This window comes from Nyctibius grandis, chromosome 16, assembly GCF_013368605.1.
Source record: "Nyctibius grandis isolate bNycGra1 chromosome 16, bNycGra1.pri, whole genome shotgun sequence".
Classification (NCBI taxonomy): domain Eukaryota; kingdom Metazoa; phylum Chordata; class Aves; order Nyctibiiformes; family Nyctibiidae; genus Nyctibius; species Nyctibius grandis.
The window spans coordinates 309,688-593,844 of record NC_090673.1 but is presented as its reverse complement, the minus strand read 5'-3'; the positions used below and the strand labels follow the sequence as shown (position 1 = coordinate 593,844).

Here is a 284,157-nt window from a genome sequence, read left to right as displayed (position 1 = left end):
GACTAATCCTTCCTTCAGCCGGTTCTGCTGCTGCTATGGCAATATTTTCTCCCCCATCGTGGTAATCACGCAGTGGTCTCGGAGAACAGCAGGAGAAGCGGTGCCTGTTAGATGCATAAAAGGTAAGATGAACTACATGTCATAAAACTTTTAAAAGTTCCTTTTTTGTGTTTGTGCGGGGGTTATTTTATATGGCTTTTGATATGAAGCTAAAATTGCACATCAAAAAGGATAATGCATCTTTAAGCTGTTACAATGACTTCTAAATTTTTCATTTAATGTCAGTGAGGAAAAAAACCCCCTCAGTTGGCTGAGTTACGTTGGTGAGATGGCTGTTTCATTCCATAAAGTGTCTGCAGTGGATTTGAACAGTAGGAAATCCAAGGGTGATAAATAGCTATTTCTAAGTAAATTTCATGCAATTGCCCTTTGGTTAAAGTCTTTCCTCTCAGCACTTTCCTGTGCACATAGCCCAACTAATAATATTCAGGAGCAAGTGCTTTCCAGTGTGACAACTGATTGCACTTTGAAGCAGTAAATGGCTGATTTCATAATTGGTATAATTTTTCACAAGTACCTGAATGTCATATACAGAAAGAATAAGCAACCTGGACTTAATACGGGAGCTTTTTCAATTCTCCTAAAAATCAATAATGTATTAAACCCCTCTAACTGATTAAAATAATGTGAACCCTGAGTAGGTTTTGTGAGGAAGGCAGGTTTCTTCAAGGGTGGCAGATTTATGGCAAAAGGGTTAATACATGGGGAGAACGGGGATACGTTACAGATGGAGTCCGTTTTCCTAATTAAACTTTTATCAAGATTTTCCCGGTTTGAATTGTTTCACTTAGCGCGATGGAGAAGAGCGTTTCCTTGGGCGGTCAGGGCAGCGCCTGCCGCGCTCGTGCGCGGTGCCGACAGCACTGTCCTCGCGGAGATGATCACGAGTATCAGAAGGAGGAACACGGAATTGGTATCGTGGGTGCCAGTGGGGTCTCAATCGGGGCCAGAGCCCGGGGGTGCAGGAGGGGCCGGGGCCTGGGGAGGGGGAGGCTGCAGGAGTTACCCCGTGTGCAGGGGGCAACTATTTGCCCAGGGGCCTCTTTGCCCAGGAGAAGACAGTGTCACAGCGACGTGAGAGCTACTAACAGGGTTACAAAAGAAAGAGCCTCTCTGCCAGGACGTAAGCAGAAGGTTATTTTTTTCCTCAGGATTTTGAGATTTCTTGACGTCCTTTCAGAGTATTGTGGGAAAATGTTTGCAGATCTATTGAGAAAATATTTGTAAAGAGAAAAGCAACGAAGTGGTCTGAGAGCAGAGGTGTGCGGGCGGCAGGGGTGTACAGAGGGGAGGTGAGGGGCGTGGGTGCCCGGCACCCAGGTGGGTGTGCGGCGGTACAGCGGCACCCACCGACCCTCGCTGGCGGTGTCTGGGGGGGCCAGAGCATAAATGCCACAGAAGGAAAGACTAAGAAAAGCGAACGCTCGCGCTAAAGCCTGGCCAAGCTGCTGAAGCCCCTGGAACCGCGTCCGTCCCCGCTGGCACAGGTGTCCTCCTGCGCCTGCCAAGGTGGCACCGTGTCCCCTCTCCCTGGGGGAGACCCGTCCCCTCCCGCCCCGCGCTGGGCAGCCGGCGGGGAGCACACATCGCTGCCAGACCCGGCCCAGCATCCCCCGTCCCCCCGGGAAGGGCTCGCTCCTCCCAGGGTGGTCACACGCAGGTGAGCTGAGGAATCTATTGAACGTCCCTTCCCCAGATCGAGATCAGACATCTTAAGCTCCGTATTATTCACGTTTGTCTATTGTTTCTAACTCATTTCCTATTTTCCAGCTGAGGGACTCTGCCAGAAGCACTCTTTGCCAGAGATTAAAACAATTTAGGAAGCAGACACCCAATTCCTTTCTTTGGATAGCAGGCAAATTGGGTGTCTGTGAGAAGCAAGCAAATTTTATTATCAACAGAGAGTTTGTTATCAACTATCCCTAAGAATCCCCCAGCATTCACAGGCTTTTATTGGTCGTCCTGAGCTCAAAGGAGAACCTCGTGCGTGCCATGCAGAGGTGCTCTGGGGGCCCAGCCACACACACCCGTGCCGTCGGTGCACGGCCGCGGCAGGGCCGTTACCGTTACCGGCTACTGAACCGTGAGCAGGTTTGGGAAGAAAGGGCAGAGAACTCGGACACCCCGGGGCAAAGGGGATGGCTCTTAAAATCACACAAGGATCAGAAAAAAATCATGGAATCATTCATCAGGATCGCTGTAGTTCTTGACCACATAGTCAATGATTTATTTAATCTTAATATATTCCATAAAGAGTCCCCATATTTCCATAAATATGTCATATCTACCTAATACATAGTAATGAACCTGCTCCAAGGGTAAATAAATAAGATCTAAGCTCGGCAAGCCGATGTTTATCAAAGGGAGATATGCAGGTATTGAGCCCTTTAAAGGACCATTCCTCACAGCAATCACAGCCGAGTCAGGCGGTTTATAACGTGTCAGGGCAATTAGAAACCCCGGCGGGCTCCGCGTGCGCCCGGGCGCGGGGCGGCTCTCACGACGCGGGTGCCAGCGGGGCTGTCGGGAGCTGCCCCTAAAGGATTGCGCCACTTACGGAGCTGTTTCTGTGTAGGTGGTTCATAACGGGAACTTTCAGGTTTAGTATATAGAAGGATTTGCTAATTTTTGCTTTGAGAACTGTTTACTATGAAAAATTGAAATAGTTTCAAACTGAAAATTTCACTTGGACTGTTTTAATTTTTCTTATTCCATCATTTCATGGAATTATATGTATCAGTGCATAACAAGACGTAATATACTAGTCTAAATATTTTTATACAAATACATTGAAAATACATAAAGATGTGGTTGCAAAGAGAAATAATTTTTTTTTATAGGTTGCACCTTTTTTATCTTGTTTGCTAGAGCAAAGTATTTCCTGTCTGTGTTGTAATTAGTTTGACAAAGTCAATAATAATAGAATATTCTGATTATGTCAATATGACATGTAATATTATGCACTTCTACTACTATTATGCATATTATGGCATGACTTGACATGATATGACAGGTCACATTATACGCTACTATTGATGTCATAAAATAATGAAAAAGTAATGAAAACAAATTTTGAAATGAAAAAATTTAAAATTCATTCATGACTTTTCCTAAGAGAAATTCCCAAGCAAATCTGCTTCGTTTCCATTGGAAAAGAAGTTTCATTTTTATCCAGAAGGCAAATGGCTTCTGAAGAGTTAATGCTTCCTGTGAGGATGGAGCCCTGGGTTTTGGTCAGCTCACGGACCCTCAGCTCGCTCCTCAGCGTCGAGCTCGCTCACGATCCACGTGTCCATGAGCCGGCACGCAGCGGCGTGTCCGTGCGTCTGCACGTGCACCGGGTCCTCGTGCGATGCTCTGGGCTCCCACGAGCGGGGGGGACGGGCGATGGGTGCGAACACGTCCGTGCCACGGGACAGCAGCCCCAGCAGGTCATTTGGGGCAGGAAAATGCCAGCCCTGCCAGTCCCAGCGCACCAGATGTGAAAAATGTCGTTGCTTTGCTCACCCATAGCCCAGTCGGGTTTTGTGTTGGCTTTTAGAACTTCTCAGGAGGAGCACGTGGAGAGCACAGCAAACCCTGGGGAAGGGGACCGTGTGCTGGCAGATGAGGCGATGTGGGTGACGAAGATCCCGGCTGACACCAGACTGGCACATGTTTTACCTGTGAGCTTCTCCTGTGAAGTGCACAGCACGCAGATCCTAGTTTGTATTCATTTTTACAGGGATACAATGACAATTCTCACTTCCCAGAGACACAAAGCAGTTTAGAAAACATTTATTACAGGTTGCTGGCGAGCTGGATGCTTACAAGCCTGAGCCTGTCCTGTGTTCGTGTCTGATGTATCTGCGAAGGTGTAAATTCCCTGTGCAAATCATTAAGCAAAACCAGCACTTGCTGGCAGGCAGGCAGGGGTCTCAGTGGCCTGGAGAGTGAAGCAGGACCCGAACGTGGGCACCAGGGACGGCAGGCTGTGCTCGACGTTCTCCTGCCTGCGAACCACTCAGATAACGCTGCGGCTGCGATTCAGATTCATTTTTAATGAAATACTTTTTGCAACAATCCTACAGCAGCCCCAAATGGTGGCAGATAAGAGGACTGCCAGGTGGAAGAGCTCCTCGCGCCTCAGCTGCTCTGCGAGCTCCTCTGCAAGGGAAGCAAGGGAAGCCCGTGGCACTGCCAGCCTCACCGCGCGCTCCCATCGTGGCACAGGCTGTGGCACTGCCGGCCTCACTGCGCGCTCCCGGCGTGGCACGGGCTGCGGCAGAGCCTGCCCTCCCTCCCCTCCACGACGCGCCTTGCTGGGGACTCTGTCCTTAGTGCACGGGATGGGCAACGCTGCTGACAACTCCTCCCAGGCACGAGAGACCCTGGTGATACGAGAAAGGTCATTCAGGGACCTCGACAGTGTCGTCCTCAAATGGAAATGTCATTTTTTATTATTCAGTGCTGATAGAGTGCTCAGAATAAAGGCAGCTGACGGCTGGGGAGCTCCAGCTCAGGCAGCCCCTGGCCTCTGCCCCAGCCCTTCCCTGCCCACGACGTGGCACGGAGCCCCTCGGAGCTGCCATCCTCCTCCTCAGTGCCGCGGGGCTGCTGCCCGCTCCCTTCCTGGCCGGGGCTGGGGCCACCAGCGCGGGGCCGTGCGGTCCCTGCCCGCAGCGCCCGTGCCGGGGCCGGGAGCGTGCGGCTGGGTGGGCGCCTGGTGACAGGAGCCGAGCCAGAGCTGCTCCTCGCCAGCCCCCCCACCTGCCCTGGGCTCTGGGGAGCCTGCAGCAGCGGGGGGTCTGGGGGGGACCCCGGAGAGAGGGGCTGGGTCTCCGCTGTCCTCCCACGCCGCCGCCTTGGCTGCCTCCCCCCGCCTGCGCGGGCACCGGCCCTGCCCTGGGCGCGGAGGTGCGGTCCCACGTGGACGTTACCATCTCATGCCACAGACACGCGTTGGTGCCACTTCCACCTCCGTGAAAGCAAATGGAAAGGGTTTGATCCAAATTGCATTTCCTCTCGTAGTCTGGGGTATGACGGCACATTAAAGCCTGTAATATTCCACTGCTGCTCTTTTGCATGATTTTTTAATTAAAAAACTATGGAGTAAACAAACATTCTGCTTGGGAGCAGCCCTGCAGAGACCCATCGGTAGGCACATTTACATCCCGACACTTTTTCAAGAAAGTTTATATCTTAACAAAAAAAAAATAATAGTAATATCACCCACCCAAACAGTTAGTATTGGATAAAAGTTTGAAGTGAAAGGCAGCTGGCAACCTTCTCCAGCCCGTGAAATGATATTAACATTTTATTATTCTAAGGTGAGCTTTTTGAAACGGAATTTTAAATGCTACCCTGCTGTTCCAGAACACAAAAACCTTTAATTTTATGCAAATGAACAGCGAGGAGCTGAGCGCTTAATGTAAACGAACACTTTCTTTGTAGGAGAGGTTGGAAGAGAAAAAAAAAACATTCCCAGGGATTCTTTAATTGCTGTCTGAAATTATGTAAATCCCAGCGCTAGGCAGAACGCAATTATCCCGTGCCCCTCTCTGCCAGCATCGCTAATGTCTAACAAAATATCGGTGGGTGACATTTAGTCGAGGTAATGCAAATGAGAATTAATTTTTTTCCAAGACAAAGGGCAGCTAAAAGATCACCTCATTCATGGGCGGCGGAGGGGGGGCAGAGCCAGAGGGAGCCGGGGGCCCCGAAAAGTTGGGCTGTGGCACTCGGGGACAGCTGGACCCAGGCCAGAGCCTATAAGTGCTTCTTTATCTTTTTATTTCTTAAAGGAATGAAACCCGGGGAGGCGGGGGCAGGTTGTTCGTTTGTTTTTCTTTTTAATTCATGGTCATTCTGACACGGGGGCAGGGTGGGAAACGTGATTGAAACCCCATAATGGCTCCGCCTGGTGCTGGGTAAAGGCAGCTTGTGATTTATCACCTACTTGTGCTGATAACTAGCAATAATTCTATTAAATATTCAGAGTGAGGCTTTTGCCACACAATTATCAAAGAGGATTTGTTAGTGCAGAAATGCTTCACGAGCACAAAAAGGTGCTGCGGGTGCAGGGAAGGGGCCGCTGCTCTGAGCGGGGCTGGGGTCACCTCCCCGCTCGGAGGGCGGGGGGACGGTTCCCATTTTTGTAGCATAAATCAAGGAAGTCACACAGGAATTTTCCTTCCTTTCTCTTTCTGTTTTCCCATTTGTTTTTTTCACTTTTGCTTCTCGCATTTCACAGCCACCTTTGCTTCCGAGGCCGCATCTAAGAGCTTGTGACTCTGCCTACCTGCTAAAAGAGAAAAGGAAGCCCCAGTGGGAGCTGGCGCGAGGCAGGGGCAGGTCTGTGTGAAGAGTGATGAGGTACACGGATGCTCAGAAGGCTCCGGATCAGGGTAAGAAGCGCTCGTGGAATTATCCTTTGAAATGTACACTCTGCAGGGAGGCCCCGGGGATCATCCTTGCTGCAGGAGACGGGCTGAGTTGCACCATCTGCTCGGGATTTAGGACAGGCAGAGCTGAGAAAATACGAATTAAAAATACAGAGTAGCAGGAAATAGTTTCCTCTTGCCCTGTCTTTTTGAAATTACACCAAGCAAACCCGGGTGGCTGGTGCCACCATCCCGCTCGTGAGTGTGGGGGCTCCAGCGCCGAAAGAGGAATGGATGTGCCATCTGTTTCTCATTGCATTCCCTTCCTTCGGGTTGTTAAGCCAGTGCACTGAGAAATGCATTCCCCTGACGCCCGCACCGTGACCACCAGCCTGCCCAGACCCTCCCCGGGCCGTGCTGGGCACCCACAGGGGCTGCGCGCCGGCGCGGTACCAACGGGGGGTGAAGGTGCAGCTGCAGGCAGACGCTGCCCCTCGGCTGCAGGACACGGCTGCCATACAGACAGAGGCTCTCCTTGTCCTCCTAAAATTTATAATCTTTATAATCTAAGATTTAGACTCTTCAAAGCTTTATGCCTGTCTTTAACCTGTAGCACATGCATAGTCTCAATGGGATTTCTCATCTGCTAAGAGTTAAGCAAGTACATAAATCTCTGCAGGCCGGGGCCTGAGGCATCCCCACGCACACATGCACACGCATTCCTGCACACACGCGTAATGGAACAACTGCTGTGCCAGGGCGGGGAGGCACGCTGAATCCTTGACGCCTGTGCCAGCCTCCTGAGCACCAAATGGCAAAAAAAGAAGGAATACATACACTTCACATTTAAAATCATCCCTGTGAAATCTTTTATTTTGCCCTCCTGTAATGTTGTTTTAAGTCAGATGATATGACCTTCCTTGAAATCACTCTTTCCACTTCATATCTGGTGTTTGCAATGTGGATGGATGAGGCCTCTTTAATTTGGGGTTAGAAAATCCAGGCAAAGCCATCAGGTGAGAAGTGGCATTTCACAGATGTCTTGTTCTGTAGCATTCGCTTTATTGAGGATTAAATTGCATTAGTTTCCCTAAAACATCATCTGCTCACGACGCAAAGTTATGGCCATCAGAAATGAGCGCTCCGAGGGCGCAGGCAGCAGGCGCGTGCGATGGTGTCGGAGGCGGCCGTGCCCCCGTGCCCGCGGCTCCGGTCAGCTGCTGTTTGTCAGAGGCAGCCGTGGCCACGGCCCCGGGCAGAGCTGATCGCAGCACAGCACCCTCTGAACTGACCCGGGCACTCAGCCTTTTCAGAGAGATATTTACAGAAAGGTCAGCAAATGCTTTGTGACAAGACGCCGGCACATCCCTGACGCGCTCCTTTCTCACTCCCCGCCGTGCCCCACGTGCTGGGCGCGGAGCAAACCGGGACCGGAGGTCCCTCACGCCGACGTTCCTTCCTCCGCACCGCACGAACACCGCTGCGAGTGCCCGTGCAGGCGGGACGTGCTCCTGTCTGTAACCCCGTCTGTTTCCAGAGGATGCCTTTGCATCAGCCAAAGGATCTTCCTCGTGCCCCCACGACGCCGGGGTTGTGCTGCACGAAGAAAAGCCCGTCTCACCATCTCTGCTTGTCCTGACTGCAGCCTCCGTGGCCCTAGTCCCCATCCCGCTTCACCAGCACCTCTCAGAGACAAGATATGGGAGCTGTGGTCGAAAAGGAATGAACAGGACCCGATACTGCAAAATGCTGGCGCGGAGGAGGACGCTGCAGCGGGGTTACAAGCAGGACGGCTCCGTGCGCTGCACCGTGGCAGCACCAGCTGCCTTTTCCTGATGCCACCAGGTACCCCGGGCTCCGGAGCCAACTGCGCTTCCCCATCCTATTGCCAGTGATTTCTGCCACCAAACACGCTTTTGCTGTGCTCACTATGACCGTGTCCAGGCAGCCTCAGCTCCCGGGCACTTGCTGACCCGTCTGCTGGCTCCGTCATTGCTTCCCCATCCCGCAGCCAGCAGTGTCAGCCGCCTGTCCTGGCAGCAGCCAGTTGCTGCCCGTGGCGAGGCAGACAGACAGACCGACAGAGCAGCAGCGGGATCCAATCACTCTGAACAGATTTACCAGCTAGAAAGTTCTTTGCAAGAAAATAGAGCAGTGAGGGGCACACGGTCCTGAGGAAGAAACAGGCTTACCGCCCCGGAGCCCTGCCTGCCCTGAGATGGCCCGGGCTTCTAAGCAGATCAGAGGAAAAGCCTCCTGTAGCTGGGTAATTCTGCCTCTTCCCGATAAGCCAGTAACCCCATTAATAGAGAGTCTGGCACGGAGGGAGCGGTGCTGGGAAAGCGCTGCACCTCAGCATACACAGCAGATTAAAAAGGACTTAATCGCAGAGCAGCCACAGAGTGCACTACATGGCATTATTCCTCTGAAATAAAATTTTATATACAGCCTATCTGAGAGCAGCACAAAATAAATACTTTTAAAGTCTATGATTACGGTAGAGGTTTTTTTTTTAATTTTATATTGGTGGCTGAGTTCTGCTCTTGCTCCAAAGGATTAGAGGGATAATTCCATTACAATTTAGTAACAAGATTAAAAGAGCCAGTTATCCATTTATGGGGGTCTATGGAAACGAGCAGTGGCTTCTGGAGGTCTCAGGCTCTGGGTAGGTGTATCACTCACATCACAGACACATCCAAATCAGGTTAAGGCACAAGCAGGACGTGCCCGAGGTGAAAAGGTCTCCGGGGCCAGCTGTCCTGGCTTTACCATGAGAATCGTTCAGGGGTTCGCAGGGCAAAAGGATGCAGATGGGCTGACTTTCTAGTGTGAACAGTCACGGACTGGAGGAGGAAGGAGGGCAGAGCAAGGAGGAGTGCTCTAGAAAGAGAACCATTCAAGCAGCTCCCCCAGGAGCAAAGCACCAGGGCCACAAATGGTGCTGAGGAGCCGTTTCACACGACCTCTGACGCCAGGTCCATGGGGCAGAAGGAGCCGTCTCCAGCACGAGAGGCAGAGGAGACCCAGTGCCATCCCGTGGGGCGACTTCTCTTAGGGCCAGCATGCATCCCCAGGAGGAAAAGGGCAGCAGGGTGCTGGGGCGGCTGTGAGGGAGGTTGCCAGATCCTTTCAGCTGTGCAGAGCGTGTGGGAACCACGTATCAGCCAGAGTCCCGGAGAGTGCCAAGATCTGGCACGCCAGGATCTTGGCATCTTTCCTATCTCCACAGCTGGAAGAGGAATTTGTGACAGCTTCCATGACAAATTTAGTTTCTTCCTATTTAGAAACAAATTCCTAAATTCTTGAATGTTTTTTTCCTCCAGGTTCCCTGGGATTTTCTGCATTGATAAAGCCTTGGCTCTACAGGATAGGGAAGCTTGAGGTCAGCAGTGGGAATTCCTGACGGGTGTTACGTTATGCAGGACGCATGGTTTGTTCCTCATTCCTCCTACCCCACACAGGTAACAACAAGGACACAGCACTATAATTATGCATCTGAGTGTCAACTTCACACTGATGATCTGTTACACAGTTATGAGAATATTTGAGCTTAAAAAGCGCTTTTCAGGAGCATTACTGAATTTCACTTGCAAGGATATTGGCTGAAAATGACCACGGCAGAAGGCGCAAACACAGGTGATGTGGAGGGAGGGAGTTACCCAGCTGTTCTAATGAGTACACGTGCGAAAACGTTTGCAGCGCTGGCCCAGCTCTGCCCTGCGGATTGGAAATCCCACTGTCTGAAACTCCCTTGCAAAAAAATAATGTACCTGTCAAGCTACATGCGTGGAACTGGCATGAAACAGTCAGGGTGAGAAACTAGCCATCGCTGGCATTGTTCTGTGCATCCTCTATACTGATTAAGTGATTAATTGATATTTAATTGATTGCACTGTCAGAGCAGGACTTTAGCATGTGCTGATCATCTCGCTGACTGTTACTAACAAGTCTGAAGTGTTTAGTGTAAATCCGTAGGAACTGTGCACGCACAAGGTACAGAAACTGCTTTGGTGGCAACAAAGCCCTGAGTTCACGGAGCGCGGTCAGTGAGCAATGTCATCATTCACACGCAGGAAGGTCTTTCTCCTTGCTTTTAAAATAATTGTGTAGAAACATTTAAATTTAGCTGATTAGGTGCAGTAAGAAGGGTCCTCAGTTCCCTTGCCCCAGCAACATGCTGTGCTCTGCTCTCTACTTGGAAAGCTCCTTTGAAGCCTTTGTGCCCTTTTTGCTCTGCCCTGTTTGTCCCCAGGAGATGCCACCACCGTGGGGGCACTGGTGCAGACGGAGGATCCGTCCCCGCCCCGTGCGGAGCAGCAGCCCGGCGAGAGGAGGCAGGTTTGGAGGAGCAGCCAGGACTGGGCTTCACCTTCCCCTCCGGCCTCGAGTGGGGAGGGCAGGGTCCAGCCCGCGCCGGGTGGGAAGCTCCGGCCGCGGTCGCATGGTCCTGTGCAGGCACAGTACTGCTTTGGCCATTTGTCAAGAGCTTCTTTAAAGGCCTCTCACTCTGCAGAGCTACAGCCTGTAGCAATCTGTCCTTTTCTCCTCAAACAAACCCTTTATAGGCTTGTTCTTGTGAAATTTATGGGTTGTTGGGTGAAACATTAGGAAACATTACATCAAAAATGTAGAATGCTTTTCCCAGACTGAACCAAGGTCTGTGGCAAGCGCTGGCTGCTGAGATATGTCTCTGACAAGCCTCTCTTCACAGCGACCAGGGCTCCCAGTAAGAGCCAGCACCAGGAACCCCTCTGCGGAGATGGGGCTGGTTCACCTGCATGCCCCTTCAACTGGTGTCAGGGTGAGGGACCAGACTGCCCCATCGGAGCTGTAAAGATGTGGAATACAGGACGGACCAGCCTGGTTTGTAAAATATGCAGATGTGCTGGTGAGCCCCCGGGTCCCCGAGGGAACAAAGCCGGCTGAGGGGCGGCTCCAGATGAAGCACGAGGCTTTGAAAGGCCCAATAGGTTTTCAGAAGAGCCACCAGACAGCCGTAACAACGTTGTCCTGCTGTATTAGTTTAACGTCCGCTTGAATCAGTGACCTTAAGGTCTGAAAAGGACTAAACCTAGAAACGGATGATTTTTTCCATGGAACATGACAGGGGGGCTGTGGTCGCCTCTAAATGCGATTGTACGTTCGCTCATGGAAACGCACCGTCCCTCGGCCGCTTCCGAGCGGGACCCGGCCCGTGCTCCCGTGCGGGGGCAGCGCTCGGGGGGGCCGCAGCCCCCGCGCCCGGAGCGGCAGCGCCGAACCGATGCTACCCCCTGGTGACCGCAGCGGCGGCGCGGCTCCGCCATGCCCGGCCCTGCCCCGCGCCGCCCCGCGCCCTCCCGCGCTATCCCGTCGTGCCCCGCGCGGTCCCGCCCTGCCCCGCGCCGTCCCGTCGTGCCCCGCGGCCGGGGCGGGCGGGCAAAGGCGGGAGCGGCGGGAGCGCGAGGCCCGTCAGCCCTTCCCGGGGCTTTCGTGGCCATGGCCAATGGCTCCGCCTCGGCTGCCGTCCCCGGGCGCTGCCCCTCGGCCCTGGGTTCTGTCCCCAGGCGTCCCCCAGCAGAGGGGGCGGCCGGGCCGGGTGGAGGGTGTGGGCAGGAGCAGGATGCCCCAGCACCCTGCCGGTGCGGGGAGTCGGTGCTGGGCCGCAGGCGAGGCCGGGCAGGGGGTGCGCTCAGCCCGGCTGCCAGGCAGAGGGGCTCTGCCACCCCCCGGCCCGGGGCAAACCCGACTGTAAAACTGCTCAGGAGAGTTAGTTACCGGGACCTCACCCAGGCCGGAGCCGCAGCGACCCGCAGCCCGGCCTGGTGCGCCATGCAGCCGGGATCGCACATCTCGCTGCATTATACTGCTCACTCTTTGCATCTTGTTAATGAAAAGCATGGATGTAATTTCAATTAAAGATAATTACATATTTAAACTTAACATTAAATTCTGCACTAAAACAAAATTACATGAAATCTCAGTGTGCAGCCGTGCTGCAAGGCGGCGTGTGAGGCGAGCGGAGGAAGGAAATGCTATTATGCGAAGCGAGCTGATCCTTTCCACACACATCTCCTGCCTGCACGATGCTGCCCTGTCCAGCAAGTTACAGCTGATCTGTTCCCACACGCCGCTTCTGAGGTGATTCCTCTCGCTCAGTCCTGCTGGGCAGGCCCTGCAGCCGCTCAGCCGTAACCATCGCTGCACTGTACAATGCAGACAAAAAAATTAAATGCCCCACGAGCGAGACCGCCCACCAGCAGGGTTACGAGTGGGGCTGTGGTGAGGTTTGCTGTTCCCAGCAGCAGTCGCTGCCTTGACCAACCAGCCAGGTCCCAGCGGCCGCTTGCTTCCATGGGAGGAGGCTGAGAGATGCTGCAGTGGGATAAACTCCGGTGTTAACCCAGGCTCAGGGTCCTGAGTGAAGCTGGGAAAGTGTTTTGAATTAGTGATGAAAAACACAGTTCCCAGACTACTGAAATTTTTTTTGTGAAATCCAACAAATTTGTTGGCCTCAAAAAGCAGTTTTCTGAAAATTGAAAACTTTTTTGATTATTCTTTACAATTCTCCCCCCAAATCCCAGACACAACATTTCATTCTTCCAAAAGCAAATGCTTTTATTTTGTGTCCCCAAACACGCTGAAAATTACTGGTTTGAGATGGCATAAATTGCTTTTTACTCTCCTCGCTCCCTGTTCAACCAGCAAATTATAAAACCCCAATTACTTGCCCACGTCAGTGGCTGTGCTCAGGCACCAGGCTGGCCCAGCACAGGGCCGAGCCCAGTTCCTGCTGGTCCCCCCAGCCCAGAGGTTTATCCCGCTGCAGCCCGCGGGGCCTGTGAAGCGCTGCGAGACCTTCGCAGGGAGGGACGACACTCACGCGTTGGTGGCTCAGCTTGAAGGCCGTGTAGGGGTATTTTTTCCCCAGCTTTATATGTTTCCTAAAAATAGATGGCTAGAGGATGAGTGGGTTAAAGCCATGCTAATTCAGACAGGCTTAAAGCCATGCTAACGAGGGCTGGATTTCACAGGCACGGCTAAGCAGGTCTCCTGTGGACGGAGCCTTTTCCGGGCTGGGCTGGAGGTGACGCTCCGGCCGGTGGAGCGGGGACAACCCCCTCTTCCCGCCCGAGCTTTCCATCCTGTCCTTGGAGGAGTGCAGGAGGGGAGGGTCTGCTCGCCTCTGCCCAGAGGGATCCGGCAGCATCCCTGTGCCTCCCGTGGGTCTGTACAAACCATGAGCATGGTGTGGGCATGTGGGAGCAGAGGGGGAAGCAGAGGGCATCCATGTCCCTGCCCCTCCAGAGCGGGCTTGAGCTTGGGTCTATCACAATACCCTGCTCTGGCAAACCAAAGACACTGTGGCACCATCAAACCTCTTCAGGGAGAGGCTTTTGTTTAATAAAACATGAAAATTATTCATTGTGTGATTTAATTTGATAGGAAATTCATGCTGCTCCTGTAATAATTATTATCATTATTGATTATTGCAGTGTGTCTGAGCAGCTGCAGCCAAGGGCCAGAGCCCCACTGTGCACATTACGCCAGAGGATAGACCTCGCCCTCACAGACACGGTCTTACAATTCTCAGCCTCAACTGGACACAAACGCAGCTGAAATTGCGGGTTTGTGCTGTGTGGTGCTCAGGGCTGCCAGCAGACCTCGTAACTGCACCAGGCAGCGCAGCCTGAGGGTGAGGAAACCAAGACACCAACTGCGCAGACGTGGTGCGTGGGGAACGGTGATCTGTGTCACTCTGGTGTTGCCGTCATTAAGCTTCAGTGTGAACGTCACCTGCAGAGCCCTTGGCTCCTCTCCTCGGGCCGCAGTAGTTTTCCAGCCCTAGAAGATGTGTGTTCCTCCCGGTTTGCCGCCGGGAGGGAGGGAATTGACAGGATTTGCTTCTTCCCTGGGTGGACACGGCGAGCAGCCGCGCGGAGGGGCAGCACCGCGGGCACCGCGGGCACCGCGCACGGCACAGCCGCCACACTTCAGCACTGGGGTTTCTCCTCCTCCATTAAATGATTGCAGTTATCAAGCACTGACAAGTGGCATTAAAATTTATTAGCCAGCATAAAGTTTTATTTAAGGGATGGCTAGAGATTTAGTGGGCTCTGCGAGGCCTTGCTTAGGCTGGCTGTGTCACCTTTAATGACTGCCTGCAGGGTGTGCAGGACGGGGGGGCAGCCCTGGGTGCCCGCTCCTGCTCCTGCTCCCCGTCCCGGGAGGTCCCCGCCGCTGCCCCCGTGGCACCCGCGCCTCTGCAGCCCCACGTCCCGCCGCTGCGTGCCCGGCGATGGCGAGGGAGCTCCTCCGGCAACGCCTCCATTAATCAGTTTGGCAATCGTGAAATACACTACATGCGTTCTGGAGTTTAAATCCCGGACTCACTAGCGGTTTACTACCCACTAAATCCCCCTTCATGTTATTTAACTTTTAAACCCGAGGAATATTCCAAATCAAAGAGGCTCTGTGTCACGCTGAGTCCATCTCAAAGAGCCTGGAATTAACATCCCTTCATGGCTCGACAGTGCCAGCCGCACGGAGACACTGCTTGCTCCTGATTAATGTTTATGATGGGGAGAGAAAGTTGCATAAATCTTGGTTGATACTTAATTAAACCTCACTTCTTTTGATTTCTGCTCTTTCAGCTTCACTTAGTGCGGACTGTGCAGCCATTAGATGCTCATCCCACAAAGAAGGGCCTGGCACACGCGGTGGCACCCACAGGGCTAAAGAGGATTTAGGCTCTGTGCCCCCCCCTCATTGCGCCATGCCGCCGGCCGCCCTGTGCCGCCCTGGCCTGGCTGGTGCAGGTCGGAGACTGCAGAGGCCCCCCGGGCCAACACGAGCCCCGGCTGGCAAAGCACAGCTCGGCTCCAGCCCCTTCACTTTGGTTTATCTGCGTCTCGTGTCTGATCTCAAGCGCGATTCATAAGCAAGCAGTTAACAGGCGGCTGACATATCTTTGATACGACGATCATAGCGAGGAAGCAGCTTGACCCCCGAAGGCTCCCGCGCACGGCGGGATTGACACTTCACATTGACTTTGCTTCAGGCTTATCAACAAATCTCAGCCAGTTTTATTAAAGAGCTGCGTGTGGCGTGTGGGACGCGTCGGGCGCAGACAACTTCATCTACCGGCAGCTCAGCATCCAGGCAAGGGCTTGGCTCATTTGCTTCTCGCTCGTGTTTTCACTTTGCTGGCGATTTTAACTTTATTTGCGGGTGTCAGTGAAGGGACAACCCCGGGAACCACTGAATTCTAAAATCCCACCCAAAACACAGCCCACAGGCTTGGGCAGGCCGTGTGGGCAGAGCTGCCTTTTCTAAACTGGTCTGCTTGGTTTAGGCTCTACTTTTCAGCTCAGTTTAACGTGTATGTCATATCTTTAGCACCAAAAGAGGGCTGGGGCAGGGTCCCCCAGAACGAGAATCAGGGCAGCAAGCAGCCAGCGGGATCCACTGCTCTGAGGCATCATTTGGTAATTATGTCTCTTTTTACTTATGCAAATTTTATCAATATTATTTATATATTCAAAGCCATTTATAAATAATATATACATGTATGCTAAGGTAATTGCCTCAACTAGATTATTTGTCCCAGTTTTTATTGTCTACCCAGATGCTGAGTATTAAAATTGTGTGTTCCTGTATGCGTCAGGAGCTCAGAGCTGGCTGTCTTGTCACAGGAACAGCACTTCTGCATCTGCGGGCTCGGTGTGAGGGCGAGAAGGAGGAGGATGGTTTTGGCCAGGCCAGGGCAGGGAGAGGGGAAGGACGACGGGGAGCAGGGGGGGAGCTTGGGGCGGGCGGCCATCCCGACACTCCGGTGCCGGACCCGCATGCAGTGATGCTGCTTTGCCCGGGTGCTGCAGCCGCCCCAAGGCCCTGGCGCAGGGCAGCAGCCCATGGGTGGCCTCCCGCCAGGAGGGACAGGGCTTCAGGAGTGACTCGGGGAACTGGTCCCAGAATTGCTCACATCCCATCCCACCTCCCACCTCTTCACTTACCAAAACTTGACATCGCAATGAAAAAAGATTAGGAGCGTTGACAGGCCTGCAAAGGTGACAGCTACAAAGAAATATGGAGCAATCACATTGTCAGAGTGCCTATTAGGAACCTAAAAAACCTCAGCTCTCCTGCACGAGCAAAACTGATTTATCGCACAGTGCAGTTCATGAACTCATCAGTGGTTTTGCATGGAGAAGAGATGGATTTTCTTTCAGATGTTTATGGTGTGAGTAGACTGTCCTTAAAGTTATTGTTTGATTTTATAAGTCAGTAGTGCTTGCTAGGGTGAGCTGAGACCGGAGCTGGCTCCCCAGCCGACACACAGCCAAAGCCCACCCCGAGGCCGGAGAAAGCGGCGTGCGTTTCCAGGGCCGCGTTTCTTGGGAACCCCCGGCACGGCCACGCACGTGGCTGGGCTGCGTCTGCCAGCGGTGCCAGCACCCAGCAGAGACAAAGATCCTGTTCGTGCCCCCCACAAAGCCAAACTGTGCAGCTTTTTCTGTCTGTCTCCCAGGTCACGGTGCATCTCCCTGTGTGCTCGTGTGGCATGTGACTGGCTGGCCTGCTCTACCGGCCAGCACCGGCACCAGCACCGGCACAGCAGGGGCTCTGGAGGCTGCGGCGCACAGCTGCCTGCTGCTGGGTGCTGGGTGCTGGGTGCTGGATGCTGGGTGCCCGGTGCTCGCTCCCGACCCCTCCGGTGCAAGAAGGGATTTAAAGGTGCAGGTGCAGGCTCGGCTTTCTGACAATCCTGTGCTTGTGCTAAACACGTAAATGTTTCCTCTCCTGCACGGGATTGCGCCTCGGACGCCCTGGGAACAGCTGTGGTTTGTGTAGATTTTAAAGGTGAACTTTCACGCTCAGTGAAATTTTAAAAGCAGCCGATTTACACATGAATCCATTTCTCCTCGAGTGTCTATGTAGCTGTTTCTCTTCCTTAATGGTTTGTGACTGAAGAGCCGGGCTGTAAACAAGCACCGAGCAGCACTGCCTGCCTGGCAGCGAGACCACCCTGCGGGCAGGGCCTGCGGGCAGAGCGGGCAGAGCGGGCAGAGCAAGCAGGGCCTGCGGGCAGAGCGGGCAGAGCAGGCAGGGCCCACAGGCAGAGCAGGCAGAGCCCGCCGGAGCTGCCATCACGGCTGAGCGGTGCCGGGTGAGCAGTGGCGGAGGCAGAGCCCCGGCGGGAGCACCCGAGGTGCTGGTGCGTGCCGGCTGCCCAGGCCCTGTGCCAGCACCGCGCTCGTGCCGCACCGCAGCTCACCCCGGCCACGGGTCCCAGCAATCCCCTTTAAACCCGAGCCCAGCGCACGGGTCCCCAGGCCCTCTCCAGCCCTGACCCTTTAAAGACACTCTCTCTTTTTCCTTTAAAAACACAAACTTTAAATGGCTCTGAATAAAATAAAAGAGAATAACTGAGCTGTGAAGGGTGATGATTGTATTTCTTTCACTTGTAAGAGAGACCTTTATAACTCTCTTGGGAGGAAAAAAACAATAATGGTCCTTCATGGATGAAGTGCTCTAAATATGGTGTATATTTTTTAAAATACCAGTTCTACAGTTATTGAAACAAATTATTGTTAAATGCATTTACAGCATAATAACTGTGCTAATTTGCTGATAAAAAGCATCCAGCGTTAAACCCCCCATACATTATTTTGTCATTAGCATTTGTTAGCTCCTCGTAGGTATTTTCAGACAGAAGGCTTTGTTCTGTATTTAGCACACGGGCCCCGCGCTCCACGCTCTCCCCTCCCGGTGGGAATTGCTTGTGCGCAGAACTGCAGCTTTTTTTTTTTAAAAAACTTCATGTTTAAAAACGGAAAATTTATTTCATTTCATTAATGGGCGAGGGAGGGAGGGAGGGAGAGGAGGGAGGAGGGTGCGTGATTTAGTGAGCAGCACATCACGTGCCATGTCAGCACCAGCACCAGCCGGACCCGGGGTGAGCGCGGCCCCGCGGTGGCCCCGAGGGGCACGGGGCGATGCTGGCCCCCACCGGAGTGGGGCACGGAACCCACCGGGATGGCACGGAGCCCACCAGGACAGCCCGGCCCATGGCCTCCTGCGGGCTGCGTGCAGGAGCCTTGTGCCATGGTGGCATTGGGGGTCCCAGCCGGCTCCCACCCGCTGAGGCCAAGGGCCACCAGGCTGCCATGGGCACCGCGGGTCCCTGTGGGCACCCTGCCAGCGGTGTCTGTGGGGTGGGTGACACGGCAAAGCCTGGACCCTCTGAGGACGGGGATGGGGGTCTGGGCATGGCTGTGCCCTGAGGACAGCTCTGGGGGCACAGGGGCAGGGCAGGTGGGGAGGGGGAGGCACAGGCTGCCTGTCCCAGCGCAGTGGGGGGCTCTGTCCCACGGCCTGGCCTACGGCGGCTGCCCGGCACCCCCAGCATCCCTGGGCAGGGAGCGGGGCCTGGGGTGGTGGATGTGGGCCAGGGTGGTGGGCAGGGGACGGGGCAGTGGGCAGGGGACGGGTCGGTGGGCACATCCCGGCCTGGGAGCGCCCGGCAGCCGCCGCCAGCGGTTGGGGGTTTCTAGAGCCACCGTTGCCATAGCAACCCCGCTCCGATCATATCATCGCCAGGAAAAAGCAGCTTTATTATCAACACAGATCTTCCCAAATTAACCCTCGCCCGCCCGCCTGGCTCCGTCCGGGTGCTCGCCCGGCTGGGAGCCGCTGGCCAGCTCGTGTCCCGCTCGGCTGGCCGAGGCTGGCTGCGGGCTGGGCCAGGACATCGGCATTAAGGAAACACGCATCATCCCACCACCCCCAGAGAGCAGGGGGTCTCGAGGGCCCTTTCCAATCATAGATGTTTATTGTTGTCCATGCGAGTATCGAAACTTTGGGTCACCCATTTAACCAGCACCGATAACAGCGCCGGTGTCACCATGTGCCTCCCGTGCGCGGTGCCGGGGCAGCCGGCGGGTGACAGAGGGACCAGGCGGAGGGAGGAGCGGGAGCTCGGGCTCGGCTCCCAGCCCACTTACCCCTCCTAGCTCCCTTTAAAACAGGAGATAAATATCTCCCCCCTGAAATATTACTGCTAATTCACCGTACGAATGTTCCCTGACCCTTCCTGTGGCCTCCAGATGCAGCCTTAACAGATAAATAACGATAATGAGCCGCAGGGAGGGAGCCGGAGTGGCGATGGCCGCAGGGACGGCGGGAGGAACCTGATGGAGGCATCTGGAAAGGGCCCAGAGCCAGGGTCCCCCGGCCCCCGCTGCACCCACCTCGCAGGGACACCCCGCGCCCGCTCCCGGGGCACCCCGGCCCCGACCCTCCGGGTGACGGATGGGCTGCGGGTTGAAGGCCTTGGACAAATCAATTAAGATAGCTACTGTATATTGATTAATACCTGTAGCTATAAAAATATAATTGATTACCTGAAGAAGAGCAGAGGTAATGCACAGGACAGACAGAAAACCTGCCTGAAGAGTGATCAATACTTACACTCAGGAAATTCACCCAGGAGGATAATTGGACAAAGCAGAATTTGGGCCAAACCAAGCACTGGGAAAATAATTTTGCTAACAACAAGCTGTTAGGAAGCTCTCAGGACTGGCCGCCATCTCTCCCAGGGGGAGTTTACAGCCATGCTAGCTGCGGTAACATTTGTTATTTTCTTTCCTTTTGGTGAAGGATGCAAAACATTGATTTTCTGACCAGACTGAACACTCCAGCTGGACTGAGCCTCCTCGTGCTCAGGACAGCCCCAGGGCTCCCCACAGGGACACGCCAGCCCCAGGGACATTTCCCAGATGCTTCTGAGTCTTGGCAACATTTTGCTTCCAACTCCCAGGGCTGCTCTGCCCCGGCCGAGTGGTTTGTTCCCCTCTCCTCCTCCACGGGGGAAGCACACACGGGGACCAAGCGCAGGGTCCACCAGGTCCCACGCACTGGCCAGGCCGAGCCCCGAGGTGGAGCGTGGCCGCGGCACAGGGAAAGCCCGCGCTGGCAAACCCACTGCATTCCCACTCCCCGGGGCCGGGGCGAGCATCGCTGTGGGGTGTTTGTCACCCAGCCCAGGTGCCAGGCACGCTCCTGCTTCGCGGAGGGCAGGGCGATTAGCAAGGCACGCGGCGAGATTACAGAATGCAATGAAATACTTAAAATCTGCCCTCCAGACTAAAGTAAATCAGACATGACTTTGACAAGGTGAAACCAAAGTGATGAAACCAATCCATTGTGCTTGGGGAATCGATCTCCCCGGCAGGGAGTAGAGAGGCCATCGATTCACAGCCTCAGCAGTCAGGGATGTCAAGCTGCCTGATCTAAATTTCTATATGCATCACTCCCGATTAAATGATGGAGGAGCAGGCCGTGTGCAGGCATCCACCTGCCCGGCCTCGCCGAGCGGCACCGGCACAAGCCCGGGTGCAGGAAACCCCACGAGGCGACGTGCAGGTGGAGGTGGTGCCTCCCTCGGCTCTTCTTGGACCTCCCCAGTGCAGACCCTGAACACGGCACGGCGAGCGGCGGGGGGCTGCTGGTGGGGGGTGCCGCAGTGGGGCCGGGTGGGTGCAGGGACCCCGACTGCCTGCACCTGCCCGAGCATGGGGAGGGCACCTGCATTACAGGCTCGCTGTGAAACCAGGTGTAGTCATTAAGATTTCATTCTTAAAAATTAAATATTTATCTGGAAACATGCTCTCTGCTGCGAGAAGCCTGGGCCTGCGTCAGCACGAGGGGCAGAGAGCCATCCCCGGGCCGGGGTGGGGATCCAGCCCCGTCACGCATGACACCGCACCGGTGGGGCCAGCGCCGTCGGCTGCTCTGTCACTGTCGGACCCGGCGAGACCATTAGTTTTGTCAGTGTCAGAATAAAGAGCCGTCTCTGGGGAGAGATGGAAAAACTTGATCCGGCTCCCAGCAGCCCTGAGGGGGTTGTGTTTTACCATTTCTTTATGACTTACCAGCTGGAACACGAGCAGGCTTAGCCGTCGCGAGTGGCAGGAGCATTTTCTGCTTCCAGTTCCCACGGGGAGTCTGTGACAGAGCATCAGGGACCGGCGCAGGAAGCCGAGAAGCCAGGAACAGATTGAGGGAGGGAGGGAGGGAAGGTGGTGGCACTCCATCGTGCCGCATCCGAAACACTTCTGGCGCGTGCCTGGCCCGTCCCACCGCCTCCCTCCCCCAGGAGCGTTGCTGGGACGGGCACTGCAGAAAAAGGACGACTCACTGAGAAAGGCCCATCTGCGTGGGGCTGCCCTGCGGTGACACGGCTGTGCTCAGGACGGGCATCACCCGCCCAGGTACGGGCTCTTGGACTGGCCTTGGACCACCATGGTAAGGGAGGGCAAACAGCTCCTGGTACCCAGCTGGGACGGCTGCTTTCCTCTAATGGATGCAAACAGATCCTGACTTCTGGACTTATAAAAACCCCAGAACTCAACAGAATAAATATGGTTTGCCTCAACTTTTTTCATCCACCAAGGGAGCAAATTGCTCTTTTTCAATAGTTATATCTCATGACGTATTTAACCATTTCAGTATAATAACTCAACAGTAATAAGAGATGATGAGCTAATACACAACAGTAATTAAAAGTGGACACGACCTCTGTCCCTGCTGATAACAGAGCTGCCGTCATCGCCGCACCTACTCCCAGTCACCAAACAACCTTTTCTGTTTTTATGCCACTCTCACTACTTTAATACACAGGTATAACACGTCTCTGAAAACATCTGTATGTGAAGACTTGCCCAGTCCAACCAGCTGCCGTGTCCCGGGACGTGCTGCCCCGGTTCAGGGACAGTCTCAGGGCTTTCCCCAGGGCTGAGCAGGGTTACAGGGCACCATGGGGCTGGGCATGGGGGGTCCCAGCCCTGCCCGTGGGCTCAGCCCCTCAGCGGGGCTCTGCAGAAGTGGCTGGAGAGTTGTGTCCCGAGGGAACGTCCTTGTTGGGCCCTTTCCCCGTGAAAAGCCAGGGTGGGACGGGGCGGTCAGGAGCCTGCAGGCAGCTGCCCAAACGGGGTCTGTAAAGCCATTCATGGAGCCTGCAGCCCTTGGAGGGGAACTGCCTGTGACGGACGGGGAGAGCAGGCTGGTATCGCTCAAATAATCCCTCTCGTTAGTCTCTGTACGGCAGGAGATAAGGCAGTGAAAGAGACGGCTGCTCTTCGGCTGGGCGGTGGTGGGGGTCTCCTGCAGCAGATCCGTCAGTGCCAGAGGACTTTCCCTGTGGAGGGGTCCCCGTGGCCGTGCGGGTACGGCTCCATCACCCTGCCCGCACGGCGCGGTGCTGCCCCGGGAGCCCCGTCGAGCGCGGGTCGACGCTCACAGCACCGATGCCCGGCTGCCCAACTGCCACACACGCACGGGCACGTCCTTGCAGGACATCTGGCTGCTTTCAGGTGCCATCCTTGCAGGTGCTCACGGTGAGCTTTCAGCACCCTTTAGAAGTTGCACAGAGTGGTGTCTGCCAGCTGAGCACAGAGGGAAGTGACGAGTGTGGTGTGGAACCCAGGCAAACAGTGGTAATGTGGCTCTAGAAAAAATGTAGAGGCTTCTGTGGTTAAAGAGTTACCAGTTTAAGAGCGACTAAATTATTCGCTTCTTTTTAACCTCACAAAATCCATTGCAGTTATTTATAGCAGTTCCAAATGAAACATACACTGACAAACACACCTGGAAAAAGGGAATAGTCTCGATACGTGGTAATTGTTACCGCAAAATAAACTGTCACTGCCGATGTTTGGCATTAGTGTACATCTTTGTTGACAGGATTTTAGTAATGTTCAATTTTCTGTATGAATTATTGTATTTGCAATTATGAGATACAAAATACCACCCGGCACCCACACCACCTTCAGCTTCCCACTCTCTCCCATCACAAGATTTTTGTACTACATGAAAGGTAGTTTCAAAATTTCATGTTTGTGGTTACAGATTAAATAATATTAAACAGTATTACACCGGAAAGATTTGTTTCCAAGTAGCAAATAGATTCCCCATATTATTCTTTACTGTAAGTAGTTGTTATATCTTATTCATCTGGAAAATAATTTCAAACAGCCATGAAAATAGCGGATTTCTTTCTGTTAAAATGATAGTCAGAGCCTGGGCCGCTGACATATAGTAACATGATTCACTTGGACAGTTACTGACTGCACATCCAATTCATTTCTTCTCTAGAGCACCAAGTTATTATCTGAAATGCACAAGGTGTCTGGGGGTAACATATGATCAGCCAGGGACGCTTTTGACGGCTTGAAGAGCAATCAATAAAAATTGTCTCCAGCAGTTTTGTGGAGTATGGAAGTTGGTGGTGAAATGAAGTGATGGAGATTAACTAGTGGAAGTCAATGCCCCGGTGCTGTGAACCCTGTTTTTTAATTAAAGATCCAAAGCTGCTTCTCACTTGAATGGGGTTTTCCCCCCCCACACCACATGCGGTGCTGAAGGATGACTCCCCTCCGCGCCAGCGTGCACGAGCGCGTGTGTGCCCCGTGCCAGCCGCTGCCGCCTCGCCCGGGGCAGCGGTGCCTCATGGCCTGGCAGGGACGCGGTGCAGCCCTGAGCAGCCCCGTTCCCTGCTGCCCAGGGCGACGCTTTGCCGGGGGCACAGTCACGGTTGCTCACTCTTCGGAAATGCTTTTTAAGGATAATCTCGACAGTCATATTGACCAAATTAATATTCTTCCTCCCGGCTCCATAACCCAGCTACACCCTTTATTGACAGCTGTTAGTTCACCCACGACAAAAAGGACCTGTGAGCTACTAGTCTGATACGACAATCATTTAATTTAAGTCTCATATTTACGAGTCTGCGTGCAGTCTCGCTGAGGTTAATGCAAGTTTTTCGATTAACGTTAATAGTGTGGGACTGGGCTCTGTTCTCCTTGCAAAGAACGGCGTTTGGTTTGTGAGTAAGCGTGTTGTGCAAGGGCTGCTGGTTCTTTGTGGCTGATCTGCACGGCAAGGGTGAAATGGGCCGTGGCAATGTCAGCGGGGCCATGTGCCTGCTCCCCTCCAGCCCAGCCCGCCAGCCTCGGGAAGGCGGTTGCCATCGTTGCGTTTCCTCGTGCCGTGGGTTTTAAAACACTGTTAATTTCCTTCCGTTACACCCAGTACAAAGCTGTATGGTTTTGAAAGTGACATAGTAATTAACACTTAAGGACTTGTTTACAAAGAAATAGTTATTGTTCGGTAAATAGTTTCAATGGGAAGCAGCAAAGCTCCCTGCTGGGTTCAGCACAGGGCCGCTGCGGACGCGGGGCGGGCAGTCCCGAAGCAGCCGCCCTTTGCTCCTCATGCACCAGCTGCTTCAGCGCAGAAAAGGTTTTCGTAACAGCTCCAGTGCCCAAATATCAGCTGATTGCACGCTTCAGAGCAAATCTCTCCTCCCGTCTATTCCAGTGTCTTTCCTGTCAGCGCCGTGTTTAATATCTGACTTTCTGCGGATGGCTCCTTTCAAGCTCGCCTGGTGAGGCTGTGCTTCTGCAACCGGCATGTGTGCGTGTGGGCTCCCACAACGGATGCTGCTCTAACCGATCCCGTCCCAGCACGGTGAGGGCCGGACCCGCTCCAGGAGAAGCCCTGAGCTCCAGCCCCGTGATCCCTGCCCAGCCCGGCTTTGGCAGATGCTGGTCTTGGCTGGCTGCTGCCCGATTTGGGGGCGAAATAAAGCAGGGGATGTGCTCCTGGCTCCCAGGGCCGGGGGGGGGTCGCCCCCCAGCCCGAGCTGCTGCCACCGTGCCCACGGGGCAGGCGGACCCGTCCCTTCTGCCCCCCCTCTCTGCCCGGGTGCTGGCACAGCTCTGCCCGGCGCTGGGCTGCCGGGTCCTGGTGCCAGCCCACCTGCCCATGCGGTGCCACGGCATCGTGTCCCCAGGTAACGGCCGGGGTTTTGGACGTGACAGAATCCAGCCTTCTGGGTCCTGGTTTCGGTCCAGCAAAGATGTTTACAGACACTGTGTAAAGTAAACGGCAGAAGAGAAAAGGTGAATTATGGTTTGAATGTAGCGGCTCATGGAGACAACCCAGGCAGACCAGGTCCACGTGCGTCCTCTCGTGCCTGGGAGGAGAGGTGGAAAAGACATGGTTTGTGAAAATGAAACTAAAAGAAAGAAATCATTTTAGTCATGAGCCCGATGTAAACGTTATCAGGGCCACTCGCAGCCAGCAGCAGCATCCCCGTGGGCCAGATCCCGACTGAAATCGCCCGGGCGCTGCAGCCCGGACACGCGGAAGGAGCAGACGGTAAAAGCCTCCACGAGCGATGGGGAGCGGGAGCGGGGGCTGCCGAGGGATTTACGGCCCCACGTGCCGCAGCGAGCCCTGCACGGGGCAGCGGGGGCACGGGGATGCGCAGCCCCTCGGCGTCACGGCCAGCCCAGCTTCGCCACGCAGCCGTAACCCCCCTTTCACACGCTCGCCGTAACCCACCAGCGAGGGCTGCCTGCACGGGCTTGAACTGTGCCGCTTGGTTTAATAAGAAATGTATAAAAATAATAAAAATGGAAACTCATGGATATTATTTGTCAAGCATGTGCCTAGAAACTCCCTGTTATTTCACATATCGTTCTAGTGGGAACATAAGTAAAACACATTAGCAGTAATTTAAAGTTGCTATGTGCATTGATTATTTATACCCTTACATAAAACTCCAGTCTCTCTGTGCAGCACACCAGCCTTGATAAACTGGGTATGTTAAATCACAATCTCCGAATATGTGGACAGAATCTCCAGGCGAATATTGTAGGGTTTTTTTAATATATATAGAGAGAGATAGATCCACTCTTTGGTAGTGACTTGTTTGGTCCAAGTGCATCTCTAAATCACACTATACATATAAATAATAAATAAGGGAGGCTCATATTCTTAATATTATTCTCATGTCTTATTAAACTAATATTTCAAAAAACTTTTATTTTTCCTTTAGTTGCAGGTCACCACTAAAGTTTTAAAAAAAAAAAATTACAATCCAGCTCTGATGCTTCACAGGAAGAACGCAAGAGTCCCTGGTAAAGCACAGGCATGAATGATTATTCTAATTGCCTGGAGATGCCCTCTGAGAGATGGAATAATTAAGCGGTGAGATGATTGAGACCTTCGGCACCTTTGTCTGTGCTCCCCCCCAGGCCCCCCCTCCCAGGCACGGAGAAGAAAAGGACCATTTTCTGAAAGCATGTTTTATTTTTCACTTCATCACTATGAACATTTTATTTGATTTCTTGCCATGAAAATCTTTCGCTGCATCTGGGAGATTTCTTACGGCCCTTTGTGCTCAGCTTTCCTCCCGGCGCGGGAGCACGGCACCGCCGGCACGGCTCGGGCAGGGCCGGGGTGACCGAGGGCATCGCCTCGGGGAGAGCCGGGCTGGCTGTGCAGCTGTGACACGGGCCGTGCCTGCCTGTGCACGCGTGTGCAGGCGTGTGCGTCGCCGGCTCCCCAGCCTGCCTGCGGGCACACAGCCCCTGGCCGCCCCTCTGCGCAGAGCTGCCCGTTACCGACCGCTGGGCCGCGGAGCCCCACGCTTGCCCGTCGGCTTGGCAGCCGTCCTGGTTTTGTGGGGATGAAATTTACAGAATCAAGTTTCTATTCTGTGTTGTTTCAGTGTGTGCCCAGCTGTGGCTGGTGATCGAGGCCATGAGCAGTTAAACCCAGGGCAGCTGCCCCAGGCTGCCCACAGGTGTGTTCTATAACGTTAACGTCAGGGTCACTATAAATGGGGAAGCTGCTGGGGATGGGGCTCTTGGCTCTGCTTTCTTCTTCCTCCTCATCTCTTCTCAATGATTGCTGTCTCTGGAGGAACTTGCCACTGCTCTGTGGGGTAAGTATAATTTTGTGTGTTTTGTATTAGCATTGATGTTGCTTTCTTTATTTTATTCAATCTGTTTAAATTTTAACCCAGGAGTCTCCCTCCTTTTCCCAGTTCCCTTTCTCGGTCGGGGAGGGGACACTGGGTGATAGAACAGCTGGTTATTGTTTAGCCCTGGGTGGGAGCTAACCAGAGACAGCAGTGACTACAGCGCTGTGGATAAGGTGATGGCATCACCGAGGAAGCTGCAGTGGCCAATCTCCAGGCCACGGCTTTCAAAGAGCCCCCGGGCCACGTGCAGCGGCCGCACCGCGGGGTTATCGTTGTGCCGGGGAATCGCTGGCAGTGTGCAGCGATGCGGGAAGTCGGGCAGAGCGTGCCAGGAGCAGGAGATAAAACACCTGCAGGCCTCTGAGGGTGATTTCTTGGCTCCGCGAGGCAGCTGGGGAGGCAGCCGGGGAGGCAGCCAACGGCGCTCAGCTGCGGCCGAGCCGGCAGCAGCCGCGGTGCTTGCTCGGGAGGTGATGTGTGAGCGCGCCCGCAGGGACGGGCACGGCTCTGCCAGTCAGACCGGGAGTAAACATAATGCATCAAAATTTACTGGGAATTAACGCCCCAAACATCTGCTGGAGCAGGGGGTAGTCTGGCAGGTGACTGTCACCGGGGAGCCCGCAGCAGAGGAGCCTGGCACGGCTGCGGGTGGGTCGGGTCCGGGGCTCGGCAGGTCCTGTGCTGGCGCAGCGCTCAGAAAGGCTCCACGAGCCCCGGCACCGGCGGGCTGTTGGCTTCCACCTGTCTGAGTCCCTGGGCAAGGCCAGGTCTGCAGGGAAAGGCAAAACGTGTGGTTAAGCCAATGGATCTATCTGGAAAAATGCCCCAGCTTGGGGCGCGCAGGCGATGCTCCGGAGCAGGCGCGGGACGGCCCGGTTCTCCCCGCAGGCGCCCGGGGATGCTTCGGCACATCCCACCTCGCGGAGCCACTGCTGCGGGGGATGCGGCAGGGACCAGGGACACCTCGGGGTGTCCCTGCCTGCTCCCGGGGGGATGCTCCGCAGGCACCCTGCCGTGCGGCCAGGGGGCTCCTGGCTGGGCCGCCTCTGCTGGGAAATGCCAGCCCGTCAGAAGCAAGATGTTTTGTAGGAACACGTTGCCTTTGACAAAAATTTGTTTCAAAAGAAAAACAGGGGATGTGGGGGGAGGTTTTCCTGATAAGGTCAAAACATTCAGCCTCAACCTTTTCAGAGCAGAACATTTCAATTTCCCACCTCAGCCTGATGTTTCATTTCAATTTTTTACTAAAAATGTAAATAGAATAAAAATTTGGAATTAAATGTTTAAATTTTCCTGAAGCAAGTCATTTCTGTTGACCTAAAATTAGACTTTTAACACAATTTTCTTCCACGGAAGATTCTGGAATGGTCTCGCCGTCTCCTGTTCAGGAACCAGCTCCTCTTCCAGTCCAGCTTTAACTGCTCTCTCGGGCAGCCAGGTCTGGCTTTCCATTGTGCACTGGTTTACTGCCTGGTGAAAGGGTCTCCTGTTTCCCATGGGGCTTGCTATCTTTACTGTAACATAAGTAACAAAATTTATAGTGATACATGATATTATCGAGGGGCGTATGAGCCCCAGTCAGACTTTCACTCACGTGACAGTGAAACAGGTAGGAGCTTCGGGAAGAGACTGCTGCGAACCCGGGCAGTGCTTCAGCGTGTCAGGGTGACGATACCGCAGCACCGATAGTCATTTGCAGAACCTTTTAAAACAAGGTTTGTTTGCTCCCGTCCCCCTGCTCTAATTGCACGGTATTGGAGGATTAAAAATCCCTACCCATTATGGAACCTTCAAAACTCCTCATGAAATCTAAAAAGTTTCTTACTTAGCAGACAGAGCTGATTCTGATGTTCCCAGGATGACACCCACTAACCTGGTCAGTGCTGCTGTGCTGCAGCTGGGCCGTGGACCACCATGCCCAGCCGGCTCGGCTCCTCGTCCCGCCGAGCGCCGTGGCCCCACGGTCACCAAAAACACTCCTGTTGGGGCCGACCAGCATCCTTGGGGTTGCCAAGCAGAAGAAGCCTGAGGACATGCTCAGCTTGCAGCCTCAGTGCAGAGGCTGCCGGAATATCAGCAGCTTGCACATGAGAAGGGTCTTATAATTTTGTTTAGATAATAACCAGTTGCTTCCCCGGCTGGGATGCCCAAGGGTGTAGGACTCGCCTCTCCTGGTCTCCTGCAAAATTCCACACCCCTAAATCTTGGTGCAGGGCAGGAGGCGGCCGCTGCCCAAGCCCCTGACTGGGGAGACGGGCGCAAGGGGGGAGTTGGGGGCCCCTGTGGGGTCCATGCACTGCACTGCTCGGCCCCTGTGCTCATCCTGCTCCTGCTCAGCAGGTCGCCACTGGCTCAAGCAGGAGAGGGACGGCACGTTTGGAGCGTTTAGTGCCGCCGTTTGTGGGGCCGCGGTGACCGCCGGGCTCCCCGCGTGCCCTCCCTGCGCCTGGCGCGGCTGTCGGCGCGGTGACACGAGAACAATACTTTATGTAAATAACTTCCAAGCGGAGTTACTCATTATTAATGCAGACAGCTCTGAAGGCGAAAGCAAACAGCATTTGGCAGCGAGAACTTTTAATGAGAATGTCATTAAGGAATTCAGACTGCGAACCGCAAAGTGATTCCTGGTGCACCCGGCTGACTTCTCTGCCTGCCCGTTTCTTTCCTGTCCACTAAACATTAAAATGTCATTTGTTTTTATAACCCCAGAATCCAGGCTTTCTCTCTCTCCTTTTATTAACCAATTTATTAGCAGGACAAGAGCAGCCAGCTGGAGTTGGAGGGCAGTGCCCTCTGAACCCTTTTTTTGCAATCGCCCTAATTATTTATTGCTATCAGACATCAGCGTTTCTATAAATTAAACCTCCTCTTCCCAAAGCTGCCCCATGGGTTTAAATCAATACCGTGCATCTCACATAATACACTATTATTAATAAGCAATGGTTTGAGATCATTCTGCATAACATTACTCCTTAGGCTGGCGTGTGCTAAAACGAGGGGGGTGGGAGGAGGCAGAGCAAGCCCCGGCGTGGGGGAACGCGCCGCTGCCCACGGGGCAGGGACTGCTGCGGCCTCCGGAACCGCATCGGCCCCAAAACCAAGGGAAAACCTGGGATCTGAAATGGCCAGAGAACAGTGTCTCTGGTCTGTGGAACATACTGGCACTTCAAAATGCGTTTTCCTCTTGAATTGGAACAAAACTTAAATATGCACAATAGAATAGGAAAAAAAAAAAACCACAAAAAAACACCAAACCTTAATTTAGAAGCATCTGAGCTGCTGCCTTGATAACATCAAATTGTTTCATTATGTACAAAAATATATTATCAAATACAACATGCTATATATTATAATGCTAAATATTTAATATTGTGTGCAATTTTAAGCAAAAGTAATTTCAGTAAGAACAGTGAATGTATTTATTTTTAATATTTTACCTTATCAAATCAAAATTTTCCACCAAATACAAAAAGGAAAAAAATTGTTTAATCTTTCTCCCATCAAAGGTGTCATCAAGACTGACATCCCCACGAGTATTTCCAGTTCAATGAAAATGCTTTCCTTGATGGAAAACTGCTCTCCTTAAGATAAAAAAAGGAAAAACCAGTGTTGCCGCTCAGCGGGGCGAAGCGGGGCGGTGAGCTCTGCTCCTTCCCAGGGAGCTCCCGGGTGGTTCAGCGCGGGACCTCGCCAGGCTGGGGGTATTTCATCAGCACTTCGGTGCCGTTATTTGCAGTGAAGGCAGAATAATTTTTACCTGCAGGGACAGCGAATGCGGGATGGCAGAACCTGGGGGGACGGGACAGGCTGGGGAGGCTCCGTGTGACCGGTGCGGAGCCGGGGGGGACCCCGGGCCAGGGCACCCCCACACCCGCCTGGGCCTGGCCCGGCGCTGGCAGCAGGAACATGCGTGTGCTCCTGCTTCTCCTCTGCTGCTTTAATCCTTCACGTGACAAACATAAATACCATTTCGGTGTCTGTTACCTGCTGGGATGGCTCCAGTGCTGGGGCTAAGGGAGGCAGCAGCAGTGCAGGTGCCAGCTGTAAGCGTACAGCCCTGTTTCACTGTCTCTATTTGCTGCTGATTGCAACTTTCTGGGGTGCGGGAATGGCCCCACTCTCCCTCCCTCCCGCTGTGAATCACCCCAGGGCTGGTTTTGTCTCTCCCCTCCAAGGCTGGTTTTGCCTTTGCCTCTCATCTACTCACCTGGCTTGTTCCAGAGAAAGACCTAAATGCCAAATGTTTTAAGCAATTGTGCAGATGAGCTCTAGAAAATGAAAAATGCTCGAAGCCGGCGGTTGCTGTATGTCAGGTTAAAGAGCTGCAGCGCTGGGGGGGGGTCACTGCTCACGCTGTGCCGAGGGGCCTCGGGAAGCGACACCCCGTCTGCTCAAACACCCCCCGACCTGGGGGCACAGGGTGGGTGGCTGCCCCTGCGAGCTTGGGGACATCACAGACGGGTCACAGCGGGGTTTGCATTAGGACCGGCCACGACTTTTAATGAAATTCCTCGTGTCCAACAAGCCGCCCCCTTTGTCACATTTCTTCGGATGTAGTTTTTATCCATCTGATTTTTCCCGGAGATCTTGATCTTTCCAGCCGGGACGTTTTCATCCACCGTTTATTGTCTCCAAACTTTGAGCGGAGATTTCCGTGGTGGGGGGGACAGCCCTGCCCGGGCCGGGGGCGCTGGGATGGGCCGGGGGGGTCCGGCGGCCCCGTGGCCGGCGGCGGCCGCCCACAGCGCCACCTGGTGGCCGGTGCCCGCCACGCGCGGCGCGGGGACACGCGGGACACGGAGCGCCCGGGACAGGCCGCCCGTGGGACCCGCCCCGCCACCCCCCTTCTCCCGTGTCCCCCGCTCCCCTCCCTCCCCGCAGCCGATGGACGCGCGGGTCGTTTCTCACCGGGAGCCGGCGGCTCTGCCCAGCGCGGGGGCTGCCGCGCCGTGACCCCCCGCAAACCCACCTGCGGCCGCCTGGGAAGGGAGAGGAAAGGCCGGGCTGGAACCCGCCGGGTTCGCCCCGCACATGAACCGCACAGTCTCTTCAAGGGCATCAGCGGGAGCCACAAATATCAGTGTAAATGCTGCGTGCAAAGAGAAACGGGGCCTCTGCAGCCCTGCTGCAGGAGCTGTGCTCTGCGGCACGACGCGCGGCACGATCGCGGTTGGGGAACAGCCCTGCGTTCAGAGAGCAGTCGAAAAAAACAACTTTTTCTTGTTAAAAATAATTATATCTTGTCAAGTACGGTGGCATCTGCAAAATATCTGTTAATCTAAATTATATGATACTTAAAGAGCAGAACTGGAAGCTGTACTGATGGTATTTTTTTTCTCATACTTTTAGAAATGGAATTAACATGTTCGTGCAGCCTGTGCTCGGCTCACGAAGGAGCGGCAGGAGCGGCAGGAGCCATAGGAACCATAGGAGCTATAGGAGCTGCAGGAGCTATGGGAACCATAGGAACCATAGGAGCTATAGGAGCTGTAGGAACCATAGGAGCTGCAGGAGCTGTAGGAGCTATAGGAGCTGCAGGAGCTGTAGGAGCCAGCCTGTCCTGGAGGTCGGTAGCAGCTCCCCTCCCCACGTGACAGCCATCGTCGCTCAAAGCATCTCCTTAAGAACAGCCACGTTCCCCAGTAGCCCGGGCTGGGGCTCCAAGGCCGTGGCCGTTGCAGGCAGTGGGGCCCAGCAGTGGCTGCAGCTGGGGCAGAGCCTCCCCCCGGCTGCCCCCCCACTGCCCCAGCCCGTGCTGCCGGCTCGGGGCTCTGCGGGGGAACCTCAGCAGGTGCCGCAGGAAAGCGCCCAGCCCTTCGATCCCAAATCACTCCTTGGCTCGGGGACCGCCCTCCCCAGCGTGGGGGGGCTGCATTTGTTCATCCTTGACAGACTTGGGAGTTTAAATGTGAATCTCTTGATTTTTGCAGACCAAGTAAGCGTGGGCAAGGGCAAAGCGTGTCCAGCCTCCTTCCTGCTGTGCAGCCAACGCTGTTCCCTGCCCAGGACTCCTGGGGCACTGCCCGCGCATCTGCTGGTGAGCGTCTAAACACCAAGGAGGACTCCAGACGTGAGAAGGATCCTTGGGGAGCCCCAGCTCTCTCCCCTTCTGCTGCTGCTGACTGGGGAGAGCCACTGTGCGTGCGACGTTGGGGTGCCTGGAACACAAAGGCTCCCGCGATGGCAGGAATGGATGAAACTACGTGGCGCTGCACTGCGAGTCCTGATGAGCCTGTGCGCAGTGCCAGGGAAGCAGGAGCTGGGAAGGCCCAAACAGAGGAATGTGGCAAGAAGCAGATTACAAACACAAAGCCGCCCGCGCCGCGCACAGCCGCTGGGACCGCTGCCCCGAGCAGGCTGCGGCTGGTTACCGGCGACACATCCCGGGCTGCCTCCGCAGCAGCACAATGAGCCCTGGCACGGCCGCCAGCCGCCTGGCACCGCGGCTCTATCTGCACTCGCACATCTGTGCCGCCGCCGCTGTGTGCCAGCCGGGGGGAGAGCCAGCCCTGCCGCCGAGCAACACCCGCAGCTGCCGTCCTCCGGGCTCCTGCACGCAAGACACCGCTCAGCAGCCGAGGCCAAAGGCTTCTCCCGGTCTGAGGGGACGGCAGAGACTTCAGAGCACGCCACACCCGGCTGTGCCACGGTGCCGGGGTCAGGGCGAGGCGTAGGCAGGGCGAGCGGGGCTTTGGCTCCGGCGCGCTGCTCATTATCAAAACCTGCGAGACATTTGTTAGCTCGTTAGCACTCCGGCGCTGGACGGCTGCTCACGGGCTGGCGCGAGGGCGGGTGGCTGCGGCGCCGGCTGCTCCGAGTGCGGCAGGGCCGGGCACCTGCGTCGGGGACACCCGTCGCTCCCGGTGCGCCAGGTGCAGCAGCACGGACACGAGCTTGCTCTCCCGACTTTGTGGTCATCCTCTGCCAAGGAGCAGAAAGCAGAGGCAGCTGCTCCCTCCCCGAGTGCTGGAGATGTCTGAGGGAGGTGCGGGATTTGGGTGCATCCTTTGAGGGTGCTCCCCAAAAGCAGACCCCGAGGAGAGCCCTTGCCTAAAGCACCTCGCAACCGCCAGTTTTCTCCAGTCCTTTCTATGGTCTGCATGCAGCCATGAGATGTGCTACTCCCACAGTGGGAACTGAGGTGCCAGCAATGCGAAGGGGTGCAGAAGCCAAATCTGAGGCACAGTACCATCTCCCAGGCCCTGCCGAGCACAAACCCCAGCACCCAGCACCCGTGCCCACCCTTGGAGAGAGGAGGAGACCACCAGCGATCCCATCACCTGCGACCGCTGGGGCAGCCCAGGGCCAGACCGAAGGACCAAGTGATGCAAAAGGCGTCTGGGCAGGAGGTGGGATGACGTTGGGCAGCAAGAGGATGGGATGTCCATGGATGGACGTGGGTCGGGGCTGGGCAGGCACCCCCAGCACCGTGGGACACCCCTTCCAGGCAGAGCTGCCTGAGGGCATCAGTGTCCCCCACACGTGGCTGCCCAAGGTGAGAAGGAGCAGGGCCCCAGGGAACGGGCGCTGATGTTTGGCCGCGGCCGAGCTCGCGCTGCTGCCAGGCTGAGCTCTGTGGAGCTGCCCCGAGCCCCGCCGTGGCCGTGGCCGGCGAGACGGCAGTGAGTGACAGCAAACACCGGGGCCGCGCCGAGAGGCAGCGCGGGCTGTGACAAACACTCACTAGAAAATAATAAAGTGGCAAAATAATTCTGCATCGGACACACTTACCAGAGCATAAAGAGTCTGAAAAGGAGACAACATCTTGTATCATCTATCTTCCTTAAATACCCAAGCTGTGACAAAGTGGAAAGCAAAATTATGATGAATGATCGGACATATTTAGTCTGTACCTGTGCTCTTTAACTAGGCCTGGTGAAATGGGTGCTAATGAAAAGCAGAACACCTACCAAAAAGAGGAGATTTCATTGAAAACAAGTCTTTATTACAAATTGGCACTTCGTTTTCATAAAGTGCATAATGAAGGTGCATATTGTGACATAAATTAAAACAGGCAAGTGATGGGTCAGCACTGCAAAACATTACACAAAGACAAATCACCAGTGAGCCCTCGACAATGGCTGTATCTCATTTACAATTTTTCGAGTACATTTTCAGATTGTGAGGGAACACGGCTAGGTTTTGTTCATAAACAGCATGCCATCATTTATTTTACTGCCTCATTTGAATATGATGAATACTGTAGCCCTTTATTTGTTCACAACAACCAAATAATTGTAGATCTGTGGGTTTCTGGGCAATTAATCACATTTTTTTCCTCCAACAATCCACTATAAACATGACATTGAACAATAAAGTACATTAACCTCTGCTTTGCACAAAAACTTTGCTTATTTAAACACCGCGCGGGTATGGGCTCCCGTCCTCCTTCAGGATGCGTCCTGACGTGTGGCCGCGCGCCCTCCCCGCGGGGTCCGTGGGATGCAGCGGAGGGGCGAGCGTCCTGCCCCGCGCCAGCGTGCGAGGGGACGGGACCCCACCACACCTACACGCCGTCACAGCCACGCCGCCTTCTGCCACCTCCGAGCGATGCTGAAGCGCGACAGCCCCCTCGGCTCGGCCGGGGCCGCGCTGGGTGCGAGTGGGGCTGGTGCGGAGCCGGGCGCGTGTGGGGACGTGGCAGCTCCCGGTGACGTCCCAGGCACTGGGTGGTTTCTGAATGGCACCCGACAGACACGGCTGCACGTGCAGCTCGGGGGTCCCTCGGACACTGACAAGGAGCTGATTCCTCCCAACGGTGGCCGAGCTGCCGTGTCCTTCTGGCCGCGGGCACGTGGGCGGCCACGGCAAAGCCGACCTCGGTGCCCGCTCCCGGCAGACATCCACGTGCTTCCCCGGGAGCGGGACAGCCACGGGGACGGAGCCCGTTTGAGGTGCAGGGGATGGCGTGAGGCTGTTCTGCTTGTGTGATGAAGGCTCCTCCTTCGGGTCACACGTTAGTCATGGGCAGGATCATTTCAGGGAATTTCCTGACTCCAAAGAAGTTGGCAAAAAAGTTTGTCAGTGATTCAGACATCCTCTTTTTACAAAAAAAAAACCAAACAATTTTCCTGAAATGAGAAGGCTTTTGGGCACACAGCCCTGGCTCAGCCAGCCCGGGGGCCAGCCGGACCCCCTGGCCAGCCCATCTCACCCCCAGCACGGTCTGATGGGGCCGTTCCCGCTGTGGCTGCTGCCAGGTGAGGGGTCCCCATTGCCGTGTCCGTATGTCCAGGTGTCCCCTTGTCCTGCTGGATTTCGGCTGACCCCCATCCCACCCCAGCAGTGGCATGAGGGGCTCACGGCAAGGAGGGGCTGCCTGGAACCCACCCACTCCACCGTGTCAAACCAGAACATATTTTTCTTCCATGTCGCTGTTATTTTTAACATTTTGAAAAATCCTGTTTGTGGTTTGTGGATTGTTTTTTTTTTAATCTACCACTGGGGATAGAGCCTGCCTGGAAAAAAATGGGAGTGCAGCCACTGTTAAGCCATGAAAAGCAGCGACTGGACCGTTATCTAACACTGTTGTAAGGTTACTATTTATCTAGAGCAACTGAAGTTGGCACTCACATCTGGCGCCTGGTACTTAGTGCAATTATTTATGATTTCCACCAAGATTTAAAAGCTCATCGCCGGCCTTGTAATGCAGTAACTGATTGCACTGCTAATGTAATTAAGAAAAGATTATGATGTCCACGTGGCACACCAGATGGTGGCATTCACAGCAATCGGCACACACAACTGGCAGACAACTGCACAAGGGCAGCGAGGCACAGGCAGCTGGAGCGCTCCGGTTCGTACCCTCCGCTCGCAGGCGAGGGAAGGTTTCACACCGCTGCCGCGCCCCACCATGCACCCCTGGACCGGGGTCCTCATGCAGAGCACCCATACACAGGTCTGCACATGGGCTCTCCCGTTCACCCCCGCAAACACCCCTGCGGGGTGTTTGCAGGGGTGAACGGGGCAGCCCATGTGCAAGGAGGTCCTTTTTGGTGGGTGCATCCATCCTCTGCTAACACCTGGGAAACCATTCAGTAGGAGCAGTCTCCAGTTTGCTGCTCATCGTCGTTCCCACCAAAGCCATCTCCTGGGAAATGGCGACTCTTTCAGCTCCCCGTGGTGTTGGGGGGAATAAACATGACTCTTTCTCGAGCGTCGTGATGCTGCCGCTGGCCAGGGAGCCCTGCGGTGGGAAGGTGTGAGCCTCTCTGCACAGCGTGCGCCAGGCTCTGGAGGTCCATCCTTGCTGTGGCCATGCCGTGGAGGCCTTAAAAAGAATTAAGTCACCACGGGGTAGGCGCCGAAGGCATTTCTGCCTGTAGGAAGAGGGAGTTTGGTCCTATGACTCCAGTGCTAACTCCAGTGCTAACTGGGACTGACCAACTCCACATCGCTGCAGCAGATCCGGGTTTGCATTCACCATTTCTCCTGCCCAAATACTCAAGCAGCAGGAAGGGAAGCTACAGGCGAGGCTCTGAACAAGAAAGCTTTGAAATCTGCTCACCCGTTTCATCGGCTGAGGATGGGGTTTAGGGAAAATTGTGCTTCCACCTAAACGGGAGGTTTCTGGCTAGTGGTGGGGGTCAGCTCCGTGTGCTGCTGACCCGGCGTGGGGAACTCGAGGCCGGGAGGAGGCTGCGGGTGCTCTGCGAGAAGCTGGCTCAGAAAGCGGGCAGGGGACAGGGTCCTGGCTGGCCCTTCACGGAGAGCTTCCCTCGCCCCGATCCTCCCGGGACAGCGGCTCTCCTCCTCCCGTGGTGGAGATGGAAAAAGGCATCCTCCTCCACGGTGTCCTGCAAGAGGACAGCTCTGCTGCGCTGCTCCGAAAGCTTCCCTCGGCCAGAGACCCTGCCCGGCTGCGCCAGGAGCACACGGATTTCGCACTGCCCACGGGTGGGAGAGGCTCGTCCCTGACCCTGCCGGGTCCATCGGTCAGGATTAATGCCTGCTTGCTTGTTGCACCTTCTGTTGCACAAATAATGCTGCAGCTTTGACTTGCTTCCAGCAGAGCAACGGAGAAAGCAGAGTTAATATTATGCCAGAGCGGAGAGGAGAGGGGAGCGGTGTTTCCTGGGAGCAGTAATGTGTGCAAGGGGCTGGTGTCACCTAAAGCCCATTCAACATCTCATCGTCTTCCATCGCGTGTGAATTCAGCGCAGTGGCTGTGACTCGCTCACTCTCATAGCGGAGCTGACATAAGTAAATACTCGGGCTGTAACCTCGCTGGAGATTTTATACCATCTGTATTTACAGCATGAATATTTCAGCAAATTTGACATTTTGGAGACTTCTGTCTTCCAGGTTTAGTGACGACGAGTATCTGGGTCAGGAGTGCTGCGGGTTCACCAGCAGCAGCCTGTCAATAATTTAATGCTTTGAGTGCTAAGCGGCGCGAGCAGGACGCGCACCGGCACTGCAGGGTTTGTTGGCTCATTGAGCCGACACAGCTCGGAAGCAACATAAAAACAGTTTTTGATCTCTTGCTGCTGGCCTCTGCCTGAAAAGCATAAAGCAGGAGGCAACCCTGTGGCAGCTATTCTGCTAATGTCACCGTAATATGGATGCTGTTTTACTGTCACTTTTAAGATGAAAACAGCAACACCTGGGGCAGGACAGGACGAGGCATTTCTCAGCCCTTTTTCCTGCTGTCCAGGTACGTGAGCTGCCCGGGCAGGGAGGAGGGCAGCCCATGGAGCGCTGGGACGTGCTGCACAGCCACGGCCTCTGTTAAATCCCCGGGGGAGCTCGTGCTCAGGCACGGGGCAGTGGTGCCTGACGCAGGGTGAGTCTCCAGTCACTGTGTCACCGGAGAGGGTGGGCAGGGTGCCCTGAGCCTGGCTGTAACTGGGGTTCCTTCGGTGGGCTGTCACAGCAACACCTGACAGCCGGTCCTGCTGAGGACGGGCGCAGGTCATCACACCTGTGGGAGACGGCAGCATTTCCCCAGGGAGCTCCGCCCAGAGTGAGGGGCACTAATTGCCCTAATGGCCTGACCAGCCCCTCCTGGGCCCCCCACGCCCCTGCCCATGGGCCCAGGAGCCCATTTAAGCCCAGCTCTGGGCCCTCAGCCCCAGCCTGAGCTATGCCCTGAGAGACCCTGTGGATCCAGCCCCTGACCAGCAGACTGGCCTCTTGGCTTCTGTCCTGCCTTGCCCCCGCGGACCTGCCCTGCCCTGTGGGTCGGTGTCCCAGCTTGGCCCCAGCCCCTGCCCATCCCACGGACCGGACGGGGGTTGGCTATGGCCAGCCCTGCTCCCCTCGGTACGGTGAGGGGCTCCCGGCGGGGGTCCCTGCCCCACAGCCCCAGCGCCCCGCACGCACCCGTGCCCGCACAAGCGCAGGGGGACCCGCTGCCCACCCACCCGGCCCGGGAAGGTGCCTGTCGGTGTCCCCCCCCGAGGGCAGGGCAGCCCCGCGGGACCGGAGAGCAGGGGCTGCAGGGGATCCCGATCGCCCGAGGGACAGAGGGAGCGGAGGGTCCTGCAACAAGATCTTTGACAGAAAAAGAAGAAACTCTGTGAATGGGCTTTCCTGTGACGCTCAGGTGAGGTTGGGTTTTTTCTTCCTTATAAAACACTGTTCTTAAGATATTTAAATTGAAAAAATGCACCACTTTCCATATGAAAGCTGTGCTTGGCACAAGCATCCCCTCGGCTACAAAGGAGCTGGAAGAGCCCTTCTCTTTCTAATGTCAGCTCATTATCGCGTTGTTGAGGCACGTTACACACCCCAAAGCAAAGCCTCTCCTCTGTGCTGAACCCCCCTTTCGTTAGCAAAAACTGATGGTTTTGGCAGCGGGGGAGCGGTCCCGCCTCAGAACCGCCGGCCTGTAATTGTGGAACGAAAACCTTAAAACTTCTGTAGAAGTAAATTCAAAGCTGGAAAGAAAATAAAATGGGATGTCAAATTATGTATTCAAAGAATGGCTTCTCATTAGCGATGCTGGGTGATCCGTAGATTCTCCCATCACACGGTACCCATCCTCTTGTACCTCCCAGCGATGCAGAAATCTTTCTGAGGGAAGTGGCTGATGTGCTTCATTTTGGTTTTATCTCCCTCCTTGTAAGGATTGTTAAGTGTGTTTTGCTAAAGGGATCCTACAGACGTGATACTTCAAGTATCAGTGAAGCTGGGAGGACATGAAAGCAGGCGCTGAGTGTGCAGCCTCTTCCCCCCCATCCCTGTAGCTGCGGGCGCGGGAGTCTCTGCCTGCGCTCGCACCACGGTGGGGTTTGGAACCGCTCGGCAGAGTCAGGGTGTCTGCTTCAACCTCTGGCCACGGTGGGTTTAGGCTTTTCCATGGACACCCCATTTCTGAGCTCGTACCCCCATTTCTGGTCCTGAGCCTCAGCTGTGTAACCCATCTGGCCGGATCCTGCCCTTACCCGAGGGTGCTGTGATACCTTTGGGGTGGTGACCTTGTGTTTGGGGGGAGGCTGGGGTGGCTCTCGCTGCTCCCGCTGGCCCTTCATTAAGGATATTTGGACTGCAATTTCTCTGATCTCCCCGTGATACTGTAATTGTCCAGTTACGACTGACTTTGGCACCGTTATCCACACTGAGTCCTGTCAGACGGATGAGAAACTCGCTGGGGTGCTAATATGCACAAGCTGCAGCAGCCAAGGAGCCAAGCAGCAGCGCCGAACGCTGCCAGCTGGCCTGGGAATTGCGACGGAGGGAGCCGGCGTGCTCCTGCAGGAGGGGCCACCCGGTGCTGCGATGGTGGGAAGCAGGGCAGGGATGGTGGCTCGGGGATGCAACTGAGGGCATCAATTCTCTGGCTGCAGCAGTTTAACCAATATGTGAATTATTTCTTTTGGTTAAAGAGGAATGAAGGGTGCTGGCTGTGGCCCTGCTTTGGGGAGTCTGAAGACCAGAGCTGTTTTGGGGGTCCTGTGTGGCTAAATGGAGAAGGGGCTGCACCAAGCAGAAGTCCTGCAAAGGCAGCTGAACCGTGACCGCCTTCCCAGCGCCGCCTGCCAAATGGTCACCTATTAACTCAGTGGCATTCCTCCGTGCAAACACCCGGTCATCTGAACGGTGTTTGCTGCCAGCGTGTTCCTGGGACAGCAGCTTCGCATCCCTGATAGCCACCGGCCGTGGGTTTTCCTTGCAGGTATCCCAGGGAAGGCCTTGGCAGAGGGGGAGCAGCGTGCTGCCCAGTGCTGCTCCCTCCGCGCACTGGCAGCAGCCGATGGCATGGGACAGGGACGATGCCCACCCTGAGCAGGAAGGCAAGGCAAGCAGTAGCACTTCATCAGAGGAGGTCTGTGAAGAAAACATTATTTCCCCAAATGTGTTCATCACTCAAAATTATTCAAGCAAAGGTTTCCGTCTCACTGTGGCTATTATTCATAATCTGAGAATCTGGATGTGTGGTTCTCCTTGGTAATTAAACCACATGGAGTTTTTTCTGCCCTCTGTGTGGGTGGAATAGCAGTGGTACCTCCGTCCTGGGGTGACTCTGCAGAACGAGCAGGGCTGGTCCTGGCTGTGGGGCCTCAAAGCAGAGGTCAGGGATCCAGACTTCAGCCTTGTGCCATTAAATGGTCCAGCTCCCTGTGCACCTTGGGCCAGCAGCTCCCTGCGACCCAGGCAGGTCACAGGATGCTTTGGGCCCTGGTTTCCCTGTTGTGGGAGGGGGCTGGCAAAAGTGTCTCCTCCTGGACCATCTCTTCCGATGAGGAATGCCTCGAACCCCTTCATGGGGGTAAGGCTGAACGTCTGCCCTGGCCAGAGCAGTCGCTGGGTGCTACGTAAATAACTATCGCTAGCAGTGGTGGTGTATATTGGTGTGTCACATAGGATAGCTGAAACGGGGACTATCATACAAATGTGAGGACTTACCTATACAGCATCAGCGCTATTTAGTAACAACTATGGGATAGGAAAGTAAATGGGAAATAAAGCAAGAGTGAGTGTCTTTTCCAGATCACTGTCTGTTCCAGAGCAGATCCCTGAAACAACGGTTCAGAGCCATGTTCTGCAAAGGCTATTTCGGTAACTTCCCAGGCATTGCTCACTCGTCCTGTGAGTGTCACACTTCAGGTAGTGAATACACTTGTGAGCAATGTTTTCCTAAACGTGTGTGTGGTGGGAATGAGGGAGTCAGCTGTCTGCCAGAGCTGGTTCCTGTGCAAGGTCCTGGAGACGCGCTTGCAGGGGCCGGCAGGACACGGACCCGTGCAAGCATGTAAGTGCCTCCCCTGCCTCCACAGCAAGTGTGGCTTTGGCTTCTGGTGATCCCCTTGTTGGGAGAGGAGGGAGAGCCGCCAGCCCAGGACCCCTGTACGCAGCCGGCCCCTCTCCCTGCTCGCCAATGCCCCTGGCTCTGAACGCACCCGCCTGCGGCAAGGGTGTGGGCATCACCCGTGCGTGCCCAGCCCCACGGCCCTGTGCCCTCCCCGTGGGAGCCTGCCCAAGCAGGGACGCAGCGGTGGCTTCGCAGCTCTTGCCGGGGCCGTCGGACTGCAAGCAGCAGACACGCAGGCTCGTTCCTTTGGGGCTGCCGTTGAGTCACTGACCCCGCAGCCGTTCCTCTAGTTCAGGAGCTGGTTAAGCACGTGCTTGAGGCTGAGCACTTGTTTTTAGTGCTTTGCTGACCTGGGGCTAAGTGAGGAGCTGATAATACTAAATACGGCATTTTCCTTCTGTACGCAGCTCCCACGGCAGCTGCAGCATCTCCTCGGGACTCGGGGATGGCTGTGGCAGGAGCTGCAACACAAGCATGAGGGACGGAGCAGGGGAGCGAGCTGCCTGCTATTTCCATTCTGCTGGAGGTCCACCCGCCCTCGAGGTCCATGGTGGTGCTCCTGCCCCCAGGGCACCTTGTCCATCAGGTAGGACAGGAGTCAGAAACACCGCTGAGGACACATCACTCAGCGAGCAGTGCTGATGTCCCAGCCGGATGACCCCTCTCTGGAGAGGGCTGGCTCCCAGCCTTACCTGGGCAGGGGTCTGCCAGAGCATGCCCCAGGGTCCCCCAGCACCCATCAGCCTGGGCTCCTCGACCCTGGGGTGCAGCCAGCACCAGCATCACCCTTGGTGGCAGGAGGGGGCAGGCGGCACCCACCAGCGCGGGGTCATCAACGTGGGCTTTGCCACTGCTGGGCAATTTATGAACAATTTATAAATGTGTTTTACAGACAGCTGTTAGTATGTGCTGAGCAATACTCACTCTGTCAAGGAGAACTAGTTACAGGGTTATAGCCAGGCCACTTAAATATTATGATCCATAATATATAAATAGTGGGCTGAGCGCTGCTGCTGCTTTGTGCTGTAAAAAGCCCCGTGCGTGCTGCAATCCTGCACTGGCTGAGCGCGTCTGTGAGCCATCTACTCACACGGACACTTGGCACTTCTAAAAATCCCTTTCCACCCTTCCTGGGGTCACACAGCTCGCTCACTCGCTAAGCTGCAGGCCAGCAGCCTGCCACAGCGGTGGCTGGAGGGGACGTGGGGCCGGTGGCTGGGAGAGGCTTGCTGTGGGGTGGGCAGCAGACCCGGGAACTCTGCCACCAGCCCTGCAGGGCCCTGGGCTGCCACTTAGATTTGCGTGCGTTGCCCCAAAGCTAAAGACGCGGCGATGCTGTGTGCTGTTTCACTCGTCAGCCTAAATTCAGAAATGGGGCCTTTTAACCTCAGCTGAAGTCGCCCATTCCTCGGTGTCGTGGCCAGGACAAACCGAAAGGGACAGAAGAAAGTGTCAGTGCAGGTGTGGCAGGGAACCAGAAGCACAGCTCGGAGGTGAGGGCTGCCAAACTTCCAGCAAGGTGTCTGCCTGGCCGTGGTGTGCTTGGGCTGCAGCCTGGCCGGCACCGAGGGGCATTGAGCAGAACAAAAAAAAAAAGGACTGCAGCAGTAAAATAGTGAGCTGTTTTCCCTACAGGAAATACTACACAGCCTTGTTGAACAAGAACAAGAGATTAAACTCAAAGTAAATGAAATGCAAAAATGCTGTGAAACCTGGTAGGTGCTCTGGGGGTCACAGAGGTGCCTGAATTAAAACATGCACAGGAGATATGAGGACCTTCTCATTCCTTTTGGAATAATCAAGATGTAAAATAGAAATATAGAAGGGAAGTTGTAGCTGCAGAGAGACATTTTGGTGCACTAAGTTAGAGGCAGCAGGTTAAACCTACTTCCAAGAAACCTTAAAACCAGGCAGCAGCTGAGCCTCAACCTGCAGCCATTCTGGCACGAAACTAAACTCTGGGCTGATTTTCTCTAAGGGCAGGCATGGAAGAAATGGTACGTGCCGCAGTATTTCTCTGCTGCACTACATGTGGCTACAGAGAGATGAATTCCTGCAGCATAAAGGATTTTAAACAAACAAGGGCTTGAGCTTACAGTCAGGATGAGGATGCGGGATCCTTTACAGGTTGTTATAGTGTTTCCCCCTGCAAACTGGGATCCTTTGTGATGGTGAAGCCTGACCGACCAGTGCTTGCCAGGAGTTCCTGCTCCCTCTCTGGAGCAGCACGTGGAGCTGTTGGGCTGGTGCCCCCTGCACTAGCCCACAGTGCTGCACATCCCATCCTGGCACCCAACGCCTACGCTGTGCCCACCGCGGGGGCCGGCACCTGGGAGTGGTTCATCACAGGCTGCGGTTCAGCACAGATTTTGCTTATAAGCAAGGACTCTATTTTGTCTGTTCTCTGCTGGAAGTGTAGAAACCTGTGCTATGCTGCTCTTCCGAGGTGTTGCCTGGGAATGGACAGATTTTCCTTTTACAATCTGCTTGAAATGCAAAGAGGGTGGTGGGGCTCGACTGCAATCTCTTATCCCAGCCCAGCCTCTCACCTAGGAGCAGGTTTAGCTGCTTCCCCCCAGGTGCTCTCAGGCTGGACCTCCCATTTGACATGCAAATTCTGGCATCCATCCACTCAAGGATGAGTGAGCAGTGTTTGTTCAGCCACAGCTCCAGTGCTGTAGCCAAGACTGACTTAAATTCCTCCTATTCAGCGTCCTGAAAACAAGACACTGGTACGAACTGGGCAGCATGTGCGTGACTGCAGAACTCGTGAGAAAAGACATGCTCTGAATAAACAGAAGTAAATAAATGCGTTTTGAAAGAGATTTATGTAAAATATTCAGAGGAAAACATTATACTTGCAAATACTTGTGCTTTTGAGTAACTTCACGCTGGTAGATTAACCAACTCCAGTAGTTATTCACGTACCTAATACCAAGCGTGCAAGTATTTGCTGATTCAGAGCCCGGGCTTATGCCCTGTGAAAGAGCACAATGGTGCCTTTCCCAGCCTCCAAACTCTGCCAAGCTCTGATGGTCTCCACAGGCCCGAGCACAGGGAGCTCTCCCTGCTCGCCCTCCCCGTTGCAGCAGAGGCATTCGCTCCCCCCTGCAGCGCGGTGCTTTCTTCGGGCAGCTTCTTCAGGGGTAAAACTGAAGCAGCAGCTAAACTGTGCTGGGAAGTGACTGTCTGTTTGGGAAAAATGTTATTGCAGATCATGCCACAGACAAGTTGGGATATGTGTTTGCAGTGTATCTTAGAATATTTCGTGGATGCTAAGCAGCAATTAGAGTCTTCCTTTGGAATCAGTTCATTTCCTACCGCCATGGTAGCAGGGAGGATCTTACTGAAACTCTAGGATTTTTTAATATTATTACACTAAAGACTCTCTCAGTATCAGTATCTCCATGGGGGAGCATTAGCACACTGTAATGTGTAACAACTTCTCCAGTTCAGGAAATCTTGTTGTATTTGTAATAGGGCATTTGGGGCATATATTATGTATGGGACATATATTTCTCATTTCCACCAGGCATCATCTTTCCTTCTCTCTAAATTACTCTCCAAATCAAAAAAACGCATTGCATTCCTTATCGCTCAAAAAATATATATATTTTTAATCTTTGGACTCAGAAGCCACTACCAGCCATCAGGGCTGTATGTGGCGGAAGCCAGAAAGCCTTGGTCGAACAGTGAGGGAATAGAGCCATAGTTAAGATTACCCAGTTATTACCACGGTTCAGCAAGCACCAGTCTAAATGCTTCACTGGAGAGAAGCACCAGCCAGGACAGGAAGAAGGTTTGCTCCCAGTCCAGGGCTGTATCCAGGAGAAAGTGGATTGCCAGGGTTCTGCCGTTGCAGAACGCTTTGGTTTACGGACAAAAACCACTAATGTGTATGTTGCTCTTCAGACAAGCCTCAAACACTAACTAATCAAAGCTCACAGTGTTTCTCTTGGTAGTAAGTCTGACCATACCAGGATGAAGAATAAGGAGCTGGAACAACCGCAAGGATCAAACCCAAGAACTCCCCTGGTCCATAGCTGCAGCCAGCACTGTAGGCACCTTGGCGACTACAGACCAGGAAACTCTTGGCCAGCCAAGCTCCTACCCACCAGTGAGAACCAGATAGGTGCAAAAATAGCCTGGAGATACCCATGGCAGGAAAGAGAAGGGCTGTTTCTCAACCACTCCTGCTCTGTCCAGCCTGGGATGTACGTAGACAGAGTCCGAATAGGATGGAAGCAGCAAAGAACTTGGTTATACAGGTGGGAAAAGAACAGGCTGAACAGAGCTCCTCAAAAGATGACCAAATCTGAGGAAAAAGAAAACGGGAGAGGGGAAAAAAATCAGGACTATTTGGGAATTAGTGGTGTAGTTAAAGGCACAATATCAGACAAGGAATGGCCCTGTAACAACAGAGATGGACCACCCATTAAATGCACCGCCCCTTCAGATGGTACCTGATTTTGTCAGGGCAAAAGAGGACAAGTGGGAGGAAATTTGGGTGATATCATCTGAGTGAGATCTTGTTCCTCCTGTAAGTCACAGAGGCCACATTTCCAGCACAAAGGAAACTATGGCTCTGAGCAGGCAGCATGTAATGGAAAACAGAGGAAACCAGCTCTAGGAAGGACCTGGGAGACCATCCTGCCTGATCCCTGCCCCAAGGGAACGACTTTTAGGAGGGCTTTCAACTTGACCAGTGATAAAAACTCTCCAAGCTGTGCTTCGCTGTCTTTGCTGTTGTAAAGTTTTCATGGTGCCTCTGCAGAATCTCTTGCTGCACTTCACGCCCATCACTTCTTAGTCTAGCCACAAAGGATGGGACAACAGGTTACTGCCCTCCTCTTTAATTCACCTACAAATTAACATTCGTTCTTCACCCGTTTGTTTCTTAGATTAACAGCTCCATCTCTTTCAGTCTTGCATCAAAGGCCATTGATGTCAACCCTTACACCAGTCTTGCTACTCTCCAGATTATTGTTGATGACCTTCCTTGAGGTAAGGTGCTCAAAACCGAATGCAGGGCAGCTGCAGGATTAGTTCATATGATTATGGCTACAGGCCCCACTGCTGTTCCAGGTTATTCTATGATTTGCATCATCTGCTAATTTAATAAGTGAGTTCTCATTTTCATCACTGGCCCATGGCAGTATTGAGCAGAATCAGATCCCTGCAGAATCTCAGGTCCATGTGTCTTCTGCGCTGCAAGTGGACCTCTAACGGCTTCTGATTACCCAACCAGCCTGGTACACCCTGACCTCTCCGGACCATATTTGCTGAGTTTGATTTTCAGGCCATGGTGAGAGCATCAAATATCTTACTGAAGTCTAGGTAGCTCGCAAAGCTGCTTATCCCCTAACCGCAGGGACTGTTTTCTCAAGCAGAAGAGAACTAGCTTGGTTTGAGACAATTTGCCCTTCATCAGCCCACACCAGCTGCTGCCTATCTATCTCCTGGATGTAGTTTGTCTCAGAAGGAAGGCTGGGGTTGTGTTGACTGAATTGCAAATTATCCAGCTCTTTCCCCACCTGGCATCGCCCAGCTCCCCAAGGCTCAGGGCCACAGACCGCTAGTGGGGCGAAGCTGTTGGGGAGCTCCCACGCCAGCGCGGTCAGCAGGGGAAGGGTTTTCTCTATAAAGTTTAATTTCCTGTGGCACGGGGCTCGCCGGAGCGGCCCCCCAGCCCCCGGTCCTGCGTCTGCTGGAGCCCCAGGTGGGACGCGGCGGGGCGAGGGCAGAGCCGCGCTGCCCGGGGGTGCTGGGGGCGGCCGGGCCCCGGGGCCGCCCGCCGGGGGTGGGGCAGGGGCAGGGCAGCCGAGCGCGGGGCCGGTTTCGCTTTGGGCCGTGCCCGGGCGGCGGGAGGCAGCGCTGGGGGCCGCGGTGAGTGCCCCGGGGGACTGGCCGGGGGCCGGGGCGGGCTCTGGGCCCTGCGCACTCGGTCCGGCCGCGGGTGGGCGCGGAGCGGCGGGGGCGGGGGCCTGCGCGGCGGCGGGGGGGGGGAGCCCGGGCTGCGCTGCGCCGCTGCGGCCCCGGCCCCGCCGCTCCGCGAGGCCCGGCACAGCGCGTCCGCCGGGCCGGGCTGTGCGCGGGGCCGGGCCGCGGCCTGCGCGCCGCTCCCCGCCCGGCTCCGCCCGGGCCCGCAGGCCGCTCCCCCGCCGCCGCCGCTCCTCCCGCCGGGCCGCGCCGCGCCGGCCCCGCCGGGCGATGAGGAGCTGCTTCTGCCTGCGACGGGGGAGCCGCGACCCGCCGCCCGCCGCACGGGCAACAGTTAAGTGTCCCCGGAGCCGCCGCGGCCCCTCGGCGCGGCCGCCGCGCTGCCGGGCGGGGGACCGGGCCCGGCGGGCGCTCGGGGCTCCTGCGCGGGGGCGGCGCGTCCGAGAGCGGGGCCCGGCCCGGCCGCCCCTCGCGGCCCCTCCGCGGGCGGGCAGGCCGGGACCCCCCCCGGCTCGGGTGGCACCTGGGCCCTGTCTGCGGGCCGGGGCAGAGCCCTCCCGGGCCCGCGGGTGCCCGCTGCCTGCGGTGGGGGGCAGCGGGGCCCGGGGCCTGCCGGCGCTGTGCGTGGCGGGGGGACGGACCGCGCCTTGGCATTGCTGCCAGCCGGCGTGCGAGGGGCCGAGCTGCGGGCCGGGGCCGAGGTCCCTGTTGTCCCCCAGGTCAGACCAAAGGGTTCTGCTGGGGCTGGCGACCAGTTGCAGGAGCAGCGTCGGTGATGAGCCGTGGGGCAAAGCCCTGTGACCTTGACCTGCTCAGGAGTTCACTGCAAATTATATTAGTGACCGGTTAGAGAAGGTGACAAAAAACCTGCGTTTTGCGTGGTCTCTTGCTGTGCTTACAGCGTGAGTTTACTTGACTGCGCATTTTTCTCACCTGCTCTCAGGTTTCTGCATATCTGGAGGTGATAATGCAGGGTCTCTCTGCAGCGCTGGCCAGAGCAGTGACGCTGAGCTGCCTGTGTTTTACATATTCACCTCTTGCATTACTGAGGCTTGTGAGCTTTCACTGTGGTTTCTGGAGAGGTTCTCAAAGATCCACCACTCTTCAGTGTTTTCTGTGCCTTCTCTGAGCTGGGGCACTCGGCTTGGGCATGGTAAGGAAGCAGAGTCCTTCAGCTGAAAGGAGGCAGGCTGGGCTTCAGCAGGTGTTCAGCAGGTCGGGCTAAAACTTAGGTTTCTCCATCTTGTGTTTTATTTTAACTGAGTGGGAACATGTTAATGTGTACCTTAGTGGAGTCTGCATGTCGTGTGGCAGGTTGGCAGTGTCGTCCCTGTAATTTTTAGCTGAGATAGCCTTTCCAGATAGATTTTCTCAGCATGCTGGGATGAAGGCTTTAGTTTGAGCTTCTGGAGGTGTGAAATAAAACACTCAACGTTTCAGTCTTGTAGTGCGTGCTGCTCTGACAAAGTGAATCCCAGGCTCAAGGGTTCCTGTAGCCCCCAGGGGCTTGTTCACACACGTGCCAAGATAGAAATAACTGAACTGAATGTCATTTAAATTTTGCTGCCCTGGTGCAAGGTCATCTGTGCATGGAAACCTATTTTGGTTTGAAACAGGACACTTCTCAAACGAGTGTCCCTAGTTAGAACGGCTGTGGAGCGATACAAGATCTCAATTTTGCTCATTCTGTGACTTAAGTTCCTGTTTCCATCTAGTTCAGTCAGAAACTGTAGAGATTTTGCAGCTGGTACGGGGCAGCTGTCTTGAAGACGGGAGCCTGGGTGCAGGGGTGATTCCAGACATACCTTCTTTTGGGGCGAAACGTGAAAATGAAATTCTGCCAGCTTGTGATGGAGGCCTCCAGGGCCCTGACCCTGCGTCCCGCTGTGGTCTCCTGTTTTTCCGATGGAAACTACGTCCTATTTCATGAACAGAAATAGAAGATTGGCTGGGGCTGTGTCCTGTTCCTGGGCGTGGTGGGAGGACCGGGCGTGCGGAGGAGTACGTCGGTGTAGCCGCTGAGCAGTTGTGCCAGCAGTACCTACCGCCTTTTCAAAACGATGGAGCGATAACCCGAGCATGCGAGCGAGGGTTTTAGCAGTGTGTCTGCTTTGGTTTGATGGGACTATTTCCTGCAGGGTGCAGGAACTCAGTGAGGTAGTTGACGTTTTTTTTTGCAGTTTTGCGTTAGCTCATGCTTTTCTGCCTGTGGGAAGAGCGAGTCAGTGTCAAAGTGCAGGGCTTGTAGTTGAAGGAAGAAACAATAAGACCATTCTCTCTGCAAGTCCCTTGCTATTTAACTTCAGAACTTGACCTGCTTTGCTGGCAGTGTGATGCTTCCGTAGCAAATACATCATCAGGCCTGATCTGATTGTGTACCCACCAGCTCCTGAACTTGCCGAACTTGTTGAAAGGGAACACCAAGAGGGAAAAATGCTCTGCAAACTGACAATAATACATTCATCTCTGACAGTGTGTTCCTTTGCTGTATGTGTGTCGCGGCCAAAGCCCAGCAGTGTGTGTGGTCAATCACCTCAGTGGAATACTTGAAGGAGACAGTGAAGCCAGCAGAAAAGTATGCCTGGGATAAACTAATAAAAGCGGAGATGAGCTAGCAAGAAAATGGGTGAGAGCGAGCAAAAAGGATGTAAACAGACAGTCTTGGGTTCTGGGAGAAGGGGAGATGTATGTGACTGCGGGCATGGGCTGCCAGACAGCCTGCTCTGGGGTGATGAGCCGCCCTCGGCTTTGCCACCTCCACAGGGGTGGCTCGGTGTGCTGGGCAGCCCCCAGAGCTGCACCGCCACTGGGCAGAGGGCTTCGCACTGCCAGGGTGACACGTACTGCACGGGGAGCAGGCCCGGGGTGCGTGTGGAAGGAGGTGCTTGGCAGCAGCAGGACCCAGAGCGGGGCTGAGGTGAGCACTGTGTGGTGGCAGAGCAAACCCAGGCCCTGGCTGGACTGTTCGTGTGTGGCTTTCTGCCTAAAAGCCACTGCCTGCTGCCCGCGCCGCCTCTGCTCTTCTCCCCTGCCTGTACCTGGTGGCTTGCACTGCGGGCTGGCAGCCTCTGGAGCTGGGGGTGGCAGGACAGGACAGAGCACAGCCTGCTCCGCTGACCTTGAACTCCCTGGTGCAAAGACTTCTGGAAGCCTGGTCGGCGGCTGTGCCTGGAGCAGAGGTTCAGGGGTGCGGGAAGCATTCGGGGTAAAGCCAGCAGCGTGGTGGCTGCATGCCAAGAGCCCGTTCTCTGCATCTTCTCCTGCAGCCATCCCGCCCACTCTGCTGCACGCTGCTCGGGTCTGGTGCCGGCAGAATGCATGGTGACTTTCTCTGGTGGAGGCACATCCTTTCCCTGCTGGCTTTCTCTGAGCGGCCCCACGGTGTTTTGAAGGTTCTTCCTGCCCCAGGGCTCGCATCCGGCTTCCCTTCGCTGCCTGGGCGTGCTGGGGGGTGGATGTGGCCCTGCAGTTGAGATCGACCTCCACGAGCATGCTCCCAACTAATGGGAAAAATGTTCTTCTGATTGTTTTGGGCTGTTCCCAGAATAACCCTGCAGCGGGCACAGCTTAGCGCAGGATGGTGAAAGGCCGCCTCCTGGTCAGCTGGTTTGAGTTCTCGGCCACCATGATGGTAGGTGGGCGTATAGGTCAACCTCATGTTGTCTAAAGAGAACTTCATTAAAATAACAAGCGGTCTAATAGGAGTATTTATAGAATCCTACTCCTTAATTTAATCTATTCTTTCACTGTTTGTTTTATATTTTTAAGTTCAAAGGCATGATAGAAAGGAAACCAAACTCTGCAGACGCCCTGGGGAAGAAGTGCAATGTGACTAATTGTCTGTATGATTGCCCAGCCAGAGCCTCCCCTCTGACCTGTGCAGAGTTCACAAAAACATTTATCCGGGTGTGCAAACTGATTGCTGCCGCTCCGTATCTGTTCCAGATGCATCCTCGATGCCACCTGCGCAGGAGGAAGCTGCCCTGAGCGGCTGGCCTGGCACAGCACACCCCTCACCCGCCGCCCTCGCCGTGCCACGGTGGCCGGGCGCAGGCAGCCGCCTTCCCTGCGCCGGGGTGCTGCCCCGGGCCCTGCGCCGGTGCCCCATGGCGTCTCGCCCCACGGCTTCCGCCTCCCACCCTCTCGGGGCGGAAAGCCCCGTGCTCCGTGCGTAGCCGCTGCGCCGCCATAGAGGGGCTTTGTGTGAGCGGCACAAAGTGAGGATTGATGCCGTTTCCCCTCCCCTGCCGCGCTGAGCGGGACCGCACACGGCTCCCACAAAGGTCCCTTTCTTCCCCCCGCCGGGACGGGGTGCGTCGGGCTGAGGGCTCTGCCCAGTGGCACCGCGCTGCGGGTACAGGCACCCACCCCCTGCGGGGGTGCCGGGGACCCCAGGGCCCCGTCCTCGGGCTCTCTGCTGCTGCTCGGGCCCCTGCCGGGCAGCCAGGCCTCCCCGCAGCAGGCGCAGCGTGGTGAGCGGGGCCTGGGCAGCGTTTGGCAGCAGGTCCCTGGAATGCTGAGCCCCGAGCCTGCCATCACCGCTGGGGAGGAGGAGGGAGTGCCAGGGGCTACCTGCCCGCCTGGGCCCTCCTGGGACCCGAGAGGGGGCACAGCCCCTCCGCCTCCCCCGAGGTGAGGTGTGGGTGCTGTGCTGGCACCCCTGCTCCCCCCGCCTCTGTGGAGCCAGCCAGCACTTCGTCAGGGCAGGTTTGCAGGAGGCTGGAGGCACCGGGGGAGCGGATCTGCTTCCCCACGGCGCAGCTGGGACTGTGCTGGAGCCTGCCGTGCGGCGTGCTCAGCACGCCGGGGAGTATCGTCACTTACCTGGATTTCAGTTCAAAATGGCCTGAGAGCAGCTCGTATCAGCAGTCATTATCTCCCAGCTCCTCCCGATGTGTAATAACAAGTCATCACATTATTGAGAGTGACTTGGACATGTTTCAGAAAATGTGCATCAGTGTGAAGAACAGACTGTAAGTTCTTTGTTAAATTCACATTACGTTTGCTCGGTACTGCACGTTTTAGGCAACAGGTTCTGGATTATTCGCGAGGCATCTGGGTGAGCCAGCGGAGCGGTGCAGGGGCTGTCGGGGCTGTGCTCGGTGCCACCAGCGTTCCTGCAGCAGGGTCCTCGGCTCCTCGCCCACCCTGAGGTCGGGGCAGGGAGGGGAGGGTGAGCCCCTACGGCTCTGGGTGCGCTTCTCGTTGTGCTTTAGAGGCTTAAACTGCGTAGGGAGCAAAGCGGGCCCGCTTCGCTGTGTGCGTGCCGGGCGCCTGTCGAGGTGCCGAAGCAGAGCGCTCTCCTGGGTTCGGTTCATCGGCAGTAGTGTTTTCACCGTTACTGGTCGCTAGCTTCTGTTGGTTTGGACTCCTCAGGTAGTCTGGCTGTTCGTGTGACATTATTATTATTTACATAGGGCCCAGACTTGCTCTTTTTTATTGCCTGCAGCACGATGTTTGTTCAGACTGGGCATTGTGAAGTGTAAACCCAGGTCCCACTGGCACCAGCACTCACCTCTGCCTTTTCTAGAAGCAGTAAGTAACCAGCTGTCTACACGGCCTAGAAATGCTGGGGTTTAATTGCTCTGAGGAGGGAATTGAATTAGGTAGCTCTGGTTCACGGCTTGTCTGGCTGCGCAGCAGTGACGCTTGTTTACACAAAGCACTGCCCTTTCATCTCGGGGTGCGTGGGGGGTGGTTTCCCGGGGCATTCCTGCCTGAAAGCCGCAGAAGACTTGCCCTAACTGGCTGCTTCTGCAGGAGACCACATGCTGAGGCGGTGGCACCTCCCCATCCTCCTCCTCAGCGAGTTGTTTCAGCAGCTCTCTTGTCCTCTCCTCCTGCTTCCTGCAACAGCATCTCTCCAAAATTGGTTGGTCTTCTGCTTCTATCCCCCTTTGCGTATCTCCCTCCCTGAAGTACTTGGTGATGTCTCCCTTCTCCTGGAAGATGCTCAGGCCTCTTCGAGGCCTCTGTTTGCTTTGCCTCAGACCGTCCTGTGCCGCTTCCTCTGTGTTCCCGGTGCTGAGGCTCTCTGCAGCACGCGCGGTTTGCAGACAGCGCCAGATACATCTGTGCTGCTACCTGAAAATGGTCTGGTTCAGGAGGGTGTGATGGGACTGAAGAGTCGCGGGGGACCCCCCAGCATGTCCAACACCCGCAGTGGAGGGGGAACCTCCCAATGAAACCATTAGGAGCAGATTTCTTGCCGCTTAAAATGGCAGAGCTGCTTCAGGCAGCCTGACTCAGGGATGAAATTTGCCCTCTGTTTGGGAGGGAAGGGAATGAGCTTGGGTTTTCCCATCACTGCTAGATGGAGACCAGCCCATGCTAAGTATCCTGGAAACAAAAAAAACTCGGCTGCTGAACCAAATTCCAAACCTTTTGGGCATTGCACAAATGTACCCTCTTATCAAAAGCAAATGAAAGTGCAGAAGGTGTGTCTGGCCTAATCCTGTGTTTACCTTGGCAGTCCGTGGTGTGTCAGCACAGGCACTGTGGCATGCATGCAAGCTCTTGGTGCTCTCTGTCCTGTGCTGGGGTGTGCTGCCGAGCAGCCCTTTAATTCTGCTCCTTTCTTTCAGGATCAGTCCATGATGCCCGAAGTGCGAGACCTCTCAGATGCCTTGCCCGACCTGCCGATGGATCCCATCACAGGCGTTGGTGTGGTTGCATCCCGGAACCGAGCACCGACGGGTTATGATGTAGTAAGTAGAGCTATTTCAGCTGCCGTTGCTAATGCTTTGGTTCTGCACTAATGAGGCTTTACTTTGCTGGGAACAGCATCTCTTCCAGGGAGGCCTTGCCTTCAGATGTGTGCTTTAAGGAGTAATTTGCTATCCAGCTGCCCACCTCTCAGCCCACAGCACTTAGTGCGTTCCCTCAGTGGAGGTTTGTGGGTGCAATCATGCTGCTTCATCTGTGCCACTCCAGAGCAGCATAATTACCTGGAGGAGGGGTTTTCAGAAACAGCTGGCCACTGTGGCATGCAAATTTAATAATCCTAGTAACATTCATCCTGAAGGAGTCCTAAGTATTGCACAAATTATATCTCTGAACAAATGGATCCCGCATCAGCTGTTTAATCCCACATATCAGCACTGCACAATGATGATGAGAAGCTCCAGAATGAAAAGCACAGTTTCACATCCAGCTGAAATTGCAAGGATGATTTTGATGGACAGAATGCAAACCTCTAAACTAAGCTTTGGCAGGAGGCTGGGCAGCAGGAAAAGGCAGCTGGGTACAGCAGAGATGAATGTGTGAATGGATAAAGGGAGGTCACTGTTTAACAGCTGCTTGTTCCTTGGATTAGTTGCTGTGTAACCGACAGCATGATTTTTCTCCCCATAGATTAGTGTCCTAAACAGTGAAATACCATAAAATACTGCCCTTGCAGAGCTCTCTACGGAAAGATTTGGCCCGTAGTCCATCTGCTCACCTTTCTATGTATCCTGCTCCAAATGTGCTACATCACACTTCGGGTTTCCAGAGTCACACAGCTTGCGTGGTCGGGAGTGAGGCTTTGCTCCCCCCTTTAAAGCTCTGGATCATTGCATACCCTGTTCTGTGTGGGAAGGAAGAAAATGGATCAGGCTGAAGTAAGGACACGAGGGAGGGAATTGTGAAAAGGCTCCTTAAAGACCTCGAAGGTTTTTGCATTTACTGCATTTTTCTGAGCGCTGATTACCTGTGTGAGCCAGGCTGTGTAATTAGCTGCTTGCCCTGATAAAGGAGCATGGGACAATGTGAGAGTTGTGATAACCGAATTGCATTCTGCCTAAATGACTGGGCAGAGAGAGTGCTCACCCCAGATAGCCTGTCTGTGGTTTAATAGGGAGCTCCAGCGCTAGCGCAGTGTAAACTAAACAAGATGAAAGAGTCTTCGTGTGGCTTAATCCAATTACGGTGGTGGTGTAATAATGCTTGTGAATGTGGGTCGCTCTCTCCTAGGGGGCACGGAGGGGTGGCTGCCTTGCCTCTGCTTCTGCCTTCCTCTCTGTTCACCAGGAGCTCTTCTCTGGCCCCGGGGCCAGCAGTGCCCGCTGCAGGCCGTGGGGAAGTGCCTGCTGTCTGCAGTTGCCTTACCCTAAGCGTGGCTTCCACACGCTTGCTCCTTCAGCCTCGTGTGTGGCAAATCAGCCATCCGGCTCTGTGCCTGGGTGCTGTGCACCGCAGTCGGTGTCCTTTCCACCGTGGCTGTGATGGGGCCACTCCGGGTGCCACCCTGATGTGACTGGGTGTCCTGGTGCCCACACCCACAGGACGGTGGCACGCAGGGCTGTGCTTTGCTTACCTGGATGTCTGGGAAGGTGGCTGCTCTGCGCAAGGCAGGGCTGTGGAGCAGGGTGTGCTGTGCAGGGTTGCCACTTCCCCGTGACCTCTCTGGAACCCAGCCTGTCCTCTCGGCAGGCACGCAGCCCAGTATGCACAAGTGCACTTCTCAGTGTTGCGGAGAAAGTCGCGTTCTGAGACGTGGGCAACGTGCGGACTTGGGCGGTCTCAGGCTCTGTGTTTCTCCAGTTTGCAATTTCCCTAATGAGACACTGACAGTTGATTGTTGCTTCAGGGTGTAAAGCCTTGATGAAGGCAGCTGAGGCAGCTCCATCCTAGGAGCGTACTCCCCAAAGCCCTACTAGTTAGAGGTTCAAACTGCACCCTGGAAAGAATAACCACTCATCTTTTGGGAAGCGTTAACACCAGTTTGTCTTGGGATGTTGTTGTAGTCCCTTAGGGTTCTGATCGCTTTGCCTTTTGCTGCAGCATTCAGTCCCACAGGTGGATTGAGAGTTGTGTGGGAGTTTCCTCTTACTGGTGATGAATTTGACGTCGTGTAGTTTCGCTGGTGGTTTTGAGTTTTGTGATGGTGAAGTACCCAGTTCTCTCTTTCTGCGACAGCTATGTTATTTATAGGCTTTACCCAGTTTCCCTTTCATTCGTGTCCTTTCTCCAATAAACAACCATTGTGGTGTTCTTTTCCTTCCTTTTCCCTTTGCCCCTCTTTAAAACGAACAAGCAAAGGCGTGGATGCTTTCAGCCCAGGTGTAAGTGAGCTGCCCGGGGGACGTCCCAGTCCATTTCCCGGGGTTCGACATGCTGGCCGGCTGGAGGTGGCGGTGAGGCGCAGCCCACGCTACCAGACCAGGGGGAATCTTGGCAAAGGAGTCAGAGATCTTTTTCCCTCAGTAGTTTTTTAATTACTTGGAAATCTCCATTGCCTTTGTGTCTGCTTAGAAAACAGCTACTGATGCTTGTAGTGACTAGCCAGGTCTTTTAACAGCTGGAGCACCAAAGACTTGATTTTGCCAAAATGTACGGAGTGTGTCTGAGCTTAGGTTCCTGAAAATCTGCCCAAACTGGCAAGACTGAGCATATGGGTGGGGAGGAAAGGGAGGAGAGGTGGGAGGCAGAGAGCCTGGGGTAGGAGAGAGGTGTGGTTCCTGTGCAGCCGCGTTCCTTGCTGCGGGCTGCACGCCAGCTCCACGGTGGGGTTTGCTCTGGGGCCAGAGCCCGAGCATGCTGCTCACCCAGGGCTGTGCTGGAGCAGGGACAGCCCTGCACACTGCCGATGGGGCAGGCGGGTTAGTGGGCCCGAGCTGTTACCCCCGAGCTGTTACCCCCGAGCTGTTACCCCCGAGCTGTTACCCCCAGCTGCTTTTTGCTCCACTGCTCATCATGCTCCTGCCAGGCAGTGACCGGCAGCGCAGCCAGGTGGGGAGGCATTGGAGGGGCCCGAGTGGCTGCTGAGCAGGGACCCTGTCCCCACGGGCAGGGCTGTGGGCCAGGCCTGGCACTGCTGGCTCCCGGGAGCCAAGGACCCAGGTCCCACCAAAATCCTGTTTTAAAATTTTACTTTTTAAAAACGATGCGTGTTTCTTTGCAGAAACCTGACCGCAAAATCTGTCTGTTGTACGAGGGCTTGAGCTGAGCAGGGGCTTGTGAACAGCAGTTACCAAAACGCAAAGAGCAGCCAAAGCACTTTGCTCCCTTTGCTGATCAGACGATAAACACGCTTTTCTCCTCCGCACTCGGGATAATCCGAGGGTCTTGTCAGCACACACCTCTTGCTTCCTGCGCCCTGCGTGGAGTCTCTGCTCAACAAGACACGGGTGCAAACAGTAACAACAAATGTCAGCTCTTTGTTATCAGGCTGCTCTGGGGCCAAGGTCTCACTCGGAGATTAGCCTCGGACGAGCCGCAGCAGAGCGGTTTGCCCCCGTCTGCGAGGCACCAGGCAGACGTTCGCTGTGCTGCTGTGTAGCTTCAGGCCACGCTCGAGCCTCCTGTTGGGAGCCATCAGTTGGGTGTTAGTCTGGTGGGGTGATCTTATTTCTGCTACCCTTCTCCTTGTGCTTGCCGCCTTGTCTCCTCTCTTACTCGACAACAAACCTTTTGGGGCAGAGGCTCTTACCAGCTTGCACCAAGCAGGGTGAGCACCCAGCTGCTGATAGAGCCGAGCCCTTTCCCTGGGCGTGGGGCTGCCTCGTGCCCACTCCCTGAATCAGCTCGAAGGTGAGATCTTCTCCTGCCTTCCTGTGCCTGCACGTGCCTCTGTCTCCTCGGTGGAGCGCCCGGGCTCTGTTTCCTTTGCCCTCCGTGCAGCATGTACCACTGATTCGACTGGGCACAGGGCTGTGTTGGAGAGGGACATTTGCACGGTGTGTCCTCACACGCAGCACTGCTGCTGAAGTCTGTGAGGGACCAGGGCTTTCCCCCGCTGGTGGAAGCAGCTTTTTGTCCTGGGGACCAGAATTCCTCAATGGCTTTTCTGTGAAAATTATGCTGAGATTGGGCAGTTTGTGTGCTTTGTCTGCACGGACCCCTCCTCACAGCTTGCCCCAGTGTGCCCTTGCGTGCAGGGTGGTAATGAGCGCCTCGATATGCTGACTTCCCCAAACTGTTGTTTGGAGACTGTAACCAAAGTTGCTGTTTCCTCATTAGAATAGCCTTTGTCAGAGCATCTTTAATCAATGGACTCCCAAGAGGCAGCATTTTTAGAACTTCTTTTTATACCTCCTCTTGGAAATTCTTTGCACTATGGCTCGTGAAGAAACTAATGAGATGCTGTGAGAGTTCGGGCTACCGTTAATTAGAAGAGGTCTGAGGAAGAAGTACTGCCCATATATTAACTTTATCTGGCTCACATGTGTCGTCTCTCCCTCTGTCTCCTCTTTGCAGGTCGCACAAACAGCAGATGGCTTGGATGCTGACCTCTGGAAAGATGGCTTATTTAAATCCAAGGTCACACGATACCTGTGCTTCACGAGATCATTTTCAAAAGAAAATGTAAGTCCGTTTGCTGAGTGTCTGCATGATTTGCATCTGTGCCTGGTATGCTCTTACCCATAAGATAATTCATTTTATGGAGCCAATTATAATTCAAGCAGGCATTTCGCTGAGTTTGGGTGAGTCAGGAGGCAAACTGCATGCCTAGGTATTTGCATTTTGTCTGTGTTCTTCACAGAAGGAAATCACTGGCGAAACCTGCAATAAAAGCAGCAGAAAAGGAAACGCTGGCATTTCAGCACCCCCTCATGCTGGCGTTCCCTGCTGTAGCAATGGGCGCTGCATGCTCGTGATCCTGGTGACTTTCTGACTCTAGTTACCTGGAGAAGCAAATGCTGCAGATAATGTTGATGAAGGAAATGTTAGTTGCTGAATCCAGGGGCATCACAGACATTTTGTTGCAGGATTAGCTTTTCTTTCTTTGTTGATTTTGGTGCTGATTCTTGAAAATTTGCCCACGTTGTGCCTATGCGACCGTATTCTTGTAATCCGTTAGTATGGCGATCAAGCGTAAGGTAATTTGTGATTAGTGGCAGTTCTCTGCCCACATCTTCCGTGGGGGAGAGGAGACCATGCGCAGTGAGAGCCTGCTGCCTTCTACCTTCTGCTATGTTTTTGGTTGAGGCTAGTGTGAAAACTTCCTCTTTTCTGGAGGAACTGTTTAATTCTACAATGAATGCACTCCATCTAGTGGGTAATCCTGCTTTTCGTCGTGTTTTGGATATTCACAGTGACTCAGTTGTCAGGGCACGGAGATACCATTTTGTACTCAGGCTTTCACCAGCGACGGGAGCAGAAAAGCGACTGCGACTTCAGAGGCTGATCACGGCTCCTGACAGGAAAGCTGGGGGCTGCCAATTTCCAGCATTTGACCTTTATTCCATCCGCTTCCCTGCCTGCCTCTGGATTAAAATAAACCTGTAAAGCTATGGGAAATATTGCTTTCTGGGGTGGATGGACAATAATTGTGCTTTTCATCCTAGAGTACCTGCAGTAGCAGGAATAATAGCCCCAGAATAGGCAGGGAGGGTATTAATCAGAAAGATTTGTGATGATTTGTCTATTAAGTTTATCTGTGGCTACCTTAAATGAGAGGCTGTCAGAAATAATTACAGGATAGTAGCAACTGCTGGCTACCAGAGACAGCGTAAATACCTCAGTCGGTGCCTGTTGGGCTTTTGGCATGAATCCTCTGCTCGGCACAGTTCGGGAATTCGTTCCTCATGTTGATGAGGAGTGAATCAGAGGGAGCGCGGGGGGAGGACTGCCGGTCCCGGCTGCACGGCAGCCTGGCGTGGGAGGTGCGGCGCGAGTCGCTGCGTCCCGTCCCGAGCCCTGCGTCGGTGGCGTTAGGGCTGCCTGACTGGGGACCTCTGAGGGTCAAAAAGCCTCGGTCCTCCCCGGCAGCAGTGACCTAGAGCTCTGGGAGGGAGAGGCTGCTCTGGCCTGGATGTTGATGTGTTGCTGCGCTTTGGGTTGGAAGCTTCACCACTCAGGGGTTTTTTGGTTTTGACAAAACACTGGGAATTTTGTCCTGAAGAACATGTTGTAGGTAGCAGAGTTAAGGCACCTCAGATACCTGGTTTATAACGGAGACAGTCTGTAGTGTCTTTTTATCAGAATCATCATTCTCAACAGCTTACAATATTTGACAGGTTATGAGGACGTTGCTCGTGTTTGAGTGTCATGGTGAGAAGGCCCCGAATGGTGCATCTCACAAATGGGGGGCCTTGTGCCCTTTTCTCCTGTGCATATGGCAGAGCATCAGTGCTGACTCCCAGTGTTTCAGTAGGTAACGAACTTCTCGGAGGCATCTCTCCTGCCTCTCTGCTGCTGATGGAGGAATGATCGTTGGTTCAGCTGGAAGTTGCACACTGATGTAACACAGCCAGACAGTTTGGATAAATAAAACATGAAAGATGAATCAGCAGCGACCACGTCATCTACCATTGGCTGTGCCAGGACCGTGTTAACTGATACGTTCAGGCTTCACAGCATCCAGCATTGCTGGCTCTGAGATGCCCCGGCCAAAGGGGGAACGGAGGCATGTGGGGGCTGCCCGGCCTTGGCCACTTTGCGTGAGCGAAGGACGTGTGCCACGCTTGTGTGTGGTGGGACAGGGCTGCGGGCGTGGTGGCCCTCCTGTGGGGAGGTGACCGTGAAATGCAGAACCTCCAAAAAATAAACTCGGACCTGATCTCCCCTTATTTCAGAGGCTACAAATTTAAATAAGTTTTAAAATAGTTCAGTGTAATAATCAGAGAGTAGAGGTTTGCCTGAAATACTCTGCCAGATAAAAACTAAAGGCGATACTTAGCAACCAGTGACAGTAAAACACACTGATATGGTTTGATGGCTTAGGATGAAATTTTAATTGTTCTGTATTGCATTTCTGTTTATAAAGGCTGTGCAGTAACTAAAGTGTGTGTTTTTCTTCCATACGTGAATCCAGATTATTGGCAGCAATGCTGGCTTTAACGAGAACTGCGAAGAAAATCTGGTCTCTAACCAATTGTGGAGGCTGTCATTCTGAATTGTGTTTTGAGCTCTCCAAGCCTTGATTAATAGGACGAGGCATCAGTTCAGAATTCATATGGACTCCAAATGAAGTTCTTCATTCCAAATGGCCCGCTCTTCTGGAGCGTGCCTGCGTTTGGAGTTAGAACCATGTCTATTCAGTGCTAATTAGCTAATGCATGTAATAACTTTGGCTGTGTCTGCATGAACCATCTTCCCCTAATGCTTTCTGCTGTTACTGTCATGGAAATCTCGTGTTGCTGTTGTAGAGTGTGTGAGAACTAAGGTGACCTGCTTAGTGGGTGCGTCGGTGGAGGTAATACTTTGAACTGCCGTGTTTCCAAAGGGAAGAATTTGGTTGTGCTTCCAAGGATCCAGAAGTATGGCGGTGGAGGTGTAAGAATCTGTAAATGCTGAAGGTTGTCCAGTATCTCCTGGTCAATCATCGTGTAGTTCCTGCAGAGGGGACAGTTGCAAGTGTTGGCTTGGTACTTCCTCACCATTTTTAAAGGTGGTGGTCAGATGCAATTATGAGGTTTCTTGGGGTTCAGCAGGTGAGAAAAGCTGGGTTGGAATTTGGTGACATTGTCATAGTCAACTGTGTTTTTTTCTCTCTTCAAAGAGTCATTTAGGCAACGTCTTGGTTGATATGAAGCTCATTGATATCAAGGACACTTTACCCGTGGGCTTCATCCCCATCCAGGAGACCATCGATACACGTAAGTTGGCGTCTGTTCTTCAGTTCCGTGCTGTGGGACCAGCTGCTCCGCCGACGCCTGCGTGGTCGGGCGGTGGGGGCTGTGTCCCAGGCAGAGGGACGCTCTCAGCACTGCTGCTCTCTGGGGTTACATGTGCATGTTTGGGGGCAGCTCTGGACTGCAGCGAAACAGCCTTTGGCTTTCCTGTGCCCTTCAGGCTTTTTAATGCTGCAGCTTTACACCTCTCTCCGTGAGCAAGCGAAGGCCTGTGTCCCGGCAGGCAGTGCTGAGGGTGGTGGGGTGTGTGTGCACTTGTTGAGAGAAGGCACAAGTGGAATGTCCAGGGAAAGCACCATCCTCGTTTCTGCGAGGCAGAAGTGGCTTTGCTGCAGCGTTTAAGCCAGCGGTTCCCAAACAGTGTGTTGGGATCCCCCGAGCCTCGTGGCAGCGGCGGTGGAGCCGCGTCTGGCCGCAGCACCCTGCTCCGCAGCAGGCGTCGGGTGCTTTGGGCTTGGGCATGGAGGAGGCTGGGGACGAGCCCCACAGGCACCGAGGTGGGAGGGCTGCAGGACACCGTGCGCTGGTGCAGAGCGTACGGCTGCTGCTGGAGAGCAGGGCTGGTACCAGCGCTCGTCAGTAATGAAATCCAGCCTGGTTATGAGTAGAAAGGAGTTATGTGAGCCTGCTTTGCAGGGAATAATTCATCGGGTCTGCAGCAGATGAGGATAGTTTTTCAGTCACTACCGACCTGGTTCTGATTTGAACCTGTGACCTAGAAGTGAAGGGCTCTGCAGCCCATTTCCCATTCCCCGGGGTCACCCCCTTTCCCTGGAGAATTCCTGGGCACATGTGGTACGGGGGAGAGTCATCGGCTTATCCTGCTTGCCCTTGGGAGTGCTGGACTCTTACGTGTGCTGCTGTCGTTTTTGTGAAAGTCCTGGGGGGAAGGTGGAAGGGGACTTCGTAATTAATTTAAAATGCGTTGGGTTGCGACCTGTACCATCTTTAAAGCAGAGGCCCTGTCTGTGTTAATGGAGTGGTGTGTATCCCTGCCTCCATTAGCATGAAGGAACACATTTCGATTGACTGTTTATAATATGTTCACTTAAAATTAACTCTGGTTAAGCATGTGTAATTAATGAATCCAGCTCCTAAACCAAGTTTGCTACAGACTGCAGACTCTAGCCAAGTGTGAAAGAGACTAAAGACAAAAGCAAATAGTCAGCTTTGTGCTTAATGTGAAAGTCAAATAAGAGGCACTGATCTTGTTCAGATTTAAATTTGTGGTTATAGGTGTTTCTGTGCTCTTCTCTAAGTGACAGTTGACTTGCAGTAAATATATTAAATGTAGTACTCCTTACTAGGGTCTGAGCAAATGTTCAGATGTGGAAGCCTTAAACCCTGGGCTCCTAAAATCAGTTTTAGGCACTTCAAATAAAAGCCCTAGTTTTCCAAAGCAGACGACTAGACTTCAGGGGTACAGGTATTTAACATCTCTAAAAAGCAGCACTGTAACTGCGAAGCTGCGTGCACAGATGCTGTGTTGTGGCAGACCTTGCACTGTCTGTACGTTTATTGGTGCTGGTGCGACAGCAAATTTCAGAGGCCGGGATGGATTGCTTTCTGCAAGGTGTGGATTATGAAACAGGAGGAGCCTATAGAGACAGGGCTGCTTGCCATCTGTTGAAGTGAGAGTGTATTTTTTTAAGCTGGAGGATATTTATTCATATTAAATTGAAGGGTTTTTATTTTGCAGGCACTTGTTTGTAGTTGTTGGTTGTTTCCAGATTTTCATTCAGTGTCTGCACTTCAGATTTTCAGTTTATCAATAGACTTCTGACATGTCTTTCAAGTGCCTGCATTCGCAAATAGAAACCTGACCTTGCTCGCGTGGAGACTCGTTAGGGTGAGGTGGAGCGGTGGTTTCCAAGCACCGCACATCTGTGTCTGTGCCAGTACCACCCGTCGCCATGACCCATAGCTGGGCGTGGGTTGTATCTGCATGCAGACAGCGTGCATATACATGAATTCGTTACGCAGATAAGCCTTAACTGTGATGGGCTTGAGTTTTTCTTGATGGATAACATGGAAACAAGTGAAATTGCTCTGCAATGCGTAGCAGGAAAGGGCCATGCAGCAGGTTCATCCACCCTCTGAACACAGGTCAGCGTGGCACAGTGGCCCCACAGGAGGTCCTGGCAACTACTGCTTTGTAAATCTGGTTTACCCCTACAAAGGTACCAGGGCAAACACGCTGGGAGTATCATTTCAGTGCTTGCTGGCTGAGTCAGGAGAGGTCATTAACACTTAGGATGCCTGAGATTTGAGCATGCTGCTTTTGCTGTTAGCCACTCTGCATGGCAGTCTGTTTTTCTGCCTGCCCCTGCTCTCGGTTTGGTCGGCTGTTTGGAAGCACTTGGCAGAATAAACTGAGCGGTTATGTCAGCAGCTTCCAGGTATGTTCCTGGAGGCGATGCTTGTGGGAGGAATATCTAGATACAACTGTCCAGGCTGGTAAGGCAAACATTGCCTTGGAAAGAGAAAGAGAATGTGAGAAGTGTGTGGAAGTGGAACAATCACCTGCCATTTCTGTTCTGTGGTGCAGTACTCTGTGGCATACATGATGTCTTATCTTCTCTGCAGAGGGTAGTAGGGAGTCTTGGTTTATCGCAGTGCCTAATAACAAATCTCACACAGTGTACAGAGAGCTCCTGATAGAAAATTTCCCCAGCCGCTGAATGGCACTGCACTGTCTGCTTTACTGACATATATCTGTTCTTTGGCTCCAGTTCCTGCCATAATTATCTGCCTAATATCTGGAGAGACAATAAATAACATTTATACCCTAATCTTGCATAAAAACCACCCTGTGTCCTGGGTTGTTTTTGCAGAAGAAATAGCTTTCAGAAAGAAGAGACTGTGCATTAAATTCATCCCTCGAGATTCTACAGAGGCAGCAATTTGTGATATCCGAATCCTGGGTAGATCTAAACAAGCCCCCCCTCAGTACACGTTCATAGGGTAAGTACGCCTCACTCCAGAAGCTGTTGTCATAAATTCAGTTGTACCAAGGCTAAGCACCCTGTTTTCCTGTGATTAGTAAGTAGTAGTTTGTAAGAGCTGAAGCTTGTCATTAGAAAAGTCTACATAGGTACAAGTGTTACTGAGTTTGATGTAGGAATTAACTAACCCCTTTTTTTCCCCCCCTTATTAGACTGATTCTCCCTAACGAAGGTGTGAAACACGTCAGTGCTTGATACTTGTGCGTGTGTGCAGCATTTGCTTGTAGCATTAATGTCTTCTGTGTTGATTACACAGGGAGTTGAACAACATGGGCATTTGGTACCGGATGGGCAGAGTTCCCCGCAACCATGAGTCTTCACAGCCTGCGACTCCTCCTTCCCAAGTACCGTCTTCAACACCAGCTCCTAACCTGCCGAGGTAAGTTTTCTGCTTTCCAGCCCCTTCTGCTTGATTCTGCGTGGTGTCTTGTTACTAACCTTGTCTGGCAGAATAAGACCGGGTACCACATCAGTGTGAATGATTACGTGGCATGATCTGATAAAGAGGGAATGTGTCGTTCTTTCAAATATTTGCCTACTGGAAGTTCCTTTGGCTGTCGTTGTATAAAGACATACAGGGGAAGAAGTCAGAAGAAAGAAAAAGGAGGAGGGGAAGGGAAACGGCAAACTACACCTTTTCTTCGCTTTGAGTGGCGGGATGTTGTAGTTTCCAACAAGTATGCGTGGGTCACCCCGGGAGGGTGGGCCAGGACTGTAGCCAAGCTGATGTCTCTCCTTGACCGAAGGGAGGGAGAAGCATTCATACAGATCTTAATGCATATGGAGACAAGTTTTGCTCATTCTCCAGAATCAGTCTGCTCATGGCTTGAAGTAGTGGCCCTGTTTTTTCTTTACTTGGACCTGACCACTGTGCCCCAGTCCTGCAGCTGCCGTTGAGCATGCAGAGCAGGCTGCTCGGCCTGCAGTGACTGACAGGAGCAGCGCTCTGGGCAGACGCTGGCGTAGCGTCTGTCCAGGTTGTTTTCCCTGTGTTACAGACAGTATTTGTATGTCTGTATAAATGTATGCACTTGTGTGTATACTTGCACGTAACAGTAGTCCTGTATTGACAGCTTACTTGCTGGATTTCTCTGGACAAAAGAGAGTACTGTTAAGCAACAAACCAGCCCAGACAGAGGTTAAACGGAGCGCTTTATGCTCCCGGCATTTGCTATGAAAGCACAGCATCCCGTGTGAGACGGGCTCCTGCTGATGAGGCTCATGACTGAACTCCAGGCCGGGCTATTGCCGGGGACAGCAGTTCCCTGCAGGTCCCTTTGGGCTTTTGCGTAATTAAGCGAACACGTCTCTTTGCACTAGGCGTTTGGTGTAGTGCAGATACATTTACAGCGTTACAATAATGTTGAGAGCTAGAGTTTCAAAGGAGACAGCGGAGGGGAATTCCAGGGGGATGGGTTTGTATGCCAAGGTCATTGTATCGTAGGGGTGGAAAATACTCCTGGCCTTCGGAGTCTTGATTTACAGGTCATTTCAGAGTGATGCTTTTGAACTGCTGCGGACTGTTCCCAAAAAAGGCTATCGGGTATCTTTTTAAGGCAGGTGTGTACATTTGAGCCTTCACCCATGACCCAGACTTAAATCTACTGTCTGGCGGTGGCTCTTTGAGCTCTCCAAAGCGTCTGGGCGTTTTTTTCACCGAGAGTTTTGCTCAGTTGCCTGCCGTGCTGCGGCACACTGCTTGCTGTGCTGTCAGGTGTGCTGCAGGCAGAGACGCTGTCTTGCTTCTCAAACAGAGATGGAGGCAAAGGAGACGAAAAGCCAGCAGTGTTCTGGAGGTTTCAGCCTTTCCCATTGGGACCTGGTAACGTCGTTTTGAAGCCCCGCTGGACATAAGCTACATGCTAGCACAGTCCATGCGAGATCAGAGAAAAGATGTCTCGATTTTAGAGCACAGAGATTCGCTTTATGTCTGCAAGAAATTCCTGCCTGGGCAGATTTCCACAATAAAGAGAAAAAATTATCATAGCAAGAGAATGTCAATGGCGGTCCTTAATCACTAAGTGTGGAAGGGTCACTTTATAGCCGAGCAGGGAAGGCTGCAGAGCGGCGTCAGAGCTATTGGGAACAGGGCCAGAATTAGAGCTCAGAGCATCAGCGACAGTCTGAAAAGAAGTGTTTACAAGGCTTATATATTTTATAACCTCTTGTTGTACAGTTTATGGTTTACAATGGCTGCAAGGAAATTGGATCAGTTTTGTTTTACTTGCCAAATAAAGCAAATGTCAAAATAGTCAATATAAAATGTATTCTAATTTGGCTGAGTTAAAACAGCCAGTATGCAGTGGAATAATTGAATGTTACATTAATGCCTCCTAGTAAAAACCACCTGTCTGTAGCCAGCTCCACTCTCATGCCCTGTGCGTGATTTACAGGTAACTTTTACACCACCAGCCTGATCATTCAAAGCATCTTTCATGTCTGTTTTTTTACTCTTGATTATTTATTATCCAATATATTTTTTAAGAAATAGAAATGTATATGAAGGTGCATCCTGCAAATATTTCATTATTACGGGGAACACATACTACTTGAAAGCCTTTTCTAATACTTTATCAGCAATGTGGTAAGTTACTCAACACTTAATGCTTGTGGAAGATTGTAGTCACAAGTAACCTCTTATTTTTACGTCACCATGGAGAGATGAGATTAGACTGGTAGCCAGTTTGCTGTTTTATTCCGTGTGGATGTATCCTGACAGGAACAGCAGTGAGTTACTCTGATGCTGCTGTGAGTGCTAAGAGAAAATCAGTGAGCAGTGCTGTGGAGATTCTGCCGTTAGGCTGGTCAGATATTTAAGCCATTCTCTTCAGTTGCTGTCCAGCATTATAAAATCATTTTAAATCAAGAGGGTGTGCTTGGGTGCTTCAGAACAATTGCTAACACTGGATATAAACTAAAGCGGTAAAACACACCAGTGAGCTTCTGCACAGCAAAACCTTCCCAAATGGAAGGACTTTTTACTGTGGGAGATGTTTATTTCTGCACCAGCCGTGTTTCCTCCTCTGATCCGTGCTGTAAGTTACTGATGGCGGTGGATGGCGGCACATCAGAGTTTTGTCATGTGTCAGAGGTTTGACCTCCACAGCTTGCTGCGCGTCAGCAGTGCTGCTTCCGCTGCTCGTGTCGCGGGGTTACGGCTCGCAGGCAGGGCTGCACAAGGGGAGGCTTTGTTTGATATTCATGCTGGACTGCATATGTTATTTTCCAGCCATTTCTTCTCCTTGGTGTTTCCTACTGCAGGCATCTGGCTTAATGGTCTCTAACGGCAGCCCTCGCACATCCCAGTGAGGATGGCATGCTGTGCTGTGGAGCACAACCGTGCCATTGTGCAAGGCATCAAGCTGCTTTACTGTCTTTTCTCTCCAAATTCTGCGACAGCTTCTTGGCACTAATGGCAGCCTGGAGAAATGCACTTGCAGTTTCCCATCCTAGAAGGCAGCTACTACAGAACTGCTTTTGTTGCCCCAAGTCACCCATGGGGGTTTAATGTAACTTTCCTCAGTACCTCAGCCCTGTGTTCAAGGCTTGCACTCTCTGGTGCTGCATGGTGACATCGCTTTGGGGACAAGAAGGTAATGCTCCCCCAAAAGAGGTGCTAGTAGCAGGCAACTCACCTGGCCCTTGGCACTCTTCTGCTTCACTCGCCCTGCGGATCGGTGATTACCAGCGCATGGGCTGGGGACTTGGAGAAAAGTGCATGTCAGGAGCATTTGAGCAGTGTCCTGGGGCTCAGCCCCTCTGTGCCTCGAGCTTTGTCGGAGGAGGCTGGAGCAGGATTTGTGTGTGACGTTCTCCTGGCGAGTCCAGCTCCAGCCTTTTGGGAGCAAGTCCCTGACTTCTGTAAATGCACACAGAGCCAGCCTCGAACCGTTTTGCCTTGCGGCTGCCCACGCAATGGCTCCCATCACAGCCACGGAGCTTTGTGAGCCCGTGTGGCTTCAGTGGTTCGGGAGTGTGTGTTGCATCCCTTCCCGAGGTGCTGCAGGAGTCTCTACCGCCGTCGTTCAAACAGCCCTCTCACAATTTGTCAGCTGCAAGCAAGATGTCAGTCAGTGCTGCTGAAGTGTGTTTTACAGTGACAGACATAATTGCACTTAACTTTTTGCGTGGATGTTATCAATCTGTGACAGATACTTTGGGAAATGGAGCACTCTGATTGCAGATGATGTGTCACAGGCGTTTAATCTTCCTCTCGGAGAGACCAGGATTCAGTCACAACTTTTACTTGTTGATGTCAGGTTTTGAAAATGTAGATTCGCGCTGACCCTGGGAATCGTTCAGTCATTTAGCTTGCAGGGCTGTCATCTGAAAGGTTAATGGTTTACCAGGGAGAAGGAAGCTCTCGCTGCAATCCGCTTGTATTCCTATCATGCGTCAGCGTGGCTGGGCGCTCAGCGTTCCGGTTCAGAAGGGCAGGACTCCTCCAGCTGCCTTGCTGGGGTGCCTGTGGCTTGTCTCCGTGGCTGTTGTGATAGAGAACCCCAGAGGCAGGGCAGGGGAGCAGGCAGGCCTGTCCTGGGGCATGGGGCAAGCCCGAGCTGCAGGGCTCAGTGGGGCTCACGGTGCCGCTGCCCTCCAGGAGGCAGAGCCGCAAGTGCTCTGGACTGACCAGAAAGGCACACGGGTGAGCAAAACAGCATCAGCCCTGAGTGCTGCACCTCCCAGCGTGCCTGGTCACCAGGAGAGGTGGCAGAGCTGGCCGGACGCCTGGCCTGGCCTGGCTGGGAGAGCTGCAGCTCGGGAGGGAGTTGCCGACCTGGTGGGGTGGCAGCGGGGACGCCGAGCAGCTCCGTTGGGTTTCTCGCACACCGGGCTCCTGGTGCAGCCACGCACGAGCCATTGTGGGGCCAGGCAGGAGGAAGCACCGGTTTGCAGAGCCAGACGGAGAGAGGATCGGGAGGGGGTGGCCACTCCCCAGGAGCAGCACGCTCCTGGTGTGGCACGGCAGCGGGGACAGCTGAAGCCGGCACAAGGCAGCCGGACGGAAAGGGCACGGTTGTCTCCCGGGTGGCAAGGCGAAGCGGCTGGGCTGGCCGAGAGGCTGCAGGCGGTGAGCGTGGGGTGAGCCAGAGCCTGGCAGCCTGCTGTGGTGGGGGGTGCCAGGTAAAGCCTCCCTGGGCACAGAGGGTCAGTGTCCGGCGGGGCAGTACGAAATGCCCACCGTGGGCGGGCAGGGGACCGGGCTGCTGGCGCTGGAGCCCATCTGGGAAGGGCAGTGGGTGCTCCGTGCCCCCCCGGCTGGAGGGGCCGCAGGCGGGGTGCCTGCCCCTGCGGCAGCACCAGCGTGGCCACGGGGCCTGTGCTGGTCTGTCCCAGGGGAGATGGCCGTCCCTCTGGGCTCTCCCTCGGGGGCTCTGCCCCAGCCCAGGAGCGATGCCCAGGGATGGGGCAGCATGTGCACCTCTCCCTGCTGCCTGCCTCCTCCCCGGGCTGCTGCAGGGAGAGGGGCTGTGCGCCCTGCCAGACCCGGGGCCCCAGCCTTCGTCTGCTGTGCTTGTAACTCCTGCCTGATCCGCAAGGCTAATAAGGCCCGGGAACAGCTCGTTCGTGCTGCAGCTCACGCCCCTCGCAGCTGTGGGTCTGCGGCGTGGCTGGCAGCCGTCCCTCCCCGCACGGCCGCTCTGTGCCACCAAGTGCTCGAGTCTTGAAATGCTGATCTGGCAGCAGCATCGCACCAGGGAAGTGCTGCTCTGGTTTTGGTAGGAAGATAACAATGGCCCTACTTAAACCCCTGCAACAAGAGCAGGATGTGTAAATTTTCCTCCCGTGCTCCCAATTACGTGTTCAATAGTTAAGCTGCTCCTCCTTGGAAAAGGGAAATGATTTGCTCCTGTTCCTCTGCTCCCAGTGGAGTTTGACGTTAAGGAATGTAAGAATTTCCTTTCCAGGCAGAAAGTCTGATTCTTCAAATTGATTTATTAATGGTGTTTGAACTTTGTCGTGTAAGCTTGGAAAGTGATCAGTGTGTGGCGTTCTGCTGGAGGCTGATGATGTGCAATAGGTGGCAGCTCATAAAGCAGCACCAACGAGCCTGTGTGCTGGAGACCTCGGCTTGGTCTGGTGATAAGCCAGTCTTACTCTGTGCAGTGGGTTAACTGAAGGGAGCTGGGAAGCCTTTTACCTTCCCTATTTTTTTAAGTAGCAACAATATTATTTATAAATAACTATCTTAATTTTTTCTTTGAGATATTTTAAACAGATTTTATGGGTAGTCTGTAGAGGAAGAGGTTCCAGGGTTTCAGTGCTTTTCTGCTCTGTTGGGAAACAAAGCCAAGACTTCAGAAAGCTGCCGTGGACCAGAGGCAGACACCACTGGTAGCCTGATGGCCAGGACGCTTTCGCAGAGTGGTTCAGGGCTACCGTAAAGTCCCTCATCTGAACCAGATGCTGCCAAATAAGGAGCACTTTGGGATGGATGTTTCTGGTTTGACTGGAAACTGCTCTGAGAAACGTTGCCAGTGGGATCTCTGACAGTCTGACCCTTCTACAAACTGCTTCCTTCTTGATGGAGTTGCATTTTCTAATCTGTTTCATCAGAAGAGCTCTAAAGTAAAACTACCTTCTGATTTACAGATAATAAAAGATATTATTTGGCCTGAATGGTCAAATCACTTGTGAAACACAGCACAATATCCCTAGTTTTAAACTGTGTACCCTGCAAGAGGCCGAGGATGGTACAAGGGCTGGGTTCACATCACAGTAGCTATGGATTAACAAAAAAATGAGATTGAAACAATAACATTAAATCTTGGAGGAAGTGTTTCCATAGACCCATTCCAGTGGGTATGGTAAGAAGCAAAATGTAAGGATGAAATGTCCGTGATGTGTGTGCGCTGTGCAAATCTGAGCACGATGGTTGGTTTGGGTGGGTAAGGGGTGCTGGCACACGTTTATCCAGGGCCTGTTTCCCATAAGGAGTTTGTTGTGGAGCTGCACTGACCGTATGGCTTGCATCCAACTCAGCTGGATGAAGACGTGCAAAAATTGGTCACAGTCCAGTGTGTTTTAGTGGTAGAAAATAATGATTCGGAAAAAAAAGTTTAGAATATGAGTGGTTTCCAGGCAGAAGGATCCCTTGCAGCAGCTGAGAAAGAGACACGATAACTGTAGTTAGAAGAAGTTTGATTTAGCTGATTTTGAGGATGCATTGAAAAATTTGGGGAGTGCTCTGAGTGAAGAGGCCTCGATATCCTTAGGGTAATTTTTCTTTATAGAGCTCTGTTCCTGGTATAGTAATATTCCTGGAGGCATGTTTTCTATAGGGTATGGCGTGGGGTCGTTAAGTACAAACCAAAGGTATTCATTCAGAGAAGCTGTGTACTCACTTGTTAAATAAGCCCTGCGGGGGAATTGAGTGTTTTTTCCCTAAAACTTGTGTTGTCTGCTATTTAATATGATCTCTGCCACTGTTGATTTGTAATCTGTGCTTTCACCCTGAAGTGCGTGTGGTTGTGTTCAGATATTTCCTTCTTTAAATCAATCACTTCCACCGTTTTCCAAAACACATCTTGAGTTTATTGCTTTTAGTAAAGTGTTTGGACTGTCATTATTTATTCCTGGCAAAGTGCTGACAACGTGCTCTTCCCAAATGAGTCTTTACGTGGGATATTTGTTTCACAGGTTTTGCAGGGGAGGTGTCGCTGCTCCCCGGGCTGGGCTGTGCCCGCAGCACCGGGGCTGTGGGTCTGCCTCAGCCCCCCTCCGCGCCCGGCCCCAGCAAGGGGCTCGCTCCTCGTGGGACGCGTGAGCCCAGGCTTTGTTGCGATGATTAATTTGACAGAATTTAAAATCCTAACCGAGGAAGCTTACACCATGCGTAATTTATCTTTTTGGAGTATTTCTGCTGTTTAGCAATTTTTCCCCTCTGCTTCGTTATCTGGAAACTCCTGACTCCGGAGAGCAGCTAGCGAAGGCCGGGGAAGGCTGCGCTCTCCCGCTGCAGCCTCCAGAGACTGCGCTGCTCGGGGAGACAACCGCTCCGTACGCACCGCGTGCTACAGCGTGAGGGCTTCGTTCTTTGCAGCTCTCGGCCTGTAACGATTTAACGGGCTACAGCTCAGACTTTCAAGCAGTGTAAATTAAACTTGTTGGGTTTTTCTGTTGTTTGGCAGCTATTCTATCCTGGTCACTTAAGTCCTCTGATCTAAATTAATCCCCGTATAGAGCTGCAGGAGCTTCGTTCTGCATTAAGCCTTACATTTGGGGTTGCTGGTCTGCAGCAGATCGTGCTCCCTTGGTAGCATCATCGGGGCTTGTTCCATTCAGCTGGTGGTCGCTTTGGTTTTGACAGAAAGTGCAACATCGTTTTCCCCTGCCTTCGAGGCGTGCTCGTTTCGGGAGGGGGATACGCCGAGGCAAGCTGTGTGTAGTGCACTGAGTACGCGTGCTGCAGGCAGGCCTTCTTCCCTTTCTACAGCTGGGAAAATTAAACGGGTAAATCTAAAAGTGGAAAGAATCACTCACTCCCTTTTTCATTCCCTCATGCGTTTGGGCTTTTATAAAATCCGAATCTGGCACCACCAGCTCTCATTGATTTTTGGGAAACAGGATATTTTAGTAGCTTGGAATGAGATGAAATGCTTGCAAGGCCCATATGTTGCTTGTTTTAGGGAAAGGGTCAGGAGGGTTTTAGAAAGTATTTAAATATTTGGTTTACACGATCAGAATAGATTGTCTGGAATGAAGTCCATTACCCGAGGTGATTCTTGCCTCACAGTTTTGTTTTTCATTGCAGTTCTTTGGAGTATGAGGTAGGTGTTCTGGCATCGCAATGCCGGAGCACAGTAAAAGTTAAAGACTGTGAGTAAGTGCTGTAGATGGGATTGTGGACACCGCCGGAGCCATAGGTATCTGCTGTGCCATTGTCTGTAAGCTGCAGTTTGGAAAATGCATTCTGGTGGAACAAGCAGAGGGCCTCTGATGTCTGTCAGTGAAACTCCAGCAGCTCATTTCTTAGACATGGGCTTTTTCCTCCTTCCATAGGCAAAGCTTTCAAGTTGGATTACGTTTCTTGAGAGTACAGCCTGATACTAACTCCTTGTAGATGTGTTTTCAGCTTACTACAGCGTGGAATTTAATTGTTTTGTCCTCAGTTTTCCATGAGGCGTGATGTTTGCGTAATCCATTCATTATGGAAGGTAGGATTCTTTTTATTTGAAGGTATTCCTACGAGACTGCAGTTCTTGTGGCACTGTTCTTCAGTTCGTTTAAAATAAATCGCAGTCATGACAGTGGCACGTCAGAGCACAGGACTATTCCAGTCTGCAGCATGCAGTGTGCTTTCTAATATATTTGATAACACGGAGCAGTTCTTAAAGGTTTTGCCTCATTTCTCTACCACACTCATCCAAACCAGTTGGAAAGCAAAAACTTGCCGCTGTTCTTTTGCTGCGCATTGTTGATATTTTTGTATGAATTATGAAGCATCCTTTGATATCTGGCATTTCCCCTTATGATCCTCTGTTACTTTTTATGAGTACTTGCCCCCTAACTTCAAAAGCAGTTCATCACCTTCCTGCAGACAGTTATTAATAACTGATTTGGAACTGTCGGGCATTCCTGGGCCCTTTATGCGAGTTTCTCTCCAAAAGCACTCAAGAAGTGGCCATAATGTGCGCAGGCCTCGAACCGCCTTTGCTAGCATGGGAAGGATCTCTCATCACGTGCTGCCTCGGTTGCTGTCGTATGTGCGCTTGTTCTGTAGATTTAATGACTAAAAGAAAAACTGAAGTTAAAAGAGTAATTAAATCTACCCTGTCCTGAACTGTGCTGTTGCAGTTGTTTCATCCTAAATTGCCTGGAAATTATTGTATGCTGGGGAAAAATATTTTTTGTATTTAACCCGTGCTGGGACAGTGTGGTTGTGACGTGGGCACTGGGGAGAGCGGGCTGGAGCCCCGAGGGCTGCCCTCGCTGGGGCGGGCGTCCGACCCTCCTTCCCGGCAGCACCAAAGCCCCTCGTTGCCTCCGTTGGGTGGGGAGGAAGAAAGCTGCTTTGTGAGGGTTCAAAAGGAAAATAATTGGCATGGGGATAGTTAATGCGAGTTGCCATTCCTTAACATCAGAGATTCCACTAAAGGACTAATAATTACTGTTAATATCTTTCAGTGGAAACTTTCAGAGTAAGCGAGCACTGGCTGAAGCAGTATTTAACGGCGTGCTGCTGGCATGATAAGAATGCAAATAAGCGTTATTAGCCTAATGATTCTGCTGTCGCCATGGCTGTGCAGCAGCAGTGTTGTGAATATGTCATGCAGTACCCGTGAATTTGGAAAGTGTGTCAAAACACAACTTCAATTAGTTTGCTCTAATTATGGCTCTAGAGAGTTCATAACTATATCACTCCTCATTAAAAGAGATTTTCTTATATGGATTAATACAGCACATGAAGGGATGTTTGAGCGATCGGAGGCAGAGCTGTGCGGAGGGAGGATGCCCACGGCGTGGCGGGAGGTGCGGTGGGTCCGGCCCTGTCCCCCGAGCTCCCGGTGCAGGGCAGGGGCTGGGAAACCTCCTGTACTGGGCGGCTGTGCAAGGCTGGCCTCTGGGTAGCTGCTTCAGTATCCCTCCGAAGAGGGTTTTGTCCCTCGGCACGCGAACCTGGCAGATGATTCTGGACAGGCTCTTCAGTTTGAAAAAGAACACAGCACCAAAAAAAAACCAACAGAAAACAAAACAAGCCACAAAAGCCCTAGTAGGAACCATACTTGATGCTAAAATAGAGATGTGGCCTGAAAGCTTTGCTCTGATAAAGGTCGAGGAGCGTAGGTAGGTCGTCAGAAGCCTGTGTCGGTCTGGCATCTCGGGAGGAGCCCTGCGGGGTGCCAGGCGTCCGTCCCCTCTCCCGGCGGGGCTGGGGACCCTTTCAAATACTGGCTTTTCCCATTGCCTGAGCGTGTGCTTTGCAGAATGGGAAAAGATCCTTGTGCTCACAGGTGAGCAGTCGGTGAAGGGTTAAAGCAGTAATTGTTTAAATCTTTTAGGCTTTCCTCCCAGTTCTGTGATAATTTGATGAAGAACTTCACCCTAATTAAATATTCAAATTAGGAATAAGTGTCAATATGGCTTCCCATTGCCTGGAATGATGATTAATTGTATTCAAAACTCCAGTGGCCGCTGTAATCTAAACCAAACCGTTGTTCTTGATTATTTCTGCAACACATTCACCATGTTTTTGTTTTAAAATTTAAACTAGTAATTGATTTGCCATATGCTGCAGAGCTGCACATACTTTCACGATATGTGTTTAGGAACTTGGGGACTTTGTAATTGGGATTTTCTTGCTTTTCAATGGCAGCCTCTTTTCTTTTTTTTTTTGTCTTCTACAATGCAAAATGATTTGAGTTTCACAACGCATAAGGAAAATGCATTATGCAGTCAGCTTAGTAGGTATAAGTTATATTGATCCTGGCCAAAGTTTGCATTAATTTAAAATAAATCAGGCTTTGTTTCCCATTTTTCCCTACAATGTCATGCTTTTAAAAAAGGGAAGGGGAGAGCTGATCTCCTTGTAGCAGTTACTGCCCTCCGTCTTGTCTTGCAGCTAAATGTCGTCCTTGGAGAGACCTGGCTCTCCGTGGTGCAGCTTGGTGGGAACGATGGAACGCCCGTTCGTCCTGTCCCAGAGATGGAAGGTGGCCATGGAGGGGGCCGTGGGCCGTCGTTTCCAAACGCCCTCGTAACAGCCCGTGTCCGAGCCCCCCGGCACTGGCAGGTCTCGGTGCACTGGGGACTTGGTCCAGAAAGCCCTTTGCAAACGAAGGGTTCGGAGCTTTACTGGCAGGCGAAGGAGCGTGACGGCTCCTTGGCGGTGCTGACGCAGTGCCCCCACGAGCCGCACGCGGGCCTGCAGCCTGCGGTGCTCCGCCGGCTTGGGGGGCTGTGGAAAAGGGCTGTTGGGGTGGAAGGGGGTCAGCTGCTCCTGCAGCAGAAGCTGGTAGAGACTTTTAAAATACTCTGCTCAGAAATGGGCTTTTTAAGGTCTGCTCTGTTTCCTTCCGAAATAATTCCTGCTAGTTTTTTTTTTGGGGGACGAAGAAAGCAGTTCCCCGTACAAGCAAGAGAAATTCAAAACTCTCTGTTAGCTGTTTTGGTGCCTCAGAAAGTATTTTTGGATACTGCTATTAAAAAACAAATGAAACGCATGTAGTGCCTACAGGCAGTGGTCTTCTGTTGTAAAGTGTGTTCATGACAAACCTGCCTCTGCTCGCAGAGTCTCATATGGATTGTGTTTTAAACAGCAAACTGTTAGCCAAATTTGAAAATATTCTCACACCATCTTTTTTTGGTTAGAAATAGCTTTGGGAAGCACAAGCAAACTCGAACTGATGTTTGCTTTTTCTTATTTTATCCGTGCTGTTCACCATCAGCTGCATCAAGGTCTAAAAATACATAGTTCTTCACAAAATGTGTCCTGTTTTAAAAGGCAGATAATTTCCAGATGATTTGCTCGATAGATAAAACCTGCTAGCTAAGAACGTGGGTTTGATGCTCTGCTGGAGAATACACGGGGCTGTTTCTTGTAGACGGGGCATCTGTGAGAGGACACGAAGGCCGCCTGGTTTTCCTGGCAGGAGGGCGATGCCCAGGGTCTTGCCATGTCCGGTAGCTCTCGCTCCTGTGCGTGGTAGCTGCTGCCTCTGCTCTCGTGCTGCACTAAGCCTCTCCATGAAGAGGGAGCTTCTTCATTACGTATGGCAGCGGGGTCTGGAAGATGAATGATAACATTTTGTAAAAATCCACGCAGACCTGGGATCAGCATTAGCTGCAGCTAGAGAGGTGACGAGTGAAATTTGGCTTCGCTTCTCTCAGGGCTGGCGTAGGGGAGCTCGGCGTGTGCGTCCAGGGAGCGCGCAGCAGGCGCTGGGCGGGTCTGGAGCAGGCCTTAGTCATCGAGAGAGTTTCAAAGATCTTATTTATGAGCGTACTCAGAATTTTTTGGCACAGATAAATCCAAAGCACTTGCTGTTAGCACTTTCTGCCTTGAAGGAAACGCGGCTGGGTCCCACGGGGTGTTCGGGTGCGCTCTCAGTGCCTTCTGTCGAGGCTTGTGTTTGCAGAGGGATTATCGAACTCGCCCGCCACCGCGCAGGCTGTCCCCGGGTGCCGGCTCACCAGGAGCTGCCGGGCCCTGCCGGAGGGTGGATGGCCGCCTCTGTGGCGCTGCGGTTGTGGGCAGGGTCCGGTGTTCGGCGGGGTGAGGGGCTTGTGCCGGGGTGTAGGCGGTCTCGCTCACAGCTGGACTGAGGAGCAGGTAAAGCAGCTGAACCACCCTTGGCTGTAACGGCTGAATCACCACCTCGGTCTCCTCCTGGTCTTTGGGGCCCGCTCTGGATGTTACACACAATGTTAAAATTGATGTTTGCTGCTTAACCTGACCGGAATCGTCGGGCGAGAGCGGACTGATAGCAGCAGTATGTTCCACTCTGGAGTAACGCCATCTCCGTTTCCCATCTCTCTTCCTTAGGCATATCTCACTGACACTCCCTGCCAGCTTTCGAGGGAAGAGTCACAGCACTCGCCTGGACTTGGAGCACCAGCACTCAAATTTGTATGCCATATCAGGTAAGCTGGCGCACACAATGGTTTCTCTGCTCTTCTGTGTAATCAGAAGTGTAGCCAAGCAAAGCAGCGCTGCCTGCGCCCACAGCCAGGTCTGTGGTACCCGTGAGGCATACGTCCAGCTTTTCCTCAGTGCCATTTAAGTGTTGAGAGCAGAAGGGGTGGAGAGAGACCCCGAAGATGCCCAGGCACACGTGTTACTGGCACTGGGGAGATCGCAGCCCTCGGCAAGGGATGCTGCTGCCCACAGAGGTGCTAGATGAGACCTCTGATGGAAAGCAACACTGACACAAACTTTGCTCCTCATCTTTTGCATGATCTTCACAGGTGAGTCATAAGAGGCGACATCTCTGCCCGTTCCACAGCAACCTTTGTCCTGCCTAGCAAGGACACACTGTTTTTTGCTGTACTCAACGTACACATTAAAACCAGATGAGATCTTTACTGTTTTCCATTTCTGTATTCTGAATACTGGCACTGCATAGATTTTTTTTTTTCCCCAGTATTAGGGCAAATTTGAAATAAGACATGAGGTTATGGGGGGGTTCTGCGTTAGTTTTAAGCAGCATGCGCTTGCACATGCACGCTTGGTCTCTAGCTGCAACCTTCTCTCTGTTCACCGTGCCAAGCTAGTATGCAAGTGCTAGAGCTAGTGATAGTTTCCAGATGTCAATGTGGAAAAACCTGCCAATGAATGATTTAGCTGGTTTTTATTTTTTAACTAGTACTAGTCTGCAGGGAAAATGTGTATTGATGAGGATCAAGCTTGTTCCTTCACCTGTGCAGGTACAGGTACTTGTTACTGTGATTCAGGACCACACAGTGGGTTCAGTTTGGAGCTGGGGTCCCTGTGAGCTGTCCCTGACAGCTCTGCTCCTCTGGAGGAGGTCCTGCCTTTCAGTGCTTGCTGTCTTGAAGGAGTGAGCTAAAAAGCAATGTAGCGTGGTTCTTGGGGCCCAGGAAGAAGTGCCCCTGGGAGTGAGAGGCCGGGATGCTTTACAGAGTTGTACCTCATGGAGTCTGTCACTCCTGGATGTGCCAGGAGCTGTGTGGTCTGGAAGGTATTCGTGAACCACAGCAAAAGGACTTCTGGTTCTGCAAACTAAAGGAAAACGTTAGGCTCAGCTGCAGCACAACAGTGTTTTACCTGCCTTGCCTCTTACGAGGCTGTGCTTCAGCTGAGTTGTGCTGGGGTGCAAGAGAGTTTTCCTTAGAATTATTTTTTTTGGAGTAATGTTACACCTGAAGAAATATTGTGATAGCCACAACTTTCTCTTTGTTTTGTCATTTTTGCAAGAGGAGAAAAATATTGGCCTTATACCTGACTCTGTCAAAACCTAATGAAAGTGCAGTCCCTTCATCTGGCTGAAGGAGATTTTCAGGACAGTTTGGAAAGGCAGGAGAAGCAGCAGTGGATCCAGCGGGCTGTACAATAGGTAGTGCTTGTGCATAATCAGGGAAGAGAGGGTGGCAAAAATGTGCCATTCACAGGTTCTTGCTATTAATAGTGAGTGACACTTCTAACATGGGAACATGGCATTAATTCATGTACCATAATCAAGGGGTTATTTAAAAGGTAATCTCTGACTGAAACTGCAGCTTTGGGTTCCTAAATAGGTGGAATATAACAATTGCATAATTCTTGTCAGTACTCGTTTTTCTTGTTACTCTCCTGCCCTAATAGATTTAGAAATGTAAGGGAAGGCATGTTCTTGTGTTCACATGAGACAGTCCTGCGTGGAGGACGGAAAGCTGTACTTCCTCTCCTGAGAAAGCATAAAATGTGCAAACAGCGAGGCAGCAACTCTGCAAGAGTGTTACTGAGAACGCCTCTGCTCTGGGCCTTCGGTGGGCTGCCGCCGCCTGCAGCGCAGCCTGGGAGGGTGACCTGTTTTGCAAAGAACCTGAATACCAGATAATTATAGGCAAAGCACAAAACAGGCTGCAAAACTGGGCATGGCGTTAGTCCTCCATGTTCGCATGAGCACATTTCAGTCAAAGTGTAAACTCTTCCCCCCGCCCCAGCTGCACGTCCTGCTCCAGACACGTCACACAAGTTGTTGTGCGTCCGGGTGCTGTGATGGCTATTGCAGCTGTGAAGAGTTTCTGAAGGAAGGTTCGTGTCGTATGAAACATCCTGTGCATTGGCAGGGATCTTCGTGCATAACTCCTGACCGCTGCTGCCGTGTCAGCGGCTGTGATGAGGTGCTGTGACAATTCCCTTTGTGTGCCTGAGCCTTGCCGCGGTAGATGAGCCCCCGACGCGCTGTGGAAGCCGTCCGAAGTTTCCCGTTACGTCGGGGTAGTTTGCAGCCAGTCCGTTCTATCGCCGCAACGCGAGTGCCTCGCTGCGGTGCCATGGCAACGGGACGTTCATTAACGCGCTTCCACCGCCGTCCCTAATTGCTCTGCCGGGATGCGGTTCTCTGTGCTGGGGGAGGCGTGCGGGCCGTGGCGGCGAGCGGCCGGCGTGGGGGGCACGGTGACCGGGGCTCCGGCGGCGCAGGACTCCTGCCCAGTCCCAGCGCGCGGACAAGCCTGCGGGCTCCCTCTCTTGGCTCTCGGCAAAATGGAAGGTTTCCTGGTGCTGGCGCAGGGAAACAAAAGCCGTTATGAACGGTCTATCTTCAGCTTCGGTGTCGCCTCAGTCTGAATTGCTGTGGTGGGGACAGGACGGGCTGTTGGGGAGGGGAGGGCTGTAAAGGCGGGTGGAATTAAGAGTTGCAGCGTGGTCTCGGTTCTCTGCAGGCACCCAAGGTTTTCTCAGTACTCAATGGAAACGACACTTCCATCTGGGGTTCAGCCTGTTTATGGAAGGTGAAATGAATTTTGGCTGTTGAGCCTCCTCTGTATCTCAAAATACATTTTTGCAGAAATTGCCAGATCCCCGCTGGAACTGTCCTGTTACTCCTTGGGGTATGTAATGTAATTATTATCACAAAGCTGGAGTCGAGGAACAAAATGATCCTGAAAGTAGTAATTACAGTTTTTAACCAGCCTCTTGTCACTTCCAGGCTTGCAATGAAACACAGGGTGACAGCAGAAAGTTAGGGAGACTCCTCTTTGGGCAGTGAACTCCTGAATCAGCCTTTGGCAGGGTGCACGTAGGAAGCTGTTGCCCGGCCCTCGCAGCCCTGCGCAGGGAGCCCACCCCGTGCCACTGCCAGCCACGTTTACACTCGTGCTGCTGGCAGCATCCTCCGCGCCTGGTAACTCCCTGTTCCTGCCCTGTGCCACACGCCCAGGACCAAAAGGCAGAATTACTTCCAAGTTGATCTGCAGAAGGTCTCTGGGCGCTGCTGGGAGCGTGGTGCCGAGGAGCTGACAGGTTTAATATGCATGTTCAAACGGGCAGCTGCTGGAAGAAGAATGCCTCGCTCCAGACAGACCTGTCGACAGACACTGCTCAGTATTTCACAGCGTAGTCTTTCTTCATGGCCTTCAGCTTAATTAAGATGTTGTTGTGACTACATACTGCCTTCATTTCAGACTTCAGCATCTTCTGGCTGCATATTGCTTTGGCTTATCAGAGCCACAAGGACAGTGAGGGAGAGAGGGAGCCCTCTCAGGCAGCCACAGATAATAACGTACAGGGAAAATTCCTGAATGAAGTGAAAAATTATTTATAATAATGGTACTCAAATAGAAGGGAAATAAGTCACTCTAAGGGTATATAAATTTTTATGATAGTGTATAAACAGCCGTAGCTTGCCTTGTCTCCCATCTGTCCCTGCAGAGAATGAGGGCAACATCTAGCATAAAGAAAAATATAATAAGAAAAAGAAGAAATGAATGGGAAGAGCTGGAGGATTGATCACTCGGTGTATTTGTATATCCTGATGTAAAAGGTGCTGCTGACAGGTGGCCAGGTTTCTTCTGTATAAAACCATGTGCGTGCTGTCAGGGCGGTGTGAGCAGCCTTGTTTCGATTGATGAATTGCCTGCTTTCTTGATTAAACCTTCCGTCACTTAAGAAACAAAAAGCCTGTGTTTGGATGGCAGAGTGGGACATGTCAAAAAAATCTGTCTGCTTTACCTTTGTGCAGATGTTGGGCACAGACTGTAACATGTATTATTAAAATGAATGTGGCATTTACTGTGCATTATTTCTTTCCTGGGAGAAAGGACCTGTAAATTATATGCTAATAATAAGCTTTAACCCTTTCAGAAACCAAGATATTTAGGAGTGCAAACATTCCTGCAGGCCTCGCTAATTGGATGGGCTCTGGTACCACCGTAGAGCTCTCTGAAGTTAATAAACGGTGTGTTTCAGACCAGTATGCTGGTGCCTCTTGGGGATCTTGCCTCCAGTAAGTTTTCTGCTGTGTAAGTGCCACTGAAACAAGTGAAAATACTTCACTTGACCTGCTCCGAGCCTTGAGAGAGAAATCGTGTTGTGTGGAGTGTATCAGATACTCCTGCACAGACCCATCAGAGTGTGTGTACGAAGCAATTGGAGCCTTTCTGTACCAATTTTGTGTATGAACTTATAGCCAGAAACCGAACTTCAGTCATATAATCCTATTTCTAAGGGGTTTTGTTCTAGCAGAAACCTGGAGATAACAAGATGATCACAGTTGCCCTTGGATAGGATGGAGTTTTATTTTTTTGAACACTTAAATATGGCAACTGTGCTGAAAAAGCAACAGAACAAAAGCAGAACATACTTTGATGTGTGTTTGTTGATAGTATTTTCAAATAATACTTGCCAGCTGTCAGCCCAAAACAGTTAAAACATTTGTGCAAGTACTTAGAGATGGTTAGTGTGAGCTTGACCTGCTGATATGCCATCCGTAGGTTTGGTACCTCAAGTCGTGTTAATCCATAGAAATAAAACAGGATCCAGAGGCACATATTATTTGTACTGTATAAAAGTATACGGCTGCTTCCACGAGAGCCCTCGGCCCCGGGCAGGGCCAGCGGAGCTCCTCACCCGTCGCCAGAGCCGGTGCCTGACGCATCCGTGCCGTCTGCCCACAGCCTCGCATGCGGCTCCTGTGCGGAGCTGTGCGCTGTTCTAACGCCGCTTTTCACTTCTCCTACTATCCGTGCTGGTGGCTGCTGTCGGCTGAAAACGCCAGCGTTCTCTGGCTTTACTGAGACTGAACGGAAGGTTTTCGTTCTCTTTCAAAGGAACAACGCTGTGTCCTCTGGGCTGGAGCTTAGATGTCACATCCTGAAACATGTCACACGCTTTATCTACTGATAAAGCAACATTTGTGACCGTGAGCAAGGCTGCAGTGTTTGCCGTTCATTTCCTTAGGAGCGGCAGGCTTTCAAAGCAGTTATTTGATGCAGCAGTGCCTTTGTGTATACTTCTTATCTTAAAAGTGCTATTTTGTGATTGTCTTTAACCACATTATCAACACAGTTCCTTGTGTGAGGTATTTTTCCCAGAGAAACTGGACTGAGCATCAAGGAAGGGAACCACAGCCAGTTGCCAGCTTGGTGTTGGCTGATGCGTGTTTGCCAGCTCGCTGTGAAGAAAGATGTTTTTGTGGGCGGCTCTTACAGGTAGCACTGTCTCCACATCTCTAATTTGTTTATTTTGGAATTGTGCACCAGTATGTATTACCTTAACATTTACCTTAGAGGTAAGTATTTACCTTAGATGTAAATACTTCTCTAAATGTTTATTTTTATTATATTTTATATATAAATATTTCTTTATTCTATTTAAATATTTATTTTCCTCTTTAAGACACTTTCTGTAAAGGTCGGAACAAACGTTGTGGTCGGATTGGGTAGCAGGATGGTTTTGTGCGGTATCTGGTGGGCCGTAGGTCGTGACTTGGGGCAGGCAGGTGGTCGAAGCCGTGGCCATCGTGAGGTGGGATGGCTGGGCTGCAGCTGTAGAAGGAAACGTTTGCAAACGTAGGTTCCAGTCAGAGTTCATTCTGCTGGGTCGCCAGGTGAACCCCCGGCACGAGGTCATTGTGCGGTGGCCGGAGTCCCCAGGGGCCGGGTCCCGAGGTGGGGAGGGGGCAGTGAGGCAGGGTGGGCTCCATCGGCTCCGTCCGCAGGGAGCGGGGAGAGGCGGCTGCTCTACAGTGCCAGTGGGAAACACGGTGGGATTTGGTGTTCGTTCCACCCGGGTTTGTAATCCAGATCTCTGGGGGTAGCAGAGAGACTGGAAACTGCTGCTAATGATCTGGAACAACATCAAAGCCAGTGGATTCCTGAAAAGGAAACCGAGTCGCTTTTCTGTATTGGATAACGCGGCTCCTGGCAGGGGGGAGTTGTAATTTGTCTGGGCAGCTTGGTTGGAAGCGTTTATTTCACACGCTGCTCTGATGGCAGCAGTTCGCTTCCAGATTCCTCCCTCCTTTCTGGAGCTCAGTCAGTTTATTCAGCGTGGCGGTGAGCTTTGCTCCGGGACGCCGGCGTGTGGTGTGGGGGCTGGCTGGGGGGGTCTTCCACTGCTCAGCGATGGGCTCGGGAATGCCTTATGGCACGGACCCCCTCTTTTTTTTTTTTTCTTTTCTTTTTTCTTTTTTAATTACAAAATAAATCTTTCAGAGATCTTTCTAGATTAAGAAATGGAAGAAAAATTAAAGATTTCATTACATTTCAGTGCCCATGTGACAACTTCTTTCTTGTTGCAAAATGTCAGGTTATCTGTGCCACAGCTGCCGCTTACTTCTCCTCAATGTACCTTTTCTTTTAAAAGATACTGTATCTTTTATCTGTATGTAATGAGGACAGACGTTTTAATCAGAGGTTAGTCATTTATTTTTGCAAACTATTGTTTTGCTTCATCATTTTTGCAGATAATTAAATGGTTCGCTTGGCACAGTGTGTCTGCTTTATTAAAACAGGTAATTTTGAAAAAAAGGAAGATGCTATTTTTTGGATCACTGCACAAGAATTGCTTTTATCTTCATCTCCCAGCATAGTTTCTGGTGGTTTTGCGATACCCTCCAACGTTCAAGTGTTTCAGTACACTCTGCTCTCTAAGGGGGGAGGCCCTGTGCTACATTTTACTGTCAATCCCAGTTTCCACATGCAGGTTCTTTGCTCTTCTTAAGAATAGAAGCGGAACTAAATTTAGTTTTTGTGACACTGAATTTTAATCAGGATGGTCCGAAAACCAGACAAGTTGTGACACAAGCTTTATTCTGCACTGAAACCTCTTTACTGAGGCTGAGATTAGTCAGCCTGTTCTTTGCCCTATTGCAATTTCCAGCCTTTGGACTAAGAGACCTGGATAATCCTCAAAATATAAAAGGCTCTATTAATATCCAGCAGTTCAGGGAGACTGAAGTCTCGTGTAAAATGCTGCAGCTGCGTATTTCATAAAGGGAAATGTAGATGTTATTTAATGCTGTATTTAATGAGATTCAGAAAAGTATATTTCTTATTAAATTAGCTCATCCGCGGTGCACGGATTCCTCGCGTGCTCACCGCTGCAGCGTGCCGCCCGCGGCGTCGGCGCTGCGCTCGGGCTCGGCCCGAGCGGGGAGGGATGAAGCCACGAGTCCTCCCGCCTGTGTAGTTTTTCAGACGTGTGATTTACTGATTAACCTGCTGCCGTCCCGAGTGCATTCTTTATCTTCGCCATCTCACTTCTGCGTGCCGGTGCAGGAGCGTGACCGCTCTGGCCGTGCTGCTCTTCCTCTGCCGGTCCCTGGCCGTCCCACGGGCTGCGGGCTGGCGCGGGGGCCTTGCCTGCTGCTGTAACGTCACCCACCCTCCTCGGATGGCCCGTCACCTTCCGAGGGAGCTGCCGGGAGGATGGCGTGGCCGCTGCCCGCGGAGCCTCGCGTGGCGTGTGAGCAGGTGCGCCGGCGGGACGGTCCATCCCGGTGCCGCGGGCGTCGATGCCGGCGGGGCGTGCAGGGCGCGTCCCAGTGCCAGCGGCGGCCGCGCTGGGCTGTGTCGAGCGGGAGGCGACACCGAGGGGACCCGGCGAGGGTGCGGGTGCTCTGTGCCCGGCAGTGCCCATCGCGGGAGTGTGGCTGCTGGGGGGCACGAGCTGGCGGGACCCGCGCCGGCCGCTTCTGGAGCGCAACCCCTGAGGCGGCTGCACCGTGTTTGTTTTGCTTTTCCGAGTGCCACAGTTTAATTTTTTTTTAAATAGGAAGCTGCTCTGCGGTTTGGATGTTTAAACAGTTATTAACCGAATGACAATTAACAGATTGCATAGACAGATTTTTCTTTTCAAAACCTCTGAAATTGAGTACAGTTTGCAAAACTATCACGGCATAGTAATGACAATGAATTTTGATTTCCCGGAACTGATATTAGACTCCTTATTAAACTATGTGCATCTGCTTTTAATTTACTCCAAATAATTGGAAAATGCAATGAAGCTTTCCAATTAAAGCACGGCTTTATGCTGTTTAATAATACCCCCATAATATTATAGCTTATGAAGTGACAGGTGAGTTGGTGTATGAATAAAACATAAAGGCGGCAATAAGGGACAGAAAACCGGAGACAGTTGTTGGGGATTTTAAATGCTGGATGTAATTTGCATATATTAATCTCTTCTTTTCAGCCTTATCAGGCGTTCTTCAGTATTTGAAGTTAAAATAGCGTTGACAGGCGGGAGTACGCTTAGTTTTTTCAAGGATTTATTACTTGTATAATTTCTGATCTTTAATAAGCAGATATGACTGATCCTCATAGTTCTATAGAAATCGGTTAATTGTTCCAGATGGCGTGTACTGATTATGCAAAATTACTTTTCACACCATTTTTTTTTTTTTTCTGATGGAGTTTGGAGTAAAATTAAATTTTTTATAGCCTTCTTATCATGCTGTTTTACAGTGGTTTTTGCACAGAAGTTGAATTTAATCTACTATATTACATTGACCAGCAGAGTTATTCTAATGCAGCATTCTGTGATTTGACAAAGAATAATAGAACACATTGCTCATTGTTCGTTACTGTGCTGCTAATAAAAAGGAGTTCTAGTGCAGAAAACCAGGCTGTTATTTATGAAGAATGCTTAATTTGCACAGTTAAAAATGCAAAATTGTTACAATGAGATGTTCTCTTTTTTGCACAGAAGACTTGGGCAGAACAAATGAAAATAGTCTTGTTGCTACAGATTTCATCTAATAAGGATTTTTTTTTTTTCGATGACTGGTGTGGCTAGGCTGCATTTTACTGGGAGGAGCAGTCATGCAGGCAGCACGCGCTGACTCCTATCAAGAGGTGTCACTGGTGTTTTCCCTGATTACCGTCATCCGGATATCTCAATGGCATAATTTCATAATTGAAAACATTTATAAAGGGTGTTGGGCTTCATTTATCTAATGAAAAGCTGTTTATACAAAATAAACCACACGTAAAGCCCTCTTGCTAATAAGGTTATCGCGATTCGTCTTGGTGGCGACTCCGTTGTTGGAGGGGGCGTCCCGCTGTCCCGGCCGTGCCGTCCCGTGCCGGGCGCCCGTCCCACGGGCAGGGGTTCCCGCAGCTGCTTTCGGTCCTGCTGTCGGACTCATCTTTGCAAAGCAAAACAGCAAGCGATTAAAAAATGACCTTGTGGTTAATGGAATTAAAATTTCCAATTAAATTAGAAAATTGGGGATACAGTAAATGGACTTTTACAAAGAGTTCTTATTTTTAACTCAATAGAAAAAGGACAAGTATTAACTCAGCCATTAGAAAGCTCAAAATTTTCTCCCGTCTCCAGTGGAACTAGAAAATTGTTTTGTGTATACTCTTATATATATACGAATAATATATACGGAGACGACTAATGGCATAAATCAGAAATGATTAGAAAATATTTGTTCTAATGAAGTAATAATTTGGTAGTAATGCTTTTCATCAGTGTAGCTTAAGGCTACATTAAGTGGACAGACTTTATATGGATTCTCTAATTTTAATCTTCAAAATGCTATCTAATGTCTCATTAAGACTTGCATATAATGTATCTTAAGTACAGTCATTAAATATAGTTTAGGGAGATTTATGTTCAGATATTGCTTAAAGATGTTTTAATAGGCCCATTTACTCTGATGATATTAATGAGCTCTTAACACATATTAAGCTTCTAAAACTAGCGGTGTTCCTCTCGGTGAGCAAAACAACTCAGGAATTGTAGATGAGTTGGGGGCTCCGAGGAGGCTGTTTTTCAGCGGGGCCTTCGGACCCCCTCTCCAGCCTGTTGGGCTCCGTGAGCGCCGGGCCGCGTCCCCGCGCCGCTGCCGCGTGCTCCGGGCGCCTTCCTCGGCCCCGCTCGCCGTCCCCTGGGCGTGCGAGGGCTGAGCAGGGGCGGCTCTTGCTCGTGTAGCCGCGTACGGGGTAGAAACTGCAGGTTGGGAATAGGCTGGACCTGCGGAAATATCCGTAACGCATCAGGCAAATTTGGTTGTGTATCTATGAAATAAATCAGATGCTTTGAGGAAAGAGCCAGACACGGTCGTGCTTCTAGAGAAATTCTGCTTTTTGATAATCTAAAGTTAAGATGCAAGAGTTGTAATTATGATAATAAAAACTGTTCATTCCCCTGTTGTCACTTTAGTTCCAACTCAGAAAGTTATTGCAAACAAAATTCTCTGGTTTCATCACTCAGCTCTTCTTAAAAAATCCTTCTGAGTTCAGAGACTTTTATAATTACTAAATTGGTTTGTTAGAAGGAGATAATAGCAAATTTCTTCTTTTCATAATTGGACACTTCTTCCCTGTAGGCTAATGTATGCGCGGCGCTTGCATACACAATAAGCCGTGCGTTTGAAACGCCGTAACTAGCTAATAAGTGCTGTGGTGTCATCGGAGAGTAATGGTTTGCTGATTAGCATAATTAATGACAAATGGTGGTGCAGAGCGGGTGGATTGGTTTAGCGGATGATGGATGCGCGGCGGCCGAGGCGAGCCCCGGCGGGGCGGCCCCTCGCCAGGTGGGTTTGGTCGCCCGCCACCCCGCGCACCCCGGGGATGCTCCACCAACGGGCCACGCGCGGGGCCGGGGCGAGGGGAGCTGTGGCCAGGGTCCCCTGCGCCGCCAGCGGTGCCCGTCCACCCAGGGCAGGAGCAGAGCTCCGGGCGCCGTCCGTTTAGCTGTGACTTGATTAATCAGGGCTAATTTGCATTTGCCAATGAGACTGATAAAAATGGAGTTACCTTTTCACCTTTGAGGGGGAGGAGGGATTATTTCTAGGTTGTCTCTTTTTTTAAGTGATAAGCAACTCTTTTACCAATAAGGATGAAAATACTTACTAATTTGCATTAGCAAAAGAAGCTAATTATTATATAGTTAATTAGCATCTGGAAATGAGGATTATCTTAATTACAAAGCACAATTTCCTTAATAGCTACAAAACTGTAAGTTTGATCTGTGTGGAGATTGGTGACTATTATTATGTAATTAGTGATCATATTAATGGTGCGGTGTATTTAGATATAATTTGCATATGCAAATGAAATTTACCTGATAGAAATATGTGGCTCCACTAATGACTCTGAGCACTTAAAAATTAAATTACATGAGGAGATCTGGGTCCGGAGTCGCTGTGCAGCGGCAGGGTGGGTCTCCTCCTGCAGAAGGGCTGCTGGCTGCGCGGGGCCGTGGCTCGGCTGTCGGGAGGACGAGGGCACCTCGCCCAGGCCGCAGCGTTAGGTGCAGCCTCGGGCAGCCGGGCGGTATCGCGGGCCATCGCCCGTGCCGTACTGCCGTCCTCCTGCGCCGAGGGCCTCGGCTTTGGGCCTTGTCAGGGCTCTGCTGGCTGGGTGGGTGTTGTGTCACTGGATGGTGGGAGCACGGTCTGTGCGTCGGTGAGCTCCCGGGCAGAGACGGGAGTCCCGCGTGCTTTGCAGCCGTGCTCGTGATGAGTTTCTGCTTTCCATGCACATTTAGGGCTGCCCGTGGTGTGGAGAGCGAGGTGCTTCCAGGACAGCTGGTCCCTCTTCTTTCCCCTGCTTTTATTGGAAGGATAAAGCTGCCTGCGTGTTTAAAAGAACTAAAGCCCTTTAAAACAACACTGTGTTCACAGAGGGTGCTGTGCACCCTTGTCTCCACAGGGAGCCCTGGGGGACAGATGTTGGTTGCCCAGTGCACAGCTGGAGGTCGTGCAGTGCTGGTGCCAGGCAGGATCGCAGCCATCATCGCTAGTGCGAGCATCTGCCACTGCCCGGTGACCTGGCCCCTGTCCAGAGGGGTTTTTGAGTCGGGGAGCCCAGTACCCTCACCGTGACAACCTCCCTGCCCCTGTGGTACCAAATCACGCCTCCGTCGGTGTCTCAGCAAAGGAAAAGCAAAGCTTCCAGGGCCAGGTATCGTAACAAAACGCAGCGTGTGTCTTTAACGTACCCTGCTCCTAACCTGCAGTACCGAAATGGCCGAGGTGCAGAAAGCGGCAGTGCTGGGAGGAAGCAGCCGTTACCCGGCAGGATGTTTCTCTCATCAAGAGGGAGAAATTTACAGCCGCCGGCCGGGGAACACTGCAGCTATTGTGGGCGCTTCCCGAGATGCCGCTTGCAACTGCCTGCTCCAGCCCCGGCCCTGCCCGCGCCTCCCCGCCGCAGACAGACGTTACATGTTTAATGACTTCCACGGAGTCTGTCTGTCATTACAGCTAGAGCTGAAAGTAATTGGAAAGCGCCTGTGTTTCTCTTCAGCGCGAGGCTGGAGGAGCGCGTCCGCTTCGCCTCCGTCCCCGCGCGGGACCGGCCCCGGCGCTGCCGCAGCCCCGCGCGAGGGCCCTGGTTTGTATCTGCTCCGGTCTAATTAATTAAGGGTTGTTGCTTGGAAGTAGCACATGCTTAGGTGTGATCTTTGAAGTTTAGTGTGGTGCGGAGACTTCAAAGGAGACATTTTATTAAAAAATAATAAAATCAAGAGCTCCTAAACGCTTGCAATTTGAAGAGCTTGTTTGAAGTCTCTCCATGTTCTCTGGTGCTGATACAGCCGCAGCGCTGAGGTACCACTTAGCCATCACCATGCAGTACTTAACCTTCACTTTATTTAAAAAAGAAAATAATCAAAACCAGGAGTATTTTCTCAAGTGTTTTCGTGGCTTGGTCTAGCAGTAAAGAACTAATTGTGCTGTGTTGTGAGCTATGCAGGAAACGGAGAAAATCAAGGCTGACAATCAAATTAGCAAAAATGAAAATTTAGACCAGGTCTGGTTTTTTAATCAAAGTCATTTCAAGACGAACAGGAAAGCTGTAAACCTTCCCCATCGCGGAGGTTTCCTTCCACAGCGCGGGAGGCCCTCACCAGGGCTGAGCCCTGCAGCCCTGCCCGCGGGCCGGGGGCTGCCGGAGGCACCCGGGGCTGGGTGCGGGCAGAGCCCCCGCAGCGCTGCCAGCTGAGCCGCTCCAGCGAGCGGGGCGTGGGACCGTCCCGGCTGCTCTGGTCTCCTCTCATCAGCGCGTTCGACTAACGAGGGGCCGCACAGGGCCGGCAGCCCCCCGCTCCCCTCGGGAGCGCACAGATGGCGAGCCCGCGCGGCAGCGCAGCGGCAATATGTCCTGGAGCCGCCGCCGGGCTGCGGCTGCTCTGCCTGCCCCTGCCCCTCGTCCGAGGGGTCCTACTGTGCTCTGGGTAGGCTGAAAAGGGACTGGAGAGGAGCCAGAAGAAATAGGGTCAATGTCTTAATATTGGGGTACTTTATTAGCTAAAGAAGTGTGTGCGTTTGGGGGGCCGTACCTGCGGCGCGGGGCAGGCCGGCTTGGCAGGAGCTGGCGGGAGAGTTTGCTTTTGTTTTCCCCCGGAGGTTTTGCTATCATTAGTGATTTGGAGGTGCAGGGTGGTGATGTTCCATCTGGGACTCGGTGCACGGTAGCACAGAGAGTGCGCACACATGTTTACTATTCAGGCTGCTGTTTGAATTACTACGTACAGAAATACAGAAGTAGGAGGCTTAGCTGTGCGTTACGGAGAGCGTGGTTTGTTTTGAAAAGCTCGCATCCTTCTGTTGATGCGTTGCAGACTGTTGTAAAACGTTTTTTCCATACTTCTGAATTGCTTCCCCCTGTACTGGGATCACACAACGTGCCTGGGTCGTGCAGGTGTGCTGCGCCGTCCTCCACACTGGGTGTGAAGGCTCAGGGGCGCAGAGGTCCTGGTCCCTGCCCGATGTGCCGCCCCACCAGCTCCCCGTGGCTGGCGGCCGACCTGGGTAGCAGTCAGTGCCCGCCCTCTCTGCCAGCCCCCTGGTTCTCACCCGCTTCCACGTTCCTCTGGTGTCATTTAGCTGAAAATTAAGTTTTCTCTGCACAGGTGAGCTGTGCCGGGTTTATGGCGTTGCCATAGGCTGGTTTATGAGATATTCATCTTGGTAAAACATAAACACTGCTGGCGTTCCAGGTCTGGGGAAAACCTGAAGGCTTTTGCAGTATTACAGAAAGCTCTTTCTAAAGTCTAAGATCATTTAAATTGTAAAGGTGGCAATAGTACGTTCAGTGTTGGGTTTTTTTAGTTGGTTTGGATTAGCAATGCTTAGTTTTCAAAGTCATGCAGGAAAATGTTTTGCAAGGGATTTATTTATTTAAATATTTTTAATATCAGCAGTTGAAAACTCAAGTGTAAAAGGCCAGGCAAAAATGGCAATAAAGAAATCCAAAGCTATAAAAGCTTATGGTGAGAATTTAAATGCAGAAGCAGCTGTTATTTCCTTGGGAGTTGAGGTATATAAACTCTTCCATGGCTGTGTATCCCCACAATAGTGGTGTGAAGAATTAGCGCTCGCTGCAGTGTGCAAACTGAACCCGCCGAGCACTGAGGCAGCTATTCATCTGTACCCAGGAGCTAAATATGACAATGTTAGCATTTTTCATTTCCCTGACGTTACCATTAATAAAGCAATGATCCAAAAGAAGCTTTGCTGAGTCTGTTCTTTATGCTTCCATCACTCACGACTAGATAATTTCACACAGGATCGTTTTTAAATTAAATGACGATAAAAGCGCTCTGCTGTCCTGTGTTCACTAGTTCATAGAAGTCTATCAAGTCATTAACATGTCATGACAAACTGCTGGCTGGATACAAGAGTAATTAATTATTTGCATAAATAACAGGTTGAACTTGGCGCTTTGAACCGCAATGACACATGCGTCACACCACGGACATCCTGGAACCCCTTGCAGAGGGTTCACGGGAGGGGTGGGAGCCGAGCCGGGCGCCTGCGCGTCGCGTCCTCGGTCAGGAGCTTGGCTTGAGTTCTGGTGCTTTTTGTGTTCCTGAGTTCTTCATTAACGGCTGTTTCAAGAAAGCATCTGATCATTGGAGATTTCAATGAACAATTATACAGATTTTTCATAATCACCATTAATCACCACATATTTTTCAAGATAATTACAGCAATTATTATTTAGATTCCTCTTTTATGTGCGCATTGTAGAAAAGAACAAGTGCTTATTATGCTGGGTAGTATAGAGAGCTACGGTCTGAAGTTCTTTGTCATCCAGAAACTCATTATGTTAGCTGATGCTGCCTGTGAAAGTTCGTCAGCATGTTTAAATTAGGGTAGCATTGGCAGGTCTGATTATTTAAATCTGGTAGCTTTGCTAAAAATATAGTTATTCAAGAAAGATGAATTACTAATTTGACAACTGAGATTTAGTTGGAGTCTACAGCACAGAAGGCAGCATCTATCGTGTGCTTAGGGGAGGGTGACAGTGCCTTTTCAGATTAAAGAGAATTTCTAAGCGAGCTAACAAGTTGTATTTATAGAGCACAGTTTTGTGGCCTGCCCTTTAGAAGCTGAGAGGAAGTCTTAGTAAATTATCATGAAGAAGTAGCTAGCAGTGAGAAGTTGGTCGTGATTTTGGGTGGTCCTGCACCGACTAAGGGGGTGGCTCTGGTGCCCTTTCGGGTGCCAGGAGGGGTCCAGCCTCCTCCCGGCTGCCATTTGGTAACCTTCTTGCATTTGGATTTACGCTCCTAAAAGGAAGTTGGGTGCCTCACCCTTGAAGTCCTCGTGAACATTGAAAAACCCTTCGTAGGCAGCAGCAGCTTTGAACCTCTCTCTTCCTGGGGCAGCGCTGCGGGACGGCGGGCAGCACCCCCGAGGGCGAGGTGGGGGGCACAGGGGGGTCCTTCCTCTGAAGCGTTTGCTGTGTCCGGGGCCATCGTTCAGCCTGGAAGCAGAGGCGAGGGACGAGCAGCCGCTCCCCGCGCGTCTGGGGGGTCCCCACCATCTACCTGCGCCCCTTAGGTGGGTGGTCGTGGGGCGAAGGCTGCCGCCTTCCCGGCGCCGGGGAGGGGGTGGCTGTGGCAGCCTGGTGCTTCATTTCTGTAAGGTCTCCTGAATTGGTGGGTGTTTGAATCCTCGTGGCTGCTGGGCCTGGCTGTGAGAAGAGCCGATGCTGTTCTCCGATCGCTCCCTTCCATGTGCTTTGCCAGGAGGCTGGTGACGGGCCTGACACGGCGGCTCCCATGCACGCGCTGCGCTCGGGGAGCGCGGCATTAATAACACACTTCCATGCATCATGCCATTTTTAAGCATGATCGTTATGATAAAGGGCATATACTTAATTACAGGCCTGCTTAATTACAGCTCTGTTGAAGCTCGTTTGTTTAGGAGAGTGCTAATTGCGCTGCTGAGCCTTTGGCACACCCTGCTTTCATCTGCTGCCTCGCTCTGCGGTTCTGAGCGCTGGGAGGGCTGGAGCGCGGACCGAGGGGCGGACGGAGGCGGGGGCTGCGGGGGGGCCTGCACGCTCATTCTTTAAATTACTTTACAAAAGCCGGCGTGTGACTGATCAAAGCAGGTTTCTGTCGGGATAACAAATGCAGATGGTCTTTCAGGTTCGAAACTTCCTGGGTTTGGTGATGCTGCTTTTCATCTGTTTCCTTTTGTTTCATGTAGCGCTGTGACTGCCACATAGCACCTTTGATAATGAAATGACTCTAGTGGAGGGGGGTTTTAAGTCAAAACTATACAAAGCAAATGTAAAATCTAAGTATTCTTAAATAACCCGTGTTAAATCACTGACGTGGTAACTCACTGATGCTGATGGAAGTTACAAACAGCAGGCAGAGAAACGCCGGGTTCCTGGGTGCAGGTGCTTTGTGAAAGAAAACCGTGTTTGAGTATTACTTGAGGGCATTTCAGGGCTTAAATTTGCTCTAGTTTGAAGCTTTTCTTTCTTTCAGAGCTGAAATTTAAAGACTTAAAACGTTAAAGGTGTAACTGAAATGAAGTGGGTGTATTTGGGGCTGCACTCTGCCTTAGAAGTGGGCCCTTTGCAGTCTGTGTGGCAGTCGCTGTTACCTGTTTTAAAAGCAAGTGTCTCCCTTGTGCTGACACATCTTACAGGAGGCTTTCTGGGAAGCTGCCGGGTTGGTGATAGCAAGACAGAACCACTGAACATCATTGCACTCTCTAGGAAGAATACACAAGACAATACAAAGGCAAACAGTCCTCTTAGCATCACGAAGGTTGTGCTACAGAGAGCGCTTGGCCGGGTGCCGTCCTGTCCGTGTGTCTGTCCCCGTACTCCGTTGGTTTCCGTCCTCCAGATGCGGTTTGCAAGTGTGTGAGCCCCGTGGCTCACTGTTGAGTTTGCAGTGCCAGGAGCCGGGCCAGGGAGGGTGCTTGGCCCTGGGTGTTTGTGTTCATTCTGCCAGGCGGTTCTTAGTGCTTCGGGAGGCACAAGTCACCGAACCAGGTGTGTTCCTTATCCCCTTGCTTGGACGCCACCGAGGTCGCTCAGGTGGTTCTGTATGGTGGGGGTGGTAAATAGAGGTCTGTCCTCCTAAACTGTATTAGTTTTCAGTTTCAAATACTGTCCTTTTTTAGGCAGCTGAACCAAATTGGAAGACTCAGAATTGGAGACCATGAAATTGTATATGGATGGAGCAGGGAGGGTTCATTGAATTCCTGATTTGGTAGGGACTAACCCGTCTGTGTCTTGAACAGAGAGAAACCACTGGCAGGTTAGAGGGAGGAAAAAGCTGGCAATAACTTCTATGAGCTATCAGTCACGTGTCAATGCCACGTACGCTTGATATGTCACTGGGAATGTGTGAAGTTGCTTGTCAGAAGTCAGCTGGAAACGTGACGTGTGTGCTGGTTTTGTCCCTTTCAGCCATGGATGGAGTGCCTTTCATGATTTCGGAGAAGTTTGCCTGCGCTCCTGAAGGGGTGAGTTGCCTTCGTTTTTCTCCCAGTGTCTGAAATTTATCTTTTCATGGAGAGCTATCACAAGGCACCAACACGAATTGTCTGCCTCTGGGAGCTTTTCTTTTGTGGGGCCTAATATATACCCAATGCCTGAGATGACCCAAGGCTGCGGTTCACAATACTTTGGGCACGAAGGGCTTTTGCCAGATCAGTTCTAAAACTGAATCCTCCCGGGAGGTGAAGGTGTATCACCGTCAGAAAAAGGAATGGCAATGGGACTCTCTGGTGCTGGAAGCATTTCTAATTTCTTAGCATAGATTGTAAAGAAAGCTGCCAATGTACAGCTCTCCTAGATGTAACCAGCTGTGGGGATGGGTAGTGTGGTCAGCCTCACGGCTTCCCTTTTGCACCGCAGCAGTTCAAGGCAGCGGTAATAGCATGGTGCTCCCTGGTGAAGATCTTCCAGAGCTACTCGGCCTCGGTGGGTGCTGGTGGTTCTGCGAGCGGCTGTAGCTGAGCGGGGGTAGCAGGGTTGCCACGGCTGTGCTGGCCAAATTCCAGTTTGGAGGGGAGGCCGTGCCCTCCTGTTTACCAGTTCCAGCCTGGAAAGTTGGGGGAGGCAGCTGTGTCCTAATGACAGCGCAGCTGGACCTCGGCTGGGTTCCAGGGAGCAGGAGCAAGGATGGAAAAATTATTTTAGGATTCCTGTTGCCCTCTGACATGGGAGATTATCTGAGCCAAAGTGTGTCAAGTGCAGCAGCAGAACAGGCTGGGTTATTTTCACATACAGCACGTTTCTAAGCGAGTTCACTCCCCGAGCTGCCCGGCTCGGCGTGCCCGTGCTGCTGGCGGCACAGCCCCTGCCTGGCAGCGGGGCGAGCTCGGGAGGGCACCGCGTCCCGCTGCTCAGCGCCAGGTGCTGCGGTGCCGGCAGAGGGTGCTGCTGACCTGACCGCCGGGGCAGGGCAGGTTTACTCAGCCGAAATGGAAACCCCGGTACCGACTCAGAATGACTTGTGAGCATCGCTGGCCCAGCGCTAATTTAAGTTGGTGACCCAGAGCTCAAAGGCTCAGCATCCCATTACCAGTTCCCTATTCCATCCAGTCTTAAAACAATGTCTCTTTAAAAATCAATTTACAAGAAGCTGTTAGGGCAAACGCCGAGCCATCAGCTGTGTCTGATTTTCCACCTCGTGCTCCTGCTTTGTGCTTTCTTCTTCCTGCTGACACAACCTGCGTGTGCAGCCGGACGCGGTTTTTCACAACCATTGCTTTCTGAGAGGGTTGTTTATGGGCCCTTATTCCCAGAAAGCCGGAGTCCCTGCTGCGAGGACAAATGCAGAGAGATTAGGTCGTGCTAATCCTCCCCTCAGATCCTTTAGACACCATTGCCACCATATGGTCACTTTGGTCGGGGCTTCCCCCAGCCGCTGCGCTCACACCTACGTGCTGCGGCCGTACGAGGTCCGTGGGGTGTTACAAAGGGAGTTCAGGTAACAGGCATCCTGCGGCAGGGAGCTGGCTGGGGATCTACCTGCGCAAAGCGGTGCTGCGGTGAGTGTCAGCCTCCCCGCTCAGGGAGAAAGGCGTTAGAGCTGTTACATCCCGAACCCGCCTCCTGCTGCTTCACTCTCGTGGTGGGCTGAGGAGCAGGATTATGCACGTGTTTACAGATGGTGCCTCTGAATCTCTGCTGGTAGAGTATTTGCTGACTTTAAACAAAACAAAACCAAAACAAAAAACCCTGAATTTGACATTTCTGTTTCTTTTTTTTTCCCCTCGCCAGATGCAGCCAGTTGATCTCTTGGGCATCACGATCAAAACCCTTGCAGAAATCGAAAAGGAGGTAGGTACCCAGCCAGGCGCTAAGCAAAAGGGTCACGAGAGCTGTGTTTATTCGTTGAAAGATCCCTGAGCCCTGCCCTTACGGAAAAGGCCTCTCTTGTCTTTCCCAAGTCACTGCTGGTGGATAAAGTCAATGCGGAGGCAAACAGTAACCCCAGAATTAGGGATGTCCTCTCTGATCTGTGCTGGGTGAAGATGCTTTAGGTGTTGAGTCTAATGGCAGAGTCTGCTGCCCTCTGTTTAATTCCAGATGTCTGTCTTATTTAACCTTTCTCATTTATTAACAAAACATGTTACAGGCAGGGCGCTGTTTGTGTTAGGTTGCCTCTTGCATCTCAGAGAAGCAAATGAACTTGACTGAGCAGTGTTTGTGTGGCCGTGGGAGGAAAGGTTGATACCTGCCGGCTCTCCCCACACCCTCCTGGTCCGTTACAGGCTATGTGCATTTCAGAGTAATGAAAAGTATAATTATGCAGCCCATATTCCTTGATGAAGCATCTTGTCTGCACATAGATAGCTGCGCATATAAATATTGTGAATTTCTGCGTGGCTTTATTTCCCTTGCAAGCAATAGCACCATTACAGCAAATCTTCCGGATTTCCAGAGCAGCGAGAACATTTTCCCTGGAGCTAGATGCCTTGCAAAAAATATTCCCAAAGAATTCCAAGAGTTACTGTTCTCTGCCGCCACATTTGCAGATGCACGCACCCCTCCTCCAAGCTGCGAGCAGGGTGAAAGGGCTCCACCCTTCCAGGAGAACGGGTGAAAATGGGCACAAATCCTGCAGTGCCCGCTCAGGCTGGGCCTGGGGTCAGCACCTCGATACAGCCGGGCCCCGGCCGGGCCCCGGGGAGCGTGTGAGGCGGCGTGCGGAGCAGGCGGCGGGCGGGGGCAGGATGAGGCCGAGGGCCGTTCGGTGGGTGTTAGGGCGGAGGGGAGCAGGGCCCCGGGCCCTGGCAGCTGGCCCTGCCTGCGGGGCACAGGGGGCTCGTCCTTGCCGGCCCTGCCTGTCCTGGGTAGGGGAATGTCACCGAGCGGCGCCTCGGCAGGCGAGGCGGCCTGTGTGCGGTGCGGGAGGCCGCGACGGCACCGGGGCTGTGTGCGGCTTCGGCGGCAGCGGGTGCCCCGTGGCCGGGCCATCGGGCTGCCCTGGCAGGGCACACCCCGGCTTGGGTTCAGCTTGGCGTTGAGCGAGAGGTCTGGAGAGAGGCAGATATATTTAATGAAGAAGTTGTAAATCTAAGAGAGCTTAAAATTTTAATTTTATACAGAAATATTTTTCCTTGTTCTCATGTTTGTAGTCAATTCTCCAGAGCGTAGTCACATGAAATGTTCTTTAAATGAACATATTTGCTAACTGGCATGATTTCAGTTTTTAAAACATTGGTTCCAGCAATTAGGCATTTTTTTTCAGTTCCCAAATGACTAGAGAAATTCGTCTTGATTATAATTGCTCTTAGCCACGCATATCTAATTTGTGTCTTTTTAAGTGTTAATTAGTAAACAGTTTGAGCTGACATCTTTATGTGTTTGCGTGTTGAAAAATGAGGCTTATTGCTTATTTAGCTGGGGGCTGGTGCTGCCGGCTGTGACATCACGGCGTTGAGGTACAATTAATGCAGACGTGCGTGCCAATTAGGCGGCGGCCGCGAGGAGGGGCGGCCCGCCCCGGGGCGGCCACCAGGGGGCGCTGCCGGCCCCGCGCGCCCCCTGCCGGCCCCGCGCGCCCCCTGCCGGCCCCGCGCGCCCCCTGCCGGCCCCGCGCGCCCCCTGCCGGCCCCGCGCGCCCCCTGCCGGCCCCGCGCGCCCCCTGCAGCTCCCGCTCCCCCCGGCGCGGCCGCCGCCGCAGGGTCCCCTCCGGGCCCCGGGGGGCCGCTCTGCGGGACAGAGGGGCTGGGATCGGCCCAGCGGGGGCGGGCTGGTCCCGTGTTTTCGGGAGGAGCTGGTCCCCCCGCAGCCTGGCGCCCCGGTGGGGACAGCTGCGGGCGCCCCACTGGGGACGGCTGTGGGCGCCCCGGTGGCCTCGCTCGCGTGGCTGCTGGGCACACCAGACTGGGGTGGGGAGGAGGTTTCGGGTAGGAGCAGGGAAGGCCAAGCCCACGTACACCGGGAGCCGACCGGAGGAGCAGCTCCAGCTGCACAGCCGCTCCAGCACAGCCAGCGCAGCCCTCACACGGCTCCGTCTTGGCACCGTGGACAAGCTCGCGGCAGCCCTGGCACAGCCGGGCCAGCCGGCACCACGGGTTTGTCCCCGCACACATGGCTGGGGTCAGGCACCAGCAAAGTCGCTGAGTTCCCAGGGCTGGTGAGGGGAGGTGACAAACAGGCCTGGCCCAAGGGAGCAGGGCAATGTCTTGGTGACGTCCCAGGAGCCACAGACGGGACACTGGGAGATGTGGGGCAGGACAGTCCACGTCCAGAGCCGTTACGGTGGGTGTGCTGGGGCTGTGTACCACTCCTGCCCCAGCAGCCCCATCACTCCACTTCAGTCCCACCACCCGCGATGGGAGAGCCACCGTGGCCCCGGCCTCTCCTGGGTGTGCCGTGGCACGGCAAGGGGCCACCACAGCATCCAGGGTGGCCTGGGGCTGTCGGGGTGCGGCCCATGGCGTGCCACGAGATGGCACTGCTACGGCACACACCACCGCTGCGGCGCCCAGGCCCGCGCTGCGCCCGGCCGGTGGCAGGGATGTCCCTCAGCTGCAGGGATGTCCTCGGGCTGCAGCAGCGTCCAGCCAGCTGTGGGGCGCAGGGACACGTACATGGGAATTTTCACCACCTCCTCAAACCAAAAATGTTAATTATGATGGTACCAGCTTGTGTAAACGAGGCCTGCAAAGGAGAGTCTTTCTGACTAGCTGCTTTACGCGCAGGATGAGTGTGGTCGTGTTTGTGTTAACGCTGGGTTTTAGGGCAGCGGGGGAATCCCACGGTTACTGATGTGGGGTCAGGTGGTGCCGGTGGGCTCACCCGGTGTGGCCCTGCCTGGGGCAGCTCAGGGTGCTGCCAGGCCCAGTTCTTACCTCGTTGTTCTGCTTGTCGTGTTGTCCCGCTCCGGCACCGGCTGGGGAGCGTGGCTGCCGGGCGGTGCCCCACGGTTCCCTCTGTCTCGCTTTGCCCCGCAGTACGACTACAGCTTCCGGACGGAGCAGAGCGCGGCGGCCCGCCTGCCGCCCAGCCCCACCAGGTGCCCGCCGGCCCCGCAGTCCTGAGAGGGGCCGCCGGCGCGGGAGCAGCCGTGTGCGTGCATACTACTGAGCGGGACGCGGCGCCGGGGCCGCCCCGGCACTCCTCCGCCTGCCCGGCCATCGCTGCCCGCCCTGCACTGCACCACCTCCTCCTGCACACGCTGCTCCACGCGCTGGGACTGCGCAGCCCTCCGGCAGCTGCCCCCAGCCTCCCTCGCTGCTGCGGACGCCTCTCCACGTGAGTACAGGACCGGGAGCTGACGGCAGCCCCTCGGTTGTCCCCCCTTCGTAACCCCTGCTGCAGGACAGTCACAGAAACCAGAGCTGTAACAAACTGCTGCGAACAGCAAGCCGTGAGCTCGCGGAGCATCGAGAAACGCTCAGCAGCGAGCCCTAAAAGTAAGGAAGAGCAAAAGATACGGCTGGTTAATCCACAAGCCCCTGGGCGTCCCACCCGAGCTGCCGTGGAGCCGGGGGGCTCTGGAGGCCTCGGCCCAGCGGGCAGCACCGAGCCGTGGCGGATGCCCTCTGCCCCCACCGAGGTGCGGGCACACAGCGGCTCCACCGCGGCTGGGATCAGCCCCAGGCTCATCGCTTGGTTTTGCTGGAGGCTGGCGGGGCCGGGGTCACTTGCTCAGCCCTGCCTCGGGCTCTCTCCCCAGGCCCTGGCAGGGCAGAGGGGTGCCCGGAGCACACGCTGCGCTGCAGCTCCCCAGGTGAAGCACCTCCGCTTTGCCCAGCGTGTCTGTGTGTCCGTCAGGACCGAGAGCCACAAACATCCTGTGTTTCTTTCGGGGCTGGATGCTGGCAGCAGCCCGGGCAGACCCCGCAGCACCCCGCTGACCCCCGGCCGAGCTGCCTGCGGAGCTGGGGCCCCGCTGACAATGTGGATGCTGTCACCTGCCCGTCGCTTTGGACAGTTGCCTAGTCCTTGCCCTGCCAGCTGCTAAAACAAAAGAGCTGGGCCTGTTCCCTCGTGCACTCGGGGGGAAGCACTGAACTCTGACGTAGTGCAGGATGAGAGTGGGATGCATTAAACCCTGACCTCAGCCTCCTTGTGATCGCTGACCTTAGCTCGCTCCCGAGCCAAATGCATGTCTTGGAGAAGTCTGTTGCTGTAATAAGTTATTTAGAAGTGCCCATCTGACTCTGTGCTGCTTTTTCAAGTCTCTGCTGTAGAACAAAGCTACATCATGGCAGCAAAATGGCAATTTTTAAGTAAGTGTTAAAACATTTTATATTGTAAAATACTGATTACCTAACCCTATTGAAATGCAATCGCCATAGTAATGAATAACAGTATTGTCGCTCTCAGTCTGGGTCGTACGTGTGCCCTGACCTGCTTTGCACTGCTCTTGATTGATCTTGCGTATTCTAGTTGGACAGAATGGTGACTAACAGTAGGTTTTGTACTGTCAGCTCGTATTTTTTATTTGTACATATGTAAAATATTTCTTGTCCAAAGATTCATTTCTGGTTTTAAGGCACCATACCCTATTGCTGGGATAATGAGCACAAAATACATTCAGGACAGACTGATTCCAAGTCTTTGCTTCAACTCCTTCCGATCAGGTAAATCATTTTCTAAAACTGCCTCTGTAAAGCAGGGCTCTGCGATGGGAAGGCAGAGGCTGGTTTGGTTGCAGGTGTGTCATATTTGGGCAGAAGAATCAAAGCTATGCCATTTGCACCAGAGGTTTGGGTGACCCCCTGGAAGTGCTCGTTTACGTGGAGGTTGCAACACCATTTTTGGTTCTTATTTATCCTGCAGGAAAGCAAAGCCAGACCTCACTGCCAAGCTTCACAAAGGCTAGATTGATGATGCCGACATCGACAAATGAACATACCATGGCAGCCTGGTCATTCGGCTCAGGTTCACTTGAAGTTCAAATCCACTCCGTGCTGTAGTACTATGCCCATCTCATCCATCTTTTGTCTTTCTATTTTTCTGCTTGTAATTTGTTCTGTAGTTTTCTGTGGCATCCATTTATAGCCTCTCCTGTGGCTTAGTGGACACTGCAGGTAGGTCGAAGCCGTCTGCGGCGATGTGTTCCTCAGCTTTGGGATGAAGGCGCTGCGGAGAGCTGACCTGCCCTGTTACTGCTGGTGGGAGAGTGGGGGCTGCGGGCTGGCGCAGGGCAGCCAGCACAGTCTGCAGAGCTCCAGGGGCAGTTCCTGCCGCCGGGAGATGGGGAGACGGCTGCCAGGAGCCCCTCCTCGAGGGCAGGGCTGACCGCCGCAGCTGGAGTGCTCAGTGGGGAGCGGGCTCAGGTAGCTGCCAAGCCCCGCGCTCGGTGGGGCACGCCCTGGGTATGTCTCGGAAAAATGGATGCACAGCTTTGAGTCCCTTCCTGTGGGATTCAGCTTAGAGAGCAGCAGCAGATAAAATTGGCGCTTTAGTATTTATAGCAACAGTTACGTGTGCTCAGCCGCCTTAGAGACAGCGAGCTCAGCCTTCTCTTCGGTGACCTACGAGAAACACTGGATGGCTCAAAGCGCTGACAGGACGAGCAGCTGGGACAAGCGGCTAAGGAATCTCCAGGGTGTATTTGTATAGTTGGTTCTCGCTCTTCTCTCTCTTACACTGGGCTCGCAAAGCTGCTTCAGGGATGCATCTGCAAAGAAACCTGAGAGATTAGTCTGATGTTCACAGCGTGTCTCTGTGCCGTGGCACTGCGAGGACACCCTGTACGGAAAGCACGGATAGAACAAGTGTGGTTCCTGTGCACAAACGCAGCGGCGGTGTTCAGAGCAGAGCTACGGCTGCGGCGAGCCGGCAGAGCCTGCAGACCTGACCTGCCCACCGACGGCTGGAGATCCGGGCACCTGCAAAGGGGAGAGGGCTCGGAGCCAGCGCGTGGAAGCGCAGCGAGACACGGAGCAGAGCGGCTGACTGTATGTGTTGTCTTCTCTGTCCACTGATTGTAGGAAGCTTTTTTATTGCACCTCTGAATTCCCGAGACCTTGGGCATCAGGTCAGCGTTTCCACAGGCAGGTTCATTTGCTGTTCCGTAACCTTTGTACTCACAGCAGCTCATTGCAAGGCTGGTCCTTGCATCCTCGCAGCCACTCCTCCCGGTTGGCATGTGCCATAGCCAGTACCAGCATCACTCTGCATCTTACTCCCTCCCTGTCCAAGAGGCGACTGTGGTAGCATTGGCCCAGGCAATAAGTATTCAGGGAGCCTGATGTTGATGTCTGGCTGTGGAGAAGCCTTCTGGGGCATAAGGGGAGGGGATGAGTCAATGGAAAGCAACAGAAGTGGATTTGCAGAGCTTTAGCAGATGTGCTTGGCTACCTTGCCTCTATTTCTAGGAGAAAACTAGTCTCTAGGTAGCTTAATCTTGTGGCTGATGGAGAAATTAGTTTGCCAAATTGTCATATGTCTGCAACAGAGACAGAAAAGCAGCAGTGAGGGGTTTGCTTACTGTAAAATACACCTTCTGATGTGAATTAGTAGTGACACGCTGCCTCCTGGATTTCTCACGGCAAGGAGCAGGGAGCGTGCCGAGATGACTCGTGGGCCATCCAGGCCAGGCTGTGCTGTCTAATGTGTTAACAATGGAAAGGCAAGAAATTCGTCCAGAAAGTAACGTAGAGTGTGAACTTTGTGATAAAATTCAAGTGTGGACAGTCGTAGCAGGTGTCTTCCCTGTGGGAGCACCTCGTAGCTGTAGTTGCATAGGCACAAACTTTGTCAGACTTTCTTCCTTTGGCTGTCACTGAGTTTACCCGCGGTGTTTGTAGGAGAGGATCCCCGGGAGCCTCCTGCGTAGTGAGAGGTTGTTGGTAGTCTGTAGCTTTGGGCTTGTTTGGTTTCTCTCCTGCCCCTGTCCCTGCTTTCCTGAGCTCCTCCGGCTGTGCCCGCACACCGCAGAGCCTGCTGGTCCACACCGGCACGTGCCGGGCGGGCGCTGGTGGCGAGGGCGTGCGTCCGCAGGTCCGGGCACCTCCTCTTCAGTGCAGCCCTAAAAATCTCCTTGGGGGAGGGAAAACGGGATGTGGCGCCTTTGGAGGCGGCCGGTCCCACCTTGGCCTTCACCTCCCCGCTGCCCGGGGGCCACGCGGGTCTGTCTGCCCAGCTCTGCCCGCCGGGGCCGGGGCGGCAGCGGGCACGTCCGGCGGGTGCCAGCAGAGCCCTCCCCAGCCCTCCCGCAGGGCCCGCGCCCGCGCTGCGTTCAGGTAATTACCTCAGCCATCGAGCCTTGACGAACAGACGGGACCCTCTCCCGGCCGCGGGGCAGGCGAGCGGGGTCGGGGTTGGTTACCCTGAGCCATACGACGCTGGCAGCGTTGCAGCGGGGAGGGTGCTCCCCTGCTCGCGAAGAAGCTCAGTAAGGTGCTGCTCAACTCACCCAACGCAGGGAAACCAAACGGTTTGGATATTCTGGTCATTTGTTGTGAAATCGTTTCCTAACAGCAACAGTTTTAAATGTCATCATGCAAATGGAAGACAGAAACCTTTTATGCAGTTGCAAAGTGTTTTTCTAAGATGTTATGCATTTTGTTGGGTTATTGAAAGTGAATTTAATGTGCATTAATCTTATGAATGTTACGATGTTTTATATTTATTTTAGATGACTCTCCTGTATTTTACAAAGGGAAGTTTCATTGTGTGATAACTTAGTTGTATTCTTAATGTAATTTGTTAAATAAAACTTGTTTTAATCAGTTTATTCTCTGTGCTTTGTGTTTTAAATTTTAAGTTCAAGAAGCTTAAAATACCATGGCTCTGACTTGCAGGAGTGGAAAGGGGCATCCCTCGGGACCAGCCGCTCGTTTCCCTCTGCGCCATCGCTGCGTTGACTTCGTCGGATCCCAAACCTGGATGTTTTGAAAGTAGTTAAGAATATCAGGAGGAATGAAACGTGAGTCGGTGCCTGTTCTGAACGGAGCCGCCGTGTAGCGGTTGTGGCTGTGGCACCTGGAACCGCTCCTGTGTCTTCTTGTGATAATGGGTTTGCTTGGTACAGGTGCTGTGGGCTTGGGCTCCAGCGGGCGCTGGGCTCCGTACCTGACGGGCGTTCTTTGTGCTAAATTGTTCTTCTGAACTTGACCCGAGCTGGTGGTGCACAATACGACCTCTGGCATCTTCTCTCACTCCAGCCAATATTTCTGTCTCACTTATTTTGAGTGGTCTTTGAATTAAAGGAGATTAATACCCAAGTTCCTGACATTCTCTTCAGGCACATGTTTTTATAACCTCCTTTTGAAAGTGAGTACCACTTGTTCCACCAAAAAATAAGGAACTGCATCTTGGAGCTGCTGTGGGAGCCGTCACCAGCACCTGATTGAATATCCCGGCCGGGGAGGAGGCGGCGTGGGGGGACATAAACCAGAGTGGGCCTGTCCCACACCCGGCTCGTGTCCTCCGGCATCGGCGATGCCTGCGAGCATCAGAGCCACTTCTGCCTCGTTAGCGGCTGCCACTGGACGTGGGCTCTGTGCTGTGGCACGGAGAGCGGCGTGGGGCTGCGCAGCCGCTGCCTGGAGACACGCCGAGCTCCCAGGACCCTCGTCCCCAGCCCTTGGTTTTGTTGGCGGTTGGACCCTGGGCCGCTCTCACACGGCACAAGCTGCCCTTCCTCCTGCTGCCGGTGAACGGCACTGCTCCCCCCCAAGGCCTCTGAGACCGCTCTGCTCTTGAAATACTCCAGGCTTTACCGAAATCCCAGTATTTCTGCTCAGCCTCTGATCTTTGCATTTCCTAATTCAGCTGCTCAGAACTTTGGGGTAATTGCTGAGTGTTAAAAAAAAATTGGTTGGCAGCACGGACGCGCCGGGCCAGCAGCCCCGGGTACCTGCAGGGCTGCGGGGGGGACCCGCCTGCCCGGGAGCGTCCCTGGGCGGGTGCGGAGGGTGACACTGGGGCTGGGTTACGTTGTACATCATTCATGGAATTTCTTTTCTAAGGAAAATCTCTAATTTCTCATTTCTTCTGCTCTGCTTAGCGCTCCCGGCCCCGGGCGCGGCCGCTTGTCTCCAGCGAGGTGTCTGGAAGGGGCCGGCCGCGGTCCCTGCGGTGTCGACGGTCGTGTGAGGCTTTGTGTGCCTGTGGCTTCGGTGGTGGTGGTGGTTTTCTTTTCTCCTCTCCCTCCTACAGCTTTAAAAATTAACTTGCCTGGGGAGTTTCTCAAAATCTTTTCCTTTCGCTGAGATGATGGATAAGCCGTGTAACCGATTGTCATGGCCCTGGAGAGGATAAACATCTTCGGCAGTTCAGAATAAAACCCCCTCGCTTCGTGGTTAATAAGTGTTGAAAGGAGAGTAAATAGGAATAACGCGGGATTTCCATGACTAACACGGTGACCACATCAGTGAGTGCTGTTGGGGGTTAAAAATGACTCAGCTTTTGCTTCCCGAGGGTGAGATGTTTTGTCCCGGCGCAGGACGGGCTGCCAGCAGTACTTTGAAGGCCTGGCAGACTCGCTGTAGCCTGGCTTGTGAACCGGGAAGTGCTTGAATGCGTAGTTAAAAAAAAAAGCCCTGAACTCCGCTCCATGTGTGCAGATTTCTCGCAGATAAAGGAGCCCACAGCTTTATCCAGCTTGTGCTGACTCTTTTCTTTTCAAAAGCCTTTTCAGATGTTTTCACTTTTCTGCTTGCTTTGTTGAAAGATGTAAAAATTTAAGACAACCACAAAGTAAACATTTCAAAACTTTCTGTTCTGAAAATTAGTGACATTTTCAAAATCCCTTGAATTCCATTTCGCACTATCAGAAATGGAGATGTTTGGGGGGTTTTAATTGACAAATTTTCCAGGCAGGTTTTTGTTTATTGATAACATTTCTTTTATTTTCCAAAGAAAATAGATTTATTATTCAGTAGAAACACTAGATAAGTAGATGTCTTGTCAAAATAAAGCAGGTTTTCTTTATTAGAGTGAAATAGTAATGAACTCATCTGCTTCCAATATTTATAAAGAGTAGGGAAGGCCATTAATTCTACTGCTTGTGAATAAAACCATCTGTGATTTCTTTCCATTTGATGTGTTTTGGTTTTAATATACATTTTTCACAAATAAGTGTAGGGATTTTTTGTGAAAATGTCACATTCAGAATCTCATAAAGAAAGAACGCAAAGAGGGGGAAACGAAATGTTTTGTTAGCTAAGTAATTTCTCACCTTGCACAGAGAATAAAACCCATGCCAACTTTAACACATTAGGCGACAGAACTACATGTTCAGCTCTAATGCAACCCGTGACATGTAACAAGGCAAACTGAGTATGTTTGGAAGTTTGTTTTCCTTTGGGAATCACACAGTACATTTAACCTAATCTGTCCTGACACTTGAATTATAACGTTATGAGCTTCTTCAGGGAAGCAAAACGGTAGATGCCTCTTTTTAAAGCAAAGCAGAAGTTAATAAAATGGGCGACGTGTCAAGGAGAAAAAGCCTGATCAAACCGTAGTGCAGCTCTCCGGAGGAAACGCGTTCTAGGCTGGGGTTTTTTCCACCAGAAACGCTGGAAGTCTCATGACGTACTTCTGCTGGGGGTGAAATTTGACCTCTAGAATTTTGCTCGATTAAACCAAAAACTGCGAGAACACCCCAAGTGGGACCACTTTGTCGTTTGACTTGTGAGTGTTGGATCTTAAATTAAACTGAGTGTTCACCCAGCTGCTCTGCCAGGGTTTATTTTACAGTCTTCCCACCCACTCACACGGTGGGGACCGGGCTGTGTCGTAGCTTTGCACAGCTGTACCCGCACACGTAAAGGAGCGTCTGCCCCGCGCTTGCCAACACGGGCTGCCATAGAAACCCCAGGTAATCCTGCGTGGTGGTGGCAGCAGGAGGGACGTGTCCCCATTAGCACCCCGGCGAGGCTTGGAGAGCGTGAGCCCCCGTGGGAGGGAGCAGCAGTTGGGGTTGGCGAGTGCAGCGCGAAGCCCTGGGGATTATGCTGATGATTCACGAGTGATCGTAAACTGACCTGTGAACAAAATGTTGCTGTGAAACCCCGTGTGTTACCTCTGTCCTCGAGTAACTGCAGCCACGTGTTGGAAAAAACACGTCGTCCTTCATTTGTTTCTTTTTTTTGCAATTCTAGCTGAAAACTTGCTGTTCATGATCAGAAAAAGGCCTTTCTGGGAAGGCTTAGCCCCAGACTTAGACAGAGTTGCTGGCAGTGCCCGGAGGCTGGCTCCTGCGCTGCCCTTGCAGGTCCTCAGAGCAGCCCCCAGCCCCTGAGCGGACCCACACCGGGCAGCCCCCCGCGCCTCGTGGCCCAGGCTGAAACATTTGCACTGGTAGCTTTTTTTCCTGAATTTTTAGTTTAGAGGATATTAAAAAAAAAAATAAAATACGTTAAAGCAGAAGCAGGAATTCACTGTTGGTTATCACTGAAAAAATTCACAAACTGGTTGTTTCTCCAGCCGCTTGGGGAGTGGAGGAGGGAGGGGAGATGGAGGGGACGTGGCCCCAGGTCCCGGTGCTCTCCGAGGTTCAGGGTCCACGCGCCCTGGCGTTGCCCGCAGCTGTCAGGCCCTCGCTGCAGCAGACCAGACGCAGGTCGGAGGAGACTGCGCTCTGCTCTTAGGAGAGTTTTCACACCCGTGCCCAACAGGTGAGTCTGCCCACTGGTTTGCCGCGTCCCTCCCTCCCTGGGCGCTGCCCTCCTGGGAGCACACGAGTGGGCTGTTCCCACGGTCACGCAAAGGTTTGGGATTTGGGTGGTTTGGGTTTGGTGGCGGCTGGGGGAGGCGCCTACAAAGTCACTGAAGTGTCAAGAGAACGGGGAGCCCGAGAGGTGCCGTAAGGTCATTTCAGGTCATTTCCCTGCCAGGGAAACGCTCCCAGCAGGAGTTCAGAACCAGGCGAGCAGCGCGTTACTGCTGTTCCCTGCAGCGTGTCCCGCAGGAGCACCCAAGGGCTTGGTCGGATGCACTAGGCAAAAAGCAGAGGCATGAGGTGAGCGAGGGGAGGGAGAGGGACCAACTGCAGCCGGGCCGGCCCTTCTCCTGAGCTCCTCCCCAGCCCTGCGCGGGGTGGGGTGGTGGTCCAGGCACTGGACGTAGTGTGAATGACACGGCAAGATGCACCGTGTGAGGGGCTAATGACAGCACACCGAGATGCTGCTAAATTGGATTCATTTCTGGAACAACACTTCTGCAACCTGTATAAACAGCCCCATGTACAAAATCCCCCTCCACCCCCAGACCACAAACAGCCTGAGTCGCCCGTGGCCACATGGCACAGAACCCACGGCACAGTAACCCACGGGACAGTGACCCATGGCATGGGAACCCAGGGCACAGTGTCCCACAGCACCGTAACCCCCGCCGCCCTCCGGCAGCAGCACCGGGCGGGACACGGGCAGGCCAGGAGCCGGGGGCAGCTGCGCGGTGCCGTGGCACGGCTGCCCGGTGGCATCCCCCGCGGTGGGATGCCGCTGCGAATTGCCCTGCCCGCAGCAGGGCTGAGCCGCATGAAGGTGCGATGAAGGAGGGGAGCAGCCAACGGGCTCCCCAACACGCACCTTTTTGTTGTGTAGGGACCAACGAGTTCGCTGCTGACGGGGAAAGCCGCCGTGCCCACGAGCTGGGCCACGCTGCCGGCAAAAAGCAAGAAGTACAAACTTCGGGGATACGTGAGAATCAGTTCGTTTCACGAGCGCTGGAGGTAACAGAGGCTGTTTCCTGTGACTGACTTTTATCTGAATTACACAAAGATTTTCTGCTCTTCCCACCTGCACCCACAACTTTTCCCACAGTCTCCCGGCAGTGACCTGTCGCAGTCGGCAGAAGCCAGTCGATGGACTCAAAGCCCTTAATGCAAACGTTTTGCCTGTTCTAACTCTAAATTCCTTTTTCTGCCCGAATGCCTACTTATATGAAACTTTTAGGAACTTAATTATCCTTGAGGCTTCTACCTCTCTGTGAAATCTGGTTTAAATCAGTAAAGAAAAGAGTTCAAAGTTATTGGGCAGGACAGGCAGACAGACAAGCATACAGGGATCACAGGAACCTTGTTTTCATAGGAAACTAGATTAAAAAAATCCCACAGCAGTTACCAGCCCTCTCGGTCTCGCGCAGGGCGATGCTCGGGGCAGGGGGGCCGTGGGGCAGGCGTGGCTGCCCGGGTTTATGCTCTTCGTAAAAGGGGAGATGGGAACAAAACCTGCGTCCCCAGGCCAGGGCTCGCCTTCGCCGTGGCTGTGGCAACAGCGATTCTGCAGCCTGTCTGCGTCTCCCAGCTGGATGCAGATTCATGACATCCCTGCTTGCTTTGGCATGCAAACCTGTACCTAATTTCTTCTGAAAAGGGCCCTGAGGAAGTCAGCAGATGTTATTATTAAAGCATTGAGTATCAGCAGCTCCTGAGATATTGTCAGTCCGTTAATGAGCTGATCAAACTGGGGAAAGCAAGGGGTTTCCCAACTTCTTATTAAGGAAAATAGGACCTCCAAGGTTAAAAGAGTTCTTTTAAACTGCAGCAGGTTTATAGGTTGCAAAATGTTCTTTAATCAGTTTATCCTTAGAAGGCCGTGGCTGTCCAGGCACAGGAGTGGGCATTATCCTAAACGGTCCCCATAAGGGAACAGAGCAGCTCTCTCTTGGTGGTGTTTGCTGGCATTTTTCTTGCTAAGTCGTCTTCTTAAGCCAATTCTTTGTGAATACTTTGTGCATCACTGCCAGCAGCTGTGTCCCAAGACCTGTTGATTTGTGAATTATTATGTTTTGCTGTTTGAAAGTTAAACTGATTTTCCTATCAATATATTTGTATTTTCACTCTGGCAAACCTTAACTCTCAGCTGTTTCCCAAGGCTGCAGGAGACACAAGATGCACGAGGAAGCAAGAAATGACCCTGAATTAAAAGTCTCCCTGCACCTCTTCGGTGCACTGCCTCACTCTGAGCCTATTTCCGCATCTGGGGATGCACCAGACACTGTTCTCCTAAAAGCAATGGTTAACGGGGAACCCACTTTGTTGTTTTTCTGCTATCTGGAAGTTTCCTTGGGATTTTTCAGCTGCAGGGATGTGTAGAATTTGGACAACAGCGCTAATGAGATTAGAGTAAATTGGTAACAGCTAAAAGTTTAGGAAAACCATTTATTATTTCTATAGTTCAGCAGAGGAGCGTGACGTGCCTTAACAGTGCCTTACCACTAACATCACAGGAGGCAGGTCCAACCTGACTAGGATAAACTGGACAAACCCTTGTCTTGGGGAGCTTCATTATATCCAAAATGCAATTAGGTAAACAGCTACAGAGGAATGATCAGAAAAAGAGAGTACAGAGGAGGCTCCTTCTAATCCTCTCCGTCTGCTCCTTGGTGCAAGGATGAAACGCACCAGCACAGCAGATCCCCCCGAAGCGCCGTGTCCAGCAGCCCCGTGCTGCCCTCGCCACGGGAACTCGCCCCTGCGCCGAGGGTGGCAGCCTGCCGTGCCCGCAGGACAGGCTCCGCGGCCCCGGTGCTCACCAGCACTTCCTTCTCGCTGTGGGTCACCGAGCTTCACGTCCACGTCTTGATTTATTTTAGCACAGACGTATTTATACCATCTGATAAGCAGTGACTGCTATAAATATGTCCGTGCACTCCCTTTCGCTATGCACCAGTGAGGAAGGGGCATGTTGTGATAAATTGACCCTGAAATACAGTGTATGTACATGATTTTAGAGACAGAAAGGATTGGGTCAGTTTGGTGTCTCTCTGTTGTGGTTCAATTAGTCATTTTTAAAGGCGTCTGCTGAACTGTGGCTTCCAGAGAACATTTCTGACATTACCTGTATTTTTAATCCCAACACGTGTCACTTGGCGAAACTTTATGGACACTAATAAACAAACAGGCCCTGAACTGTGTCTTGGCATCAAAGCAGCACCATCCTTTTCCTGCTTTCCCCTCAGTGGGGACAGCAGCATCCTGTGGGCAGCAAAGACCAGAGTCCACCAGCATTTCTCCATCCCCTGCTCTGAGACCTCCAAGTAACCCACAGCCTGCCTTCCTAACCACGGACATCACACACATGTTTGGGGTCAGCAAGGGCCCTCTCTGTCCTGGGTCATTTCTGATGGCTTCAAATGATAATGTGTACCAGAGAAATAACAAACCTGAAAAAAAAGTCAGTAGGTAAACAACACCAACAATCTCGAGGTGGGTCTGGTTATGGAGGAGAAGGAAGGGCACTGACACAGCACACCAGGAGTCCCCCTGAAGCCGGCATGACCCCACACAAAGTTAACCAGGTGCGAGCCTGCAGAGCCAGGCTCTGACTGACCATAAAAGGAGGGGCCTGGGAAGGTCTTTCTCATCATCTCCTCCAGGTGTAGAGCCAATTAGCAGCCATTTGCAGAATGGCTGTGTTAGACTTGCTGCTGGCTGCATCTTCTTCCAAACTGTGAGTACCAGCTATATTTTTTCATATTTCAGAGGAAGTTTATAATTAGGCTGGAATTCTTCAGGAAGAGGCAAAGTCTGTGCTGGTTTGGGTTAGATTGTTTTGTTAAATCTTGAGAAAAACTGTTCTTTGTAAAAGAATGTGTGTTGGCTTCCAGAGAAATGGCTGAAGACCTTTCCCCTCTCTGGTATCCAGGGTGTTGTGCATTTCTAAGCTTGAATTTCTTTTCTATTTAAATATTTAAAGCTTGTCTTTCCTTTTGGTTTCACAAAACTTGAACTGAACTGGAGAGATGGTGCATGCTGTGGGAGCAGAAGCTGTGTTAGCCCTGGTCGTGTGGGCCTTGGCTGTGGGAACACTTGCAGTGGGCATGGCCAGTAACTGAGTAGCCCAGGAAGGTTTGTCAAACACATGTTAGAAGGAGAGGGCTCATTTCCCAAGGAATTTTGGATGGTGGTTTGTCTCTGCACAGGGCAGAGCAAGAAACCTCGCTAGGTGAATTAAGTAAAGTGAGCTTTACTGCTCCATGTGCTTGAGAAGTTGGCTGCCTTTTCCCTGCTACACGATTGTCTGCCTGGTTCGTGCCTGAACTGCGTTTGGGTAGTGATGCTCTGGGTGTCCACAGCCAAATTGTTTAACTCTTCAGATGTGTATTTTCATTTTATTTCTTAAAACGTCTTTCAACTTCAGCAGTGTTCCTTCTATATTTCACCTGGGTGAAAGAGCCACAGCTGCTCTTTAAACAAGAAGCCAGCTGAGCTGTGTGTGGGTGTATTTCTGTGTAGCACAGGTTACCCTTTCTGTGTTGTGCTGGGCAAAACAAGCTGAGGAAGGTGGTTCCTCACACAGTGTGTCGTTATACCGTGAAATGCGTTACCGCAGGTTGTGATGAGAGGTGGGAGGGAAGAAGCTGATGGAGGGCTGCTAGACACAGAAACCACCTGTGTCTCGGGAAGCTCCTTGGCCATGGAGAGTCAGAGGAGCGTCCGTGGGATGCACCGCTCTGCTTCGGGCATTTGCTCCTGGCCAGTGTCAGAGTCTTGGTTGCGCAACTCTTGCTTTGACCTCTCGTGGCTGCTTTTGTGGCTTCCATTAGCTGGCCACAGATCTTGGGTGGGAAGCTGTTCTGCAAACTTTGCATCATTAAAGATGCAGAGCAGGAGGGAGAAGGAGGAATATCGTTATTGCTGTGAGTACAGAGATGTCCTCCCTGTGTCTGGCTGGAGGACAGACCTGGGAGCGCGGCCAGGCTGTCCTTCTGCCGCGGGTGTGTGGTTAGAGCTGTCCGTGCGGCGGCTCCGGAGGCAGGAGCATCCTCGGGGCCGGAGGGCAGAGCGGGCAATGCCGCGGGAGCGGGACACCTCTGCCAGGGCAGGTGCTGCCGCGCCGGCCCCGCTCTGTGTTCCCCTGAAATGGTGCAGCGGTGAAGGCTCCAGGCATTAATTCATTAGAAGTTTTTTCGCCCAAAGTAAACCTGAAAGGATTGAAGCGGTAATTGTGCGCCCTTCTGGTAAAACACCCCACCCCTCGTGCTCTTGATGGCTGCGTGTATGTTGGTTAGGTCACCAAAACTTCAGAAAACACAAAAGCACTTCATGTAACCAAAAAGGACGCTAGATACAGCCCTATTCCTGTATCCACAGAGCTATTTTGGAAGAAGGAATTTTATTATTTTGAAAAAAACATACATGTATCAAGATACAGATTATTTTTTTCTTATCATAACACCCAAAGGAAACTAGTGCAACTTTTGGCAAATTAGAAACAGGCTTGAGTATTAGACTTTACATTGATGGTACTCGGGTATTAATCCATTAAAGTAATCAAAAGAGCTTAAATAAGAATCTGAAGGCTGCAATATATATGTCAATGAACAAGCTGTAAAACTTCCTGAAAAGGTGATTTCAAAGCCATATTGCCCAAGCTTGGCAAATTGCATATTTAATTATTTTGTCAGTCCCTCTTTCTACTCTAATCTTCTGGTGAAATACCTTTAGACATATGAAATCAGTTAAGGTAATTAGGGTATGATGGAATTAGGTGTTACTTGATTTTTAAGAAAGATACCATCCTCTGCCTTGGTATAAAATGTGTGCAGACCCCAAAAGCTAGACTGTATTGTAATGTTTTCTTTTCTATAAAGATCAAAGGTCTCCAGCCCCTTTCAAGATGTTTGCAGAATTTGTTTCCTAATTATCCCACATTTACTTATTTGTGTGCTGGGACATCAGAGTTAACTCTTTGATTGTAAAGATGAGATGGGACCTTCATCCAGATGACTGCAGGCCAGCAAAAGCCTTGCATCTCTAAACTGTTTTTTAGATTACCTGGCTCCTCTAATTCCAGCGATCTGGCGCAGTTTAAGGCATGGCAGATGAGGTGTTGTGTTTGCTTTATTTTAATACCCCAGCCCTCTACAGCAAAGACTTGTTTTTCCTCAGTAAGAGTTTACACCTTCATTAATATCCTTTACAAGTTTACATACTCTTCATAAGCAATAGTAAACTATTTAGTCTTTGATTTGTCTGGGAGTTGGAACTGTTTTCACCAAACCTTTATGATCTTTCCATCATGTGGTGCCTGAGTTTCTTCAGGAGAAATTTCTATAAAAGTTTTGAAATTAGAATTTTTTGGCTCACTTCATTGACTTTATTTTCCCCCCATCTAGAGAGATATAAAAGACTGACAGGACACACCAGAAATGTGAAAACAGGCTGTAAGGTTTGCAGTTTCAGTTGTGAAGTTACCAAAATAAAGTTGATTAGAATAGCATGAAATCTATAAAATAAAAAGTAAAACGTTTATAGGGGAAGTCTAATATGAAACATTTTTAAACAATGTGTTTTATTTACTTTTTATACATTTCCTTTCTCATATTCTTTTGAACTTTTTTGAATCTTCTCATATGTTTCCTAATTACATTTGCCTCTACGACTCCTGTCTCTATTTTTTCCTTAGTACTGAGGGGGCTGACTGTTTTTCTTGATCAGTTTGTTGGTGGTGGTTTTTTCCCCTTTGAAAAATCAAGATGCTACGTCAAGTTTTTCTGAGGGAATATATGAAACGGCAGCCACGGGGATGCAGAAATCGCAGCTCTCGGGGCAGCCCGTGGGACGCGGGTTGAGGTAACGAGCGAAGGAAGCGCGCCCGTCGGAACGGGCAAAGCCTGGGACCCGGCAGCCTCTATAAATCCTCTCTCTTTGAAGATGATCGTTCCTACTATTTGACCCCTTTAAAAAGCAGCTCAGTCGGAGCCGCAGGAACACGAGTTGCTGCTCTCGCCCCGTCCCGCACGGCGCAGCCGCTGACCCCGCGCCTCTGCCCCGCACTGGCGCTGGCAGCGTCGCTTCGCTGCGCGACAGCCACGACCTGTCCCGGGGCCAGCGGTTCCGTACGAAGTTGTGGGGGGAAGAGGAGGTGGGCTTGAGCCAGGCAGCCAGCGGGAACGGGGGGCTTTCTCGCCAGAAATCACAGAAAACTGCTCGTGGTGGCAGCTCCTCGTTTCCACCCGCATAAGCTCGTGCCTTGGCCAGGGTTTTCCAGAGGGGCTGGCGTGGGCGGCGCAGCCTGGGGCTGCCCCCAGGAGCTGCTCGAGTGGAAGGAAATACTTGTATGGCCATTTCAGGGGGGGGAAAAACTCAGATGCTGCCTACTGACAAGTATAAGCTTTTTTCCTTTCACCATTAAGTCCCACTGGCCTATTTGTGGTTCAGCACAGGACAGGGCTCACTCGAAGCCTGCGAGGAAGAGGAGGGCAGTGAGCTCAGCCGCTCACCACGCTGTCCCCCAGCTCCTGCCCCAGGGGCTTGGGGTCCATGTCACTGTCTCTTGTTGTGCCAGACTGAGCCCCACTGATCGTGACTGTGGTCCTGGCAGTCGTTCTCACCTCTCCCCCGTCCAGGCTGGGGACAGCAGGGTCCCCCCTGCACCCCCTGCTCCATCACACAGCCCACACCGCCCATCTTCTCCCAGGGCGGGCTGGGACCGCTGGCACCGGGATGTGCCTCTTGCTGCCCCTTCCCCAGCCCCGTCACCAACACCAGTGGGTTTTCCTGGCTAAAAGCCACAAAAAGCTGCTTCTTGTTGGGTCTCTCCTCTTGGCCTGGCTCAGCCCAGGAGCCGGGGCAGCACTGGGACGGGAGCAGTGCCCGAGCAGCTCTCGTGCCCGGCAGTGCCTCGTGCTCCTCACCACCCATCCCCATCCCCAGCTGCTGCAGGAGCCTCCCAAAGCCTCTTGGCATCCCCGTGTGTCCCTGCTCTGCTCTCCCACGACACCCCCCGCGCACCGGGACCTCCTCCCGCAGCCTGGTGCAATGTTCTGTAACGAGCCCTCGTAGATGCTGTGCGTGTAATTCATCAGCCTTGGGCATGTGGTGCTGGCGGGGTCAGAGCCGAGGGCCGGGCTCTGGCAGAGCCCCCCGTGCCTGCACAGCCCCTTCGGCCCTAATGGGGCTGCGTGCGGGTGACTGATGGGTTTAAATGCTTTCCTGATTTTTGCAGTGCTATTCATCTCTTTGCCATCTTAGCTCAGGTGTGAGGTTACTTATTGTTTCTTTTTTCTCTGCCCTTTAAATTCAGGGAGATTTTCTTCAGAATTCACCATTTCAGTCTTTGTTCTTAATTTTTTTTGTTTAGATTTTTTTTCTCCTACTCTTTGTTATTTATCCACCTAGAACTCTAAATTTGTCTCTTTCACTCACTTTGATAGGAATGGTTTTCTTATAACTCAGTAATGAGCAAATCTACCTTTCCCCCCTCCAAGAAGTCAGGATTCATTTTAGTATATTCATTTGTTGTTATTCTTGACTTCAATAACATCACAGCTGAGTTTTTACATTATGTACCCAGTTCAGGAAGGTGTCAGTGAAAAGCAAATATTTGTTTTAATTAACCACACACCTAAAACACTTCTCAGATTCTTACAGACTTCTGCTGAGCTTAAATGCTTCAGTCATTAATAAATATTTCAGGTGATGCTTTGGACTATGAAGCGTATGTCCTTCTACCTGGGCTGGTAAAAACTTTCAAGTTCTTAATCTTACTTATGGTCACAGGTTTCAAAAATGCCCAAATTGGAAACAAAGAAGCATCTTGGGTGTTTTAGTGATAGTCCTGTTAAAGGTCAAAAGGCTCTCCTGCGCACTTGGGTAAAAATTTTACCTAAACGTGGATTTTTAAGCGTCGTAGGATCTTTTGAAAGAGCTTGCCTTATGTTTCACCAAGGGCTGTGTCGAGTGACTGTATCGCTGCCCTCGGCGAGCTGCTGCTGGCACCCCGGGGCGAGGGAAGCCTCGGCAGCTTCAGACCGACGCATTTGATCCAATCTCGTCTCAAAGATTTCTAGTCTGAGCTACTCGAGGTCTCCAGAAGCATTTATTTGGCTTCTAGCTGCAATATTGCCTTGATATCCCTTCACCGGGAAATTGTATTTAGAAAAGAAAAAAAAAAAGTGGGGGGAGGAAGGAAATATGCAGAGGCTTTATGAAGAACTTGTGCAAGTGCTGGACTTTGTAACTGAACTTAGAAATTCCTCAAAGATACAAAATCTGTGGTATTGCCTCAAATGGGAACACAGAACATTAACTCCCCAGTTTTCTGTGACTGTTGTCCTTCAGACATACCTACCGCGTGCCCCGGGGTAGGAGGGAGCAGTTCTTTGCTCGCAGGTATTGAAGCGTTCCCACAGAATTGCTTGAACAACAAAGAGCCTCAATGTATGCACGCGATGCTGCTGTTAGACGGGGATGCTCTTGAAATGCAGAGTTTTTGTTCCCGTTAATTACTGTGACGAGCAAAATAGCTCTCTTCAATCAGCGTCCGTGGAAAACCACAGATACATCTTTGTTTTTTAAAAAATAACCTCTCAAAATTAAACACCTAAGGCAAAGCTATCCTCATTGAAATATCTGAGGTATATCATTACTGGTAAGAATTATGTTAAACTTTCTTTATCCTTAATGCTAAACAGATTAATAAAATATATTAATTCCATGAAGAGTCTTACACAGATAACTTCCTACGAAACAAAAGCAAAATCTGCCGTGCATTATTTTCCCTATCCTTTAGAGTGTGTTTAATTGATTGTAATTTACGCTGCAATTTTAGCCAAAGCAGCAATAAATACATTTGAATATATATTAAATTCACCTAGCATCTATTTGTTAAGCTGGTTAAACACAACTGTAAAAATCCAAGCATTTACCTTGCCGTGATTGGAGGCAGCAGGCGCCCTAGAAGGTGAGGCTCGCTGATGTGTCTATGTGCAGCCGAAGAAGCCCGTGGAGGATTAGGGTGTGTTAAGTCTCTCTTCAGACAGGTGCACAAACACTTCCCCCTTTTAGGTGCTACCTGCTCTTTACTGGACGTTTATTACAAGTCAATGCAATTTCACAAAGCACCTGCATGCAATAAAAACCTATTACATGTGTGAGGCCTTAAGGAAATTAACGGTTCCTCCCTAGGGATGCATATTTTGTTAAGATGTTTATTACAGATGAAGTGGTCCTGGGGTAAAACATTAACAAGTTGTAGAGTGATAAAAGGAATTTTATCATTTCTCAGTGACATAAATAGGAAGAAACCTTTAACTAAATCTATAAAATTCCTGTTTCCTAATGAATTTGCTTTAACTATTTATTAACTGGATGAACTTGTTCAGGCCACGATTTGTTTTTCTTCTTCCTACGCCCCCAAAAACCCAAGCAGAAGCAGCCCAGCATATTGTCTGTTAACTGATGTGAGCTCTGGTACCCAGAAAATAAACTTTATCTCAATATCAGTTTTTAAAAAAAATTCATTTTCCCTCATCTGTTTAAGGCAGAGCTGTAAAACTCTGCTCACTCTTGTAATACTGATTTTAGAATTAAATACAACCTCAAAATTCCCTATTATTCTAATAATGCTAACTCCTACCACTTAAATTACATGTTTTATTTTAGGGTTCAGTCCAGCAATTTATTTTTGGTTACCATTGCAAACGCAAATTCTTTTTTTAACACCGAATTAACTAAGTTTGTTGTGCACCATTATTAGAGATGAAAGCCTGGAATACTGGCTTTGGACTAAGAATGCTCAATCTAATTGAATTATATGAATGTAGTTAAATGTCTACTTCAGAAAGGCTATATTCACTTTCAAGATTAGTTACTCCAAGAGTTAATGGGCTATTTAAACAACGTAGTCCAAGAGCCAAACACAGGTGGGCTGTGTTAATAACTTTATTTAAACCGTTTTTTCCCCTTTTGAGAGGCACAAGCCATCCATTAATGCATTCATTAGAGTTTATGGCATAGTTCTGCTTTTCTCCTAATGACACTATCCAGACTCAAACTTGCTCAGCTAATTTAGCCCAGCTGCCCTTTGCCTCTCAGCAACAGGTCTCTTGTTCTTCGGTCATACATGCTGAAGTGTCACGATGATTAGTTTTTGGTCATTGCTGCTCTTTGCAATATTGTTTTGTGTATTCTCTGTGTCAGAATTTACTTTTCAGGGTTTTTTTGCTGAAAAGTTTGCATGGAGCAGCTGTTGGAAAGGTGGCATGGCAGCAGAGAGGCATCACCGTGCTCGCTGCAGCCCTTGCATTCCAATGTGATTGAACATAGTGGTTTATTACTTTACTCTGACCAAACAAGCTCACAGGTTTTAATATCCAGCTCTGCTGAAGGTATTTGTGGCAGTTCCTCACAACTGCGGCATCTATGCTTTGCCTTGACTACCCGCTTTTAAATCCGATCCCAAAATGCCTTTTACTGATGTCATTACAGTTGTAAAATATATAACTGAGGACAGAAGTGCCTGTTTCTTCCAGTAGCTACAATGGAGGTAACCTGTATGTGTTTAGTAATGAATTCCCCAAGTACTAATGAACATCACAATGAATAAGAATGGCCAATGCGTCACTCGGGTATCGGCAGCCGGGCTGGATTAGGCTCCGCGCCGTCAGCTGCTGACGCCTGCAGGGTTTACCTTGGAATATTTTATCAGTTTGGGTCTGCGTGTCGGATCTTCCCGGGAGTTTGGTATTAGCTGTTGGCTGCCGGTCTGAAACACTACCTCTGCCTTGTACGAACAGTGAGAGTGGTACAAGCGGAATAACGGCTTAGAACGTTTCTGTACCTAGAGATAAGTAACTAACTTTAGTGGGAGCACAGCGTGCTGCAGATATAATGTGTTTCTGCTTTCTCCTGTATCAACTGTATGAATAATTTCTACTGATTCCCACTGCAGAATCTCTACACTTTGCAAACCCCAGTGGTAAGGCATTTCCTTTTATTGATCTGTAAAGCGGCACGCGTGCTCCTGACACTGTATAAATAATAATACTCATGCAAGGTGTTGTCTAGGCCCAATGCAGAAGGGAAGGATGCTAACACTTGTGCTTTGGTGGATGAGGAGAAGAGGAGACTTTGTTCATGATAACTAAAGTTAAAGGCCAATGTGGATGAGTAGAGACCAGAGAAATGTGTGGCAGGTCCCCTTGAGTCCTCTGTTTAGTGTTCACCAACCTCTGTCCATCTGTTGTTGCACCAAATAGCTCTTCTGCAGCAGGTGGGTGAGCGCCTGAATGCCAAGCACCTCCTGCCATGATAAGTTTGAATGGCTGGTGGAAGGAGGCCTGCACAGAGCAGGGGAGAGCAGGAAATGTGGCACCAAAGAATATCATGAACCTCAAGAGCTGCATGCTGGCGCTCCTATATGTGTCCACCTGTTTCCAGGAAGCCTCAGGCCCAGAGACTGAGGTCTGCTGACTCCTAACATGATACAGGGTGATGCTCTGTGTGGTCACACACACATTGCAGTTCCTTAGAGGGCCACTTCTGAGGCTGTGAGAGCAATGAAGGGAGGAGAAAGGCAAGATTTGAACATGCTAAATCTCCCTATGTGCTGCTCATCTGTCACGACCTGTAAACCTGCTAGGGAAGGAAACTTTGCCTTAAATGAACTGAACATTTTCCATACATCTTTATTTTGAGTGGTCTTAGTTCTGTCTTTGATTTACCGTGTTTTTTAGTCTTTGTTCTGGAGAATTACGTTGTGCTGCTCATAACTCATCCACAACCACTTTCCACCCTCTGTCCTGGGGCTCCGTCTGCCCCGAGGAACGCCCGCACGAGTGGCCGGTGTGTAACGGGGGAGATTCGGGTAAAGAAACGGCAACTTCATTTCGCCTTTGTCAGGAACCGAAGCCGGGGCCGAAGTTTCCCTGCTCCGCTTTTACCGCTGACCTGTGCCGGCGGCCCCGCGGGGGGGGGGGGGGGGGGGGGGGTGTGCGGGGGGGACCCCGCGCCCACCCCGTCCCCACGACCGGGCAGCGGTGCCCCCGGGGAGGCTGGTGCCGTGCGCGGCTCTGCCCGGGCCCACGCGTGGCGGCGGGGCGGGACGGGGGGCGGCTCCGCGGCGGGAGGAGGAGCCGCTCGCCGGGGCTGCGGCGGGTCCGCCCCGTCCCGCTCCGCTCGCCCAGCGCCGGGGGGCGCGGGGGACCCGCAGCTCCTGCCGAGCCCGGGCCAGCCCGGCCGCGCTGCCGCAGGGAGCTGCCCCTCGGGACCCGCCGTGAGCCCCGAAGAGAGAAACCCCCCCGAGCACCCTCCGCCCCGGCCTGCGGCAGCCCGAGCCGGGTCGCTCAGGCCCGCACGGACGCGCTACCGGAGCGGTGCGGGGCCGCTGGCACCCCCTGCCCGGCGCGGCGGGCACCTGCCGGGACAGGCGCCCCGTGGGAGCGGCCCCGGGTGCTGCGGGTGCGGGGCTCCTGCCCTGGCTCCTGCCCGCGGGCAGCTGTCGCGATCGCCTCCTGTGACGGGCGCGGTGCGCCCCGGCTGGAGCAGGTCCCTGGTGACCCGCACGGGCCCTCCCGCAGTGCGCTGTCCGTAACTTCTGCTGGGTGGAGGTCTGAAGATGTGTTTCCCTTTCCGTGCTTTGGTGTGCACTGCTTTATCACGCCAAGGAGCTCGTCTGGCGTGGGGAACAGAGGGTCGTGTTGCTGATGTTGCTACGATGCAAACTGTCTGAAAGCAACTGCAGCACAAGGCCGGCCGTTAATGAGTTTATCCATGTGCTGGGATCCCTGTTTCTAGCAATGAGAGATACTGTATAATTTTGCTCCCTTTTAAAACTGCTGTGAGTTGTGCTAGGACAGATGATGCTGTCAGCTGGAGGGTGCAGGTTACGAAGCCATAGTGGTCAAGTCCTTAATGACAGCCCAAGCAGTTGCTTCTAAAGCTGCCTGTACAGTAGCAGTGCAAGTACTCTTCAAAATCAGAAATTATTTTATAATTGGCACCAGAGACAGATGTTCAGCTTGAATCATTGCTTCGTTGTGCAGCTCTCCCTGCAGCTGGGGAGCGCAAACAAATGTCCTGTGTGACCCACTAGCTGGGGTGGCCTTTCCAAGCTGTCTGCCATTGCGCTGGGCTGTCAACATCCCTCCTCGCTAGCCGTGTCTGTCCTGCAAAATTTAACTGTAGCCCATTGTAACACTTGCAGAATGAACTCTAGCAGGTCAGAGATAGAAATAAAAAATGAATACTGTGGCAAGGGTGATTGCTTTCTTCATTTGTGAGGCAGTGTGGTCTAGAGCAGAGGCAGTTGGCACTGGAGGATCTGTTCCTCACTAAATTCTGTTTGTAAATGTTTGTTATCCCCAGATCAAAGAGTGTATGAGGTCAAAATGTTGTTATTTGTTGTTGCCATTATGCTATTTTAATATTTAGTGTGTTTACTGGCACAGCTGAATGCACATGCTGGAGTGCTGAGCGGTAGGAGAGATGCTGCCAGCAGCACCTCTCTGCTGCCCGGTGCCTGCACAGTGCTCAGCTTGCTGCTGGAGAAGGGGAGGGAACGAACACAGCATGAGGCTTGGTAGGCTCACAGATGGATTTGTGCCTTTTTTTTTTAATGTTTATGAATGAAATTCAGTGCTGCACTTCACTAGACATTCTGCAGACAGTCATGTCCTCATATTAATCAATATTCCTGAGGTTGGACGTGCTGTCTGGTATGCTTGCCTGGCAGCGGGCCTGCCTGCTCCCCCTTGCTCGCACGGCTGCTCTCCTGCCTGTTGGCTCCAGGAGGGAACAGGCGAGTTCTCCAGGGCAGGACACCAGCATTCGGTGACTCTAGGGGTCTGATGAGGTTTCCAGCAGTGAGAAATGAACAGCCAGGCAAGGGCACCTTAGAAAACACTCATCTGCTCTCCTGCTGCTGGAAGTTAGCTGCTTCCTGAGCCTCCTGCTCACTTACAGCCAGGTACCACTCTCTCCACAGCAAGAAGGGGGCTTTGGGGGTGCCCTGACCGCAGAGGTCCATGATAGCAAGGTGGAGTAGGAGGCAGAAAGGGAGCAGCAACCCCAAGGAAAAGTGCAAGGCAGCTGAATGAGCGTGATGGGTTTCATGTCGCTTTACCTCCTCTCCAGAGCCTCCGTGGTATTAACCTTGTGCCTTAACCAACTGCATTCTCCACACAGCTATTCAGAGCAGCAAGCCACATCACTTTTTCATGGCTTCTTCATTTGCTGACTTTTGGCAGACTTTTTTTTATGTAGGGAATGTGAGTTCCCTATGCTTTCTGCAATGCTCTAATGATTAATTAACAATCTCAGCAGCTTTGAATGAGAAATCTCACTCTGCAGAAAGGGGTGTTGGGTCCAACAGGCACCTACAATATATCTGAATGAATTGGAGCAGGATGTTGAAACAGTAACATCTTGTGACCCTAATGCTTTCATCTGCAGTAGCAGTGAAAGAGTTAATGCATTAGTTAAAGATTTTTAGCATGGGTCTGAACTGAGGCTGACAATCCGTAATTCATAACTCCTCAGAAACCTGTAGTCTAATTCTTTTTTTCTTTCTTTCGTGATTTACAGAATATTACAACAACTGTAAGCACTTTGCAGTTGGATTTTTATTGCATACTCCAAAGTGAAGAGTTATGATTTGGGATTCACAATGAGCAAATGTGTTCTGGTGTTTGTACATCCTTTTCATCTTCTCTGCCCCCATCTATAGCTTGTCCCGCTCAGAGCAGGGAGCTTCTGCCGTCTGCAGTGGGAGGTGCTGCCCTCCGGCCGGAGCAAGCCAGCTCTGGGCGCGGGTGAACGCTCCTCGCGCATCCCAGCGGGTAGGCTGGCAGGACCTCTCGGCAGCGCTGGGATGGAGGGGTAGTGCTACAGTGGGTCCAGCGCAGGGTTTTTGCAGTTTTGCCCATTTATCCCTTGCGCTGGACCCTGAGCACCAGATCAGCCCTGCGCAGTGGTGGATGTGAGCCTCAAGAGTGGCCACTGCTTGAGCTGTTTGAGGTAAAAGTCCTGTTCTCCACAAGGCACAGGCCATTGGGAGGAACAAATTTTGGGACTGGTTGGAAACGAAAAAGCTCCCTCTCCTGCAGCAGCCTGCACTGGGGCGTGCTGCCCCGTGCGGTGTCTGACAGAGCAGCTGCTCCCTTTGCTCTGATCGGCTCCTTGAAGAAAATAATTGGCAAGAAAGTTATTGCAGTTATTTTAGAAACACCTCCCTCTGAGGGGGCTTGCAGGCACATCTGAGGACTGCTGTGACAAACCTGTAGTTAAGGGGTGGTCCATCATCCAGAAAGCATTTGGGTGCCTTTGCTGCAGCTCTCCTTGGCTCTGGAAGGACAACTGCAACAAGAGATAATTTTTCATTATGGACAAGAGAATTATGAGGTACAAACGAGTGTGCACAAGAAGATTAATAAATTACTCGGGATTAGTTTCAGTGATGGGTAGATCTGCTGTGTGCAGCGTTAGCCTGGCAGGACAGACAGGATCCTGCGCAGTGTTTGTCACAGATCAGAAACACTAGCCCTTTGACAGATGCCACGTAGATCTTCATTTCCAAATTCACCCATCTGAGAAACATCTGTGTGCTTAGGCTGGCAAATCTCAAGGAATGCTCTGCCAAGCAGTCCGCTTCCGCTTTTATAGCTCGGTAATCCTCGCCTGGGACTCCTCCTCTGAGGAGAACAGAAGCGTGTGCAGCTCTTCAGGACCGATGCAGTTTTCCTGGAGAAGCCTGCGAGGAAAGGATTCACGGCATGATCAAAAAGCACCCAGGCCTTTTACAGACAGGGCTCAATAGGTGCTTTAAACAGTCGTAAATAACAGCAAGGAGGAGGGGGACAGATTCAAGAGCCAAGTGCTGCGGTCTGTGCTGCGCCCGATCAGGCACAGCCACGACGTTTGCTCGCCGCTCTGGCACAGCGAGATGGCCCCGGCCTCTCAGCAGGGTCGCGCACGCGCAGAAGCATCGCCCTGCACCGGAGGACGATGCGGGCCATGTACCCATCCCTGTTTGTCACACCACATCACAGAGGGCTTCAGGGCTTGGCTTAGGCTTCTGATGTTGGGAGACTATGGGATTTTCCCTGGAAAAATGTGTGCGTGAAGGGCACAGGTGGGAGATGGAGGCTTCGCTATGCTTGCCAGGGGAGTTGCTTGTTTAATCACGGGAGGAGGTGTGAGCGAAGGTGCAGGTATCGCTCGCCGTGTGCTCTAGAGCAGGTCTGTGATCGTCCCCATGTCCCTGCTTTTCTCCCTCCCCTTCGCAGCCTGTGGGCGAATTCCCTCAATACCATGTCTCTTGTGCCTCCACCCCTTCTGGAGTCACCGTCTCCTGGGCTGGTTATAAAACAAGGCCCATTTCCCCAGGGGAATTTGAATTTGGAGCAATTCTGGGAAGTCTCTGGAATTTCCATACACAATCTGCATCAGTCACTGGGGGGTTTTTTATGCTTTTGGTTTTTGTTTTATTTTGAGAGAAACCTTTGGAGAAGTATTAATAGCCTAGGGGCTGCCCCAATTTTTTCCATTTGTGCAAGCAAAAGAATATTGATGGGGAGGGGCAGAGACACCCACAGCACCCTCAGGGCTGAAGATCTTTCATAGGAAATTGTTGTTTTCAGACAGATGAAAGCAAATCCCTTTCATTTTTTTGTAAGTGCACGCAAGGAAGAAAAGTGCTGTTCAGGTGTGCTAATATTATCCCCTTGGATTCAGGCTCTGTCTTGGTGGAGCTTGCTCTCAACGAGTCTAAAAATGAGATCTTAAAAAAGAATAGCAGAAGCGTTTTGTTTTTATAAATGTATCCGCTGAAAATGGGTCCCAGCAGGTTGATGGCACAGCAAGGCTGTCCCGGCAGGGAGAGGCGAGGACACGGGGCAGGCTATGGTGGGGTCCGGTGCCTCTGATGGAGAGTGGCTGCATTTCCCTCCCAGGGCCGTGGCCCCTTGCCCACCGTCCCACCCCAGCACCCTTTGGCCTGGGCTGCTTCACCACAGCACCGGGGAAACCTCACCTAATCCCTGCCCACATCTGTGCATCTACTGTGTGTTCTTTTTATTCCCTCCTACCAACAAGGAAGGCAGTGTGTTTTCTTAACATTTGAGGGCATGATTTATAAACAACCATTAATGCGCCTTTTAACCTCTTTTTTTCATTGTTTAAATTTCAAATTTTTTGGATGCAAACTCCTTAAATCAGTTCAGTATGCTCTGAAGGGCTTTGCTAGAATTCGAGTTGAATTGCTTCCAAATGGAAACACAACACAAAAAAAAAAAGCACGTCAGTGATTTTAATTGACTCTCCACTGTGCGTGTAATCTTAAATAATTGAAGCATTTCCAATACTTGTAGATGCCTCGATTTGGCAGTGATTTGGGTATAGGCATAAAAAAAGGTGGAATACAGAAGTATTATACCTAGGGCTTCACAAGGGATTCGCTCTGGTTTTAATTGGGATTCCTGTAAAACTACGCAGAACTTTGGCAATGAAACTGGAAACCAGGTGAGCTCTTGGTGAACCTGTGTGAGTTTTGGTATGACCTGAGTGGCTTTGAGGGTTTTGGATGGAAACCAGGCAAAATTCACTGATTTTACCTGATCCTTCTCTTCAGTTTTGGACTTTATTTTTAGCTTGATACACAAAACTAAAACTGAGGGCTCTGGATTTCCCTGTTTGGGGGCCTTTTTGAATGAGGCAGATTGAAAACTGGTCATTTGAGGATTGGGCTGTTCCTCCTTGGAGGACCTGTGATGTTCTCTGCTGGCTGGAGCTGCCGTGGGGTTGGATTCTGCACTAAGTCACACCAGGCTGGTGGTGTGTTTCTTGACTGTCATATACCAGCTCAGTGCAAGCTTGAGCTCTGGTTGCAAACAAGATAAAAGTCATCATGAGGATGGAAAATTCACACCTAAACACCACAGAACTGCAATATTTGCTCTCATGAAGCTTTACTGAAGTGAATTCCTCTTAATCCATCTAATATAAAATTTCATAGGTGTGATTTTTACAGTTTCAGCACTACTGGAATAAGAGAGACTGGGTATCTTGTACAAAAATTGCTTTCCTGTGTAATAAAGGTGCCCATCTAGCGCTGTCTCAGCAGGAGAGGTGGCTGTGCTCCTTGTCTGGGCTGGCCAGGCTGCTGCCCTTTCCCTTTCCTTCAGCAGAGGCACATTCCCCTGCACCCTGCGCACAAAGGACTGCAGCATTTTAAGCAATGCTAGTTGTTTGTTTTACTTACAGTAATGTTTTGTTAAAATCTGAACGTTTTGTTTCAGTAATTCTAATATAATGACGCAATGTTTTAACAACAGAGGAAAAAAAAAAAAATTAATAAACCAAAGTTTCAACAACTTCTACCTGGCGTGCAGAGCTAGGAGACCAAATACACCAAATGCACTGAAATAAGACAAAACTGGAATAAAACATTTATCTTTAGTAGTAAGAGTAATTATGCTTTTCTACAGATAACCAAAGAGAGGGCAAACGCTGCCTTATGTGGAGGTTTTAAGTCCAGATGAGGCACAGGTTTGACTTAATGCAAGCATTACTTATCCAGATCAATGCAGAAATTGGCAACAGTGAAAGCTCAAGCTAGATTGTCCAGATTGTCTTTTCTGAGGATAAAACGTATGAAAATGTAGAGGCTGGGGGTTTTTTCTTTTCTGCGCATTAAAATTCCCATGTCAGATTTTAACATAGGAAACTTCATAGATTTTAGTTTCATTGTTCATGTTTGAATCCCAACTGAAATAGTTTCAGAAAATCTGCTTTCTTATACAACAGGAAGGTTTCTACCGTTCCTTGTCTCTCAGCTGGCAGAGGCTGCCCTGCTGCCGTCGGGGCTGCGGCATGGCCCCGCTCGGGCTAGGAGGGATGGAGAGAGGGTCAGTTCTCAGCTGCGCGTCCGTGCAGGCCTGGGGCGAGTGCCCGGCCCCCCGAGGGCAGCCGTGCGGCTACCAGGGCAAATGTTCAGATCTGCGCTTTCCTGGTAGCTCAAGCACTTCGGTTACATACCAGCAGGATGTGAAACGCATCTCGCTTGTTTTTCTGCTTGTGTTTATTAGATATTCCTCTGACCTTTCTTATTTTCCCCAAAGAAGGAAGCTGTGGTTTAGTAGTACAAACACTGCGAGCACGCTAAAGAAATGCCAAAAACATTCAAAACACATGTATGATCCTGTGTTATTTTAGGCTCAGTTTGGAACATGTCAGGATGCTGCTCAGGGCAGTGTCTGGGCCCACGTGTAATCTTCTCGCGTTTTACTCCTGCGCACCAAGTTTAATGAAAACCTCCTGACGTCCTCGTGCCTTGAGGCCGCGACGATGGGCTGGCAGCCGAGGGGATGCATCCCCCGGGTCTCTCCTCTCGCAGCCCGGCCCCTCGCACCGTCGGCAGCCACGGGCCCCAGTCTCGGGCAGGGGCCTCGCTGTGCTGCCTCACAGAACCGCTGCCCGGCGGGTGCTGCCATGCGCTGTGCTGGAGCTTGTCAGTGGGAGCCAGACCCATGGAGGGCCTGGCCGCTCCTGCCCACGGTGTGACTGGGGTGACAGGTGAGGCCTGGCTGCAAATCCTAGTGCTGGGGCTGTCCTCGGGGCCACTCTCTTCCCCCCTGCACCGTAACAGCACCCGCAGAGTGGGGCAACCCCATGCATGTCCTGGCTGTTGTTTTCACTCTGTGTTTGCTTGTTCGTCAGCGCTGGAGACAGGCGCAGGCCAACCCGGCCAGCCCCAGCTGCAGGTGCTGGAGCTTCCCCAAACGATGTTGCCAGCTCTGTGATAATTGGCCATGTTCATGATGCCTCATTTACTGCTACCTGAGAGCAGCCAGAGCGCTTTGATCACAGTGGGGGCATCCAGTGTGACGGAGTGAAACTGAGGGGAAGAAGGGGCTGAAGCCCCCGCGGGCCGGGCCTGGCAGCAACGTGGGCGCTCATGGGGCTGGATCCTGCTTTGAGGTCATCAAGGTGGGGGCTGAGCCGTGGGGACTGGGGCTGCTGCGAGCATCCCTGGCTACCTGGGGGCTCCCAGCCCAGGGCCCGGCGCTCCCCGAGGCTGGGGGACAGGCAGGACAGGGGACAGGCGAGGAGCGGGCGGCGGGTCGCAGCCCTGGCTGGGTGACAGAGCGGCCCTGGAGGCAGAGTGTGAACCTGCCCCGTGCTGAGATCAGGTGTGAGACCTTGTGGAAAGCAATTATCCCCTCAGGTTACACCTGGCACTGTAAAATAGCATTAAAACTACAGTGTACTGCCCAATTATTCATGGGCGTAGCCAGAAGTTTTCAGTATTCAGAGACACGGAGTTACTGATGGAAAGTAGATGATCTCTGAGGATCTGACATACGCTTGTACATTTAGATGAGGAAGCAAAAGCTGTCAGAAGATATTGTCAGGATTTTCAAAACCTTAATGTGGGAAAGTTATGCACAGAGTTTAGTTAGGAAGAAAATGTTACTTTCAAGCTTAATTATGAGCAAATATAGTTTTAGGCTAGATGGCAGTTTGTTACTGACAACACTGACCGCGTCAGTTTTTCCTGGGTTTGCCCCACGCTGACTCAGTGTTAGAAGGAACCCAACAGAAATTTTTTGTGTTATTCCTTCATTTAAAAAGGCTGCTTTTACTTTACTGTATCTGTTCCTTTGATTTTAAAAAAAAAAAAAACAACAAACCAAAAACAAACAAACAAAAAAAAAAACCTCAGATGTGAAATCAAGATTCCAGGCCAAATTCTGTCTGTCTCAACTACTTAATATCACATTTTTTTCAATAGGTTTCTATTGTGGATAAAATAAGCAAAGCTTGGCTTCTAAAGCGTGTTTACTACACAAAACCATACAATCCTCAGTAGCACAGTAATTTCTCTCACTTTATTGCAACGCATCTCACAATCTGGGTTTAGCATCCCACAACTAGACTGTATGTTCAGATTTCAAACATTCACCAGTGCCATCAGAACCCGAATGACTGGGCAGCAGAGGGATTTGGCCCACCATAACAGACTAAATTGCTTCTTTCTTGGATACAAAACGTGTCTGTTATTTTGACAGCATGTAATATCCATTTCTAAAGTCTGTGTTGTCTTCATTATGGCATGCATACTACACTGCATGAAACAAAGGCGTCCTATAGATTCTTCCATCCTTCCTTGCTAGAAAGGAGATGACACTAGGCATGCTATACCATAGCAAAACATATGCATATGTGTGTTTCCAGACCGAAGTCCAAAACATCACCTGCTCCTGCAGCAATTAGTTTATTAGATTTCATGGCCCATTGGCACAAGTTGTTCAATCTTTTCATGTCTGCAAGGAGTCTGTAAACCAAACAACCAGAAAAGCAAAACCAAACAATCAGAAAAGCATGCGGGCAGAGCAGCTCATCCCCTGGCATGCAAACTATGCACACAGGGGGAAGATGCAGAGGAAAAAGAAAAAAGCTGGAATTTCCAGTGACTGCGAGTCATCCCACCCAGAGCACGTCTCAGGATGAGTGGTCTAATGAAGCACAGAGCACGCAGCCTTACTTTCTGGGGCTCAGACAGTAACCCCATCCTCTTACCCAAACCTTGGCTGCACATCATCATCTGAGGCTACCTCATCAGAGAATCCAAGGCAGAAAAAATGGGGGAGTTTGCTCCTTTTATTTTGGGCTGTTCCCTGTGACTTGGTGCATTTCCTCTCTCCCCAGCCTCAAGGTCAGATTCTAATGAGGTCTGGGGTGGCTAAAGGGCACAGTTCAGTCAGGTTGGGGCAGCACCAGCCAAACTAGTTAAAGATGCTAACCTCTCTGCAGTCTGGCAAGACAAACTGTAGACAAATAAAGACAAACTTTTTTTCAAGCCTCGGCAGGGAATTGCATTTGAAGCCTGAGAACATCCTGCAGGCGTGTGCATGGCAGGAGGCTGTGTGTTTCCCAGCCTCCCACCCCTGCCGGAGGGACCCCCGTGGTCCCAAGCTGTCCTGGGCAGGGTGGAAAGCAGGAGAGGGGCAGCCCAAAGCTTTTGCTGTCCTAGCTGCCAGTCGTGCCCTCAGTGATTTGCCTGTTCCCTGTTACTGCCCACTGTACTGAGTAGCTTTTTCCTACAACTTAATTGCCTTCATCCTTCCTCCTGTGCTTTGAGCTTCAAGAACAGAGGAACAGTTTGAATTTGGCCAGGAAATAGACACTAAAGCATCTCTGCTCTAGCTGTTGACATGTTTCCAACCTGGAATAATTAGGAAATATCAAGCATCTTGGAAAGCCATTGACTCCCATTAGATTTCCAGCCTGATCTCTGAGCCAAAGGAATCAGATAAGACGTGGTGATGTTGGGGAATGCTTATACAAACCAGACTCGCCCTTCTTGCATGCTGTATATATGAATGCATTACAAGCACCAATCTTTCAGTAGACATCTCAATAAGTAGCCTCCAACGTATAAAATAATTAAATCCTCTTCATCTCCCTGTTAAATCCTTCCTGTGCTTTTCTCCTTTGTGCTAGTACCTCTCTTGCTGAGCTGTATCGCTGACGCTGGTAGGATTTCTGAGTGATTAGTCCCTCGTGCACGTGTGGTAGGACTGGCTGCACACGTGTGACTGACTCCTCCATGTCCCTGTGTCGTGGCCCTGCTCTACCTTTGCATAGGTGCTGGCTAACTGTGGGCGAGGGGCCAAGAGGTGGCAGTACGAGCTGTGACCCCAGTAGTCCCTGGGTGCTGAAAGACCCCAGGACTGTTCCCTGGGTGCTGTATCTGTGCTCCGCATGCTGTACCCATGCACTGTGGCAGCCCGTGAGGCTGTGGCGGTGCCAGGGAGGTGCTAAGCTGTTGCTGAGGTCATTTGCCAGGTTCTGGGTAATGCTGGTGGCCAGCACACACCACAGGTGCTCAGCTGCAAGAAGCCTCTTGCTTGGTTCTTGTTAGATGGTGGGACCGGTTACGCAGTTTTGGTACAAGGCTGGATATTCCGAGCAGGGTGGAGGTGGGTTACAGGTTACAGCTGATGCACCCCGAGCTCGGGACAGTCTCCTCTTCCTTCCTCGTGTCTGTGCAGCCCAAGACACAGGAGTGCAGAGATGGGTTCGGTCTCTCTCCAGGTCAGCTGTAGTGTACCTGGAGGCAGCCCATCGTGGTTCTCGCACTTTCAGGTCATGACAAGAAATACAAGTGTGTTGAGGTTTCTCTCTGTGTCACACATATAGGCCATTAGCATCATGTGATTAATTGTCCCCATGGTGCAAATATCCAAGAGGAAATAAATAGTTTTAAAGGTGCATAATGTCTGGGAAGCATGCACTGTGCTCTGATCTCTGGGGAGCAGCTTGATTTCCTGAATGCATTTTGAACCTACCACTTCTGACAGATCTCAGTGTTTCTCCAAGCCATTTGCCCATCAGTTACAGAACCCACTTCAAGCTCAAAATAAGGTTACCAATGTTTTCTAGTATTTTTTTATTAACCACCACCACCATCTTGTAATTTAAAGCACCTGTCCATTTAAATTTTCATTCTGACCTACTAAATAACGCTGCATGATACATACAATGAAACTAATGGCTTTTGGATGATGTTGTTGAAAACTAGCTTATGAAAAGTGAGTTGAACGAACCACACTGCAGGAAATCCATTTCATACCCCTTGGAAAACTGAGCTGGAACACCTTTCTGGCTCAACATACGGAGCTGAATTCTTAAACAGTTATCACTCACTTTGCACTTGAAAAATGAGGACTGTCTTGTGATTTCTCAGCGTTGTTGGTGTCACTGTGCAGCCCTTCCTGTGGCATTCTGTGAGAAATGCCAGAGGCTTTGCACGCCCAGCTACATGGCAAAACCAAGAGCACTTCTCCACTGAAGAGAGAGCTGTGCAAAGAGACTATGCGCTGCCTTCTGCTTCGCTTACTCTTATTCTTACAAAGATAAAGCTTTAGTTTTTTTCAAGGACTAGTAAGTAGATTTTATTCCAGCTAGAGCAAAGGCAGCTCTGTGCTTTTACTCCCATTACTGCTTTAGTATCTGCGAATCCTTAAAGCATGAGCTTGGCAAGTTCACGAGAAGGGTGCAGGCAGCGTGGGGCGCTGGTGACGTGGCACGTTGATGTGGTGCTCCGGGTGTTTTCAGAGGGGGTTTCTGGGGGAATCCTGACACTGGGAAAGCCAGCGCCAGCACAGACCGCGTGGGAGGTGTAACGACAGACCGTGCAGGAGCCTTGTCCACAGGGGTGTGCAGAGAGCACGGGACACCTGAGCGGCCGGCCGTGTTGCCTGCGCGCTGGGCAGGGGGGCTCGGACCCGGCCCCCCACAGCAGGTGGGGTGCCGGTGGTGATGCTGGTGAAGCCTTCGGTTTCCCAAAGCGCTCTGCTGAACGGGGCGGCCGCGCCAGCCCTGGCCGCGAGTGACGGGGTTTGCAGGCTTATCCCTTGCAGGTGTCGCTGGCAGGGGACAGCAGCCCTGGCCGCGGCCCTTCCCGGGAGCCGCTGGGTATTGCTGAGGGTCAGGGTCAGCTCTAACGCCGCTGCGATGGCTCCTGGGGACAGCACGGCCCGGAGCCGCCGCGGGGGCAAGCGGTGACAGCCTCACCCGCGGCCGCTGTACGGGGGCAGAATTCCCCTACGGCTGCGGACAGAGGAGAAAGGCCTTGGGTTCAGAATGAAACGTGCAAGGAAGCTGTCACCAACCCCGAGCGACACAAGCTTTTCGCTGCTGTCAGGCGGGTGCCGTCCGGGCTCCCGTGCAGCCGCGTGCCCCCCGTGGGAGCCGCAGCGGGAGCTGCCCCGCTGTCACCGGCACGGGCTGCTCAGGCGTTGCAGAAACCGCTGGCTGGTGTCAACAGGAGGCGAGTACAAGCACGAAAAGCGACTTGTTTACAGAATGCTTTCTCTTCATTTTCTGTCATTGGACATCACGTTTGTAACCGCTGTTAGAAATAAGTAATGCCAGAAGTGTTTTTTTTTTTACAAAAGATCTTCTAAACTAATTTTGTTATGGGAAGTGTCAGTTCTGATCGGATTTTTACTATTTCCTTTAGAAAAAAAGTTCTAAAACTTCTGATGTTGTTGCACTTGGATTTAAGATGTCTTTTTAATTCATCATTTAGTGTGAGAAAAAATAATGGGTCTATGCTGAAGTTAGCCTGATGAAGATAATGTTCTTGAATTGAAAAAAATCTTTTGACTGAATTCTGGCTGATTCTAAGTGCTATCCAGGACCTTTGCTATAAAAGAGCTCACAATAGATTAAGATTTTACAAGCAAGTCATATAGATCGGATGTAATCTGACTCTTATTTTATACACTTTCAGAGAAATTTTCACAGTGGGATTTTTCATGTATTCATGTTTTTCATAGGGAAAATTGGACATGGGGAGAAGTAGAGATTTGATTTCTTCCGATCCTGAGGAGTTTTACTTGGACAGGGAACCACATTGTATGCGTTTCATTGCATTGGCTGCACCACATTTCACTTCATTTTCTGAGCTGGCCGCTGGCAGAGGGCACGAGAAAAGCTGCTGTAGTAACTCTGCATCGTGACTTTGAGCCTTCTGGTGCCAGCCAGCCCTGATGAGCTCTCGGCTCTCCAGCCTCACGTTGCTTTGGGGGTCAGGGGATGCCAGTGTCTGATTTCTCTGGCAAGTCTGTTCCATGGACTTTCAGAGACAGCGGCTGGGTAACGTATATCCACTGCCTGCAAATGAGACCTGTAGTAATTTTGTCCGTGCAGACCCCCGATGGCATCCGTTACCCCTGGATTAGCCCTCCGCAAGCTCAGGGAGAGTCCCTGGCAGAGTGTTGGAGCCCAATGCCACTATAGAAAGTCTGTGACAGCTGGGATGGAAAGATTACCAGCCCTTCGAGATGAAGGAGGCCCTGGAGTCTGGGGTTTGGTTATATATTTAGAAGCTATTCTTAGTAACGGTGTAGGGTAACACTATCCGTAGTTATTTACAGATTGAGGTTATGTGGTGCTCTGTGGTGTTGTCTGTGGATCGTTAGTGACATCCAGTTTTGAATTAAATGCAGCATGAAATACAGATAAATGAGCCAGCCATTAAGGTGACCATACACAGTGCAGGAAAACAGCTAGAAAGAGAAGAGCCTAGAAGAAAAACAATAATCATGAAAGCACAGAGACTGGCCAGCATAGACACCTCAAACATTCTCACAAGCAAATCCTCACACTCAGAGTTCCATGAGGAACACCCTGATCGATACTGGATAACTTCTGATGGTTTCTCACTTTTTAAGCAAGGTATTTAAATCTCTGCAGGCTCTAGCACCAGCCTTCGGGTGCGTCGGGCTCCCCAGCTAGCTGTGTGTGCTGTCCCCAGCGTGACAAAGCAGACCCCAGCACCCCGGAGTTCGGGGAGATGAGGACAAGACCAGGCACCACAGATGGGCCCCGCTGCCGTCCTGGGCACAGCGTCTGTCAGGGCCTCGCCCCGGTGGGAGGAACACAGTGTTCTGTGCTGTGGTCCCAGCAGAAATCTGCTCGAGTTTGTCAGAACATCTTGTGCTCAGACGATGCCCAACGCGAGACACCTGGTAGGCACCCACATCCACAACTGAGGGCACAAAATCAGGGAGTTTCTGCTTTTTCACAGAAAGCCACCTCTCCCGATGGCTGGTCAGGCATCGTTAGCTACATCCTGGCAAGGGCTTGCCACGGGCCTCTGAGATTTGTCATAGTGAGTAAGAAAAAGATAGTTCAAGAGTTAGGTAATGATGTGCGCTGAGAATTGGAGACTGCAGAGATAAAAGGCAACTAGTAGCAAAGCAAAAAGACTGACACCACTTAAAAGGGCAGGAGAAGTAAAATGGCTAGACACATCATAGCCTTAATAGGAAACACATGAGAGATGTTGATCAGAGAATGCTGGCAAACAGATGAGGTCTCTGAAAAAAAGAAAAAAAAAAAAAAGGAGGAAACAGAAAACAAGATGGAAAGATAAAATTTCAAAGCAAGCCCTAAATGGGTAGCAGTTCCAGCTAATAGGAAGACCTGTAGGGATTTTGCCAAGTAGTACACAGAGAAGCTGATGATCATTAACATCTTGATAAATTTATTATCAGACAATTCCGTCCTGTCAATTTCAATTCTTTCCAAGAGACTAGAGGTGGTTTTGTAACGTTGAGTAACAGTAAGTGAATCCCTAAACCAACCAATCCTCATTGTTTGCGTCTTCATATACTAAATATTCAGGAGGTGACAGTATGACAGGCATGAGAGCCACCACTGCCAGAGTCGGGGCCCGCCGCCGTCCCCTGCGTCCCACCACGGGATTGCCCACTGGCTCCTGGCTCAGACGGGCAGTGACAGAGCGAGTCCCCGCTCCACATCACAGCTCCTTACCTGCTGCACAGTTTCTAGGAAAAGCGCTTTAACACCCACCCTGTGAAAACAGAGAAAGAGGCAGAGGGGTCCCAGCGCAGGTTCAGCAGCGGCGAGCCAGAGGCGCGTCCGCGGGGCCTGGCACTGCTGCAGGAGATGTCAGCAGGGCTCGAGGCAGGTTCCCGCTGGGGAGACACCGGATTTTTCTGCCTGCTGCTGCTGGCAGGGGTTTAGGCAGTGCAAAAGCCCCGTCTCCCCAGACCCAGCTCAGCAGGGAGGGGAGCCTCTCTCTGCACAGAGCCACAGAGCCCTACGGAGGGAAGAAAAGCTGAATTTCAGCAGTCCTGTCTGCTCCTGCCACCACCTGGAGAGCTGCTCCTGCATTTCCCCCATAGCTTTCTGAAGGATTCGCAGGCTCTAAAACCAAGATGAAGTTGTTCACAGGGCGGGGAGTCACTAACTTGCAACTCGCTGCCAGTAAGACACAAAAAGCACAGAAATTTCAGTGAAAACTGGTGGGAGGCTGTTGCACAGGCTCACGCCTGCTACACCGTGCTCTGCACACGGGATATGTCACAGCAAAGGCAGCACTCTGGGGAGGATTTACTCATTTGCTTTATGGAGCTTGATATACCTTGATTTCTTTTTTTTACATTAATTATTCATGCCTCACACCATGTTTTGCAGTGAGGCTCTGCCACATTCTAAAACTAAAAATAATCTTCTTACATTTTTAATCAGGCTTCGTTATGAATGGCAGATGCTTGAAACCGAAGTGAAAATCATCATCAGTTGTATTTATTGGCTAAATTCCTGCTATACTCAAAGCCTGAGAAAAATCAAACATGTTTGACAGCTGGTAGAATGAAAGCAAAGGATAAATCTTCCCCTGCCAACATACGCCAAATTTACCATGAGCTGTTAAACTCAAAGCAGCATCAGCCTTCACCCAGAATACTGTTGCTGCTGTAACGGGGCCCTTGGATCGCCATGCAGCTCTCGGGGAGCAGAGGTTTGCTCCGCGGATGCTGGCGTGCGCCCGTCGTCCTCGTTCGTGCTGTGCTGCCCCGTCCCGGTGCTGCGGCGCGGGAGCACGGCTGCCCCCGCCGGGGGGGTGGGATGGGCAGGGGTCCGTGTGTGTCTGCCCCCGGCCCCGTGGCAGAGCCGCAGCTGCCCTGGGCGCTCTGCAGCAGCAGCCCGCTCTCACCCGCCCGTTCCTGAGCAAGGCCAGCGGCCCTGCGCCTCCAGCGTGGGGGACGTGGAGAGCTCCTGAGCTTCTCCTTGCCTTCTCGTTTTGCAACCAGGTCCTCTGTTGTCTGTGGATAAATGCCTGCTAAACATGACCACTTAGAAGGCTTCGAGACCAGAGATGCGTTGCCGTGCTTGCTCCAGCTCCCACGTGCGTGAGACAGAAACCGCCCGACGCTTCCCGGCTGCGGCGCGGGGGCTGAGCCGCGCGGCGGGGACGGGAGGGCGAGGGCAGCCGGGGACCTGCAGCCCTTCTGTAAACACGGGGTGATCGATATCTCTTCAATCGGGGCAGTAAGATGGTTTCCCAGTAATTTAAGTACGGAAAGATAAAGTTTCAGCTAACTTGTTAACCTGATTGGTGAGCACTAACTCCAGTGTCACATTTCACCCCCAAATAATTGGGGAATTATGATTTGCATTCATTCCCTCTTCACCTGCGGGTCAGAGGTCTGCTGCATGTCCTACAGCATTTGAACAGCTGTTTTGAGGTAGTGGTAATGCGTCGTGGGCTTCGGAGTTGCTTGGGTGGGTCACATCGTAGGGAGCGGACTTGGCAGGGCGACCCCCTCCATCCCACCGAGAGCACGGCGTAGCCTCGGCGTTTATTCCTTATCACAACTAGTTGTGTGACTCTATAAAATATGCGCTCACTTTCTGTTGATACATATTTTATGTGCTTGTATTGCTTGAAGCCTGTCTGTCTGTGAAATACATTCCTAAAGAGAACACTGAATTAAAAAAATGTGTCCGACATAGAAATGCATAAGTTACAGAAAAATCCCATTTTACTACTCGAGGTTTGCAGATTATTATTTGGGTTTGTTTTCACTTGGTTTCACACTATGCAGATTTATTAGTTTACAATTAAATACTGGGGTATAATTCTGCAAATGAGTGATGTACTGTGTTTATAACACAATGCTCTGTATCTATAGCAATTAGTATGTTACAATTTAAGTATTATATTTAGCTTTCTACTGAATGTAATCAAACCTAAATTCTAGTGTCTTTCACAAAACAAAATCTGTCTACAAAGGGCAATAGAACTTTCAAAAATTGAAACTACGCTTCTAGGATTAGAAGACTCAATGCCACTATAAAAACCTAGGAAAGTGCGTAACAAAAGGGCACTATTTAAGTTTTGAGCACGCCAGAGGCAGTGTGCCCGGACGGACACACGTGCTGCGGTGTGACCCGTGCTCAGAGGACGTTACGGCAAGGATGGGCTTTCGCCTTTGATTTCCCGTCTGCATCGTCGGTCACGGACCGTTTCACCCTGGCTGCCTCCTCCCCACATCCCTCCCGTGCCTCCCTCTCTGCCCCCATCCCACTGACCCGCGGAGACACCCAAGGTCCTTTGCCATGAACCGTTCGCCACCTGATCTCCAGCTGCAGCAAGATGGTTCTCACGCGCTGTGGTGCATCTGCTTGGCCTCAGCCCTCGCTGCCGTCAGCACCTTTCAGTGCCAGCTAGGAAAATTCTTCACTCTCATTCCTGGTGGTGTCGGGAGCCCTTTGCTTTGCAGTAGCACGTTCAGCAAAGCAGGGAGGAGAGCCGGTCCCACAACTTGCAGCTCTGACATTTAAGTTTATGGGTTAGCAAAGGGAATTGGTCTTTGTGTCCCTATCGTGACCAGCAGCACTGAGCCCAGCAGCATCCTTCTTCTCAAACTTGTCTTCCTCTGGCTTAGGCCCTTTGCATCTTTGTCTTAAGAATTCCCCCCCCAAATTAATTTTGATCCCCAATTCCTTCCCTGCACCCTTGCACAGTGCAGAGGGAGAGACCCCCCCTTCCGCACTGACCTGCCAGCCTGCTCTGTGGGATGGTCGGGGCGGGTTGTGGAGCTGTGACAGGACACGTTATAGACTGTTCACTTAAAACCGCATGGAGAAGTTATCCAAAAACTCTGTCAGCTTTCTGAAGCCAGTGGTTTTCCCACATCTTTGTCTTCCATATATATATAATTTCCCATGTTACTCGGTTTGCTTCTCAATCATATCTGAGCCTCTGCGATTACTAACATGTTTTGCCAGGGTTTCCTGCTCAGGTGACTCTCTTCTCTTCGCGAGGGGCAGCATAGAAATCATTTTAAAGCCCGTATTTTAACTAAACTTTTGCATTTTACTCTTTGGGATACAGGTGAAGAGTCACATGAGTTAGGTTGACCCTAATTAAATGTCAATATGGGCTATGGTAGGCTTCCTCCTGATCCTGTAACTTCTGCTCAGAGGCACTAACTTCCTGGCTGACCCTTCCCTGTCCTTGCTGCCGCTTCTTCCTGGACCTGTGTAGCTTGAGGCCGCAGCTGGAGAAGGCAGAGGAAGCTCTGTCTGGGCAGGGCGCAGAAAAGATGCCGCCCTGGTTGCTGCTAAATGCTTTGACTGGCGACTTCATCAGTGCTGTGGGGGCACGAATCAACAGCCTGTGCTGGAAACGGGCCTTTGCCAGATGAAGGGAGATTAGACTGGCAGAGAGAAAAACTGTATTTTCAAACTTCAAAGCACATTTTACCAATTATGAAACCTATTAAAGTCAGTCACTGGGAAGCGAAGCAGAGTGGGTTTGTGGTGGGCCGGCTGCCCGTGGAGCAGGCAGGGATGCGGAGCGGTGCAGAGCACCGGGTCCACATGGCCGGGTGGGCCTGGAGGAGACGCATCTCCCTGCCAGTCTCCTTTTGTTTGCAGAGTGGTGCTTTACACAGAGCCGTAGCGTAGACAATGTGTAAACTGTTGGGAAAGAAGAAAATGATTTTGGGTTGAGCGCTTTGTCTGAACTTTGTCCTTTTCTCAAGCAAAAGAAAATATTATTTCACCCTTTAAAGAGCCACACATAATAAGAGGCAAAATGTCAAGACCAATGTTGATATAAACCCCCAAGGAAAACAAACATCTATGTGGCTTCTCCAAAAGGTCTCACTTCCTCACCCCTCTCCCCTAGTTTAAACAGATTTAGTAACTGAGGAGGAGGGAGGGAGGGAGCGCTTGTCCTCTGGTCGCTGCTGAAGGTCCTCTGCGTGGACCCAGTTCTGCAGTGTCCTCGCTGTAAGGGTCCAGCCCTTCATTCAGCACTCAACATGATGGGTGTCCAGGGTGGTAAAATCTCCGTCTCTCCTGAGAATATCTGTGTGCGCGAGGCAGAGAGGGGAGCCTGGAGCAGGACAAAGCCACCGACCTGTTTTACCACACAGAGCAACGCAGACTCTGCAACAGAAAGTGTCCCATGCTGCTGGGCAGGACGAACGCTCACCAGCGTGCACGGCCCGTACGGTGCTGCCCAGCGTCCCCCCGTGGGGCAGGGACCTGCCTCGCCAGAGCCCGTGGGTGCGCTGAGGGTGTCGGACTGTCGCCTGTTTGGCTCCGTTGGCTTTTTCAGAGAGTTGTGTGGGGTTAGAGCTGTTGGCAAGTGGCACTGAGGAATAAACATTTGCTTATATGTAGAGTCATGCCATTGTCGTGTTATCTCTAGTAAGAGGTACAGTGAAGTCTGGGGCAACTCGGAAGCTGTGCTGCGTGTTTACCAAGCAAGTCGCCCCTCTCCTCCCACCATGTATCTTCACGGTTCCTGTTGGTCTCACCTTTCCCCTTGAGCTCTGCACTCCTCAGCGTCCTGATGCTGCAAAGGGCCTCGTTTTAAATGACGTTTGTTCCATTGCTGGGGACAGGTTCAAGCTGTTCCAAAGCCATTCAGCAGTTAGCCTGAAATATGAAATTCCCAATGACAATGCTGCTACCAGAAAGCACAGGCACAGTAATTCCCACCCACAGCAGCAATAACTGTCACATGGTGCCACACAAAGTACAGAAATTAATAATTAAAAGACTTGAACAGGCTTTGGAAGAGCTGTGTTATTATGTGCATCAGAAACGGGATAAATCACAAGCAATTCAGAAGTATATTCCCAGGTTCACTCATAACCATCATGGTATTTGGAGTCCCTTTGGGAGCAATAAACGACATGGAGTCCATATTATAAAAATAAACATGAACTTAAGTGGCAAGGATTCATTTAAACCAAAAGGGAAAAGACTTCACTACTTGCTATCAGTTTAACATAAGTAGAGCCAAGTTTTACCTTGGAGTATATGCCCAGTCCTAGGAGGAGGGGACCGCAGTGGAGGGAAATGGTTGACAATGTCTGCTTCTCCTTGAAGCTGTTTGCCCCAATAACAGCTATGGCTTTTCTAACTAAATTCTGCAAAATATGAGCCCTCAAAGTGCTGTTCTGAAGTGAAAATAAAAGGCAAAATGCAGCTGTTTTTGACCCCACTGCACTTTTATTCAGCCTTTTCTTAAAGGAGTGACTATGACCCTCCTATATAGAATATTAGGGGTTTCTCATAGGTGTCATGGGATTCAATATCTCCTCTAAAGCCCCAGCTCCAGGAGCCCTTGGGCTATAGGGGACTCCTAGTGCTTACTTGAAAATGGGATATTCCAGTCCTCGTGCTCACAGCTAAGAGCTGACAGTGTGACTCCTGGTACTCTGAGAGCAGGAGGCAAACTCAACCATTGTTTATTGATCTTAATGGTTTTAAGCCACCTCAGTGGACTTTAAAAGCCTGATTTTGAAGCTTTTTTCTGAACAAGGATCTCAGCGTTTTGCTCCAAAATGCTTGTTCAAGTTTAAATGTCGACAGGCTTTTCCAACCTGATGTTCCTTTTTTTTTCCTTTGGTAAAAATGAGCTTAGCACATCCTGCAGCACAGACCAACAAAATCACGACAATCAAACAATGCCACTAGACCAAATGTGAATGAAATGCTGTCACTGGTCTGGTTGGTTCATGCTGGGAGCAGGACACAGCTTGGCTCGGTGGTTAGATTCTTAGCGAAATGGCGAAGGGTCTCAGCAGAGCCAAGAGGCAGACAGAGAGCCGGTGCTTGTGAAAGCAGACCTGCATCCCAGCCCGGGAAAATTACCCAGGGGCTTGAGCTAACAAGCCTTTCCCTGGCAAACCACCTCGTGACTTCACCCTATCCCGTGCAGCGGGAGCTCTGCCTGGGTGAGGGCTACCAGGTTTTGGCCTCACATACACTCTTCGCTATTTCTGCCCACAAACACCGCCTTTTCTCAGATCTTAACTGCATCTTGCCTCTGATGTCGGCTCCTCCTTACAGGCTCCATTTCAATTAGCTCCCTAAATAAATACAATTCTGATGTGTGGTCTCATGGTGGGTTATTGAACTGGCTCCAAAATGCTTTTCCCCAAGAAGCAGCTAACTTTCCTCTGAGTTATCGTACCCTGTAATTCACTTCACACTTCTGATGTAAAAACCCCGCGGGGTAAACATACACAAGCACTTGTCTCTTGCTTGATAGCAGTTTTTTTCTAATCTCTTGAAGAACTAACCTTAAAATTATTATTGATGGAAGACAGAGCATGTCTGGTATGTGCAGCACAGCTCTGCAACTATGTGCAATCTGGAGTAATATCAGTAGATGGAGCAAGTGAGAAAAGAAAGATTTGAGCGTGTGAGTGTTTCTCCCACGGTGCAGGTTTAGCTCTTGATTTGACCTGATCAGGAAAAAAATCTCTTATTTAGTTCCTGATGCTTTGAAAGTAATATAGGGAATAGTTATGTGTAGCTCTGCCAGCACGATACCCAGTGGAAAACAGTGACTTTTGGAAAAGTAAAGACTTGGAGGCAGTTTAGCCTGAGGGACGAAGTATACAGGGGCAGGGGAAGAGAATAGTTGTATTATTTTTCTGGAAAGTGAGAGATGAGGAGAGTAATCTGTGAGGGGGGCAAAAGGGTTTTGAGCGCTGAAATATTCATTCCTCTTCAGTGAGCCCTGGAAAGTTACTCAGCTGGGCATTAATTATCCTCAGCATCTCAGAGGATGCGCTCTTGGTGTGACAAGCCAGGGAAGCAGATTCAGAGGGTAGGTGCGGCATCAGCACCGTCACCCACTGCCACAGAGCTTCCACGGAGATGCTGTCTTCTCGACAGTGATAGCAGGAGGTACATGGAAGGTGAAATTCATCCTCTGTAGTGGGCTTGCACAAGCTTGCTGCGGGGACTTCCAGTTTGAACAAGCTGAGGTTGATGAACGATAATGCAACGTGAGCTAACCGTGGACCGCGCAATTCACCGGGCTGTGGAGGGTGGGCAGCGTGCCCAGCAAAGCCCCACTGCAAAAGGCTTAGGGTGTAGGCACGTGGCTCTGAAAACTCTTAATACTGCTTGCGTCAGTGAAGATGCTCACATGCAAACTTATACTCCAAAGTCATCCACCATTTTTGTTGTATTTTGTGATGTCTGATAATATTTTCCATCCTCATGATGGTGGTTTTATTTGACTGTGCCTTCCCAACAGCATTGTTGTTTTAGCATATTGACCATATGAAAATATCAGACAGGAACCCAAGAGAAGTCCCTGATGCTACTGTGCAGGGTGCAATACAGAGAACACAAGGACTAAAAAGCAGGAAAAGTATGACTGAGCTCCAGGAATTGTGAAGCCTTTTCTTTTGCTTCTTTCTGCTACTGTATAACAGTAGTAGTCTGTGAGGAGACGTGATTATAATTGCTATAAAAACAGAGGAAATTTGCTTTCCGCATGCTGAGCAGACTGTACATCAGTACCTGTTACACCAAAATGAAAGGCCATGTCCACACTGAGAGTCAGCCTACTTCATTCAGAAAGATGTTGGAACAGTGATGTTTTGCCCAAGGCATGTTCTAGAATATGTGCTATTTTGCTTACACCAAACCATCTCCATGTTTGTGGGAAAAAAACTTTACTTACCAGGAGAAATGGAAAACCTTGGGGAAAATACCTCAAGTACTCACAAAAGTGTCTGTTTCTGGTGCAGGATAGTTATTGAACGAGCTGATGGTTTCACAGAGCTGTGCTGCCCAGGCCTCCACGGCCCCTCGCCGAGCAGGCAGTGCCCTTCCCCTCCCAGCCCAGGGCTCTCCTGCCCTGCGCTGCCCCATCTGCGCTGCCGGCTCAGCCCACCCCGGGCTCGGGGGGCTGGGGCAGGTGAATGCCCAGGTGAGAGCTCAGCAAAACCAAGAGGAGCGTTTGCCCCCGCCGCCCCACGGCCTCGTGCCAGGCGGGACTTGTCCCAGCCCTGGGAGCAGGAGGGGGCTGCACAGGGCCAGGGCAGAGCAGGGGACCATCGGCACCTTCGTGCCTCCGAGCAACTCACAGCGGTTTGTTTGAGGTACTGTGACTGGAGCTGAAATAGTAAAAGACAAAGGAGATAGTGCTGAACCCTCCCCACAATGCAAAGAAACTGAGAACATTTCTTTGTCTATGTCTAATTACTTTTAGCTCTTGCTGAGTGTCGCTCTATGCGGATGCTGTTTAATTTGGAAGTTGCTGCGTTCTAGTGGTCAGCAAACACCTCTCTGCATGTTTGCAAGTTTTGAATGTCGTATGGTGAAAGGTGGTAAAGGCGGCGAGACGTAACGTAGTACGGTTCTTTCTGTTTCTGCATTTGTTTTATATTCAACATCTGAAGTTTAAAACCTTACCAGGAATACTTTGCGTGAAAAAAATAGAGAAAGAAAAATAGCTTAATGTTATTTGAAGCTTCCTTTGCTATTACCCATCTTCCTCCCTTCCTGAGACTGCACTGGGTGTGACAAGGCCAGCACCGCTCCGCAGGCTGGAAGCTCGAGGGCAGAGGTTGGCAGGCAGGTCTTAATTCTCACACAACACACTTTTACACCTTTAGTATATGGCCAATGGTACCAACAGATCTAAGAGATGAACCAGATGTTTTAAGGAGGTACAGAGAGTGCACAGTCTGCACAGCTTAATGAATCGTTAAAGCAGCTTTGGGGTGGGTACGCTGGGCCCTTCGGCTGCAGGCGTTCGGGGGGAGGAGGAGCACGGCAGCGGGAGGATGCACGTGTGCTCTCCCTTCGCAGATGCCCTGGGAAGGGCCAAGGCCGCTGTAGGTGGCTGAGAAGGGCTGGCCGTGCCTCGCTCTTCTCGGGGCCTCTTCTCTGCGTGCTGACATTGTTGCAGAGATGGAAATGAATAAGTAAGATCTTTTAATGCAAACAGGTTAAAATTCTGAAGATATTCTATTTCGCTAAAAGTATTCAGAAGGTGAATAAAAAGAGTAGAAGGGTGATTCTAAAAAGCCCTCTAAAACTCCAGCCTTCTTTACATCCATTACTGCAAACAAGTTATGCCTGTAGTGCTCAAATGTAAGTCAGTCAATGCAACTGGCAAACAAACCGATGCTTTACGGTTGTAATTATCCAAATGTTCTACCCTTAGCATATAAATATTAAATCCTCATAAATAATGTTGTCAGGTCTGTTTGATTTCAACTGTATTGTATTGTTCTTAAATGAAACAAACACTATATTTAAATTTATTCCCCTTGCAGTTCCATTGTTCAGCTTTATTTTGATTTCTTTTAAAATACAAAGAGAAAAGCACATCCATCCTACACATCAGGCTACAGCCAAAATAAATGCACATCAAATAAGTTTATTTAAACAGACATGCTCATAAAATGTTAACAAGACACCAAATAATTACAGGAAAAGGCTAAAGTCCAACTCTGTATGGAATCCAAAGGTCTGAGTTGTATTTAAGACAGAGATCAAATAAAATATGCATTGACAGTATAACACTAAGTCTTCTATCATCAGTGATGCATCCATTTTTTCAAGGCCAATAAACTTTAATGTGCTAGTGGAGTTGTATCCAAATCACATAAAATGCCCTGCCATAGAACACGTAGAATAGACTAAAATGGGGTTTACAGTTCAAAATATTATCCTGTTGTGGTTTTTTTCTTCCCACTTCCATTTTGACATGGGCTAAGCTGCTTATACTAGATTATGGTGCTTTAAATATTGGTGTTTCTACTACAGAGAAAAACACATCCTTATGATTTGCAAACTAATTATCTTCCTTTACCTAAATCAACCCACAGGTTATGCTGATCACTTTAGGTCCCACACAGGATTTCTCAGCAGGCAGCTGACGGGCCATTTGCTCCCTCCATGTCACCTGTGAGGGTCTCAGTTACGGGGGATGCCATCCCCAGTGCAAGCAGGGAGAGGGTTGAGGTCTTGAGGAGCGGGTTACTGCATGACTTAGGCTGCTCGTGCTGCCTTTCATCCCGGCACGTCAGCGTTGCTGGTTAGCAGTGCTGGTCCGCTCTGCTGTTCTCGTGTGTAGGGCACCCGAACGTTAGCTTGGTGGAAGCTTAGGAGCCAAAGAGCTGCTTTGCACTTAAGGTCTTTGGGCTCTAAATAAATGGCTTATTCTCTCTTTATTTCCATTTCCTACTTATGGAAAGGGTTAAAACACTCTCCCCTCAGTAGAGTCTCCTCCAGCTGTCCTCTCCCGTGGTCTGCCAGACGCGGGGGCCATACAGAGCCCGGCAGAGCAGCGTGAGCCCTAGTACGGCAAGGAGAGGGCCCTGGTGTCTCCCTGCTTGTGGGTGCACAGGGACGTGAGGTGCCCGAGGCTGGAAGGGGACAGTGTCCCTGCTAGAGCCAGGAGTGCTCTGGCTTGCGCAGGCAGAGGCTGCCCTGTGAATGCGGGTGTTAACGCTGGTTCTGGCTCCGTGGTCAGGGGTGTCTGTCTCCGCTCTCCGTCTGTACTGAATCCACACGGGATGCTTGGTGGAGAGAAGCTGGGCTTTTCCTTGGGTACGCGCACATCGCAGGCAATGCTTTATCTCTGAGGTTATGAAAGTTCTTTCTTCTGGCTGCAACTAAAAACTTACAAATGTGACCTGAGGGTACCCTCTGCTTTAGCCACTAGGAATAGAAATAAAAATAAAGGATGGTTTAAGAGCCCATGCTTTTAAACTGCTCATATGGTATTTTTAAAGCTTAGTGATACTGAAATCAGCTGCCCTTCACCGATTATGTCATGATGATGAATTACCTGAAGGATGGCAGTGTTCTTGTCCCCACCTGCTGAAGACCTCTACATCTCGGCCACGTCATGCTAGGGAAGTTCGCTTACCGTTTTAATTTTTATTCCAAATTACGGATCCGACAGATATTATTTGCACGTAGTAGTGTCTGTAAATATTCTAGGTGTACTGGAGTTGTAGGATGGTGACCAGTATGTATATGTTGGCAGATACTCCTTTTTAAGTATTTCACTGTAGTGAAACCAAGGCTGAAATTCAGCCTTTTTTTTTTTTTAGAGATGCCTGTATGATTCTATATCATTTTAGAATACACAAACAAGTTTTAAATTGTTTTCCCTGGGCACTGACAGGATTAGAACAGCAGTTTCAGAGGTGAAAGGCCTGTAATTAATACAGCATGCCAATCAAATCGCATCAGTGAAACACATTTCATTAATATTTGGGGTTTTTTTACTGTTAAGCCACGTTATAAACATTTTAGCAGTTCACATCTGTCTCTCATAGAACCATTGTAATTGAAATTAAAATGCTATTTTTTCCAAGGTAATTATATTTTAGAAGCATACATTCTTGCTGGTGGACATATGATGTTTTCAGCTCTGTATCTCGAAGTACCAAAAACTCTGTTTAGCCACCAAAAACAACCACTTTGTATGTCTTTCACCTGCCAAAAGGAAAGAAAATGTTACCCTGAAAATTCCTCTTCGTCTTTACCATGTTTTGCCCTTTACACATCCTGTCACCTGCCTCTTCCCAGCCTTGTCAGCGTTTAAATTCAGGCAGTTCCAGCCCACCTTGGTCCTGCCCCCCTCTCTGCCTCTTCGCGCAGAGCCCAGCCCTCGGCAGGAGCTGGCCCATCCGTGCCTAAGGCAGACAGGGACGTCTTCCCTTCCAGAAGCAATGGGGTCCCAGGGTCATCATGTCCGTCCTCAGGTGGGGGGTCCAGAGACACTGGGAACTAACAGCAGTTGCTTCAGTGAGCAGTGGCTGCTCTGGCAACAGAGGTGCTTCAGGATTTCACAAAAAAACATTAACGTGCAACATTTCTCCATCTTCTTTGGCAAATCGAGCTTGAAAATTCAAAGTCTTACAGGCTTCACAACTGTCTCTTTCCATTTTAACAGCACCATTTAAATATAAATATCTTATATTAATATATCTTATTAATATCTTATTTTGATATCGTATTTTACTGATTAACCACAGTTTTTCTTAGCATCTTTGATTGCAACTCCTCCTTCCCACACAAAGCCAAGGAAAATAATCGCTAGAGTGAAGGGTGTCAGAAGCAAAATTTTAAACATACTGCGCGCTGTCCAGTGCATGATGATAGTCTGAAATCAACCAGTTGAGGTTTCGTGCTTTCCTTGTGTTCTGCTGTGAAATTCCTCCATGTGATAAAGGGGGTCTGAATGCGTACGACCCCTAATCCTATCACTTCACCAACTTTCACAGCTGAGGAAAACAGGACGTGAGAGCCCCTTTAACGTGCTGTATTGGCCTCCTGAGTAATCTTATAACCTGTCATATAAAAACCGGTATAACAACACATCAACATACTCAGTCTTCCCCCACTTTTATGAGCAATGGGTTTATTCCTTGACACTAGTAAAAATTAAGACCCGGGCGCTCGTGTGCTGTTGGTGTTTAAGAATTAGAGCCGAGATGTCCGTTCCAGCAGATCCCGGCTCCGCAGCCGGTGCCGCGGGCAGGGGCAGCCCGGGGCTGTCGAGGGTCCCGCACCGCCGGCCGGGGGCTGTCGAGGGTCCCGCACCGCCGGCCCGGGGCTGCCGGGGGTCGGCAGCCTCCGCGGGGGATGGCGCGGAGCCCGCACAGGGAGCGGGGGGGAGGCCGGCTCTCTCCTGCCTTTCTTCTTGTTTCCCTTGAAACCCGCCGCGTTCCCTGCAGCTCTGAGCCAGGATGAAACGCCGAGCGGTGCCGGGGGGTCCTGAGCGGGGGCTTTGAAAGGTGCGGTGCTGGCCTACGGCTGTGGGGCTGAGCGTCTGCTCTAGTATAACAACCCGCTTACTCTAATCATACTGCTGCAGCCAGAATCAGAACTGTAAATGCGTTTTTCGATTAGTTTATATGACGGGCTTCTCGGGGGTTGTGTGTGGGGTTTTTTTGTTTTGTTTTTAAATCGGGCTTAAACAATGCTACGGGTTAAACAAGAGTTTAACTCTCGCTCTGTGTGGACAAGCGACTGAACAAATCAGAGTTTATGCTATCAAACCCCCGGCTTCAAAGATCATCATCGGGCGGGGGCGGGGGGGGCATGCTATCCCCCAAGCTTTCAGGTGACCGAGACTGCAACAGAATGCTTTCACGTCTGCAGGGAACCCACTGAAAATCAGACTTTGGAGTTCTCCATCCACTGTTCCAGGTCTCTGCTTTGTGGTCCCTTTTCACCCAGGCTGACAGGGTGCTCCAGATCTGTGGTAAATGTGACACTTTTGGTACACGTTTATCCGATAACCCGGCTGTTCCTGGGGAACACCTTTCCCTGTGTATTGTGCAAATATTGAACTTCAAAAATACCCGGGGGATCTCCATGGGAAGAGCAAAACCCAGGCTTGGGCTAGCAGCGGGCGAACCCGCTCCGTCCCCCTCTGGCCGTTCTCCCCCGTTTTCCACACGCGGAGGTACCGGACACCGAGACGTGCAATAGAGGCAAAACCGGGCACCGTGACTCCGGCGAAAATGATGCAGATCCCTCATTCTGGCCAAAAATAAAAATGCTCAAATAATTAGAGGAGCAAATGTGTAGTGCGGGGAGGAGTGTCAAATTGGCTCGTCTGTCATTGTCTAAATGAGGCTGAGGGTGAAAGTGTTTATTGTTCGTGATAACCTTTGAGCCCCGGGATCAGAGGATTTCTTTTAGGAAAACACCTTTAGAAGGGATTCCTCTTCAATCCGATGCCACAGCTGAGTTTATATAAGCTTACCTTCCGAGATAACTAGAAATAGTAAGCTTTGTGCTTATTGATAATGGGAGAAAAAAATAGCCGCGTCCTTCCGTGCCTGCCGGGCGGGCCAGGGCGGCGGCAGAGCCGGCAGCCGAGGGGATACGGCGGGGCGCAGCCCGGTGCCGGGCGGTCCGGAGCCCTCACGTCCCCGAGACCTCCAAGGGCTGCTCCAGGTCTCGTGTTGCCAGCACCCAGCGCGTCAGACAACGCAGACATGCAAGAGAAAGGGAGAGGACAAGAAAATGCTGCCAGAAGAGCCTGCAGCTTCGTGTGCATCTTCAGAGCGATCAGTTGGCATCAGGTGAGAACATGTCATGCTGGGGAATTACATCACGCAACCACTCTGCATGACAAGCTGCCAGGCATGTGTGTTCGGGAGCTGGGGAGCAGAAGCCTGTAAGCAAGACGGATCTGAAGCGGAGAGAGGCAGCTCCGCGGGGCTGGGGACTCTCGGCGGAGCAGGAGGCGCCGGGTCCTCCCCGCCCAGGATCTTGCTTTCGGATATGCTCGGGGTTTCTTCGGCGTTATTCCGCTTTCTGTGCGGCACGGACGCTTCAGTGTTTTGCTTCCCTCTTGTCGTACCGTGTGTGCTTAGAGTCCCGAAGCAAATATTTCCACCCCTGCATTCCTTAATGACAGTGCAATAATCACTAATACAAACCAGAAAGGAGCTCTCCGCTCTTCCAGGGAATGCTCAGACCGGCGAGGTTAGCAGCACTATTTATTTGCGCGGTTTCTGATACTTCCCCGTTTTACGTGATCGTTTTCGATTTACAAAGGCAGTTCGGGAGAGCCACAGCCGAAAAGCCCAATCAGATAACGTAACACCATCACCTACCGACTGCGTTTTCTGCTAACTATTAATATCTTTACGTAAAAAGCGATACCGTCGTGCAGGCAAAGCCCTCTCCAAAGTCTTTGTTTTCCACTTCTCCCTTCTCCGCACCGGGCAGAGCAGCCGCGCCGGGGGGAGCGGGGCTCGGTCCATCCCGGCACCGCGCCGGGAACGGACTCCAGCCACCGGCAGCCCGCTGGGCCCGGAGGCTGCAGGGCCGCCCTGTCCGGGGAGAGGGCTCCGCGCCGGCGTCCCCCCGCCCGCAGGACCCCTCGGGAGTGGGCGCTCGCCCCCGCTGCGCCTCGGCCTCCTGCCAGGACGGCACCGGCCGGGGACGGGGCTCCCGCGGGAGGGACGCCTCGAGCGAGGGAAGGGACCGACCCGGACTCCCCGGGACGGTGGGGGCAGGTCCGGGGAGCCGGGGGCTGCCCCGGTGGAGGCTCCCGGTAGAAGCCTGCCCGCGGGTAGCGCGGCGCTGCGCGGGCGCGCAAAGGGCGCGCCGGCGGACCGGTGTCTGCGCGGCCCCGGGGCAGGGCCGGCCTCTTTCTAAGGGCCGGGCCGCGGCCCTGCCTGGCCCACGCATCGCACCGGCGCCACGCGGGGCTCTGGGCGACCGGGGACAGTTTGGGACGGGAGAAGCATCCTGCGCCGTCGGGGCGGCGGGCCGGGCTGCGAGAGGCGCGGAAGGGCCGCGGACACAGGCAGAGCTCCCTCCGCGCTGCGGACCCTGCTCCGCCGCCGAGGTGGCCCTGGCAGCGCGGGGTGCGGAACCGCGGGCGGCCGATGGAGACCGTTTCGACGGGGCCCGGCACCGTCTTGCCCGCGCCGTCCCGGCGCTGCGGGGGAGGAAGGAGAGCGGCTCGGAGCGGCCGTAGTCCGCGCTGCCGTGGGGACCATGGGGGGAAGCATAGTCGTAACCGAGAGGCTGCCGAGCGCCAGGAGGAAACGATTTCTCGTTGTTGGAATTTTGTTGTTTGGTTTTTTTCTTGAAAATCGGGTTTTATTTAGATTCCTCGATTAAACGTATAGAAATGATTATTCTGCAGCGCGTCGAAAAAAGCAGAGGAGCGGCCAGCTCACTCCCCTCTGAGGAGCGGGCCCCCTCCGCGGGGAACACGCTCCCCGCCCGGCGACCGGCCCCGCCGCCCTCGGAAGCCGCACAGGCGCTCCAGCCGCCGCGCCGGCCCGACGGGCCCCAGCGCCGCTCGGCACGGGCAGCCCGGCCGCACCGGGAGCCGGGGCTGCTGCTCTCGGCGCCGCGCCGCAGCACCGCCCGCCCGGCGTCAGGGCCGGCGCCGAGCGCTCGCCGTGCCCGCGGGGCCGTGCCGTGACCGCCGGTCCCTCCTGCCCGGCTAGCGGGGGCCGAGGTCCCGGCCCCGCCGTCAGCGCTGGCCCGGTGCCCCTGTCCGGGCCGCCCCACGCACCTGCCGATTCGCGGGAGGACAAGCAGGAGGTTTGGGGTCGCCTCGTCCCTTCCCGTCCCTCCGACGCACCGCCCCGTCCACGCCTGTGCGGGAGAGGCGGCTCTGCGGAGCGGGTCTCTGCGGGAGCGCGTCCCGCAGGCTGGGGCGGCCCTCGGGACCGGCAGCATCCCGCCGGGGCTCTCGGCCCCCGCCCGCGGCCCCGGGGCACCTGCCGTGTCGCGGCGCGGGGAAGCCACCGACGCGGGCACGGCCCCCGCTGCGCCGGCCCAGCGCGCTCCCCGGGAGAGGCGGAGCGGTGGGGCCCCGCCAGCACCCCCGGGGGCGCCTGGGGGGCTGCGGAACCCCGGGGCCGCGTCGGGGGACCCGAGGGAGCGGGCAGGAGCGCGGGCGCCTGGGGCCCGGCCTGGCAGCACGGGTGGGGAGCGCGGCCGCCCCCCCTCCCGGTGCCGGGCGGCGGGGCCGGTGCGGCGGCCCCGCAGATGAAAGGCTGCGCTCGCAGGCGCGCCCCGCGCCCCCCCGCCCCCGCCCCGCGGGTGCACATGTCAGAGTTCACAGACCTGGCTGCTGCCTTTACAACACTGAGCTGTAAAAGAGCGGATATTAAACCCGTATAATGGATCCAACTCCAAGGAGAGGTTAAATTTCCCAGTGAAACGAAGGTATTTGCCCTGAACTGCGAAAAGACCCCCCCCAGCCCCCCGGGCTGGGAAACCCGCGGAGCCGTCAGAGCCTGGCGGTAAACGCTGCCCCCAGCCCTGCACCTGGCACCGGCCGCCGCGGGGACACATGTGCGCGCCACGCCGCTGCCAGCCGGCGGCCCGGCCTGCCCCGGCCGCCCCGTCGGGTCCCCGTCCTCGCCTGAGCCCCGGGGGCGCGACGGGAGCGGGGTCGGGAGCGAGAGTGCTTCGGTTTGGTCCGAACTGGGCCCGGAGCCGGGAGCCCCGATCCCGGTGTCCGTCACTGCCGCCCCCGGGACTCAGCCGCCTGCCCGGGGCCGCTGGGCCGGGAGGGATGGCCGCTTCGCGGCGGCGCTGGGGCCGGGCCGGGCCACGCGGCTCAGAGCAGGGGGTCGGGGCTGGGAGCCGCGCCCGCTCTTGGCCCGGGAGAGTGACGGGGCTGTGCTGGTGACACGGGCCGTGCCCGAACGCGGGGCCGGGGGAGGTGCGTGGAGGAGGGCCGGAGGGGCTAGGGCTGAGCCGGGCGACCAGGCAGTGGCAGACGGGGCGTCCGGTGCGCGCCGCCAGCGCACCCCCCTCCGCGGGCGCGGCCCTTGCGCGTCGTGCTCTGGCGCCGGGCGAGCCACTGGCCCGCGGCGAGAGGAGGCCAGCGCGGAGCCGCGCCTGTCGCCGCGGGAGCGACCGGGCGGCGGAGCGGCACCGCTCCGGGGCAGCGCGGCCCCGACGGGGCTTGATGCCGAGGCCGGGCCCGCGGCACCCTCGGGCGGACGAGGGGTCCGAGCCCGCCAGTCCCCGCGGCCGCACGGCGAGGCGCTCCGCCGGCGGAGCGGGACGCGGAGCCCAAGTCTGTCTGCCGCGCTGCCCTCAAAAATCCACTTAGGCAAGATGAAGGTGCATGCAAATGAGTGGCGCCTCCTTGCTTGTGCCTTTAATCATGGTAAATTGACTCTAGTTCCTCCAGGCCCCCCGAAAATGCACACAGCGCGCACCGCACCACAGCAGAGCTGGAACTCCCAGCGCGCCGCGCACTCACACGCACCCGCCGCCTTCCCCGGGGCTTTCTGGCTGCTCGGAGCGGCTCCGGCACCCCGTGTGATCCAGCTTTCTCAGCAATTTTCCTACCCAAAAGCTGCCGTGAAGGGAATAGCGCGCAGAGATAGCATCAGGCTGCCTATATCAAAGAGACCCTGCTTAATTAAAATACTGGCTCGGTGTTCGCCGCCTTCCACGCGGCGCGGCCTCCGACCGCGGTCTGCCGGCCCGGTCCCCCCGGGACGGCGCGGGGCTTCCCCGGCTCCCCGGGCGGGGGTCGGGCCCTTTGAAGGGCTGCGGCGGCCCCGGAGCGCAGACCCCGCCGGCTCCAGCCCACCCACCCACCGGCCGCGCCCAGCCGGGCACCTTGGCGGCCTCGCTGCGGCCGGACCCGGTCCCCGGCGCTGGTCCCACTCCAGCGCGGCTCGGTCACCGGCTCCGTGAGGCTGCCGGGCGAGCAGGGACCCTCCGCGGGGCCGGGGGGCAGCCGGTCCGGCGAACAGGCCGGTCCCCGGAGGGCGGCTGCGAGGCGTGGGGAGGCTCCGCGTGGTTCACGGCAAGCGTTTGTTTGCGCTACTGAGCAACAGCCCAATAATTTATTGTTATTGTTATTAGTAAGTACACTTTGCAGCTCGCTTACATTTATCCTTCCGAGGGAGGGAGAGCGGGCTGCATCAGTCATCGCCGAGCCGGCGGCGGCTCTTCCCGGGCAGGGGGCCGCGGCGCCGGGCGATGTGACTGCTCCGCACGACGGCCCGGCCCGCCGGGCGCTGCAGCGGCGGCCGTCGGCTGGGAGGCACCGCGCCGCGGGCACCGCCGCTGGGGGATCGGTCGGAGCCCCCGCCGGTCTCCGTCCCAGTGGCTGCACCCGCGACAAGCTCGGCCCCGGCCCGCCGTGCAGCCGGGCCGGTTCCGCCGCGCTCCCCGAGCGCCGCCCGCCGCAGGCAGGTTCCCGGGCAGCGATGCTTCGGTGTCGGGCGCGGAAAGGGCCGGGGCTCCGCGGGGCAGCGAGCCGCAGAGTCCAGCTGTGGGTGGACAAAAACAGGACAAAGTGAGCTGGTGCCTCGTAGCTGACCCGCGGGGCTCCCGCCGAGGCGGGAGGCCGGTCCGGTCCGCCCCGTCTAGAGGCGGGCAGCGCCGCCGGCTCCCCGCGGGGCAGCACCCGGTACCTCCGGCCCCGCTCCCGCCCGCCCCGGGCCGCCCGGCCCCGCGGGCGCTGCTCGACCCGGCTGACCCCGGCCCCGCTCCTGCTCCCGGCCCCGCTCCCGGCCGGGCCCCGCCGCGCCCGCGAGAGCCCCGGCGTTCCGCCGCGCGCCGGCAGGGGGCAGGCTGCGCCCGAGGCCCCGCCGCACCGGGCAGCCGAGCCGGGCCGGGCCGGACCCAGGCGAGCCGGGCCAGGGTCAGCCGGGGCGGGCCGGGCAGGGTCGTGGGCGCTGCGCGGTCACCGCCTCCCCCGGCCGGGGTGCATCCCCGCACCCGCGGATCCGGCAGCGCACCCCGCGGGGCTACACACACTGTGCGGCTGGACCGCACGCCCCGCACCAGCGGAATCACCGCACCCTGCGGAGCGCCCCGAGCGCTGCGGGCACGGCGCCCAGGGCAGCACCCCTGGCACGCCGCGGGGGCGCGCCCGCCGCAGCCGGGGGAACGGGCGGTGCTTGTTGGTACCGGGGGGACCCCGCGCTGCGCCAGGCATGCAGGCATGCCCCCGCATGCAGGCTGCCAGGGCGCACAGACACCCCCGCACCCGGCCGGGGTCGGCACGCTTACGCAGGGCGCGGGGAGTTCCTCTGTTCTCGCTGTCGAGCAGCCCGGGGCCCCTCGCTGTCCCGAGCGGGCACACGCGCGAGCGCTGAGCGAGGCGGTTCTGTCACGCACATCGGCAGACCCACGGAGGAGCCCTGAGCTGAGCCCCCGCAGCGCTCCCCGCAGCGCCTGGCACACGTGTGCGTGTGCACCGGGAGGGACAGACGGACGAGGACAAGGGGCCGGGGCGGCCGGTCCCGAGGGAGCGGGACTGGCGGCCGCAGCGGAGGGTTTGTGCGAGCGGGCAGCCCCGCTGCAGCGGCCGCGGAAGCTCCTCGGGCGGGCTCAGCCCTCTGTTATTTATTCCGGTGCTTCACTCTTCCCTGCCTTGTTTAGGAAATGCAGAATTGTGACTGGCTGCATTTCTTGCTCGTCTCTAAAAATTAAAACAAAACACCTCAAAACAAAACGATTTGCCTTGCAAATAAATAGAGAATTAGAACCAAGCCACGGGGAGGTGGGGTTGCGTTAGTCTTGGTTTGGTTTTATTTCTGTGATGGTTTTGCGCGTGGGTGTTTTAATTGTATTTTGTTCTTCGTTAAAAGCGCTATATAAACCGAGTATAACACCTCATCGAATTGTTCTCGGGGTAAGAGGCAGGGAAAATAATTAACCTGTGCAGCGTTCGTACACACACACGGCAAGAAGCAACAAATCTTTGGTGTGATATTTGTGAGTAAAAGCCCACGAACAAAGATTGAATTATTGCTGCGGGTGCGAGTTTGGGAGGGTTCCCGCTCCGCTCTCAACTGTCCCGCCGCACAGCCTTGCTTTTTTTTTTTTTTTTTTTTTTCTTCTTCTTCTTTTTTAATGAGAATTTACGAAAACTACTGTGGAGAGGAAAAAGGGGCTCTAATTTTCCTCGCAATTGTAGAAGATAATTTGAAGGAAGCCCTGAGTGACGGAGAACACTGAATCCTTACGCAAAAATAGGAGGGAAACATAAAAAATTAATGTAAACGAGAAGCTTTTTTCTCCACTGATTGAACTCTGAAATCTTTTATCTTGATCTCAGAATTAAATAATCATATATTATTTTTTCAGCATTAGCTACAAAGGTTTTCAGATTTGTACTGTCCAGACCAAAAATCAAATAAGCTCTATTACTGAAAACCCCTTCCAAAATATTTAACTTAAACATAATCACGAATTTATTTCAGAGACGTTTCTGTACGAAAACGGCATAAAAAGGCGGCTTTATCTTAAGACCCAGAAAAAGAAGCATTAAGTAATTCAAGTTAACACTTGTCCCGCCTTATTAAATATCAATATTTTGGGAGCATTACAAAATAAGCTCCCTTCCTTCGGCAGGGTCACAGCACATCATGGGTCACATTAAGAACTCTGCACCGAATCCTTTCCGGATTTTTATTTCCGCAGATTTAGATTTTTAACGGTACCGGCAGAAAAACAAAAACGAAAGGAAAGCCCGAGACGCGGGGTTTCAGGCGCTCTCCCTCTAGCACGGGGAGATCGGCGGGTATCGCTTTTCTCATTTGTTTTGTTTCCTAAGACGGAATAAAGGAGCGCAGCGTGTTCAAACGCGGCGATTTCTGCACCCGCACGTTGTGTGCAAACGCACGCGCCGCACACCCAACCGGAGCCTCTCCGCCTTCGGACGCGGTACCGATTCAGCGCGCTACAGCGCAGCACGCCCCGAGCCCCGCGGCACAAGCGGGAAGCGCGATTTAGGGAGCGGGACCCGGAGCGGGGCCGCCGTCGATCGCTCCCGGGCCGCCGCCGCGGGAGGCTCCCGCAGCTCCCGGGCGGGCGCGGGGCCGCCGGACGCTCCCCCGGGGCCGCGCCTGCCGCTGGGCGCCGACCCCGCGGCCGGACTCTCCCGCGGGGAGCCCCGCCGCGACGGTGCGGAGCCGCCCGCGCCCCGTCCCGCGTCCCCGCCGGCGCCGCTGCCCCGAGGGACGGTCCCGCCGCCACCTGCCGCGGCCCGGCGGGGACGCGCGCTGCTACCTACCCCGGGCAGGGCAGGAGCCAGGAGCCGCCGTCGGACCGGCCGCGGGGCGGGGAGCGGAGCGGCCGGGGCCCCGCTCCGCCGCGATCCTCGGCGGCTGCGCTCGCACTCCCCCCCCCGGCCCCGGGCCCCGGCCCGCGGGGGCGCGCCCCAGGCCCGCGCTGACCCGCGCCCGCTTCGCCGCTCGGCCGCGCCGGCCGCCCCGGGGTGCGTGGAGCCCGCCTGCCCCGCGCCCCGGGCGCCGCCGCGCTTCGGGGGCCGCGGGGGCCCGGCGGGGCCAGGGCACTATTTGACGTCGAGGAGACGGATCACCGCGGCGCAGCGATACGGCGCGCACCAATGGAGTTCAAATGTCAGCAAGTTTGAGGAGGGGTGAGGCGCCGGGGGGTGTGTTCCTCCGCCGCGGCCCCTGCTCTAAACGGCGCGGCTCCTCGGGACGCCGCATGGCACATGGGCTGCGGAGCGCCGGGGAAGCCCCGCCGCCCCGCCCGGCCCCGCCGCGCCGCTCCGCCCGGCCCGGCCCGGCCCGGCCCCGGGAGGGCCCTCCGCGGAGGGCGTGGGGCTCCGGCGCTGCCGGCGAGCAGGTGACACCGCGGGCTGCCCCGCGCCGTGTGCGCGGCATGTGCGCGCCCGTGTAGCGCGGGCTGCCCCCATGGGCAGCGGCGCCGGCTCCTTCCTCTGCCCCCCGTCTCTGGAAGCGCAGGCAGGAAACGCTCCTCATGTCTCCCAGATAAAAATAAAAGCGTCTCCCTCCTCCCGGCCGCAGAGTGTCCCCGCGCTCGGCCAGACGCGGGGCTGAGCCGGCCCCGCCGCGCCTCTCCCGCCGCCCGCCCCATGGACATCGCAACAGGTCCCGAGTCCTTGGAAAGGTGCTTTACGCGGGGCCAGTCGGACTGCTCAAAGATGCTGGACGGTATTAAAATGGAAGACCACCCTCTGCGCTCGGGTCCGGCCACGTTAGGAGTGCTGCTGGGTGAGTTGCCGCTCGCTTCTCGGCTGCGCCGAAAGCCGGCCCCGTGCTCCGCTCCGTGCCCGGGGCTGCTCTCCGGCGGGGCCCGGCCCGGGCTGGGCTGTGCGGGCTGCGGCCGCCTCGCCCCGGGCTGCCGGCGGGCGCGGAACTTTCTCACCGACGTTTGCGGGGCGCGGGCTCGGCGGCAGCCGTCAGGCTCGGTGTCGCCGAGCTGCGGGGGTCGGCTGGGCTGCGGGGCCGGGGGGAGCGGGTGGGGGGTCGGGCCGGGGAAGCGGGGCCGGGGCAGGCGCTTCATGCCGCTGTCTGCCGTTCGCAGGGTCGGACTGCCAGCACCAGGCCGTCTGCGAGGGCTGCCAGCGGCCCATCTCGGACCGGTTCCTGATGCGGGTGAACGAGTCCTCCTGGCACGAGGAGTGCCTGCAGTGCGCGGCGTGTCAGCAAGCCCTCACCACCAGCTGCTACTTCCGGGACCGAAAGCTCTACTGCAAGCAGGACTACCAACAGTAAGGGCGCGCTGCGGCCGCCGGGGCCCGGCCGCCGGCGGGGGAGCCCCGGCCCGGCCCGGCGGCGCTCTGCGGCTCGCAGCGTGTTTGCGAGCGGGCCACCGCCGCGGTGCCGGCGCCCGGAGCGTGGCGGAGCGGGGACGCGCCGCGCCGGGGCCCGCGGGTGGCGGCCCCGGGGAGCGGGGACCCCGGCGCCGCGGCGGGCTGGAGACGGGCGGCAGCGGGCGGGACTGGAGGGGCTGAGCGGGAGCGCCCGTCCCCAGCCGGGAGCTGTCCCCCGCCCCGGGGCTCCGCAGCGCTCGGACCCGCCGCGGTCCGGGACCCTGCGGCGCCGTCGGAGGGGGGCGGCGGCGGAGGGGCGGCCCGTTTCGGTCAGGCCCGGCTTTGCCCCGCTCCGCTCGGCCCGGCCCGCCGCGGCTGTGGCCGCCCGGGCAGCAGTCGCGCTCGGAGCCGCCCGCGGGGCCATTCTGCCCGGGGCGAGCCCCGTCCCGCCGCCGCCCGCAGCCGCGCCGGGAGCCCCGCGGAGCGGCCCGCCGCCAGCCTCGGCCAGAGCCCGGGCGCTGAGCTGCCGCGGAGCGGGGCGGCCGAGGCGGGCTGCCCGCCGGCGGGGCCCGACGGGGCCGTCGGTGCGCTGCCGCGGGGCGAGCCCGGGCGCGGGGCCGCCGCCGTCCCGCCGAGCCGCCGTCGGGCGCGGAGGGTGCGCGGGCGGGCGCGGCGGTGCCCGCGGGGCCCAGCCGCAGGGACTGGCGCCGGCCGTGCTTCCGCGGCCGGCCGCGGCAGGAGGAGCCGGGCGCTGGCCCCGTCCCTCCCGGCCCGGGCGCTGCCCGCGCTTTATGTCGCTCAGGCTTTATCCCCAAATGTCAGGCTTTGTCGGGAGGCGGCCCCCCGCCGCGCCGCGTCCCTGCGCGGAGACAGAGCCCCTGCCCCGCGCCGTGTTTGTCCTCCCCTGCAGAAGCCCACTTCATGCTTGTCACCGAAATTGAGGATCCTTTTTGTGCCGGGAGGGGGGCGAACATGGGCACTTCAATCACTAGGACATAATATGGCTCTGCTAGAAGTCTGGCAACAAACAAAGAACAACAACTATTGGTTTGCATCAACTTTTGTCAGGCATTCAGCAGGCTTCCAGAAAGGCCTGAAGTGGCTTAGTGGCAACAATGTGCATTTCATAGCTACAGCATGAAAATCCATCTCCATGGAAACTGGTAGTAAATGCTAACATGACATGCTGAGTATAAATATTGTTAGGGTTATAACTCTTGTATAAATGGCCCAGATAAATGTCCCCCTGTTTAGGAATTACAACAAAACGTGTTATTTCGTACCGCAGCCCTCACCAGCACGCTACCAGAGAGTCCGCCACGGGCCCCGGGCGCTTCACACGAAAGTAGCCCGGAGCTTGCCTCCGCTGGGCCGTCGTGATCCTGCCCTCGCGCCGGCCGGGGTTCAGCGTTGTCTGTGTTTTCTCATACCCCTGCGTAGGGAGCGTGTCTGCGGACTTTGTCTTTTAGTTCTACGCGAAATGAAACACCCCGTGGTAGCTATAGTTGTAGATCAATGCAACTTCTGCCTCTGTAGGTAGTACTACCTTAGATATTTTTGTGATTAGGAAATAATTTAGAATAGTCTTTAGGCTACCTAAAAAAGCATTATTTGGCAATGTGAATATTTACATTAATTACAAACAAACGTACCCTCTAAGTCCCTTCTTTAGATTCTGTAAAATAAAAGATAATGCTTCGCAACTTAAAAAGCAAGATTGTAGACTATTGCTTTGTAAAAAGAAAAATACTTTTCTGACTGAAAATAGAAATGTCACCGCTTCAGAACTTTCCGTATTATCAAAGGTGTCCAGTTGTATAGGGGGGAAATGGGGTAACCAGGCTGACGAGCAATAAAAAGATATCAACATGTTAGCCTTTGTTGAATCCCAGCACCTAGTGTGACATGACATGGTAACCTGCTGTGTGTGCCCCTAAGGACTGACAGCAGCAGCAGCTCATGGAAAGGGGAGGGGAGACACGGTAAATCAAAATTTGTTTTCTCTGAAATTTTATTAGCCCCAAAGAGCAAACACGTGAAACTACGCTGACATTGTTTGTGTGCTTTCCCTGCCTGCTGCCTTTTGGACTCGGAGAAATATTCTTTTATGATAAAGGATAAAAATAGCTGTTCATGCATGCATGCGGTTCTCGGGGGCTGTGCGATGCAGATGATCGGTTGTATCAGTAAGAGCGTGGAGGGAGGAGTGAAGCCATGAGCAAGTTGTGCAAGTGATCTCCAGCGTGCCGGTGCAGCCATCATCCCGCGCTGTAACCTACCGGGACGCGAAATGCCTGCGTGCTCAGTAAGCGCGCCTCGGAGGAGTGAGATGGAGCGGTGTCAGTGCAGAGCAAGACCAGTATCACTAAAATCAGATGCTTTTTGTTGTCCTGAGTCCTACTTACAGATCTCTGGGAAAAAAAAATAAGAGGGAGAATAAAGATTACATAAATATCTTAGTTACTGAAATTTGCTTTAAATAGGTTTTTCTGTACGTAGTAATGCAATTTAAAGGTCAGATTTCTCCAGAACTCCCAGGACTATAATCAAGTGCTGTGTGTATATCTTTGGAAAACTGGTGTCTCGTCTTTCTAATGAAAGCAAGCTTCTGATGGGTCAGATATCAGACCTTAAACCTTTCACTGGGTCAGGAATGATTCCTGCCCATCCTTGGATGAGGGCGGTTCACATTAGGGGGAAGGGTGAAAACATTTTTCTATTTTTTTTTTTATAAAAATGTTGGCTGTTTGAAGCTACCCCTGTGCTTGGAATGTTAGAGTAAATCCTGGGCGAGACAGATTAGTGGCCCAAGCACAGTTTGAAGTAGTCAGAGGTGCCCGATAAGTGTAATTTATCACAAAAATATCATCGGTACGTCAGTGGGACCAGCATCTAGGCTATGCCTGTATTTTAGACTCTTTTTGTACAAGCCATTCAACAAATTTTTGCACGAGTACATCCTGATCTTTTGATATAACGCAAAGTACTTATTTTGCTAAAATTTAAGATTTTGAGTGTCACAGGTACATTTAATTGCAAGGTTTTTAAGGGGAAAAAAATAGAGTAGTACAATGGCACCAGGGAGGCTGACTCTCGCGAGCCCAAGTCAAACAGAATCTCTTTGATTTTAACGAGAGCTTTGCCAAATTGCAGGGCTGTTGCACATTTGGAACCTTACACTTACACTTTTTTTTTCTTTAAAAGATGTTTTGTTTCTGACAAACTGAAACCTTCAGAATGAATGTTTATCAAAAATAGGGGTTTGCAATAGTTATGTTCCAGTTCTTTGCTGAAATGAATTTATTTATTGTACCACTCATAACAGTGCTTCCTGCTATAAAACATTAATAATTATAAATACTACATTTCTTTCCCATTTGTATATTTTCATTTTTTTGTGGCTGTGCTTTTCTGGTTTGTTTTTATCGCACTACTCAGTGTTACATAACGATTTGCCCTAGTTATTGCTGATACTAAAAAAAGATATGCTATGTTTCAGGTTACATCTTTCATATGTAAGAAATACATATAATTTCTAGAAAGATCCATATTCCTATTCTAGCTTTGAAAAGAAAGGCTGTAAAAGAGATCATTTATTCAAGGGACAGGATAGCAAGCAATCACAGCTGCTATTTCGTAATTTTTTGTTAGTGTATTGTAAGTTTTGTTTAGGATGGGAAAGAGAAATATTTAGATTTTTGTTAGATTCTTCCAGGTGTGTCAGGCATTGTTTTAGCATCGTTATTGGATGCTATTGAAAAAGACTTACCGTATATTTCTGGTATGTCTTTATACTGTTCTTCATCTTTGAGTCCTTTCTCGTCAGCGACTGGGCTTGTTTTTTACGTACAATCAGAGCGGAGCAGCGTGTACCTTGCAGGGAGGAAGGAAAATGCTGCGGAGCCTCGTTGCTGTAGGGGAGCGTTACCCTCTGCAGAGTCTGGAAATTCTTTCACATGAGTATGAGACTGAGGCTGATGTCGCCCAGTTCAGTTGCATTTTGTATTTGAAATGAGACAAAAGCTTCCTATTCTTAAATCTCTCTTATTTTTGTGAGTGTTATTTTTCTTGCAGAGAGCGCGAGCACAGGCTGTGGAATGTAGGCAGGATCCGCGGTACAAGAGGTGACTTGAGCTCCCAGATTCTGCTACGCGCAGAACGGGTAATAACTATTTGCTATCAGGAAGATTTTACTTGTTTTCAGGTTTACTTTTTTTTTTTTAACTGCGGAGCACCAGACGTGCCGTTACGCTCATCAGTGCAATCGTTCATCATCTGAACTCGGCAGAATCGTGCAGAGCAGTGGTGTCCCCCTGCGTTTCGTTTGCCTCTCGCGTCAGGCTGGCACTAGTCCTTGTGCGTGTGTCGTCAGGAAACAGCACAAAAACTGATTGAAACTTAGAGATGAGGAGTAGCCTAAGAACATGCCCAGGACGTGGAGTAATGATTAAAGTTATGTCATCCACTAAAAATGCTTTTCAAAGTCGCTGAAACGCTCTGGCATTTTTGCTGAAAATCCAGCCAGCCCTGCGCTATCGGACACATCAGCCCCATTAAAAATTCTCTGTACGGTCAGGCTTTCGTAGCGCCTCGAAACAACTCCCGAAGCGGGAGCGCTGAGGAAACGTAGCTGTTATTTCTGCCGGTGACGTCAGCAGAGTGGCCGCGGCCGGGCAGAGCCCCCGCAGGTCCCCCCGCGCCCGCAGGAATCCATCCCCGCAGCACTGGGATGGCTGCGGGGCAGAGCACGGCACTGGCCGGGCAGGGCAGCCACCGGCCTGGAGCTGGACAGGGGCCGGGCTGGGTGAATACGAGCAGGGATCAGGCAGGGAACGTGCTTGGGGAGTTTGGGGAGACATTTTGGTTTTCTGCTATAATCACAGTAACCTTCCTGCACAAAATAATTGCAACACTAATACGTAATTTCCACTAATCCATGGCAGAAGGTGATAGGCAGGATCTTCCTACAATGTAGGCAATATGCAATTAGATTAATGAGAGGATAATTTATAGTGCTTAACTACTGACCCGAGAAAAAATAACCAATAAATATGAAATACACTGCAAAAATTTCTTCGCTGAAATACGTAACAAACGGGAATGTTTTGTATTCTGTTTAGAAATCGCATCTATTACTTTTTGGCCTAAACTTTCGAACTAGTTCAAAGGCATGCATCGCACCTTTTCAACTATCAATAATATATCGCGATAAAATAGCTGGATTATATTGTCTCTTCTTAGACTAATTATGTTATTAGTGTATTTCAACTGTAAGTATATACCCCTCTTGCTTGCCTCTGTTCTGGAGCAACCTATAAAGCGTGGTACATCTTAAACCGCTTACTACTCTGGGGGACTGGAAAGGTGGGCGCATATTTAGTAACAAGTAGAGGCTGCTTGATTTAGTCAGAGAGTTGGAAAGAAATATTCAGGAGAAAAAGGAGTGTGCTTTTCATAACGCAGCTGTGATTTTTATCTTTCATACCAGACGAGATTCGAATTTATACTAAATCTGCTACTTCTTGTTGTAACAGGGATTGATTTCATTTCCTTTAATCTCTCCTTCTCCTGGAATCAAGAGTACAGCAGATACAGTAAATTATTAGACGAGAGCCTGAGTTCCCTACGCGCAGTGTGCAAGTCAGCGGGGGGTTTCCGCGCCCCAGGAGAGCGGTCGGGGCCGTCCCCGGTGCGGTGGCACAGGCGCTGGCAGCCCCGCGCCGGGAGCGAGGGACACGCGTGTCGGGGCGCATGGCCACACGTGTGCTCGCCCCCCGCCCCGCACACGTGCGCGGAGGAGCCCACGGACGCCTGCTGACGTGCTCGGTGGGGTGATCTGCGGGGAAAGAGAGGGATTAGTAGGATACTTCATTTTTCCTGTCATTGCTAGGCTGAGAGCAGGCGAGTACGTTTTCTGTCTGCCTGGTTTGCACAATGCTCCTGGTGCTGTTCAGTCGTTGTGGCAGTTCTGGAAGAATGTAGTGTGTAAATATAACGGTAACGTTTCATGGTAATACTAGAAAGGGGTTTTCTGCTGCTTGGGCTGGCTTGGACCATGCCACGAGTTGCATAAAACACGGGTTCACAAAAAGGCTGGGAATTTTAAACCCCAGCGAGATGGAAAAAGACCGTTAGAGTATCCTCTGTGAGGGGTGTTCTAGGGCAAACGACATGCGGAAAAAACACGGATAAATGCTTCTCGTTGCCTGCGTTTTTTTTGCCTGCATGAGATGTCATGTTATTGCTCAAGTGAGGTAAGAAAGCAAGCAAATAAATAAAACTGTGCAGTGAATTGTACAGTAATCTCCAGTAAAGGTAAACACAGCGGGTATTGCTCTTGGATGGTTTAGTGTGGTAGAAAGGTTTTTTTGGCGTGATTTGGGGATGATTGCATTACTCACGAGGCAAAGATTGACTCATAATGGAATGACAGTTTCTTGTTCGTTACAAAGTATAAATCCCCCAGCTTTGCTCTGAAACAAAGAGTAAGGTTAGTTGTAAGTAACAACGTGAGGTGAACCTTGGCAGCTGTGGCTCTAGCAGCCGAGTTACTTCGGATTTAGATGGGCGCAATTAAGAACAGAAATTTCCTTTCTTTAAGTGAATTGGAATATCAAGTGGGCAGGGAATGATTATCAAACATGCACCTTGCAGAATATGTAATTGTGGTATGCTGTATCTAAAGCTATGAATTAAAACTGATTTTTGTTTGATAAAAAAGTATTAGATACTTTTTTAGAAAGCAGAGGTGTTTTCTGAGTTAAGGTATTTTTAAAAATGTAACAGGGAGATAAGATTATTTTGCAGCAGCCGGAGCTTTAACAGCACTGGTAACATTTAGGGAAGGAGACACCACTTTTCTCCATTGGTAACTAAGTAAAAAAAATACGTGAACAACTTTGTATCTAATTTAAAATAAATGTTGAAAGTAAAGCTAGACTTCTGAGTTGAAGAAGAGACCATTAAAAAAAAAGAGAAAAAAATGACAATACTTGTAAAATGAGCTGACTTTTGGTATTAAATGTAATGCTCTTTGGTGTTTGTAACTGCATGCTATATAGATCTCAAATCTTGCATGCCTTGTTCAGGCAAATTATTCACTGTTTCTAGATGCCTGTTTAAATTCAACATAAAATTGAGGCAGATCTTTGACTTTTTTTTTTAATGCTAACCTTACATTTACTCTAAGTTCCTGGACTTGCTTTGGCTGAAATACTGTCTTGCTTTTGTTTTACTTTCTGATACGTCTGCAGCTGCGTTGAACGTATCTTGACAAACGCGTCCAATCGCTGACTAAGGCCGTCCCCGAGACCAGAGCCAGCCCCTGGCATCAGCGGGTGCTGGGGGACGTCGGGGCGTTACTGCTGCGAGAGGGGTGTGAGAGTGGACGGGGGCTTCTGCGCCCTGGGCCGGAACAGGCAGTTCTTGAAACGGCCGTTGTGCAAAGCAGGCTCTGGGTGTTCCCGAACAAATCACTGATAACAAATATTTTCTCCTTTTGTGTGACCCACACACACTCAGACTGTGTGTGTTGCCATTGCCCTTTATCGGATGCTAAATGTACCTTGAAAGGAGAAAGCACCGTGTGTGGCAGGTTATGCAGTTTTAATGCGGATTATGTAGAAGCAAAACCCTTAAGCATCTTGTGTGCAACATTAAGTATCCGCTGTCTTGGGAAGGTGGGACATTCAGATCAGTATTACAGGGGCACCCAGGACCTGGTGCACCGACTTTTCCGGCCTGAGATGGAAATGCAGCAGCCCGGTGCTTCCCATCGCGGTGCTCCTACAGAACTGGGGTATTGTACTCACCTCTCAAAAACTATTTGCCCGTGGGCAACTGAACAAGCAGACATTTGCGAGGTTGTATTACAGTAAAGGAATTGTTAATATGATGAATTCCAGTTTGTTATTTTGTTGGTTTTGAAATTTTACTGTGATCTTCTTCATAGATGCAGCAGAACTGCCACGGCACAAATTGATTAAATATCAACATAAACAAGGAATAATGTATTTCTTGGGAACTTTATACTGGTTTATATTCTGAAGTTGAAGTGCCTGTAACAAGCCAATACATTTACAGAGAACGCTTGTCGTGGAGGTCATTTGCTTTGCTTCCAAAACATAATATTTTTTTTAATATGCACAAAATCTTCCTTTGCAAATGTTGACATGAACTTGTGAACATGCAATTCCTGTTGACTTCAATGAGAGCCATCCTTGCTCATCAAAGGATAGAATTTGGCTCTTGATTTTACTGCAATCAGTGTATTATTTATAATGTACAAGAGTGCACGTGCACTCTCCCAGTAAGAGCTAATGGAATTTATGTGCACATGCTGAGGACCAAATCCTCCTGGTAGCTGACAGGAAGTTTACTTTCATGTGTTTGTTCCTTCGTGTAACCTGAATCACCATTCACGATGACAAAAACAACAAAAAAACAAAAGCAAAAAAAAAGAATAATAGTCTACATCAATAATGGCTTTTTGCGGTTGTTACTTTTGTTATAGGTTGTTATTATGATAGGAAGGAAGCAAATTTGAATTTGCAGAAGCAATTATTAGTATCGTTGTAAAGCATTTCTAATTACAGCCAGTGGTTGCTCGTTGTTCTCTCAGACCGATAGAAACATCATTGCTTCTGACAGTAGTTTCTCCTTGCCAGTGGAGCACTGGGGCATTCCTCGTGTCTGAGCGAGGAAGCACATTGGTTGCAGCACGTGGACGTGGTCGGTGTGACGGGGCAGGGTTTGCTCCCCGGCGGTGGGGCTCGCAGGGCGCTGGGCACCGCACCCTCCACAGCTGGGGCTGGGGGCACTGGGAGCTCCGCGGGCCCGGGCCCGTGGACTGCCGCCTGATACCTGCCAGAGCTCATTAGCGAGAAAGGTTACAGTTCTCATTAACATCCCCTGCACACAACAGTTGTTTTCAACCCGTGGGATCCTATTCTTTGACAGGATCAGCCTGCCTACAGCGAGTGTTTTTCGGTCTCCTGACAGAGCTATTCCTGCAGCTTCCCGGTGGAAGCAGCTTCTCTGGTTTCTCGTTTTCTCTCTTACGTCACAGCTTTAATCCAGTTTTATGGAGGGGTGCGGGTGCGCTTGCTGAGGTTTCTTTTGACAATGCATGTGAAATGAGACAAGTACTTAATTCTGTATCATACAAAGAGGTTTCTTAGCAAATCACAATAAAACACGGTAGGAAATCATGAAACTAAGACAAAAAATGCAAACCAAAACACTGAAATGACCGTGGAGGAGGTGAGCTGCCTTCGGTTCGGGGGAGCCTTTGGTGCAGTAAGGTCCAGCTGTATGTGACAGCCTGGTAGCCCCAGCACTATTCATAAATATTCAGGATCTTCTGCAGGCGTTCCTGTGTCGTCGATGGTCTGTGCTAAGCCATCTCCAGCGCGGCAGCTCCTCAACTGTTTGCTGTAGTGGTGCTGTGCCCTCGGTTCTGGGTCGGTGGGGCCGGGAGCAGGGCAGCCTGCCCAGCTCGTGAGCCTCCTCATGGGCTCTGCAGGTGGTCGGGAGCCACGGGAGAGGTACCAGGCAAGGGGTGGGGGTAAGGTGGTGAGCAGGGGGGGGCGAGCGATGACCCAGCTCGCAGGGTCCCGCTGCAGCAGCACAGGCTGGGCTGGCCGGGCACACAGCCCTGTTCCCACCTCGGTTGCTTCTCCCAGCAGCTGGGGCTGTAGGTTACCTGGCCCGTCCTCCCTACCAGCCGAATGACGTGTTCGGGATCCTGGAGCTGCGCGCGCACTGCTCGTGAGCTCACGCGGGGCAAAAGCCACGGGCAGGCTCCTCCTGGCTGTGGTGGGTGAGCGGGAGCTGCTGTGTGGGGGTGAGCTGGGGTTCCCTGTGTGCGTGGGACGGGTCACGCGGGTTACCCATTCAGGGGGGTCTGCCTGGGCCCAGGCAGGTTGGCATTTCTGACTTCTCAGGAGAGCAAGAGCTGATCCTCCCTCCTCCTCCCCCCGGCCCCGCTATTAATAATTGTGGTTTGCAGAGTGAATATCCACTCCGTGAAGGTTTGTAGGTACATGCAGGCTTGAGTCAGTACTTATCTCTTATAATTTTAGAGAGCAATCTTCAGATTACCGGTGCGCGCAGCGGGCTGCGAGCGCTCGCGGAGGTTGGCAGCACTCCCTGCGTGGAGGGGCTGGCGCTGCCAGTTCGTGGGCCCCGGCGGGGGCCTGAGCCGGCAAATCCCCGCTCCCGGGGCTCCCGTGAGTAATGCCATTGAAGCCCGTTTCCTGGCGTGCAGTGGCTTGCAGTGTCACGCGAGGTCAGTTTACTTACCCGACAGCAAGTGTCTAGAGAGAGCCCGCTGGAGCTGCTCGCTGGAGTGCTTGGGGATGGGGCTCTTTGTGGGTGAAACCCACCCTAAACAGAAGTCGCAGTTTAATGTTGTGAGTTGTCTTCGCAGTTGGGTCTTGGCATGGGCTTCATCTGATGACAAGGAGAGTTTCAGATGTGGAGTGTGACCCTGTGGGTCAGCTCCCGCTCACACTAGAGTTGATGAGGAGAGTGCGGTGGGGCCCTGTGCGAACGTCAGCACCAGCAGCGAGGCTGGAGAAATCCCTGTCCTTCGTTAAGCATTCAGACAAAGCCAAGCACGTGCTCCTCACTCCGCTGGTGGCTCGTGGTCCTCTGCAAGCCACTCGCCTTCTGTGAGCTTGTCACTGCACTGGGGAAATGCAAATGTTGTATTTCAAGTGCTTCCCAGTCACCTTCTGGTCATTAATAATTGGAGCCCAGAGTGAGAAAGGAAGAGGGGAGAGAGAGAAGGAGAGGAACAGTGGGTCAGACCTACCTCTCTGCAGAGGTCTGGTGAGGCAGAGCTCCCGTGTGCTGGGCATCGCTTTGCCCCAGGGGCGATGCTGCCCTTCTAAGGGCTCCCTTTCTTGTCAGCCAAACACGCTGAAGCTTTGCAATATCTGGATACTTTCTGACTTTTATTTATTTACACACACATATGAGAAATTATTTACTTCATTACTTTGTTTACCAACATTTTCCCAAGCTGCAAGGAAGCTGTCCACACATTTTCCAGTGAAAGTCGTGAAGCGGTGACAGTGACAGTGTTGTAGCCGTGTGCTGTTTGTGCTCGTCGCGGCGTTTGCGTGAGCGCTGATGCTCGCGCCCGGTACTGCAGTGTCCTGCGTGTGCCTTTTGGTTTGTGTGTATGTAAAGAGAAAAGCAACACACTGTTTTTTTACAGATGGGACACAGTGATGGGAGTACTTGTAGTATAAAAGACGGGTTATTGTTAAGAGCAATTTATGAAATGTTGCAAAAGCACAAATGGAGTAAAACTATTTGAGGGAATAAATGGCATGTGAAATGCTGCAGCGATACTATCTCTACTTGGTATTGTTGGTTTGAACCTGCCAGGCTTGGTGGTTGGAGCTGCAACAAACAAGTGATTCAGCTGATGGGAGCAGAAGGCGTTACAACCGACAGCTACTTTGTTAGTGGAGGCACCGGCGGGATCCCGCTGCTGGGGGGATCCCCGCTGCAGCCCCTGTGCCCTGCTCGCTCCTGGCAGGGGCTGCCACGGGAGAATGTCACGTGGAGGAGGCAGAGTTTGTGTTTCAGCAGCAGCTTTCCATCGTGTCCTGCTCTGGGGGCTGCGGGGGCACGCGTGGCCTTGGGGGGGTCCCTGAGCTCCTGGGTGGGCGTCCGGAGGTGGAGGGAGCAGGTGATGCCCCGGGGGCTGCAGCTCCTGCTGGCTTGGTCCCTGGAGTGCTGCTGCCTCGGCCTCGCTGCCCATGCCCGGGCCAGTTCCCCAGCCTGGTTTTGTGGGTGTGGAATAAATTAGCCTTGATGGCGCCTGCATTAATTTTATGTGGGAGAATCCCAGAGATTCCAGGGCAATTACAGGGAGAGCAGCCCTGCCCGGCGCGGCGTCCTCCCCATCCAGCCGCTGCTCCCGCCGAGGAGATGGGGTGCCTCGGCGACGCAGCGCCAGCAGTGCCTGCTCCCTGTGGCCAGGGCGGGGTGGTCCGGGGTGGTCCGGGGTCCCTCAAGCGGCTGCCGCAGGCTCGGGGCGATGGGACTGAGCGGCGGGCGGCAGCGGAGCTCGCCGTGCTTATCTGTGTCTTACAGAAAGGCTGGAGAACAAGCCCAAGGCAAGCAAGCTGCCCTCGTTTCATACGTGTCCTGTGAACGTTGGTTGTCTAGCGTAATTGAAGCCTGTTCCATTTGTGGCTTTTTTTCTTACTTAAAAATTTAGCTCGTATTTTGGCAGGGGTTTGTCTGAGCGCGTAGCGGATACATTCAATGACAAGAGCTATAACATTCAATTTGTTGGATGCCACAATTAAACGTCAGCTTTTTCACCCAGCCATCTGAGAGCCAATTGCGAGTTGTCACTCAAGCAAGAATACACACAAACAAGGGCAGCACATAGCCCCGGATCCTAACAATGTGATTTTCATCGCCTTACCAGTCTTTGGGGAGTCTTCAGCTTCCATCTGGAAGTACCTTCAACCCTTTCCAGCTACGGATCTTGAAATAGCTAGAACAGAGAGAAAACCAAAATTACATGGAGTTTATTGCCATTTCAGAAGGAAAAAAGTGTTTGAAAAAGTTTATTCAGGAAGCCAGGGGAAGTTAAGTGGGAGACATTTGCCATTTCATCAGTCTGTTGGTGATAGCCATTCATGTCATAAATGGCTTGTGTCATTTGATGCCAAAAATAACACAATTTTCCTCCCCAAAGGCCTATAGGGTTTTTTTGCAATAAATGTTTATTTGTTAATAATATACTTTAAACAGCCCAGTCTTGACCTCAAGTCTCCAAAAGAATCCATCTTCTCTCTGAAAAATCCTACAAAGTTTGTGTAATTTTTTCTGGGAAGGTGTAATTGATGGCGCAGTGAAGGGTAGTGTGTTTGCTTTAACTACTGCAGCTGCGTGGATTAACTGTTTATAAGGGCCTACTGTGCTTTGAATGGCTACTTTCTTAGATTTCAAGCTTCAGTTGACAGCACTTCCTAATGGTTTCTTGGATTTGCTTAAGTTCGATCAGTAAAAATAAATTTCTGCGCTTAGTTCGCCCATTGTTCTTTCCTCATTGCTGCTTTGAAAGGTGTTAAACATTCATTTGTAGGAGTTTGGTTTCAGTGATAAGCCTGTGCAGTGCAACATTTCAGGTGGGGATGACCAGGACAGCTACCTTGCAGAGCCGGGCGGGGGGCCGATCTTGTTCCACGTCTTGTGTTGATTTCAGAAAAAATGAAAAAGAAATTTGGGTGCACAGCAAATAACTTGTATGCAAATATTTTTAACAAGCTTTCTCAGTTTAGTAGTTGGGGTCTCTAGAGTCTAACGCAGGACTGGCAGGTGTGAAATATGTGTGATTAAATAGTTGAAAACATTGTAAAGGATTTTGTAAATATGCATAATGTAGAAATTGTTGTTTTGAGAGAAAATAGTAAGTCAGGTAATTAATTTATAATACGTTACACTGTTTTGAAATTGCCATCCCAAAAGCTGGAGTTCCATTTCCATTGGCAAAGCGTTTGTGGAATGCCAGTGGCACATGATCAGCAGCCCAGTAATGGAACAATTGTCTTTTCACTAAATCACCAACTACCACTGATTTAACCAATGTTAAATCACATTTTTCAGCTGCTTTTGTTCTGCTATCAACCCTTCTGAGCCATCTCTCCTACGATTTTTCATGCATACTTTTACTAGAAAAGCAAAGTATTAAGACATTTGTCAGAATTTTTTTGTTAGTCCTTAAATGAAAATGTGGTTTTCTTGAAGAACTCTAGAGGACTTGTTTTCTTTAAGATCGTCTGAGTTATGGGAGAGAATTAGACATTTAATTTTTCAAAGCATTTCAGTTTAAAGTGCTAGTTTGTTCTCAGTCAGACAGGCACTTGGATAAAATAAGGAACAGTATGTGCAAAATGAATGGAATTCATTTTTTTCTTTAAACATTTCACATTTGTGGAGCTAAATTATTTGGATAATATGCACACTCAGGTACTTTGTGTAAAACTTATTTTAGTGGGGCTTCCTGGCACTAAATGGCACTAGTAGTTTACTGAGAATATGTTTGTAGTTTGTTAATTGTGACAATTATATGATGCTTTAAAAATATATATTTTGAGAAGCATAGCTGCTAGCTTGGGCTGTGATCCTGCATTAATAAGGTGGTTAATTTTACTCAGTTTCTTCAGTAGCTATTTAGAAGGTAGTGTTACATGCACGACTAGTTGAAGAACTGGGGGCCTTAGGGTGACTAAACCGCATGGTGAACGCTCGTTTACTTCCCAGAGGCATTTTCTGGGGCAATCTGGGCCACAGTAACCTGAGTAGCTCTCCTCCTCTGTACTGCCAAGGGCTTGGCTAATCTTTGTGTCCAGTTTTGATTTTCACAGTACAGACTTTCTTGACCTTCAATTTGGCCTTTGTTGGATCAGTCCTGTTAAAGTAAGATCACATCCAAGCTTTCTTTCCCAAACTGAAAATATTTGGAAAATAGCTTGAAAACTTTGCCTGGCTTCCTGGTATTCTGCCGCTTCTGGCACTGCTGGGGAGTTGGAGCCAGAGCAAATAGTCCCACTGCTGCTCGGTGGCAGCTGAGCCCCCCGGGCCCCCGGCTGCGGGCAGAGCTGCCTGCGGAGAGGGGCTGCCAGCGGTGAGGGCAGCGGGGGCAGCTCGTCCTCTGCCCTGGCCTCCGCGTGTTTGAGTGCCAGACTGCAGACGTGCGCGGGAGCAGCGCGGGGCACAGACGTGCTCGGGAGCAGCGCGGGGCACGGACGTGCCCATGCAAGGGAGCCCCGTGCCGTACAGCGAACACACGTGCCGTGACAGCGGGTGGCACACACAGCGTGCAGTGCCGTACCGCCTGCGTGGATGGTGACTTGCCCTTCCGAGTCCATCTCCCACGTGCGAGCACGATGGCCTCCTTTGGCTCAGAGCGGTGGCTGGGGTGCGTTGGGAAGGCCGGGGGACCATGGGTGAGGCCGTGAGCCCTGTGTTTGCCGGGGAGCCGTGCTCGGTGTGTCTGGGGCAGGCGCATGCGTGTGGGCTGCTCACGCCGCAGCTGCAGAGCCACGCAGGTGGCCAGCTGCAGGGTGGCCAAGGGCAGCAGCGACGGAGCCACCTCCTCTGCACCAGGGTTCCAGGTCTTCTGGTCAGGCAGAGCGTCCTGCCCTTCTCCTCTCTCCCCAGAAGAGTGTACAGTGCAGACCTCGCGCGTGCGCTCTCCAGCCTTCCTCTCGGGCACGGAGAGCTTCCGCGCTGCCAGGACTCCTCCGGTCACCCAGGCCTGTGTGACACGGGCTGGATCCTGACCTGCTCCCGGCCGAGCCCATGGCGCAGCGCGGCAGGTCCTGGGCGCCGTGGCAGGCACGCAGGGGATGCAGAGGCTGATGCCCCTGACTCGCCCCTCCGTGCTCCGGTGGAGTTTCTCCTGATTCATTCCCGGCGGTGTGCGGTGATTCATGCTGTCAGCATCAGCTGCCTATTTGTGAAACTGAAAAGAAACAACCTGAAATTGGCCGAGAGCGAAACAGTCACATTACTAAGGCTCATATGGACTTGCTCCTGTAAGAGGATATTAAAAGTCTCCCTTTGTTTGTTGCACAGAGACTGAGCTTTACCATTTTTCAGTCTTTTTGTCAGCTTACTTTGGTATTAAAGCAACTGACATAACATTTAACTTTATCCTTGTGTGTGAGCGCTCCTGCTAATTAATTCAGTAACTGTTTTGACCTTCTGTTTAAAAGAACAAAGTGATGCTGTTTCTGCACAGACACTGCCATCCTTCAGGATCCTTAGCTGTTCACTTACTACAGGCATGGCTATAGTGTAGATGGCTCGCATCTTCATGCCGGTGTTTTCTTGTAATAGCTACATGAACAAAGTTAAATGGACAAATGAACAAGAGAAAGAGAAGAAAAGCAAAGGAGCAATTAAATGTAACTTTTCATCATGAAAAGGATTTCACTGGTTTATCTTCTAATAAGATTATGTCACCGACACAAGTACCTCGGAGCCCTTGATTGACAGCCTCCTGTACTTTTATCAGGCAGTGTGACACTAAACCTCAGGGCCTTTTGTCCGATAGAGTGAGCTCACGGAAACTTGCCATCCTAATCCCCTTATTCATGTCAAGCACAGAAAAGAAGTCCTGATCAGATGGCACCTTACAACAGTGTCACCTCCACCCCCTCGTCGCTGGATGGACATGGGACACCTCCTGCTTTGTTCGCTCTCTGCGCTTTGCTCTGTCAGGGCAGAGCTGCTGCTGCTGCATTGCACAGCCCCGCACTGACGTGACGTGCGGTTGCTGTCCTGCTTCCACCCAGGGGAAGCTGTGTGTGTGGTGCAGAAAAATCCCAGGGAGATGGTAGGAGGATTCACGGGCTGACTTTTTTTGTTTGGATTTTCTTTTTATTTCTCTAAAGAAAGTAAGGCCTTTAAAAGAAGTACTTCCTTTCGCATCACGTATGTGAGACCACGTAGTGAAATGTATCACTAAGCTTCTTCCAACCTTCCATCCAGAAAAAGGAGTAGGTGGAACTAAAAAACTCTGTCTTTTCAGAAGCATAGGATCAACATGAAGTGCAAAATACTGTTGTTGCTCAGTGGTAATTGCTATTGGGTATAATACTTCCCGAAGCTCAGAACAGAGTTTTATGTCCTCCTCAAAGCGTGGGTACCCATAGAATTCGCTCCTAAGTGTCATAGAAGTCAGCAATTCATCCCAATCACTGGTATTATGAGTTTCATAGCTCCGTCCCTCTCTTAGTTGTAGGAATTCCTTTGTGCGTATCCCTGTGGTAACCTATTTCAACTAGCGGTTCCCTGTGGTGCTTTATTTACTTGTCCAACTGTTTGGAAGTCTGTTAGTCTAAAGATCAGATGCTCTGAAACAAATCTTATTACTTTAACCAGCTCTGCAAATTCTTCTTTCTCCATTTTTATTGACTTCTCTTCAGCTAGAACTAATACACATGCAGCAGGTGGGCAAGTATGTCTCTCAAATTTAGCCTCTCAGATTTAACATGAGAAACCATAAATCTTTTTGTTTTCCTTGGAAAATGTGGGAAACCACAGCTATTTGAAGAGTTGCCTCCTCAGTGGATTTGTGAAGTTTATACTGGTTGCTGTAATTTTTGAAACAGAACTCTGGGAAGTTTTTAAAAGAATGCTGCATTCTGGGGCATAGACTAATTATTTTTCTCTTGTGTTAAGTATTTTTCAAGCTGTAATCAAAAGCAAGGGAATGGGAAAGTTTTAAGTTTTTTTTCCTTTCATCCAGCCTGGCACTACTGGTAGAGACACTGCGTAAGACTTCCTTCAACTCATCTGCTACAAGCTGGTTCGGTCGGCACTACTCACCAGTCCTAGTTTTAGAAGGCGTGTCCAGCTCCTCTGTATTTTTCATCTCCATGCACATTTTAAAAGTAATTTTAGATGTTAAAAGCCAGTGCTAATTAAATGTTTTAAGACATTATCTTCCAGGAATTCCCCTTTCTCCTCCCTGTCCCCCCGCCCAGTCTCCTGGTGACCTGGTGCTCCCCAGTTTGAGCACACGTCTCCTCTTCGGGAGATGCTTGTGTCTCTCGTGGCACTCTTCCTCCAGAAGGTACCCAAGGCCTTTGCAAAGCGACCTGCCCAGGGTTCCTGCAGGCTGGGCCCTGTCCCGGGCGCCCTTATCCCTGGGACACACCGTTTCTTCCCATGTCTGCTGAGGACCCGGCTGCATCAGGAGTCGGGATGGGAAAGTTCTCGTGTCTGGGGTGTGCAAGGACAAGGCTGGAGGTAGTGAGCTGAAAACGGCGTTAAATACCCAGCTAATCGGTGAGGCTGATGAGGGAGTCTATAAAATGTCTGTAAACCTTTAAGGTCAGTTAACTAATAGGTGGATTGCGGCAGACGGTGTGATGTCAGGTTGTGCTCGGGGATAAGGTTCAGTAAAACTGTAAACAGCCGTCAAAACACCAGACATCTCAGAGGAGCCTCACTGAAATGCAGGAACAGGAGTATCGTAACACATTGGAAATGTTAGACGCAAACCAAAGCGATGCGCTACGGGGCTGTGTGTGTTTCAGAAAAGGTGACTTCGGACAGCAGTCTGGGATCCCATCAGTCTCCCGGGTTTGACATTGTGAAGCCCAGGGGCTCCTCGCCACCACAGCTGGCGCGCTGGGGCAGCAGCTCGTTGGCAGAGCTGCCTGCGCGGGGCCTCCCGCAGGGACAGCGGGCAGGGCTGCTTCGGAGCGGCGTGGGCAATGGTTCTGCATCTTCCAGAGGCCACCAAAGCCTGGCCTCACAGTGTGCCCCGAGGCTTTACACAGCAGCTCCTCAGCCCCTCTGGACGCGTCCTGCCCTTCTCTGGGTGGGAGGGTCGGTAACGGGAAACAACCATCCACCCACAGCGGGTCCAGGGTGCTGTTCCTGTGTTAGCAGCACTTGATGCTAAAGCGTTCTAATTGAAAGAAAAATAGCTTTTGTTTGGACCAAAAAAAAAAGAAAAAACCTTTTGGGATTAAATTTCAGAGCCTCCCTGCCTTCCTCTCGGCCCCCTCTGAGGGCTGAAATGATTTGTGTGCGAGGGCCTGTGACCCAGGGAGGCATCGAACAGCGGAGAAGGGAAACATTTGGAGTTCAGAGGGACAGTGGGTCTTGGTGACCAGTGTAAGACAATGCAGATGTTTCAGATCATGAGGTCTCTGATGATGATGAGAAAATGCCCCCAACAGCTTACAGGCTGGGTTCTTCTCTGCAGCCCGTTTTTCTTTTCCTTGGCGTAGTGATGCCGCATCTGACAGGATTAAGTTTTTAGGATTTATCGTGGAAGAATCTCTGTGCTTACTGTATTAGGTAGCTCTAAAAAGTAGGGTGGGATTTTAATTTCTCCCTGGGGAGTCTGTTACGAGCTGTGCCCGGCGTGTGCTGGCAGTGGCAGGGGCTGCCAGCCCGGCTGCGTGTACTGCGAGCCCTGGCAGTGGCCCGTGGAGGAGGGCTGTCTGCAGAGGAGCGGAGCCAGAGGAGCAATAGTTTTTGGACAAGAGTCCAACAATAACTGCATGTCCCATTGCCTTGTCTGATATAAACAGAGATTTCCTGGACAGAGGACAGATTCTGGGACAGGGAAAGAAAAATACTGGCAGAGGGGAGAAGAAGGAGAAATTGTTCAGGATCCTAATTCAGCAGTAGGTCTGCCGAGCGCCTGTGACAGGGCCCGCTCGCCACAGCGGCTCTCTGCCTGTCCACCTCCTCAGTGTCCCTGCGCTCGGGAGGAGCGGAGAGAAACTGTGGGGCAGCACCAAGCCCTGTGGACGGGAGCTCTGAGACACAGCCCCGGCACGTGGATCTGAACCCGTGCTGCAGCCGGGGCAAAGCGTCTCTCAGCATCACGGCTGCTGGGCCAGAGAGTCGTATGAATTTTACACCTCAGCGAGGCTGTGAAAAAGCGTACCAGCATTATATACATCATGTATATGCGAGCAACAGGAGAACGGTGTAGGCTGCGGAGCACAAGCTGGGGAAACAACCCCCAATTGTGTCTGGTTTAAAGCTTAATACACGATAAGCAGCAGACAGCAGTGCTGTGCTCGGGCGCGTGCTGGGGTCTCTGCCGGAGAGAGCCCCTGCCCGTGCCCAGGCCCCAGAGCAGGGCTCTGGTCCCTGGGGCCACGCGGGGCTGAGGGATGGCTCCCGGCCGTCGTCCCACGGGGCCACGGCCTCAGCCCCCAGCGGGAAGGTGCCCAGGAGATGGCCCTGCAGCACCTCGCGCCCTGGGGCAGCCCCCACGGCGGCGGTGGGCACCCTGCCTGGGGGCTCCCTGGCCTCCGGAGGACAGCCCTGTCCCGGCTGCCGCCGAGCAGGGTGAGCCGTGGCGCGGGGCATGGGCTCGCTTCGCCGGCTCCGCTCAGCCACCGCTGCACCAGCAAATCCCCGGCTTACAGGTCAGTGGGGAGGAGAGAGGAGACAGATTTTAAAATATTGTTTGCTTTAAAAAAAAAATGTTGTCTGTTGGCTTGAGGGAGCATGGAGGCCATGCCAGGTCTTTCCTGCACCTCGCTGGGAGGAGGAAGGCTCCCCGTGTCCGCTGCAGGCGAGGGTGAGGACAGGGCTGCAGCAGCGTGGCCGGAGCTGCCACCCTCGGCGCAAGGCCCGAGCGCCCGATCCTGCCCAGCCCCTCACCGTGGCTCCCGAGCGGCTGCGGAGCACGGTGGGCGCGGGGAGAGGCGGCAGCGGAGGGGCTGCAGCTTGGCACTGCTGCGAGGGGGCTCTGGCTGGAGCGGTTCCCGCGGACGCTGCCAAGCTGGAGCCTGGCAGAAGAGTGCGAATTCCCTAACTGTGACAAATGCCTGCCTGAAAAAATGTGTCTTCATCCACCAGTGGCGTGTTCAATTAGCCCGTGTTTTGGAAAAGCTGTCCCGTCCCTCTGACAGTCTCCCTGCAATTTGAACCATCTCTGCTCATAAAAAGGCTAGAAAATGTTTTGCTTTAAAAAGATTTAGGGACCCCGTATTTGTGGTGCCCCACTCTGCAGCCCAGCTTTGACTGCTTCTGATGCCGGCTGACACGGGAACTTTCCTTCTTGCCTGTATATGCTACCGAGAGCGCCTCCTAAGAGCAGCTTTTCATTGCCTTTCATATCTGATGGTAAGTTACTCTTTTCTTATCAGGTATAGCTAAAAAAATGAAAACCAGGACATGGTCCCCAGAGAACCTCTGTCACGAGGGGTTATAATTAAGAAACTGCTTGCCTGATCTGTTGGGATTTTGGAAAAAAGTGACTGCCACCTTGGAGTGATTTCTCACCAGTGAGACGGACACAGCTTTGGCTTTTGCTTTTGGCATTCAGAGTTGGGCTTATGATGGAAACTGAGCACGGCCTTTATTATCATTATGGTTGAAAGAGCGTTATTAAGGGCACAACTGAAGTTTTGTAAGCATATGCTGGAACATGCACTTAAAATATTAAAGAAAAGCTTTCAATAACAATTGTGTTTAGAAACAAATGATCTTGGTTTTCCATTTCTGGGCTGTTCTGTGTGAAGCCAAACGATCGCTGCTCCAGGGATACCGTCTTTCTGCAGCATTGAGTTTGGGGTTTCAGACACAAGAGAAGCAAACTGCCTACTTTAAAATGGTGCTGAGCTAGCAACAATGCTTCTGAGTCCAAAACAGCTTCACAAAGTACCATCTCTGGTAATCAGCTGATTTTTTTAGGTCATATGTAAATTAAGAACACATCTGCTTTCCATATGTCCCACATACACAGCTTACATATGTTTTTGGATGTATTATCTTAATCATATTTATTGGCCAAAGCAAAAAAATTGAAGTTTAAAATATTTTTGGATTCATAATATTATAAAACCAACAACTATAAAGCAAATGAGTCATGTACTACACTCCAGTTATAGTGTACAATTACAACGTGTATTTAAGGGCTATATTTCTTAGCTGGAGCGAAATCTGTAGGCAACAATGCTATCTCTCCTGTATTTTTGTCTAACAGAGATCTAAAGAAAAATTAATTACACTTCTTTGACTGATTGTTACTCTGCTGAAGTATGGTTCTAATCCTTATTAACATTCTCTAAAGTCATGCATGAAATATGACTTTTGCACCACACTCTGTGGCATATGTTTTCTCTTTCCAGTGTATTTTTCAAACTATCTTCAACCCTCACTGCTGTTCATTATTTTAAGATAGGTTTAAAGTTTGCCACAGTCTCAAAACTGATCCAGTACAGAGCGTTGCAAGGGAAAAAAATGACACATCATTCTGCTCATGAACACAAATTGCTTCTGATTATTTAGCTTTGAATGTTCTCCTCATACTGTTTTTATTAAAAGCCCCAGTATATTTACTCTTGATAGTGTCTTCAATTAAGTTAAAAAGAGTCCCTTTTCTATAGCAGTATGTAAAGAAAATAGTTGTTACAACCGCAAAATTACCGAAAAAACCTGGTTCTAGTAAAGTACTACTTCAGTTCAATAACCACAGCACGAAGTTTGCTGTTTTCTTGTAAACTTTCCAACCATTAGATAAACAGTGTCTGTATCTTCACATAGAAAGAAGCACCCTCTCTTTGTTTAAGGACAGTTGTTTTCTTGCAGCTCTCTGCAAAATATGTACTCCATTAATCCATTTATCAATATGGAAAACTTGCTCGTTTGGATCTCGAATGACTCTTTTTGACCAGTGGTGAGCAGGGCTGTGCTCCGGGACCAACGCTGGTAACAAATTGCTAACCGACGCCGGCAGAGCGCTCTGGGTCTGTTCATTTGCCTCCTTGTGAGCGCAGTTAATTTAAGCTGTGACAAGGGGAAGGAAAGTTGTTACAAGTGGGATCCTGTGACTTCAGCACACATTGCACACAGCCAGGAATGTTTTCCTTTTCCTTTTATAAAGTAGTGATTTAGGAAAATGGTCTAAGTTTAGCAGTTTCTGGAGCTTCTACTCTGTTGGCTTCACAATAACTGATTTTTCTTTTGAAAACATTGTCTTTTAGCGCTGTGATGTCACAGCCTAATACTGTACAAAGGCGTTACTGGACTAAACATGTCAGGAACATGTCAGTAACTTTCCATAAATTATTCAGTCTCTTTGGGAAAACCCCTAATTATGTGTTAACTCATTTTCTACTTCAGAGAAGTTTTGTCTTGAACTTCGGAGTCCAATTGCTGGGTAGCTTTTGTTTCTTTTTTTTTTTTTTATTTTTTGGGGTTACTGTATTTCTGCTTAGAATTCTTTGTGCATGAGCTCTGACAGAGAACTGCAAGGATCTGGCAGAAACGGGGTGGCAAAACTCAAAGAATGGACTAGAGCAAGGGAATCAGCTTTAAAGTCCTTTGGGGAAAGTCCTGGCAGTGTGCAGGATGCGAAAGTCTCTGCAGAGCCGCGCTCCTTCCTCCGCTGAGAGCAACTGCCGTGCATCCCTGAATGAGTCCTTTACATGCTCCAGGCTATAAAGCTGTTTGTGCTTTGAAGGCAATGGGGTACGGAGGAAAGGACTGTTTGAAACATGTCACTTTGAACTGTGTTGGAGGGTCCCAGGGAGCTGGCCACCTCCGTCCGCCCCTGTTCCCTCCGAGGTCTGGTTCCAGTCTGTGAGCCCTGGAGCCAGCCCCATAGTCTGGTCAGGTGGCCCCACTGTGAGATGTCAGGCTGATAAGTGAAAGTAGAGACTTTCGAGTGAAGATCAAGAGTTTACTGCGTGAACTGCATCTCTTGCTATGTGTAACAGTTCAATGTGGTAACAAAAGGGTTTTCCTGCCTGCAGAGACAGATGCTGCCTTTCAAAATGTTGCTTTGCATTTGAAGCCTCAGCATATGCTGTAATAAAGGCCATCCTGAAACTTCAATGGATTGCATCATGAGGAAATTCAGAGAGGAAGGAGCTTTAGGTGGATCTGCAGAATCTTTTATGAACTAATACCCCATGAAAAAAACACAAGACTATCAAGTAGGGGTCAGTCACGGCTCGGGATCAGTGCCGTCACGTGTTTTAGCTAGCTAGCGTTCCTGCCAAGATGACCGGGTAGGGGAACGGGGGCTGGGACGCTGCTACAACACCGGAGGGGGAAAACCCACCAAAATCTTGATCCTATATTTTCTGCCTAAAGGAGGCATCATTCCTGTCAGCTGCTATGCAGAAGTTGTGTAGGTACAGGACAATGCCACGTTTGGCCAGCTGCTGTACCAAGTGGGAAATAACGGGCTCCTCCTCTCGGAGCGGATCTGTGTGCATCTTCTGTGCTGCTGCGGCTCGGCAGGCAGATGTGAGCACCCTGCTTCGGCCGTTCTGCTGCAGGCATCGCCTTCGCTGCAGTTTTCTCTCTCTCCCTCCTCACTGTCTCCGCTCTTCCAGGCAAGTCAAAGACTTGCAGCTTAAGAAAGCAAGCGACCAGAGGCAGGGATGTTACCCTGGCTCCCTCCCCGAGGGACGTCAGGGCAGCACTCGCTGTGTCTTCTGAGTGGGGAAGGGTGAGAAACATTTTCCTTGACTTTTTATTTTAAAGCTGTTGTTTTCAATATGCTTTTGCATATTCTTTCTGAAGCAGCCTGGCAATTAAGCTTTACTTGTGCACGTTTGTGAAAAACAAAAGAAATAAACTCTTGTTTATTCTTCACAATGAAATCTCGCAACCTGCATTTAGAAGTGCCACGACGGTTGGGAACAGAAGTTGTCCAAAGCAGTGTGTGGATGCAGCGTGCTGTGACTTACAGTAGATAATAAACAGAGTACAAATGCTGGGGTTAGAATACGTAAAATGTGCAACAAAAGATATAGAGTAATTCTGATAAGGAAGAGAGGTTACAAAGAGGGATGTTTACTCTGATTACCCGTAATGAATAAACAGAGAAGCCTCTGACCTGCAGAAAGGGTGTAACCAACAGATATGCTACTTGGTTTTAGTAATGTGCTCTGTGACACTTTTGAGTTGGAGGAAAGGCTGTAAATTTCGGTTTGTTTTAGTACTGACAGTAGGGAGCAGTACTCAGCTGGCTGCCAGCTAGAGTCACATGGGCTGGAATGAATTGGTGCTTAAAAGCACAAGAATTTTTAAAAGAAAATATTTTGTGCCTGGTATTTGAGTTCAGTTTGTGTTATGCTGGGATTTTGTAGAGGTTAGATTTGTAATTTCACATTTTTACAGCCAAATTTTTGTCTCACAGCAGTGTAAATCTAAAATACTTTCACAGAAGCAGGACAAAGCCAGTGTGAAGTTTATGCAACTGTATCTAGGTCAGCCCTTCCAGAAAAGGGCTGTCAGATGAGTGTGAACTCTCGAGCCCCCAATAAAGGTGCTGTTATTAAGTATAAATACAGAGTAGCTTTTAATAGCTATAATTAACGTGTGTGGTTGTTTTAAATGACTAGGAACTGGGTTTGTGTTTCCATTTTGAAGGCAGAGGATTTACTTGATTCACTTGAAGAACACAAAAAGTGTGAGTGGCTGTGAGGGTCGGGTCAGGCAGTGCTCTGCCAGCGGCAAGGCACGGTGCTGGGGGGAGACGGGGCGCGTGGGGGGGATGCCAGCCCACGACCTCTCCCTGCCTTAGGGGGTTTGTGAGTCGGGAACTTCCTGGGCAGGGGAGCGAGTCTTTAGAAACTTTGGCCTGTACAGTTTCAATATTTAAATATTTCTTCTAAAGGTTGGAGTCAAATCCCTTTTTCCATCTCATTCTTGTGAAGAATGCGCATGCAGGCAGTAGTCAGGGTACGTCTATTGCTGATATAAATAATGTGAAGAAACTGAGCTTGCATCCTGGGTGTTATTTTGCTGCTCTAGCACAGGACTGAGGGGACGGGATGGTTTCGGTGGTGGCGATGCCAGGGGCAGTGTGAGCTATGCTGCGTGGCACTGCACCTGCCAGCCCCGGGGCAGACCACGGCCCCCGGTCCTTTTTCTGCAGACACCTACAACGCCGTTCGTTCTGGAGGAGGCGCGGAGGTCGGGGCAGTAGGGCTTGGCATCCTGCCTGCTGCCTGTGGCAGGGCAGAACCCGGCAGAGCAGCGACAGCCGAGCCTTGCGTGGAGGCGCGTAGCTCGGCCGGATTCAACACTGGGCCAAAGGTGTAAAGCAGGTCTCGGGGGTAGCGTGTTCTGTGGTGTACGCGTGGGAGGCGGGGGGCTGCCTGCCCTCGCGTGGGACATGGGGGCTGCCTGCCCTCGTGTGGGACGAGGGGGGACATGGGGGCTGCCTGCCCTCGCATGGGACACGGGGGCTGCCTGCCCTCACGTGGGACATGGGGGCTGCCTGCCTCGCAGCCGGGCCCGCTGCCCAGACAGGGCTGCGCAGGCGCTGGGGCTGCCCGTCCTCTCCAGAGGCTCTGGCTCGCACCCAGCTGCGGTGCCCCAGAAGGGAGGTGCTCCTGCGCCCGGCCCGCGGGGCTCGATGCGGTAGGCACGCCGAGAGCACCCCGCGCACGCTGACGAGATCAGGTTTCTCACAAAACGCAGCGGCAGCCAAAACCTTCTCTTAAAGCACTGCCAGAGGAGGAGCTGGCGGTGCTGCTCCCTCTCCCCCTTCCTGCAGCAGTCTGGAGGGCTCGTGGGGAGCCCTGCGCCCCACTCCTCTTGACAGCATCCTGGGCGCAGCGGTGGGCAGCCCCGGGTGGGGACTGGCACCTCCTGGCCTTGGCCGGGCAAGTGCCCTCGCTGCTTGTCTGCCCACATCACACTGGTCCCCCGGCCGCTCACCCGCTGACTCCTCTGCGGGGTGGAGCGGATCTGCAGGAGGGTGGAGATGGGACCTGCCCCAGACACCTTGTAGCTCGCAGGTGAGGGTGTTCTCCAGGGTGGTGAAAGGTGTGAACCCCTCAGTGGGAGGAGGGACGTCTCACTTCCCTAACCCAGGAACTTGCAGCCCACAATCCCATTTTCACAGCCTTCAGGTGAAGGCCTCTCTATGGTACCGTACAGTTGAGTCCTAAGTAATTTTTATGCTGTTGTAGGATAACATATGTTAATGTGTATCCCACAAAGGAAGCAACAATGTCCTGTACAGCCTCAGCACTTGCAAGGACATCTTCACGCTCCATCAGCAAAGTTCCTCTGCATGTTTTATTCTGGGCATCTCATCTGCCTGCGGCACCTGAGAGCACAGAGAGAGCACGAGCACTCCCTTCTCACCGTTCTCAGGTCTGTGGTGTAACTGTCAGCGCTTGGTACAAAGGCAACATCATCTTGGTAGAGGAAGCGTTAACTGGCTGCATATTGTGAGACGGCACATGCACGCGCCCACACGCTTGGGCACGGATGCCCACAGTGGGAAGGAATAGTAGCACAGTCTAAAGCTCTTGCCTTCGTGAGGGTGAGGGCACGAGGCTGTGGGGAGGTGATAAGGCAGGCTGGCCTTATGCAGGCTGGGGGTGACCCTCCGCTTGCGTCAACACTTGCACTGGGACTGCTCCCACACGTGGGGTGATGGGTGTTGCTGCTGCTGCTTTGGTCCCGGGGAAACAACTGGTGTGCACGTGTGAGCCTGCCAGGCTGATCCCTGCACGATACTGAGCATGAAGGCATTTCTGAGGCTTCCTCGGGACAGGTTGAGTGTCAACCAGCCTCTGTCAGCATTTCCCAAGCTGTTTTACCCCCTGTCCCACTTCCAGGTGAACTCGACTCTTACGCCCCCACTTTTCTCAGCCTGGGCACAGTGCCGTGCTGACATGGCTGTTCCAGCGCCGGGAGCTGATCCAAAGCCCCCAAGCATTCCTGCATCCTGTCAAGAGGGAGTGCCCACAGTTTGAAAGTATTGGCATGTGTGGAAGATATTGGTGCTGCGGCCTGCGGAGCTCCTGGAAGTTGTTACTCCTGCTGATGCGCGCCAGCATCGCCGGCAGCCTGTTAGGAGAGGTCCTGGTGAGGTGACCAGGGGACAGCCGTCAGCCTTGTTGTTTGAACGTGTGTGCCGGTGTCTGAGAGCAGCGAGCAGGACCCTGGCTGTGGACACAGGAGTTGTATCAGTTCAGCTGCATCTGTGCATCCACACAGTCAGGCTGGTGCACCCCGTTACAGCCCTGGACAGTCTGCTCCCTCCAGCTCCTGCTCCAGCCCTCACCGCTGCAGCGGCTGAGGCTCAGGGTGCACGGAGCTCTAAGACACGTAGTCCTCTCACCCTCCTGATTTTCATAGTTAAATGTCTCAGCATTTAGAGTCTGCAGACCCAAACATCATCAAGCTGTGTGTAAGTGCTGTGACTAACATCTGTCACATGCTGTTTTCTCTCCCGTGTTTTTCCCACAAGGAGAGGCATGGCCGCTCTGTGTCCTCTTTTGATAAGGTTCTCGAACTACCAGCTACACATGCAAAAGAGGGAAGGTGGGGAAAAGGTGTATAATGAGAAAAAGAGGGTTCGGTTGGTCCTTTTTTCTACAGGAGATCATGACATAGGTTCACTGAGAAAGTTATTTCTTCTTCCCTCTTTCTTGTTCATTGACATCACCAGTATCTTATTGATGTATGACATGACCTGGCTACTGACTGTCTATGAACTGACAGCATCTGAGCACCGGGTTCTTCTGGACACAACACACACCACGTTTTTAACTCTACTGGCCTCTTTTTTTCAAGCCATCAATAGTATTCCATATACAGAGGCAACTAATAGCTGCATGTACCACATACAGAAGATGTCACAGAAGGAGCTGATCTTTGCAGGGACTTTAAGCAAGGGATCCATCAGTGTATCATCACTGCATCTTGGAATCATCCTGGAGACAAAGATCTAAACCATTTTATTACTCCGCCCTGAGCCTCTGCTCCTTTTCTCCCGAGAGGCACAGGTGAGCCCTGTAACTCCTCGTTATTAGCTTCACATGCTGCTGAGCTCTCCAGAAGTTTGAAAATGGCAACTTGCCCTGTGGGGTGTTTCCTGGTTGATGTGCTGGGCTGCAGGACTAGAGGAGCTGTAGGGACAAGAGTAGGGCTGCTCCTCAGGGTGCCCCAGGCTTCTGGGCAGATGAATGTGCTCAGCTCTAAGAGTGCAGAGAAGTTATTTTTTGTGATCAAGTTGCAAGCCTTTCTTAGAGCCTGTGGACTAGTAGTTGTTTGGCTACTGTGGTAACAAGGTGGATCGTCTGTCCAGACAACAACAGGCACAGAGTGTCCTCCTTACCGCTGAGTGGGCAAAGGTCAGTTCCACAGCACGACTGAGGATGTGGGCAGGAGCAGAGAAGGAGAAGAGCCATGGGAAGGAGCTGAACTTCGGGCTGGTGTGCAGAGAAACCTCCCAGGAGAACGAGTCTGGCATTTCACTACGGTTGCAGAGAAGGTACCTGTGAATTTCTTGGTGAATCCTTTAGTCTCTGGTGGTCTGTAAATAAGCATAAAATGCATGTTAGTTTTGGCTCAGGTTTCTATTCTCAGATGAATGAATTTGAATGAACTTGTCTTATCTGTGGAATCTCTCTTGGAACTGATGTTTGCAGAGAAGATAAATGTGCTGCTGCCTGCCTGCTTGTCCTGACTTAATCTGTGATGCACTGAGCAGTGTCCTGGGGGGATTAGGAGAGCTAGAAGAGAGCTTGGGATGTCAGGCTGCCAGGATCTGGTGATGTGACCTGTATCGGTTTCTGCATCAATGATAAGGCTGTGGATTGCATGTCAGCAGTAGAGCGTCATGGTTGCAATGTTTTCCAACATGTTTTTTTTGTAGGGAGGCATTATATGTTGGTGTCCTGTTATCGTAGCACCCAAATGAAGATATGTACTGGAAAAAGATCGTTCCCCATTTGTGGGTAGGGCAGGCCAGCATACCTGTCTCGTACAGCACATACCACTGGGGAAGTCTGCCTTCAGACAGTAATGTTTTTCAGGTTAGTTTTAGCAAATGTTAAACCAGCTTGAGGTTGACTGGACGCTCTTTCCAATTCCCTGTGCAAATTTCTGTTTCCAAGAGCTTGTGAAAATCCTAAGTGAGAGCATGCTGCATACTGCAAGTGTCAGTAAGTTACGTTTGTAAAACGTAAACCACAAAGATCCTGTTGAAACTGTCTCATAATAGGGGTTGTTAATGTATGGATTCAAACTTATTTAGTATCAGTGTCCTTAGAAGGATGCAACACAGTCTCAAAATTTCGTTGTCCTATAAATGAAGTGTTTTACCAGAGAATTGCTTAAGCATTTGTAGACTAAGGATTCATTCAAGGTGGAAATAAAATGAACTGAAAATGACGGAGGGGTGAGCAATGAGCAGTCCCCATAGGCCAAATCTCAGTAGGAGAAAACACTTAAAGTTTCTTTAGTGCTGGCAGGTTCAAAAGTCAGGGCTGGTTTCAATTAGCCTGGGAGAGTCTCAGTGATAAACAATTCCTGTGGTCTTGAAGCAAAGGGGCTAGCTGCATGCAGCCGTTCTAACTACTTGAGCTGGCCCTATTCCCTCTGCTCTGGGAGTAACTGTCTCTTTGAATGAAGTATTTGTCATCGTTTGTATATGAATTCTTCTGAGTTTTTGAGAGCAAGGAAAATACAAAGTTTTCTGGTTGAGGCATTTTTGGTCTGAAAATCCCCCAGGGTATCAGCTTAAAATATGCATGACGTTCATGCAATTTATTTTCTTTAAGGGGCTGGAAAATGTGAGTGTGTGCAGATGTGTTTGTGTGCACATGTGTGTATGGCTGCGTGATCCCCCCAGTCCTGCCTGAAGGAGAAGCCCATGGGAGTGCCCGCTCTGCAGTTGGGCAGCACAGACCCGCAGGTGGAGGAGGGCTGCTGCTGCCTGTCGCACACCGTCCTGCAGACGGGCTGGCCTCTTGGTTGTGCCCCGGTCTGGAAACCTTGTTCGCTTCTGCCCATGTTATTTCAAGAGAAGGGACAGGAATTTCAGGTCATTCCAGCTGTGTGTGTGGCATAGGAGCCTCCTGGAGCATCTCTGCGTTTTGTGGTTGCACACACTGACAAAGCCCATTGTTACAGCTCTTCTGGCAGGCGTGCTAAAGCATTGCAGTGCCGAGATGCGTCGCTTCGCTGGTGCTCAGAGTTCATAAACTGTTGAGAAAATACTTTTACGTCTTGTATGTGTTATATAGGGGTAAAGCAAGAAGCTGGGATTAGAATTACTATACCTCTCACTCAAAAAGATCATATCCTCAGTGCTTGGTGCTACCTAGGCAGGTAGTAAGGTGATAGTTTATCTCATCATTGCCTTGAGCCTCACTCGGACCTCATGCCAGTCACTTTTTTTCCAGGCCTGCCAAGCCTATGGTGACTGGATGTGCCTTTGCACTTGCAGTTTATTTTCAGGTTCCCAGAACAGCCCTCTTAAAAAATACAACTAAAATCAATCAACAATATTTCTGCATTCAAATAATCTTAAAATAAGCTCCTGAGAGCTGATACCCAGCTCTCAGAAAACACGGGGCTGAATATATATTCCTAGAATCACCATTACAGCACTTCGATTTTAAGAGCATTAAACAGTCAAATCCAGCAAAGAACACAAATAATAGCCCGTAGTCTCTTGTTGGATTTTTTTAGCATGTTTTGGAGATAGCTGTTTCGCTTGTAGACTTGAAAAGTCTGAAGTCACACAAAATACTCCTCCATGATCCTGGATACCTTTATTCAAAGTTATTTATTGTTAAAGATTTATGGTAACATGCTTAGGGATAGGTTGGAGTATTATGTATAATAATTATAGACCACCATATGCTCTGACTCCGTAAAAATTTATTTCTAGCCAAAATGCTAAGAAGCATAAGCTTGCCTTTTCCATTTGAGAAGGAGATGCTAGTATTTTCCCATGATATGGCCAGTACAGCAGAACCTATTCAAGTGAATCTTGGTGAAAGAAAGAAATTTTTGACAAATATGATTTCTGTGCAACAAAACAAACTGCACAGGATAGTTCAATAAGCCCCCTTAAATCATGCGCAGTACAAATCCTTTAGAGCAGGAAGATCTATTTTTATCATGAGAGTTTCCATAGCAAAAGCTGATTTAACTCCTTAGGGTAGAGTTCACACCAGTGCATGTCTCTGTGAAAGATCAAACTCCCCTTAACATATGGATGAGGGACCTGCAGAAATCTTGCATTTAGAGTGGAGAGCAGATGTCCGTACACAAATATCCAAACATGCACTGAGAAACTTCTTTATAACTATGATATGGTTCCTTCACCAGCAGCGACGAGATTTCAGAAAACTGTGCTGAGCAAATGCTGTGGTAGTTCAGCTGTGAGCAAAAAATCTTTCCATTGTGCTCTTCAGAGCAGAAGCCCTTGTATGAGACAGCTTAGAAACTCTATTCTGGGGGCAATTACACAAATTTCACAGTTCAGCACAGCCTCTGAACTGCGTGAGGATGCAGTTGTCACAGAAGGAAAACATTTAACAGGGCAGAAACCTTCTTGCTTTGCACAGCTGTGCGGGTCATTGAGCGTAGCATCTCTGAGATAGGGCAGCGCAAGCAGCAGGCAGCTGGTGCTGTTCACAGGTGATGTGGGACAGACCTCTCATGTCTGCCACAGTCCGGCATCCCACGGCAGGTTGGACTGGCCTGACTTTCTCTAAAATGGCCTTTTCCTGCTCAGGAGAACATGTCCATGGCCAAGGGACCCAGCTCTGTTCCCAGTCGGACATGTCCAGCCTGTGCAGAGCACTTTCTGCGCTGCAGACGTCTGCATTTCGAGCAGGCCCTCCGTGTCGCTGAGGACACGGCCTGTCTCCATGGCAATGAAGGTGGTGTCACAGGTGCAACATCGTGTTTTCACGGCTGCAGCAGATGGGTTGGGAGACAGCAAAGCCCATCAGGGTTAACTGAAGAGAGCTCTTGCAGCAAGCCGCTGAAAAAAATGGTGTAGTGTGGGACTTGTGTGCCATCCCCAATAAATGATGGATGTGTTGACCTGGGACCCGTGATACCTGAGTCTTGTTGCCAAATCCATCACAGACTTGGGCTGCGTGCAAGGGCGTGGCAGGATTATTTCACTGGCAGGTATGATTTACAGGGTGCAAACTGAAGCAATTAGGTTCACGTCGATGTAAATCAGGGTTTGTCCCGCTCTGATCCATCACCGCCTTCCCTCAGCCCGTGCGATGGGGAGCGAGCAGATCAGCGCTGCAGGCTGCGCGACAGCCGCCGAGGCACGGGGCATTGCTGGCGGCTGCTGGCCCCGACCGAGAGGCGAGTGAGGGGCGGCCCGAGGCGCCGCCCGGCCCGGCAGCCCTCAGCCGGGCCCGGAGTTCCACGGTGGGCCGGGGCCTGCGGCCTGTCCCGGGTTGGGGCTCGGCCGGGCCCGGAGCTCCGCGGGGGCCGGGGCCCGCGGCCTGTCCCAGGCTGGGGCTCGGCCGGGCCCGGAGCTCCGCGGGAGGCCGGGCCCCGCGGCCCGTCCCGGCGGCGGGGTTTGCGGGCCGTGGCCGCCGCAGCCGAGCCGCGGGGCCCCGCTGCCGGGTGGGACCCCGGCCCGGGTGGGACGCCCCGGCTGCCGGTGCCGCTGGAGAGGGCAGGTCAGCTCGTGAGGAACCGCGGAGCAAACCCCTTCCCGGCAGAGCCAGGACAAAGGTCAGTGGTTGTTCCAGGGCTGGACTCTGCACGCTGCGATTTTTCCTACAAGCTGTAGCAGCCAAATAGATTCTTTGAATCACAACACAGTTCCTTTTTTTTTTTTTTTGTGTAAAAGTATGCTTCTTGGTGAAGACTTTCTACAGCAGTAAAATGTGCATATGCAGGTGAGCTGTGGCACTGCCACAGTATCTGAGTTACTAAAAGATGATTGATAAAAGAATCTGACCCAGAAAGTCTTGTTTCAGGTGCTGTATTCTCTCCTTCACAGTTTTAACACGCATGCTGCCAATTCAGACTAAAAATAGATACTCATATTTAAAATACATGCTTGAACTCAAAAACCTGAAAAATAACAAAAGAGCTGGATAGCTTTGTAAGCAAATTCAGATCAAAGTTTGTTGTTGGATAAATACTACAGCAATATAGAAATTAAGAGAGAATACTTCCAGACTGATTTTTGCGCCTCTCGCTAAAGTAGGATTTGGTTCTAAACCTTTTTCATGTTGAACTTCTACTGAAGATTATGTTTGGGGAGTTCTGCTTAAAAACACGAGAATACAAACTGTTTTTAAAAAGGACTTGAGTTCTATGATCTGTAATCAAGCAGGATTTCCACTAAATTCAGTGTAGGCAATAGTCATTTTAAAATGTACAGAATTAATTCCAGCTTCAAAAATATGACTTGTCATGTGTAGATAAGGATTCAAAGCAATATGCAAGCTCTGCTGTTGAAATGGCTCGGGGTGTCAGTGTTGAGTTGTTGAGAGTGTATAAATCATATGTATGTGTGATTCTCGGGCTAGTACCTGGGGATTTGCTTGATATGATTATACGCACTGCTCTGCTCACTTAGTTCATTTCACGTCTGCCTCAGGAGCGACCTCAGGAGGCGTTTACATTGATTATTTCCCTCACAACGGCCAACACAGTTCAAATAAAGCAGCCTATGCATAATTAAAGGCATCATTGCTTTCTCACTCAAAATAGTAATGGGGCAGTGGATCTAATTTCCTACTTAACACAGAAAGGCTGTGCTTATTAACTATTCCTATGATTATTGTTTACTCAACTCATTTTAATAATGGCCTGGGTTTTTTTTTTTCCTCTGGAAGACCCAAGCTGTTCTGCATATCCTGTAAGAGCGTGACAAGGCAAACAGCTGATCTAGACAGGGGTTGTGCACAGCACCTCAAAAGACTGGACAGCCAGCAGGAATCGTGCAGGTTCTCAGCTGAAGATTTACATTGCAGGCTAGTACTGACACTGTGCTGCATGATACGCACCAATAAAAACTGTCACGTGTAGAAGAGTCAGAAAGACTCTTCTAAAGGTGCACCTAAAGGTGCACCTCACCTTTAGGAAGACAAACAGGAAAGCTTGCTCTGGCACAGCTCGACTCGGTGCCCGGTACGTGCTGTACCCTGTTATTTCTCCTCGCGGGCGCTGGTGTGCGAGGCCGTCAGCACGGAGCAAGGAGAAGCCCGAGGAGCTGCTCCGTGTTGCAGGGGAGCGCCCCGGGCGCGCTGCATTGTGGGCACGGTACTGTCAGCACGCCCCAGCGCAATTACATTTGAGCTTGCTCATGTGGTGGACAGCTGTGGTTTTCTGACAATGCGGTGGTTAGTGTAGAAGACGCCCACTTTCAAAGCCAGCCTTGTATCTGTTTTTCCTGTGGGAGAAGTTTTTAGCACTGCCCCTGGACTCTGGCTCGCATGCTTGAGAGGGCTGTTGTGTTCTTATTTCATTAGCATAATAAAATCTGCACCTCCCAGTTCATTCCCCTGAGAACTGAAGCAAAAGAAAAAAAAAAAAGGCAGCTCATACACTGACAACACTTGTGCCACTGAAAGAGAAAGTTGGCTGATGAGGAGTGGTTGAAGGATTGTGCTGATGGCACAGAGAAGCAGCTGATCCAGCCTGATGTCAGGCAGAAGCGTTCGGCTGCGAGCCTTGATCCAGACACCGTGCCCTCGCAGCAGGAAACGATTACACCACGCAGGGCTCCTGCTCAGGCAAGACTTGCACGTGGTGTCAGGCCCTAAATTATCAGCTCTCCAGAAATAAATTTAGAAAGTTAAGACATTTTGTAAACTGGTCTTCTCGTCATCTGGTGGAATTGCTAAACCCAGGGATCCTTTGTTAAGTTAAAAATCCAGGGAGGTTTGGGGCTAATTCACTGAATTTATCCAGAGGTGGCAGGCAACAAGCTGAGCTTAGGGACTTGTAGTGCAAAAATGTTCATTCGGGCATTGTCTCGTCTTCAGCTCTTACTGATCCTTTCCAACGCTGCGTCGTGCTGCTCTGAGGCTGGGCTGGTTTGCTTTTGCAGTGCTTGCCCTGCTGGGGACACAAACAACAAAGAGTATCCTCATGGTGTCTTGTACATACTCTCACATGTTTAAATTGTTCAGATTTTGTGGGACAGACGTCCACCCGGACAACATCTTGCTTCTGATGAGTCGGGGAGCCTATATCATGTAATCTTTGAGGAAAATCCATCAAACATTGTTACTCTCAGCAAATGAGCACCGGCAGCTTCCCTGGTTCATACATCTCTACCAAAGTTAGTGCCATTTCCCATAAAACAAGGACACTGCCAGATGCTCGTTCCCCTCCTGTCTTTTGGCCAGTCCTACCACCCTTGTCCACCTAAGTCCTTGCCAGAGCTGGTGTGCTGCACCTCCCGGTGCTGCTGGAGGGCCAGGGCAGTGCATCAGACAGACCACCCTGGTGCCTTCTCCTTTGCTCCAGGGAACGGTCCACAGGCATCCCTCTGCCTCCATCCCTTGGGGCGCTTCCAGAGCACTCCCAGGAGGGCCGCCGAGCCTGACCTTCCCCAGCTGTGTTTGCACCGTGGGTCGCGTGGCCAGGCTGCACCCTGTCTGTGTGCGGGGCTGGGTGGCCCAGAGGGGCCAGGCTGGTGGCCCTGCCACATGCACCCCAGTGCTCAGACATGTGTTGGCAGCTTCTGCCCTTCAGGCTCAGGGGTGGTGTTGTCCAGAGCAGAGTCCTCGAGGCGTCCGCCTGGCTCTGGTGCCGTCCCGGGGCGGTTTGTCAGCCCGCACCGGGAGGTGTCCAGACCTCAGCGCTCTGCGGGTACAGACCAGGAATCAGGTCTGGGCTTCTCTGAATACGAATTAAATGGAACGCTTTGTATAAATGGACCAAAAATAAAAAGCCCCGTATCAGTTAGCCTCACGTTTTCCTTAACTTGAGCAAACGGAGTTAAAACAAAAGCTAGCGATTGTAAGAAATAACTGAACAAACTTCTGTGAAAAAAGTCACAAACTCGGTTCACTCCACGGCCTGTTAAATATCTGACAAACTTCTGGTTAACTTTAGCAAAGACCAACGACAAGTGGGTTATTGCCATTGTAAATTGTATCTAACAGTTTAATAGTTGTAATACCTGGTATGTTCTTTTTAATAATATGTGTCTGGAGTGTTGCAGAACAGAGAAAGCATCTGGATCTGTAGCAGCTGAAGTAGAAAGTTGTTTTTCTGTTTACAATATGACCCTCTGCTCATAGTAATGTTCTTTAAGTGCGTGGTGTGTGTCTTCTGTGTGCGTAGACAATGTATTTTAGTGTGTGAAAAAGGTATGGTTTTGTGTGTGAACATTAAGATTCCAGTGGATTTTTTTTTTAAGGTTTGAGATGAGAACACAAACACAGTAAGCACAATCATGTTGTTTCCACCGGCAAAGGTCCGTCAGCTGGCAAGGCAACTGTCTGTGTTATGCTGAAGCCAGCTGAGGGCTGTGCGGCAGGGCCGTGCCACATCCACGTGGGCTGGACTGGCTGAATCCGAGCTGCAGCAGCCTGAGGTGTTTCTGCTCCACAAATGCCCTACAGAGAGGGCTCCAGTAACTTAAACTTTCCCAGGCTGCAAGTATATGCCTATTTAGAATCTCTTAATTGAGTTGTTTGTGTGTGAATAGATCAGGGTGTAGCTGAGTGGAAAGGGGTTGTAGATACGGCCACATCATTCCTGAACCTTGTTTAGAGGCTCACCCTAAAACCGCTTCTTTTACAGGCAGGAAACATAAGCTTTAACTGATAGATAATTGGGAGGTAATAAATGGGACTTTGCAGAGCTCTGTGTCATGGTTCTGCTGTTTCTCTGTGCGAGATCAGTTTTGGAATAGGTGGAAAGGATTCTGCTTGTCTTATTCTGATGAAAAGCAAAAGCCATAGGGTTTAAAGGGAGGGACGGTGCTTTTCAACCCAGCCTGAGCGAGCCGGGTGGACCTGCAGGACATGTCAGACAAGGCACTGAGACAGATCAAAAAGAATCAGCTAAAAAAGAGCTATCAATGAAATAAACTACAACTTATTAAATAACTGCAGTATACTCTGCCTTAGGTGTGGTTTTAGTTCAGCAATGCAGAGTCCAGCCCCAGCACACAGCTTTCCTGTAGAAGACACTGCACGCAGGAGTTCATCCCGCTGATGTCCCGTGGGGAGGTCCCCAAGTGTCCCTGCGTGCCCCTCACCTCAGGGCAGCCCTTGGGGCACGGCTCTCCCTGGGCTTCTTTCTGCTTCCCTCCCCGGGATGGAGAGAGGAGGATTTGCTGCAGACCTTCCCTTGGCTTGTCACGAATCCCCCTTCTACCCACCCCATATGCGGTGCAGAGCTGAGAGCAGAAGCATTAAAACAGGGCTGTTCTGAGACGGAAACAAAGTGAAATAACTTCTGTGTTGGGGTTGCTTTGCTTCCCTCCCTCCTTCACGTGCAGGTTTTCAAAAGCGCCCTGTTTCCAAAATGCAGATCTCCGTTAGGATCAGGAGGGCCAAACCTGTTCCCACCCGCCGGTCGCTCGTACAAGGAGCCGGTTTTGTGCCGGGTCCCGGGCAGGGCGTCCAGGGCTGGCAGAGGACCCCGTGCAGGGCACGCGCCGGTGCGGCAGAAGACGTGGGCGCTGCGTAGGCAGCCGAGGCTGCAGTGCCCGGGCAGCCATCGGTGCCCAGGCAGCCCTGTGCAGGGAAGACTGGTACGGTCCTATAAAGAAAAAGTCAGAGCTGAGATACCATCTTAATCCCTGTGAACCTCTGTCAGAGGCTTCCAGGAGTTGTCCTGTAAATGAGATATTTGGGGAGTAGATGTGGCAAGCTGCCAGTGTTCAGTCTTGCCAGATTTCTTCCTCTTGCTTCAAAGCGGAGCGGGCTAGAAGTATTTTTAATCACAAACAAATGTTTTAGAAATTTACGGGGCAGGGGAGAAAAGCCCCTGTGCCATCCCTCTTTCTGTGCATAGATAGGAGGGAGCCAGTGAGCCCCAGTTCCAGACTGGGATAACTCTTACTCCATTATTATGCACCAGCCTCTTGACAATTGGACTCCAGTAAAGGACCTGGATAGGTGGTTACATGAATGCTGACGCCCGCACTTATGATTTCATGCGATTAATTCGAGCTAAAAATCCTGTGATTGGAAGGTAGAAGAGGTCTGTGGCTGTCACCCCTCTGCGGGGATGGAGCGAAGCGGACCGATTTTGGCAGGATGCGCACGGGAGGTGCAGCTCGCCCAGGGGCTGCGGGCCAGCGATGCGTTGGGTCGGTGGGATTGTCCGCGGCCATTTCAGGCTGTTGTTCTCCTCCGTCCCCGCACCAGGAAAGGCCAATGTACCTTTTTGAAGTGGTTTATGGCAGTGCTGCACGCTCGCTTTGCTGTGGGCTGTTGTTTTCTAGCTGGTAGGCTCCTTGTGGCACACTTTTCTCTTTTGACATGGAGCTTTCTTCCAGCCCAGCGGGAAGCGGTGCCTTGTTTTACTGATCATTAGATGTGGCTTGGGATCCTCTCACGGTGTTCACACAGCAGAGGTGCAGGGATGCCTCAGCTGACTTTTTAAAAGCACATTTATTGGACAGAGTTTAAGATGTGTTCACTCAATCCTTGCGCTGCCTCTTCGCTGTACAGAACTGACCAGAGTACGTTATTTGCCTAAAATTTTAGGACAAACAGTGTCAGCAGTATCTAACCTCAGGAAACTGCTCATATGGAGTAAGATGTAGTTATTGAGCCTGTGATCTGCTCAGTCCTGAAATTATTCCTGGGATCAAACAAGTGGAATTGACTCATAATAATAAGGGTCCCAGTAGGCCTCAATAGAAATTGGCTTTCTCAGATTCTTGATTTGTGTTGTTGTTAAATACAATCACTGACACATCATTTGTGTCTGCAGATGTTGACACAGTACTGGGGAAGACCTGAAACGTGGGCAGTCCGCTGCTCTGTTTGCAGCCACGCTGCTTTGTGCTATCCTGGTTCTCCAGCTCACAAAAGAAAAAATAACTGAGATTTGTCTTGTCTTGGGCTGACAGTATAGCCAAGTGATTGCCAGTCCAATTTGGCAGTTTTTAATCATTTTATCTCTGTTCTCTTCTCTCTGGGGAAACAGTCAGTGTTTAGCAGTCTGCTCAGAAAGACCTTGGGGCTAGTTTCAGCGGCAGTGGCTCAGAGCTCTGATTATTAGCTCTGCTCTTAGGAGCACACTGCGATCTTTCCCAAGGGAGTGGTGTGAAAAATTAACACAGGCTTAGAGCAGCAGTGCAGCAGCAAGCTATGTAACTGTAATTACTCCATTGATATTCCTCACACAATAACACTGTCATCAGTCATTTACATAAACTTTTTCTCCATGAAGAGGGAATGGCTGCTTATAACCCTATTGGGTGCTTCCAGAGCATGCATTATACATTTTATTTGTTCTAATTTCAGGCTCAAGGCCTGTAGGAACAGAGAGAGGAAACGTGCAGTCTTTTCGTTGTTGCTTTTTCTCCTGCAGCAGTAAGCGTGCCATTCTGCACACACGGTCATGCAAGCAGGCTGAAATGTATCTTGACAGGATATTGGGAACCATTTCCAGGATTTGAAGTGTTCGATGTAATTTTAAGAAATATGCCAGTATATTTTAAATATTATAAACATTTTGGTACCCAAACTCTGTCCCAGGTCTCAGTCTCTCACCCTTTTGGTCAGGCCAGGTCCGCGAGCAGCAGGTATCGTCCTGCTTGCAGAACTCCTCGGGACATGCTGGCTTTTCTTAGATTTCTTTTTCTTCCACAAGAACACGGCGTGGCTCTGTGCCCTCTGCCTGTACCAGGCTCTCCTGTAGCTCCATTTATTTCACCATGACCAGAAAGAATGGCTGTGTAAGCCACAGACATGCTTCTCCTGGCAGCAGGTAATCCAAGAGAGCAACGAGACATAAGTGGATAATAAAATTCAAAATTAGCACCATCCTGTCTTCTGCCAGGGACACTCATTCCCTTTGTGTCCCTGTTAGAGTGTAAAAGCCAGAGCTGCGTAAAGCGAACTGCCCTTCCCCAGGTCAGAGCTGTGCAGAGGTGACCGTCCTGAGCCCGCGGCACTTTCTGGCCCTGGTGCAGAGCTGTAGAAGTGTCCAGCGCGCTCTGCAGCCCCTTAAATACAGGCGGCCGTGGGAGCGTGGGCTGGCCTGGCACAGCTCGACCCTCTCCTCCTCGACCCCGCAGCCGCTGCAGCACCCACCCAGCAGAAGGAGGGAGCAAGAGGAGGTAACTCAGTGCTCGGCTCCTTGGAGCGCCTTGTTAGGGACGAGGTGTCCCTGTCCTCGTAGGAGAAGCGTTAAACTTCTGTAGATATTACACTTCCTCTAATTAAAGTCTTTGGAGCCAGATATTCCTGGGGCCAAGGCTAATAATGTATTCAGAAGAATAATAACGCTGTCTGAGCGGCAGCGTGTTTATTGATGGCGCTGGTACCTGCCGGCGCTGGCCGTGTCCTGCGCCGCGGTGCTGCGGGGCACAGCGTCCCGCCGCGCTGTCACGGCAGGGATGCTGAGCGCTGCGGCAGGACGCATCTAGGGGGAAAAGGCGCATGATAGTCAAATTTCAGTTGCTGAATATTTAATGAAGCCTGCAGTGTTTATTTGGTTAGCCTGTCGATTTTTATCGTTCTGTCAATAGCTTCTCATATGTGGCACGGTGATGATCTTTAGCAGCCTGTCCCCTGGGAGCCGAGGCGCTAAATGCAATTATGGATTTTATACCGCAATGTGTTTGATATTTCCACTGATCTAATTTGCAGTCTGGTAGTTTATTGTTTGGCATTTTAATGGCGTTCAAATGCTATGGAAAATTTGATTTCTCTTTATAATTCACCCTAACATCATTAATGCTGGTAGCCGAATGGCATGGATTTTAGAGGGCTAAATATATAGAAAAATAATTTTTTTAATATGGACCAAAACAATCAGAGTTTTAACTAAAAGGAAAAACCATGTTCTATTTTTTTCACACTTCCTCTTTGTCACTTTTCATTAAACATTAAGATTACTTTGAGAAAATGGTAAAACAAATGCTAGACCTTGCCAAACGAAATACAAATGCAATGTGTCTTCTGATGGAGGCTTCACTGTAGAGCTCAAAGATCCTCAGGAGTCTTTTGAGAGAGAAACAGAATGAGAACCATCTATTAAAAAGTCTTACCGGGCTGTTTCTTTCTTCTGTTCCAGACCACTTTTGCTTGATAATTAATCCTCCATATATTTTCTTTCCTCCGATGTAGCTGGCAGAAGCCCTGAGCCAACCAATTCATCAGATGCATCTATCTCACTAAAAAAAAAACCCAAACCAAAACCCCAAACCCAAAACCAACAACGACAAAAACACCCCAACCCCAAGCCACAGTCTGGTAGACGTTCTTGAATTTTGGATTGGGGCTGTTGGCACAACGAAGGGGCACACGGAACTGCATGGGGGTAGGTGGCTTGGGGGAGTTAATCGTGGTGTTATTTTACACATCTACAACACTTTTATTGTGCAGTAACTCATGAGTTATGGGTCCTCTGCAATTGCAAAATAAATCCTTTAATTAACCACCTAGTCAGAAACAATTTAACCTCCTCAGTGTATCTCATAAACTACATTAGCCCCAGATTTATTTAGAATAGTGTTGTGCAAGCATGATCTATTTACACTGAGCAGCGTATGCCCTTTGTTATGTTGAGTATACTGGGACAAGGAAACACAGTTCTATTTTATATGGTTTCATCCATGACTTTTAGTGATTTCACTGAGTGTTTCCCAAATAGAAGCAAATGCATTTTTCCACTGAGTGTTACATGAAAGCAGGCAGGATAACTATTTCACGTATACAGGTAGCTTCAAGTTTCTGTATTCATTGCTTCTTGTTAAGGACTGTTTCAGAGACAACAGTGTTAAGAGAGAAACCTTAGTCTCCTCGTATGTCTGGTGAAGTCAAACTCGGCAGTGGCATGTTGACAAGCAACGAATCTTTCTCAAATGCTGAAGAGTTTGTTTCTGTCTTTCGACAGAGGTGTGAACACAAGGCCAGTCAGTGTAATAAATCTTACAGGCTGCCAGAAATAGAACATGCTTTGTGGTTTATGAGTTTGAGAACATTAAAGAGGTTCAAGAGAGTTCCTCTTTTAATGTAACCAAGTAGAAAAGCTGACAAAAATAAGAAGTCATAAAGGAGCCTGAACGAGGTGCCAGAAGCACTAATGAATGGATATAGAACAATCAGCTTTGTGTTTCACAAAACGTTTCAGCAGTCGTGTTGGACTGATGGACCAGTTTGCTTTTTGGAGGAGACTCGTACCAGCCCACAGATTCTCAGTGCCTCTGCCCAGCGTGGTGGTACGGATGCTCCTGCCGCTTGCACTGAACTTGGCAACAGCGACAAACATCCATTACATTTGTAACTCATCTCAATTCTTTCCCCCAAATAAACTTTCCTTAAAAAAAAGATTTTTCTCTGAACTTACTAGATGGCAAGAGCAATAGCGATGTAGAGGAGAAACTGTTAACTGCCACATTTCCTTCGATGGGGCAAAAGTCTTTCTCAGGGTCTTCGTTGTGTCCCATACTGATCAGCAGCGCTGTTGGGTTGCAGCAAAGTTGGGCACTTGGTTTGCCAGTGCCACCAGAGGTGGTATGGAGGTCACCTGGAGTCAGGGAAATCCTTCTGAAAACCGCTTTTCACAAAGATTGGTCAGGGATCGGATGGGATTGGATCATGGGCAGCAGTTGTTCTTTGGGCATCTCAGCCTTCAGCCGACCCGAAGCGCAGGCGAGAGCAGCCGCAGGACCTCAGCGGGGTGTTGGGGATTGGGACTGCTGAGCACACTGTCCTGCCCAGGGCTTGCTCTGCTGCAAGCCCCCGGTGATGCAGTGCCCGGGGCTCGGCGCCGCGTCTGGGTCCTCTGCCTGAGCTGGAGCACATCATTGGTTTGGGCCCCCAAGTGACCCTCCTTACTGTAGGATCTGCCAGCCTGACCCTCACACAGCAGAATCGAGGGCTCAACTGGGAGCCTGTCGTCTTCTGCAGGAGGGGCCGGAGGGGCCTGGGACGGGAGCGCAGGATGTGGCGCAACGGGCGATCGCAGTCCGGCCGCTGTGAAAACACACACAAAGCATTTGAAGAATACTCAGCAGGATGGACTGGGCAGTGGCAATGCTCGCTGGAAACAGGCCAAAGCATCACACAACTGTGTTATCTCTAGCAGGTATATCAAAAACCTACCATATTATCCATGCTTTGGCCTATGATGTTTTCAGTGGATGTTTTTGTTTGTAGGAACGAAAGCTAACAGGCTGTCACAAAATTGTTCAGAAACCTAGTTAGCAGGAATTAAAAAAAAAAGAAAAAAGCCACCAAGTTGCAGAGCGCGGCAGGCTAATGACATAAGGCCTGGGCCTCCAAGTGATCTGTTAGCAGATGATGGATGGATGTGCACCTCACTGGCAGCGCCACCAGCCTCGCTCCATTCTTGAATATCTGTCAAGATGTTAAGTGGACGACTGCAATCAGCAGTGAAATAAGACCTGTGTAATCTGATGTTCCACTTAGAAAAGAAAACAAAATTCCTACCACCTAATATGAGACTACACCAGTCAACACACAAAGGCCTTTCAAGAAGGCTAGGTATCTGATAAAATCTTTACACCTCATTATCATTTGTAATTTAGAGATACGGGTACAGCTGTATCTACAAACAGTGCATGATGACATTTCCAGGGATTTTTATCTGTGGCTGTTTCCAGCGAACAGCTCTTCATTCATACGTGTACTTTTATATTCCTTTTAATGTGTTCTTTTCTTCAAACTTTATCTCACTGAGAAGGGTAGGCTGTGTGTTAAAAATGTCCCTTCAGTAAGAGCTGACGTATATTAGCAAAAACGGCAGCCTTCTAGTTCTCTGCAATGGAAGTTTGGTTTTGGTTAATTCCGTTTAGTCAAGTTGTTTTCTAGAAGGTGACAAGAAATGGACAATTTGCTGTCTTCAGGTGCAGAAAAGTTGTGCCTCTTGGGGAGAAAAACAAGAATATAATGCTAAGTGAAGTGCAGTTTTGAGTAAATACCTCAGACAGGACAGCCCAGAAACAACATCAAGTTCTGTTGCTGTTTAATCTGAGCCTTCCTGGTTGCTTTCACCCACATAGTTTGGATTACAGAGGATATTAGCAGATGCAATTGAATGCACAGCAGTTTGCTGTGGGAAGGCAATCAGCTGCGTAAGCACCTTGACTTCCTCAGCATTGTAACAGAGGTTTGCAGGATGGATGTTGAGGCCGGAGAAAGTGCACATAGAGGATTAACTCAACCCTTCAGCAGAAAACACTCTGAGGTAGAAATGTTCATACAGCTCAGTCCCAACCAGAACAGACCCTTGTTGATGCCAGGCTGGCTTCCATGCTTCGTTGCTCCTGTGCAGACTTTATGGGCTGCTGTGGAGGGGAAGCCCTCCATGCGTGCAGGAGCGTGTCCCTGGGTGCAGAGTACTGCTGCGCCCTCGCTGCGTGGCTGGGATTGGTGATGCCCCACCTGGAGCAACCGGGCTCCTCTTTTGTGTCTGGGCTCCTTTCCAAAGGAGATCGGGGTGCAGAGAAGGATGCATTATTTCCAGGTCTTATCCCAGGGAGACAGCCAAGGCACAGCCCCACAGCGGCCCGGTGGAGCTCAGCATCCCACCGCGTAGGCACAGCTTCCGTGAGCAGTGCTCTCCTTTGTGCTGGGTACCGCGCCAGGCACTGCACACAGACCAGCAGTTCGCTGACACTGTGACACGGTTCCTCCCTCTTCTTCGCTGCCCTGGAGCATGGACGTTACTCTGGTTCTCTGGGACGCACAACCTCATTCTTCAAATGGATACTTCTTTTTTTAGAGTGTATGGGGGAAACAGGCAGGAGTGCCCGCAGTCCTGCTCTGCTGTCCTCCCAGCCTGCCCTCGGTCTGTGTTCCATGCTGTGGGACCCAAGCTTTGACCTTTCCCCACAAACATCGCTCCACGTGAGCGCTGGGAGCCTCTGGGAGCGAGGAGGGACGGTGCCGAGAGGAGGCAGTGAATGGCTGGCACAGAGTCAGTGAGGAGTCTTGGAAACGGATCCAGACCTCCAGGTTGTTCCTGTTGGAATGGTTCCCGTCAGTGGCAGGGGTACCATCAGAATATGCGTTAGCCACGAAATTACAGAGATACTTTTGTGCTGAGGAGCATCTCGGCATCGCTGTTGGGTAGGGCGGGGTCCTGGAGACCCCAGCGGCGTCCACGTGTTTGTGAGGTTCGTGAAGTGACTGCCCACACAGCAGCCACGTTGGCTGTGGCCATTGTGTGCACAGCAAAGAGGTCCTTCTCGCTCTTGCTGTAGATCCAAGAGGTCCTCCTCGCTCTTGCTGTAGATCCAAAGGGACGTACCCTGCAGTTACTAGGCAGGTCCTCCCTGTAGCTGAAGTCAGAGTTCAGCGACCACGGAGGGACAGGACAGAACCCTCATCAGCATGTGCAAAGGGTGCTGAGCACCTTCGTTGGGCTTTATTTGGGGGATTTGTTTTGAAAAACTGCATGTAGTTTGATCTATGAAGTTTAATATAATAGTTGAGAAATATTCCAGTGACAAATATATAACCATAATTTTTAATAATATTAATGAAATTTTAAGTGGGACAGAACTCCCTGTAATAGATGACAGCTCTCCTTTTTTCAAGCTGTCTTTACAGCATTTTGCTCCTTTACTTTCCCAATGTGAGCTGACTGGGATTTTAGGATTAGAGTTGTAAATAGAAAGGAGAAATTGCAGAACATTTTATGGAATTCTTCCTTGCCAAAGACATTGATTCCAACCTGATCAAATACTGGAAATCAAGCAGCAATAAAAATTATTATTACTGTTGTTACTATTAGAAATGTTATGTGATTCTAAAAGTCAAGGTCTTGAAGAATAAAGACCCCGACAGCCACGCAGTATTCCTCATCTCCCTTCAAGCTGCAGCTACTCCCAGGTTCTCCTCCGTGGCCTGCATGAAGGGGCTCAGCCAGGTGCAGCACAGTTCCTATGCGCTGGCGTGACCCTTTGTGATACACCGTTTAGTGGAGTCCAGATGTGTTGTGTGTATTGCGTCGTGTCACTGGCTACTCCTGAGTGCTGTGTTTTAAAATGCCATGACTGATGTGGTCCAGTTTGTTTCTTGAAAGCCAAGAGTGCTGCCTGTGGCATACAGGTGATATATCATCCAGCCCTTTTGTAATGTTTTCTTTTTCCTTGTGTCCTAACTTTTTTTCTGAAAATTAGTGTGACCATCCTAAGACACCTGTTGTACAGCCCCTCTGACTGTGGACACGCCAATAACTTGCTGTTTTCCTTGTGTAACTGGAAGGGACAAGTAGAGGCCTAAATATAACTGAAAATAGTGATTGAAATACATATATTGCATTTGTTGTATAAAAAGAGAGTTCTTGACCCCATAGTTATTTAAGCTGTTCTATTTATTATTATTATCTCTGGACAATTTCACTGAGAAAAAGAATAGGAAGGAAGACTTGAAAGAAAAGGTAAGGAGGAAGAAAGAAGGGAAAGGATGGAGGGTTGGTGCAAGGAGAGAGTACAGGTTAGACAGGCACAGGCAGTGATGAATAAAGATGTAGGCTCTTTCTCAGGCACCGGTGCAGCAGCTCGCTGACAGGCTGGAGCAGGACTCCTGACGGGGCTGCAGTCCTGGGAAGGAGGATCAGTTCTGTTGCACTAGAAAGCTTATGGTGGGTCGCTGCTGCTCTGTTACTGGTCTAGCACGATGTTTAAAGCCTCAAATCCTTCAGCTTTCTGGGCTGAACAGTCTGTATGCCATTTCAGGCAACACAGTACAATGTACCATGAAACTGCTTAATGCTGTAGAAAATCGCTAATGCAACAAAACAGAGCCGCCTGAAAAATCAGCTAACGCTTCATTACGCCTTCCTGGGTCCGTTTGACCCCGTTCATGAGAGCATCCCTTCCCACGGAACGGTGGCAGCTCAGAGGCTGCTCGGGCGCCTGCTGCGGCTGCCACCCGGACCCCCCCTGGCATCGTGTGCTTGTGCAGGAGGGAGGAACGCTAAAAAGCTTCTCCTACAGTCACCCAACAAAATGCTGCATCGGGGATTGCAGCTCTGCAGCAAAGCTCAGTCTGGTGTCCTGGTCAGGGGGAACCCAGAGGAAAAAGGCTGAGGGATGGTCAATGTTCCTTTTGTTCCCCTCGCCCGCTCTCGTGCAGGGGCTGCTGCCGAAGGAGGAATGCGTGGGGGGTGAGAGGGTCAGCAGCCGATGCTGGCATCAGCATGTTCTCTGTGCAGGCGGTGTTTGGCCATTCAGTCGGTGCTAAGGGAGTCACCGGAGCGACAGCAGTGGGAGAAGAATCTGTAGCAGTAATACACTTCGTCTGATGGTAGGTGATGTAGGTTTATGTTGGGGTGGCAAAACCACTGTCCTTTGGATTGGGCGCTGACCTGCAGTATCACGCTAACTGGGAGCCCGGCTCCCAGTCATTAAGCGGTGTGAAGTACATGTTACGTAGCAAAAGGAAAGCCACTTTCCGTCACTCCTCCCATTGTTTGTGTTATGGCAGTTTCCAAGGACCCTGTCTAGACCATGGTTAGGTGCTGTCCTGATGATAAAAGCTTAGGCATGGACCCTTAAACACCTGATGGCTCTGAGTCTCTCTACTTTTAGTAAAATACAGACAAAAAAACCCCCATATATAAGGTCTCCCTGATTTAGCAATCCAAAAGAATATGATAGTATGCACATCACATAGCTCATCAGGCCATAAAAATTAGGTTATCAAAGATTACTGAGTAAAGGAACTATATATGTAAATGCAAAAATAAAAAGTATATGTTCCAGGCAAAAATATAGGGACTTCTATAGGAAAAGACAATTACAGAATTTCATACTTTCAGGGAGAATAAAAGTTCATTGAGACATGTCAGCCTTTCTCAGGGGGACAGGAAAGTTAGAGCAGCAGAAACAACTGCTATGGTGATTCCATATATATTTTTAATCTACCTAAGCTGGAATACCTGGGCGGTCATGGATAACCTAGAGAAATAGGAGGGAGAGGAGATGAGATGCATGGCTGCAGTTCCCGTTGCTGCTTTAGCTGCAGAAGGAGCATAAAAATACTCCCGTTTGAAAGGAGCACAGAAATACTCAAACCCAGCATGACATTACATGCATTTCTAGAGAAGTGTCAAGGGGCTCCACATCATTGAAAGTCAGGCAACATAAAAGGTGCTTGGGCCTTTCTGAGAGGAGGGGGAGCCTGTGGTTGTGTTGATAGACTTAAGCCCCTTCCAGCCTCTCTGCAGCTGGGTAAATCTCCCTAGGATTGGGCTGGCTAACAGAAATATTGGCATTCCTCAGTGCTGGGTGAGTGAGTACAACTGATTCATTTCTTTGCTCTGCGGAGTAATTCTAAGCAGCTTCTTTTTAACTGAAAGGATCAAAGTCCCCAAATGAGAATGTGGTGAACTTGATACTTCTCCACAAGCCCAATAGGCATGGACAATATACATTCTGTAACCGAAACCTTTTGGGGTTTGTGTAATACAATACTCTTTCTGTAACCCCCACCCTTTTCTCCATCCTCGTGACCCTGCTGCAGCTAAGGGACCGGACAGTAGAAAAACATGTCAAGCATGAAAAGCAGCAACTTGAGGGCAAACATGACCCCTCCGCTGCTAGTTACTGAACTTCTGAAAGTACGTCAAGCAAGCAGAATCAGCTAAAAAAGGGAGGCCAGGGACACCTCATGTTGTGCGAGATGGGAGGTTAGGTCTTTGCTCTTTAGAACTAAAGTGTTTTGTTTTAATCATGGGGAGAGCTGCTGGCTTGGCACTGCGTGAAGCAGAGTTAGAAATCCTGAGGAAGGAGGAATTTCTCAAAACAGTAAGGAAAACAAAAGTCAGCAACAGGGAAGAGTTGGCCAGCATTTTTACAACAGGAAATGTGGAGGATACTGAAAAGAGAAAATTAATGACACTGGGAGTATAATCCTGTTAGCTGTTATTGTTGACACCTCATTATTTCAAGACTAAAATGCCAGCGAAGGCCATGTTTCACTTGACACTAACTTAGGTCATCTTTGCCTTGCCCAGGGAAAAAGAAACCTCAAGCAAGAGATCGAAACTCTATCATAAAAATGGAGTACATCACAAGAAACTCCTTTGTGTTTGGAGGCAGATCAGCAGCCGCAACATGGCTGCCGCAGGAACTGGACATTGATTGCACCAAATATTTTGCTGCATTTTGTTTTCTGAGGTAGAATAACTGTTCCATGTTGAGCAGTGGAAAATGCTAGCTATACCTATTTTAAACACAAGTGTAATGTTTTATAGCCCATAGAGGGATAATTACAAAGTACAAAATCACAGATTTTATAGCAGATTTTCCCAGGAGTGCAGTTAGGAAAACAGTATGTGTCATGTAGCCAATTTAGATAATGATTCTGATAAAGATAAACTGAATTGTTTATAATAAGTAATTGGGTCTACAAAGGCCCAGATGACACAGACGAGTGCAGGAGCTTAGAGGCACAGAACTGCAGCCCCGGATCGTGTGCGTTAGCTCCCGCTTCCCAGCTGCGGTGCCTCTGCCCAGACTGCGTGTGGCTTGGATCTGGGGCTGATCTTTGTAATGCAGTTAACTTTCTCAGGAACAGTAAAGATTAAAAACAGTCCAAAAGTTTTCCGTTGCTGAGACCCCGAGGTGGCGGCTCTCGCGAGGGTCTGCTGGGAGGAGCCGTGCCGAGGGGAGGCGAAGCAGCCGGCTCCCGTTTGGCAGCTGAACGGGGAGAGACACCCGAAAGCCTGAAAATGGGAGAGAAAAGCCCCAGCTTGCTGGCTCCTAAGAAAGTCCTAGGGCTCGTTCAGAGCTGAACCATGAAGAATACTGGCCTGGTAAATATACAGCGGCACTTTACCACAGGCAGGAGATTACTTGTTGAGTAGATTATCTCTCTTGAGATAAGACAAAATCCTTCAGACTCAGTGGAGTATCTTGCCTAGCCTATTAGTAGATGACAAGATGCAGTTTGGGCCCAGTAAGCCTCTATCAATCACAAGATGAAGTAAAGCCCTAATTATCATTTAATTGCTGCCTTCAGCTTGAGCTGCCCTTCTTCACAGCTTTCTGCATCCATTTGAGATTAGGTTGCACTGAAATGAGAACTGCAAAGGGCCTGGCAAAGGTGTGAAATTCCCTGGGTAACTGAATTAATGGCAGTGTGCTGCTGCTGCTGGGGGGTTTCTGCTCTCTGTGAAGACAGAATGAGTGAGGGCAAAGGGACATAATGGGGAATTGGCAGCGATAGCTCTCAGCGTTTGTTCGCAAAAAGAATGACACAGAACATGCTGGTTTGGCCAGACTGAGGGGAACAAAGGAAATACCACTCACAAACATTTGATTTTATGCTAATTTTGTGGAATTATGTTGTGAACTATTTTGTTGAATAAGAAGTAGTAGTGCGTCCACAAAGGCCTGTGCAGTTGAGCACGAGCTGCAGAATATGAGCATTGGTAACTAGTTTTTCTTTTCTGCATTATTCTTATAGGGCATTTTGAGATTGATTGACGTAGAGGTTTGGGGTATTCGGGATTTGGTTTGGTTTAGCTTTTAAGTAAGGCTTGTTCTTGATCTGTTTTCATGTGCTCTGCGTGGCAGGTGTGTTTTCTAAGTACATTGCAGAAGCAGAACAGTGTTTCTCATGATGAAACTCGAACAGCACTCCTGACACAGACATTCATCATTAAGACACTTGTCTACACTATGTAACTTTGCAACATCAAATCCAGTTTCAACGATAATTACAGGCCATTAGTGCCTGACACATGGAGTTTAATAACAGAGTAAATATTGTGGTGATCTTTGGAAATGCATAAATAAATAGATAAATACACAAAATAGCGTTGTCTGGCTTTAAAAATGAGCTCTTAAAACTGGTATTGCCTGAGAAACAGGCGTAGTTGGAACTGGTCACTTAACCTCTTTAGATGAAAGACATAGTTCTATGGATCCATCATTTTACTAGTCTGCCTGGCAAGCAAATGCTGCTTTTCCTAAGCAGGTATTGCACAGTACATGTTTGCAGTGCCCTGGAACAAGGTGAGCTGTGCAAACCTAATACCTGGGAGCACAGGTGAGCCCTTCCATGGTGGTTGGGTTCCAGGAGTTCAATATTGGTAATTTTTATGAGTATTTCCAGAAAATGAGCATTAATAGCTTGACAGATTTTTAAAGCATATGTGTTTTCATTGAAAATAAGAAACCTGAGTGTTTCCAACAATGTAGTTGGAATTCCTTTGTCCTGACACCTCTTTGTTTTAATTCCTTTAAAACCCTTCATAGTAACAGTGCTCAATGCCTTTTACACACATTCATTTATCCACTTAACACCAAGGAGCTCGGGGTCCTCCTTGTCCCTGCCTAAAGGGACAAGGTAACTGGTAACTCCCCTACTCTTACCCACACCGTCTACAAGGCTGTCCTTGGAGATCGTAAAGCAGGGGTAGGTAGAGCAGACTTTTTGCTGTAAGTGGGTGCGCTCAGAGCTGAGCAGATCTCTTTGGAGCAGCAGTACCTGGACTGAAGGTCGGGAGTGTGGCTGGTCGGGCGTCCAGGGACGTGCCGTGCCTTTGCTGACACCGGAGCAGCCCCGTAGGCTCTGGACGGCCTGTGGTGGGGCGGCAGGTCAGGTCAATGAGTGTCCAGCCTACACAGGACACCTCGGCACTGGGCTCACCAACTGCTCAGAGCACAGGGAGGCGAAACCTGCCTGCGTGCGGGAGCGTTGGGGCTAAAACTGCCGTTCTTGCGCAGGACCGTTGAGGACGGTTTAACACCTTGAGATGGGAAAAGGAAGTAGACTTGCCTAGAAAGAAATGTTTCTTTAGAAACAAAATAAACTTGGCGTTAGAAACAGAGCTGAAAGGATGTCTGAATGCTCTTTTTTGGGGGGAATATTCATTTTATCTAGCCATTGTCAAAGTAACTGTAAAAGGCAAAGGATGGAACTGGAGTGATCATTATCTGCCCGAGACTTCGCTACAGCTTCTTTTTTTTTTTCTTTTTAAAATGTCTAGTTTGACCTAACAGAGCTTGTTATGGATATCTTGCCGTATTTCTCAGATGCTTGAGAAAGTTTCCATGCTGAGACTTTGTATAGACGGATTTAAGCCAATAATAGTTTTTGCAGCCCAGTTATAAGTTGTATAAAATTGAAGTCCATTACAGGAGAGCTGCCGTTGCCATATCCGTAACACTGCAATGGTCTGTTAAGCCATTCCTTTAGTTAAGGAATTACAGTAAACAACATCTGAGCTGCTACTGCTGTACAGTATGTGCTTGTGAATTATAACTATGTTCCTTCATCACATTTTCTACTGTGGGATCTAAAGTTCTTGACAAGTAGTAGCAGAGCAAGTCTTAACACAGCTAACAGAGAAGTCCTTACCCTTGTCCCAGGCCAAACAAAAGGTCTGTCCCCATCAGTGTCCCGAGGGGATCAGTGCTTAGTGCAGACACGATCAGGAACAGCCTAAGAGCAGGGCAGGCACGTAAAGAAGTGAGTATAACATGGAGTAATTTCTCCCTTTCAGTAAATATGTGGCCCAGGGACCTCCTGATCCAGATGTCTTACCAATATATTTTAAAAGAGCGTGTTCTCTCTTTTTACACTTGGCAAATCCAAGCAAAGTACCAAGAGTTTTCAGGGGGCTCCAATATCAAAAAATAAAGCACTGTTCCTTTCAGTACCATTCTAATCAAGAGGTAGCGTCGTCTTAGCAATGTTAAGCCTCAGCAGGACACTGGATGTCTCCAGTTTATTCAGTCCAGCGCTCCCTCTGCAGTCATTAGGGTTTTTAAGTGTCTTGTTGCATTGAGTTTGGCTGCACGAAGCCAGTTTGTGGCTTGACAGAACATCCTTGGAAGGGGCGGTGATCTGAATGCTGTGTGCGGGTTACAGGGAGATGGTAACTAGCACGGGTATTAACATCGCAAAGATACGCTTGAGTCTTTTTAGGTGTAAAACAGTGGGTTTGGGTGTAGTGTGAAAGCCAAAGAACAACAAACATGACTAGCTAATTGACTCACTTTTGAGGTAGAGTTTGTATTCGTATATTCACTTTATTTTGGTGGCTCTGGGGGGGGAAATTGCACTTATGTGTAAGAGCAAAATGTGATTAGAAACGTAGCTTTGTTTGTTTGTTTGTTTTGCAGCCACTATGATGTAAAACTGAAAAACACTTTTAATCTGTCTATCCGTCCATCCCTTCTGCTGTTTCTTTCCACTCCAGCTCTTGAATTTTTTAAATAATTGTTTATTTTTCAAGAATTCTGATGGGAATTTTTCTTAACTCATAGAATTTTTTCATTTCATCAAAAGTAATTTCTTTCACTCGGAGCCTGATTTGCTTACAACAACAACAATAATTTCTCATACTTTTCCTAAATAATAGAATAAATAGACCATAATGGTGAAAAAGGAGTTTACATTCCCAATGGAAAGAATACATCTGTGGAGATGAGTTTCATTAAACTGTTAACTGAAACAGTGACGTTTAAAATTGATTCCATCTTTAGCCAGTGCAGTCAGTGCTTTCCTGAAGACTGTATTTGTGAAGCATTCTTTATTTAAGATAAGCAAAAAACAAAAAAGGAGGCCTCCTCACCCTCTTTTGCTGTCTCTGGGTCAACATCTCAACGTCTTGATTAGATTTGGAACCTACTAATTAGATATAATTCATTACCTGCAAAAATGAGATCAGAAATCAAGAACTGCTTTTCAGAAGAAGGCGATCTTTCCCCTCATCCATCATGGCTATAAGTAACCAATTTAAAGTCAGACAAATGCATAACCAGCATTATTACCTTGTCATAACTAGTTAGGGAGAAAGACCTGGAATAAGCTGGCATTATAAATGGTTTTTATCACATTATTTTGCAGTTATTTGTCAGCCACTTTGCTTAAGATAAATGTAGAAAAATAATCAGATTGTAAAACTGCACCGTGGACAAGGTTTTGTTAATTGCAAAACCACTTCTGCAGGCAGAACTCTCTGTAGCGGGGCACAGTTTGTAAACTTCCTTATGGAGAAATTGTACTGAGCGTGTCTCCGTGTTTGGACCTGAAGGTCTAATTGGCCAAAAATCAGGAAAGGGGGTCCCCTCCTTCTGAAACACGCAGGTCTCTCAGCAGTCAGTGGCACTGCTCATGTCCCAGCCGCTGAGCCAAATAACCAGGGAGGAGTTCTTCAGCTCTTGGTTGTTCAGGTGCGCTGCCCTTAGCGCAACGTGCTCCGTGATTCACGGGAAGGAGTCTTGCAGCAAGATGGAAGAGATGGGAGAGGAGGTGGTGGAGGGTGCGAGCCCCGGGCGCGCAACGGGAGCTGCCGTGCCGCCCTCTCCTGAGTAGCTGTGATTTTCCCTGTGACTTCAGTAAAACGGGATTTAAATTCGTGTTTTAAAGAGGCTGACTGAAGGGAATATAAGGGCAAGGTTCTAGCAATATCAATCCCGAACAACTCTCTCAGCTGTGCTTACGTTTAGACAAGGAGTGTCTAAATTAGACAAGTTCAAATTTAAAATCCTGCTGTGGAGAACAGGATCAGGCCAGCAATTACACAAATGTTTTAATGACCGTTGGAAACCACTCTTAAAATTTGGAGACTTCAAATGTGGAGGAAGGTTTCGTCAAGCTTGCCACGTGAGGCCAGAACACCCGAAGGGACGGGCCGTCTTTCCATGGGGTGAGAGGGCGAGGTCAGGAGTGGGCAGCTTGCGTTAAGGGCTAGTGTTCCCCCCTGTTAGGGGAAAAAAGTCTTCACACACCTTTTCTTCTGATAATAAAAAAATTCTGTTTTGTATTCAATTGAGACGTAAAAGGGTACAGTTTTAAAAGCAACAGAATTTCTACAGCGTGGCTGTGGTGAAGGGGAGCACCTGTTCTGGTGCCTGAGGATGCAGTTACTCAGCCGTGGTGCAGTACTGAACTGCACACAGAAGTCACAAAGTCAGCAGATCTGATTAACTGTAAGTCCAGGTTTTTAATATGCTTCTTTCCCCCCGTTCCCCATAGGTAGGTAAGGACAATAGCTTGATTTTGATCTCAGCTGCAGCACAAGCAAGATTTCAGCCAAAGATATTTACTAAATTATTCATCTTATACAGCACTTTCACTGAAAAACAATTAAGTGTTTTATGTACCATTAGCAGAGTACCACGTGGGTGCATCTTACTACAGAAAAAGATACTTAAAGAATATTTACTGTCTGGGCTTCCTTTTGGTTTTCATGAAGCCACGTCTAATTGAAAGTGCTAATGTAATTGCAGCTCAAAGGAAAATGTAGCAGGAATAGGGACATTTGCCTTTAGAACTTGAATTATTCTTCCATCATCTCAAAGCTTAAGCCATCACTAGGCGAGGTAGGGTTTATTTTCCTTTTTTTTTCTTTTTAAATTTCAGTGAAAATTTCCTGCTGTCTGTCAGCCCGTATCAGCACCCTAGTTATGTTCATTGAATCTGCTATAGAGGTGACTGTCAACGTCGAGACTTGCGTCCTGCTGCAGCCTTTAGGAGCACAACAAAAGCGGTGGCGATTCCAATCCGATCCTGCTCTGCGCAGCGCTGTGCTCTGCTCTGCTGGTAGCGCTGCTCAGCGTGCATTTGTGTTTCCAAATAAATACATTCCGAACAGCAAAGAAATGGTTCCACCTGATTTTTGCATTCCAGCTTCACTTTAAAGGGCTGATCAAATGGCAGGCTTTGGATAAGTTTTCTTTTTTTTTTCTGGTTAATGCAGTTTAGGTGGCTGCAGCATGAAAAGACTTGACAAACTGTTAGCATTAATGTACTGAGCATAATGAACACCAACCATACAGCACATGGTGCTTGTCTGCTTATTGGTGAATTTAACTCACTTTAATTGCAGTGTTACTTCCGTGATGGAGATGTAGCCCTCAGAGGGATCATTTGAGGGACGAATAATGTATCTGCGTAAAATTAAAAAAAACACAACAACAACAAAAAAACCAACAACAACAACAAACCAAAAAACAAACACACCAAACCAAACAACTAGCAGATAGTACTCTACTAGCTGTAGTAAATTATAGTTTAATAATTATTATCTAGATAGTACTTGGCTTAAGGTTAAAAAAGAGGCACTTCTGGAAAATAGGATAAAAGCTTGCCTGGAGCACAGCCATCGGGACTGTCTTTTGCAAGCTGTACTGGTGGCGAGACATTCACTAGAGCACCTGGGAATAAATGGAGTCTGCTGGGAGGAGAAAGTATCTACCCTCGGGGCACGTCAATGGAAATAGAAGGTGACAATGAGCCCAAGGCCTGCTTGGCCATATCACATGGGTCTCCTGATTCTATTGAAGGTATTGCACAGCAACCTGCCCTCTGAGCAAATCTGACACCTGGGAGGTTTTCTGTGCGAGTGGGAGGTGTAGGACCTTTACCCTCTAGCACAGAGCTGGTGCCGTAGGCGGTGGGACGCTGGTGGTGTTAGAACCTCCTTATGTCTGTCATTTGTACCCTGAACATTGAATATCTTCCTCATTATTCATCCTACCACACTAGAAACAGCTGGTCTTCAAGGGAAATTACCTAATGAATCAACAATAAGGCTATTGTGTAGGCGTGACATTTCTGATAATAAATTATTGCTTTCAGGAGGTTGACCACACTTGTCAGGGTTTTGTGAGTTACAAATTCAGCTGCCTTGTCTTATGCTGTTTTACATAACTGACAGTGTAAAACCTTGGCATTTGACTGTAAGTTATTCCCTCAACTTCTAGATCTGTATCATAAAATTTCTTTCTTTCTTCATTTGTCCAGAATAATCTTTGGGCATTTCCAACCCATACTTTGAAATGATACTCATTTGTTTGGAATTGATTATCTTTATTGTGTCATATCTATCTTAGAATTAAATAGAATTTTTTTTTTTTTACTAGAAATGTAAACAGGCTATAAATGTAAGGACTGCATTTTTTATTTCACTTAGATAAATGATGTGTTTGCATATTTCCTGTATGCTTACACTTGAAGGAGTAGTTTTTCAGAAACCCATGGCATGGAGAAAGATCTAAATATTCCCTTCCTAGGTTTCCAAAAATATCTGGATGTAACTAATTAATTTAAGAGTGCTTGGCCCATATGAAATATGCTTCGAGGATTATTATTTTAAAGCATGTTTCTTTTTTCACTTGCAAGTGTTATTTGCCTTTTACTTTGTGTATACAGGCATGTGACTAGTTAGTGATTAAAAACAAAAGTCTTTGCTCCCTCTTAGCTGAATGCAGATGAATCTGAAATTCAGTCAGTATCAGCAACACATTGTATGCTTTATCTCTGTGGAATTCTGTGGAACCAGTTCTTTAACTTTTAATACTGTAAGTCTTTTCATAAGTAGCCAACAAGTAGAAAAGGACAGCACTTTCGTTTTTTGCCAGATTTCTCGGGGGCAAAATGCATAACTTGCAAATATGAATGAAGTAGGCTAAGGTAAGTCAGGCTGGAAAGGAAGTCGGTATTCTTATGCAAGTAGTTGTGGAAGTTAAAAATGAGATCTAAGGCAGGGAATACGTGTTCTAGCAAGTATACTGGCTTTCAAGCACTCCCAGTGACTATTGTTATACTCATTTCTTTTCATAGATAGTTGATATCTAACGCCTGGACAGTGCTGCTGCTCCTACCTCATACAGAATATGTTCTTAATTTAATGCAGTAGGGCCTTTTAAGGTGTTCTATAAGCTTCCCTCTCACTCAAGCACCAGTAGATTTTTTTTTTTTTTTTTTTAAATAACAATTCAGATTTTCAACAGGAAGGAAACTTACCAAAACCCAGTGTGTCTAGGAAGCATCTCCTGACGCTCCTCTCTGAGAACTGGGAAACCAGCTTTGCTCAGTTTTACCAGAGCGCTCGAGCTGGGCTCGTGCCTGACATGGTGCCAGGGCCCCTCTGTCCAGGGCTTTCTAGGGAGGCCAGTTGTCAGTGGAGCAAAACTGGTAATTATTGTCCTCAAGCCCCTTAAATCCAGAAGGTCCCTGGGGAAGCTGTGCAGTAGAATGTCCTCAGGGAGGATTGCACAGCATCTTGGACACGCTTCAGAGAGGTGGCTGGGGGCAGGATCCTCTGGCAGCGCGAGCACAGCCGAGCGCTGCCCCGGCCCGGGGGGGTTTCTGGAGCCTGCCTGTTCAAGGCTTCCGTAACTTCTGTTTCCTTCACGTGTTTTGCCCCACGTGAGGCGCTCCCAGGCGCCCTGAGCCCTCGCTCCTCGCCCACCGTAAGGGCAGCGATAGGCAGCACGAGGAGGCCGTGCCCCGACGGGCCTGGGCTGGAGCGGGCAGGGGACTTTGCCTGGCCACGGTGTTTGCGGTGCCCTTCGCGGGGAGGACCATGGCAGGGCAGGTCCGTGGCCTCAGAACTGGCCTTGCCCCGACACCAGTGGTTGGCAGACGGGCTCCCCAGTCACAAAACCTGCCCGCAGTCCTGCTGGGCTGCTGGTAAGCAAAGGCTGGACCGTACAGAGAAAGCTGTGAGATACGGTGACCTTTAAGCGCGATATCTTGGCATCAGTTAATTAATTGTGTGTTTTGAGTGTGCTGATGGCGATGAGTTAGTGGTGGACTAACTGGTTAATTGTGGACGTGTTCTGTTTATAAAACACTACCCGTAACCAGGGCCGGGCACGCCGGGCAGCCGAAGCGGCACACGTAGGCAGGAGAAGCTCTGCAGCCTGAGCCCGGTGTCCCGCTGTCGCTGCCCCTCCGAGAGGGCCTTTCTCACCACCTCTTGCCTTTGCACTGCCGTTCTCTTCTGTCCCTCCGTTCTTGGAGGAGGACTCATCTCCTGTCCTTCCTGGGGACGTTTCAGCTGCCCGTGGCACCTGGGACGGGTGCGTGGGGTACCCCCGAGAGGCTGCAGTGGCTGTCAGCATCTGCTGCCAGAGCAAAGCACCGTTTTGGGGGGCGGAGGACGTGGAGTTGTAACGGCTCGAGGATGGTCACCAAGGGTACTGAGAACGGCTGTAGTGTGATCTCCGAACGGCTGCTTTGGTTTGGGTGGAGATCACTGCTAACTAATCAGGGCCCAGTAATTCACGTGAGCACCGTTCAGTTACAATGCAGGGATAAGATGACTGAAAAAAGAAGTGGAAAAAGAATTTAAAAGTGTATATCCAAAGACCGACCGTATACAATTTTTGTGTGGGGCCATATTAGCCCAGAAAATTTAGCTAGATGTTAATGATAATCAAGGTCCTCTGGAACCTTGAAATTTTTCTCCAAATTAATGTAATTTCTGGAGATCTGTTATTGAAAGCAAGTGCCTGCTGTGCTCTTTCCTTTTTCAGATAATGGAAATTCAGCTGAAACAAACAAAGGTGTCGTAATGGTGTCATATTGTCATTTAACTTTCCCCACCAGCCTTCTGATAAAGACACGTTGTATTCAGCAGCATACAGACATAAGAGCAGTTCTGTCTCCAAAATCTGGCTTTACAGCGTAAGGCCTGTTGAGTTTCCATGGCAATGGCCACAAATTCCTCCCCAGCTCTTCAAAGTGAAAGACATATTTGTTTTGCTCGTGCAACTTTGTAGCACAAAAGCGCTCTCTCTTTTTTCACATAACACCTGCTAATCTGCGCTTGGTCCCTTTGAAGCCTCCTGCTGATCAGAAATTCAAATACATTTTTGCATGCTAATCTTAGTGGTAATCTAGAGCTTGTGTCTTTCATGTTCTGTCTGTGAAAACAGTTTTCTTTATAAATCACCAAAACCGTTGGTGCTGGTCGCTCTCCGCGGGAGGATGAGCCGATAGGGAAATCACGCTGCCGACAGCTCGGATGGAGATTCTCTCAAGGTGCAGCACAGCTTGGACGAAGCTATCAGATCGGGGCTTTTTAACCATCCATTCGCTCTTTGTGAAAAGGAGAGAGGAGAAAAACAGAGGGGGAAGGGCTTTTGTTAGGTGCCGGTGCATGGCTGCGCGGTGCGACGGGGCGGGCGAGGGGCAGAGCGGGCGCTTGCAGCCTGGGCACCTTCATCTGTCGCTTTACGTCCTGTTCCTGTGCGTGTCAGCTCAGCAAAGGAGCGAGTGTGGCCGCAAAGCCAAACAGATGAGCGTTTGCTGCAGTGCTTTTCTGGTCATCAGAGGAATAACCACGCAGCTGCAGCGCTGAATTCGCAGCCTGCACCTTCCTCCGCAGCCGAGGCTGCCGCATCCACAGCGCTGCAGTGCTGGGTGGGTGCTGTGCCAAACGTGGGTGCTGGTACCATGCCGGGTCCCCCCTCCCCATCAGGTGCCGGCGTGTGGGATGCAGCTGCCCACACTGCCCTGCCTCCCCCAGCAGAGCCCCTTTCCTCGGCGCTGGAGCGTGCACAGGGAACTCGCCCGGCCGGGGCAGGGGGTCCCAAAACTGCCAAGGGTCCTGATGCTGCCCGTGCCGTGGGGTGATTTGCCTGCCAGAGAGGCTGTGAAGGTCTGTTGCCCTGTAGCTGTAGTGCTTCATGGATACTCGGTGGTATCTTTGTATCAGTGGTAAAGGATTCCAATGGTTTGCTTTTGGGGTACTGCTGTGCGTCCATGATCTATCTATGTGTGCCAAAGCCCACCAAAGCCCCACGTCCCATGTATATTCCAGCCCCAAGCCCACTCTCCGATCACTCTCCAGTGAGTGCCTGTGCTGGCAGTCCAGCGTCAGCTGCGGACCTGCTCAGTCTGTTACTGCCGCGCTCCTTTGTGCTTCAGAGTTTTAAAACAGAAGGGTTTGAGTTTCACTGCAGCTTGGACATAGGTAAACCTCTGTGGCATGGTTATTTTAAATGAGCCGGTCCTCACAGAGCTTTACCTTGTTTATAATTATTAGTTTTTTTCCACTACTTAAAGAAAAAAGAAACCTTCGTGGTTAATTTCTTAACTAATAATTCGGTGAATATATACAGTTTTCCTCTTGGAGGAGATAAACAGTTCACCCACTTCACAAGACGTTACGTGTGCGGTACTTGCAGGGTAGCGCAGAAGCCGTTCAGTCAAGCCGTCCCTCTCCCGAAGCCCGAGCTGTGGCCAGCTGGAGCTGCCGGAGCGACCCTCCAACTGCAGAGCCGCATCGGGCACCCCGGGGAGCAGTGCACAGCGCCCCGGGATTTCTGTCTGAGAGCTGAGCCATGCAGCTCTTCGTCCACACTCTGAATTTTATAAAATCTTGACTTTCAGAAAAACCTTTATTTACGAAAGCTCATAGTACATTCCAGGGAAGAATGTGTATTTGCTGTTTCATACAGGATCACTAGCAAAATATTTGAAAGAGGTTTTTCTGTTCATTGTCTGCTGCATCTCGCTGATGCTCAGACTCTGTTCTAATTCTCTTGTTTCTTTGGGGAGAAGAGTTTGAATGCACAAGGAGGGCTATGGTTTCTGCAAGCAGATAATATAACCATGTAATATAAACATGGCAATAATTTTCTTAGGCCCTGTGATCCATCAGGCATGTTGAGAACAGTTGGCAGAGGTCTGGGGAAGTTCCCAGTGCTACCCAGCAGCTACAGATAAGATGCCTTTCTGCCTTGCTCAGCGGCAGGATCCGCACCCCTGGCGCTGGAGAGGTCCATCCTGTAGTCTTTCCTGGCAGGGTAAACCCCTGCCTTTGAAGTCAGATGCCCACAGCTTGCAGAGCTGACTAATACATCATCATCAGTAATTTACCCAAAGGGGAGGGGGGAGTGAAAGAAAGCTGCAGCATAAATCTCAGTCTGGCTTTATTCTTTTACTTTAGGTTATATGTCTTTAAAGGAAAAATGCTGACAACATATTTGCTCACAAAAAGCCTTTTGAGCCAATGCCAAGAGATTGCTCAAAACTGGTAAAAAATCAGAGCTGGGATCTGAGAGTAGCACTGAATTTTCCACCGCTTCTTTGCTTTAATTTTCCAGCAGTTGAGGAGATGTTCAGCATGCCTGCTGCCTCTTGCTTTGAGGCGTGGGTCAGAGCGTGCTTTTGTCTTTTAAAACAGGCGGACGCTGGTGTCTGATGGGTGAGGATCCGCTGGAGTTCGTGTGTTTGCTTTCTCTGTATCTGTTACTCTTCAGTCTGGCGAGTGCGACTTTAAAACAATATTATTTGGACTGAAGCAGTGCAGCCAGGCAACAAGGGGCCGTGTGCCTCTGGGGAGGGCTTTTCCCCTCCACAGAGAGCAGCTTCATGAATGGTAACATCTGCAGACCAACGTGCCTGCAAAGCTCCCTGTCCCCTCGCAGGCAGGGCCAGGTTCATGCCATAGTAACCAGCGCAACCAAAGCAACAGCCGCCTCACCTTAAACATCCCTCTACGGGGCAGAAATCTTCGGTTTCTGGGCACTCTCATCGAATGATGGGATGTTGCTGCAGTAATAGTTGGGCTTGTTTAGTGTTTGAGACGTGAAGTCCTGGTGGCCAGCTCTGGGTCATCATCAAGATTTCAAGCCTAATAAATCACAGGGAGTAATTTTTTTGATGCGGATTGTGCCTGGCTAAGGGGAGGTGACCCCACGCGTTTTTCTCTTCTCTGTAGCAATCTTAGTGCCTCCTGTGATACGCTGGACAATGACCACCCACGTCTGCAAGCAGCTATTCATAATTTTGGTAGAGGTCCTCCTACAAGGAAATGCAGTCCAATAACTGCATGTATTGCAGTGGCTTTCCACCTGGATGCTTGCACAGAGGAACACTTTTGGCAGGGTAGATGGAGGGACCAATCCTGCTCCCTCCAGAGCCCCAGAAAGTACATCGGTATCTCCGTGTTTGCACATGGTGACTGAAGCACCTGTGTTATTGTACAAAGCGTGAACAGCAGCTTATTGACCTTTACAAACCTTTCCTAAGAGTGACTACCCTCCCCTTGAAATGCGGAGAGCTCAGAGCCTTGAATTATTGAGGAGTTTAGGACGTGAACCCCGGGGAACCTCCTGCCGGAATCTCCTCCCTCCCCGAGCCAGGGGAGGCCCGACAGCGAATGCGCTGTGTTCTCAGAGACGCTCTTGTCCTGCTGCAGAACTGTATTCCTTGCTTTCTCCCATATTGATTGCCCCTCCAGCTTCTACTTCCAGCTACCTTACTGGTATCTAGAAGATGCCATGCATTCTTCTCCACTGAAGCTGGTGGGTCCAGAGTCTCATGTCCAAATCTTGATGTTTTAATTTAAAAAATAAATGTGTAAAAGAAGATATTCTATTCCTAACCTTTTTTATTATAAAAAGTTGGTGTATATGGAATGACTGGATCCCCACAACTGTAGCAGTGATAACAACATGCCTTTTATTGCTTCTTGGGCTGTATCATGCACTAGTGTTACAGCCATGCTTCCCAAGAGAACGCAGTAAAAGTTCTTCTTAAACCTCAGAGGCTTTTGTGATCTTCGCACTTGCTATTTATAGCTGATTAAGGCTCAATCATGTGATACAATGATAGTTCCCCCCATGCTATATTGATCCCAGTGGGAACGAAGGGCATTCAGCACCTCGCGTGATTAGACCCTTCATGTCCGTGTCTCGCTGCTCGTTACAGAATATGAGCAGTAAGGCTGAGCACTCCTCGATTTTCTTATTCAGACTCATTTCGAGCTCCGGCTCAGACTGGAGATTTGCTGAGTAAATAGTCTCAACAATAATCTCAGCCTGATTCCAACTAATTAAATCCTGTACAAACATCCCTCTCTGGGCCAATATAGGGAAAGACAACGAAAACACAGAAAACCAGACATAGCTTTCCTCCAGATTTTGCTCGGCCCTTTAATCCTGTATCTTTTGAAAGATAGTAACGTCCATAAGATGAGGGGTCAGCCTTCCTGCCCTCAGCATCAAGCAGTGGAATTTTTCAATAATGAACAGCTGGGTCACCAGCGACACAAAAGCTGCTGTAATATCCTGTAGGCTTACGGGGCACAACAGAAATCCCAAAGCAAATCATGATGTACACAGAAAGGGACCGTCCTTTTCTATTAAGGAGGCCACTTCAAACCAGTCTCGACACCACCTTTTCTCCAGCTTTTCGGAGGCGAGATTATCCCCTGCGTATATTTAATCACACATTGGGGGGTGGCTTTGATTGCCTTTTTAGAGTCAGAGAAGTTAAAGAACATAGTTTGAAGGCTGCTCTTATCGGTGCTCCACCCGCGTGCTCTCAGACAAGATGTGTTTACAAACAACAGTGAGATCAGGGAGAACAGTAACGCTGCGCTGGGCCCAAGGCTGGTTTTGCACCAGTTTGACAGAATTGATTGTATGAGCCCAGACTCCCAGTAAGTGTGGTGAGAGCTTGTGGGAGGGGGACGTAGGAGGGTGTTGCATTTGTGTTTTAATTTTTATGAAACTCTGTGGATTTCATGGCCTTTTCCAGAGAAAGAAAAAGTTACCTTATAGGGCTTTTCCTAAGTACACAGCAAAGCAAAAAGTAAACCAGGGTAACATGACCAAAAAATAAATACTATAAAAAAAACTTTTTAATGTATCACAAAAGCCAGTCTGAGATGTATGCAAGATACGTTAGAGATTCTTGATTAAAAGCAGTTTGTGTCAAGGAAGTTACCACTTGGAACATGTAGAACATCTGACAGTGATTAAATGGAGCTAGCTATTAGATTTTCCTAAAGAAACAATAGTTAAACATATCTCCACAAGTATGAAACACTTTATGTACTGTATCTGGTACACCTCATTTAAATTGACTTAGATGGAACAGACACACTAAGTCTAACTAGTAGGTTATTAAGAATATAAACCTGGTGCCCAAGAATTTACAATCAGTTATATGGGAGGTATCCTGACTTTCCTCCTTTTCCCAGGGCTTTCATTTAGTAAGCATATGCTGTAAAGATGTCACATTTACAGCAAGGGACATGTTTAGGATGTTTCTTACAAACAGTTTTAAGTTACATACCTGTAGCAAATGCATCTTGCTATTCTGTAACGTGCTCTATAGAAAGTCTGCCATAGGCTCAAGAAAATGTGTATTAAAGGAAGAACGCATGTGTTTGGGAAGACCACATTCATAATTTATTTTTTTAAGTTTGCTTATTAGAGCTTGTGAATTTTGGGTAGAAAAATGACATGAAATTGTTTTCTAAAGGGTGACAAGCTTTTCAGCTCTGTTAAACCACTCAGAGGTTTGAGGAATATGGTTTAAATTAAGCATATCATACTTCTAATTCTGGTGGGTAACAAAAAGAAGAGCTTGGAGATTCATCCAGCTTGTAGTGTATGGTAGTTGCAAATAAACTGAGCTGTAAGTAATAATTATTTTAAGAGTTCCCTAAGAAATACCTTTTATTTCATTGACTTGTGAATCAGGACGTGTATTTAGGTGGTTACTGCAGGGCTGTACTTGCACTTAGGTGCTCTAATTTGTGATCTTACATTGAAGGGGAGGAACAGGCAAGTTAGAAGACTTTGAGTTCAGCATTTCAATCTGCCTTTAATTATGAATTTCCCTATTATTTTGTGAGATGAGTAGGGAGGATTACTGAAGTAAACAGCTACAGTGCTACAAGCCCAATCAAAATCACTGTTTCAGAATGTGGAAATCATATAAATAGTGTTCATACCTCTTTTCTGTTGAAAGGTTTTTAAAAATAATTACGCTTCCATCAACAGCCGAAGGAGGTCTGCTTTCCAGGCTGGCTTTTAAAGCCCTCACCTATCTCTCTCTGTCTGTACAGGGTCAAGTCAGGAACTGCATTCAGCTCCTCCAGAGCAGAAGAATGCTGAGGGTCAGTGTTTAGTAGGTGGGAAATCATGTGAGCAGTTCTCTGGGGGGGCTGAGAGCTGATTTATGGTTAAGTCCAAACTTCTCTAAATTTGCATAATGCCAAGTCTAATAAAATATTCATGGTAGCTTATCTCACTTTCAGATAATTTGAGACAGACAAAAATTAAATTGGAAAGTATTGTTTCAAAAATATGAGAGAAAAACTGAAGACAGTGTCTTGAGAGCAGAAGACATATTTTGCTATTTTTTATTTAATTATCTTTTTTTAGGTTTACAAAATTGTTTGCTGAGTTACTGACAGGTAAAAGTCTGCCTTGTGCACAACGTTGTCCAGAGTTTGGTCTTTTTAATGGGAATCACAAACCCACTGGAATTCTGAGGGCTGATGTGGGTCAGCCGGAGGATGGACTTAGAGGATGTGGCACGTACGCTTCATGGGGTGGCAGTAACAGTCATGCTATAAGAGATGACAGCTTTAAAGGTAGTTGTTTTCTTGCAGTTGGATTCAGTTGAAATGATTAGGGCTTGAAACCTTGCCAAGAGTTCGCTCTTAACCAAGCGATCATTACTGCAATTAGGTGATAGTTGTGACCGATACATTCTGTGAAATGTCAAATACTGAAGCGTGCGTGGGAGCAAAAGAAACCACAGGGCTCAGCGGCACGTCTGGGCTTGGTGTCCACCTCCATTTACCTTTATCCTATTCTGTTTCTGCCATTTGGCAGCTGATGACCAAAGTCAGCTTACATAATAAGCAAGAACAACACGGGAGCCGTAACCCTGCTCTCGGTGTCCCTGCCAGCGGGGCAGCGCTGCGGGGCAGCGGGAGAGGCCGGGCTGGCCCCTGTGCAGCAGGAGGGCGACGGGGCCGGCCACTGCACAGCGGCTCCTCCAGCCCTTCCCAGCTCCGAGCGCTGCCCTACAACACAAGGGTGACGGTCCTGCTTCCCCAGCCTGGGTTTTCCCTCGCTCACTGCTGGGTCAGATCAGCACTGTTAGCCATGGTTGTTACAAAAGCGATCCCAGCTCGCTGTGCTCGGCACCGTACGGCATGGGAAAGCAGAACGTTGCTGTCATGAAGAACTTATCCATGGAAAAGCCAGGCAAAGGCAAAGAGCGTGCAGTGAACCCCACCTCAGTCTCTACAAGGTGACAACTGTCTCCCCCCAGGTCCCTATCTGATCTTCACTGCTTTCTGTGTCTATCTACACAGAGGTGGCTCTTATACCAGGAATACTGGGGTCATCCCCACCACGAATTTACAGGCTTTTCTCTGAGGTTTATTTCTCTGGTCCCGAGCACAGATGGTGCACGGGCCAGAACAGGAGATGTATTAGATCACCACCCGCTCAGAGGCATTAAATGTGCTGCTCTCCAGATGAGGGGAGAACCAGTGGCAGTACACAGAGCTCTTGCTGGAGAAGACCAGCAGGAACAAATGCAGCCAGCTAAAAGCCAGCCCTGGCCTATTTGTTTCCTTGCTGCTGTCAAGTTTCATTTATTTCTTGGTAAGAAAACATGAGCTGGAGTTGCTGAGGGTGCGGGATCTCTCTCACCTGCTAGCTGTGTGCAGCTGCGCCTGATGGCTGCAGCAGGCACAGGCCTGGAAACAGCTCTTCAAAGGCCCTCCAGACCCCTGGGAATGCCGATTGTCCCCAAGCGGTGGGTGAACCGGTTTTTGTCACTGGCAGCCCACATCGGAGCGGTTGGTGGAGCAGGAGTGAAGCGAAGCTGTGCAAGGACTTCTGGGGTCCCACAAGGCTTCACAGGTGCTGTCTGGAAGTGATTAAAAAAGTGTGCCATGAAGAAATAAATTCTATGCCCATTTTTTGAGTAGGTGGATTAGCATGGACAAGGCTGTGCCATTTTTTTAGTGAACCAGGTGGGTTCAGGGAGGAGGGTGCGGTGAAAAATTGAAGTCCGTGGCACTGCTGTCCAATTTCTGATCTTGGTCTTTTGCAGATACGTTTTTCCCAACACCTGAACTCTTAAAAGACCTTTAGGATCCAAACGCTGTTCTTTTCATGTTCTTGTTATTATTTGGGTTTGGTAACTTCTAAATGTGCTTCTAAGTTATTAGACAGCCCCTTGCCTGGGTCAGCGGAGTTGATTCTGGATGGACACTTTGATCTGTTGGGAGTCTAATTTTCAAACAAAAAATACATGTGTAGCTTTTTTTTTTCTATTGAGCGACCAATAAGTCCAGCTTCATTATGAGACAAAGGATGGTGTGAGCTTTCAACAAGCGATGGTTGGATATTCTTTATCCAAAAGAAACCATATTACACTTTGCCAGTGGAAAACACACTCCTGCCAAGGAGACATTAAACAAAAGCACTCATTTTGGGGGGCAGGGGGAGGTTGAAGCTGCCAGCCATGATCAGATGACAGATATTTTTGTTAGGAAATAATAGCTTTCTCTGATTTCCTGAGAGGTTGAATATAAAGCGTAAAACAAGGGACAGTGATGAAATCCAGAAGAATTGCCTCTGTGTATTCTGCTTGAAGAGTAAACAAGCACCTATGTGCTGCCCAGGTACAACAGGCACTGTTTGGACAGCTGCATTGCCCATTCAAAGGTGCTGCTTGATAGTGGCTTGGTGATAATAATGCTAGCTTCATATAAGGTTCATATAAAATTGTACATCTCTATAGAGATAGCTGTGTTAATAAACCCTACACAGCAGAGAAGCTGGATTTCCTGATGTATGCCAACTACTAATGTAAAACATGCTCCAGTGAGAATTCATTGAAAAACTGCATTTAGTGCTGCAATAATAGTAAAAGGTCACCTTGGATCGCATTTGCAAAAGGTCAGACGCTGGTGGAGATAACAGCCTCTGCACACAGAGCAAAAGTTGGTAGGTTCATTGTAGTTCCATCTGCAGCCGCAGCTGAAAACCAATCAGGATTAAACACGGAAAAAAGTTTCTTCCATTTTGACTGATTCTGTGGTGGGAGAGGGATTATTCGTATAGTAAGGAATGTCTCTGGGCCTGGTAAAAACTGTCAAAAAAAGCAGAAGTATTTTTAAATGCACCATTGTGCTGAGCTCCTCTTGTATTTCTATGTTCTTGAGATGCGTTGGGATGAATGCATGTGTCCAAAATGGTTATGCTAGCACAGTTTCATAGACTAGCTTGTTTATGTGGCATGGCACGAGGTATGTAATGCAAAATGTATGTACGCACGCTTTCCAGGTTGGCTTCTGTAGTATAGATCTTGTAGGCATAGGGAATTGTTACCCTCCGTCTGGTGAGAAGTTTTCAGCATGAAATGGTTGGAGTTCAGTTGTTTGCTGCAGTGGATTCTGCATTCTCTAAAGTCAGTTCTGTGGGCATTTGAGAAACGCATCCCTCACAAGTTGCTGCTCTCTTCTCCAGCCCCCCTGGAGCCCCACCAATAGCTGACAAACCTCAAGCCAAGGATAAAGAAGTTGGTACTGAATACTGCCTCTCCAGCTGTTCTCAGCCAGATGTGCTGAAAATGTTGCAAGCTTATTCTCAACGTTGTGGCTTTTTGCTTTAAAAAAAAATATATTCCTGGAGAGGTCCCCATGGCTGAAAGGGCCCCAGGAGGAATCAGCATTTCTGTGCACATCAGCTGTCTCTCCATCAGGCCCAGCAGAGGCAGTGAGGAGAGGGCTTGTGGGACCAAGAGTCCTACTGAAGAAACTCCAAGTCATCTTCGCCATCTTGCAGTCCAGCTTCTCTAGTTCTTCTTCGCCATCTTGCAGTCCAGCCTCTCTAGTTCTTATATAAATCATATGTGATCTACTCCAGGGTAGTTCAGGGGAAGTTAATTCAGTTGTGATGGATTTACATTGTTTTGAATGATTCTGATGGTGATATTTATTTGTGACAGGGCACGGTCCAGAGATGCCCAGTGCAGTTTGTAATGCTTGTCCCTGTGCAGAGGGTAAATGAAGGTCTTTGCCTAATGAATTTATATTCCATTATAAGCAAAGCGCACCTTCTTTCTCCAAATTATCAGGTATCAGTTAAGAGACACAAGAAATGTCATTTATCTTTGAAAATGAAATGTTAGGACACGTGTCACAGGCTCCCAAAAGCTTCAGTGAAAGAAGGCAGCATATATTCATGGCTGGAGTCTGCCCTTAAATCTGATCACATTCTCTGTCGGCCCCTAATTCCATCACGGTGACCCTCGCGGTATTAGGTGTAATATAAAGCAGCAACTGACAGTAGTTACTGCAGCTGCCTAAGACCTGACAGGGTTTTACTGAGTACACAAGAGCATTCGGTACCGTTTATTGAAAGTCTCTGAAGGACGCAGAGTGATCAGCGTTCTTGGAAATGAATGGTCTTTTCATGTTGTTGATTTCATTTCTGGGGATGGACACAGCGCTCCCGAAAGCGAAGGATTAATAGTCCTGGCTGGATGCAAGCAGAGTGCAGCCAGCGCTTCACACTCTGACGCTTGAATCAGACTCTGAAAATAAAGTGTGGGACCTGGAAAGTGGTTTCCAAATATTTGACAGAGAGCTACCAGTGAAACTCGGTGCTGTTCCTATTTCTAGGCTGCCAGCAGTATCTAGTAAATTTTCCCAGAGAATCGTGGCTGTCCATGGCGCGGCTTCCACACCACTCTTTCCTCACCCCCTCGTTCTGCTCAAGATTTACCTTTGCCTCTGGCGCAGTTTGATGTTGCTAAGCAAAAAAGAATGGTCGTGTCTGCGGCATGTTTGGGGCACTGGCGCTGCTAGGCAGGCGCTCAAACAGGCCTCGGGGCTGAAATGGCGACCAGGGCAGAGGGCTGCTGCCTCGGGCAGACAGTTAATTGTTCTGTACAAAATGCGGCGGAGGCTCCGAGGAGGCATCCCCAAACAGTGAGCGCTGGAGCTAAGAGAGCGAAAGAGGGGCTCTTTGTGTGAGCACCAGGACGAGCTGTAAGGGAGCCAGGAGCTCGGAGCGGGGGCCTGGCGGAGAGGCCCTGGGGCTGGGGGACAGGCTGGACCCTGGAGCTGCGGCCCTGCCTGGGCTGCGGGCTCGGCGGCACTGGCCAGCGCAGGGCGGCCTCGGCTGCCGGGAGCAGCTCGGCCGTGCCTGTGCCAGCCGTGCCTGTGCCAGCCGTGCCTGTGCCATCCTCCCCTCGCCCACGGGCCCCGTGCAGCTCTGCCCTGCCGCTGCAAGCCGGCCCCACCAGCAGTGGGAATCCAGAGCGTGCACCACAGCACGCACCCTCCCACGGCCACCCCAGCTGGGCCCTGCGTGCTGCCCCACGTGTGTCCAAAGCCTGCGCTGTCCCACTGCCGCCCCACGCGTGTCCAAAGCCCGCACTGTCCCACGGCCGCCCCACGCGTGTCCAAAGCCTGCGCTGTCCCACTGCCGCCCCACGCGTGTCCAAAGCCTGCTCTGTCCCACGGCCGCCCCATGCGTGTCCAAAGCCTGCTCTGTCCCACGGCCGCCCCACGCGTGTCCAAAGCCTGCTCTGTCCCACGGCCGCCCCACGCGTGTCCAAAGCCCGCACTGTCCCACGGCCGCCCCACGCGTGTCCGGCACAAACTGCCCCGTCGGCGCCCGCGGGGCGATGCCGTGCGTGTCCGGCACTGCCCGCACAGCCCTGCTGCCCATACGGCCGGTGCCTCCTCGCCTGCCCGTGGGAAGGGACAGCGGGTATCGACGGAGGTGGGCTTCACCATCGCAACTTTACAAGGTGTCTAGGTGGAATATTGATGGATTTGGGCCTCCGAGTAACTAATTAGCATGCAGGATTCCTCAAAAGGGTTAACATGGGATCTTTTTAATTGTCAAAAGAGTTTCAGGCTATTAGTGTTGGCATATTCTTCAATAATCTGTTTTATTTTTACCTGCTGGGAGCTTAATTAAAAAACAAAGAGGCTCAATTTAAAGCCCATTACTATGCTAATTTTGTAAGAACTGGGCGGTGATTAAGAAGCTTTAAAAAGAGGAGTTTAGTTTGCTCTAGGGAATGGGTTGGAGGCAGGTTTTATTTCGTTTCATTAGCTAGCTACAATTATTTATAAACTAAATGGAAATGATATTAAAGAGTAATGAAAAAAACAGCATCTATGTATTATTGAACAGCAGAACTTTTTTTAATTTAGCACTGAAGTGTGCAGAGCCTTTATTACTGCAACTTGCAGTTAACGCAGCTAAATGCAGTTGTTAAATATAAGAGGCTTTTTAAATATGCCCATAAATACAGAGCTGTCTGGTTTGCTTTGCCTATAGATCACTAGAGTAAGTTTATAAAGATATCAACGTGACAATAAAGATGAACTACTGTCTCTTTTAAAAAAGATTTGATGAGGTTTTATGCAGGAAAATTTCCTAACAGAATAAATTGCAGAGACTTATTTTTTTATACTATGTATGTAATGTTGTATGGTCTAACAGCGGCACAAACTTTCTGCTGTCTTTTGCCTGTCACGCAAGCCCAAAATAACACTTGCGGTTCCAGCAGCGTGAGGTGTGCCTGGGAGGAGCGGCTGCATGGCACGGGCGTTCAGCAGCTGAACGCCAGGCAGGTCCCAGTGCAGCAGGGGCTGGGGCTGTGGATGGGGTCTGTGAAAGCGTGGGGAGAGCTGCGGCCGTGTGAGCGGGCAGCGGGAGGACGGTGCTGTGGGTACAGACATGGCCAGGGACCAGGAGAGGCCGTGAGGCTGGCAAGAGCCCAGGAGAGGGTTCCAAGCCCGGGCAGCAATTTTGCCCTGAATCCCCAAAACAAGGGTATCCGTTTGTGGTATCTGTGAGGATGTGGGCAGGGAGATGCGCCCTGTATCTGCCAGAGGAACTGGTAAAACTGGTGTGTATCTTCCCAGCCATGGGAGGAGAAGGAGGTGCTGAGCCCATGCCTGGAGGAGCCACATCTCTGGTGGCACCAGGGCCTTATACAGAAATAACATTTTCCTATAAAATATGTAGCTACTCCAGCTCGAGTGGCATGATTGAGATCTGGTTAGCCTGGCCCACCCAGCAGCTAAGTTAACGTAGCGTTTGAATTCATGCTGAAAGTCGCTCTGGTCTTCTAAAGGAGCATAAACTCTGCGACCCGATGACCGGTGCTGCTGTTCAGTGCTGGAGCCCTGTGTACTGCTGGTCGTTTTGCGAAAGCTTTCCTGCTGTGCCGGGGATGGGGAGTGGGAGCAAGCCGGGGCCAACTGTCAGACATCAGCACCCAGCAGGCAGAGGGTCCGATGGGGAGGAAAGGTGGCCGGAGGGCCAGCAGCTGATGCCAGCCCACCCTCGTGGGCTGCCCAGAGCAGCTGGCGTTTAACCCCTGCAAGGGTCTGTGTCAGTGTGGCTGCAGCATGAAGCTCGAGGCAGGGGTGGCCACGCTTCCCCAGAGTGTCTTTGCTCCCATGGCGAGGGAACATCTGCATCCACACATCTGGGCTTTAGAAAGCCTGCTCTCTCCAGCACGCCACAGCACAGGCGCTCTGCTGTCCTTCCACCCGCAGGAGGCCGGCGGTGGAGCTTAACACTGGCCTGGGGCCTCTATTTCTTGGCCATGGGAGCCAAGTCTTGGCCGTGAGGCTGGCGTGCGTGCCGGTGTGGGCCGTGGGCTGCGTCTCTTACAACTGCGCAGGCTGCAGATCTTTACGTAGCTCCTGCGGGGAGGAGCCCGTCAGCAACTGAGCCATTTCACCTCTCAAACCACGACCGTTTCTCTCTTAAATTTACATTGCTGGGGCCAGGATTTGTATATTTTCTCTGTGTTAGGAAGTGTTTAGTAGGTACTACTGTCCAAATTAAAGTGTAATGTGAACAAGCAGGGATATGTAAGAAACCCACACCATTTGTGCATTTATTTGCTTGAGACCTTATCTAACTCTGATGACAGCAGTAACTGGACTAGCCCAGGAAGCAGAAAAGAGCTGGCACTTTCAGAGTGCATTGTATGACAAAAATGGGACTATTCTGCTTTCTTCTGATGACTATGAACACCTTCCAAGCCCACATCCAAGAGTGACTCTTTTCCAAACAGAATCTGAATTGCCTCGGCCCTCTCGAGACTCTCGTCCTGAAGTTTGGGCTTTTTGCTGGTATGTGTCTGATTACAAGAGGATTTATAACTATAGAGTTATAACTATAGATGTTTCATGCCACAGCTATTGCTGTTGGTTCTCAAACTTACTTTTAATTAAATTTTTTATCTTCCTGACATTTCATCTTTAATTCTGTAACAACTTTATACTTCTCACACCAAAATGGTTGGTGGGGCATCTCTAACTAAACAGTTGTTGCAGCCAGTGAAGTGATTCTTGGTGAAAGAAAGAAGTTAGGAGAAGGGTGAATACAAGAAATAAAATTACTCAGAGTGCCCTGCACATCTGTGACTCAAATATCTGTAGAAACCAGCAGGACTTATGCTGTCTTCTGTGTGGGTCCTGCGTTTGCCATGAGGTGCAGTGTTCTGGAGCCGTTCAGGCTTTGCCAAATCGAAGCTCACCATGTTGCTTCCACAGTCACGTTGGGGAGAAAAGCCTAACGCTGCACCTCTGCTGTTCCTGTGGGTAAACTCAGGGCTGGCCTCGCCACAGAGCTGCCTCCTGAGATAAAGGTCGTACAGCAGAATGGCTTAAAATCCTCTTTTGGTTCTAAAGGCAAAGCAGGCTATCCAGGATCCCTGAGGTCTTAAATGTCTCTTGGCCTTCTTTTGACCCTGTATACACCTTACATTCTTCCTTTAATGATTGACACTCAGTGGGTATGAGCCTTCAGGCATACTGAAGTTGTAGCTGCTTCTTCATCAAAGCGACTGTTTACAGCTGGTTTGAGTTGGATGCCAATAAACAGTATTCTTTTTGTCTCAAAATAAAAAGCAGCTTAAGTCCCTAATGATAAGGATTTTGTGCTTTGTAGAGGAAAAATTCAGCTAGGTTGGGACAGCCAGCCACTCGGCTTAGCAAGTCAGAGTACTTTATACTTGCAGCTAAACCGCTTTTATCTCCTCAAGTGAGTGGGCTATAGATTCTTATCGCTGTGGCAGAAGGGATGAGGGTAACATCTTTAGTTGGAAATCATTGGCAACATGTGGAGAAAGCTTAAGATGTTGTCACACTTTAACTCGGTCCTAATCTGTTCAAAGGCAGTTCATACTTTCTAACTGCACCAGCAGGTAGTGAGAGAGAGTCAAAGACCGTCAGGGTAAAATAGCTCACGCTTTTCTTTGGAGAGTTTATGACTTTCATAAAGCGGGTACAAAGAAACTGCAGCGGTAACTGTTATTGTATAAATGAAGAGCTTATGTTCACCCAACCATATTTCATTAACTCGTACACCCAAGCTTCTGCATTTCCTGCCTGCTCGGTGCAGGGCTAGAGCAAATCTTGAATATTTTAATGCCTGTTGTCAGTGAAATGAGAGCAAGAGAAATGTGCAGATCAGCCGTGCCCGTTACGTGCCCATCCGACGCGTCCGTCGCGACCCGCAGTGTCGCCTGGGCGTTCACAACGTTTGTTGTGTGAATCGTGACACGGGCCGATGTGAGATCCAAAAAAGGAATCATTTTCCTTCCAACAGCAAATTGAGACACTGCTAACAACACTTTAATGTCAAAGCTGGGCATTCTGTGAGGGAGTAGTAGAAAACAGATTTAGGACCAAACTCTCAATGGAACTAAGCATTTTGGAAGTCTTCTTACCTGTGAATGAGGACCCAGTCCTGTTCCTCATGGTGCTAAAGGAGTTCTGCATTTCACTTACTTGAAGCAAAAACTGACCCAGCTTCTTCTCCTTTATTTATCTTTAGCGGATGATCTTAACCTCAGAATTACTGGTGAGCAAACTTCATTCTATTTCAGCAAATACACTGTTAAAAAAAAAAAAAAGTGCTTTGTCAACTTTGTAGAAAGGACAGTACAGTCAGAGCAGGATTCTTTTTCAGCCAGATATTCAACAAAGCACCTAATTTTTGGAAACATTTATGGAACCCTCAGGAATACCATGGTATATTTCTGTGCTTTTATAGAACAATTCCAAGCCGTACAAATTTTCTCGCCAAAAGAAAGCAATGCTGTACTGATATGAGGTGGCAGGGATTTTGTACACTTTATAACAAGCATCTCTGGTTTTTCTCTCTGTATGCGCGTGTGTGTGCATGTGTGTGTATTATATATATACTTACACATACCCAAAAGTTAAGTAGTATTGTCCAGCTTTGACCTACTTACAAGTTTTCATTTAATTAAAAAAAAAAATTCTAAAAAAGTTAATAAAATGTTTAGACAAACCTTTCAGTCTTGTGAGCTTAAGGAAATAATCCTCTTTGCATGCCTAATAATGTTGTTGGTGTCTAATGGGATTTCATTTTCACACATGTGGAAGTGTCCTCTGTGATATATGTTTAACTGCTGGAATAACTTAAAACCTGTGCTGATGTTCCAGGCAAAAGGAGGGTCTGGGCATGCTATAGTGCCTTGCTATTGATAAATCTTTTTGTATGGGTTTAGGGAGTCTGGTTTACCAAAGCCTGAATACAAACACAGATGCTGATAGCCATGTCTTTAGGAGTCTTTCAACCATATTTGGCCTTACAGAAGCTAGATTTTGGTAGTTCCGTGTTAATCTAAAAATTCAGTTTATACAGCAACTATGGTAATTGTCCATACTAGAATAACTGGGGTAGTCTGTTCATTAACTTAAAAAAGATGAATCAGATGTTTGTTCATTAACGTAAAAAAGATGAATCAGATGTTTGGTGTCTTCAAAAAAGCCTGTATTAAGAGAGCTATTTTTTTTCCATCATAATATTAATAATGAGTAATTGACATGATAAATTATCATTCCTAGACACTGCAGAATACACCTTTAGTTGCCTGAGTTCTTGGGGTTTGGTTTGGGTTATTTTTTTGGGTTATTCCTTTTCCTTTTTCAGAGGTCCTTTTTACAGGGTTTCTCCCAAAGCTCTGTGCCTCTGAGGAGACTCTTCTGTCTTATCAGAAGAGCAAAGTTTGTAAAAGAAGGACAGTAAAGAGAAACTATGTGAGATGATTGGGGGGAAAAAAACTTTTCATCCACTAAAGGTCAGGCTAATAGAGCATGATTTAGAGCAGAATATAGCGGGGACTTTTGTAGGACAAACAGCAACTTTTCATGCTCAGATGGGGATTCTTGGGTTAAATTGCTATCTTTGAGTTCTGAACTTGGAAAGGTATTAAAGTGGAATTAAACCTTTACACAATCTGGCTCTTGTGTCATTCAGGATTTTTTTGGGTTCTGTTTAATTGTACATCACAGCAGGGTTCTGAGTGACTGGTGCTCTAAAGAAATGAGGGGTAGGGTTAAGTCTGCAGCCCACTGCTCTCTGCTAATCCTTCTTGTTCCTTGAAGAAGGATTTACTTTTGCTGCCAGCTTGTGAAAGACTTTCCTCCTCCCGAAGAGATTGTTGTGGCTTTCCTGGGGAGGTGTGGTTGCTATAGCAGGGAGTCACGCCTGGGTATTCTCTCAAACCCTACTGAGAATGGGCCAAAAAAGAGCCGAAGAAGAGTAAAACTGGGGATTAAAAAATGGAACAATGGGAGACAGGAAGATAGGAGTGGGAACAAATGGGAATTACAGCACCAAAAATAATGCAAAGTGACAAAAAGAGGAAATAGAAAAATAATAGCTGACAGTTGGACTGAAAAGAGAAACACTACAAAAGAACAATTTATTTTCAACAGGCAAAGAAAATAAAAGGGCATCTGGGAAATAAGACACAGGCCTGTGTGGAGGGCTTTTTTGGTTCTTACTGTATTGCAAGCATATATGCACCAAGTATACAAAACTTTCTCCGTACCCCTTCTCAGTTCCACCTTTGCCACAATCTGTTTATTCAACACAATCTTCTTGGGTTTTAAACTGTGTGTTTACTTATTTGCTGGTAAATTATAGTTCTAATTGTGTCTGTTCCTAGGGTCTAAGTGTAGGGTAATTCTGGGCTTTTCATATAAAATATTGACATGTAGATCAATAACAGAAGAAAAGATCCAACTCTGCTCAAATTCTGTTCTTGAATGCTTTCCAAAGAAGTAACTGCCTCCAGGAAAATGCCAGTGGGCACTTGGTTTAGCTGCTGCTTACTGGAGACAAATTCTTCAGCTCTTACCATGGCAATGCCCCTGACGCCAGTACCTGCTCCTGCCTCTGCCTGGGCACCGAGCTCAGCCCCCGGGAGCGGAGGACGCGCCTCCCTCCTCACCCCACGGCTGCGCCCTCACGTTGGGCTGACCAGCTCATCGCTGTATCATAAAGAGTTTACCTTTAGGATTTTTAGGTGCTGTATTTTGCTCCTAAAACCCTTTGTTTTGCAAATCAAACGCAGCCTAATTTTGCAAAGATCCGAACGTTTTCATCTCAGTGAAAGATGCAGAAATTTTCATTCAGTTTAAAGTTTGTCACATTACAAATAAAATTTAAAAAGAAGGCAGTCCCACATCTAACAGCAAATCTCTCTGAATGCCTTTCCTGCACCCTACTGCTTTATATATAGGAGAGGCAGAGAGATGTAACAGATGAAACATTTTGTTTATGAAGTGTCTATGTTTTGTTTTATTTCACATGTTTTTGCAATATAGATAACAGATTACACCACAGAGCTTTCATTGCCTTGTGCTATAAAGATACTATAAAGCCTTTCTGGGTATTAATAATAGATTGTGTTGATGAGTTTGGAGAAGCTGGCAATAGACCCCCCACTGTAAAGACATTAACACCACAGGACTAAGGTATCTTTCCCTTGCAAATCAGTTGCTAAATTGGCTGTGCTGATGGGTTTGGGCACAAGCTCTTGCACAGCATCAGTGCAGCAGGCACAGGAAGTTATTTTGTTTTATACTGGCAAATAACGTTTCTTCCTCTTAATGTTCTTGGTTGAGAGGAAAGGCCCTGTGTAAATTCTTTCCCTAAGTCATTCTTGCCAGCCAAGAAATAACTTAGAAATTATATTTGAATTGCTTTGACACACGATTATTTTTTTTCTGTAAAAGTGAAGGCCGGGGCAGTGAATCACCAACAGTACAATTTCCCTGCTTATGGGGCCTTTAGGGTGGATTTTCATATAAAAATTATATTAGAAGAATTTCCCTATGTTGTTGGCGATGTAAATTCAAAGGCAACTGTAAACTCAGTATGCCACTTAGTGAACGAGAAGGATAAGCCGTCTCATCAGACCAGCGAACATTCAGCCCACTGGAGCCGGGCGGTCCTGGCGCAGCGCTGGGCTGTGGATGAGGCCCCTCGCCAGGCAGGGCGCGAGCCACGCCGCCCACTGGGAACCAGTGAGGCCGGGCAGGTAGGAAATAACGATGGATTTAGTTTAATATGTGTAAATAACCGAACAAAAACCCAAAGGAAGAAAAATGAAAACAACATTGGTTTTCAGTAGTGACCCAGCTCAGCAAAGCTGCAGCAGAAGTACAAACTCCCCAACACGTACCACGCTTTTATAGCCCTTCGGTATAATTTGAAGCAATCCAAAAAGCACGACAGCAGAAGCCCATTTAGCCTTTTTTAGACTCATAGACAAAAATAACATTACTTCCCAAATGTCTGCACTGCCTAAAAATATAATTCTAACAAAATCATCATATTTTGTTAATCCATTAGGCTTCTTAATTGCAGCCCTGGCTTTATCAATTCAATTGGAGCCCTTAACTTTTATAACAGTTTCTATTCTACAGAACAGATTAGGAGAAAATTGCAGCCATAATCTGTACAGTGCAATTGCCGTGCTATAAAGAGGAATGGGAGTAGCTGAGAAGAGCAATTGGATTCCCAAAGGTGGAGCACAGTAGAGCAATATCAGTGACTTTGTAAATGAAAAATTGTTTTAATTCCCTTCTAACAGCAATAATTCGATTCTTCATAAATTTTTCCATCAAAGTGTTGTAAGGAAAAATGCTATAAAATAGAACTGCATGGCAGTGATGGAAGACAGTTGAACAAAGTGGTCAATTAGGGGATGAAAATTAAGCAAAGAGAAGAATCCATTCTGTCACGTTCTGCTTGAAGCAAGAAACTCGTCTGCACTTTACATTTTATGTTTTACTTTATAGTTAAGGAAGATGTAACTTTCTAGGTCATTTTGGCCCCGCTTGTGCAGGTTACATTAGGATGGCAGCTTTGAATTCTTCCTTACGCATTTTTAGTGAATCCATTTGTTGTGTCTTTTCTGTTTGTCTCAGCATCATTTGAGTGCAGAGCTTTGGCGTGGTCAGTGAATGCTGGGCCGACCGCGGAAGGGATGTTCAGATGCCGCAGCTGCAGGAGCTGGGTTGGGTGCCGGGTGGCCGGGGAGTCCTGTACCTTGGTGGCCTGAGGACCTCAAGAAGGTGATGAGCGGTCACCCGTAACCACATGAGGGGGCGGCTGTCCCAGTCCGTTCCCCTGCCAAACACCCACCCCATCAGAGCAGGCAGCAGCCGAGACCTGTCTTGGCATGGTGGCAGGGAGCTGGGAACGGCTGGGCTGCATGAAGGTCCCTCTGGACCGACCCTTGCTGGTGGAGCTGCTGCAGGGATTCTGCGGGGTCCTGAGCTCTGCTCAGCAGGGGACGTCGGCTCGCTGTCCACAGATGACTTTTTTCCTTTGTTTGAAACTATGTAAAGAGATAAAATTAACACAGGGCAGGAGACTTTTTGGCAGTTGTCATTTCTGTTGTGGTAGAGGCCAGTGATGGTGGTCCGGCCGGGACTGCCACGTGGCACAGAGGTACGGGCAGCGCCGCTGTCCCTGCACTGATGGGAAGCAGAGTCTGAAAATGAACCAACTTCTGCTCCTGTCAAGGTGACTGGGACGTTTTTCTCTTATTCCAGTGGAAAGGAAATAAAAGGAAGGGTAATATTTTTGTGGATATGGTTGTGACACAAGCCATCGGCTGGGCATGGCCATCCTGTGATGCTGCCTGCGGCCCCTGTTTGGTGGACAGAGCGGTTACGTGAGCTTGTTTGGTGGGTCCATCTTTGGTGGACAGAGCGGTTACGTGAGCTTGTGGCTCTGACAACGTCCATGATCAAACTCCAGCCAGCTTCAGAGCAAGATTTCACTTAGCGTGGGATAACATGTGGTCTCTGTCGTTATTTTACCCATTCGGTTGCCTTTGCACGGCAGTACAGCACTTCTCATGAAAATACAGGTAAAATGCTCATGGGAAGAAAAAGTAACTGGGTACCAAGATGTGCTACATCTTAATCTGTGCATCCAAACCCACGTTGTGAAGCACAGTTTTAAACACAAACTTCCAGCAGTAGCTGGTGTTCTTACTACAGCACCTGTGGCTAGAGGGTTAATAAGTATTTTCTTCAGTTCTCCCTGAAGAAGAAAAAGGTTTCTTTGTTTTAGTTTCTCTCTAGATATTACATTTTTTTCTAGAAACTTTTAATTTTTGCGCATGTTTTATTACTACTCGGTGAAAAGGAATTAGCTCTCTTTTACTGAAGTTTCAGCTATGAAATTGGCTTTAATAAACTATGTAATTATTTTTTCTGCAGGGAAAATATTTAAAATGGATTGTTTCTTTTTTTAGGGTTTCTTTTATTTCAAATCATAAAATTATAATATTTCTGTTTTGCTTTAGTGCATTTGAGATGTTTTGAATGTTCAGAATTCAGTGTAACCAAGCAACTGTTTTTCTTTTTTATAAGCACCCATGAGCTGTAAGGCGCTACAAGTCCTATGCTGGAAAAAACCCCCATGCATAGTGTTTTCCTCATTCTATGTCATCTAAAGAAGATGGAAGTATCAAAACTTCTCCCAAAGAACAAGTAACAGATGTCATTCATTAGTAATTTAATTTCTTCTCTTAATAAAACTCAGTTGTGTGAAAAGCATAATATATTTTACTTCAGCTCTAACATATTTCGTACTATACGAGTGCCAAGCAAACTCCCAGCGGGGTATATAGGCATGACAGGGATGTCATGTACAGGCTATTATCAGAAAGAAAAGCGTCAGAGCTGGAGACTCTACCCACAGTATTTACAAAAGCTTGTGACCACCATCTTTGCATATTTATTAAATAAAGAAAAGCCAGGTATCTGCTGTGGTTTCTTGCCACACATAATGTCAGAATAACACAGAAAGGAAAATGATTTAATGCCTCTGATAGGTAGACAGCAGCATCTGTCCTCAAACACGGCTTAATAACTTCCTATTTACTGCTTCAAGGCAGAGGTTCGGTAAATAAACCACCTGACTGAATTAGTCTATTTTTATACCTCTGTACTGTATAACAAACCTCTTGAACCACACTTAATATGAACAGCAAATTCTGCACTGCACATGGAGATCTCTCAGCACAGATTAAATTAGTTATAATAAAACAATTAAAATCTGTTTGCCCACAGACAGGAGGAAATGAAGGACCTGGGTGAGCAATGGAAAGGTAAAGGGTGGGTTGTCAGGACATCAGGAGAGTAAACGGCAGAACTGTGATTCTCAGGAGCGTAGCAGGGTCAAACTTACTTGCAAGATAACTGCGCAAGAGATAATAAATCAGTAGTAGGTATTAAACACCAGATGGTTGTGCCCATGCAGGAAGGCACAATGGATCATGTAACTGTGGTTGTTTCTGAGGATTACTGATTCAGCCTGACTTCACAGGGATATCCTAACAAATAAAATCTTTATGGCCTCTTCCGCTGGTGAACATTTTCATCTACTGTTTAAAGGCAGGACCACATGTCTTAGCGTTTCCATTGCCCCTAATATATATGCAAAATTAATTTGTTAAGTTCACCCAGTTTTAGCTGGTGAAGATTTTTTTACTCTCTAGTACTGTAAAGTTGCTTCACAGCGATTATTACAAATACTCAGATGGACAGACAGGCCATTGTTCCAAGCTTTAGCTCAGCTGAATCCCCCAAGTGTTTCAGGCATAGAGGCAAACACACTTAAAAACTCCTAAACCTATTGAGTTGTCTTTCAAAATTGTCCAGGCAACAGAATTTATTTATAAAACTCTTGCAATCGTTGATTCAAAACAAGGTTTTCTTGTTCTGCTTTTCTCCTTTGTCCTCTTTGAACAATTTTCTTTGGAATGTTTTCGTTGTGCTTAGGAGTCGGAGATTTCCTGGGGCTTCTAATAAAGGCATTTGATTTCCACACTCCACATACTTTAACAAGTCCAAGGATTTTGAGGTTTGACATTAACTTAAGAGAGCTGGAGATAATCAGCCATGGGGGTACAAAGTCAGAGTTATGCAAATTATTTGCAAAATGTATAGAAAGCAAAAGAAATACTTCTTTAAATGTGGTTGGTGTGGGACAGAGTCTTTGTCTCAGCAGAGTATCTGCATGCTCCCCTTCAAATTTATGGCTTTGATTGAAACCTGTAAAGGGGTGATCTGTAAAGTATTCCTGCTATCCTACACTTCTCAACAGGTTTATTACCATTCGTTTATAAAATGAACAGTCTAATGAGCAGTGTTTTAGATCACAGATATCAAAGTCTGGTCATTTGTCAAGATTAGTTTCCTGTTGTGAGATTGCCTTGTGCAAAAAAAGTGCATAACCTTGGGTTACTCTCTGGAAGCTGAAAACATACCTATAAACAATTGGTAAGATAGATTTAGTGAAGATTTTATAATCTCAGAATTAAATCCAACATGGTGCAGTATGTGTGTATTTGTGTGAGCGCATGTTATAATGTGGAGAGCAGCCGGAGTTTGGAATTTTCTTATGTTGGCAATGGACAAATTGAAGGTATGAAGCCCATGCAGTATTGCCAGGGCACTTTAACGTTAATTGGAACGAGTTAATACTACATTGATGACAATGTAATTCGTTATACCTAAAAGACTGCCTTTGGACACGTTGCTGTGAAAGCACCATCTTTCTGGCAATAGTTGCCAATAAATAACACAAAATATTTTCTATTTACGCGTTAGACATGTTTTATTTTGAAGAAAAAGAAAATACCCCACCACTCAGTAAAGCAGCGTGACAGCGAAGGTGCTTCTCAGGTGAGCAGCGCGCCCCCGAGCACGAGGCTAAGGAGGGAGCGGATCATTTTTATGTCCCGGTTAGAAGCAATGTGCGGGGGAAGGGGGGGGCAGACGCTGCCCTACTGGAAATTCTTTGCGAACCGAATCGCGTTTGTGTCGTCGCTGTCCCGGGCGGCGGCGCGGCCGGTGTTTGCCCGGAGGCGGCGCGGCCCGGCCGGGGTGGTGTCCCCCACCCCCGCGGCAGCCGCCCCGCGCCCGGCCCGCGGGGGGGAGCCTGGCCGCCGCTGCCCGGCCGTGCTGAACGGGGCTGCGGGAGCGGCAGCTCCGCGGGTTTGTCCGCGCAGAGCGCAGTGCCTGCGGCCCGCGTGTCCGGCGGCGCCGAGGGGCGGCGGCCGCGGCAGCTCGCGGGGAGCCCTGGGCGCTCGGCCTGGCTTTGGTCACGGCCCGGCCGCGCGGCGGGGTCGCCGTCGCTGTCACAGCAGCGCTGAAGTGTTCGGCCGGACCGCGGTGCCCTCCCGGGGTTTCTGTGTCAGTGTTCCTCAGAGCAGCAGCAGTGACGCGGATCCCCGGGGGCTGCAGGAGCCGGCCCGGCCCGGTGTCACGGCTGCAGCCGTCGGAGCTGGCCCCACGCGTGGCTCGGCCCCGGCCCCCGGCAGCCGCCGGTGGGGCCGTGCGGGAGCGGCCGCAGGTCCCGCAGCGGTGGCAGTGAGGGGGGCGGGTGCCTTCACACAGGATTTGCTGATCTTCGGGGTCTTTAAGCGTGCTCCATCACAACAACAGTCTTCAGACAAAAGATACAAGCTTAATTAAACTGAGTCAAATAGGTTTAAGCAGTTAAATAGAAACAACTTTTTAAAGTGCTTAAAATCTGTTTGCTCTTTTTTTCCCCTTTGTGTTTTAATCCTTTCAGAGATGATGTTATGTATAGATAAAACTATTTCCCGCTTAGGAATTTGCTAGCTAAAGCGTGGTCATATTTTTGTGAAGTTTACTAGTCAGAACATAAAATCATATTTCTCTCTTTCTGTTAAAGTTTGCATCTAACAGAAGAAAAACCTCGCAGTCAAACCCAATAGACTGTATGAAATAAGATGGCCTATTTACTAGCAGCGGCCATGGGTCCTGCGTGGCATCAGTTTCCCTTTAATAGATTTAATTCATTATGTACCTAAAAAAGAGCCACTCGTCCCACCTCGCGTGGCTTGTGCAGTGCTCAGCTGTTGCCTCGTGGCTGTGGTCGTGCAAAGGTACGCGCCGAGCCAGCAAGGTTAGTAGCGTAGATCTCTTTTATTAGATCGAAAGATACAGATGGGGAGAACCCACAAGTTCTTGGGCACTCAGCCTTTCTGTGGATGCCGTATGCAAATGTATTTACATTTTTTTTCCCTCCTGCCCATTCTGTGACTCCATCATTTTGCTGAGCTGGTGACTGCCATTTTGCTGTACTTCTCAGCTCAGACAAAATGGAGGCTTTGGAAGAGTCCGTAACTGCCACAGCCTGTGCCTTCTAAAATCGAAGATAATCACCTTTTGTAAAAAAGGGGATAATTTTGAGGATGAAAAAAAAAATCAGCCTACCCCATCCTAAAAGGTGGAATCTCCTTGTTTCCTGTGAACACATGGGTGCAGTTGAGTTAATTTCATTGTCAAAGTGTAAATATTAATGCACCTTGCGCTTTGATGGATTGCCATGAAAGACACCGCATTTCGAAGCACGGAGCCCACTGTGTGATACAGGGCCATAACTTAACTATTCATCTCTATTTGAAGCAGCCCTCTTCCTAAAAGCTCACTTAGGGAGATTCCCAGTTGCCATTAGAAAAGCAAAATAAAATTAATCTAAATCATTCTAACTTTATCTTAGAAAAATTAATGATGGATGAAAGAGGGGGTTTATAAAGGTTTAATAAGAACTAGTCTGGAATAGTGTATATTCTAGAGCCTGTGATTATAGTGGTAATTTAGCAGATTGTATCACTGCCTATCTCTGCCAAAGGACGTTTCACACCATTTAAAATGCACAGTACTCCCTTCAGAGACAGGTTGTTCTGGAATAACTCAACATCTAAAGAAAAGCCATGTTATTTCCCTCCTCTCTTTATCAATTGCATGTGTGCGATTGCCTGTGTGTGTCGTCTTCTCCTCAGCAATAGCACTAAGTTTTCATGCTTGTTTCCGTGTTCATTTATCAGCCTCCTCAGAGACAGCCAATACCAAAAATGGAAAGTCATGAAATCTATTCAGAATAGGATTTAAATGCTGAAATCAGAGAGCCTGTATCAAACAAAGCGTGAATTGGCCCTTCCTCTAAAAGGTGAATTAAAATAAATTTGGTTTTGAACAAGTTATCCAAACTCTGAGACCTCCTTTTTGTTTCTCTTTTTGAAGAGGAACAAAACAGTGAGATAAGGGCAAGTCTTAGTGGTTTTTATCCAGCAAAGGTGATTTGGGAATCTCTAGACCAAAGGGACTGAGATTTGAGTAAATTGCATGCCTGTGATATTTCCGACTAAGGATGCAAGTCTCCCAGTGTGCAAAAGCTTGAGCCAAGCTGATCTGGAGTTAAATTAAAGAATTTGCTGTATTTAAATTCATGCAGTATATGATCTGATGTTCCCTTTGACTTTACTGCTTCTCTCTCTTACAGGCTGTTTGCTGCCAAGTGCAGTGGCTGCATGGAAAAGATCGCCCCGACAGAATTCGTGATGAGAGCCCTGGAGTGTGTTTACCACTTAAGCTGCTTCTGCTGCTGCGTTTGCGAGCGACAGCTGAGGAAAGGGGACGAATTTGTTCTTAAGGAAGGGCAATTGCTCTGCAAAAGTGACTATGAAAAAGAGAAAGACTTGTTGAGCTCAGTCAGCCCAGACGACTCAGACTCAGGTGAGCTTTTCCCACACCTGCTCCGACTGGAAAAGCCGCAAGGGTTTGTAGAGCTTTCTTATAGAAAGTGTATCCCTTTACACACCCACTTTATCCATATGCACATGCCACCCGTACAAATTACCAGGCACAGCTAAAAAACTCCCTACTTGCAGTCTGCCCTCCCTAACTTGACTCCCTTCCTTAACTTGCTGCTTAGTAAAGGACAAAAACTTTTTGTTTTTGTCAGAGTATTTTTCTATAAGGTCACAAAATGTGCATCAGACAGCCCTCAGTTCCCTGAGGCCTCATTCAAAGTGTGCTGTTTTCCATAGGCATTCTTCCATCCACTTAACATATTGTTCAGGGCATCTTCTGCACATACACTTTCAGCACTGACCTAGGAAAACGGGCAAAGCGGTAACAGAATTTTCAAGAGTATTCTCTCTGCCAGTCACAGATGGTAACTGTAAGGAAAACTACAAGTACAACACAGAAGTACTGAGGAGAATCTGAAAGAACCCGAGAAGTGGGTTTGTGCTCCAGCAGTAGCATGTGCCATGCCGGAGGCCGGGGCAGCTGCCCGCTTGGCGATGCAATCAGGGAGGCTGGAAGCCTCCTGCTGCCGGGGTGCCCTGGCTGATCCCAGGGCTAGAGGCAGCGTGTGCACAAATCGCTGCCAGCCATCGTCATTGTGCGCTTGCTTCCTGAGAAAACATCTAAGAAAATCAACAATTACCATGCCGTTAAGTGTACAAATGACACGAATGTTTGCCTCTGGTTTATGGGAAAATGCATTATTCCAGTTTAGCTAGGAGCAGTAATTATCCTTAGTCTCTAATCTGAGAGCCATGTTCTCCACGTTGCTGAAATGTATATTTTCGTGTCAGGAGCACTGCAGGACAAAGGCCACTGCTGACTCAGCGGGACGTGCGGGACCGGGGTCTTTCTAGGAGCAGCGTGTTATTTATTGCCATACTGTATTTGCAGGACCTTGAGTGCTCTGCTCTGTAAATCTCATGTCACAGGGATTGGGCTCTTTGTGAATTTGCCCAGGGCATGTGAGGTTCCTACTTGCCCTCCAGCGTGTTGTTCTCATCCCCAACTTCAGCATCCTGGAGCTGCGTGCGCGGGGCTGTCCCCACGCCGCAGGATGGCCGTGGGCATCCTCCTGCCCTGCCTTCCTCGCCTGCCGCCTGGGCGCTGGTGCCTGCTGTTTGCCAGCCGGCTGCGTTTGGGATCTGCGTGGGGCAGGGGTGGGCTCTCCTTCGGGACCGGGTTTGTATTTTGTGATCAGCAGTGAGCTACCGCAGCGGCGTGAAACAACCTCCGTTCCAGTTTCATTTCCCCTTGGCACAAGGGGTGGTTCCTTACTCCTGGAGATGCTTTTTCCCCTCATTATTCCCTGTTAGCCAAACCCAAACCTGAAAAACAAGTTGACAAATTAAATGGGATGTTTTGTCTCCCATTGTCTAATACATTGAAAAAACGGATCTCCCAGATGCCTGTGTGAGAGCAGATGTAGCCCTGGCTGAGAATGTGTCCTTCTCCAATCAAATATTTATCCACTGGACACAAAAGTAACTCTCCAATGAGCAATATTAATCCTCACAAACCTTTCCTCAGAAGTGGCACGCTGGAAAGTTAATAATGTCACGGTTATTAAAATGACTGAACTTCTCTTTAATCATTAGGCAAAAGATGCTTATTAAAGTAAAAGGTGATTAGATTGCTAGGTTCATAATAATCAGACCCTAAAATGAATTAAAGTCTAATTTGTTAATTCCCCAAATGTAATCTTTGAGTATATAAAAATTGCAGCGTGTTTCTTCATGTTCAAGTCCCTATAATAGTGTATTAATGTTTTCTGGAAGAAAAATCAGTAGTCTGGTGAAAGAAAATATGCTGAGTTGAAAAATTGTTTTTTACAACAAAATTTGTACTTACTCTTCAACCTTTGCCAGTGCGATTGAGATTTCCTAGTACAATACATGAACACACGTAATATCACCAGATTGTATGAATGTTTAGAATTTAACTATAGAAAATACAAATAATCTATTAAGTCTACACAAATTTGTATGTGTATTTGTGTATATTTGTATGTATTTACCAAGAATGAGAAATTTGTGCATGCACATATAACACATTGAAATACACAGAGAAAGAATACTGATGTTTTCTGTGGGATGCAGAAATGAGATGGCAAAGGTTATATTTAATATTATCTCTAGAGCTTCAAAAGATTCAGAATAATAACTGGAATCTACACTATATTTAGCTAAACAAAGTCTCTCTGTGCCCAATTCCTGGAAATACTGAAGCATATTCTGAATTTCCATCTCCTGGTCAGTCCTATGCCTTCAATTAAAAACTAAACACGTTTTTATGCTTCTGTGGCATTTGATTTAGGCAGTGCACAAAGCTCAGCCGGTCTCTTCCTGCCCGCAGTTGCTTTAGGTATTCAGATAAACATGGGATGATGGTTGAACCTGTTGACTAGTTTGGCAGCTGAAGAACAGTTCTCGAACACTCTGTTATCTTGGTGGAACAAGTACAATTTTATATCCTGTTCATTTTTCACCAGTTAAGAGTGATGATGACGACGGAGATGTTAAGCCCACCAAAGGACAAGTAACCCAAGGAAAAGGAAGCGATGATGGGAAGGACCCAAGAAGACCTAAACGACCAAGGACAATACTTACTACGCAGCAGAGACGAGCCTTCAAAGCATCCTTTGAAGTGTCTTCCAAGCCCTGTAGGAAGGTAGGTGCTTCATCAGGGACCCGAAGCTTGACCCTGCTGTGGGTCTTGTGTATAGCACCTAGGGAGAGGTGTAACTTGTTGCTTCACTGATGAAGGTAGTGAAAATCGAATCTTTGCGAAAAGCAACCCAGGTAACTGTTTCCTCCTAAGTTTGGTTGGAAAAAGACAGAGGTGCAACCTGAAATGTGTCGTTTTTGCAAAAAATGACATTCTCCTGCTGGTGAAGAAAGTAGGTCTTTTGGGACAGTGCAGTGTGCTTTGTATGAAATTGTACCTCAACAGTATAAAATATGTTCATAGCCAAATTCGTATCTTTTTTGCGCAGAACTGTTTTATGGGTAAAATAAAAATAATGAAATGACTTAGTGTCATTTTACGCAGCTCAGACTATTTGTTTCAGTACTTCTGAAACCGGTAGCGACGTGAAGGGCAGAACTTGAACAAACTATGCAAAAATATGAGGAATTTTTAAAAGTAATCCTGTACATGCAGGTTTTGTTGTAAGTATGGGCATATTCCTCCTAACATAACTGATCAGTTTTTAAGAAAAAAATCTTTAAAATTACATCATTAAACATTTCCTCCTGTAGGTCAGAGAAACACTAGCAGCTGAAACAGGACTCAGTGTGAGAGTTGTCCAGGTCTGGTTTCAAAACCAAAGAGCAAAGGTAGGTTTTTTGTCAAATTCTCAAAAGTAAAACACAAATTGTCCTCCAACACAGATTTCCCCCTCCCTCTAGCTGTAGTACGTACCACAGAGATCCCAGGGACTGAACTGTGTGTATTTTGCATGCACTGCTGTCTGCATCCGTGCAAAAAAGGCAACTTTCAAACACAGACATTAAGTTCGTGTGCTCAAAGCCACATGAGGTTGGGAGTATATTTTGCTTGCAAATATGAACTGGAAACTGAAATGTTTAAGCTTAGAAGTGAAACTGAACCCACAGCGGTGTGTGCATGAATATGAATGGTCTGTATTCATTGATTCAGTGTTTGCAGAGAGTTTTGTAAGGAAACAAAATTGTTGCTTTCAGAGCCATGAGATTGTTCTGTTCTTCCTCTTTTATTCAGATGAAAAAACTAGCACGAAGGCATCAGCAGCAGCAGGAGCAACAGAACTCGCAGCGACTAGGGCAAGGTAGGGATTTGTGATGAAGGCAAAGCAAGGGGGAAAGAATCTGCAAGATTTCTTGAAGCACCATTCCCACATAGTGGCTAAGTACAGCTGTACAGGGCACGCACAAGTCGGTGGTGGTGGGTGCCATCATCAGTGGAAGCACACAGAGGTGCTGTGTCTGGGCGCCCACCCCAGGTTATCCCACAGTTCTCCCATGGGGCCAGACCCTGGAGGTGCTTATGCAGAAGCTGTTACCTCCTTTCTAGAGGAAATGTGCAGCACAGAGGCACTTCCACGGAAGGAAATCTCCGGAGGCTCACTCCAGGTAGATCCTCCGGTTTGTTTTCTCCTGAGGGAAGGGGGACCGTGCTCAGCTGGGCAAGTGCAGGCTGCTCCAGGGGCATCAGCATCGCTGCCACAGCCAGGGCACAGGGAGCAGCTGGCTGGGCCCTGGGGCAGGAGCTGCTCAGAGGCACCAGGGCTTGCCCTGCTGCTTCGTGGATGCTCTTGAGGTTCTCCAACTCCCAAGGCCTCGCAGCCTCAAATCCTCCTCTTCACGCAGAGCCAGGAAAACTGGTACCAACAGAAGTTAGAGAATAAAAGGGCTATGTCACACACAGGGCAGACTTTGGGAAGATACGGTCCAGCACCCAGGAGCTCCAGAAATGGTATAGTCAGAAATTACAAGTCTTTCAACTTACTGCTCAGGGTTGTACCCTCAGACAAAATTTGGAAGCTCCTCTGAATGCCAGGACACACCCAGCCGCGTTCGCTCTGCGCTCGGGTTCAGTGCTGCTACTGGTGCTACAGCCTGCTGCCTCTTTGTTCCTAAGCAGTGACTGTGCCCTGCTGTTTGCTTTGCAGAAGTGATGTCCAACCGAATGGAAGGGATGATGACATCTTACACACCGCTTGCACCACCACAGCAGCAGATTGTAGCAATGGATCAAAGCAGTTATGGCACAGACCCATTTCAGCAGGGTCTTACCCCTCCACAAATGCCAGGCGACCACATGAACCCTTATGGTAAGGCATGCATCATTCTGCCGCATCAGAAATAGCAGGGTTCGCACGCTCGCTCACACACCACGGGTTCAGTAGAGTTACCTGCTTCTATAATATTTTTTCTGGGATTTGTACCAGGGAATTTGTACCATCAGTTGTGTGTGTATATTTTCATGTACACATAAGGGGGAAGAGGAGAGCTCATCCCAGGCTCTGGACACCCTTCAGAACTATTTAGCACTATAATTCTGATAAGTTATAAACCAAGCAGCATCACCTCTCCAGCTCCACTTTTTTAAACCACTATCCATGACACTGAAAAATAAAAAGCACCAAATTCTAGCTCCCTCACAAGCTTTTGCTTTTTCTTAGAAGCTATGGGAAAAAAAGTGCCTTGAAAAGGGGTCTAGTAAAGAGAAGTAATCTGTTCATTCCAAAATGAATAAGCACTCCTCTAAGATCCCTCAGATTGGATGCATGGATTTGTTAAAGAACAGTTCTTGAGCTACTAAGCGATGTGTCACCACAGGACATTTCTCCTGTGTGATTTTATTCTCTGCCCAAACTCAAGATGATGTTTTGCTTTCACAATTTCATGACCACACACCATCAAGTGGATAGGTACACCAAATGCATCACAAGCGTTAAATGCCTAATAATTGACTCTGGACAATTGCAGTGTGGCATTTAAATAAAATCTAAGAGGATTTACCTCAGACTGTGATTATTGGCCCCCACAAGGGCCTGTTACATCAGACTCGTTTCTGCTGACCAGGAGCACTTCACTGTAGAGGTCCACGTGCATGTCACTCCCATGAGCGTGGCACGCACAGGCCAACAAGAAACCTGCTTTGAGTCTGTGTTATTACTTTTCCCTCTGAGAGAAGTCCGCAGTACACACCAGGCAGTGGGGTGAATCCTGTAAGGAGCTGAGGACGTCTGAAGTGCAAATGAGCATTAGATGGTTTGTGATTTTGTTGCTAACAATTTGCTTGGCTTTCTAAGCAAAACTCCTTGAGAGGCGGGTTCTGTGCTCCAGAATCAGTACAGGAGACAGCACAAAGCCATTTCAAGTGAGTGCCTGAGCAAAAAGAGCCGGACTAACACTTTCTTAGTGCTCACAGGACTTGAGCTCTTTATGGTACCTTGAGAGTTGAAGTAAGCTGAAATCTCAGTTGCTAAGGGAAATAAAAGGTGCTGTTCCAAACAGGCCCAAAAAGAGTGGAATTTTCTGAAATGAAAGCGTGTTTACAACTGTAGCTCACTTGAGGCCAGGGAAGCTGGGTCTCATCCTGGGTTCTGTCGCATTCATAGATCTGTCTTTTACCTTGTGTGTAAATGAAGACCGTTACTCGTTATGGCTCTCAGACTGCTTTTTGCTGTCGTGGGCACTCGGTGTCTGGTCCCACCTTCCTCGGTGGCCCCAGTGCCCCCACGGATGCCGGATCCCAGCTCATGGAGAGCCGGGGACCTGCTCCTCCCCGGCATCGTTTGCTCACGTCATCAGCCAAGTCTCTCTTCTGTGCTGCTGACTGAGGTATAAATTAAATCCCACGGGTTTGAGTGGCACTGCGGCCAGTTGAACTCTGTGAGTTGGTTGCTAGCCTTCCTCTTCGTAGGTTGGCCCCTTCGAGCCAAATTACGTTAATGTGTAAAAGCAGAACCAGGAGCGTTCCCTTTTGCTGCAGTGTGCGACATATGAGCATCCCGTGTACTGCGTCCTCCCTGGCTGCAGAGAATCCAGCTTAACATGTACGTTTCATTTGCAGGAAACGACTCCATTTTTCATGATATCGACAGTGATACCTCTTTAACTAGCTTGAGCGACTGTTTTCTTGCCTCTTCCGAAGTTAACTCCATGCAGGCTAGAGTAGGAAACCCCATTGACAGGCTGTACTCTATGCAGAGCTCCTATTTCGCCTCATGAAAGTAAAAGAAAACAAACAGCCGGCGCATATTTAGCCAGTGACTTTTTCCAGTGCAGACTCTACAGCCATATGTTGCCCAGCTCTTCCTTCACAGTGACTCCTGCTGCCTCTGGACTGCAACGAGCATTTTTAGGAAGACTGTATCTGTGTGCATATATGTGTATGTATGTATATATATATAAATACCTACCTACATACATACATATATATATGTATATGTAAGCAAAACACACCCACCAGTCCCATGCCCTTGATTCCCAGCTTGCACCAGACCACGAGACAAGCACGGAAGGAACAGAAGACCCTGCTCTTCAGCAGCCTTTGGTTTGGTTTGGTTTGAGCTCGTCGTTGTAAAGGAAATGGATTTTGTGGAAAGCTAGACCTTTTCCTCCTTTCTCTCTTCCTTTCTTTTGGATGTTTAAACTTTTTTTTTTTAAAGCCACTGATACTGACATCAGTCGACCATATGACAAATAAATCAAAGAAACTGGAGATTCCTCCCTTTTCTTACTGCATGATTCATACTATGTTGTGGATAAATTGCCATTTGAACTGTGAGAAGTTAATGTAAATGTGACGTTTAGCATTTGTTTCCTTTCTACACTTTTTCTGCATAATCTAGCTCTGCTCATTAGTTTATAGCCCTTATGCATATGATACTGAGGAAACTGGTTAACAGTCGTATTTGTGGAGAAAGCCAGTGATTTCATAATAAGAAAGGTCTATGACCCTGGAGAGGAGATGCATGTTAGGGACAGAGGCATTTAGGTTAGTATTGATCTTTAGTTAAAACTAAAGGTGCTTACAAGACAGAGTTTTATTTAATTTTTTTTGAAGTGTGAGAATAAAACATTTACATTTGTTCGTAAGTATTACAGTGCCAAATTTCAAGTCTAGACGACGATTGGCAAACGTGTTGTTCATTCTGTTCTGTTTATTTATGTTTTGCATGAGGCATAAATGTGCTATGCTCCATTGTCCATCTGCAATAATTAAGCACTCCTTTAGTTAATTGTCTTGCCTCAGCAAGGATCTACGATATACAGTTCTAGCCTGAACCATCAGAAGTCCTGAAATGTGCGCCAACCGGGGAAAAAAAGTATGAAAGAGATCACAATGGGAGGTTTAGCTATGTTGAGCTGGAGTCTAACCCACGTCCTGCAGGTTTCACACTGCCGGGACTCCCGTAGTCACAATAAATACTCCAACTAACCTGTGAGTGCAAACGTTGAGAAGAACAAGTACACAAATTGAAGGGAATGTCCCAGCTGAAGTCTGAATGTCTCAGATGCTGAAGTTTGAGCATATGTCATATAGGTTTTTGTAGGACATAAAATATCATTAATAATAATAGTATAGTTATAAATATTGCCTGGTGATAATTATAATGTGGAGAGGCAGACAAGTACGGTCATGGCTGTTAGTAGAGAAAACTTCATGGGGAAAATTTGCCAGGGTAATATCAGTAATTATAGGGTGTGTTCAAAATAGAGCTCATGGGGAAAGATTGGCAGGATAGGCACTTTCTTAAATAAATACCTTTAATATATTGACCATAATGGCCCAAAACAAGTCCGAAGCGGTGGTTAATCCGACTCCTCCAGCCTGAGGACTGGTGCCAGGCCAGCGCCGCAGAGTCTCCCGTGGGGCTCGGCACCTTCTGCAGGCGCGTGGGACCCCGCGGGACTGCTGTCGTGGGGGGGAGGCCAGAGCGGGGCCCCGCTTGGCGCCTGGGCAGAGAGCAGCCCTGCGAGCACCGGGCCCCACGCCTCGGCACCGGGGTCCTGCCCGGGCCCCGCGGGCAGCTGCCCCCCTTTGCTGGCGGAGAAGGGTCCTCCGGGTGTGCCGGAGGGGCGGGTGGCAAGGATCAGGTGGTGGGTCCAAGGGGAAAAATAGGATCACGCTCCCCTGCAGAGTGGAAATGTGGACCGGGCGCGTTGGAGGTTGCTTTCTCAAGGAAGGTTCTACCTGCGAGATGAGCGCGGGCAGCTCCGCTCCGCCGAGGCGAGGAAGGCGCTGCGGGAGGGGCTGTGTGTGCGGGGCTGGAGAGCCAAGGCCAGCCCTTCCTGCCGCGGCGCGGGGCAGCCCCACCGTGGGCTGGCACGCAGCCCTTCGCCAGCCCTTCGCCAGCCGAGGGGCCGATGTCCCCTCCCTGCACGGCAGCAGCCCCAGCTGCAGCCGGCCGTGCCCGGCCAGACGCGTCCATCACACCCGTGTGCTTTTGCTAGCGACCGTTCTCTCGCTTTCTGACAGGGATGTGGGTTTTCGGCTGAAGCTGTGAGCCCCTGCATGTGTTTTGAAATGGAAGAATTTTCTTTTCTTACCCATCCCCTTCAATTATTTTCCCCTTTCCTTGTGTATCAACAAATAACAATTTCCTTTCTCTCTGCATGATCGCAAACATCTATAAAGAACTCAGGTGATCCTCACTGCTTGCAGGGCAGAAGGCAAGCAGATCTCACGTGGCACACTATAAACGTTTGTCACCACCGATCTCAATGAATTCATCAGCTTTTCCTCCCACCCTTCTGCTGTGCTACTTTAGCATTCACATCTCAAACATACCGCGTTCATAGACTACACGTAGGCACAACCTTGCTTCATCCCTCATTACTGGCAGGAACAAAATGGCATTTTTAGTGTTTACAGGGACTTGTATGAGAACTATAATGTGACCTACGGTGTGGAGAACTGCCTTGTCCCAACTCTACCTCTGCTTCGGAGCTGGATGTTTTAAAAAACATCCATTTCCAAGGAAAGAATCAGATATCCCATTTTATAGCTGAAGTAACCATAATCTTTTCCTGATGACTTTGCCACCCTTTTTTTTTTTCTTTTCATTGCCTGTACATACCGTTTCCTCTTCCCTTGGTGTGCTGTATGATGATGTCTCAGCTGTTTGGTCCCCCATATTGTACCATCTCTGGTGCCACGAGCACGACACAGTCAGGCCCTCTGGCATGCGTAACGTTTCCCGTGCCACTGTGGGTTGCTGCTGGTCAAGGGAAGGAATGCATGGCCAATGATTTCCAGCGGACCCGTTGTATCTGGCAAAGGCCAAAGTTCATTAAAGCAAAATAAATGTCACTTTTTTTTTTTTTTTTGTGGAATGAATTATCCTACTGGAGTGTGATCATTGTGGTTTTAACCTGGGACCTGCAGTAAAAGATTATATAGCAACCTCTGACCTTTTTGATTTCTGCTTTACTCTTCTATTGTCAAGGGAAATGTCACTGATCAGGTGAAAGGAAAGTGTTTAATGGGCCATATCACAGTAATATCTTACACTGAGTCAAATTGATAAACTCTTGCCAAAAATTCTTAGCATCTGGCACTTCCACGGAAACCACAAACAATGATTGTACATATGGGAGCTTGAAGGCTAGAGGTCATGACAGCAGTTTATTACATGCACCTTACAGTGATCATTTTCCCTAGGAAATTAACCCCTATCTAATATAAACGCATCAAGTGAGCTCTGCACGGTGTTTCAATCATGTTGTTTTGGCTAAGCAAGAAATACATGTTAAGCTAAAGTGGTGACAAGATGCAATTAAGTAAAAGATGATTGATTAGGTTTCAGTGTTTGCTCAATAATGTTTAAAAAAGAAGACTGTGAGATCAGAATGAGTATGGTAGGTACTAGCTTCCTCGGGGGTCTTCACTGTGCAGGCACCAGACCTGTCGTGGTGGCACCTGCGGTCTCCTGGCAGGCAGAAGTGGGCACTGAGCCGCAGGGATGAGTCCTGCCGTGCTCCGCTGCTCTCAGCCCGCCCTGTTCACCACAGCACGATGGATTAAGCCCTGTCTGTAAGCAGTTAGGGGCTGGTGGTAAACGTGTTTCACAGTCATGACGTGGAAGACAATTCTATTGCTGTAAGAGAAGTGCGGTGGTTGCAGTCGCCGAGGTTGAAGCACCACCCTGGGCAGTTTGATCTCCTTTTCTTCTTTTGACTGTCATCAAAAACATCCCGATCACGTGGCTCAGCTGCTGCTGACCGTGCCCGAGCTCCGACTCCCGTTAGTCTCACGATGGCTGCCGAGGGGGTTTTCAGACCGACCCTGCACAAGTCGGGTGAATATCCCCCGGTCCTCCGAAGGGGTCATCGCCACTGTCAGCAGCAGCTCAGCCACCTCGCTGCGCCGTCATTGCACGGGGAAGGCCCTTCATGCCGGCAAACCTTCCAGGGATGCTGTGAACCCACTTACCTCTTCCTACTGTGCTCAGGACTCCCCTCCAGTTTCCTTAAGGATCAGAAGTATATCCCAAGCCACCGCCCCAGGGACCGCGGCTCTGTGATGCTGCTGGGGGTCCTGCAAGCTGGGGTTTGTGAGAGCATCTCTTTGAACCGTGCCATAATAGTTCTGGTTGTCCCCAAAAGTCACTAGAAATTAGCAGCAGGATCCAGGAGGAAGGGAGGGGTTCTTACACGCCTGGAGCTTGGTCACAACAGTCAAGGGACAGAGAGGCTACCATGGAGCGGGAGACAGCACCCGGCCCCAAGAGCTCAGGGTGGTGCTTGACGCAGCCCCGTGTCCAAACCACGTCATTGCTGACCAGCGGACGGTGCCAGTGGGTGCGGGTCCACCCCCCGCCCCGGGGCACGGCAAAGCCGCCCGCCGCACCCCCAGCAGCGTGGCCGGGGCGCCAGGTTAGCGGGTGCTTGGGCACTCACTTACCTCTTGGCTTGTACCTGAAGTCTTTTGGCTTTGGTGGGATTTAAGCACGATCTTGCTCCTTTGAGGCCTCTCTGGCTAAACTGACCCCGATGTGCCCTCCCCGGGGGCAGCCCGGCCCCTCGGCTCTGCACGCCCGGGTGCTCCCAGCAGTGACTGTGAAGGGACTGCCACATACTTTGCATTGGGAACTCTGTTTTTAAGTGAACACCCTATTTTTTAGCTGTGTATGGCTGTATTACTTGTATATTTATATATTCTGTATTTATGTTATCGAAATGTAGTATTTTGTAGCTGTCTGTTACAATTTGTTTAACTTGTAAAAAATATGACTATGCTCTCTCATACTTACCAGCTGCCTCTCACCGTAGATTCTCTGCTCCTTTCCCTCTGTGTTGGTAACAAACCACCATAATGTATGTAGATCGGATTTTTTTTTTTTTAATTTAATTACTTGTCATTGTTAAATTATTTATTAGTGTTTTTAAATTTCATTTCACTGCATTTTTTTTCCTGCCACCATTGCCTGGCAGCTAAGATACATGAGTTTCTCATACATTATGCTCCTTCCTCTGTGCACGTGTGCGCGCACACACACACACACACTCTCTAAACAAAAACAGAAAAAGAAAAAAAAGAGAGAGATTACACTTCAGTATATTTGTAAATAAAAGCAACCTGTAAACAAAGCAGGATTTTCTTTCAGTGTGCATTTCTTTCTTGGCTTTTGCAGACTGAAAGTGTGTTCTCTGTGTTCGGGGGACGGCACCACTGTTCTCTCAGGCAGCAAACCCAGGGCGCCGGGCCAGCTCAGCACTGCATTAATATTTCTAGTGGTGCGGAACAGCAGCCCAGGCTGCTCAGTGGGTGCCTGTCGTTCTTCCAAGGGCAGTGGCAGGGTCTCCTCTCACCCTGTTCTTTGGCCTCTGCAGGCCGAGGGCTCCTCTGTAGGGATGGGGACAGTCTTACACCTCACCACAGCCCTCGGCCATTTTTGCATGGGCTGGTTTAGGACAGGAGCAGTCTGCAGGAATTAAAGATGGTGCAACCAGAGCAGCCACCCAGGCGGAGCTCTGTCAGGACCAAGGCGTGTGGCGCAGGCGCTGCTCAGTCCCGGCAGTGCCAGGAAGGCTCGCGCTGAAGCTCATGGGTATGAACAGCCAACTGCAATAGGCCCAGGAACACCTTGGCCGTACCTGGGGTCGTGACAAGCCTGGGTGCACCACTCCGCTGCCGCTGCCCGCAGGCACAGCTGTAGAAGAAACCAGGGAAATACCACGCTGGCGTTACAGCCCCGTCCAAGGACCAAGCTGGCGTTACAGCCCCGTCCAAGGACCATGTCCCTGGGTCCTGCGTGGCCCTGCACGGTCAGCAGGTCTGTGCGATCAGGGGACTCACCAGGACAGACGGCAGGAGCACAGCCAGCGGCCCCGTGATCGGCTCCGTTGTCCAAAGAGGCACCGTTTGTGGTTGTGTGCCTCAGCCATCGTCCTCTCCTCACGTGCTGCTGCACAGGCTCCTGCTGGAGCTGCACTTGGTATTTCCAGCGACTGAACCCCAGCAGGTCTGCCTGGAGCGAGGAGCAGGGCCCGGCGTGGGGCGGACGTGGCAGGAGCCCAGGCAAAGCAGCATGTGGGCTGTGGTGGGTTCAGAGAGGTCCGATGGGATCTTCTCCTGGGGCAAAACGCGTGCAAGGGGAGCTGCGTGCTAAAACAGACAAATGTATATAAGTATTACCAGTGGATTACGAAGTATTCGTCTAGTAATGGTGAATTTGAGACCAATATAAAATGATAGATGCATGCTGGTGTCTCTTGGGCCATGTAAACATGAACGTGAACTTCAGCTGAGGTTTGATCTGGTCACATCTGATTACTCATTGCCATTCCCCAGGTCCAGAGACACTACATTTCTTTTCTATGCCTCAGGCATAAAGTCACAATTTCTATTTTTTATTAAAAATCAAAACATACAGTTTTACAGCTAACCTGATATCACTGAAAGGGGCAGCCCTGTTTCCACCCCCTGCTGCCAGTCACACCATTTCAGCCCCTGTGCAGCAGGGTGAGTTCATCTGCCTTGAAAAACAGCCCATTAGGGACCAAAACGACAGCGTTTTCCCCTGGAACAGCTGCTTAATCTGACTTGTGCTGTAAGCACAGGGCTGCGAGAGTCATTGAGAGCAAGGGAACGCCCCAGGGAACTGGGGCTGGGCTGCAGGAACCCCGACTGCCCTTTCCCACGGCAAGCCAGAGCTTTACCGGGGATGTGGTGCACCCCAGGCGGGGGGTGTCAGACCCGCCTGGTCTGTCCCGCTGCAGTTTGCACATCACGCAGGGCACACCACATCAAGAGGCGGGAGCTCAATGACACCATAAAAATCAGTCACAAGTGTTTAAAACTTTTTTCCAATATTTCGTTCCTGAGGATACGCACACAACTGCTGAGCACGACTCTGCTAAACCTCTCGCCGAGGTACGGGAGGACACATAGCCCTGAGGCTGGCCTGAACGCCTGATCAATAAAGCATCTCCGTTCCCAGTCGGCACCTCCTCTCCCTTTTGCTGTCCAGCTCCAAATTGCATCATCCTGTCCCCTCATGCTTGTTATTGGTGGAATGTCACTAAGGAAAAATGAATTGCCATTAGCAATTGGTTTCACCTAAGTCAGAGTTAGCTACTCAAATATTCATGCTCTGCATGCATCTAATATTTATGAAGGAAGAATTACTGAGTTGCCCATAGCCATTTCTGAATCTCCCAAAAAGATAGGTGAAAGGGATCAGTAAAAAAAAAAAGAAAAAAAAAAAATGATTAATACATTTGGGGCTTGGTGTTCTGCATTGTTTGTGCTCTGTTTCTCTTTGGTGTCGGTGAGACAGAATGAAGACTGATTTATATGCCACAGCTGTAGCAAACAAAAGAAGAAGCGACCAGGGAAATGGCTAGAGGTAAAAATGCCGGTGCAAAGGGCTAAAGGCCTGCACCTGGGTACTGCTTCCCATGCAGCCTGACCCCCCCTTGGAGCACCTTGTAAAATCAGATTATCTGCTGGACACAGGAGTTCAAACAGCCCTTCAAAAGATTTGTCTTAATAATTGCTGCCTTATCTTAACTTCTGTTTTTTTATCAGCCAAACTGCTGCTGGGAGGCAGATCCTGAGGATAAGGTGCTGTCACTCTTAATTATTATTACCTCTTATAATGAAAACACATTTGTTCATCCTTCTGTGCACTTGGAAATGGTGTAACTAATGAATGTCTAGTGTTTTATCAATATTTTTAATAACATAAAAGAAACATTATGAGTATGGCCCCACTGTATAAAATGATTGTACATTAAATGCTATTAAATAAATAGCATACTTGCTTCTCATTTGTTTATATTCAAATGTAAACCAATTACTCAGTAAGAATGAAACACATTTTTACATTCTCAGAAAACTGTTGTTTCCTGAAAACCAAATTTTGCAGTTAAGATGCTGTGGGGCTATTTTCCATCACAGAAGGAACATGGTAATTAGCACTAGAACCAGCAGGTACATTCTGAAATGAGAGAGATGATAGAGAATGCTATTTCTTTGTTTACTTACGATGGGAAAACAAAACAATTCTCTTTGAAAGCCCACTAATGAATTTGGCTTGTAGTATTTATCAAAGCAACAGCCACCATTTGCATTCTCAAACTGTTTTTTCTCACACTTTGAGAACTAAATATGAGTTACTTGGATGAAGTGAAAGCGCATTGTCGGTGGTACCTGTGGCAGACCTTAAATTCCGAGATGATCTGCACATGCCCACCTCCTGGGCCCGCAGCTCCTCCCGGGTCTGACGGTTCCCACCGGCGGTGGCCGGGGTTGGACGCCGGTTGGAGGAGAGAAAATAATACTGAGCGGAGCATTATGTAAAACACAGCCTGAATTAGAGCAATGCACGTTGTACTGGCTCTTGATAATCGAGTATTTGCTCTTCTCTACCCTCTGGATTTACATTAACTGATAATCTTTTGACCCTTAGTTAATAAGGGGGCATCGCATTCTCTCTTCTTTAGCCAAAAAGAGGAAATGGAGTGATATTTTTGTACGCCTTTGGGATGGGGTGTCCACAAGGAACTATGCAGGGGACTAACTCGACATCTGCTCGCTCAGGCAGGAGGAGGACGGAGCTGGCACCTCTTGCAGGCCCAGTGGGCCACCTCCTCGCCTTGGTAGTGGGGCACATGCAGGACCCCCGTGGGAGCTGGGATGAGGATGAGGAGGGTGATGGAGACAGGGCCTGCAGAGGACCAGATGCTACAGTGCATTGATGTCTGCCTCTGTACAAGGCGTTTCAGGGCGCGCCTTGGGCAGAACACCCCCTGCTTTGTCACCAGGGCTCCAGCCGGATCCTGACCCTTTAGCTGTGAAGCTCCCTAACCCAGCCCCAGTCCAGCTCTGCTCCCTGGGTGGGACGGGGACCTGTCCCCAGGTATACTGTGGGAGCACACGCTGCTGCACGAGGACGCGGGTCACGGCACCTGACGCTTTTCTAAGGAAGGTGTTTCACAACGCCGCAGTCTGTATTATTAAAATGAGGAACATGGGATATGAAATGCCTTTTCCTTCTGAACACCCATTCCATAATTACCGTGCCCTCTCCCCAGGGAGCGTGTCTGGGGGTGTTGTGCAATGGTTATTAGCTGCACACCCACAGACAGCCGAGACACGCAGCTTTCCCCACCACACCTCCCTTGTTACCAACACAACTTAATCAGGCTGGCTTAATTTGTTCCTTTGTTCAACTAGTAACAAGTAAACTGGTGTCCAGCAGGACACAATGAGTTACTCTGATCAGATTACCTGCGATCGATCCCAGCTGGGGCATTCCCTCACACCTGGATAAGGATAAGGCGATAAGGAGCTGCTGATAAGCCTTGCACAGAAGTGCTCCCAGTGACCTGCCTGCTTCCCTTGATCTTTCTTTACACCTTAGCACCATGTGAAAACCTTTTGCTTTAGGACTGAGAGGAGGAACCAGGTAATTACACTCCCAGTGGCAATAGTCTTTCATGCAGGACACAGCAATGGAAACCTGCTTCTTACTGAAGCAGGCAAAATGTATGTGACTAAAAAAAAAATTAAACAAAGACTTGGATAACCTAATATCTCTTTTTTTCCCGTTACTATAAAGAGGGAGAAGCCCCAAGATCTGTACACTAGGTAGAAAGAAACAACCTCGTGTTTGAAGGCAGGCAGCTCCAGGGATGCGCTGGAGATGCACCGCACAGCGGCGCAGCCTGGCTCTGACACCGCACACCCAAGCAGGGCCGCTGCTGCCTGCTGCCCCACCCTCCGCATCAGCTGGTCGAAACAGAAAGCTGGAGCCGCTGTCCCAGTGGTAGTTCATCTGCCTGTCGAGTGAGTCTCAACAGCTCTTCGTGAGCGCATCTTCCTTGGGTTTCAGCTGCTCTCCTGAAAGCACCAGCAAACACAGCTTGCATCTGCGTCCCAGGTCACGCCAAGCGTTTTTGTATGTGTTGAGTTGGTGCGACTGCATGTCCTGTTCTTAAAAATACTCATTTCCTCACTGATACATCATTAGTTAGTTTACAAAATGCTTAGCACATGGAACCGCTAGGCACGTATGAACTCTGATCGTTTAGGACTGAGGCAGCGGTGCCCTCCCACACGCTGGTGGGACGGGGCTGCATCCGCAGCCCAGAACAGCCCGACACAGCGGGTTTTCAGTTGCTGCAATGATGCACTCTGCAGCCCATGACTGCAACCTGGCACAGAGAACTTGCCTCACGTTCCTGGTAAATCTGCGTTTGAGCTGCATTTCTGGGACACTAATGCATTTTAGTGATGTTTGTAGCAGAAGTTGCCCGTTTCTTCACTTAATCTCTGAAACTTTGGCGAGGCCCTTCAAGCATGGAAGATTCCTGTAAGACAACGAGAACATGCATGAAAAAGAACAGGCTTTTGAAATCTAATCTTCTCCAGCTTAAAATAGAGGTAGTGCTAGGCTGTTGACAGTAGGTCTCTGAAGACTCTCAATATACTTTTCATTCCATGGCTCTGGCACCACATAGGAAATTAATTCAGCGACAATATTTTCATTAGATTATAACCCAAGTTCTCAATCTTAGGCACATTTGTATGCTTGTAATACATTCTAATTACTTGTAAAGAATAAGTCTGTGTGCTGGTTGGTTTATTGAATGTATTAAATTAATGAATAAATAAATTTGTCTCCATGCTGGGAATGCCACTCGACGTCAAAGCTTGCCGCAGAAGAAACCAGAAATGCACTCATTTGTGATTTTGGTCAACGATAAGATTTGTATTGTAGGTGGAATTTTCTGTCTCTCACAAGAGCCACGTTTGAGAAAAGTATATTTTTTTCCCCGTAAATAACAGAAGTCAATTGTATGCCTAAATAACAGAAATCAACTGTGTGAAGACATGAAGAGCTTTTTTCTTTTTTCCTTTCTTTTTTCCCTCTTTTTTTTTTTTTTTAAATGATTGCTCATTATGAATTTAGTCAGGAGAATTACTCTTTCTGGCTGAGCTCAGCACCTCACATGGTTTCTCTGGGATGGAGCTCTCAGGACATTCACCCACTCTTCTACTTTCATGGTGGAAAAAAGTGTCAGATTTTAGTATTGTGTAGTATCTGCCCATATTATGGGGTTTTCTGCTATCTTGTCATATTTCAGTTAAAAAAAAAAAAAAAAATATTTTTAGCCTGGAACAAAGCCATCAAAAGCAAGAATTTTTCTCAAAAGATGGAAAATTCACTGGTTTTTAAGAGAGCTATTGAATTTCCGTGGTAGAAGGGACAAGTTTCTCTGTTTCCTCAATGCAGAACTGTAAGAGGCTCATCTTACCCCCTCCTTCTTTGGTTTGTTCAGTAATGTGTTGCCTACTGAGCCTTCCTTCCATGGAATGGTTTTCTTCTCTGGCCCATAAGAGAAAAAAGTGCAGGTCTCGGCACGCAGGGAAGCCAACCTGGTATTCTGGCACCGGCGCCGTCCCCTGGAGCAGACGCTGTGAGAGCGCTTTGGTTTGCAGGGAGACGCTCCGTGTCTCTCAGAACCATCACGTCCCCTCCAAGTGCCAAATTCCTGATAACTTGCCTTCCACGCTCCAAAGTGCTGCTGGTTCCGGATCCCCTCCTGACAGTGGGAGCCCGTGACATCAAGAACGACGTCTTCAAAAGTGCTTATCGAGAACACGGGAAAGAGCACAAGGGACTTTACACAGATCATTCCTGTTGCCTCTCAAGGAAAATGTAAGTGAGATCCAGAAGGTGAAAGAAAACAGACTTCTGGTGCTGGGAAGCTGTTGTATCAGGCAAGGGGCTTGGGGTGAGACTGGGGTAAAGAAAGAATGAAAATTTCCCTTCCAGCATGTTGAAATAAGAATCAGTGGAAGACGACGGTGTGGTTTTCTGTGTTGTTGGGGCTGCAATGCTTTGTTAGAGAACTGTTCACCCATGTGAAAACGCGTAACCCTGTCAACCTGCCAAGTGAAACTTTGGGTGATCGGCTGCGTAAGTGCCGGTAGCACAGGATAAAGCTGCCTTTGGCTACTTTCAATTACACGCCCAATTCTTTTAAGACTTCTGAATATTTGGGAAAGGAGAATATGCAGAACTTGTTTGTTTACATCAGATTGTGCTGTGTTTTCAGGTTTCTCAACTGCTTTCGGAGCATGTGAGCACAGCCCTAGCCCTTCCCCTTCCACATACCTGGCAACTTTGTCAATGCAGCAAATGAATCCTCTCCAGGAGAAAGGAGCCGTGTCAGGCTGGTGCTGTGCAGGGTTTCGTCATTTCAACAAAGTGGGAACTGGAGCAGAGACAGGCATTAAACAGCGAATGCTTTGCAAAGCACAGTGTCAGATGCTGGTGCTGCAGCGATGATTCAGGCGGCCCCGGGGGCATTACTGATGGCTGGGCTGGGTTGGAGGGAAGTGTCGTAACCGAGGGCAGATCTCAGCCTTTCATCTTTCAGGTACTGCTGGAAGCGTGGCCAAGCACTGCTGGGCAGAACACCTGAGGAGTGCACTCGGGTTCCCTCTGCCTCCACTGAGACAAGGCAGCCGTGCCAGGGTTCGCTGGGCAGCCGTTCTCCTGCTGGAGGGCTTGTCAGCAGCCTACGAACCCTGCAAGCATCACTAGGGAGCTTTGGCAGGAAGCTCTAAGCACCTCACCTTCTCCAGAGCTGAAATACTTCTTCATGGATCTGGATGCTTTCAGGATGGCCTGCCTGTGCAAGTAGCTCTTCTCCATGAGTGAGGTCTTTTGGATGAGGAACTCACTGAAGTTGACAGCTTAGTTCCTTTGAATTTCTGTACAGCTTTCTGTTCTGCACCAGGGTGGTGCTGAGCCTGCCCTAATTAGCCCGAATTACCGTACCTACAAAAAGCACGAATGCATTCTCATGGTACCTTGCTTATCTCTACTTAGAGCTACTGCAAAGCATGTCCCTGAGGGCACCACAGTAAATTTCTGGACCTTAATTCACACGTTCAAACTATTATTCAAACTTGCACACCAAACCTATTCCATTAAAGAACGCTGTACCTTTTTATTTTTTAATCTGCTCAAAACATGCAGCAGCGTTTAGATGTTTGAAGGGGCACACTGAAGAGCCAGGACATCAAAACCCACCTCCAGACGGCCAGGGCTTAGCAGTTCAGGACTGTTACGCCCTGTGACAACCCCATCCAGATCTGCCAGTCCTTGCTTTTACTGGACACTGCTTGTCCCTACAGTCTTCTGCTTACCTGCTCCAAAAGGAACCATTCCACAGGGGTAAGGAAGACTGTGCTGCTCCTGCTAGTACTACTAATGAAGCAATGCCTCAATTAGCTGTCAGAGAAGAGTTTCTGGAAGCTGGAGCTGGTATCTGCAAGTCTGGCATATTTGTGTTTCTGTACCAAAAGCAACAATTACACCACAGGAAGGAAAACAAACCTCCACAGACTAAGTAGATAAAACCGAACAGGTTTAATCAAAGCAATGGAATAATATTTTATCAGTCATCATTATTTTGCTTTGCCAAACTTTACCTTGTAACACTGGAGAAAAAAGGATTTTTTTTTTTTTTTTTTTTATTCTAGTGAAAAGTCTGACAGCCTGGAATGAAAAGCTACGTTTGTGAATGTTGGGAAAAAAGCCTTAAATGAGGGAGCTGGGTCTCTTTAGCTTAGAGAAGAGGAGACTGAGGGGTGACCTCATTAACGTTTATAAATATGTAAAGGGCAAGTGTCATGAGGATGGAGCCAGGCTCTTCTCAGTGACATCCCTTGACAGGACAAGGGGCAGTGGGTGCAAGCTGGAACACAGGAGGTTCCACTTAAATATGAGGAAAAACTTCTTTACGGTGAGGGTGACCGAACACTGGAACAGGCTGCCCAGAGAGGTTGTGGAGTCTCCTTCGCTGGAGACATTCAAAACCCGCCTGGACGCGTTCCTGTGTGATATGGTCTGGGAAATCCTGCCCCGGCAGGGGGATTGGACTAGATGATCTTTCGAGGTCCCTTCCAATCCCTGACATTCTGTGATTCTGTGATTAGTTTTAACCAAATGCATGTATGAGCAATTAAAGCTTTTACTGATGAAAATACAATGGTAACATTAATATTTTAACATAATTGAAAATTAAATTAAAAGTTTACCCAACATGACTTTTCTATGGCACCATTATTTTATTATTTCTGAAATAAAATTAATAATATCTGAATAAGACCAGTTTCCCCCCCAAAACCGCTCTTGCAGAACTACGGTATGGTCCAGATACCTGTCCTGATTTTCCCGTCTCTTTTCTGCCTCGCAGCCATGTAAAAAGCAGTCTGCTTGCTTCACTCTGACAACCTGAGGATTTCTTATATTTTATTTCCTCCAAAATAAAAGATATCCATCTCTTATTTTGCCGAATCAAAGTCTAACCTAGATCCTTATCTGGGGCAGAACAGAGGCTGGAGCTGGTACGTCGCTTCCCAGGACACAGTAAGCAGCAGCTTTTCCTCATCCGTGGGGCCGTTCAGGCCCTGCCAGTGACGCACCGGCACCGCAACGATGATCCCTAAGGCGGTGCCCCGGTGGCGTTTGCAGCCAGGCTGTCCCTTGGCGCCGGCGCGGTGCCGGGTGGTTGAGCCGGTGACACCCGCGTGCGGTGGGGGCCAGGAGGCAAAGGCAGCTCGGGACCAGGAGAGGAGCAGAGTGGAGGCACAGAGCCCCAGGCAAACAGGTCAGCGCCCTAAAATGCGCCCTAAAAATAGGAACTATGAACGACCCATCTAATACACTGTACAACACTGAGAATAACACGCAAGTGTTTGGAGTGCCCTGGTATATTGGGTATAGAAAGGATTAGAGAAGAATATCTGTAAGGAGTTAAGTCCTGCAGCAACTTTCAGAGAAGTCGTGTCTGCCCACTGCGTGATGGGCTTCCATCAGAGACGGCATTTACAGGCGCCGCGACTCAGGGAACAGCATTTACCTTCAGAAAGGCTGCCAAAGAGCATAGATGGTTATTCCAATCAGATAGAAAGGGCAGGGAAACGTTTAATGAACTAAAACTATTCTTTTGTTGAAAAGAAGTTTATATTTAAGGACTGTATGGGTGGCTAGGGGGAAAAAAAAATGGAAGCACCAGTTTAAAAAGAAAACAGCATGTTTTATCTTTCTGAGCCTGGCGTGGCTGCGACATGAACAAGGTCTTATACATGTGAAAATCAAAAGGTACTTGTGGCATTTCTTTTCCAATTTTGCAGTAGAATCAAACCACCTATACTTGAGTCTTCACGTCATTTACCTTTCAGACTCGTTATGACTGCGAAGAGCATGAAAAACGAAACATGAAGCACAAAGTTATGTTAAGTGATGAGCATCATCACCGATGTGTGCAGTTGATTAGCACATCCCGTCTGACAGCAGCAGGCTGAGAAGAACCTGGCTTTGAATGATGCAAGTACAGTTGATTATGAATCTAGGATACACATCGTGATCAACAAAAAGTGAGATAAAATAGATGCACAGTGTAGGTGTGTGTTCATACAGTGTGAGGAGGTTTTCCAGGTAAGGCATACTTGAAAAAAGTGCCCCACGTGCTCCAGGCGTGGGACACCACGAAAGCAGCATTGCCACGGTTACGCAGCATACACGGGTGGGGGAGAGGCCGGCGCGCTCAGGGAACAGGCAGCGTTAACAGAATCCGCTGTGTCCCACTGGAAGAAAAACCTCCCAGTTTTGTCAGGTGCCCAAGTTACATGCTATGTGGCAAGAAGCTGTTGCTCACAGACTGGCATTGACATGGCAGATAGCAACACAGCCACTGCTCTTGGCAGCATTTCAGAGCAAGATTTTCACAAGGATTAACTGTTCTTGAACAATTTCTCTAATATATGAGGTACAAATATTCTTTTCTTCCCAATCAGACACGCAGGTCTATCTTGTACAAACACTGTGGCCAGCAAAAGGAACATCTTGCCCTCCAGTTACGTAAAACACCTTCAATGACCCCGTGGTCGATTCTCCGGTGCTGGTGGAGGGCAGGACTGTGTTCCGCAGGGCAGCTTTCTCTCCAGCACTTTGGTCCTGAAAAGTAAAAATCATTAGCACATTCCTGTTCTTGCTTGGCTTTTGTGTGCGTTTGTTCTCCAGAGATCTTGTCCTTCACTGAGGAAACAGCAGCCATAATAGAACAGGTCCCAAGCTCATAATCAATGTTGGTGGTGCTCTGTCAGGAAACCAACTGACATTTCTTGCCTCTTTGTTAAAAAGACTCATGTTGTCATCTGTGGTGGCAAGTAAAGGAGATGGCATCTCCCAGACCAGCAGTCTGGTCTGGAATGGGGATTCACAACTGTCATAATTTCTATCATTCCTACTTCCAAGCATGGTAGTGCTTGTTTTTTTGTCATTAACACCTCAATTTTGCATCAGACCTTTGTCCCCTGGCTTGTGCTTCTAAGAATGTATATAAACATCACATATGCACTCCTTTCTATCAGAGATTTTTATGAATAGCTGCCATAATAAGCTGATACGAATCTCTAAATTTTTCTTGTAATTCGATTTCATGTTGATGTGGGTATCAAAGCTCTAACACATCAAAGCAAACACAGGTAAGCCTGGCTCTTGTTCAAAGATCAGAAAACAGCATGTCTCCAGGATAACTCATCTCGAGGGCATCAGACTCATGCCTCAAAATGGATGTTCTGACTTGCTGTACGATCTGGCCATTAAGTGCTCAACATACTTAGCAACATCTGATGAAGTTGCTCGTATTAGTACTGCAATGTTGTTGGTAAGAAAGCAGCCTTGGGCTTCTCTGCCCTGCTGGATAGAGTACTTCTGACAAAGGGTGGCTTCCAAAATCCCACCCCTGATCAGAGCATATCTGAGCTGTGTTCTTCACACAACTCATCCACTACCGCATTGGTTTTGATCTCAGGTCAGAGACGCAAGTGCACGTACCATGTAAAACGCTGACTGTTGCCGTTCCAGGATCCGTTGTATTCACTCATCAGTCAGTGTGCATCTTGCCTTAGAAGCTGCTGCCTGTGATGTCTCTAGAAATGCAGTTCTGCTGAAAAAAGTTGTGTTCAACCATATCAAGCACGTCATACTCACTTCGAACATCTTGTGTCATTCAGAGCCATGAATAAAATGTCCATGTTTCCATGTACTCAGTTTCCATGAGTAAAATCAAAGGGGGGAAAAAAAAAATGTCCATTTCTAAGTGTCCATACTCTTTGCACAAAGTTCCCACCTACATATTTGTATTCTCTGCTGTGCTGCAGTGTTTCTGACCTATTTTTTGGTATAATCAAGTCTAGAAATTTTAGATTTATTCCTTCTAAACTGGCATAGAGACTAAACTTAACACACACTACCTGCCCACCCTCTTCACATGTGCTAAGAAGAAGATAACTCTCTTTACTATCAAAGTAGGTTATTTTTTATTTCTGTCTCTGTTTAGCTCACACCCAGTGCTTAACAATAACCAGTTGTTGTATCACCCAAGTCCCCTCCCCAGCTGAAAAAGGGAATTGGGAAAAGGAGGGAGACTTGTAGGCTGAAATTTAAACAGATTTAATAAAATAAGAGAACCAATATCAATGCTAATACAAAAGACACAAAATTATACTTAGCCCATAGAGTGGTGGCAAGTTCCTCCAGGGATCACAACCATTGAGAAGAGAGGAGGAGGAGAAAGAGTGAGAAGAGAGCAGAGCAAAGAGCCCCCACCCCCAGCAGCTTCCCCATTTATAGTGACCCTGCCGTTAACGGTATAGAACACACCTGTGGGCAGCCTGGGGCAGCTGCCCTGGGTTTAACTGCTCATGGCCTTGATCACCAGCCACAGCTGGGCACACACTGAAACAGCATGGAATAGAAAAGCAATTCTATAAATTTTATCCCCGCAAAACCAGGGCAGTTTCTTTCAAACTTTGGGTCATTAAAACATGATGCAGTTGAGGCCAAAGCACACCAAAATCTGACAAGAGACTGGGTATTTGTGTGGATGTCAGGAATACTCTCAGCTGCAATTAGTGCAGTGAGCCCTCTTTGAAAACAAGTGAAATATTTGTTGCTCTCCAGTCCTCCACTGTCATAACTCTTAATGCATCTCTTCCCAAAGCCTTGGTGGATACAGGTTGTGTAGCAGTGAGGTGAACTGCGGCACCTGCTAACAGCTTTGGCTTTGCTCCCGGGTGGTGCCTGGGGAGCCCCCGCAGCCGTGCCCTGGGCTGGCTCTCCAGGCTGTGCTGACGCCCAGGAGTGCCGCGGGCTTTGGGAAGCAGCAGGACGTGCATCCTCCAGGCCAGGGGGAGGCTGGGCACGTCCCGTGCAAGAACAGGCCGTTCCAAGGAGCTGGCTGAGGTGATACCTTGCATGAGCCTATTGCCCTTTCCAGGGATATACCTGACCCCTGCACCATACCTCTGTTGCCACCTGACTTTGAGTCCTGTGTGTTACAAAATAAAAAGGCGCAGTAGCATGTATATAGTATATAGTTGAAATATTTATTTGAAATATTAATTTGCAAAAATCTCTCATTAAGATTCTATTTTGAGTGGTTTAATAACTTCCTATTAAAGAGAAATTTATTCTTTAATAACTTTCTATGAAGAATTGTATATAATCCACTAGTAATAAAGTGTTACCAGATGATGCCATAGACAGTAGTTGTAATCTTTCTCCCTTTCAAAAGTGTCTTTTGAATAAAGTTTTAAGTTGCAATAAAAAACTATAAAGCACTATGTTATAATCAATAACAGTGAATTTTTTTATGCATGTATGGAACTCTAATAAAGAATGCTACCATTGTATTAATTACATCCTGCTGTTGTGTATGATCTCACTTGGAAGCTAAATAGCATAAAGAGCTCACATGGCTGGCAAAAGAACAGGGGACAACACATAGGTAAGGAGCTGAGCCACGGGAACAACTTGAATCTGAAAAAATATCATGTCCCATTGAACCTGAAAAAATGAACCTTTTAAATGTGGCACTTAATAGAGTTCACCGTGAAACCCAACACAAACTTTTTCTCCTGTACAAAAAATATTTTCCTTTCTTCTAATACTTCCATGGACTAACTCTTTCTTCTCTGGATTCTGTTGAAACTTTGAATGGTTTTCAGTCAGTTTTCAGTCCTAGTTATCTGTGAATTCAGTGCAAGGCTAGGGGAGAACTGACATTATTCAGACAATACGAGAGCGCACACTAAGAAGAGCTTGGTTCTTAAAATAATTGCATGTTCAGTGGGAACTGAGATTACAGCCACAAACCCCACCTCCAGACTTCCCCTCCTCTCTTGCTACTCTCAGAGTCCTCAGAGCAGAACCATAAAAGAAAGCCCCTATGGGAAGAAAATTGCCCGTGGCCTGACACGTTCCTTTTTCTGCTCTCGACCTGAGCACCAGTGCAACGTGAGCTGTTAGGCACAGAGGCATGAGACTTTCCTCTGGGTTTAGTTACCCTCTGGACATCAGGGATGCCACTGAATTTGTCAGTCTGTCCAGTCAGCGCAGTTATTAGTGTTTCACGTGTTGGTTGCCATAGGAACGTTGTCTGTTATGATCAAAGTCTATAGGATTTTTAATGTAATCACCATCCAAAAGCTGAAAGAAATGTTATGGGAAGGATTAGTTGAGTTTCAGGGAATTGAATTAGAAACACAATTTTAATGGATTAGTAGTAGTATTTCGGCACCTAGATCCTAGAAGCCCTCTGGAATCCTAGACCAGGCCAGTGGGTGATCCACCCTTTCAGCACTGTGCTTAGTAATTTTATCCTCAAACAATTTTAGTTAGGGACACTCCCAACATCTATCTCACAAATTACCTATAGAGTCACATCCCCTGCAGCACTGGTAGGATATTGTATCATGCATCTTTTTTAGCTTATGACTGAAAAAGATAAGATCTGAAAAGAATTTGGTGGTGAGGTAGGTGATGAAATTCTGCTGCTGTGTTTGAATACATCAGGCAAGAATTGTTTTGAGTCCTGAATATGTATTTGATTTCCACAGGCTTCTAGGTGAGCATGGTTTGCAGAGGGAGTACAATCATTGATATGCAGATAGAACACGGTAACTGTCAATAATCCAATGACACCTGAAAAATTGGGAAATATATTATTCCAAAATAGTAAATGGACTAAGAGCCATTCATATCGTTAACATTAGATGCCAGAGAATGTGATGTTGGCTGTGTTGTCTGAAGTTTTATTTGTGTGCGTAGGTAAATGCAACTTAAATGATCTCTTTAAAGATGCTTATCAGCCTCCGCTGCTCTTTGCACTGAAGGCATGAAAACAGTTATTCAGCAGCAGGGGGAAGGGGGAAGGAGACCGCTGCAGTTTTGACCTTTCTCCAGCTCCTTGGGTACAATCTGGAAAAAGGCATATTTTTATTTAACCCACAGCACTGGGCATCATCCCTTAGGTGTTCAGTGCAGTTGTGAACACAAACAGCTTCTCAGATTGATATGCAGAATCAGTGAAATTTAGCCACCGCATATCATAAACTGTGGAAAGGGTAGCTAGGTGCTGGGATGCTCTCGGTAGCAGTATGCTGCATGGAAATGAGGATACTGTGCGGCAGTTTCCTATAGGGCCCAGCACATCAGCCTGTGGGGAAGCAGGTAACAAGGTTAGGTCCTAACGAGACAGGCACAGCCTGCACAGCTCGCTCGCTCTCTGGCTGCGGCACAAGTGGGTAGAAAATGGACGTGCCGGGATCTGCCTGCTGGCTCCCGAGCTGGGAGAAAGGTAACCACAAAAATACAGAAACAGAGAGTGGAAAAAATTATCCTGTACTTTTAATGCACCTACATCAAACACGTTGGGGAAGCAAAGTTCCAGCACCGGAAAACAGAGAGCACTGTTTTCTGATCATCGTTTTCTGATGGCTTGTCTGTCTGCAGCTGAGTCAGACCTGCCTGTTCACTCCTGCATGGAGAGCTGCCTGCCGGGGGCCAGGGAACTGGCAGATTATCCTGACATCGTGCACCGGGGCAGCCTGTTACCTGAACAGGGACCAGGGCTTTGCTCTGTGGGAAGGATCCTGCAGTGGGGCAGCGCAGCTGGTGTAGCATCTCCCCTCCTGCGCCGCCCCCCGCAGCAGCGTCCGTTCAGGTCTCATGTCTGAAATGTTCCTTTTTCGTCCCTTTTATGCCACCACGCATCTATATTTCTAAGCAGGGGCATTATCCCTTCTTCCGTTTCACCTTTCAGTAAAGCAAACCAAACAAAGAGGTATCAAGCCCCCGAGCATCAATGGGGAGAATACACGCGTATTCTTGGGCTGTCCACACTATAGACCTGACATCCCGAGGTGCCGCAAACGCGGCTTCCCCATTGTCCGGGTGCCCCAGCTGAGCTGAAAGGAATGGCCCGGGGCGGGGGAGAGGAGGATCAGCTGTGGGCCTGATCCCAGCTGCATCCAACCAGCTTTGTTACAGGCAACAAAGAGCAGAAGAAAAGACTTTTGTCCTTTATTGCAAGAGCGACCAACCTCCGTCTCATTGGCAGGGGTGACGATTAACCGGAGAGGATTCATTTATTGTTCGGCACTCGAGATCTCCCAGCAGTAGTCCACTCCAGCGTGCTCAAATAATGGGCGGCGTCTTGTTTTTGTAAATGACTCAGTCTGGCTTTGTCTCTTTCTGTGCCAGACTGCACAGCCTGGAAGAGCTGGTTGGCAGTGGTGGAGAGATCTCACTGAGAGATGGCTATGGAAAAAAGATAGAGAAAATGTGTGGAAAAAATGGCCACGACAGGCTGAAGAGTGAAGTGAGGTCTCCTTCCAGTGAACCTGGAATAAGCAAACAGTGCTGGGTTGACAAGCGTTTCACGAGGGCTCCAGCACCCCGTCTATAAAATCCCTTCTGGGAGGACAGGCAACGCAGGCTACTTATGCTAGGACCTATAGCCTGGAGCGAGTTTTATGGAAGAACTCTTGACCCCTGCAAAAGGGCATAACATGAGAGCAAAAACAACACCACTGCAGCGGTCTGAGCACTTTCCTGTAAGAGCAAGAACTTCCCACCGGCTCAGCTGGGGAAGAATGAATCCCATTCAGGGACGGAGGCTTGTACCACGGAGGCCTGCCACCAGACACCCCTTCCTGATGCTAATCCTATTCTTCTGCTGCGGATCAAGTAATTTTTGTGTGAGTATTTTTCCTTGGCTAAAGAAAAAAGATATTTAACCACAACAAACCTGCTGCCAGCAAATGTCAATCTTAGCTTCTTGGGTCTATATTATAAGCACCAGCTACCAGTTCCTGACTGTCATTTACTTTTAGTGCAGAGGTACCTCACACATTGACACAGATCTCCTGGCAGTGCCGGCACTTGGCCATCCTCCTGAAAGCAAGCATGTGCAGTCCTCCAAGACATGAAAGAAACTTAATTAGGTTGAGTGCTAGAAGGCACCGACAGCAATGTTTTAAATATTCTCTTGCAACACTTGTTTGGGAGTGCAGGAAAATTCTCCTCCCAAAGAAACAATTTCATGAGTTTGGAAAACAGAGAAATACAGCCTTGTAAGATTTAAACCTTTCTTGGTTGCCAGCCTGCCCCTACTCCGAACACTTGAAAACCCCCCTCCACATCCAAGTAACTCAATCATTCTAACGGAGGCCGGAGAGGGACAGCGTCCTCGTTGCATCCTGTCAAACCCGTGAAGAACGGCAAGAGTGCCACGCACCATTATTAAGTAAAGCTTAATAGCATAGCAGTAGACAACAGCCCCAAACGTGGATTTATTGCCCTGGATATCAACCCCTCCGCTACTACCACCCACCAGTGAGTCCCCATGCTCAGCCTCAGACAACAACATAGGAGCTGGCAATTTCTGAGGTGCTCGCCCTTGACCAGCACAGCCCAGCAGCTTCCACCCACGGCTGTTCCGAGGGGAAGGGGATGTTCCAGCAACGTGGGCTGGTGCTGCACAGGGGCAGGGAATCTGAGCAGCTCCAACTCATTGCAAGCTCCCGCAGCGACCTGCATCTCATCAGACACATGTCTGATCATTATCACTTTGATTGAACCACTGCTGAGAAGTGCAATCACCGTTGCTTATCCTTGAAAATATCATTGTTTGTTCCATCATCCATTTCCTCCACGATTCTGCTTTGAATTTTTTCATGAAAATTTTTCATTTTTCAATAGCTCTTTGATCCCTAACGTCCGACTTAGTAGCTCATAGTTTGAAAATACTATACTGAAGCAAAACTCATCATCAAAAAAGAAAAACACAGCCCTGACGATACTGAAAAAGAAGAAAGAGACCCTGACATTTCCTCCATTCTTGCAGTGTTTAATGATGCCAGTAACTCAGAAACAGCAGAAGGCTGTGAAGTAATTTGGCTAAACAAGAAGAGGGCAAAAGTTATAAGACCTAATAATATAAACAATAATTTATCAGAAAAGAGTGTCATCTCCAAATGGCCGTTATGACTTCAAGAGCCCATTTTGCACATTGCAAACACTAGGACAGCCCACAGTCTGGAAGCCACTACTGCCTGTCCTGCTGAGAAGAGCTTGTTACCGACACTCACTCTTCACTAAGGCTCTGGCTGCTGTTCCCTATTTCTGGTAACGATCTAGAAAAGATAAAGAGCAAGCTAGTTCCAGTCAAGTTAAATTAAGTTGGGAGCACTGAAGACAACAAGAACACCAAAAAGAAGTTGGTACCAAGGAGTTAGGAGTAGGGCTCTGGAAGTCTGTCCCTGTGAAAGGGCTCCCTTGTCCCTGTTGTCTCGGTGGGGGCATCCCGGGAGCTCAACGCAGCCTGATGGTAGAGGAAGGACTTGAAACAGCACTGACCAAAGAACAGTATAAATAAGCACACACAATCATGGAAGCAACGCAAGCCACATGAGTCTCAAAGTTTCTACCACCAAAACCCGGTTATGACCTTTTGTTTTGGAGAAAAAAAAAAAAATGTTCTTTGCAGCTCAGTTTAAACCCCGAGGCTCCTGAATTTGAGATTATTTTTCAGAACTAGCTTTCTTTCTTGGTCTCTCTCCCTTTCCCTCATTACCCTTGGGCAGCTTCTCTTTTTGATAATGAAACATCATCTTAGCCCAAAGTTCCCTGTGAGCTACTCCAAGATTTCTCGCTGTATTCCTATCTCTATTCCTCGTTGCCGGTTGCACTTACTTTCTTGTACAGAGCGGGTGGAAGCAGCACTGACAGTAGAGACAGAAAGGTAGGAACAGGGAGGTAGGGGGGAAGCAAGGAGCTAAGTTTATTTTTAGAGCAATTCAGGTGATTACAGTCTCTATTCTGACCTTGCAAGCTCAAGGCAGCCAGACCTCCTTTCAACACCTGCGTGCCCTTGACAGCCCCTGATTTCTGTAAGATGCTTTTTGAGGGTAGCAGCAACAGAGGAGAAATTTAAAATGGGCTTTGGAAGAGGTGGCTGAGTGAACAGTAACTCAGATTTGGGGCTCCTGATGCCGTGTGACTGTTGGTAATTTATTTCCCTCTTCTTCACCTCGTAGATGCACTTCAAATCAGCATCATGATGCGAGGTTATGCTGTCCTCACACAGGAGTTGTTATTGTTAATCGGATTATTATATTCCATATTTGCCATTGTTTCTGCAGTACAGATTCCCATCCATGTTAAGAGTCGTTCACCCGGTAGCATTACAAAATTTAAGAAACCGGTGTTACAGTCTGTATCAGTTATTCATTAATTGAAATAATGCATTGGAAAACATGTCAGTTATCGGCCGAACAGAGTGGGAAAGGGAGTCCAGGGGCAGCACGTCCCCACGTGACGCGTGACACGTGGTGGCAGCACTCTTCCCCGGCACTGAGCCGGGTGGGTTTGCCCACGGACCGGCCCCTCTCCCACGTGCGGGTCTCAGTTTTCCCAGGCACTCGCCCACTGACCCCCGTCTGCCAGCGATGGGAGGATGGTTCCCTCCCTCACCAGGCACCTCCCGTGGCAGTCCATGCTCCTTCCTGTTGCCAAGAAAAACAGTATTTCACCAACTTTCTGAATTTTGTTTTATTTTTGCTCTGAGAGTCCTCAGCATTCTCATTAGTTCAAGCCTTAGAATGAGCTGAAAATGAGTTACAGATGGTCACTGAGTGCAACAGAACGCTACTATTTGTTCAAGACCCTTTATGTACACGCGTCTCACCCAAAATGCAAAAACATAGCAAGAGCTGGCAAGAGACAGCCAGTCTCCACTGCTCAGTTAAAAAACTGAATTAAAAATACATTGATAGAATTAGATATATATATTTATATCTGATCTTTAGAAAACCAGTCTTGAAAGGAAAGATGCCAAGTGCAGAAACAAATCAAAAAGCAGCGAGGAGAGGCTGGGTTTGCTGCGGTGTCAGCTGAGCAGCCAGCACACCCTGCAACCTCTGTCTCACTGACGCATCCTTCTCGCTTTCCTCAGCCCAACCCCTGAAATCCCTCCCACATCTCACAGCAGTGCCCAAAGGCAGCGGTGAATCATGTCTCACAGTGTCTCTGTGCATCAGCACTAGGAGGACCTGTGCCACCAGGACCCGGATACCATCACCTCCCTCTAGAAACTTGGTTCCTGGGTTCCAGCAGCGGCAAGGTGTCTCCATTTAGCCCGCACCCGGGGCTAAACAATAACCAGTTGTTCTATCACCCAATGTCCCTTCCCAACCAAGAAAGGGAACGGGGAAAAGGAGGGAGACTCATGGGCTGAAATTTAAACAGATTGAATAAAACAAGAAAACCAATATCAATGCTAATACAAAAGACACAAAGTTATACTTAGCCCACAGAGTGGTGGCAAGTTGCTCTAGGGACAGTAACCATTGAGAAGAAGGAGAAAGATGGAGAAGAGAGCATAGCCAAGAGCCCCCCTCCCCAGCAGCTTCCCCATTTATAGTGACCCTGACGTTAATGTCCCAGCACACACCTGTGGGCCATCCTGGGGCAGCTGCCCTGGGTTTAACTGCTCATGGCCTTGATCACCAGCCACAGCTGGCCACAAACCAAATCAAAATGTAACAGAAAAGTGATTCTATAAGAATAATTGTTCCGGTTATCAAAGGATGGACATGACCAAAGATTCCTCTATCCAACATATTTTCAACAGTTGGTATCAGAATTTAAAGAACTATAACGAAGGTCAGAGTCTGGGTGAAGCACATGAACCTGGATGAGTTCATGCAGCAGTGCTGTGTGTAGAGAGTACTCAGAAAATACCCAGGATTCTGTTTTATGCAGCTGCAGACAGTAAAGCGTAGATAGCAGCCCAGCAAATAGATTTTGCAGCTTGTCTTTTCCATGACACTTTGTTAAATACATTATTGCTTCATCATCGCTTGTGGTTGGTTTTGGCAAGCCCACAACATCACATTTCTCAGAGTCTTCTGTACCTTCATAAATCCAAGCACATTTGGAACAGAGAAGGGAAGAAACTAGATGCATTGTGCAAAACTGGTAACAGTTTCCTGCCACGCCTGATTAATGGAGGAAAAACACAACTCAGCTTCTGTTGGAAGAGGTCCCATCCAAGGTATATGTTGTGTAAATTGCCCTTAAGGAAAAGGGGAAAAAAGATGCTTGCTTTGGGGAATTGTTGTGGGTTTTTTTCTTTTTAGGTTTGCTTCATTTTTTTTTTCAACAAACAATTTGATTTTACTATGAGGGAGGAGAGGAGGGAGTCCTGCCAAGCAGGACTGGGACGCTGGTTCTGCTACTACATTTCCTGCCCGCACAGCTCTTGTGCGAGCAGAAGCGAATACCCTAGTGCGTACGTCTTGTACATCCTTCTGTGCAGAGTCCATGGGCTGCCCAGGGCGCGCACCGATGTGGTGCAGTGGTACAAAGGGTGGGTGGTAAGATGTGGTATTTAGAGACGGGGGAACTACCTCTTTACCGGTCTAAATGTGACTCCAGTCAGCAAAATTCCCACCTCCTGCCCCACTTCATTTCATCGTGCTTGGTTAAATGATGTCATGAAACCCAGTCACACAAGTGCGCTCAATTATGTACCAAACACTGCCTCTGATTACACATGTATTTCAAAGAAAACTATTTGAGTTAAAGTAGCCAATTGTCTATTGTTCCCTTTTTATTTAAGAAGAGAGGAAAAAAACATTTTTATTCCTGCAGCAGGTTACTTTCCATTCATTCTGGCAGCTACTCCTTGCTACAATGCTCTTAAAATTGTACATTGGAAAACATCTTTTAAGTCTTGCAGTGTATCTCTAGTGTTAATAACAGCAATTGGCTACTGTGTCATTTTGCACAAGGTTGTCATCCTCTCTCATCAGCATCTGTAAATATTTCCTTGCCTACCAAGGCAGCTTCAGTTTGCCACCATTATCAGAGCCAAATATAGCCAGAGGAATTGGCACCTTCACGTACATTTGTGACTGTT

The 284,157-nt window shown here is 50.2% G+C and overlaps 3 protein-coding genes and 1 long non-coding RNA gene across 7 annotated transcripts; all 4 read left to right on the top strand.

Moving 5' to 3' along the window:
- The first annotated feature begins 48,312 nt into the window (after positions 1-48,312).
- Positions 48,313-102,756, top strand: MVB12B (multivesicular body subunit 12B). Of its 3 annotated transcripts, none has more exons than XM_068413701.1 (11): positions 48,313-48,379; positions 53,883-53,968; positions 55,018-55,140; positions 59,612-59,719; positions 62,859-62,955; positions 65,826-65,955; positions 66,253-66,375; positions 79,483-79,580; positions 97,569-97,624; positions 99,390-99,449; positions 102,575-102,756. In XM_068413701.1, the coding sequence occupies exons 3-11, from the start codon at positions 55,027-55,029 to the stop codon at positions 102,659-102,661; spliced, it is 873 nt and encodes a 290-aa protein (XP_068269802.1). In that variant the 5' UTR covers positions 48,313-48,379; positions 53,883-53,968; positions 55,018-55,026; the 3' UTR covers positions 102,662-102,756. The 3 variants fall into 3 exon arrangements, with proteins under 3 accessions (XP_068269802.1, XP_068269801.1, XP_068269800.1); XM_068413700.1 differs by lacking the exon at positions 48,313-48,379 and adding an exon at positions 48,664-48,766; XM_068413699.1 differs by lacking the exons at positions 48,313-48,379; positions 53,883-53,968 and adding an exon at positions 48,664-48,766.
- A 132-nt stretch (positions 102,757-102,888) lies between these two features.
- Positions 102,889-107,313, top strand: LOC137670713 (uncharacterized). Its single transcript, XR_011049341.1, has 2 exons — positions 102,889-103,855; positions 104,122-107,313. It is a non-coding gene; the product is annotated as an uncharacterized lncRNA (long non-coding RNA).
- A 4,711-nt stretch (positions 107,314-112,024) lies between these two features.
- LOC137670991 (collagen alpha-1(I) chain-like) lies at positions 112,025-161,783 on the top strand. Its single transcript, XM_068414208.1, has 7 exons — positions 112,025-112,072; positions 112,133-112,228; positions 154,546-154,963; positions 155,856-156,338; positions 156,677-157,537; positions 158,758-159,031; positions 160,952-161,783. Exons 1-7 carry the CDS (start codon positions 112,025-112,027, stop codon positions 161,781-161,783), a joined length of 3,012 nt encoding a protein of 1,003 aa, XP_068270309.1.
- A 458-nt stretch (positions 161,784-162,241) lies between these two features.
- On the top strand, positions 162,242-256,581 carry LMX1B (LIM homeobox transcription factor 1 beta). Of its 2 annotated transcripts, none has more exons than XM_068414060.1 (8): positions 162,242-162,380; positions 162,694-162,880; positions 249,555-249,787; positions 252,354-252,532; positions 253,123-253,200; positions 253,604-253,670; positions 254,514-254,654; positions 256,424-256,581. In XM_068414060.1, exons 1-8 carry the CDS (start codon positions 162,242-162,244, stop codon positions 256,579-256,581), a joined length of 1,182 nt encoding a protein of 393 aa, XP_068270161.1. The 2 variants fall into 2 exon arrangements, with proteins under 2 accessions (XP_068270161.1, XP_068270160.1); XM_068414059.1 differs by having other exon boundaries at positions 254,514-254,675.
- Positions 256,582-284,157: the final 27,576 nt, after the last annotated feature.

Coding starts and splice junctions, on each gene's coding strand:
- MVB12B (XM_068413699.1), top strand. CDS start 48,704: ATGAGGAGCTGCTTCTGCCTGCGACGGGGGAGCCGCGACCCGCCGCCC. Junction 55,141..59,611: donor CACCGACGGGTTATGATGTA/GTAAGTAGAGCT, acceptor TCCTCTTTGCAG/GTCGCACAAACAGCAGATGG. Junction 65,956..66,252: donor CCTCAGTACACGTTCATAGG/GTAAGTACGCCT, acceptor TTGATTACACAG/GGAGTTGAACAACATGGGCA.
- LOC137670991 (XM_068414208.1), top strand. CDS start 112,025: ATGCCGCTGCGAATTGCCCTGCCCGCAGCAGGGCTGAGCCGCATGAAG. Junction 156,339..156,676: donor GGCCCGGCCTGGCAGCACGG/GTGGGGAGCGCG, acceptor CGCTGCCCCCAG/CCCTGCACCTGGCACCGGCC. Junction 159,032..160,951: donor CCCAGGCGAGCCGGGCCAGG/GTCAGCCGGGGC, acceptor TTGTTTCCTAAG/ACGGAATAAAGGAGCGCAGC.
- LMX1B (XM_068414059.1), top strand. CDS start 162,242: ATGGACATCGCAACAGGTCCCGAGTCCTTGGAAAGGTGCTTTACGCGG. Junction 162,881..249,554: donor TGCAAGCAGGACTACCAACA/GTAAGGGCGCGC, acceptor TCTCTCTTACAG/GCTGTTTGCTGCCAAGTGCA. Junction 249,788..252,353: donor CCCAGACGACTCAGACTCAG/GTGAGCTTTTCC, acceptor ATTTTTCACCAG/TTAAGAGTGATGATGACGAC.